Source organism: Tyto alba, unplaced genomic scaffold (genome assembly GCF_018691265.1).
Source record: "Tyto alba isolate M040663 unplaced genomic scaffold, T.alba_DEE_v4.0 Super-Scaffold_19, whole genome shotgun sequence".
NCBI classification, from domain to species: Eukaryota; Metazoa; Chordata; class Aves; order Strigiformes; family Tytonidae; genus Tyto; species Tyto alba.
In genome coordinates, this window is record NW_024881281.1 from 4,830,309 (window position 1) to 5,048,541 (window position 218,233).

The 218,233-nt window shown below is 42.2% G+C and overlaps 8 protein-coding genes across 18 annotated transcripts; 3 read left to right on the forward strand and 5 right to left on the reverse strand.

Moving 5' to 3' along the window:
- Positions 1-7,528: 7,528 nt before the first annotated feature.
- Positions 7,529-32,661, reverse strand: LOC104366696 (transient receptor potential cation channel subfamily V member 2). Of its 3 annotated transcripts, none has more exons than XM_033004696.2 (20): positions 32,602-32,661; positions 22,141-22,215; positions 19,200-19,458; positions 18,816-19,003; positions 18,432-18,549; positions 17,211-17,506; positions 16,436-16,569; positions 15,956-16,108; positions 15,151-15,291; positions 14,382-14,680; positions 13,754-13,930; positions 13,154-13,312; positions 12,914-13,009; positions 12,323-12,393; positions 11,453-11,618; positions 10,634-10,700; positions 10,243-10,550; positions 9,728-9,846; positions 8,845-8,939; positions 7,529-8,077 (listed from the first exon to the last, which is right to left on the reverse strand). In XM_033004696.2, the coding sequence occupies exons 6-20, from the start codon at positions 17,447-17,449 to the stop codon at positions 7,947-7,949; spliced, it is 2,355 nt and encodes a 784-aa protein (XP_032860587.1). In that variant the 5' UTR covers positions 17,450-17,506; positions 18,432-18,549; positions 18,816-19,003; positions 19,200-19,458; positions 22,141-22,215; positions 32,602-32,661; the 3' UTR covers positions 7,529-7,946. The 3 variants fall into 3 exon arrangements, with proteins under 3 accessions (XP_032860587.1, XP_042647274.1, XP_042647273.1); XM_042791340.1 differs by having other exon boundaries at positions 7,529-8,122; XM_042791339.1 differs by lacking the exon at positions 18,816-19,003.
- Positions 26,441-28,534, reverse strand: UBB (ubiquitin B). 2 transcript variants are annotated; one of them, XM_033004702.2, is made up of 2 exons: positions 28,400-28,534; positions 26,441-27,751 (listed from the first exon to the last, which is right to left on the reverse strand). In XM_033004702.2, the coding sequence occupies exons 1-2, from the start codon at positions 28,517-28,519 to the stop codon at positions 26,600-26,602; spliced, it is 1,272 nt and encodes a 423-aa protein (XP_032860593.2). In that variant the 5' UTR covers positions 28,520-28,534; the 3' UTR covers positions 26,441-26,599. The 2 variants fall into 2 exon arrangements, with proteins under 2 accessions (XP_032860593.2, XP_042647275.1); XM_042791341.1 differs by having other exon boundaries at positions 28,371-28,424.
- A 1,138-nt stretch (positions 32,662-33,799) lies between the features above and the next one.
- On the forward strand, positions 33,800-39,020 carry CENPV (centromere protein V). The gene is made up of 5 exons (XM_033004887.2): positions 33,800-35,841; positions 36,860-36,958; positions 37,798-37,867; positions 38,276-38,390; positions 38,749-39,020. The coding sequence occupies exons 1-5, from the start codon at positions 35,591-35,593 to the stop codon at positions 38,871-38,873; spliced, it is 660 nt and encodes a 219-aa protein (XP_032860778.2). The 5' UTR covers positions 33,800-35,590; the 3' UTR covers positions 38,874-39,020.
- Positions 39,021-40,101: 1,081 nt separating this feature from the next.
- Positions 40,102-103,610, reverse strand: PIGL (phosphatidylinositol glycan anchor biosynthesis class L). Of its 3 annotated transcripts, none has more exons than XM_042791342.1 (7): positions 102,124-103,610; positions 97,529-97,628; positions 62,358-62,448; positions 55,601-55,668; positions 47,478-47,509; positions 41,831-41,964; positions 40,102-40,685 (listed from the first exon to the last, which is right to left on the reverse strand). In XM_042791342.1, exons 1-7 carry the CDS (start codon positions 102,386-102,388, stop codon positions 40,587-40,589), a joined length of 789 nt encoding a protein of 262 aa, XP_042647276.1. In that variant the 5' UTR covers positions 102,389-103,610; the 3' UTR covers positions 40,102-40,586. The 3 variants fall into 3 exon arrangements, with proteins under 3 accessions (XP_042647276.1, XP_042647278.1, XP_042647277.1); XM_042791344.1 differs by lacking the exon at positions 40,102-40,685 and adding an exon at positions 50,883-50,995 and having other exon boundaries at positions 41,826-41,964; XM_042791343.1 differs by lacking the exons at positions 40,102-40,685; positions 41,831-41,964; positions 47,478-47,509 and adding an exon at positions 54,145-54,939.
- A 647-nt stretch (positions 103,611-104,257) lies between these two features.
- NCOR1 (nuclear receptor corepressor 1) lies at positions 104,258-177,723 on the forward strand. Of its 2 annotated transcripts, none has more exons than XM_033004695.2 (47): positions 104,258-104,395; positions 118,676-118,853; positions 120,597-120,736; positions 122,903-123,098; positions 124,331-124,513; positions 126,425-126,538; positions 129,053-129,109; positions 129,509-129,561; positions 131,399-131,465; positions 132,482-132,654; positions 134,671-134,761; positions 135,302-135,480; positions 135,943-135,997; positions 136,793-136,894; positions 143,508-143,638; positions 144,167-144,384; positions 146,065-146,127; positions 146,717-146,856; positions 147,601-147,727; positions 149,180-149,735; positions 151,111-151,240; positions 151,543-151,738; positions 154,227-154,400; positions 155,311-155,471; positions 155,872-155,992; positions 156,096-156,197; positions 156,690-156,787; positions 157,601-157,769; positions 158,366-158,506; positions 159,886-159,969; positions 160,493-160,749; positions 161,105-161,465; positions 161,999-162,223; positions 162,968-163,177; positions 164,711-164,860; positions 165,406-165,579; positions 166,013-166,178; positions 166,446-166,942; positions 167,398-167,526; positions 168,109-168,266; positions 168,521-168,744; positions 169,187-169,324; positions 171,274-171,416; positions 172,496-172,549; positions 173,620-173,841; positions 174,402-174,584; positions 174,816-177,723. In XM_033004695.2, the coding sequence occupies exons 2-47, from the start codon at positions 118,746-118,748 to the stop codon at positions 175,001-175,003; spliced, it is 7,608 nt and encodes a 2,535-aa protein (XP_032860586.2). In that variant the 5' UTR covers positions 104,258-104,395; positions 118,676-118,745; the 3' UTR covers positions 175,004-177,723. The 2 variants fall into 2 exon arrangements, with proteins under 2 accessions (XP_032860586.2, XP_042647501.1); XM_042791567.1 differs by lacking the exon at positions 104,258-104,395 and adding an exon at positions 104,723-105,167.
- On the reverse strand, positions 173,877-182,930 carry TTC19 (tetratricopeptide repeat domain 19). Of its 5 annotated transcripts, none has more exons than XM_042791571.1 (10): positions 182,707-182,929; positions 182,563-182,636; positions 182,361-182,471; positions 182,150-182,188; positions 181,550-181,606; positions 181,227-181,288; positions 180,556-180,650; positions 180,207-180,361; positions 179,760-179,922; positions 173,877-174,049 (listed from the first exon to the last, which is right to left on the reverse strand). In XM_042791571.1, exons 1-10 carry the CDS (start codon positions 182,888-182,890, stop codon positions 173,991-173,993), a joined length of 999 nt encoding a protein of 332 aa, XP_042647505.1. In that variant the 5' UTR covers positions 182,891-182,929; the 3' UTR covers positions 173,877-173,990. The 5 variants fall into 5 exon arrangements, with proteins under 5 accessions (XP_042647505.1, XP_042647504.1, XP_042647503.1 ...); XM_042791570.1 differs by lacking the exon at positions 173,877-174,049 and adding an exon at positions 178,930-179,246 and having other exon boundaries at positions 179,760-179,877; XM_042791569.1 differs by lacking the exon at positions 173,877-174,049 and adding an exon at positions 178,930-179,243.
- ZSWIM7 (zinc finger SWIM-type containing 7) lies at positions 182,898-195,971 on the forward strand. Its single transcript, XM_042791573.1, has 6 exons — positions 182,898-183,010; positions 183,529-183,626; positions 185,446-185,467; positions 189,237-189,339; positions 194,951-195,055; positions 195,668-195,971. The coding sequence occupies exons 2-6, from the start codon at positions 183,551-183,553 to the stop codon at positions 195,782-195,784; spliced, it is 423 nt and encodes a 140-aa protein (XP_042647507.1). The 5' UTR covers positions 182,898-183,010; positions 183,529-183,550; the 3' UTR covers positions 195,785-195,971.
- Positions 195,972-196,622: 651 nt separating this feature from the next.
- On the reverse strand, positions 196,623-217,521 carry ADORA2B (adenosine A2b receptor). Its single transcript, XM_033004707.2, has 2 exons — positions 216,978-217,521; positions 196,623-200,499 (listed from the first exon to the last, which is right to left on the reverse strand). Exons 1-2 carry the CDS (start codon positions 217,304-217,306, stop codon positions 199,806-199,808), a joined length of 1,023 nt encoding a protein of 340 aa, XP_032860598.2. The 5' UTR covers positions 217,307-217,521; the 3' UTR covers positions 196,623-199,805.
- Positions 217,522-218,233: the final 712 nt, after the last annotated feature.

The following is a 218,233-nucleotide window of genomic DNA, read 5'->3' on the forward strand; positions in this document are numbered from 1 at the left end:
CACAAACCATTCCTGCTAGCTGAAGCTCACAAGACTGTGTTTAGGCAGGAGAGGAAACAAAACTCCAGGGCTTGTGCATGTGGCATGCCACTTCAGGGTGGCACCAGTGGATTCACTTCTTGTAAAGTTGATATTCAGCAGACCAGGACACTGAAACCCATTAGATTAAATAATAGGCAGTTTGGGTAGCAGCGGGATTGTTCCCCACAAGAATAGCATTGTCATAAACCTGGTAAGAAGAGAACATAGATTTTGTGGGATGTTAACAAAAAGCTCAAAGCTTGGCAGCAAGACAGTAAATTGGTGCCAAATTTGATGGATAATCTGCTGAAGATGCAGCTCTGCTAAAAGTCCAATAACTTCCAAAAATAGATATAAATGAATCATAAAAAAAAAAAATAAATAATTCTACCCATTATTCACAGAGCTGTAACTGAATTGGCATCCTAAAGGTAACTTCTTTTTTGCATGAATGAACTTCCTTCTTGCAAGGCAGCCCACAAAAAGAGGCTGATACTGGTGGTTTAGCTGTAAGACTGTGGCAAGCTAACTCTCATTGCTGTTCACACCTCAGTTCTTGATTTCTGTAAGTGTGTTAACACTTCAGTAAATGCATAGGCTGAGGAGTTAAATATACTTGAATTTAAGTGACAGACTGAAAATATCACAAAATAGGATGCATGAAAGGCAAACTACTACAATAAATGCTGTAAATTCAAGCACTGAGCTGTACTGTATTACTGAACCTCTGTCAATTACACAACTTTGAAAACTTCACACTAACCTCAGGAACAAGCCCAAGTAACTCCAGTCACAAGCTCTGTCCCTGTTTGAAACTAGAACAAAAGACAAGTACAAAATCTGAATTTTATAAATTACTCCAGCCAAAATTCCTTGCTCTGAATGCCCAGACTTCAATTCTAGAAGCTACAGGTTGAGCCTGTATTTAAACACGCAGTCTAGCATTTTTAACATAACCTCTGATGTACTAACAAGGTCAAAATCTGTCCTCGTGTCCATGTAGAGTCTTTCCTGATAATAATTTTACTCAGAACTGAATCTGATTTTATGCAATCAATTCCATGGCAATTCCCAGCCTGGCTGTGAAAGCACAGGTGAAAAGTAAAACACTGCAACTGGAGCAATGGCACTAAATGTACAAATAGTTTGAATTTTTAGTCTTTGCTTCTGCTTCCTGAAGTGTCCCATTCTTCAGGCACACAGCACACATCTCTTTCAGAGCATAGGCAGACTGTCCTGAACTACTGCCTTGCTTTGCAAATCCCACTTACCCATTTAAACACCTAAATTAACTCAGAGATGCTCCCAGGCATCTGTGTATGTTTCCATTGTAAGAGCATCAGCCTAACAATACCACACATTGACAAAGGCTTCCAACAAACTTGCTTTAAAACAAAGCCAGAATTCCTGATATGCTGAAACAAGCTCTCTGGAAAGTTCAACTGTCTTTGAAGGGACAATTCACAAGCAGGCAATAAGAAGGAAGAATGATGTCCAGGGAGCTAACCTCGCTCCAGTTCCTTGGGAATGAATATTCCCATGCAAGCCAATGCTTGTATAGCATTTGGCCTGGGAACCAGAGGCTCCTCAACTCTGCACTTAGTTCTGCTGCTGCCATCCTACAAAGCTGAGTTACTTGAACTTTTTGCTCCTGACTCCCTGCTCACAGGGATTTCCAACACAGATGAATCAGGGGGTTTTAGCACTTTAGTTATTGAAATTAAGTTCACCGTACTTAAACTGAGAAAAAATTTAAAAAAGGTGTTGCCAATTAGCCTACTATACAGACAAATTAGCTGTAGAGTTTTAGACACTCATCACAGATCTGTTAGATTCATTGTAAGAACATAACTGAGACCCGCCAGGTCAGACAACTACATTTTTCTGCACTGCCATTTTCATCAGTGAAAGCCACAAATGCAAAAAAAGGTTGACAGAGAAGAGTGATAGAAAAGCTCTAGAGAAGCACACAAAGATAGAAGCCTCCACCCATGATACCACCTTAATTTTGCATAAGTCAAACCAAGAAACATCAAGATTTGAAAAACATCAGTAACTTCTGTAGTCACATCCATTAAGAATTTATGTGTTTACAAAGCTGGGAATTACTTAGCATAATGACAAACATGAGAACAAAGATATTAGCAGAAATATTACATCATCATACAACATGTAGAAGTCAAACTCTAATGAAAAGAGCATAAATCTTGATGTTAAATCTGAAATCACAGCAAAGCAAGCTATAGACAACTTTGATGGGCATCTCATTAAAAGATTAAAATGAATAACAATTTTTTTCCCGAAGACACTGGAAGCATAAAACTTGTCAGGAATTCCATGAGGATGATCAGGGCATGAAATGAATACTTAAAGAATTGTATTCTTTCCATACAGATGGAGCAGGTATATACAATATTGAGTCTTTTGAAAAGGGAACCAGAAAAACGAAAATTCTATCACATACAATCAAATTAGCATTTATTTGTGGACCACACTGGAAGAGGGGCCAGTAACTTCCCCAGTGCAAATGTCCAGTGCTTGAACAAATGGAGTGGCAGTGTAAGGGTGTTACCCCTTCTGGGACAAGCAGCTAAAGACTAATTTATGGCAGAATTGTCCCCACAAGGCTACAGGACACCGTGACGTGGATACAGACTCAGACTGATGAAGCATTCCTTCTAATTCATACCTATGCTTTACTTTATACAAACTTACTCCCAAATAAAGGTCTTCTGAATTATCCTTTAAAAAATCCTACATGTCCTAGAGCTCTTGTTAAGGAAATCAATAAGCCAAAAACTTGCAGGAAATACATCTCTGAAAGCACATACTGCTTAATCCAGAGTGTATCTAAAGTGACATTAGAAAGGGAAGAACAAAAAAAATCTCACCTACATTCTACTCTTACCTACTTAACTATGAGTGAACAGACAAACAAATAAAAAAATATAAAAGGCCAAACGTAGCTTGTTAGATTTGTATTTGAGAGTATAATTTCACCCAACAGCCACTTTCCTCCCCTTAAGGATGAATTATAAAATTCTCTCCACCCAAATGTATGACTTTATCTGAAGTAACAGAAATACACATTGCAAACTAAGGACTTTCCACACAAGTCCAAACACCCTGAACTTTCTAGATAAGAATCATTTTATTGGCTCACATTAAGGGACCAGTCTGAGTGTCCAGAAATTACTGTTTCCAAACTACTGTTTCGAAAACTTTTCCAACATAGTTAAAATAAATATAGAGATAAGACTCACTCATTAGGAAGAGTAGGTACAGGTGCAATCTCATTGTGCTCAACTTTAAGGTGAAGGAAGGAAGGACGGCTGGAAATACCAGGCAAAAGCTGCTCTCTCCCTCTGATGATTCTCCAGATCTGCACGTCTCATTGTGCTTGCTGAGACAAAGTGACTCTATTGTGGATTTCCTAACTGAGGTTTCAAGGCGTATGCTAGTGACATTTTAATAAAACTGCAGATGCAAAGACCTACTAAAAGATAAACTTATGTTACTGAAATGTAATTTTTAGTAGTGTCTCCATTTCTGTCCATCAACACCTTTAGTATACCTGGAACAACAGGATCTGTCTGGAAAAGGGTCTATGTTTGTACTGTCCACCTTGTCCTTTGGTGCTTGCTCTGTGGACATGCTACATCACATTGAAATGTGCAAACAGATTGACTCGAGTGAACTCACAGCAGGGATTTAAGAGAGATGTCAGCTCTCAGATATCACTCAATAGTAATTTTTTATTGCAAAAGCTTTCCCCTCACACACACACAGAGCACTTGGTGTTCCCCTTTTATTTTGTATATTATTGGTGTCAGAAACATTGACATTTTATGACAGCATGCCCAGGGTATGTTAAGGGATTTTGCGTGTCTCTTTTCCCCTCTACCAAGAATTTTTGGTTTCTATTGATCCCTTTTTTCTCTGTACTGTTGACCCTAGTCTGGACAAGGCTAGCACATAATTACTCTCAAATAGTTCATACTATTAGAGTACTGTGTAGCAAGTATTATTTGGATTCAGTATGTTATTACAAGTGCTAAATGAGCTGAAATAGCAAGTGCTGAGCAATGATGAGTTAACTGCATAGCAAATCATTCTGGAAGGGGAAGGGAGAGAAAGCCATTCCAGAGACACAGTTCTCTTCAGCCAGTAAGAGTAAATTTTCCAAACGTTCTCAGAAAAAGAGTGCAACAAATCATACACTTTCTAGCTACCTCTAACTCTCTACCTGTAAGGATTTTCCGTGTTTAACATTTGAAACCATCCTCGCAGTCCAAAAATGCTGTAGCACTCCACATATCGTGAATCTGAACTGAAACAAAGATTACGTCAAAAGAGGAAGTGAAGAAAACAGTTTGCACTCAGATTTTAGTAATGGTTAGGTGCCAGCCCTGAGGCAGCTGCAGTGATGCCTCTGAGGCTTTGCTTGGTCCTGTCTGGCCTCACTTTTATTCATGCTGCTGAAGCAGATATGAGGTTGCAAAGAGGAACAGTTTTCTTTTAATTTTTTTTTTCCAATTTTATTTTTGTTTTAGCCAAAGAGCAACAAAATAGCTTTCTTCAATACAGCAAAGAACAAATCTGATAGCTAACCCCAGGAAGAGTCCAGTTGAGAAATCTGCCAGCTGCATCACTTCAGAAATAGCTCTTTGCAGCTTATGTAGACTTACATAAAGCATCTGTTTTTTGTCTGAGCCCTTCTGCTTGTCACATTTCAAAGACTCCTTTTGCTAACTACAGAGGCAATGGAAAGTATGCTCAGTTCCAAGTGGGGTCACAAAGATGAAGAGAGAGGGAATCAACCAAGACACAGATACAACTTCCCATGCTGGCTTCAGAGCACGATTTGAAAAAAACAGGGGAAAAAAACAACAAAGTCAAATGTGCAAAGCATCTGAGGAACAAATCAGTCTTGCTTCTACCTATACCCCAGAGAAAAATGGCCTTATGGGGAATTGGGAACCATACAAACCAGACAAGCAGCAAGATAGATCACTGTGCAGTGGGAAACACTTGGAGCCTAGTAGAGAGGCCACAGGGAGAAATATCCAGGCCAAGTGTGCTCAAGTACAGGAGGAAGACGACTTTGGAAGCAAGGTCTGCATTCATCTCATTCATCTCCCAACCCTTCCAGAAGCCAAGCAGTTTGATCAAATCACACAGGGAAGGGTTTGAGCATCCATAACCCTGCATGGAAAGTAACAGAGCTGCTGGTGTCTTTTCTTCATGGCATTGCTGAGCCTTCAGTCTCCATGGCTCATACATACAGAGTAGACAGAGGAGAAAAACTGCAGCTATTCACTCACTGACATTTGTGAAAGATTTCTGTTTTCTCATGAGAACCCTGCAAAGCCTCCCCATCTGCATAGTGATGGGTTCACATGCAGGTGGGTTTACCTGTCACAAAAGGTAGAAGGGAGAGGACAGTTCATCTGTTGATAATTTCTTGTGTAAACAACAGAAGCGTTTCCTGACAAAACATTATAATCTATTAAGAATGGATCCCTATAATCCTCTTGGACCTTCAAAACTATGAACCAGCTTGTAAGTCCTTCCTCTTTGAAGGAACTGCAGACATCCCACAGAACAAACCCGACAGCCTTCCTGTTTGTAACGTGATCAAAATGAGAAGTGGCTCAGATGGTGAAGCCAAAGAGGAGCCTTGTGCATTAAGAATATGAAAAACTGGGAGGTTACAGATATTAATCTCAATAGTGGTGACTCACTTCTCATTGCAGAGAGGTTGTAACTCCTCAGAAATCTTCTTTTTTCCATAGCACAAAGTCCTGTATAACAGCCTATAACAGCAGTGTGTAACTGCTAAATATTCTGATCAACCTGACATACCTGTTTGCTGCATGTGCCTGTCCCTGTCTGCTGTCCGTCATCCTTCATGAGCTTGAGAGGGCTGAGACTGGTTGTCTGTGGCATGACTGTGAAGCACAAGGAATGCCAAGGTCCTGTTTCTAGTAGATGCTAGATGTTTAAGAACATTTTTGATGCACATCAAAAGATAAACTAACACTGCAAGCTTAAGAAAGGGATTTAAAGAGAAACAGGTTCAAGGAATGGTTGAAGAGGCAGGTTATCTTGAAAGCAAGCTGTCACAGCCCACAACTATCAAAGCCACTACCAGTAAGTAAGATTTCTCTTTTGTTGTCTATTAAGACTCCAGGAGGGGATGGCAGATCTAATTCTGCATTTCCTGACATCTCAGAGTGTCCCTACCACAGCAAAGCACCAAGCACAGCAATAGATTACCATATGCCAGATGATCCTTTTGTGCACTATGAGCACCTTGCCAAATCTTGGGAACACTTAGGACAAAGCCATAGATGGAAAAAGCAGCTGAAGGCTTCACAAAGCAAGAAAACAGCAGAAGCTGAGAGTGAGAAAAGTTAGTAACAATTCAGAGACCCCATGCAGTGAAGCTGCAGAGGGAATTGCCCAACACAGGGGAAGAACCTTTTTGAAGTGAGGGAGTAAGCTTTAAAAACAGTGTTTTTGCTGCCAGTCCTGTGCCTGTAATAAGCAACAGAATTGCCTCCAGAAAACAAACCTCCTAGCTTCACTTGCACAGAGTAGAAATGAGACAGGAGATCGTGAATTGCGTGGTTTATCTTACTGACGGAAAGGTGCTGCCAACGTCTGTAGTCTGCTGCTTTTTCAGGATTATCACTAGCCATTCCCTGTATGAAAGATGCATCCAATGCAACATCAGCTGTTACATTTTCAGATGTGGCTGCATATACTGACATGAGGTCATGAAAAAAAGTTAACTTGCATGGCAGTGAGGTCAGCACAGTGCTGGGTGAAATGTAATTAGGAATTTGATAAGGCCTTATAGTCCACACTGAGGACATCATCTCTTCCTTTTTGAGAGGGTGAAGCTCTGAAAATATATCCAAGGATGAACATTTTCAATTAAGTAAATTCACTATACTGACAGTTTACAGAAATACCGCGCTATTATTTTTAAATGTAGGCTGAAAGTGAGACAGCTCATTTTTATCTCTCTTCCACAGCATTTGAAGTATGCTTCCCATGCTGCCTGAGACAGTGGGCACATTACAAAAAGCAACAAGGTCCTTGTAAACATCTACAGTAAGACACGATGCCCACTAAGACTGACAGGAAATGTTAGCCACACTGCATTTTGGCCCATCTGCCTCTCAGAAGCCATGTGCAGGATTCTGATGCTGCTTTCTAAAGAGACAAAGCAACCTGTAAAAGACAGATGTTTCAGAAATCCACCACGTGAAGTTACAGGTCCAGGGAATTCACATCACTTTTGTGTTCTTAAATGAGCACATCATGCAAACAATTTCATAATGCTGTAAAATGGGAATTCTGATGTGTGCAAAACACCAAGCCCTGCAAGTACTGACACAAAGGCTCTATGGCTCTTGATGACTGAAGGCTGAGTGTTTGTCCACTCGTGTCTCACACTGACTGTGTTTTGCACAAAGCCAACTCCATCCTTAGCAACTTTTTATGACTCTACAACACTCTTTATTCCAAAGCACTTCAATGCAGTCTCTTGTGACAAAAGAATAACAGTCAGCCCACTCTTAGATCCTTTGCTTCTCTATGGCAAACAGCATTATTTCTATACAGCTCAAAAAACACTGTCTTCCCAAAGACCACTCCCCACTGCCCCTATGATCTTGCTCTTGTACCTTTAGACATAGTAATAAGAAAGTGTCAGGCAGAGAAAATTGAGTAAAAATAGTTTCTTCAAAGGAAATAAATGATTAAAGTGCATGAAAATATTTAAAGCCACAGGCTGAACCACAGTCTTCAATGAAATGCACTTTAATACTGATAATGCCTTCAATTCTTCCAGCCGCTATAGGAAGAACTACTCCTTTGAAGATGGAAGCAAGGTTGCGAGTCCAGAAAACCTGCTAAAGATTTCTGGTTTGTCCCTCTAGAGGAATCATCTCAGCTGCTGGTAGCTGGGGCTGCAATAGTGACTGCTCCTCTGAAACAGCTGATCTCAGATGTTTCTGTGGCATCCGTTTCCATGATCTTGTCTCTACAGCAGGAGACATAAGAACAGCAGCCCTTTGTCAGCAGGAAGCTGACAAAGGGACCCAGTTTTTAGAAGAGTGCAGGTTTAGGGAAAACCCAACATACACCACATAGTATTTTAAGTGTTGCAAACTCCCCAATCCTAGAAAACTGGCATCTGTGAAGAACCTACACTGGAAGAGCAGGAGGCCGTGTTTAAATCCGGCAGAGCTTTCACCCAAGCTCTGCCAGGCTGAACTAAATATTTCTAGAGAAAGTAACAGCTCTTCATTTTCCACACAGTTTCTTCCCAGACATAACAAGGGAAGTAAGCATAATTATCTTACGCATGACAAAGTTGTCATTGCTAATGCCCTGATTTGTGCTCTAAAATCCCTGTGATTTTAACATTTGCAGTATAAGTGGGCCTAAATTTTACTTTTCCTAGAAAAAGCACCATACATTTGGGCTACTGAGCTAAAGGGAAGAACAGCCCTTGCTTCTCAGCAGCATTTCCTGCACATTTCTACCCAAGATAAGTAGGAATGGCACCTCCTTCATTCTCATTATTTGTTCCCAAACTCTGACCAGGCCCATATCTACTCTAATTCTTTATTTTCTCAGCTCACAAGTGATGCTGCTACTATTGAGGGATGCTGGGTAGAAGCAATTTCATGAGCAAGCTGGCCTGCCTAAAACTTCCGTTACCAAAGAAGTAATAACATGCCAAGAGTAGTTTCTGAACCAGAAGCTAAAAGGATACTGAAGACCTTTCATCATGATTTAATTTACCTTCTGGATTTATTTCTGAATCACTGGTGTTTCCAGGGTCTTCCTTAAGAACTCCCACATCCTTTGCCCAATTTGTCCATTTGATTTCCTCTACTCTGGAGAGACAAAACACAACAGACACTGATGCATGGAGCACAGCATTTCAACCCAGATCTCATTGTCCCACAGCATCCCAACCTGGCTCATACTGCCAACACAATCCTAATGGTTTGGCTGTAGCAACACCACCCTACAGAGCTTTTCTTTGAGTAAAGCTCTTTAGTAGTCTAAGCTCCATGAGGTAACTACCTCCTTCACCTGCGTATCGTGTGCTGGTCTGTGTTGTGTGTTTTAAAATACTCCAGTACCTCCCAGGGAACATAATACAAAGGAGGCTCCTGGGTTCCACTTTCTATACGTGCTCGATAACACCCTGGAGTTAGAGCTGTGCTGCCTGCCATTCGGTTGGCTGGGTGGAGAAAGGCTCCTCTGCTCTCCCAGCCCCCAGATGCGAGGAGGAGTGCTGCCCCCTCGTGTTGTGCTCAACTTACATGTTCCTGAGCGAAGGGGCCACCAGCCCACACCCCTCCCGCCGCAGCCTGCTCTGGGCACAGCTAAACTCACAGCAGCAAAAAAAGCATCGTTGCAGACACCCTGCCACCATAACCACTTGCACAAATGTGGGTTAAACAGGACATCTTTTGGTGACAATGCTGGCAGCTCAACTAGCTCTCAAGCTTCCAGCTTGCAATCAACAACCAATTTGCACGTACCCAGGAATATGTGGTTGAGTCACTCTGAATCAGTGTTGAAATTCCCTGTAGCAGCTCAGAGTTACCAGCTTATGAATTTGGGAACCTATCACTAGGCTGGAGTGTAAGGAGTAATAGTACAAGTGCCTCACCTGAAACACCACCTCTCATCTTTCTTATTGAGGCCCACTGACATGAAGCAGCCAGATCTTCTCTTCCCACCTTGGCGCCACAGCCAGGCCTTCTCTATTTCTAGAATAGCAATAGCCCTCTGAAAGAAGAAGTCCATGTCAGAGAGAAAACACCGCATACAGAGGCCAAATCCTCTTTTCAATTAAATCTTCCCCAATCAGCAACTGCTTTACCTTAAAAGAATCACTTTGGAACCCAGTTCCAAATTGCTCCATAGCTTAATAGTACTGGTCAGTTGCTTTCTCAAGTTACTTATTCATGTGGATCTGGACTGGCTGGTAGCCAGGCAAACAGCATGAGTTTTAAATACATCTAAAATGATGGTAGGATTTACCTCCAGAGTGGCAAACTTACATAAAAGAGAAGTTTATAGCTGAGGCTTAGGACAAAGACAGGCATTATCATCTCTGACGTTATGAGATTCAAATTGGAGTTTGGGCCACAACATAACTGCCTCAGCCGCACCGTGCCTCACCTGCAGCTTCCAGACACTTTTGCTGTAACTAGAAATATCTGTGACAGTCTCGCTCATGAGCGCAATCAGCATGTTGAGCAAAAGAATGTAAGTGAGGATCACAAAGAGAAGCAGCAGGAGCATGACGAAGTATCTGAATCTGGCATGTTCCTGGAAATCCAGGTCGCCCATCCCAATGGTGATCTTGAAGAGCTCCAGGGAGACGCTGAGCAGCCCGCCATACATAGCATGGCTCCCAGTGCTCTCTAACTGAGCGAGAGACTTGTTCTGAGAGGCCGAAGGAGCATCCCCCATCAGTGTAACCAGAGCTATGAGAAAAACAGAATTTGAATCCTCTTCAGGAAAATTTACTTCTTGCATCCCATCCGACAACATATTGCTAAGTCCTTACCTGCAGCAAATCCAAAGAGGAAGATCATATAAACCAAGAGAAAACGCAGCAGATCTCTCAGGATAGTCTGAAACACAGATCAGGAGCAAGTGCCATTCTTTCTCTCACATGAAGTCACCAGGATGATCTCCTGTTCTCACACATCATAAACCAACCCCCAGTAACAACACTGAAAGCAAGTTGGAAAACGCTTTTATCCAGTGTATGAAACTACTAATACATGTTAAATTACTTCCTCAGATAAGTAACATAATTGGTAGCTTAATCTGACAATACTATATGAACTTATTTGTTATGTTTGCATTAATAGATTCTTTGAAACAAATAAACATGTCAGTTCCCCAGTATGGCTATTTCCAAATTGTTTCAGTGTACACATCTGTCTCTCCCATCTCCATTGGGTTTCACACAAGCGGCGATCAGAATTCTTCCCTGGCACCTTATTTCACCTCTGCTTTGTCTTGTATTTCTAGTCCCAGACTCCTCTATGGACCTGGAAACACTCCTCAGCCCAAGCATAACCATTAACAAACAGGAAACTTGCACTGGTTTTGACTGATAGTTTTGAGTTGGGTTATGACAAACAGGTCAGTGGCAGCTGCTGTCACTTGTTATATTCAAAGATAGCACACTAGTTGTTTGCCACAATTTTACTTCCTTGAAGAAACTGATCTAATCTGCAAATATCTTTCCTTTCACAGTCAGTACATCAATTCCATTCATGGTTTTCATGGTCTTAAGAGAAAAGTAACTGCAGGACTTCTGTTAGTTCCTCACACCCAAAAGCTTTTCATAGAGAGTTTTTTTCTGAGAACCGACCTTCTGTATCATGACACTGTAGATCCCAGTGCGTTGAAAGCCCCGAGTGTAATACAGCATATTCACCCATCCCAAAAGCAGGGAGAACACCATCACCGCCACATAGTTTTCTGAACTTGCACCGTACAGGACTGCTGACAGCAACAGTGAGAAAGCCTGGATGAAGCTGGAGAGAAATAGTGAGTGACACCGTGACTCACCTCAACAAAAAAGCCCGTTTGCATATCTGATCTGTTTTGCAAGGAAAAGCAAACACATTTTACAAGTCTACATGGAACATATAAACTGGCAGTTAATCAGATACATAGTTTATATAAGCAAATCCTGTTATAACCAGACCCACAAATTGTTGCAGTTTTGTTATAAACTGGTTAATCTCACAGCACAGAACCTCTGAACTGCTTGATGTAACTCACATAACTGATATTAAACGGAGAAAAAAAAAAAACTTAACACTTATAAACACATGCACACACATGCATCTGTACACATTTCTCTTCAGAAAACTGAGAAATTATTTTCCTTTCAACCAATTCTGAGCCACAGTGACAGTATGATTAAGAACTTGAGATCTTTTTCTAACAAGTGTATGTTCTTAACTGTGGAATAATTGAGTCTGATCTTCACTGTGTTCTGCTACAAAACCAAGGACACAACCTACCCACCTAAATCCATTATAAAAAAAAGTTATGACAATATGCAGCAGGTAGGAGAAGCAAGTAGGGAAGGGATGGAGGGAAGAGGCAGTGGCAGAGAATCAATCTTTCCTGTTCACCATCTCTCTACTAACGTTAGGGCAACTTAGCTGCACAAAGCAGAGAACCAATTTCACCCATGCTTTCATCGTGCAAAAAACCCCAAGAGGCTTACATCAAGATCTCAATGCAGCTGTCAGAACACATAGTCTTCAGGGACTGGCGTCTCCTCCGCAAGTACAGACTCTATTAGAGAAAAATCAATGGTAGCCATCCATCAAAAAACAGGGCATGCTAGAGTGATTCCTGCCCATCATAGCCTATTGCTCAGGAGAAAGGTTGCTCCATAAGCTCCCTCTTCATGCTTGCATTTCCAAGATCCCAAATTTCAGCTAGTCATCCTTCCAAGATGAAAAAAAGGCCTTATTTATAAAGGGCAAGGATAAACAAGGGTTGAATCATGGCCCAGACCAATGTCTTTATAGACTGCATTAAATGCTAAGGATGCATTTTAGTACCATAAATCACAGAAGTCTCTCAATTATTTGCTGCTGTGAACTTATTCTTCCACTTGCCCAGCCACCTGGCTTATGCCACCTCTGTCACTGCTAGATCACGCTGACACTGTGTCTCAGAGCAGGATTCCCCCCTGCCATCCAAGTACGCACATCCTGATGTCAGGAGAACTGAATCCTGTAGCCCCCATGTCAGTGATAGTTTCCTTTTTTAATTTCCTACAATGAAACCAGACAGGAGATCCCCATACCTGAGCAAAGATTAGATAAATGCCTCCTAGCAAGATAATGATCAGTCCAGAGACCCACAGGAAGCCTCCAGCTGTGAACTCCACTGGAAAGGAAGGCTGCAAGAGAAAAAAAAAAAAAAAAAAAGAAAGCAAACCCAAAGCACTGAAGACAGGCAGAGGTAGCCATAATAACCACCCTGCACCTTTTAAACTCAGGTCCATCTGTTCAGGCCTTTCCAGATAAAAGAAGATTGGACCTACCTTTACCCGTAGGGGTTGATAGTATGCAATGGCTGTAAAGATGATCATGAATGACAAGTATGAAACAAAACTGAAGTAGAATCTCTTGGAAGCAAACGTTTCCCATTTTTGCTGAAGCAGTTTGTTCAGTGGCTCCAAAACCACCATCTTGTATCGATTCTATGGAAAAACAAACAACAAAAACGTACCCATGCATCAACAGGATTGCAAATTCACCAGAGGATGGTCTTTTTCAGGGTTGGAATTTAGTGGCTCCAACTAGGGTATCACTAAGGGTTTACTCGGGCATTTCAGTATGAAAGAAGTCAACCGTCCTGTAAGAAGTTACTTCTGCTTGGCTTCATCAAGTTATTTGGACACACCCAAGCTTAGGACAAGCAAAGGATCAAAAATTGCTCTCATATTATAGATTACCAGAAGCACACCAAGCAGACTATAAATAATAAAATATGCAAATACTGCCATCACGCGTTTCTTTTCCAGAAGAATCATCATGTGAAACACCACATTAACTTGAAACAATTTGCATAATTATACAGCAACACTACAGAAAGGCAGAAAAAAATTTTGCTGTCTTTGAGTTTTAGTAAAAGCACTCACCGGTGTGTCACTGCTGTATGCCAGAATCTCCAGCACAGAGTTTTCCTCAAAGCTGTCTATAGAGGACAAGTCATAGAGACACACATGGATGGGCCCATAGGTCCATTCAGTGAATTTGCGTGACAGGTGCCTGTACACCGGGTCTTTAATCTCTCTTTGGATGATGTGCTTAAAGATCTGAAGAGAAACCAGATGCATACCAGAAAAATGTGTAATGAAGGTGTAGAATGGCACAAGCATACCCAAATCACCTTCAAATACAGGACACCTGGCTTGCTGCACTACACACTTCGATACATCCAAACAACAGACTATCTGGCTAAAAGCAGGCAATCTAACTACATCTTGTATCAGCTCTTCCAGGACTAAAACCAGTTTCAGTCCTGACCAGCTGTCTTGGCTGGGACAGAGAGCAGCAGCAGCCAGCTAAGGCTCTGTAGGACACTAACTGGAGTGGCCTGAAGGAAGCCTCCTTTATTGTCTCCCATGGCACTGCCACTGTCAGCAGCATTACCATGAGTTGGGTGCAAGATGCTCCTACATCAAACCCCACTGCTATGCTGAGGATGTATGCTACAGTCTTCCTTGTTTCTCAGCACTCCCAAGGATTCCCTCTAGTTGCCTTTACCTCCACTTTGCCTGTCTTGGCAGCAAGTTGCAGAGGATTTAATCCATCATAATTCACTATCTCCTCCAGTTTCCATGTTGGGTCAGCCTTCACACCTGCCTTCAAGATCTCAACATATGTTGTGCTCACAAACTTGGTGTTCTCCTCCGTGTCATCTGCAATCATCACCAGGGCATGGAGAACTGTGTTACCCTGTGTATCCTGCTCCTGGAGCCTGGCTTTCTGGTGTGGATTGTTTAGAAGATATTCCACCACCTCAAGCTGGTTGGTACAAGCAGCCAAGGAGAGGGGAAGTTCACCTGAAGAGATTAGGACAGCATTTGGAGGGTAAGGAGAAAGGGGTGAAAAAGAATTAAAGAAAAAAAAACAATTCTAGAAAAATATATTTACCCTATAGTTTTACCACTGGAACATAGAACAACCTTTTTCTGCGCCTCTAGATTCAGCAACGGTTTTGCAATAAACAATTACTCCTTACTTCTGAGGGCAGATGAAACACTTTCCCAGATCCCTAATTTGGCTAAACTAACCAAATATTTGTCTCGGAAGCCCCTCAGATGGGATTTAAAACAAAACCAAAGATGATGGCAAATGCTCACTGGACACCTCAGTCTGTGAAAGGATCCTGCCATTCAAATAAGACCAGAGTTTGATTACAAGACAGTGGAAATGGCAACCCACACAGAGGCAAACCCAACTGAGAATTAGTGGCATCGCATACAGTAAGACAATTAAAAAAAGCAAAGGAACACATTCCACACTGACTCACCAAAATAAAAGTAAACTCCTTCTTTCTTCTTCCTGAAGAATTCACCATGGGCTCTGGCATGGACATCAGCTCCATTCTCTACTAGCAGTTTCACTAAATCTAAGCTCCTTTTCTCTATGGCAATATGGAGTGCTGTCTGGCCTAAGGAAACAGGCAAAACCTATCACTCAGTGCCACTACCAGAGGGAACAGGCAAAGGACTCCACAGCAAAGCGCTGTTTCAGCATTGCTGTATGATCTGCATAGCAATTCTGCAGTATATGCTGGGCAGGGGGTGGGTGGCAATTGATGACTTTCAACAACGTTCATTGGAAAAGCACGTTGCAAATACTGAGTCAGAAGGCAAGCCTCAAGACTATCAGAAATTCAACACAAAACCAGGAAATGACTCCTGCCTGGCACTAAACCATACACTTAAGTGACTATACTGCATGTCTGCTATTAAAAGAATAACCCAAACAGCAGAACTCAGTCTTTAATAGTGATATACTATTTCTTTTTCACTTTTAGACTTGCTTTTTAAGCTTTTTCAAGAAATCCACTCATATTCTTGGGTTATTAAACATGCATCATTTCTGTTTTACAGACCAAGAACAAAGTTGCAAAAATGTATAATTCAAAGCTGAAGAAGATGCAGTAGCAAAATCAGAAATAAAAGTTGAGGAGGCTGTTACAGTAACTGCCCCAGAACTCTGGAACTGCCATGCTGCAATAACGCCAGTTTCCCTCTTTTTCCTTGTATCTGCACATCTCACCTGGCTAATGGGGAAACTGCTGTGACACAGCATCAGAACAGAAACCTTACCTCTGTAGTTGCAGTCAGAGCATGCCACATTGACAAGTGGCCTGGGATTCTGTGTCTTTTGGTCTATTTCCAGCAAAAGTGGGATTGTGTCATTCTTTCCATTTTTTAAGTTCAATAGGGCTTTCATTAAGCAGGTCTTCCCAGTCTTTGCATCTAGCAGAAAAAGAATATCGAATGGGTTGTGCATGTACTTTGCACACAGCTGTATTACTTGATTCAGAACTTAACTGTCACTGTAGGACCAAATACAATAATTATTTTAAAGGCTCTTCTCAGTATTTTTAGTCTGCAGTAGAGCCAAAAGCTTTAGGATATATATAATTAATGGCATTCTCCATCCTCAGGTGAATATTAGGAAAATAAAAGAATGGACAGAGGGCTGGAGAAGAAGAACCACAAGCAGGTTCCCCTGCTCCTCTCCTACATTAACAGGCACTGCCTCTGCTAACCCCGTTTATAGAGTATGGAGCAGGAATCTACCTGTGTATTCAGAATTGGTGAGAAATTTGGAGGTCCTCCTTAAATACTCAAGTAAACCATCCAGTGCCTCGGGACTGCCCCTTGAGACTGCGCTGAAGAGCCTGTCTCTGTCAAAGCGATTTGGGTCCTTTTGGCTATGGAAGAAATGCAAAGCATTAAGAAGTTCTGGAAAGCAGAAGACAGAGTGTGCAGTAAGTTCTAGTGGGACAGTGTAAGAAGGGAGGGAAGCAGAAAAGTTGGTCAGAAAAAACAAGTATTTTATTTTTAAGTCAAGGGAAAAATAGCAACAGTTATTTCCCAGAATTCTCTTAAGTGGCTGCTCTTTCCATCAGCTGGAGCTCTTCCCAGATCCAGCCTGATGTGCAACCCTGGAACATATCCAGAGCACAGACAGAGAAACCCAAGATAGCTGCAGGACCAGAGTCAGTCCCCTCACATGGTGTGAAGCACTCTGAGCTGGTTTACCTCCCTCCCTGGCAAGAGCAGTTCAGTTGCAGAGGGCTCCATGCTACACTGCTCTCACACCCAACTTGGCTTATTTAGTGCTAGTTCAGATATACCCAAAATACACAACACACCATACACACACGTCTAAAGTGCAGAAGGGGCTAATATATCCCCTTTCTCCTTTTAATTACCTCCCACCAGATGCCTGTGATATTCCTACATTGCCACATTTAGTTTAGAGCTGGTAAAGTCTATAGGCCCCTACCAGAAAGGATCAGTACAGATCAACAGGGACCACACGCTCGTCAAATACCCGACAGTTACTCACTTGCTGACGAGTCCTGGACGATAGTTCAGATTAATCTTGACTTTAGGAGGGAAGTCACTGCTCTCCTTCTGATAAGGTGTCTCCAAGGGCTGTGGCTCTCCTTTCTTTCCATGTCCTGATCTTTCTTCCTTTTTACTAGATGCAGGTTTATCTTCCTGGATACTGTCATCTGTTTCTAGCAATCCTATCAACCTGTTCCTCTGACCTGGGCCCGGCTGCCCATTTGTGAAGTTATCCATTTCTAGTAGAGATGGTCTTGCAGATCACCAAAGATATTCCCTTCTGGGAGACTAAACCTGCAAGGGAGAGGGAAAATTAACACAATTTGTTCACAAACCTAGAATGTGTTTGGTGCAGCACAGAGAGGAAAGCACGTTTCCAGGTCCAGCATTCCTACAGTTGAATATGGGTCCCTTGATAGAGATTCTGTAAAATTCTGTACACTAGAAGAATTTGAATAAAGGACCAAGGCCTTAAACAGGGTACCACTGGAGAAGTAGTTCAAAAGCAGTGCATGCAATACAGGCAACTTGTCTGCCGAACATCTGAACCCCCTTTGTGAGATGACCTCATCACCTGTTGGCAGCAGCACAGGCTCATTACATAAAAGGCAAAGAAAGTGGATCTTTAGGAGACTACAATCATGGTCTCAGTGCAGCCAGCACAGGCTAGTCACCAAGTGGCCAAAAAGATAAGATTAACTGTAGGCCTTCTTTGGAACAGAGTGATAAGTTCGTTCATGTTCTTTGTTGGTATGCATGATACTATTTCTACAGAGAAAATGTGCACAAACTGTGTTCCCCTCTTGCATTCTCGCCTCTCATCCTGGGGCAAAACGAGTGGGATGTCCCCAGTGTTTCGTGCTGTTGGCTATCCACGTGAGCACAGGCTTTGAAATTCCAGCTCCACAGCACAGGCAAACACACGCCCCAGCTACCATGTGGGCACTCAGAGCCCTGAGAGCCTGAACAGAGCACAGCTCTCCCAAGAGCAATGCTGGATCCACATTTTCTGTACAGAGAGCATCAGTATTCATCAGAGCACCCAGCAAGCCCACTTATCTAATATGTCCTGTACTCCTTTTTACTCTTTTGAGACATCTCTTCATATATATCCAGATACATCTCAGATGCACACCAAATGCAAGCTATCTGTAGTCAGCACATGAATGCAGAGTCACAGAGTTTGCGAGGCAGCAAGGGATCATCCATGATTACTAACCTGAAGCAGAGCTTTATTTACTAACTCCGTCTTATTCACATGTACTCCCTCCAAATGGTTAACAGGTTTCCTCTGAAGAGAGATCTCCCTTGCTGGGACTACAGCCAGACTCCATAGCCTGTACCAGCAAAGATGTAAATTGACACAGCATAAACATTCTGGCTTCATTTAGGATGTGGAGAAACACAGTTCTAAGCAGAAAACAGCCACAAAACATTTTTATGCAGCTCACAGCAAGAAATCCAAGGGCTGATTTCAAGAGGAACCGTTATGATAATTCAGCCATTCAGTTTAGTCTGCACTCTAACGAAACATTCCTCTGCACGCACAAGCATACACCCTGCGATCTCATTTCAGACTTATTTTCTCCCCAAAAACACTTACTGGTACATTTGCTGATCCTTTAGATGGCTATTTGTATTTCCATAATAGTTTGCTTGTGCTTTTCTGTCTTCCTTTCCCCAAAATCATTTTTCAGCTGCAGTTTCCATCTCTCCACAGTGCTTGAGAGTTATTTATTGTCAGTCTTGCACAGACAGATCGTCTGGTTTAAAAGCAAGAGCAAAACGGTCCTATAAAAAAGGACCCTATTATACATACATGCACTTTGTGCATCCCTAGGAAACAGAGAGCACTCTGTTTGCCAGCTCAACTTTTACTTCTCTACTCAAGAGCCGAGGCGTTTCTTTCTGTGACTTTGTCAAGCCATTTTGAGTAGCGCAGCACAAAAAAACCCTGCTGTCAAAAGAGGAAGAGCACAGCACTTACCTCAAGTTGCTGCAAGCTCCACCCAAGAATTGATCTGACAAGGAGTCCCAACAGATCCTTCAGAGGATAAATAATCTCTTAGTAGAAACCAAGTCAAATACCAACAAGCATTATTAAGCATGAAAGCAGACCCCAAATTGTTTATATCCATGGGTGAGAGTCCTCTTCTGCAGAGACAACCACTCTCATGTTAACAGTCTATTAATGGCACAACGTTGAACTCCTACTTGGTGGTGGTCCATGAGAAAATCTAAACTACCTGTGAGAAAGAATAACCATGGATTATTATTTACTCAACCGTACAGCTTTTTGCAAAGTGAAGGGCTTGCACAGGAAATGACTAAATAGATTTCTCAGTAAAAGAGAGAGCCAATGAGTGCAGTGCTCTTATATGGGAAAGCTGGCTGGTTATTGCAAATTCATAATGCTTAACCCCTGCCTGCACATAGAGACAACATCTCGTGGCTTGCAACAGCAGCCTGCTCTGGTCGCAAGGGAGGTGGATGATTTGATCCTGACAGTGCTAGAGCCTGTGGTTTAGTTGTGAGGTTTGTCACAAGGCTTCCTCAGTGAGCCTCAGGACAAGCAAGTATGCATGGAAACATCTGAGGTCAACTGTTTCTGTGGGAAGCCTTCTCTCCTCACACAACTTCACACACCCCAGTTATGAGGCAGCACAAACTGTATGAGAGAATAAACTAGCCAGAATCTTACCCTACAAAGTAGTGTCAGCTGCTCATCACAAGCACAGGAGACTGCACAAACCAGCCCCAGCTGCAAAACACTTACGCCACTGGTCACTTAATTTGCCACTAGTGCCCATTTCTTAGTAGATTGATTCAACAAAGGAGTGAAAGCCTTGGAGAGGACACTTCTGGGAGCATGGACTGGCCATCCCTACAACTGGCTGAGACCACGAACGCACACTAATACTGCTTCTCTTACCACTTATAAAACAGGAGCCCTGGGAAACAGAGGACACCAGCCCACACCAAGTATCTCAGTTTTTTCTCTCCCACTCCTAACAGAACTGAGGAGGCAGCATGATCATTATTTCCCACAGCATCTGTGCAGGATGACATTCAGCACCCAGAGTCTCAACAGCCTTCCCCAGCACAACACTACTGCAGAGTGGTTCTCATCTGTACTCTGTAGAGGACTGATGGTTTCTAAAGCCATTTATGTTATCTAGAGCTCATCTGGAGAACCTTTTTAACTAACAAAATGCTAAAGCGCTCTTCTAATCAACAGTTTGATAGCAGGGGCACATTCCATGAGAAATCTCAAAACTTTAGTTAGCCATTGGTCCAAAAACATTGAGAAGGGGTGTCACATCATGACACACTGAACTCTAGCTGTGGCTCCCTTCTTCCAAACCTACCACGAGCCACAAGAGAACCTAAAGCAATCCTCATTTGACAGGACTGAAGGATGAAATGAGGCTTCCTGGACCATGGTCATCACCCATAGAAACATTCCCAGGTGGCAGATGCAGGCTGTGAGACAACCTCCCTATAAATACACCCATTAAATGGCAGGATGCCTTTTCCTCTTTCATGGTTTTGCATGAGATTACAAGTTTATTTCTCAGATTCTCATGTTTCAGAATTAAGCTGATATAGGAACAATGAAAAGCTACTTATTCTTTCCAGGCTTAATAATTTATTAGGACGCACAGAATAGTCTATAAAGAATAAACATTTGCAGATAAACACAATACCAGATCTCATCTCTCTTGTCCCTCGTTCTAGCCTTGCACCAATTTATTTCAGTTTGCTTTAATCGTGTTACACTTAATTTACTGTGATATCAACAGACCTAGATATAGGCCCAGGAGTTTAGCTCAGTCTTATGGGTTTAAATCCTCTTGGGCTTTTCCCCCAGCTTTTATGGGAGTCAGCCCAGCATTCTAGCCAAAGAATGAAATCGGCCCACAAAAGTGCATCATAACCAAGTTCTTTCTGTGCATCTGGTTTTAATAGCTTACAGAGAGGAAGGAGAATGTGCAGCTTGCTGGGAAAGGAATCACTGCCAGCTGAGAGGTCACCACAGCAAAACAGAAACATGGAGCTGCTGGGAGAACACAGAAACATTGGTATGCACGCACACACATGCGCACATGCTTTCACAGAGAGGACACGAGGGTAAACACTTGCATTTCCATTTCAGAGAAGGGAGAAGCAAGGCAGAAAAAAAAGCACAAGATCTGCCCAAATGTGCACTTGACAGTGACAGCATTCCAAGATCAGTAATGAGATTATGTCACTGCTGTGCACTAGCCAGCCAAGAGGGTTATGATGCTAAACAAGCATCTTGCTACCAAAATTTAAAATCCTGTTAGCTGTTAGAACCCAGGAGGAAGCCATCCAAAGCTGCACACACAGAGAACAAAAGCAGCAATTTAATGTCATCTATCTCCCAGCCTGAATTTTCAAAAGCAACATGTGATCCTCTTGCTTCTTTGAGATGGTTATTTGGGGGAACAAGAAAGAATCTTGTAATTGCTTGGTACTTATTTTACTGATGAAAGTGTGTCTGATGGTGCTAAGTTTCTCCTGAGAAAAAAACACACATTCTGTGGAAACCTTGAATCTGGGAAGAAAGAAGTCAAGCTCTTAACTACTAAGTGAAATTAGGTTAATATTATTAAATGAAAATTATTGATTTATCAAATATATTCATAATTATTGTATAATTATAGATAATAGATGAAGAAGCACAGTAATTCATGGCAGAAAAAGCAATGACTGGAACCTGCTTAACCAGAAAGCAAAAGGAAGCAAGAGGAAGATGATGTTCTGAAAAGATGGAAGCACATTTCCTAAAATATGTATTCTCTGTTCACTTAAGTGCCCATTTTTACCAAAAATTGAAAAACCTAAGTCTTATGATTAATAACACATTTTCTGTATGCTGTAAATAGAAGATCAAAGTCACTTACATATGTCTTTAGCACCGATTTGTAGGCACTATAAGGAGTAACAACTCAAAATTGTCTTCACAGGAGGAGGGAAGCCTGTAATAACAGCATGCACAGGTGGACCATTAAAATTCTCCTCAAAACAACAGGTAGGCCAGCACTTATTTCAAATTCACAAAAGCCACATGGTTAAGAAAAACATCGTTCTCTTAAAGGTGTATTTTTACACCTGGGAAATCAGCAAAGATTTTTTTGAAAGGACAGACTTTTTTTTCATGCAACTGTTATGCAAAACCCACAATGACAGGATGAATTTTAGCAGCTATGTTATAGTTACACCAATGGAATCCTATACCACTAGAGACACCAGCCAGTGCCCAATCTAAAATACAAATATTCTTAAATATAATTCCTTGTCAGATAGCCCTAGGGACTCAATCTGCATGGCAGTACTTCTGTAACTGCTACTCTTATAATATCTAAAGGCTCCTATCTCTCTCTATATATACTTCTCAGGCCTTTGAAGGAACCATCTACTACTCTTATTCCTTAAATGGAAGTATCTTTCTACTTGATGTATCCCTTTCTGTAGGATTGCAGCCTGAAGGAATGCTCCACTGACAATCAAAGAGCAGCAAAATACGAAATCCAACGGTAGTTACAAAACAATAGTTTTGTGGAGAAACAGTGACATCCAGTGGCCACTATGTAAACCTGAATACGTGCTGCTTACGGAAACAGCCTTGACAGGAAATTTTTCAAAAATAGTAAAAAGAAAAATTGCAGGCATATACTTATGAGAATTATAGCCATTCACTTACTCCTTGTATCAAAATAGTTAACAAAAATTTGTTTAATTTAAAAACTCAGGTTCCAAATAAAGATGGTTTTGATGATGCAGCAGTGTTCCATAAATATAAAATTGTGCAGCCAAGGACCTTTGAACAGAGCTACTACGCAATGCCTTTGGGACTGCAGACAAGGCTGCAAAAATACTGAGGTATTCCTAATGTTTATCTGCCTTAACCCTCACTTCCCCTATATGATTACATTTTGGGGCAGTCATTAACAGAGCAAAACACTAAAAGTATCCAAAACACAGTATAACAGACTTATCTCATTTGTCTTCTTAAAATAGAAGTATTTTTTTAAGATCACAGAAGATAAAAACCTTGAAATCTTGAAAACTTTTTTTTTTTTTTCCCAAGAGAGAACTGACTAAAAATTAACTGAAGCTGTAAGAAAAACACAAAGGTCAGTCACAAAACTCAGCTTGTAGCAGGATTGATACATGTTATCAGAATCTGTTGTCAGCACAGGAGCATTAGGATTATTCTGTTTTAATAGCACATACATGCTAACTAAAGCCTATTAAATTCTTATTCCAGTTATGAATAGTTGGCTCTAAGCAGATAGAATTGAGGTACCACCACATTGTAAGAAAAACAAAAATTGTATCTTAACATCAATTATCCATATTGACTGATACCTCTGGCTTTTGTTCATAATTTCTTCAATGTAAACAATGCATGCTATGCAAATTAATATTTAATTTTTCTTGTAATTTATCTAAGTTTCCCTAATTCACATTATTTAAGATAAATTCCAAATAATTTTCTCTATTAATGAAGAAATCCCTTGCAGTCATCTCTTCCAGCTACTGAGTGCTGATCTTCCATTAGCTGTGGGATCAGAAGCCTTGGTAACATTGCTCCTACAAGACGTAGGAGTCCAGCACAAGTGTCCCCACATCCTCACAGCAAGGTGTGAGAGTCTGGCCCCATACTTCACCCAGGTAGTGAGAGCATCTGGGGGTTTCACTCCTTGTATTTTGCCTTTAAAGATGTGATATTTCTAGTAAGCCAAATGCAGATCTTACTAATTTTCAGCACAAGCCTCACCTAAGGAAATCTTCCTACAGAGGTGGGGAAAACAGCACATGGACACATTCAGTTTCATACATTCAGCCAAGGTTGCCCGAGCCGTTTCCCACAATCACAAAATACTGGAATGTTCCCCCTTCTTCCCACTGCTTATTACTTCAGGTGCAACACTAGCCCGAAGCAGGATCCATGCATGGCTCCACTTACGGACCATTCACAAACAGGGACACCAGAAGTACCAGTAGAGGCAATGGTTCAACATGGGTTTGGCTCAGGCAGAATAAAACTGGAGTCAGCACACCCTGGGAAGCTGGTGCAAACCCACTTGGCCAGCTACACATCACCTTCCCAGGGTCCCTGTTCTTGCAAAGCCGACCAAACCCCAAAGATAGCTTTGCACAAAGCCAGCTGCACTTAACGCTGCCTAGTGACCCTGGGCACCACACCATACTTGAGTAACACTTCTGCAAGGGCTCTTGTTTAGCGATTGACTCTGGAGAAGGACTACCTGCCATTTATAGACTTCTATCTAAAACAAACCATACCAGCAGCCTGCATTATCTGACCAGTCAGCACCTGCAACCAATAATGAGCAGCACAGTTTAATTATTGGAAAAACTTGAGAAAGGAGATCTCTTAATTACAAGCCAGAAAAGATAAAGCAGCTAGTTTTACCATGGAGCAAATCACCAGCAGGAAAATGTAAGTAATATATTCAGTGCTGTATCTCCTCTGGACTATAAATTGCTCAGGGAGTTCATACACTACTCAGATCAGGGCTATTAGACACCCAGTCAGAAGTAAAAGCAGCAGAAAATGGTTGGAGTTGGAAAGAACCTCTGGAGGTCATCTTGTGCAGCTCCCTACTCAACCAGGGCCACCAAGAGCTGGTGGCCCAGAACCATGCCCAGATGGATTTTGCTATCTCCAAGGACGAAGTCTCCATGACCTCTATGGGCAACCTGCCTATGTAGTTAAACTGGAAAAAGCAAGACCTGGCTAAGCAGCTAAACTGCAAAAAGCATAAAATCAAGGAAAGGCAAAAGAAGCAGTTGCAGAAAAACTCAAGTAACCTATGGAAATTATCTCTTATGGTAGAAACAGCAATTTTTAACAAAACTTTAGATTTCTGCTAGCACAGCTATGTATAATATACGGGGAGGCAAGCCCTGCTGCTGAAAAAAACAACCCTATCGCAACCATCAAAATCACACTGGATTTAGTTGCAACATGCAGTTTTCTAGGAAAATGGTAGTGTAACTTTTTGACCATGATTGCATCCATGCTAAAAAGGCACAGGGGTGTTAACTTACCACAGACAGTAATGTTAGATTGAAAGCTGAAGTTCAAAAGGAACAAACTTTTGCAGCAACACTACAGTGGACAAAAAAATGACAACCAAGATGGTGCATAGTACAGGGTTACCAGTAAAAAGCAATGAGCAGCAGCACAGAAACACTGTGCACACAGCATACAGATGCCAAGACTCTCGAATTAAACAGCTGTCAAAGTTCAACAAATGAAGACTGACAGCCACAACCCTTAAAACCTGGTTAAGTTTCTGTGAAAGGCACACAGATGATTACACCCTCCTTTGAGACTGACCACAAAGCAGTTGCACTAAACCATTCTAACCCCTCTTTGGGCATGTTCCCCTTAACCCACCCCATTTAAAAAAAAAAAAAAAAAAAAAAAAAAAAAAACACTTTGGCAAGAAATCCCTATCTTTCAGCATTAATTGTGTAAAAAAATTTTACTTACATCAAACCAGGAAGTTATACTGCTCAGTCACTTACTGCTATTCAGTATTTAGGATCATTCCCAGTAGAGCCAATACCTCTAGGCAGCCTTCCCACTCCATGCCCCTGCACCAGCAGCCATTCTCACTGCAGTTACTCCCTCACCATCATGTGTCCACCCAGTTCAGCCAATACCCCACATCCACCTCCCTAAAATTTACCTTCAGCAGGCTACCACTGGAATAGACAGTAGTTTTTCCACTTAAGTATATGGACCTACTCAGGTTTGCTTATATACCCCCTCAAAGCATGCTAAAGCTCAGATCACTTGATGGCAGCATCAGGCAAACTGAACTGTTCACACTCATCTCAGGACTAAGTCAATTCAAACACACTGCAAGTTCACAACTTGCAGCAAAACCCACCCCACTGAATTGACAATCATATCCCTATATTTCATTTGTGGCTTTCTGTAGTCTTTAAGAGAACATATTATCCTTCCTGGAAACAGAGTGGTGTTAAACTCTAAAGAGAAATAACATGGTATTAGTGCTTAACTTAAGACTTTAATCCAGACCTCTTTTTCCCCACAATGTCCTCATTATACCTCCAAAGAGGCTTAAACTGACATGGAAGAAAGCCAGTGTCACTTAAAATACACCAGCTTTACTAGCTTTAACTGAGACAGACTACAAGTTGTAATGTGCAACAGAAAACTTTATTAGCATTTCAACAGACAGTTGTTCAGCAGTTACTTAAGCTTGCATTAACTTTGCATTTAACTTATTAAGACATTGAAGAACTACAGTGCAAACACAAGTGCTGTTGGCAATCTTGTCGTCAAGCAAGATGCACAACTTAACAGCCACCCCTAAGGCGCAGCACAAGATGCAGAGTGGATTCCTTCTGGATGTTGTAGTCGGACAGAGTGCGACCATCTTCCAGCTGCTTGCCAGCAAAGATCAGCCTCTGCTGATCTGGAGGAATGCCTTCCTTGTCCTGGATCTTGGCCTTCACGTTCTCAATGGTGTCACTGGGCTCAACCTCAAGGGTGATGGTCTTGCCAGTCAGGGTCTTCACAAAGATCTGCATGCCACCTCTGAGGCGCAGCACAAGATGCAGGGTGGATTCCTTCTGGATGTTGTAGTCAGACAGGGTACGACCATCTTCCAGCTGCTTGCCAGCAAAGATCAGCCTCTGCTGATCTGGGGGAATGCCCTCCTTGTCCTGGATCTTGGCCTTCACATTCTCAATTGTATCGCTGGGCTCGACTTCAAGGGTGATGGTCTTGCCAGTCAGGGTCTTCACAAAGATCTGCATGCCACCCCTGAGGCGCAGCACCAGATGCAGAGTGGATTCCTTCTGGATGTTGTAGTCGGACAGAGTACGACCATCTTCCAGCTGCTTGCCAGCAAAGATCAGCCTCTGCTGATCTGGAGGAATGCCCTCCTTGTCCTGGATCTTGGCCTTCACATTCTCAATGGTATCACTGGGCTCAACCTCAAGGGTGATGGTCTTTCCGGTCAGAGTCTTCACAAAGATCTGCATGCCACCCCTGAGGCGCAGCACCAGATGCAGAGTGGATTCCTTCTGGATGTTGTAGTCGGACAGAGTGCGACCATCTTCCAGCTGCTTGCCAGCAAAGATCAGCCTCTGCTGATCTGGAGGAATGCCTTCCTTGTCCTGGATCTTGGCCTTCACGTTCTCAATGGTGTCACTGGGCTCAACCTCAAGGGTGATGGTCTTGCCAGTCAGGGTCTTCACAAAGATCTGCATGCCACCTCTGAGGCGCAGCACAAGATGCAGGGTGGATTCCTTCTGGATGTTGTAGTCAGACAGGGTGCGACCATCTTCCAGCTGCTTGCCAGCAAAGATCAGCCTCTGTTGATCCGGGGGAATGCCTTCCTTGTCCTGGATCTTGGCCTTCACATTCTCAATTGTATCGCTGGGCTCGACCTCAAGGGTGATGGTCTTGCCAGTCAGGGTCTTCACAAAGATCTGCATGTTGAACTGCGAAACATACGAAGTTTCAACTTTACTTACTGACACGCAATCTTTTAAGACTGATTCAAAATAAAGAGATTACTGCTTCTATTCCCCTCTATATGAATACCAGCTGTTATTTTTGGTTTGTATTTTTTGTATTAGCACTTTCTACAGACATTCCCTAACTCTTGGCTCCTAACTAAACGACGTTTTGAGGCTTGTTATACTCTGTTCCTTTAACAGCCCCTTACAGTGCCTGTCGCCAACCGGCTCCTCAGTTCCGCCCCCCCCCCGGCACTTCAGCGTTGCGGCAGCAGCTGCCCCCCCCCCCCCCCCCGCCGGCAGTGACTCAGCCTCCTTCTTCCGGTGAAGACAAACACAACCTCCGCCATTTTCCCCACAACGCTGCCCCCTTCTCCTAAGGAAGCATTTTTATGCCCACCGCCCCATTCTCAACGCATTCCTGGTCGCCCCTCCCTTCCCCACCCCCCGTTTTTAACGGCGTTTTTTCAGAGTAAGACGAGACTCAGCGCCATTTCTCCTCCTCTCACCCCTAACAAAAAATACCACCCGACAAACACCCACCTCCACCTTATGCCTCCCCACCCAGAAAAACCATCCCGCTGTTCCCCTTCCAACCCACCCTCAAACTTCCCCCGCCGCTCAACTCACGTCTCCGGCCCTGAACACCGCTGCCTCAGTCCCAGCCCGTCCCGCCGCAGCTGTAATCTGCTGTGTGACGCAGCCCCACCTGTATTTATGCTGTTTCTCACAAACAGGCTCCGCCCCCATAATCGGTAATGTACATCCGCCTCCCAAAGTAGTCCCAAGGAAAAGACCACTGTTGTGACAAATACTCGCCTTTTTCCCACTTCAGTTTCTCTTCCAGGGGGCAAGGGGGTCCTGAAGTCTTAGTGTGGGACCTTAGATCCTTAAAAATCTGGGAATTTCTGAGGGAGCGGATGGATCTGGAGGTGAGGTGAAGCGACTCGCAGAGAAAACGGGAACTTTGGCATTGATTGGTGCAGCAGTACGCAGAGTGGGTGTTGATTGGTTGATCCGGAGGGCAGCTAGAGAAGGGCGGGGGGGGGGGCGGCTGTGAGGAAAGCTCTGGAAGATTCGGGGGCTGCTCGGCGCTGATTGGTGCGCGGTGAGGTCAGCCCTGTTGCTAGGGCGGAGCCGCCTTGCGGAGGCAGATTTCAGCGGGCAGGGCTGCGCGCAGGCGCGTCAGCAATGCCGCACTGGCCGGCGGGCTGAGAGAGAAGCGCGCAGAGACCTGTGGAGATGGCGCTGGGGCGGCTTTAGTTCCTGTTTCAGCCTTAGGCGGTGCTTAGGGGAGAGCCTGGTGTTGAGCTGTGGGAAGTGCCGCAGAGAAAGAGGGGTTACTTTTGGTGCCAGTTTTTTGCTGATCTACAGAGATACCAAAGGAAATGACTGACCCCCTTCCCTGAGGTGGTGTGAAGCGTTTATGGCAGTGCCTGTAACAGTCTGTAGGGCTAATCCTGTCGTGTGTGGCGGTGAGGGAAAGCCGGGATGAGCAGAAGTGAGTTAGCAAAGCTGGAAAAACATGTTAGAAATTTGGCAAGTGTTGGTGGCCCTGGTGTGTCACGCTTGCTACAGGTGAGTGTGCCCCTTGTCATGCGACCCATTTCCTGAGCAGTGCTTTGAATCAGTTTCAGCTGGCTGACAACTTAATTCTTTAATGTGAGGTTGCAAAACATTCTCTTTGATGAAATGCTGACATTTGAAATTCAAATGGCTGTTTACTTGCCTTCAGAACAGAAAGCTCTGATCAGGTTATGGAAAAACTTCTCTTTATGAACCAATGTGGAAAGGTGCTTTGTGTTAATTAAGCTTCATTATACCTTTCAGACTGGCTCTTAATTCATTTTGTTTTTTTTCTGGAGGATATGAAATCCAAAAAGGTTTTTATGTAGCAGTGTTTTATCTGCTGCTAGCTCCTTCAGTGAAGCCAGATGAAGTTGCTGCTAAATCTTCCACTCACAAATCGTGAGCACACATGTGAATGGCAAGATTCAGTATGGACTTACTCTTTCTGCCTCTAAAAAAGCCCCATCAACACAAACTCACAACAACAACAAAATTCTTTTGCTTTGCTTTCCTTTAACAGGGCTTGCATCTGCTAGCACCTCCTGGTTTAGTATAAAAATGAAAGAAATCATCCCAACAATAATTACAATGTAGAAACAGGAAGAGAGGAAAATAGTGACTGGAAAATTCAGAGACAAGTTCATGGCAATAACCAACCTGGAAATATTATTCAGCTAAATAAACTTAGGACAAAAGGCAAATTTAGGCAATATCACATCTGTTTTCTTGATGCTGCCAGTTTTGCTCAGTGTTTCCAGTAGGTTCGCTTTGTTTGCATGGTGCCAGGGTGACTAAACGTTTGCTCCAGGGCTGGCCAGTGTATGCTGTATACCTCAGGCACTCCCTCAGCCAAACAATGTCATGGAGTCCTGAAAGGAAGGCCAGGAGTAACCAGTATTTACAAATGTGAAAGGCCACATCTGTTAAATTGGAGATTAATCACAGGATAATCTAAAAACTGGGCTGTGTTTGAGCACATCAGACTTGTATTAAGGATTTTAGTGTGCATGTCTGTTTTTCATTGTCCATCTAGATGGAGGAGGAGACATTTCTGTCCTTTTTTTTTTTTTTCCCTTCCTGTGTAGACCAGAAAGCACAGCTCTCATTATTTTTTTTCTCCTAAGTAATGCTAAATCCTGAGACTAATCTGCTTTCACTATTGTTTAGTTTCTGTTTAAGTATTCAAATCAACAGATCAGAATAAAGTCCCAACAAGAGGAGTCTGTCACGGGTAGTCCTTTAAAATACCTTGTTACAAATGGCTTCTGAAAAATTCATTCTTCAGGGAGATTACATTACCCAAAGCAAGCACAGGCAGCAACATGCTGACATTAAATGCAGACTCCATTTGAAAAACAATTATGGATTAAATTCATCAATTCCATGCAAAATGCCCCACTATTTTCCTCAGTTACCCCTCTGTCAAAAGAGAAAAACAAAAGAGGCTTTGTGCACACAACTCCAGAGCCTAGCAGAATTAAACTAATCTCCATAGCCTGCAGGCAAGGTACTCTACACAGGCCACCATTAGCATTTTGCAGCCTCCACTGATTGGATTCATTGAATTCTCTTAACTCTTAATGGGCAGTAGCCATCTACATGCGTGTATAGAGCCCACCTCTTTTGTTTTGGGGGAGTGGGCTGAATACAGAGGGCTTCTTAAATACCTCTTTTCCTGTTCCTTGGCTGCTTCTGTGTGGTAAAGTCATGCCCTGAATGTTACACACTTCATACCTGCACAGATTCTTTGTACTACTTCAATGATAATAATTACCAAGTTGAAAGGTACTTCTTTTTAAAGTCAGAATACGGTGTTTATATATTGTGGGCCAAATTGTGCCTCATTTTCACACATTATGTGCACAGGACAATCTCCCAAGCTGGAGGTGATGGCCTTGTGACTCCATTTTACTGAATTTCAGCTTTACCTCAGAATTTTGTTAGGAAATACTTTACTACCTGAATTTGATACAGACAAAGGAGATCAATTTATTCTTAAATGTGTAGTAGCTGTTGTGGTTATACAAAGCATATGTATTTAATGTATATGCCACTCTTCCTCCAGTAGCTCTTGGTGAATAAGAATCATCAAGCAGCTGACTGTATATAAATAAACGTAAAGCTGAAAAACCAGAAATCTGTGTCTTGTGACTGGCCTGACTGCACAGGTGGTTCCAGTTTTTGCCAGGGTACGGGGCCGGCAGTTGGGAACACGTTACTTCTTTCCAAGTGGTTTCAAAAGTAGGTCATTGGGCAGTAGTACAAAGCAACCTACTTTCAGAAGAGAAGAATCTGGAGTCAAATGTTTCCAATGAATCTACATTCTAGAACACAAACTGGGTCTGTTTTTTATGTACACTAATGTCCTAGCAACAGCATATAATTTCTACATGAGCAATGTCAAATGAAGCAATCTGTTTATCTTTAGTTACAAGGGTTTAACTTGGGACAGACAGACAGGCGATTTGAGTATGTGTAGCAAGTTCAGTACTGTTCCTTTGTTCAGATAAAAATAGGGCTATTTGCCACAGCGAAAACACAGTGTATATTCCTATCTCATAATATTACTCATACCTACCTCAGGTCTCTCTCACTGTGTATGACACAGGATAATTATATTTACCTATTTACAGTTGTGGAGATAAATATTTTCTCCCCAAACCTGTAACACTGCTGTAAGGCCCAGTCTTTGCTGAAGTTCCAGCCACAAGACAAAGAGAGCTGTGGCATGTTACTGCTTGTCCTTATACTGCCAAGCTCAAGGGTTACAAAAATAGTGAGTCACAATTCAAAGTACTGTGAGGTTGACTGTAATGTTATGTGATTACCAAAAAAAGACAACTGAGTTTTGTTTTTTAAGCCTTATGCTAAAAATACCTCAAATAAACAAAGTTTTTAATAGGCTATCAACTTCAGGAACTGAAAGCTTAAGAAAAACAAATAGCTATCCAGATGTGTAGTAAAAAGAGGAAAATGACCAAAGCTCCTCTGTCTCCCTGTTTAAAGCACATTTTGACTTTGCAGGACACATGGGATACATACAACTTTAGGATCTGTCCTGCCACAATAAACAGACTTAGGCAGGTCTTTCTCTGTAGGCCTAAATGACCTAGAGAAACGTGGCAATTCACCGTGCTTCTGATGTAAGGAGACTTCTAAAGGGCACTTTATAAAGACGCCATCAGCCTAAAATCACAGGTTTGTGTCTGTGTGTTTTGCCAGTGAAAGCAACAATTAATAACTAGGTCTATTCTAAAAATTACTTGTCTGCATCTTTTCAGTCTGCCTCCTGCCTGTGAGTCTTTTGGATCTGATCCAAGCTGCACTGCAGTGAAGGAGCTCTCTTTGTTCATGTTCTCTCTGCTGTGTCTGAGCCGATTCAGCATGTGCTTTCTGGGGTGAGGTTTTCCAGTAGGATAGCAAAGAAGTACCTTGAAAAGCAGAAAGACAGAAAAAATAAGTCTTAAAATTCTGCACATCATTATTAATATGTTTCAGTAGAACCTCTCTAACAATGAACAAAACCAAATGCTGTCAAGGCCATTTGGAACAGCTGTCTTCCGTTGGCCCAGAGGCCATACCTCCTGTATTTTGTTTTCAGATCCAGCTTGGCTCCCTTGATGGTAAGGATAATGTGAGGAATGCTTCCCCCCCTCCACAACAGGAAGACTAAAATTCAAGCACTGACATATTTCTCCCCTGCACAAACTATGTAGTTTTAATTACCTCAGCTTTTTTAAGTATGTTAGCTTTATACCACTACTGGTTCATTGTTTATTAGATGAAAAGCAACCACATTTCCTAATTCTCTTTAACTCACAAACACATAGCTGCTTTCAGTGCTGCTTTTGCAATGAAAATGCCCTTACAGACAGAATCTCAATGTGGGCTGCAAGCCAGGTCTGCAGAGCTGAGTCACTGTTATACAAGCAGAGCTGAGATGGCACAGAAAAGCACCTTTGTACTTTACCAGTAAAACACGTCAGCTGTTGAACTTCGAATATCACGACACCTAAAGAGAGCAAACAGTGATTTACTGGACTTTTTCTCTTGTCCATCCCATCATCTTTCTGAATAATTCTTCCTTCTCCATTTTATCTTGGAAGCTAAAGAGCAAAAGCATTCTTCATCAAGCTATTGGCTTCTACTAAAGTTTGACAAACATTACATCAGATTTGGAAGTAATGTACTAGTGAGAGCTGTTAACTCCTTGAGCACTGGGAAACGCCTGCATCCAGGTACACTGACAATACAGTACACAGCCACTGAAATTTAGGGCTTGCAAATCAGAATACCAGTGACATTTATCATCAGCCCGAGATTCACTATGAAGCTCTTGAATATATTATTTATGAGACCCCATTGTGGGCTTTAAGTCCTTTGTAATAAAATATGAAACAAATTAAAAAGGAGGAAGAATTTGTTTACTATAGCCTTCTGAAAGAAAACTGCATTTTGTTCTTCCATTTTTGTCTTTCAGTTCTTTACCCTGAAACTTCATAGAACAGAATTTAGCTTCTCAAAACGCTTTCTACATTTCAAATATGCTGAACTAATTGTGGAGGGGCACAGAGAAGAGGTTATTTGTGTGAACTGATTGCTAACAAGCTCCTAAAAATACTTTCTAGCTTTCAGTTTAGTGCAGTTACCCGTTTTTAGAAAAGGACAGACAATGTAGGCTGAAACCTGCAACTGCTGGTCGTACCCCGCACTGAAGGCGAATGAATCCGTGCTGCAAAATGCACAGGCTCAGTTTCAGTTTGTGGTATCCAGTTTCACTTCAGTGACTTTTCCTCCCAGAATAAAAGGTGACAAACATGAAATCTAGTGTGACTTAAAGGTCTGGGAGTGGCTCAGATCAGGAGCTATGGATGAACATGCTGGCATAGGCCAGAATTTGTCACATAGGGTGTATTAAAATGGTTCCATTAAGATGAATAACCAGTACAGAGGTTCACATGAGGAATAACAGGAAATTGTAACTCAGTGCCCTTTCCTATCATCAGAGAAGAGAGGTGCTGAGCCACAGGATTGTTACGCAAGTCCTGGTATGTGCTGTCTCAGGAGGCAGCCTACGCACTGTAGTCTCATGTTTTTAAAGCTGTTTTCCAGACCAGAGAGTGCTGTTAGCTGTTTCATCATTGTCCAGTTGCTTTGCTATATTCCTGGCTGAGATTGTGACCCTTTGGTGCCTTTTCTACCCCACCACTGACTGTCAGCTCACTTGTTTACATCTTTCCCTGTTTCCCTTCCTGAGAAGAGCAAGACATTAAGTCCTGTTGAAAATACAAATTATTTGATTATAACTCAAACAAAAATTTCCAGTCCTGCAACACTGGGCACAATGATTCATCCTCGAAGTGATTTTTTTCCCCCCCCAGCCAAAAGTGACTTGGACGCCTACAAGTTTTGTACTTCTGCCCTGCATTGAATAGTTTTACTTGAGAAACAGCATTGCTTTTCAGATTTTTGAGAATAACCTTTTTGAAGATATTTACCACTAGAGAGGTGCTTTCACAGTTTCCTAAGTTTTTTGTTTGTTTGTTTTTTGTTTTGTTTTTTTTAAAGGTACGTGCTATCTTGTTTTCCTTTTTAAGACTTTGGTGACAGAATTTGTGAAAAGTTGCTTAGTGGGAGTTGTGTTAGAACCCATTTCTCTCCAAGGCTGCCATAATGATTTCAAACCTCAGAAAGGACTAAATACATTTCCAAAGCTGCATCTGATACATTGCAGTATTGTGAAACAGCAGCCTTGTTTCTAAATGCGGGTGGGTGCATAGCAGAGTTGTGAAACAGTACTTTTAATAGCACCTCAGGTCTGCAAAGCACCTTGCCATCCTTGAACACGTGAAGCATCATGTTTATAATTAAAGGAAAAACCTCACGCTAATGCTTGTGGATATGTGGCATTTCTACCATCTCCGGGGGATTTTACAAGCAAGAGGCGAGCCTGTTTTGCTTTGAGGCAAACCGCCTAACAGCACGGGGCGTGAATTTTCCGTGACTTCCAGTTTGGCTCGCTCACGGTGCCCACCTCCCCCTCGCCGCTCCCCGTTACAGCTGGCAGAGGGGGCCGATGCCGCCACCGGAGCGTCCCCTGCGGCCCCGCTGCTCACGGCGAGGCCGGGCCGGGGGCTTCCGCCCCCCGGCCCCCCCCCCCCCCCCCCCCCCCCGCCACGGTCCCGCTGCGCGGCGCCGTAACGCTGCGGCGCCCCCTGTCGGACGCGGTGCACCTCCGCACGGCGGCGGCTCATGGGGCGAGCCACGGCGGGCAGTGCGCGGCGGTCCCGGAGGGTCAGCGCGGCCGCCAGCTCCCCCGCGGGCGGGAGCAGCCGGGGGCGAAGGAAGAAGGCGGGGGAACCCCCGGCGGGGCCAGGGGTGCAGGCACAGCCTCCCGGCCCCGGCGCCTTCGAGCTGGGAGCGCAGAGCGAGCGCTGGGCCGCCTTCCAGGAGCGGCACCGGCTGAGCTGCGAGGAGGCGGCGCGGTTGCTGCTGGACGCCTAGTGAGTACGGGGCCGGGGCGGCTCTTGCCGCAGCTTCTAGGCTGAGCCACCCTGCCCGGCGGCTCCTTCCCCGGTTAGATCGTCGTCCTCTTGGCAGCATTTGCACAGCACTAAACACGGGCTCCGGGAGAGCTGCGGAGGAAGACGGGGAGGTGGAGGGGTCCCCCAGCACGCAGCCCCGGAGAAAGTGGCTTTTTTATGCTAAAAGCTTCCAGTGTTTTAGGGCTCTCCCGTCAAAAATGCCCTTGGGTGCATTGTGCGGGATCAGTGAGGCTCGGTCTCTGAATCTCCACCCATTTCCTGTGCTCGCGCTTGGCAGCCCACAGCACATCAGCCCTGGGCTGTAATCGGTAACTGTCCGTGGGAATGAAAATCTGAAAGGAAAAGGGGGTTTCCTTTGCATTTGTGTTTGACCTAGCATGGTGATTCTGCTTAGTTGCTATGGAAGCATCCCAGGGGAGAGAGAGAAGCACAAACAAGCTCAGAAATTCCTTCATCATGAAGTTCCTCTGCAATTATAGTACAAAATAAAATGTATTTAAAATATTACAGAGAATCCACTTGTCTCCGCTTTTCCCAGCTTTTAGATGGAGGAATATTAGTAGTGCTAGTGCAGTTGTGGGAAAACTCAGTTCCCAGTTCCAAAAGGGGTTGTCTTGTGATACCACCCCTTGTCTCTGCTGTTGTGCACGGATAATGCTGTAGCTTGGGTCAGCATTTTGACCTGGACTGTGGCAGGGGGAGCATATGTTTTGCATTGCATTCTGAGTGTACTTTACTTGAACTGTTGCTCTTCTTTCCTTTTCACCATTTTAATTAAACCAGAAAAGTGATTGCTGCAGAGGACAAAAGCCATTCTCTGCCTCCCTCTGGCACATTTTATTAAAATACATTTGAGGATACATTTTATGGTGTTCTGCAATTGCTCAAAGCAGAATTGAATAATGTAGTATATTGTTTTATTGGAAAAAAAAAAATAAGTATGATCACAAAACCTCTCTGTTGTTTCTCTTTCCAGTGAATACAAAGGTTTGGTCAAGCACACAGGAGGCTGTCACTGCGGAGCCGTCCGCTTTGAGGTCTGGGCTTCAGCAGATCTGCATGTTTTTAACTGCAAGTGAGTGGGGGTTTTTGTTCTCTATTGTCATAGATGAATGTAAACTTGAATGCTTTTCCAATCAATACCTTAGAGCTAAAAAAAGAAGACAGAGCTGCAGAACATCCTCTAAGCTGTTTCCATAGGGTATACCCCTAATTATGTCCTGATCCAATATGGGATCAGTGCTGGTGATTTCAGGTGCTGCTTCTTTGGGCAGGACTTCAGGTCTCACATCCATGTTCACGCAGAAAACATCAGGAGAGATGTAATGAGTACAGGTGCTCAGCCATCTGCCTTATGTTTCCTCTAAGTGCAGCATGCTCAGAACATACCAATCCTTTTTTAACTTGGTCTTCTCAAGTGAATGTTACATCTCTGACCACATGTGCTTTAAACTACACCACTGTCTGATTTCAACAGTGATCCCCCTTTGCCTGCAACTAGTTTGCTTCTAGCTCATGGGTAAACTTCTGAACCCTACTTTCTTGTTTGTGAGGTAATTAATGTTGGCAAAATTGGCGAAGTCTGGTCTCAAAGATTAAATGTATTTCTCAGGGCTAGAGTTTGTCCTTATGTCTACTGGGAGTTGTATATGTGAAGAAAAAAGGACATACAGTGTTTGGTGTAGGAGAATACCTTATCAGTGTACCTGTGTAGGGTCAGTCTGTTCCATGGGTGCTCTCAGCTAAACACTACTGATACCACGAGTCCACTTTTGCTGCTTACCTCTGTGATGCTAACCAGGAGCCATTTCAGCTGTCAGTGGAATTTCTGTTGTTAAGAGCTCCATGCTAGATCTGATTGCTGTACTACAGCATGTCTGCTGCTTCTAGAAAGGTCTGCTTTTTCTTTTACAGTTGCAGCATTTGCACAAAGAAACAGAACAGACACTTCATTGTCCCAGCGTCGCGTTTCAAGCTGTTGAAGGTAGAGTAAGAATGCAGTAAGAGCATGGCCATGAACATGAGCAATGTAATCCAGTGTTATCCTCAGAGATGCAAGTGGCAGCCAGTTTTCTATCCTAAATTTGTCTATATCTGGTTGGGGGAAATAGCTGAATTTTATGCGGTCTGTTGTGGGTACGTTAGTGCATTTTATTTAGTGAGCTGACACTGGAGCCCTTGCAGTTCTCAGGCTTGACTGTTACGGACATGTGTGTATACAAAGTACAGGGGTTCAGAAAAGGAGCATGAATGCAGAACTCTGTATCTCAAGTGAAGACACTTGATGGTAGTGGTGGTATTTTAAATTTCACATTTCTTAGCTACAGGCCCATAGAAAGTAATACATACATCTGTTTATGTGGAAAACTTATATTGCTTTTCATTTGCCTAGGGTGCTGATAATTTAACAACATATACCTTCAACACACATCGTGCCCAGCACACATTCTGCAAGACCTGTGGTGTACAGAGCTTTTATACTCCTCGTTCTAATCCAGATGGTTATGGTAGGTAGAAAGAACAGGCTGTGGTAACCAAAGGTAACCACCAAGCAAGCCTCGGGTAAAGACTCCACTGGATGCTAATATGACAGCGTGAGCAGCATGTGTCTTACAAGTTTGTTCCTAAAGTGCTCAACATCTGGAACTGCAGTCTGAACCTGTAGCTCCTGCATGAGAAACAGTCTTAACTGTGATGTGTGGGCTTCTGCCCATGACAGGTTTCTCATCTAGGCTCCTCAGCCTTACAGCAATAGCTGGATTGAGTATTTTCCCATTTCCTGAGATGCCCTCTCCACAGAGGTGCAGGCATCTCCCACACTTGATCTATGAAAAGCAGGTTTCTATGTACTCTGTCTCTCTTCAGGAATAGCGCCCCATTGTCTGGATGATGGCACTGTGCAGACCATTGTCACAGAGGATATCAATGGCAAGGAATGGGAGAAGGCAGTGAAGGAACATAAGACCATCAGAAACATGTCAAAACCCTGACTCAACCTTCTAGCAGCTGAACTTGGAGCACTGTTGTGGAACTGTGGTCTGGGCTTTCCTGGGTGAGGGTTGGTGAAATCGATCTCTACATTATTGTTATCTGTTTTGTTTCTTAAATAAATCTTTCTATGCTGCCTGTCCCATTAATTTGTGACTTTCAGTTTTCAAACTACATCTGTTCCATAAACCACCCTAGGGCTGCTCTCCTGGTACTTTGCCCTTAGCTGTGCTAAAGTTTAAACCACAACAAACAGAGCAAAGTACAGAAAAGAAAAAAATCTAATCGTTGCTTGTATGGATATTTCCTGTGTTCCAAGTCTGGTTTATAAAACTGTCCTATGTAAGATAATCTCTTGCTTAGGATGTAAGACTAATTTACACTTTTTTCTCCACTGACTTCCATGAATTGACTATGGATTTAAATGGGATTTGAAAAAGATTAGCAGGCTCAAGTTCAGTAAAGCATTTACACAGGTGCTTAGTTTAGCAAGAGAGAGGCCACTGAAGTTGTTCGTATGATTAAGTACTGTTTTGCTTAAGACTGGACTTACTCATGGTCTTAAGGCTGAGTAGGCATATGCTTAGGCACTGACTCATGGCCAGGGAAGAGAGTTCAACACTGTCATACTCTTGTAACAATGGGCATGTACTTCAGTACAACCAGGAACTCGTTTGTTGTCTTCAGGAGGAGGATGTGCTCACAGCAACAGATCAGGATCTGGCAATTTGGGCTCTGATCTGGACTGTGCAATGACTGGCTGTGTAGATCCAGGAAAGATGCTTCCTCTAGGTGTGAGCCCACATGAATGAGTGCAAAGGCCTACAGAAACGTCGAGTATTGCTGACTGTGCTTCACTATGACCCCACAGAAACCCAAATCACCAGTAATATCTCTGTATAGGCTAAGAAATGAAACCACTGAAAGTTGCTTCACTTACCTTTTAACATGAAGGGAGAGGATCTTTAACTCTTGCACTTGTCTTTTATATAAGTGGAACAGATTTCAAAACATCTCTGGCAATTTTTATCTCCACATATGTTCTATAAAAGACCTGTTTACAGTCTGGGTCTCTTCCACCCCATTCCTATGTCCTGTTGAGTCTCTTGTGAGTTGATCTCAAGCCCCATGTTCTGAAGCAAAAAGAAATTTTCATGTTTCACGAGGGATGCTCTGCGAAGGTGGAGCCTGCAACATAATGTGTATGAAAGAAGCAGCAGTAGCAGCTAGTCTGATTTCTGAGGGTTTATTCTGACTGAATAAAACGGGTCTTGTGGTTCTCGTTTTCTCTGTGGAGATAGCATGATCTTTGAAAAGTTACTCCTGATATCTGGATTTTACAAAAGCACCAAGAGATAGTTGCCAAGCAGTCCTTGCAGCTGTATCCTCTTGGGGAAAAATAGTTTGTGCCATGTCTTCTCTAATGCAGAGTACTCCTGCATCTGACTCCTAATTAGGTTAATCCAAATTTCTTAGGCTATTTAAGCTTCTACAGTGAGAAAACAGAGCCGCTGTTAAACCCTGTTCATATCAATGTATCAGGCAACAGAAGGAACTTCAGAAGGAAGCCTGGTTTTTGTAGTCTGAAAGAATGCTACACAAAGAGAATCCTGTCCTCTTGAGTATGTAACAGGTGAATTTTCTTTAGTCCTGGGCCTGGCACGGTCTTTTTTTCACTCATTCTTTTACTCCTCAAGTTGTGAGTGACGTTTCTTTTACAGAAGGCGGAGTGAATTGATCACCATATAACGTGAGAAAAGCATATAGATGTGGCGAAACCAGAGGAGCTGGCTGCGATGACACCGCATGGCTCTCTAGAAGGAAAAATAGCTGAGAAAGCATTACAAGACCCTTCCAGACCTAATGTGAGGGCAGTTTCCTAGGCCTCCTGTGAGGTTCCCTGCCAATTCACAGGATAGCCTGTTCCCAGTGAGCAGCAAAGAAGTAGTGGGAGGTAGAAGGCTGCCTAATCTATGGGGCCACAGGGCAGGGAGAGGCCTGTCTGCCCCTGTATGGAGATGGTGTGCTGCCGAGTGTTCAGAGGGGTCGTGCTAGAAAGGACGTTATCAGCTGCAGATTGGTGCAGTGACAGTTTCTTTATCACATATAACTCCTCCTCCCTATGTGATCTCACGCCTGGGTGTTCACATGCTGGGGAAGCAGAAACCTGATAGATGTGCATCTGAGAACACTTTGCACGCTGCTTCCGATCACACATTGCCAGCTGAAACTTAATCTATTTATAGCACACTGGCTTTGAAAGGTCAGGTTTCAGAAACAAAAAACACAAGGGAATAATGCTACCTTTATCAGAGCACCTTCTATATGTAACTCTATCTTTCAGCAGCCACAAAACCAGGAAAGTTCTGTAATTTGTGGATTAACAGGACTGTTTGCTGGGCAAATATTTTCATGCTGTGGAAGGGGAGCTAATCAGATTCTGATATAGGGAACTGTGGACTAAATGAGTGAGATCTCGTGCAGCAAAACAGTTCAAAAAATACACAGTAGAGAGGGAACTTTTAAAGAGCTTTGGCCCACAAGTTCACAAGCTGTCTTCATCTTTAATTAGGGCTATGATCCAATGACGCTGCCTTGGCATGCAGCCATGCCATTCTTTGACAGGCCACCCACATGTTCAGAATATTATGCTGGATCTAATCTCCTTTGAAATACATCCTACTTCCTGGACACAGTGTAAAACTCAGTGCACTGTGACTACTGAAGATCTCTGAGCTGCAAATCTGCTCAGCGTTGTCTGGCTATCCACACAGCACATGAAGCAACCCATCTTGTCCATTCACGTTTTACAAATCACTGAAGATTGTCTACTGGTGACATTTATAATCCACGTATATAATTATTTATGAAGTTCTCTGTGAATATGACACCTCTGACTAAAGTCTCCACAATGATGATGAGCTATTCAAACAGGTTAAGCAGGTACCATGCATCTCACCCTGGCTTGTTCAGTCTCCTCCTCTGTAAGTATGAAGAGAGCATCTCTGGGCAGGAGGCAGGAAACGGCTACATCCAGGATGGAGATGTACTTCCGGAAAAGATTTACTGATTCAAGCACGAGCACACAGCACCCTAGACACAGAAAGAGAATAAATATTTCAAAACAACAGTGTTGTTGTAAGGTGCCCATCTCTCCAGGCTCAGCGGGTCTTTGCAGGCTCCCCTGTATTGCTGGCCATGGGGATCCATTCCATGCAAAAGAGGAGCAACTTCTACTCATGTTTCCACCAGGACTGTTTTGTGCCCAGTGCATGTCTATGACCATTTATACCGGTTCTTTTTCTGTATATGGTCTGTGGAAATAAAAGCTCTGAATACCAAAGGGTTTGGTTTTTTTTTGCTTATAATTTAAATTATTCCTACATAGTTATATGCAAAGGAAAAAGCACAGATGGCTCTCTGAATGCTGGCACTATATCATATAATGGAAACTTAAAACAGCAGTCTCTGGTTCAGCTATAAAAATGAAATGTCCTCTTTCTACTCCAATTCTTAGCTACAGAAAATATATTTACAAGTTTCAGGAATGGCTGTATCAAATATTAACTCAGGCAGGCAGTTACACTTTAACAGAGTTTCAGAATTCATTGCTCAAATGTTTGTGATGAAGCAGATGAAAGTAACATGTATAAAGATTCTACTGGTGTGGATTTTTTTTTTTTGTTTTAAAGAGCCCCTTGAACTCAAAAGTTAATTGCTATTTTTTTTAACATGGCTAAATTGTCTTCACTGATGAGCTCAGAGTTACTATCATTCCATTAAGAGCCTGTAGCTCTCAAGGGAGCTGCTCTGGCATTTCATAGGGCTTGGAAGCTGCTGTGATTATGCTCCACGCTTCAGATATTGTACTAAAGTTCTACAGAAGAGGCCAAAGCCACAATTTACACAGGTGGTCAGATATGCACTTAGATTTGCAAGAAGATTTTCTTCAGTGTGCCCTTAAACACTGAAATTATACAAAGGAGACAAAGAACAATGCTGAATTGCTACAAAGGCTGCCTAACAGATCATTTTAGTGTGTAAAGCCTCTGCTCATGTCTCATATTGCTTAAGCTGTTACATCCTGAGCACAAAGCAAACTGGGGTGCTCAAATACCTCTTGGCCCTAGAACGTAGGCAGAACTTGTGTCCTCCTAAGGAAAAAGATTCTCCAGGACAGGGGCAGAAGCAAACATCTTTTCCTAAAGGAGAAACTACATAGGTGGGTTTCTGTGAGAGAGATGATGATGCCTCTGCTAGAAGCCGTCTGTGCAGATCTGCTGGCGCTCTGGAATCTCATCCCACAAGGACCTGAACAGTCAACCTGCTGCTAACTTCCTTACTTTGGACATTTTGTAGATCCTTCAGTCTAGCCTCTGTCAAGTATGAGACAGGAAAACAAAGCTTGTTGCTCTTACAGTGAGTAAATTTCCTGGAGACATAAGGGAAGAAGCCCCTGCAAGTCTCCAAGGCAGAGCATGGTACCCAAAGATACCCCACCAGCACCATTCCTTGCCCAGCCAGGGGTCTGTGACACACTGAACCCAGGAACAAACAGCACGCATGGGATGATCCTCTGCAAATCCCCTCACAAGTGGTTTGTGTCCCCTGCCTCCTCCCAGTGACACTAACTCATTTCACTGCAAAGGAAGGTCTTGCTTTTATTGCAGCCAAAGCCCAAAGTGACAAGACATGGCAGCCCTGATGGAATCCCTCCAGCACATCTCCACGGTCTTTCAATTCCTTTCTTTCTTCTCTCTCCTTCAAGAGAAGGATGTACAATTTGTTCCAACTTTTCAATAAATAGCTTTTTCCACTCTCAAAAGCAAAACTAATAACTGTTTATTTCAGTATCACAGAGGGCTCCAGGACCATGCTCCCCTTCCAGTTCTCCTTCTGCATTGATCCTGGGGCATGACTCCCCAACAGGGTGGACAGAGCATTCAAAGGAGTTATTTTCTCCTGCTGTGGGCAGCAATGGGCAGCGTTAGAGGCCTCAAGGGAAATCACTGGCACTTCCATCCAGCCAAACGCTGACATGAGTCTCTGCTGTGCCAGGAACCGGAGGAAAAGCCCTCCTGAAACTCCTAGACATTTGCTGCAGGCTCACCTGCCAGGAGCTGCCGGGAGATGGCAGTGTCCGCCAGCTTCGGAGGGAGCCGGGACCCACAGCCCGCTTCCCTGCCGGCACCGCCTGGCCCTGGCTGCCCAGGTTAGCATCACCTTCGGCACCCCTCTGCCTTGACAGCCCTCCTGTCTTACCTGTGTCAGTACCATGTCCCTGCTCCCGTCCTACTGCGGCCTCAGCCATCCAACCCTTGCAAGGTCATCGTGCCTGTCCCTGCAGAGCAGCAGCTGTGCAATGCCATCTGGAAGGACCGACGGCTCTGCCAAGCTCCCTGCAGCGAGTCCCTTGGACGTGCAGGAATGCAGGCAGCTGTGTGACCAGCATGGCTTGTGCCACTTCCTGACCACGAGCCTGAGCCCCCGTCTCACTCACGGTCCACCTTGAGAAGTGACAGACAGAGCAGTTGCTGTTTAGCTGCCACAAGGTTTTGGCTTGCTATGGCAAAGGATGCTCTGCAGTGACAAGGGTTGCCGTTGCACACGGAAGTGCCCTGACAGTTCTTTTACTCTCACTAAAGACATTTCATGTTTCCAAATAGCAAACCTTGAAGCAAATTTGTGATGTGCCATGAGTAGGGGAACCACTCTTCCCCCCACTTCTCTGCAGATGTCCTTTGGGCTGCTCAGCAGGCCCAATCTGTTGCTGGGTAGTTTCAGAGGAAAGAATTAGTACAGTGCTGCACTATGGCACAGGAGAGGGAAGAAACAGATATGGATCCCCTTGTTCTTATATTCAGCATTCCCACCGGCCACCTGTTTGCTTTTTAGTACTTACTGGGGAGGACAGGGCTAGAGCAAACATGGCACAAGGGGTCTTTCCTTTCCTGGATGGTTGTTAATGGACCCTGGCAAAGCCACGTGAATTCCTACTCGCAATAATGGGAAGAGAGGCCTTGTGTAGGATTACCCATCACCAATCTCTGAAGCCTGGGATGTTCTGTTAACAAAATGCACTCTCCCTTTCCTCATCACTTTTTCCCTAAGAAATATTAATTTATGCAGCAATTATGCCCTTTTGTTCCCCAAAACTCAGCAATTAGGGCGCAAAACAACTGCAAGTGATTTCACTATTGATCAGTCTGACCTTCTGGGCCCCCATCGGTAAGATCAGGCAAAGCAATGGCATTCAAGCCTCACTAGATGAAAGGCACTCTAAGAGTCTTCTGTGCTAGTGATATGACAAGGGTCTTCACATGCTGACAGCAAAGGCTGCTCCGCATGGGAATGTGAGATGAAATGAAGCAGGGAAGGAATGTACAGTCCAGGGAGAGATGGAAAAGGTTTCAGAGAAACAGGCTGCTCCCTGCCAAGCAGGGTAAGAGAAGTGCTGCCACTGATGACTCCACTCCTGTGACACCAGCAGGTGAAGCTTTTCAAAACCTGTTGTGACTGTGACCTGGGCAGGATGGGATTAACAGTGTAATACAACCTCTCTAGGTTGGCAGAAAGGGCAAGATCAATATAGCTAGTGGATTAGGCCTAGAATAGAAGTGCATGAAGCCTGCAGCCTGTTCAGCTTGGCTTTCTACTTCTAAATCATTTATGCAGCAAGTATGCCTAGAATGAGAAGATTATTAGTAGATCTATGTGTGCTAAAGGCTTGCACTGCTTCTGACAGATGTTAGCATAGCAATTCTTTTGGAAGACTGCTGGTTATAGCTGGACAGGGCCAGTAGTAGGGGTAGATGCATATCCAGCAGTCTTGGCTTCTTCAAATGAGCCTATGTGCTTGTGCCTAGGCTAGAGAACTTGATTACAGATTATAAAAAGCCTGCTGTGTTTATGCTGGCTAAAGGCATTAGGAAGCAAAGCAGGATATTTAGGGTGCTCATTTGTACATCACTGAGGCAATGCAAGGCTTAGCTGGCTTTTGCATTTGCAGAGAGATTTTCTATGGATTCCCTGATCACATGGGCTTATACAGGTTCACTGACAAATAGTTCCCTCTTACCAACAGGAGAGCAGCACATTTCCATGGCCTGAACATGCCTTTCAGCTCTATCCAGACAGCCTCAATCCCAGCATCGCTCTTGTTTCATTAAGCCCCTCTGATGCACAGCCCTGCACGCCTGCCAGATCAAATTATAAATACTGGGAATTTCAATGAGACTGGAACTATATTTGGAAAGGCTTAGCGTAAGCAGCACCATGGGAGCTCCCCGTTCCTTTGGTGTTTGTAGGTCATGTCAGATGTGATGTAATCAGAGCAGCAAGGCTTTCACATCACTTCAGGAGTCTCTTAATGCTGCTAGAGAAATGGAAAAGTTGTCTATATGTGGATCTGTTTCAAACCTGAACCAATTTGAAGCACAGCCCATAGTCAGGATCACAGTGTATCTAACAAACCTGCATGAAGAGCACATGAAGGCAGTTCAGTCTAGATAAGGCCTGACATCTAGCAGTGACATCTACCACTGCAGTTCCTTGTTCTTTGTGCTGCACACAACACACACAGTGAGCTCTTTTCTGCATCCCAAAGCTGAACAAAGAAAAGGTCCTAGGAAAGAAGTTGGCGTTAATACTCCTCTTTGACAGATGGAGGAATTGAAGAGACTAGAGTCAGGACCCGGTTAAGGGGCATTCTGCCATCTTGGCTCATGCTCGCTCCATCAGATCTCGGTCTGCCACTTGCTGTTAACAGGGAATGAAAACTGATTTGCTGTGACACATTTGAATCCTACAATGATTTGGGAATTAGCATTAAAGAAACACAGTCCAGATGACTGCTGAGGGAGCAGGAGGTTCACTGGGTGGGTCTGGTTGAGCCATCTTCCTATGCTCTGTCCAAACAGCTGACAGGTTTGTGCTTAAATAGTTCCACAAATTTGTCCCTGAGTCAGGCACTGTTTTCTAGAGATAAGGGCTGCAGATCTACGCTGGGACAGCAGCTACAAAAGCGGATCAGTAGCAACCTGCTTCTGTACTTTGCTTCTTTCTTTTCCTTACTTGTACAGATAGTTTCTTAGAGATGCTTGCTCATTTACAGGTGAAAAGCCACTCCAACAGCTTGTGCCAGTGCAGATTTCAGATACCTTTCCCATACTGACCACATTTTCATGGAAGCTTAGCTCGGTACATGCAACCATTTTTGGCTGAGCTGTCAATGGTTTCTGAGGCCTTTGTCACCAAAAAAAAAAAAAAAAAAAAAAAGGCCTATAAGCAAGATGTGACCAAAAACCCTGGGACTGAGCTAAGAAGACTGGAAATAGCACTCATGTTCACGCAAGACAGCAAAAGGCATAGGCCAGACACTGAATCACACCACTGAGACAGGACAACACCAAAGGACAGAAAAGTGACTGTAGAGAAGCCTGAGCTAGTAAAAAAATGCAGGGAGATAAAAGGGCAAGGAAGAGTTCAGCTGCAGGTTTCATTTGCATTGCAAATAGAGGCGAGTTAGGCAGATGAAACCCTGGACAGAACATCCATGTAAATGATTGCCTAATGCCTGCAGGGTCATGGACTGTAATGGGACATACCTTCAGGTAACTTCTGCTCTGAATGCAGGTACCTGTGAATGAAGAGAAACATGGAGTAAACACTCAAGGAAGTTATTAAAATCCTGGTTTTACAAGTATAAACTCTGTATGCTATATCAACCCTTTTCTCTTAATACACACACATGTTTACAATGGCTAATCTTATAAGAAAGTTCAGGAGCTGACACTGGGTACACATATCAGGCAGTGGAAAGCCTCATTCCCCACACAATTCTGCCATTACTTTCCTCATCCTGGCTGCTGGGACATGGCACAAATAAGCTCCATAAATCCAACTCACTCAAACTTCTCCTCTGGGAGCATTGGTTCGTTAAAGCCTTGTGTCTGCTGACCAGGGACGCTGCCTCAGCGGCAGCTCCTGTTTGAGGACCAGCTTCTTTCTTTCTAATCCATACTGGCACCGGGACATCTGAGAAGCTTCTCTCTTTTTGCTCACTAAGACTTTGATCCCTTCATGACTTTGTCCTGTGAAGTCTCTGTAGCAAAAATGCATCCCTTGGAAACAGAATGAGGGGACCAGTGCAGGAGCTGTGAACAGTCATGGTGCTTCCATCAAGAAAGAAGTGTAAGCAAATGATCCTGATATGGTGAAGGCATCGGGGGGGTATTAGCTTCAATTCCTTTTTAATTCTCTTGTTTCTCCTGCTCTAGCATGTGGTTCATGGCTTAAGAGCAGTTATGCTCACATCATCATTTGCATCACCTCCAGATTTGGCCCATAGCAGGGATGGGAGGATGCAGGTCTCCAGCAGATGGCACTCAGAGCTGTCCCACACCCTGGCTTGCTCTTCCATAAGAAAAAAAAAATCCAAACAATGGAACATTTGCCAAAAGGAGAAAGGAAATAATAAAAAAAAAAAAGTTATTTAACCCTGTGTAATATTTAAAGAGATTGTTATCATCTTATAGTGGTGTATTTAATGAAGGACAGTGTGACAGTTCATGTGTAAATCAACCAGGATAAAACATACATTATATGTAAACTGTTATGTTTCTCCAGTCACTTTCAAACTAGGATTATCTCTGGCTATTGGTTAAGTTCAAGGAAAAGGATTAGCTCCACAGGCGTAGACAAAATAGGAAGCACGGAGTAATGAATACCCAAAGCAATTAAAAGCAAAAGTCAAGCCAGAAATGCAGGTCATGGCAGAACTCAGACAGCACTCAGAAGACATATGCCTTAAACAGATCCTCCTGCCAATGGTCTCCTCTTCTCCAGAGCCAAAGATCTGCAAGCAATACCATTTTCTACTAAACAATGGGCTTGTAATACTGACTTGGCCACCTTCTACCCCACTACTCAAGTCCTACTATTCTGACAAAGACTGTTAAATGTTGTCCTGTAAACATTACCAGCAACTTTTCGGTGGCAGTGAGGGGGCAGGAAAGTTTAAATATCTCCATTACTGTCTGTTCTGCTCTTCTGCCAGAAGTTTCTTCCCCCACAACTAGAATCTGGCCACCAAAGAAGTGATTCAGCACTTGGTAAAGCTAGCAGGGTGGGAATTTTTTAAAACAAGCTTTGAGAGATAAAGCAGGAGTGGTTGCGAAATTTGGCTAATTATCCGAAGTCCTAGTGTCTGTTCTGGGTGTGCTGCTCTGCCATAGAGGGACCTTCAAAGCACTAACTGACAGCAAATTAAAGGATGTGAAGAGCTGCTCTGAAAGTGAACTATTAATAACCATTCCTGGCCATGAGAAACAGAAGCAAGGGGAGATCCAGTTCATACGGAAACGTTTCAGCAGAAGCAGAGAGCATCTTCAGCAGAGAAGGAAAGTTTGATTCAACAGTAAATTATGGAGTTTGTATTTGTATAAAGGTTCAGGGAGACACAAACTGTATTTTGGTTACTGAAACATCCTAAGGCTGCTTCCAGGCAGACCTGACACTGATCTGGAAGAACAGGCATGAAGAAACTGATTCTCTCCTCATCCTTTTCGTCCTGAGCCAAATACTTCAGTACTCAGCAAGGCTCAGTGCAGAGCTATGGGAATGGGCTCCACCCAACTGTAATGCTGAAGAGGAATTGCAGCCTTGCTCATTTGTATTTCTCAGGCAAGAAATGGCAATGAGCTGTGGTTGCAGAGAGAGAGAGAAAGAAACACAAAACTCTACCTCCTGCACACGTTCATAAAACCAGCCAATACTCTTCCAAATCAATCTTCTTGCTCCCTTCTCCACCCTGCTGGAGCTGTCTCCGTGGGACACTTCCAAGTAGGGGAGAGGTTGCAGCTCTCTGTTGTTGCCATTTTGGGAATGTTGTTTTATAGATTAGACTTGCTGTGGTTTGGGTGAAATGAAAGAGTTTGGCATAAAATCTCAAGAAGTCAAACACAAACAGGCTCTTTTTCAGGAGCTTTTTCCATGTGTTTTTTTCCAGAGAGACTTTTTATAAATTCTTTTTAAACATGAAGTGGTCTAAGGTGGTTTGTTCCCACCCACTAAGTGCCAGAGACCAGCTGATTACAGCACACCTCCACTGAACCCTCTTTATTATGTCTGTGGTAGGTTCAGATCCACATTTTATGGACAGTGAGACCCTCTGCAATGAAGAACTTCAAAAGGCTGTGAAAGGTCTGAAGGCACCCACCATTTCTGCACTGCAAGGACTCAGCACTGGCTCCTCAAGGACCAGCTGCTTTGAAAACTACTGCAGTCTGTTGCTACAAGCTACATCTGCTCAGCAGAAAAACTGAAATGGTCCAACCCTCAACCTGCAAACTGGAGGACTGAGCTAGCTCTCAAATTCCCTGTCTTTATTCAGTCATCCTTAAGGAAAGATGTCAGCAAAGTGAGTGGGCTAGCTCCTAAGAGGCACTGACCACTGCTATCTTTCCATGATTGCAAGAAGGAACAAGTCAAGATGGAGCTGAATCCTTGGTCTTGAGGAACAAAGAACTCCCCTGGGCTAGAAGCAGAACTGATGCCCTGGTGGGTGGATTACAGTTTTGGTGATGTTCTGTTTGATGAGAAATTGTTCATTGAAATCAATGGTTTCACTCTCTAAATAGTTTCCCATGCCAAAGGCAAAACCCTTCACTGAACTGACTGTGCTGGCTGCTGTGAAGCACTGGGGAAATACAATTTTGAAGAGCATGGCAAAGAATGGATGTCTTAAAGCTGCATTGGGGCTCCATTTAGGATCCTAGTCTCTAATCTTCCCAATTAATCTGATGAAACAGATGTGAAGGAGGAAGAACAGCCAGTCTCCTAGGAATCCCAGAGACATTAGAAGGATATACTTGCCAGATGTTGAATGTTTGCTATCAGGAACACCTCCTCCCTCCCTAACCAGACTTTCTGGCTTCATTTCCATGCACCCTGAGCTACACCATGTAGCAGCATGCAGTGTGTAAAACACTATTCAGGCACTCTGTACTCACATGTATTGCAGTGGCAAAAGATGGTTCTACCAGTCAGAAAAAACGGTGTTGATTCAGAGATCTTCCAGTTGACAGAGCTGCTCTGTGGCTCTGTGCTTTGGTCCCTGCACTGTCTGGGAGAAGAATGTGCAAATGTCACTGTTCCACTCATGCTGCTAGCAGCCTAGTGATGTGAGAAAGGACATTCATTGAGACATTCCTTGAGGCTGTTTCTTTGGGAAAAAAAAAACCTTATTTGTGGGGGAATCCCTGCAATATTGGTGCCCTGTGCTCAACTTTATCCTAACAGCTCTCAACAGTATACTGGAAGGCTACTTGAATGAATGAACTTAGTCAAATGAAGGAAGAAGGGAGCAAGGGTGAAGGAATGATATAAAATCTAGGACAACATACCCAGTTACGGGATATATGCCAGGCATGGGGCAGAGTCCTCTGAAGGTCAGGGACAGTCTCAAAGGGTAAATAGAGGAGCACAGTCCTGTCATGACCTTACAGTGGCAGCCTGGGTGCAATCACAGCCACCACTCATGTTTCCCCTGGGACATTTAACATCAGTAAAACAAAACACCAGAAGTGAGCTGGACTGTGGAAGGACCGGCTGAAACGTCATACACTGGAAGCTGTTACTTCTTCAACACTCTTCTTCATTTTGCAGGGAACCTAGGACTCCAGCAGGGGCTAAACACTCCCAAACAAACACATCAGTGACACAGGAAATCTTTTTCCAAGGTGGAACAAATAATAACCACTTTTGAAAAAGGGATTTTCCAGGAAAAGGCAAGGGAAATACAAAACATCACCCTGCTTTAAATACATAAATCAGATGCCACTCATTTGAAATGCAGGGGCTACAGCTGCTGAAAAGGAGTGGGAGATCAAAATCCCATTCTAGCCCCATACTGTAAGAAGGCATCAAATAAAAATGGTAGATGGGATACCATTTACTATCATCAAGCTAATCATCCAAAAAACTGATTCCTCCCTGCTCAACACGTCCTTAAAGACTTGGCCTTGAAAATTCAATACAAGCAGAACTGTGCTTTGTTGGAATGTAATGCAGTTGGTGACTTTTGAGAACTGTACCCACTGAGTCTGCAGGATGTGTCTGAACAATGCACTGTTCACTGTTTCGATATACTTATTTGAAACTGGCATTTAATCAATCCTCCTCTTTCAGGGAGCCTCAGTGCAACCCTTCTGCACAACGCTATGTCCCATTGCATTCATAAATGGGGCATTCAATAGTCAGGCTATGACATGTAAGTGCAACAAGGCATTGGTAGCACTCAAGCTGCATCATAATCAACTCAAAAGTGGTAAAGCACTAAGCTCCCAGATATTACCGCTCCACAGTCTCATTTACAAACTACCACTGAGTTGGTGAATGTTAAGAAACATCCTGCAAGACTGTGAGGTGTTTTTCCAAATGGAATTGATGAGAATAGGCTCAGCTAATGATTCTTTGATGTAGCTTTTTATATGGCATCATTGATACAAGTTTTATGGATGCAGTTGCTATAACAACATAATGCACAGTGGTTAAATATAGCAGCTCCTATTTTCCACTCAGTTTGCTCTGCCCTAAGCAGACAAGGAGTATTCTTTCCTCTTCTAGTTGGGATTAAATTGATTTGATAGCTCACTGAAGAAAAGAAGTGGTACAGTCCTTCCTCCCCCTCACAAAGACCATTCCTCTCCACCCTAAGCAAGCAAGCAAACAACAAAACCAACAGCCCTCCCATCTGCTATGATTCTTGGGCAAGAGGGCTTGTTTAAAATCAAAATGCACAATGACTCATGCAAAACTAAACCACCTTGATATTACACGTATTCTCAGTGCAAGCACTGTCATTTCAAAGTGCAGGAAAGAGAAGTTGTCAAATATTCCTGTCAGGTTGTATTTAACAAGCTTATTACTGTGGTGCCTAGTGACTGGCCAAATGCTGAGAGGGGAGTAAAATGACCTTGACGTCACTCAAGACCTTCTCTTCCTTGTGGTTGTGTGTAAAGTAACCAACCTCTCTTGGCCACAAAGAAAGCTCCTATTTTGGGGATAAGAGAAAATGATGTTGCCAAATTAAGGTGATGGAGAAAGAAGCAGACCTACATAGGATTGCTTCCAATTCTCCCTTCTTTGCTACAGTGGGATTTTCTCAGTTTTGAGTTTGTTTGATTTTTTTTATTTTTTTTTTTCCGTCTGGAAGCCAGAACTGAAATCCTCCCAGGGGAGAATGAAATCAAACAGCAATTTATGTTCCTCTCCCATGCTGTTTTTTCTTATTTTTCCCTTGCAGAAGAATGAATCCACCCTCAAACCTTGGCATTTCACAGTTCCTCCCAGATCTGAAGCCTAGACACATAGCAGCAGCTGGACTCCCTGCAAGCTGTCAAGAGGAAGGTTGCTGCAAGGGGAAGGGCACATTTCTTCTGAATAGTTCCTACTCCTTTGAACATAACCTCTGTTCCAGACACTAGAAAGAATATTTATGCCCTTAGCAGATAATACTGAGCATCTGCTCAGCTATGGCCATTTCCTGAACTGTTTTGTTCCTTGAAGCTGTTCGATAATTTGCACCTTCTGAAGTAGCGAGTTGTGAGATGGATCAGACAGCCTGTTCTACACCTGCTCTTGGAAAAAGTAATCTCTTAGGTAGTAGGCACAAGTCTATCTCCCACAGACTAGAAGCATCCAGAAGAGCTGAGGATCACTGCACCAGCCCTCTGCTTCACCCTTTCCCTTTACAGCCACAGTGGAGGCAGAACCCTGCAGACCTTGTTTAAAGATGGTTAATGAATACATTGCACGTGATACCTGGAGGGGAGAGTTCATTTGCCTTTTTCGTGCCATGTAGCACTGGGGCCCAAGGGGCAGCAACCGCTGCTTTGCGAAGCCCTGCTGCAGGGAGGTACGTGAGAAGCCTCAGGATATGCTCCCAGCGCTGCCTGTACTAGCCAATATGTGAGAACTCATCAGGGCACTGAAAATCAGGAGTGATACAGTCACGCTCTACTTCCTCCACAACACAAACTGAAAAATAATGAGGGCAAGCAAGCCACTAAAAATAAACTTAACCTTTCAGTGGCCACAACATCACTCCTGCCACAATGACTGAGCCACCATGCTTATTTCTACTGATTCAGGACTGGAAGAGAGACAAAACACAAACCAGCCCTTAATGAGAGCTGCTTACACTCCGGTGTCCCTATCAGTATATATCTCATCAGCCCAGAACAATGTTCTGGTGTAGGCTAAGGACTAATGCGAAGGTCTGAGCTCAAGGGGCTTGCAGGTAATGAATACTTCTCAGTAACATACTCTGAGATGAGAAGAGGGTTAACATCCCCACTGCACACACAGGAAACCTAAAGCATGAAGGTGGGAAAGTGGTTTCTGCACGGCCACAAAGTGTGACAGTGGTAGAGCTGGGATCAAAACTGAGAGTTTTCCTTAACTTCCTTATACATAATTCAGCTGCTACATTGTTTTCCCTGTATCTCTTCAGGGTGTAGGGGGACACCTACCAGTCTGCCCTCCATTCCTATTTGCAGGCCATTAAGCAATTGACTGAGCAAACAGAGGTCCAGGCAGCTGGAAGCTCTCTAGTCCCTCTGTGCCAATGGTGTGACCATCGGTCATCACTCTCTGTTCCTCACCCCTCCAATAACACCACGCCAGAAAGCATCTTCCTGCTTAGCCCAAACAAACACACTGCTTCAACTCCACCCCCTTTCCTTCTGTTAGGCTATTTCAGAGGTTGCTGGAAAAAGCCATGATTCCCTCTAACACTGAATTCCAGCAATCAGATATCATCAAAGACTTTCAGCGTCTTCCCAGAGGAGCTCAGTAGGTCACAGCACAGGTTTTGTGGCACTGCGGCTTTCTCTAAGCAAGTGAGAAAGGCAAATCACAGTGATGTTGTTAGCAAGGAAAGCCAGACAGTTATTTGAATTGCACAGATGATTCAGGAAACAAATGGGTGCTAAAAATACAAGATATACTTGCAAAGAGTTCTTCTCATGCCTGGGGAAGGCAGGGGGAGCTCTGGAGAAGATCTCTCTAGGACACAATGAGGTCTGAATGAGCAGAGGGTTAAAATAAAAACCAGTATCTGTCTTGTCAGCAAAATTTGTGTGATTTTAATAAATGCAATTTTTGTCTAGCAACCTTCCCACATCACAGCATAGAGACAGAGGTTTTCAGAATGTAAAGAATAAAGTGGTAAAGGAATGAATTGACTTCGGAAGTGTGGTAAATAGGGACAGGTCCAGTGAAAGGGCAACATTCTTGGGTCAAAGAGGTAAATTCAGCTACCTAAACAGAATGGCAACATCCTGTGGAACAATGGTGAAGAACTTTCCAAAATCCAACTACCACCAGCTCAGGCATCAGCTATTCACAGACTCTCCTCAAACCAGGACTGCAAAATGATCTGTGGCATATTTTAGTGGGATCAAGGACAGGAAGAGCAAAGAGGGCCCAGTGAAAGGGAGACTGGCAAAGTGCCAGCAACGGAATAATAAAGGATGCTGTAGGCCATTTACAGAGCTGTGAGAGTTTCTTCAAACAGTATTGTGTCCCACAGTCAGGCACTCAGTTATATCAGTGAAGGTAATACTGCTTTTGCCTTTAGCTATGAGTTTTCTGCTCACACACAAGCACCACGTTCACTCTATAACACTATAGTGAGGCATTCAATGAAATGTGTAGAACACTGTACCTTACAGCAGTGTAAAGAGAAATGTGGTTAGCATGACCACTCACTCCTCCCGCATCAAAGGTTACCACCTGCAACAAAACCACAGAACAATAATAATTTTGAAGAAGGAGTTGTGTTACCAACCTTGACATCTAACACAGCACTGTCCCAGCCCACTATATTTAAAGAGTTGTTTTTGTGTTGCACAATGAGGCTGTGTGTGTGAACTCATCCTACAGAAGCACAACTAAACAAACAAGACACTCTAGAACTAAATGACTACACAGCCTAACAGCTTGAACAACAGAAAGATGACAAATATCATGTTCCTGCTGGCAGGATGCACTTGTTACTTATTACCGGGCCAAAAGGTTACTTTCAGAGCAATCACTTGCAAGCTTCTTCCTGACCCAAGAGGTCCAGCTCTATGAATCACTCCCTCCTGGATTTGAGAACATACTAGAATGCCTGCAGATTACAGGGTGAAACTATAGTTCTCTGTACTGTGAATCAGGACATATTGCTTTCACAAGAGCAACACAATCATATACTACTGCCTGATTGCAATGAAGCTTCATCACAGGATAACATAGTGATAAATTAACCTGATATAAGAATAAGCCTTTTTAAAGAATCAGGTGACGGCACTTTTTGTACAACCAAGTCAGGCTGTTTGCTAAATGAGAAGATTACATTGTTTATTGCTTCTCTGCAGGGAGAAATGGGAACTTCATAATGCAGAAGTATTGTGTGAACACAGCACTAACAAGTCACCTTCAGAAGCACAGAACACCCTTGGCTCCCTGCCCTCAGACCTACCAATAATGTGTGGGGGTGAAGCATCCACCCTAAGGGCTCACTCTGCACAGTACTGTGAAGTAGGTACTTAAAGGCTCCTGTTTCCATCCTAGAAGACAAACTGGCAGCGCAAAGTGTAGAGCAGACAGGGTACGTGTGCTGGTAGGCTTTCCAGATAGTGAAGGTGACAGTCCTTGGACGGTCTAAAGTTAGGTTTTTGCTCTGGGAGAGGCCAGGCAGCAGAGCTCTCCACAGCTCCCTTCTCTACAACCAGGAAGAAATCATAACTTCCCCACATTTCAATCAATGCCTGCTTCCTTGCCAACTTGTTCTCTTCAGGGAAGGAAATGCTACTGCCTTGCTTACTCACCACAGGTCCATTCTCAAAATCTAATTTATATGCAGGGCCTGAAGTACTGGGTTAAAGAACAAGGGAAGATCAAAAGCCACCCTGCCAGTCCTGCAACTTGCTACTCCACCCTCCAACAGGAGAGGCCCTATGAAACAGGGGTTATTGTAAAAAGGAGAGGAAACAGAAAGACAGTGATAAGAAATACTTCAAAAACCACAAACTCCAGACAAGCCTGCTTATAAACCTATCCGCCCAGTGCAACTCAACAGTTAAGACTTTCCTCTTTGCCCAGTGGCTGTCATAATGCTGCCACCAAGCAGCAGGGTTATTCATTGCTAGCAGGAAGTGGTGGGACCCAATTTGGTTTCCTTCAGGTATAAAGAAGCATTTTCTGGTCAACCCCTGTTTCAGCAGGAGAAAGATTCTGTCTTCAGCTTTGGCTGCTTTTGCTGTATGTACATCAGCATTACCCAAGAGGCTCTCTGCAGGGACTGCATAGTCTAGCATGGTGCTAAGCCCTCCCTAAGGATATCAGCTTTTTGAGCAGCTCAGCTGGGAAAGACATTAAATTCTGTACAGCTCAGGGAATAAGCATAGCACCCTGTATTTTACAGATAAGAAAAATCATGCTCTGAAGTCACTCTGACCTAAAGTGGCACTTTCCTAAAATGACAATGTACCGCACTCACTGCAGGCAGAATAAATTCCTATGCAGGTGAATAATAGTGTCTAAGGGCTGGACTTGCACTAAACCTTTTTACTAAACGAGGACAGACAGAAGGTTTGTCTCTTTTGCCTGGTCATTTATTTTCATGTAACCTGTACAAACACAACATTTTTAAGACTACTACCCTGCTGTCAGCTGCGGCTGAAATTAGCCAATAGGCTTTAAAGTCTTTTGAGACATGAATGTACACACACATATAAATACAACTGCATTATTCTTGTTTCCTTGGGAAACCAAACTAAAAACCCCAGGCAAGCCAAAACACACATTTTTCCTTCTATGGAGGGTACAAGAGAACAAACCAGAAGACAGAGATAAGAGACTATAGTGAGCAGACTAAATAAGCTAATCGTTGTTTTGATAAAACTGGCTCAGGCCAACTGTGGAAGCACAAGGCTGAGGTAGGAAATATTTTTGACATGGAAATTATCTATTCAGAAACACCTTTAGAGGTTTTTCTCCTCCACATCTGTTTTGTAACAGGAGCTGCTGTTCTTAGTGCTGCTGGGCTTACATAACATCTGAACTAGCTAAAGAGATTGCATGGAGTTAATTCTCAATTTATGTTGTCTAATTTACTGTTAGGACATTTGCACCTGAATTGCCTGTCTCTTCAAATATACAAATTTGTAAGTACAGTTCCCAAGGTATCTGCACACTGACCTGGACATGGTACCATTCACTTTATCTGCAAAGAGACCACCTTTGAAATATCAGCTCCTCACCTTTAGAGATCCCTCCCAGCACACAGGCTGGCTTGACCCAGTAGTGATGTCCCACCTATGCAGCGTGTAGCTTCTAGGTCTGTTGTCTAAAGAGGGCACTGATTCCACTGCATCACTGTAGTGCTCATGACTTAAAGCACACAGCAATCACATGTAAATATATTCCTCTGGCTTCAGGAATTCATTTCATTGATAACAAATCTGAATTTCTTTCTCACATGCTTAAGATATTTTCACATGGGAGCATTTGCTTCTTCCACATGATGCAGCAAGCTGGTGTGCTTGCTTTTAATGCATAACCTGAACCAGGCTGATGATGAAATCAAGCAAACAATCAGGGCAGGATGAGAAAACTTGAACATCTTGAAACTGTCTGGCTTAAAAACAGGCTTAGCCAGTTCTGGGAGCAAAAGGCTGGGATAGGAAATATACTTGATGTGGAAATTATTGCTCAATTAAATCTTTAGGGCAAGAGGGAGTTCCCTCCCCACACCTGTTCTGAAATGGGAGCTGCTGCTGGTGGCGTTGCTGGGTTTTCTTCTGGGTGACCTTGGTATTCAGGAAATGGAGCTTTCACTAGTGGAAGCCAGAGCAACAGCCAAGACAAACAGGTCCAGAAATCCCTTCCGGAGGGGTGAGAGCACAGAGGAAATTACTCAATTACTAGAAGAGAAAACTCCTGAGAGGTCTGGAGTCCATGCTCCCTCTACACACCATATGCATCAGAGGAAAAAAGCACTCAAAGCTGTGGGTCTCCCTCATTCTTTCTGGTGTCATCCAGTGCTTCAGAGCACACATCTGCTCAAGTAGACTGGTGGGGATAGAAAGGTCTCTTTCATTTTTAAGAAGGGCCATCCCATAAAATGCCATAGCAAGCAGTTACATTTATAGTAGCCTTCCTCTGAGCATGAGTTCACAGGCCTGACTTATACTTGCAGAGGGCAGTCACACTCAAACTCCCTTTGAGTCTCTTGTATGTTTGGTGATGTCTCTTAATGCTACTAAATCAGAGAAGTTAAAGATTAAAAAGAACTGGATGAAAATGGAAAAATCTAATCATGATCAACATCCCAGTGTCCACTGGGTTTGATCTGCAAGTGTGTAAGTCATAAACCAGCTCTTAGAATGAAAGGTCCTGGGGGCCTTTCACGCGTGTACCCTGAAGCACACCTGAGGAGACTGCAACATATGTGAGGAAGGGAGGAAAAGGGATGCCAAAGTCTGTCCCAGCTCTGTTGCCTCCTCTAGCAAACTCCACATGCTGCACTCTGTATCTGGTGTCCTGCAAAAGCATTTAAAATCCTCTACAAACATCACACATTCCCATGTTCCTGAATTTTAGGAGTTCAGAGACTGAGATCCAAAACCTGAGAGCTGAACTCAGCCTCTCAAATATAAGCTCTAACTTGAATGCCATTTGTAGAAGGATCTGGCTTTCTAGGCTGATTTAGAGCTGACCCAAGACAATGGAACTCTTCCACAAACAGTTGTATGGATGATGTTTCCATCAATCCATAGTGGAAAGCACCTTGTAAGAATGTAGTATTGCTGAATTCTGGTCTTGGCACTGTATCTGCCCCAAACACAGACTGAATGTCACCTCCTAATCCAAGCTCTGCTATCACCAAACCTGAGATCCTGAAGAGTAGGATTTCATATTCTAGAGCCTGCCTGGGGCTCACATATTACTATGTAACTTATTTTTTTACACACCAAATACTTTCTAATCTGGTTTGAAACAGACTAGCCTTGGCTGCCTCTCCCAACACTGGCTTTTGCTTGTAAATCCAGCAGGCAGGAAATGATTTCCAAAGTCTATAAATTAGTTTGGCTTTGAGTACACCAACCGTTAATTTGTGTCTCAACTATTTAATGTAGAGCTTAGATGAAATATGTCCCTGTAGCTCTCAAAAAGATTGAGTTACTCATGGCCTTCCAGGGCAATTGAGGAAATGAATAACTATGCAATGGAACAAAATTATGCATAACATGGTGTGACTCCTTGCCTGGCAATCTTTCCTTCCAGACATGTTGGAATTGCAGCCTGCTTCTCCACTGTCAGATGACACGTATGTTCTGTAAATAAAAGTTACCATTGTCTATGCTATGACTGTGGGGAGAACTGGGGAAAGCTTTCCCACTGGGATAGGTAAAACAATACATGTCTTCCAAACATGTTAATTCCATTGAGTTAGCTTGTTGTGTTTGAAACCCTGTTAGCTTATGTTTTGACAAGGCTCTTTTAACACCTTAAGCCAAATCTATCAATTACAACATTACCCAAAAATAGACTCTGTTTACCTTTCAAGGCAAGGTCATTGTCTTAGGACAGCAAAGATGCTGCAAGAGTGACTAACAGATAGCAAGCTCTGAAGTTTTAAAATGCAGAATGTTCGACAAAGGTAATTAGGTGCTTGCCTTGCTGTTGTTGGCAAACTAGGTCTGCTCCTAAATGAAAGCCCTTATAGCAAACATCTGAGACCTGTGTGATTACTTAGGACACTTAAAATAATGTAAGTTTATAGAGACTTCATTACCACTGTCCCCGAGAAGCTGCTCCGGTCAACTTTGGTACTGCTGATGTGTTCTGCTCCAGTAACTGGTCCTCACTGCTGCTCAGGAAGTTCTGAGGGGAACGCAGTGGGCCCTGCCGCAGTGTTTCTTGTTACTGCAGCTACACCCGACACTCGCAGCACAGCAGGGAGAGTACTCGTAACTGCAGCACGCGTCTCGCTTTGAAAACCCCATACTTTATTTTTCAGTTTATGCTATTTTAGTGGCAGACTCCTTTCTCTTCCAGCACAAACAGCTTGAGTTTAATTTTCTTTAAAGAAAAGATCTAACCCTTTCTAACTATTTAGAGGAGTTCTAGTGGTTTCAGAATTTCTACTGGGATTCTGATGTGCTTGTCCTAGGGCCCATGAGAGTCACAAACATGCAATACAAATCCTCTTGGGTTAGGAGCTTTCAGATTAGATTAAAACCTATCTATTCATGGGGCCAAAAGGCACAAAAGGAGTCCAGGAAAACTGCATTTGTCTCTGTGCACAGCATTGAATTTCATGGAAAATTAGCCGCAGAATCAATACAAAGTTGGATGTTTTTTGTGCTCGTGGGGCTTTCATGCTACAAGAGATGTGATTTCTTGTCTTCTGAATTGCTCAAAGGCATTAAGAGTTTTGATTTTGCTGCTAATCAGTGTGTGACAGTGGCATGCCTGATCACAGCAAGGTTCAACAGAAAAGAACAGAACACAGCCTTTTCCATGCTTAGGCCCTTATTCCTGTTCTGTGGGAAAAAAAACCCAAACTACACCAATGCTAGGAAACCTCCCCAGTTTAATATTCTTCAATCCTGACCTACAACCCTGCTAATCTAGCTCTCTAACACACGCCTGCCAATGTACTTCAAATCTAAACCTAAACGTAAACCTAAATCCCAGAATTAGGCTCTCTTCATCAATGAAACTTAGCAGCAGGGACAAAATGGTTGCTTTAAAATGTAGAAAACATTTGAGCAGTTAGTAAAGCAAAATTTCTCCACTGTTCATTTTTCACTGGGAAGCAAAGAAAGATCTCCATAGAGAAAACATACATCCAAACTACACTATCATCCTTTTCCATATTTTTCAGTGGAGTAATTCTATTTGTTCTGAGCTTCTAGCAGTTGTTTAAAGAGTTTGTAAGAGGATCAGAATGACCATGTCTTACTTGTCAAGATACAGGAGCTGTACAAATACTCACAAAAAAAATTTAAACTACAAAATGCAAAATTGCTTTCAGGTATCATTTGAGACCTGAAATTCAGCTGCATTTATGCAGGGGGTCTTCTGCAATTAATGAACCCCAAGATCTACTACAGGGAAACTTATTAGTTCCAAGAGAGTTTGCAGTTTTTAACCAATTTTTACCTTTTACATCAGTGAAAGTTAGTGATACTACAACCCAAAAGAGGCTTTGTAAGATCTAGCTAGAGAAGTGGATAAACATTATAAAGCAAGTATTTCAAAATAAGTACGTATACTGTCTCCCTGTCCTAGGCTATTTCAGAGACTCCAGAAGTAAAATCTTAACTTTAAAGACTTCAAATAAAGCTTTCAGAGGGAAGGAAAAAGCCTAAAACACTAGCTCAAAAGTAATGTGGAAACTGCCTATGCTGTAGAAAGTTTCACATTACCAGGTCGATGTTATTGGCTTCTATATGCTTTAGCACAAAGGCGGCGAGGAGCTGTGTGTCCCATTCAACAGCAGGACTATCTGGAAGATTCCTGAAAATAAGAAGTGCAATTAGTCACTTCGCTGCTGAGAACTTTATAAAGATCATGCTAGAAAAGAGAAATCCTATTATCAGAGAATTAAATCAAGGTACATTTATTTAACATATAAAACTGCTGAACCTTATTTAAGAGTCATACAAGTTTGTATATTGGTGGGTTGAAGGGAAAACAGCAGTTCCAACATCCTCTTCATAGATTTGTCAAGGCCTCCCTTCTTACCATTAAGGTAGACTTTCTGACTGCTTTACATTAAGCAACATCTATTTTGTTCTCTATTCATCCCAATCAAATTTCTTTCTCTCTTCATTTAAAACCCCATTTAAAATACATTTTCCTAAAAGACTTTAAAATCATAACCTACTGGTGAATTATATATGAAAAGTAACAAGCAAACTCGTGGTCTCATTTATACAGGAATAACCCATTAACCTCAACCAGAGGACAATAAAGCCATAATTATACTGCATGGATTTGATAGTAGTTCTTCATCTGTTTATTTCATGCTTTGCATACCAACTGGGTATGCAAGGCATACTGTGACTGAATACTCTGCCTGGGTATTTTAGATTGCAGGCTTCTAGGGGCAGGGACCACGAGCCAAATGCAAAATAACACCAGACAGCCAAGAGAATGATTCCATATTTACACAGCTGAGAGATGAATTTGACCCCCCAGTCATTATGTTCAAGGATGCCAAGAAAACACTGCTTGAAAAGTTAAAAAGGTTATTAGTAACAATAGGATAACACACAGCTGCTAAAGACCAATAATGACATGTTAAACTGGTCTTTTCCTCAGACCTTTTCCCTCCTCTGATAGTCTGATAATTGCTGTGAGGTGGTTTAGCAGAAAAGTGACTACACAGCCTTCTCACACAGCCACATGGGTTTGGATCTGAACTGATCCAGCTGTTTGCTGCAGAGAGCAGGGGCGCTACCGCCCAACACTCTTCAGGCCTTACTGACTCCCCAGACAGCAAGGACAGTAACATCTGCAACAAAACAACAGGAAAGTGTCTCCTTGGCACATTCCAAAGTAAAGCTCAGCCTGCGTCTTCATGAGAGTTCTTCTGGCCACAAATTTTCCCACTGTTGTTAATAGTAGTAGTAGTAGTAGAAAAGCCTGACGTACAAAGTGACCAATAGCATTTACCTGTTGTGTTACATACTCCTGTTCAGCACAGGACAAAATAATATGCTATTAGAAACCCCAGCAACAAGGGAAGGTGTTTCTACATTAGTGTACACTTTCTAGCTATGGTCCCTGTTGCAGTATTACCAACAACAGAAATTTTTGTTGTTGTTTGCAATTCCCTCTTGTATAGACAGCATCTCTGCCTGATGTACACAGGACATTTGAATTTCATCATAGGAAAGATTCTTTTGTACATCTGGTGGCTGTCTCATCAGCTTAACAAACCTGCATCTCATCTGCTCAAGACAAAAAATTTCACATCTTATGCTTGAAAAGGAAGTGGCCCTGTTGACCCCAAAGGTACTACAAGTCCCACCACGTTACAGCAAGCTTTATGTGGAGCACATTTAAAAAATATGCTTCAACAAAAACATCCCAAGCAACATGCACAGCGCAGAATCAAAGTGCAAGTCTAACAGTGCTTCAGTTGTTCAAATGGTATCTTTGAGGTTATGTAAAGGCTTAATCTGATAATATTATAGTAGTAAATTAGTAAAAAAGGGATTCTTCACTGGCCACTTACAAGTATCATTCCCACTTTTGGACAGGGGTTAAACAGAGCTGTGAGGGATGTGAAGAGTCCCATTAAAACACGAGGGGTGCTCTAACAGTGAGAGGTCAGAAAAAAAGTAGGGCTTGGAATTTATGATGTCCAAGAGGCTTTGGTGTCATAGCCACTGCACTCAGCTTTATTGGGCTGTCTCCAAAAAGGCTGCAGGGTAGTGGAGCAGGTTTTAACTAGTTTAGACAGATAAAGATCACCCTCCTTCAATGGAAATGAACAGCTGGAGGCAAAGGTTTAGAATCCCTGGAAACAAAACAATCTGAAGGCATGAGCAAATTAACTCCATGAACACTGAATGGATTAAGCAGTAATATCCTGCAAAAAATTCTGCTTCTACCCACTTACTGCTGCTCATGGAGAGACCACTCACTCCCAATAAGGAAAAGGAATTATTTTTCTTGCATAATATCTGTCAGGCACCAAAGCTGATCTTGCCAAACAAGACACACACGTACATAAACACATTCAAAACTCATTAACAGTCACGATAGCCCACTGAAGTATTCTAAGCTCATTCTGAAAACACGAAAAGTGACACACAGGTTAAATAACATGCCCAAAGTCACCTGGAAAAGTCAGTAGCAGAACTGGCAATACACTAATCCCAATTGCTCCAGGAAATTTTTTTTTTTTTAAAGTAAAAGTGAATATAATACTTTTCAAAATTGAAAATTTAAGTGTTACCATGATAGTAGGGAACCCACAGAAAGCATGAGACCAATAACTTTCTATCTGTGCTCTGGATACCAATAATTGGGTCCAGGTAAGGATGGAAAAGAGACTAAGAAATCCAAGTTCATATACACCGTATAGCAACACACTCAAGATACACTCTTACAGGAGGTCTCTACCTGCCCTAGGAACTTTGTAGGCACATACAAACTTTGAAAACTGCTGTAGCTCACAAAATCACCTATTCATTACAAAATATTCTTCCTAATATCATAAATCAGTCCTCACCAAACGTGTGAAGTCCACTGACTTGCTGTACTCCTGAAATAAGTTGCATTCATTGTGTTTTTACCTTCAGGACTTAGTATCAGCAACATTCAGCATTTAAATGGTTAACTGCACACTGCCTTTCTGGCTAAGGCTGATAATGCCTATGAGCTCAAGGTCGAAGGGCTGAGATAAAGGACTATAAAGGAGTGAAAATTAGCACATTCCCTGGAGCAGACTGGAGCTTGTCCCAGGAGACACTGTTCCCCTTCCAGTCCTCTGCCCCAGAGAGCTCCTTGTTGCTGCTGTCAGTCACTGGGACAGATCAAGATAAAAATCCTGCACAGGAGGCCTCCTAGGTCATACTGTTGGAGGGTGCTGGAGGGAAGGGTAGAGGGGTTTGGTCTCTTGGCATCATTTCCACCAAACTATTACCGTCTGGGAGTGATATTTATGATAATGTTTATAATTCCCCATGATACTGAATGCAGGTGGCTGCTTGGATGCAGCCCTTGTTGACCAGGGAAAAATGCAGAGGTGCATAGAAGAAGCAAAAGAAATAGTGGAATAAGGCTCCAGAAATGTTGTTTTCCCAGCTATTTTCAGTGAAAGCCACACTGTGCACTGTACAGGGAATTTACAGCTGTGCCAAGGGATCTATAGATGGAAGAGAGAGAAATGGGGAATTATGGTGCTGCAGTTCGTGCAGTATGAAGTAGTGTCTGTCTCTGCTCACTGATTTCAGCAGGACCAGTCACTGGAAACTTTGTGTTCTGAACACAAAAACCTGTATCTTTCTATTTATCCATCTGCTGTTGGTAGTGAGAACTGGACGGGACCTCTGCTTTTCTCTTTCTCATTGCCTTGCTTTCTTTCTTGCCAAGCTGAGCAGACAGAGCAGACACTGGCACCTGCAGTTCCCCTTCACAGAGTTTGAATACGAAAAATATGGTGGATGTCCTGGATATCCTGGCCCAAGCACCAGAGAGCTACGAGGGGTACACATCACATCAGGATGCTAAACCAAAATTCAGCCTTGTGCAGATCTTGCCTAGCAGTCTTACAGCTGGCTGAATGAAAGAAAAGTTAAAAATCACTGCCTGATGCCAGCTCCTCTCTAGGCCTCCTCCTCTCACCTGCTGTGGCGGTGGGGCGTAGCTCCTCTTATGCCTCAGCCTTGGCCATTAAAAAACTTTTCATGCTGCCAGTAATGCTATCCTTGCCAGTAGCCTGGACAATTTTGTAGGGTCATCTTTCTAGGAACGTTTGGGCTCAAGATGGGTAGATTCCTGTCATTTGGAAGGTCTCTTTTGGCCAAGACAGAGATTTAAAGAGCTTCACAGATATATATTGCCAAGTTACACCCTTCTTACATGATATACTGCTCAATCCCTGTCCAATTTTCCACTGCTCATCTTCCACAGATCTTTTAGCAACAGCCAGTGCATTTATACACCCAATCTTCTTTCAAAGCCTTCCATGGAATTTATTCTGCTCATGAACTAAGCTCTCATGACTGCCCTAAAGGTTAAGTTAAACTACACAAGTTAGTCTATGCGATGTGCACGTGGCTTAACAAACAGCAAAGGGGCTGTCCTGTATGGGACATTTGCAGTTAGAATAACCTTGAGATCTGTCCCTCCTGAAATCTGTTGAGTCGGACAATCCTCAGGCCCCTGGGTGCATCATGAAGTGGTGCCTCTCGTTATGTGACAGTTACCCTGATGGGGACTGGCACGCACCCTCTCTGCCTTGACATGAAGCCTTGATAAATGGAAACAGGGAAGGGAGTGGAGTGGCAATAGGTTTCCTTCTAGAAGATGTTTAGGTCTCCACTAATACATTCTGAGACACCACAGCAAAACTTTCAAGGTACTAATGTGATTTTCCATTCCACTACACACCAAAAGGGTCAGGATGAAAAAGCCTTCCCATTTCTTACTGCCTTTTTAACCTGCAGCATGACCTTAATCAATCCAAGGCTAGGGACCAGGAAACATTTTTGCATAATTTCTCCTCCTTATCCCTCCTCTCCCCAATGCATGATTTTACATTAAATCAGTACAAAGGTCAGTAGATTGATGGTGGATCACATAGGAAACAGGTGAACTGCTGTGCACTAGGTTCCCAGCTGAGAACAATGACCACAATGTGTTTGTTGGAACAAAAGATGCCCTTTGTATAAAGTTAACTGTATGAAATGAACATCTGGGCAATTGAAACTGGATCAAAAAGCAAAAGATCCCACAGAACAAAATGACGTGAATGCACAATTAGTGAAAAAGCCATGTGATGACTAGAGGCAATCAGTGACCTTTATATCATAGCATCAAAGTAATTGAAAAAACTGTGTAAACAGAAATTATTTCATGCTCTCTAAAGTAGAGCAGAGAGTTTTTATTTTTAAGATTATGCTAAGATAAGTTAAGACAGGCTAGCCCTAGATCTTGAAGCAGAGCCTCTAAATCCTTACATTAATAACTATTTATAAATTTATCTTCCTATAATGGCCAATTACAGACAGGAGGGAAATACTGTTGTTAGGGCTGCATGTGCATCTCTGATTTAATTGAAAAAAGCCCGCTTAGACAAACAATCAGCATCTTGCAACATGATGTTATACAGACAACAGATGCTGTGTGCTTATTGGAATGTAACAATCTACAATTTAGGAGACAAATGGACTAAACCAGGATGCTAACTGTCAAATGAAAAGCCACCTACGACAGAGAAGCTCAAGCTGAAATTTTTACACCAGCAGCTTCCTTCCTCTCCTCATAGTAAAGAAATGCAAATTATTCTGAGATTTGTATTTTAAAATTGGAAATAAGAATCTTAGGTTCTGGTGTAGGTAGAGGATAAAGGAAGTGGTGAAAATGTCAACAACAAGAATATTAAAAGTAAAATACACTTCAAATATTTCATGAAAGAAAACAAGCAGAATGGACATGATCCCTTTCTTCCATCCTTAACTTTTGTAATGTGTAAGTTTGGACCTACTTTACAAACTTCAAACATAATTTAAATAAGTTGAGACACCAGGTAAGTGCTGACGACACTAATGTGGCCATATGAGGCAGAAGTCATGCATAAAGGAAAAGAACACAGACAGCACTCCATTCAGCTTGCCCAAAAATCCAGGCAAGCTGAGCATGCTTCTCCACTGAGCTATGTAAAAACACAGTACATCTCTGACAGATAATATTCCAGGTACCTCTGCAACTCCCCAAAGGTAAATGGTAATTAGATCTCTAGGGAAAAAACTTTTTGACTTGGGCATGATCATGTGTTTCTGTTTGAGAAATAAGCATCCTTTGGTCTTAAATTCAAAGGAATTATTACAGAACACAGGACTGGTTGTTTGCAAAGACCTATCCAAATGTCCCTGTACTCATTTATTTTTTTTTTAATGAATTATTGATGATTTCTCAGCAGAGATTGATGTCTATTCACAGAGATGACACAATTGCTTATCATAATTTGAAATCTGGTATTCATTTGACGTCTGTGCCTCAGTGCCTTGTTGATAAATTACAGCACAAAGCTCTGTAGGAACAAGTTCATATTCAATGTCTTTAAACAAAAACAATTGATGGTACCTTTCAAGAACAGAAATGCATAGAAACTACAATGGCTAAAGCTAGTTTTAAAAAGTAACTTTTAAAAACTATTTTGGAGAGGGCATCAGGCTGTGCTGTGTAAGACAGGAAACAAAATTCAGCTCAACTAATTCTGAACTGATTGCTGATTTAGTCACAGCTTTCCTATCTTCCACTCTTCACGCCTGTGAAATGGAAGTAATTATATGTTCACACCTATGTAAAGAAGTTTAATATCCTTGTAAGAAAAGTGTTATAACTGTTCTCTGATTTCTAGATCGAAATCTGAAACACGTCTTGTCAATCCTGGGTATTGGGAACCCCACAAACCTGTCCTTTACTCCCTGCATTGTCTTCCCATGGAGTATTGAATCAAGCTCAACGTCTTAGTGCTGACTTGAATGTCTGGCCCAAAATATATAAAAGACTGCATAAAGCTCCAAAATGATGCATACGGTTAACAGTTCTGCCCATATGGTGCAGAGAAACTCTTTAACAAGGATAACATCTTCTCAAGCAGTTAGGACTTCATTAGGGGCTGGTGCCAAACAGTGCATGTACTCCGAAACCAAGTGTCATCACAAACTGCTTTGCTTTCAGCTGCAAATACCAGGAATACTCCTTGGCACATATCCTTTTTAGCAGAAACACTGCAATATTTAAAGTTGAAAATTTCCCAAACTCTCCAGAGCACATAAAAAAGCTGACACATCTGGGCCAAATGTTACCCTAACAATGGAGACCCTGTTTGCCAAACCACATGACAGGGGTTTGGGTGTTGCGTACTGGGCACCTTGCTTTGGTCACGTTGTGGCAAGGTGTCACCATGCCATACTGCAGCTAAGGAATGTGATTTCTAGGAGCATCACATTAGTGGAGAACAGTATTTCCAGCATATGTCTACAACTCCTTGTCCAATCCTTGGTCTCACACAGCAAATCACATCTGTGGCTGACATGCCCTTAGTATGCAGCACAGCCCCAATGCTGTGCTGCAAACATATGACCTGGAAGAGGAGAAACAAGACCTGGGAGTCTCACATGCTATAATAACTCACGTTATTACTGTGATGCTGGAACGTGCTCAGGAACTAGTGTGAAGAACACATCAGAATCTGTGTGGTCATCATCACACAAGGCAATGAGCACCAAATACCTTGCTGTCATGCACAGCTCTGAATTCATCTGCCAGAGGAAGGAGGAGCCTCTAGTTCATTCACTCCAACCTATGCTGAGAAGCCCTAGCTTCAATTTAAGAAATCTACAATGGCTTGTTTGCCAGAATCACATGGTGCCGTGGAGTGCATCTGGATCCCTGGTGAGACTGGCAGTAACAAAACAATTAAGTTCAAGTCCCTAAAGAGCAGTTCTCCCCCTTACCTTTCATCCTCAAGTTGGGTGCTGTGTTTTATGCTACTCTTTATTCCCAGCTTTCACTGATGTTTGAGTTGCATTAATTTTGTATATATACCACATACCAAGCCAAGGCCAGTTACAGCCCTTTGTCTCTGACAGCCATTACGTGACCAGAATATACTATGTGCCCATGGACTGACTGGGGCCCACAGATCCCACATCAGTGACACGTTTTCAGCCAGCCACCATCTGGCCTGTTTCTAGCACAACCAGCAGTTTCCAGCACTACAGACTGCCAGTAGTGACTTGCCAAGTGCTGGGTAAGAAGCCTCCCTTTCATTTTATAGAAGCTGGACTTCTGTGTGATCTGTTGGGGGCCATTAACAGAGTTCACTGAAAACATCAGTCAGAGGCCAGACTTAGTAGTCTCAGGAGATTTGGGGCTGCCATGCTGAATTATGAGTCAGCAGTTCCTCCTCTGGCCCACTGAAATGTGGTTTGGGCAGCAGACAATAGTGCAGTGTGAAACAATCAATTCCACTCGCATCTTGGAGCAGTATGCAGGAAAGTAGACCATTAAAATCCCTACCTAGTTGAGGAAAACAAGAATTCACCAGCCTTTTTCTGAGTATCTATTGGCAAAGTGCATTTCTGGTATTTGTCCCAAGTGACTGACAAATAGCAGATCTATTAGCAACATCTGGCAATCTCATCTGTAGACCTCTAAGAAGAGAAACATCTTCAAATAAGCCAGTGTCTGGGATCTCAGAGCACAATCGCTTTGCAAAGGTATATATGTAGCAGCACTTCAGTTCAACAGCTTCCTAAGGCCAAGAAGATGTTTGATAGAAATGCTCAGCAGAAAGTTTGAACAGCACACATGGGCTGTAGCAGTTAGTGGCCTTTGGAAATTCTGCTCCACTTTCCTAGAACAATCTGCTTTGTCTATATCAGCTCCCAGAGGAGGGATAAACTGATCTGAAACCAAAAAAGGTGGGCTCACCTCTACTAACACCTAGCTTCTTGAGCTCTATTACTTTCCACTTTGGGATGTCTCTGGCCACTGATATTTCTGACAATAGGGGAAGAACACAGACCACATCTCTCCAAAAGCACCATAAAAAGTACTCCAAAAGCTCTATAAGGAATGAGCATCATTCGGCCTATATGAAATGATTGGGCAGTTCCCAGAATCACTCATAGTAGTGTTCACTTCTCACTGTTATTATTGGCTTTGCCATAGTGCCTAGGGATTCATCTGGGGCCTGAGAGTCTAAGTCGTCCTGAGTGAGAACAAAAAGCCCAACAATCCCACAATCAAAATTTATGTTTTAAAACTGAAATACAAATCATCAGCAAAACCAGAACTCTGAGAAGCAGATCACAGGACTTCACTCCTCCCTTACTCATTTATTTTGTTTTGTAAAATGCTTTGAAAAAAAAGAACTGCATGGGCAGGGCAGAGCTTGAGACAGGGTACGTGAACCCATGCACCAAGAAGCCACATCCAACTAACATGAGTCCTGGCACCACTGGTTCAAGGAGGACAGACTTCCAGTTTCAGACTACTGGGCAGGAGGTCTCACCCTCCTGGCAGAAGAGCAAAAAGTGGACAGGTAGAAGAGGAATGCAGTGTGTTTTTCCTAGACAGGTTTTTACTACAGTACTGGCACATGAAGTTCCCAACATGGATCATAACATGCCCAGGACTCCACAATGGAAATGATACAAACCCAACGGGAAGGAACAGAAAGTCCCTCATAGCAGCCAGCAAAATCCTTCAGAGGTAAATGACTGAAATACCACAACCTGTATATGCCAAAAAAACCTAGTGCCACTTTGTGACAACCTTAATATGAAATTTGTTTGCTCTTGGAATGATAAATACAGCATACTATATAGGCAAAACCTGCAGTTCTAATTCTGGCCCAGGTAAGTAACAGAACTTTGCCACTGACTTAATGGCATGGGCCAGACCCTCAAAAATAAGGAGAGTCAAAAGCATAATCAATCGATTCTACCAAAGAGACAGACCTTGGTCTACTCCATGTAACAAATAAACTGCAATTAGAAACCTCAGGAGAAAGCTTGTAGCCAGATCAATCCCTCAGCCATTTTAATTAATCATCTAGGAAGAGAAAGCACAGAATAGTTACTTCTAAATGTTACATGGACATTTACTTCTCATGCCAAAACTTATGTAAATACAGATGCAACTTCAGCAGAGATCTCAAGAGGATGATGGCCTGACTCCAAGTGCAGCTTCCCATGTCACAACATTCCAGCTTCCCTGTACCAATTCCATTCAAAAAGAGGTTTCCTGACTCCTCAGCCTCCCACAAACAACCATCTCCTGCAATCCATCTGATCTATGGAATGATATGGGAGTGCTACCCCTTGAAGTCATGGTGTACCAACCCTTTATAACATTGAGGTTCTGATGCCCTGAGCTCTCTAGCTGGGTGTAAATATTATTACTTCCTTTTATAAGACAGTTTATATGAAGAAGTTAAGCACCTATCTTAACTGTGAGCTTGATCCCACAAATTTTACTGACATGCAAAATTTCTACTCATGCAAACAATCCTCTTGCAGGCACTGTCTTGCCAGCCCCATTCATGTGAATGTCCCAATTACATGATTACATGAGCAAGCTCTAGGCTGGGCCCTGTTCTCTCTCTGCAGCCAGTGAAAACCTGCACTGGCGTCCACAGCAGCCCAGCCAGGAACTGTGCTTGGAACAAAATTTGCAACAGCTATGTGGGACTCAGCAACAATGAACAAAACGCAACAACCTTTATCGTTCAGCCTTCCTCTCCTCCATGCTCTGACCTAACGTGAGCGTTATGCAATGGTTTTACTATAGCAACAGCTGGGGTGATCGGCAGTAACCCTGCCGCTGCCTGCTCGGCCGGTGCTGCCGCGGGCTGTGATGCAGCCGCTGAACTTTGGCCCACTAGTGAGCCTCCCACTCGCCCGGCAGCGCGGCCGGCCTGTTTACTCACATGACAGGCGAGAGGGAGGCTCCTGGCAGCCGCCAGCATCCAGCCGGATTTCGAGGACCAGGCCAAGACTGCCAAAGGCTGGAAACGATTAACTCTTGTGAGCAGGGGTTTCATGCTCCAGCAGCCGCCTGCAATGGCCCAGGAGAACGGCCCCTCTGCACGGTGCGAGTAGTGCTTCGCCCTCCTGACACCATTGCAGGAAAACAAATGGGATTAAGGCATTCAGCATGGGGGGGGGGGGGGGGGGGGGGGGTGTTAAGGAAATCAATAAGCTTTGAACGAGGGAACAGTATCTTTTCTTTTTTGTTAATGAGTGGCAGATGAGTGAGGATAATGAACTGGAGCTGGGAACATAATATGCTCATCAAGAGCTGCGTGCTATGAACTGCACGTACCTGGGTTATGTGGGGGTGCACAAACCTCCTCCAGTGGCACAGAACTGTGCTGGCACAGTCCTGGGCTCCGGAGCACCTGACAAGTACCAGTGGCACAGGTTGTACCTCAGAGACAGGGGAGCTGTGCTCTACACAGGCCTTGCTAAAATGGTTCTTTAATCTTACAGCACAAACCCGTTTAAAAAAGCTGCAGATTACCAACCTGCAGTCATGCCATCACTATTTGGTCAGGACTACTACTACTTCGGCACTTTCACAGCATTTATTTCCACACATTAGCAGATGTTCATTAACAGCCCCCCCCTGTGAGGCTGGTATGGGGAAGTAAGCAAGTAATAACCTCTGCATTTTATAATGAGAGAATTAAGAGCTCAGGTAATTCTCCCTAGAGAGCCCGAGGCAATGGAGCTGAGTCAGGGATAGAGCCTGGAATGGAGCATGTGAGCTTCGGGCTCACAGCACGGCCACAGCCCAGCACTGCAACACCCATATTCACTCCAGGAATATGTTCTACTGCCTGGGGCAAATAACAATCCATTTTTCAGCAGGCCTCTTATAGGTGCTCCGCAGAGCCTCATATATTCCCGGGTACTTGGACTGAACAGGAAACACATTAACAGTTGTAAATTATCCACCATAACACCATCATCCCAGGAGCTGCTTATAAGTACCTCCCAAAACCTGTCGATGGCCAAAGTGTTGATCTCTGTATCACCTAATTGTGCTCTGGACTGCACTGGTATGACACAGCCCTGGATGACTGTTTCTATCAATATCCTTGGCGGCTTTTCCTTACATACTTGTTACTTATGAGTACATGGCTTGCCCCACAATACTGCATTCTCCAGTAGAACCTTGTTATTCCCAGTATGAGGCTGTGTGGATTTCTTTTCTTTGCTATGATGACAAGTTCACTGTAACAAGATTGGACGCTGCAGATACAGCACTGAAAGGCAAGTATGCCTTGAAAGCAGAACTCCCTTTCACAGCTTCATCCACATTTATACCTACATCCAAATATAAACATTTCATAAAAAACATTGAAAGGAAATCTGTTAGGTTTGGCTAAAAATTTAAGTACTCAAAAGTTTGAATGAAATCAATGACTCAGTCTCATTTTTGCAGAAACAGGATCATTGCAATAAACATTTCTCTGCCCCTTACTGGTAAAACCAGCTGAATTCTCTGACACTTGTGTATGAGCTCTACATGTAGAACTCCCATTGAAGCACAAATTCTGCAATCCCCCCCCTTCCCCACAGATCAAACCTCTGCCTGCCAATGTTTTACCTTCCAATATTATACAGCATCTTTTCCAAGGCAAATGATAAACCAGCCTTGGCAGCCCATTGTGTGGCTACTTATGAGAATAAGAGAAATGCTGAGTATTTGGCTTATGAGACAGAAATACAGGAAGAAAATATTTATAACAATGCTACTGTTTAAATAAGAGAGACCATAATTTATTACAGATGTGACCCTCTCTTCCAAAATGAAGGGTTTAAATCTTGCTGATGCTATGTAATGACATGAAGTAGAATGGACTTAATGAAGAATACATCCAACTTAAATTGTGAATTGCCCCTTCTTATCCCTTGCCATTTTGTACCCCAAAATAAGCACAAATTTTGCCTCTTTCAAGCACTGTTTGCCAGACTTTTCAGTGCTCAGAAGATTTAAAAAATTATTTACAGGAAAACATTCATCCTTCATCTGAAAACAGACTGAACACTTACGCCCTTAACAAAATTCAGTTAAATATTAACTACTGAAAAAGAGAAAATGGCACATAACCTAGACAAGATTTGTTAAGCTTATAATCACAAAACCGATAAACAATGTAGAACATGTATGCATGGAGGGAAGCCTATAGAATGAATTTAATTACTTCAATGCAAATAGTACTTGCAGAGAAATAGACTGCAACACTGAAATGAGAAAGTACTGAAATTACTGTATAAGGAGTATGCAGGTAAAATGAGTTAATGTATGACTTGTTAGAAGAAGGGACATGACTTGGCATGGAACTGTAATCAAACTGTTTGCATTTAATGCTTCAGTTAGTACAGAAGGATCGGATAATAAAATATTAATCCCAAATCCAATTTCAGTTTCTAAAAAAGTATTTCCGTTTCCTGCACTGCAGTAAAAATATTTTTTTTCCTTTTAACCAAAACTGACTGAAGAAGCTACAGGAACAAATGATGCTCAGTGATGTCCAGCAAAGCATTAATTTCCTTTGTTCCTGATCTCTTGTGCAATAAAACTGAGATTATGGGTCATAAAATATCATCCACATTTGCAAAATCTAGTGTATATTAGGAAAAAAGTAAGTATGTGAGAAACTGAAACACACAGTTCTTATGTGCTTCATCAAGTTCTGTTTTCTCCTTTTTAAAAAATTGGTATTGCATCATCAAAACAGCTACATTTCCTACAGAACACATTATCTGAAGTGCTCAAAATTGGCTTCAGTATCTCCATGAAGAGCAACAGTAAAACTACATGAGCAAGCTAGTAAATCCCATCCCACTACTTCGACATATTATTTTGAGTATCTTTTACACTGTTTACTCATTATAATGAAAATATCTATATATTTTTTTAACAGTTTGTCAGCATTACTTACCTCCTAACAGAGTGCCTTGTTCTACTCATAATTGTGGTATGTTGGGAACTCTGGATTACTGGCACTCTTTATTGGTGTGTTGGGCTCTCTTAAACAAAATTCCTATTTGGTGGTAGGGTTATGTTAAATGTACTCCCAACCTAGCAACTGTCCCTTTAAGGAATTTATTCTTTTTAATACTTTGCTCTAATCTGAAGTACCACACCCACCAACTTCTAATTCAAGTTTACACTGGAATGGAAAAATTTTGTAATTTCATGTATACTGATTGAACTAAGGCCAAGGGGAATAAAACCATTCAGCTTTCACGTGAACTCAAAAGAAGAAAGACTTCTTTGGCAATATAATTACAGAGCACAGATCTTCTAAGAGGAAATGAACTACAGGGATTTACGTGATTAGACTTCTTTTCCCTTTCCTTTTTAATGATAGCTAGGGCTCTCCTTCACTCACCCCTTCCACTCTAACAGCATGTAACAAGGAAATTCTTAGCAGATAGGAACTGGGGCTGTTATAGAGAGATGTTTCAATGGAACACTCTTATGGAATGGAACATGTCAATTATTTTTGCAAGTGAGGCCCACCATCCTTCTTTCACCTTCCCACAGCCCTAACACTTTCCTGAAGCTCATTAAAGAAGTAGATAGTGCCTGTAGCACCTTACCAGTGCTTTCTTTTTCTGGCATGTTAGAGAGATTAGGCCAAGCACAAACTGTGCTGTTTGGAACCTGTATGGTCCCAGTCCAGTTTTGAGTATCTCATCCATCTTGGTTGTTGCTCATGAGGAGACCTGAACAACACTTCAGCGACATCAAGAGCTTGTTTGTACAAGGAACTGAAGTTCTGTTCTTTCACATCACCTTTCCAACATCCTCTGACAAAGCTGGATAGAGAACTGTGAACCATTTCATGCTGCCATATTCAAATGCTGGCAACACTCTGGGTTGTGGAAAGCAACACTTAAGGCTAGTGACTAGTTTACTTAGTTGTCTTGGTAACATTGTGGTTGATCCAGGTTTAACAGATCAGTGTGACTTAATCATCATAAGCAGAAGGAAAAAACGGCAACAAGTGGTGGAGCTAATTAATGTAGGTTCCTTCACTAAATGGACATCAAACTTGTGTGTCTCATGTTCACAACCTTTGGCCTGCCTAAGCATTCAAACAACTCTGACTGTGTAGATATCTGTGACAATCAAGTAACTTACAGCCATTTACTATGTACTATGTACCATGATTCTGTATGTATTTATCACCTATGCACTTCCTAAGGCTTGCAAGAAGCAGACAGGTTATAAACACCTATTGACACTATGTCAATACTCTGGGATATCTACGGACTCCCTGTTAGTTACAAGGTACAATGTAAAGTGCATGTTTTACCTACTAAGTGTTTTTAAACCTGTTTACCTTAAAGCCTGTCCTTCTCTCTCTCTGTACAATAATGCAGCTGTAGAGACCACCTGAGACACTAAAACAAATGGTCCCCTGATGTGATCATAAGAGAGCTGGAGGAAGGGCATTTTCAGCAAGAACCTTGACAGCAAAATCTGCTTCTGTTTAAGTCTGACTTGTTCTCCTAGGAGAAGCAGTATGACAGAATGTTTTGCAAAATATTTGTATTTATATGTGTGGCTGTCAGTCCTAAATGCTGCTCCTTATCCTTACAATAATTACACAGAATGCTCAGTGGGGATGTTTTCTAAATTGAAATAAATAGAATCAATACAGACTTGAGTTAACTGCACTGTCACACTGCATGAATAAAACACACCGATGGATACTCGTACTCCTGGCTATTATTCAACAGGGACTTGGTCATTGCTATTGCTATGCAAACTGCATTTTAAATGGTGTGCTAGCAATTTAAAAATCCCATTTCTGTCTAACTTTTATCTACTACTGTTATCAGGAACTCCTAGGATTCCTCAGATAAAAAGAATTGCATATTTACCTCTGTCACACGGCATAAAGGACAAAAAGAAACATTTCAGAAAATAGATATGTACATCTGTAAAACCATAACAACAGCTAGGGATCCAGGAGACAGACATTATATAAAAATTACTCAACATATATTTACAAGTTGACTTCAGATCATCTGCTTTTCTTGTATGTACTTCTCCAACATCAGACCATCCTTTTTTCATGTTGCTTGATGAACTGCTACAGTAAAACAGGCTCCTGGACCTTCATTTGGTTTTGCACTTTATATATCCTTTAGCGGATCTCACCAAATGACTGCCAAACTTCTAAACATGGTCACTTCCTTTATCATCCCAAACAGACAAAGGTTGTTTCAGTTCACTGCTAAGGCACCGAAGCATGTACAGGTCTCATCTGATTACAGAGAACCTATAACGCCCTGAGGCAGTAGATACTGTCAACACAGCTGTCCCTGTGTGCTAAGACAAATGTGCTGGGCAATCCCTGAATCAAAATGGAAACACATCTCCTGAAATGGATTAGGGGTAAGGACAAGGACTGTAAATAGGCCAGGCAGCTAGGAAAGTCTATAAGGTATTATTAAAGGAGTTTCTATTGAGCTATTAGAAAGTGCCTTGACCCTGGTGCTGTTTTGCAAGTCTGAGTATTCTTAAGTATTTTATTTTTCTTGTCACCTGTTGTTAGCAGAAGTATATCTAAATTAGTATCTTCTGAGTCTGTCTTGCTTTAAACATACAAGACCACACAGAATATGTAAAAAGCTCACAAAGAAGGGAGGTGCAGAGATCTGCACGCTAATGGCATAATTAGCTCTTGCAAGAAAAGCAGTTTTGCTGCATCAGCCCAGAGCGGCTCTCACCCTCATCCATCCAGCTGACAGGCAGAGCTAACGTATCTGGGCACGGGGCTGTGCTAGCGCAGCAGTACTGCTCTGAGGACTCTCATGAGTTATCCCTGCACCACAATATCCCTGCACAGCAATGCTCATACCCTTCCTTCCCAGCTCAGGACAATCCTTTCAGAATTTCTTGCTGTCTCTGCTGAATAATATATGGCTAGAGAATGCTTTCGTAAAAGTGTGCCGCTCCGACAAATATCTTTCATTGACAGATCTCCAAGTTTTCTCTAACCATGTGACCCAGCAGTCACCTTGTCCTCCCTCTGAGGTATAACAAACATTATGGACATAGTTATATGGGGATCATGTGACATGGAGAGGACAGAAAATCCTGGCATCGCTGCAGTTAATGGCAAAAATTCAGTTCCTTGCTGGAGCTCTGCTTGAGGACTTGTCCCTCCTGACACACTCTGCAGCAGAAGCAAACTGGAGCAATTCTGTCTCCCAATGTTTGTAATGACTGAACAAGGCTATCTCCTGAAATTAAATCCTGAGAGTTAAACATTCCCAAATACATTACTGTTAAAGCAGATCACTTTAAGGCCAAACTAGTGTGGGCTACATTACATAAATGTGAAGTTCTGCAAGTTGACTAAGTTGACTTCTCTAATTTTTTTTTTTTTTTTTTAATTTTTAATTAATTTTCTGGTCATCTGCGGCTTAGAAAATGATTGATTCAGTAGATATCCACTCCCATATCTGTGCTTCCTTTAAACGAAGTCACAGAAATGATAAATCTTCTCCTACATACTTTATTGCTTCCTATGTCCGTGCTTTTGGTGTTTTAATAACTAGAGGCTCACACTCTCACATCTCAGCATTGGATAAGCCCAAAAACCATTTTAAGTTGAAGGCTTGCCCAAACATCTAATATCTTATCACAAAAATCTGAAATTTTCTTTTGCTTTGAGTCACCAATAAAGAATTTACTTCGTGGAACATTTGAAGAGGGTTAAAATAAAAAAAAAAAAAAGAGCCACATAAATCAGGATCTCTAAAAGCACTGGCAGGGAGCATTTCTGTTCCTAGGCCTCGTCTCTATCAATTAGGCTGCTCAAACGGCCAGTGATTGTTTCTGACATTACAACAGTGACTGCCTTACAGGCAAACTCAAACCACACGTGGTAAGGGCCCAACGAAGCAGTGATCTCTGGTGATGATGTGCTGCTTTTCACTTACAAAGCAAGTCACAAATGCTGGAATCGATTCAGCAGTACATGAACAGCAAAATTCCCACCTATCTTTGCCTGCAGCACAGGACAGGTTGATTTCAATCCACCCATTTTAAATGATTTAGTTATTTCTAAAACAACTCTATAGCTAAGCAAATAATTTAAATTTAACATTTTATTGTATTAACAAGCATGGAGTGATGTATTTTTTCCCACTAAATTAATTTTTATTTATGGTTTGTGCAGTTTTGAGTTGAGATGGAGGCTGGAGCTCAAAGTCATTAGAACAGTATTTAATAATTGTTTTCTAACAACTGGGTAAATCATACTAGAATTTATAGAAATATATGGAAAAGCTTACCAAATAACAGATCCAGTAAACAAAGACAATATTAACTGAGTTAAGGAGATAAAGCAGTTGGTTTTGGATTACACGTGCTCTTCACGTATCTAAAAAATTAATAGAACAGACTTTCACATGTATTTTTATTCACAAAACACAAGATGAAAAAAGCTTTCCTCCTTCAGTTTTGAATGAGCTTCTCAACTATGAATTACATGGTTTCTGAATTAGGTAAGATAAGACAACTAATATGTAGTCATTCACTCAAAACAGTCTAGTCAGACTTAGTCAAAGACCTCCATCAATTCAGTGGGTTTACTTTCTCTTAAACATTGGCAGGAAAAAGCATACTGCCTGCCTCTTTAATTTCATGTAAGTTATCTTATTACACTACTTGAAGCTTAGTTCTTAGTACAGATGGTCATAAATGCACATTAAATCACAATGTTTTATTTTAAACCATTTACTTTAACATAATAAAATATTAATAATCGCAATAATTTTTAATCAATCCTGCTCCGGTGGCTTTTGGTTTTGCAGTGGAAAATCAGGCTTGCCAGCTAATTAATTCTTATGATTGATTGTAGGTATTATCATTGTCATAGATTTTTAAAGCCAGCAGGGACCACTGTGGTCATTTTTCTTATACGACACGCTACGTAACAGCTCAACAGTCCTCATCCAACAAATCTCTTCCTCATGTTGACTCTCCTGTACCACTATCAAGTCATCTCATGGATAAAGCAAACAGCTCAAGCATCTCAAACATCCATTATTAGACCTGTTTTTCCATATCTTTCATCATTCTTGTGACTGTTTCCCAAGCATTTTCCAAACATCAATATTTTTTTGGAAATGTAGATTTTATACAAAGATACTGAACTTGAACAAGAGACTCTCAAACAATATGTGAAGTGGCTAGAACATCTTTTTACTGTTAGTCCCTTGCTCATGTAGTCCCATTCCCATTCTGTGTGATAGCTACAGCACTGGGAGCTGATGTTTAACTGGCTATCTGCAGTTACTCCCTTGGAGCTTCTTAGTGTCACTTCATATATCTGGGAATACTTCAATAACTAATTTTTAGCAAAGAATTAATGATTTTTTACAAGGGCATATAGTGATAGAACAAGGGCTAATGGATTTAAACTGAGAGAGGGTAGATTTTGATTAGATCTAAGGCAGAAATTCTTCCCTGTGCGGGTGGTGAGGCACTGGCCCAGGGTGCCCAGAGGAGCTGTGGCTGCCCCCTCCCTGGAAGGGTTCAAGGCCAGGTTGGACGGGGCTGGGAGCACCCTGGGCTGGGGGAAGGGGGCCCTGCCCGTGGCAGGGGGTGGGAACTAGATAATGCTTAAAGTCACTTTCAACACAACACCGTTCTATGACTCTATGACTTTGTATTTGACTATAAGTAGGTATACACATTTGGTGATATAGCCACTTTCCCATAATTGTTTTTGTTATTTATAATTCACAAGGTTGCTAATATTTCCCCCTTTCAAAAACTGGGAAATACACATGCACAGGGGAAGAGACGTGTTCGAGTGACACAGTGCAGCATTCGTTAAGCTAGACTTAGCTTAAAACAAAGCAGTCTTGGCTCTCATTTCCACATTCAGGTTACTGAACACACTGCCTCAGGCAAATGAGTGTGTAATAATCCCTTCAACCCCTGCAACTGTTTAAGTGCAGATGAAGAAGAGGAAACAGCACAAAGATACAGCATCACCAAACCGGACTGGTACCTACTGCAGCCATGATGTTCATTTTACTGATACAATAAAGAACTGATACCCTTGTGTTTGCCCTCAGGTTCTGCTGAGAGGGCAAAAAGAGCCATTGGTCGTTACCTTTCCACTACTGAACCAAAGCATGTGAACTCACTTGTATGGATTCAGTATTTGCCCTTGAACTGGTGTGGGCTGCACTTGGCACTCTGCTTTTAGATCAATATATAACCCAGGCGTAATCTTATCTGGCAGGAACAGGGATATTGGGGGGAGGGGGAGGAACGCAGCCTCTAGAGGTGAGGAGAGCAGCTCTTCTAAATGTTAATGGGTTAAGAATAGAAAGGTCAAATGCCTGCCTTATCAGAAGGCCCCATGTGCAAACAGGCACCAAGCTGCAGCAATCAGAGCACAAGCTGGGTATAAATGTCAGGAGTTAGTTATTGTAGTGGTAAACACCAAAAGCAGAACGGTGGAACTGGGAAACCTCCCAAGACACTTCTGGTTAATACAGGTCACTGGGAAAGTCCAACCGCCAAGACTGGCTGGAGATTACTCGAGCATTATAGCTGCTGTGGAGGCAGAGATCACTTGTGAGCTGTGTGAAGGCCCCAGCAAGAATATTATGGAAGGATATTGCGAGTGTCAACAGAATGAGCCACTGTAGGAGGGGGTATTGAACGTGTTGTATCTCAAACATCCTGTGCTGGCAGAACACTGCTCCAGATTGCTCTTGCAATAGCACATCCGTTCTCCCGGAATAAAGATATACAAGGATGGTGACAAAAAAAGTCCTTCTTTACCTCCTTTGAGTTACAGAGGGCACTAAATATAGCAGAAGCTGTATGAGGACTCTGTACAGAGGGTCTTCAACTCTGATCTACAGTGCCTCTTTGAGCATAATGCATAAAGGACCAGGATGGAATAAGAGACAAGACAGCACAGGAAAAGATATATCTCCCTTAAATACTAATACATTTTTAGCCCTGTTCTAATTAATCTTCTTAGTGGCATCCAACAGAAGAGGCCAAAAGTTGTATCATACTGGACAGTAATCTTCTTGCAGATACAAGCAATCAATTTGAAGCAACAGGGAAGTGTACCAACACACACTGGTGTGTAGAGTTACCCCACTGTAATATTGCATGGGACCTATGTCTAACATTTACTATTGCCTTCAGTCTCGTACCTTTTGCCAGCAATAAGTTGTCAATAAAATTAATCAGCCAACCGATTCCAGTTCTCAGAAAAGATCATCAGTGAGCAGCCACATTTAAGAAGACTGCTGTTCCCTCTCTGCTGGCACAGGGATTGCCCCTGGAGATGGCTACCTGAATTTGGGAAACAGATACAGGATAACTACCTGGCACCGTTCCCTCCTTACTGCAGAACAAAGAGCATCATTATTGTCAGCCTGTTCCCAGCTGTAAACAACTATCAAAGGATAGCATTAATCACTGGTTAAAACACTAAGAAGGAATAATAACTACAAATAAAGCAAGACTAAATATATTTTATTCCACAAGAGGGATAAACAGGGTTTGTACTCATAGCTCAGAGATCATATTTGAACCATTAAATAGCTACTTTAATTGGTAAAGATAGGGTTACATTTAAAAACAAAAAATGAATGCACCTATATGAAGCCATCGCTCTCTGAAAGATGATTTTAGTTTAGTGCCTTCACGTTTGTTCCACAAAGTGACTACTCTGCAGTTAACTGGACTGGCCTTTAACCCCAGCCATAGGGGAGAACATCATAACCTACTTAAATTTGCAGGCTGCATCCTTTATGCAGCAGAGCTCCCAAATGGGCACAAATGGCTTATTTTGTACACCAGCATTACTCGGCATCTGTTTATCCCAGAGTCTTCTTCAAGCATCTGTTCATTCGCTGACATGTACGGCTCTTCTGCATTACCAGCCTCATTTTCAGTCTAGAAACTCTTGAGTTCATTAATTTGAAAGAGCACAAATACATGGCAACAGACATTTTTCATACGCATAGCATTACCGAGTGCTATTAACAGCTGTTGTTGCAATGCAGGAGCTACTGTATTTTCAGTGACAGCTCTGATATGCTAATGATTTGTGATGTTTTCTGAAATCTTTTGGGGAAGAAAAAGCCATTATAAAAATGTAGAATTATACCCTTTATATTCACAGCAAGAATGACCAAACTTACTTAACCTATGAGTCACATCCCAAAAGCTTCACATGGCTGACAGCCTGAAGAGATACAATATACATCCTGGAGAGCCACTACAGGAGAGAGAGAGTGTTCTACATCTCTCATCTCTTGAGCTAACAGTTGAATTCAACTTAGTTCAATTCGGGAAGTAAGAAATATAACACAAGTCTTCCAGCAACACAGTGACATCTTCTGAGTCGCTACACATTTAAATGAAATTGGTCATCGCTGAATGAAGCTATGGAGATTCTCCTACAACCCCTTCTGTTTAATTATGTAGAAGGCAATTCTCAAAATGCTGCCTCAGCTCGGATGTTTATTGTGCGTACGTGTCTGCCTGCTACAAGTCTTCTCTATGCCGCTCATTCTGACATGCGCTGTCATTTTCTTGGCTCTCAGTCACAGATGCCAACAGTGTAAGAGCACAAGGGCATTACAGAAACACCAACTTTCTTCATCCCTGTTTAACATGTTCATGTTTCAAAAGATGATTACATGAGCACATTTACTGCAGATGAAACTGTTTAAAGATTCAAAGGCAACTGAAATGTATAGCCTAACACAACATTTAAAGCAAGTTGAGGAGAGACCATATGCAATTTTCTGACCTGTATTATTTGTATGCTGTCATCATTTTAAGGCATTTGATATGCTGCTCTTTGGTTTAAACCCAAGAATGGCATTTGAATTTTTAACCATAAAAAACGTTCTCAACAGACTTTGCATTTCATTATTCTGTGCATGTAAGCCACAATGATATTTTTCCTCCCTAAATGTCCAATCTGCAGGGAATGGTTGTGAAACTCCATTATTTCCAGGAATTGCTGGCAACCTACAGCTGTCTGTTCTTCTCAGTATTGCCTGTATTTTCCTTGTTCAGCTTTAAAAGCCAAACTTGGTTTGCAAAAATGTCTGGGTTTCTTGATGCCAGAACTGAATAGAGACTAGATCAGAACAGAATTAGATGGTTTTATTATGCTGAAAAGTCATTAACTCACATTAAAGTCTGTAAAACAACAAGAGTATAAAACTGGAAATAGATACTCAACCTTAAATCCTATTACTCAGAAATTTTCCTAGATGTTATCAATTGCCTTTCTAAGCTCCATCACCCGTACCTGATCTCTACGATCAAAACAAAGCAGCTTCTTTTTTATAGTTATAAGTACTTGTACTTTCATTATTCAGTAAAGTCAAAATAATCCATAAAGAAAGGCAGCCTGAATTCTCCAACATGTGTGATGTCTGCCACAATTTGGTCTTCAATAGGCAGAGGTAAAGGACATAAAGGTCTACTCTCAGTGACCCAGAAAAAGAATACACTCCAGGTAAGGAAGGGTGGAAGATGTGAAAAAGATTCAGGATTATTCAAATCTTTCATCAGTCATGATGGTCCAAAAGTTATAACGAAAAACTCCCCACCTAGAGGCTATCTGCAGGACCACACTGTGATCTCAGCCACACACGGCAATAGCTTCAGAGAAAGCAAGGGAATTACTCCAAATTTACTATGGCAGGACCAAGATCAGAATCTGACCACATCCAAACAAAAACCAGACAATGCTACAGGCTATAAGAACAATCATCACTAGATGGGGTGTAAAAACAATGAAGCTCTCTGTGATTCTGATGTACTTCTGTGACTGAAAAGATTCCAGCCCTACTTTTCCTCCTCTCCAAAATAGGACTTCATTCTGTGTTCCTGAGGCACTCCTGACAGACAGCTCTAAAAATGTACCTAGCAAACTCACAACTGCCTGAGTTTCTTCAGCTAAATATTCTCTTGATTTCAATCTGGGAAAGCCATACTGTATGGAGCGATGTCTGAGGCCTGCTTTCTGGGAAGAGGAAATCAACCATACACAATGTCAACCGAGTTCATTCCTAAATGCAAACCACATTGGTCTGTTGAGCACGATAATAAAAACCTGCTGACCTAGTTTCCTGCAGAACAAAATCCTCTGCCTTCCCTCCTCCAGTGCCAAACCTAAATCAGATCTTCTTTGGAGAAAGAAATTAACCCTTTGACTAGCAAGGAAAACTCTAATAATGATCCTTAACACTTATACAGCATTTCACACCGTGAGAATAGTATGTAAACAGTAATTGGTCCATCCGCACAGCTCTGCAAAAAGGCAGGATCATTAGAGGATGAAAGTAAAACACAGAGAAAGTCAGAGACTTTAGTAAAGTTCAGCAGAGAACTTAACATTTCTCTTCCCTCAAGACGATTTTGAAGTGTGAAGCTCTGTGCCCTAACCACTTTGCTTGGTAACCCTTCTACATTTGCTCTATGCAAATAAAAAACCTCCATTCATGATGTGGCAAAAAAATAACAGCGCAGCTCAGATTTTTGAAAAACTGCATCAAACTGCTCAAGAAAGGACTATTGTTCTTCCCAAATTTTGCAATGTCAACTTGCAAGTCCATTTCTGGTAGATGAGAGCTGATTGTATTTGCTCCAAGTGTTTGGCGAAAGTGTTCACTTTTAATGGCTTCATTTCCTCAGTGATGCAATGTTTCATTTGAAGGGATGCCTGGGGGAACTTCAGAATGGACACAGAATGTAAAAATAACAGGGCATGTCACAACAAACTCAGCCAAGAAAATACAAATGGGAATTCTTTTGCTGTAGGATGCTTCAAAAGGCAGCCCTGGATCATGCTGCTGCAGAGAAGAACCCCACTGCAATCATCTTGAAGCATTTGGGGAGCCTCAGATTCTAAACTGCTTGAAAACACCTTTGCTGGTTCACGCTGACACTGTCAACTGGAGGAGCTTTCAATCATATGTCAAATAGGGCTTTATTAATTGAAAGAGTGGAGATAACAAATGCTGTGCCTAATTGCTATATAGCTTTACAAGTAGTCTTTTACAATGAAGTGGCCAAAGTACAGCCTGCAAGTGAAACTGCAAACAGACCTCTGCACTAAAGCCAGAGCTTTCACCATCGGTGTAAGAAAGAAAAGCCTGCAATAAATACAGTTTTATCATGCATTGATCCCTTCTGAACTGAGATAGCTTTGCCTACAACCAGACAGTACCCCAGGACCTGAAACCTCTCCACCATCGTATGCTCCACTGGCATCTGTCTTACATGGTGCAGCACCCAAATTCCTGACAAGATACCAAACAGAAACCTCTGTACGGCAAAGTTTGAGAGCCTCTGCTACACAAAGCAACCTAGTTTACTAACATGCCAGTGGAGAAAAGACTGAAACAGGAAAGTGATAACTATGCTGGCGGTAGCATTTCAGCTGTGAAGAAGTTACTGTCTCTGTCACTTTGTCAATCTGAAGGGAAGCTGCACGAGAGTACAGGCTTACATAGCAAAGACAGCACTTAACAGTGTACCTACCCTTCAGGGAGTTTGAAAGTGAAGAACAAAGAACCTGGATTAGATAGCACTGCGAAGTCACAACTATGTCTATTCTCTGGATGCTGCATCTTCACAGGTAAACTCCATAAAAGCTTCTGCTCCAGCTTTGCAACGAGGAAGACAAAAGTTTGAGTTCTCACAGACTTATTACTAACATTGGTCAGGGTTAGAAGTGTGATAATGGAAAAAGAACATCTTATTCATCATATCTGGTCCCTGAGGGGTTGTGAGTTGTATATGCTTATTTTATTGACACAAACAAGTTTTAACTTCCATTGTCTTGCAGAGGAAGAGCAGGCTGAATTCAGTTCTGGCTCACACATCATCTGCAATTCTAGCCAAATCCCAGCCACTCAACTTTTATTACTGGGAGGATGTCAGAGGCAAAAGACACAGCTGGATGGATATTCAGATCCCAGACTGAGTTTTGCTGTGCTGGCAGTTAGACAAACCAGCTTTTGATTTGTATGTAAACAGAGCCAATCTGAACTGGAAGGTCATTAAGGGAAAACGTATTTTACACAACATCCATTGTACAGTTGCTTTTCCAACTTTCCCCATACTAGCATTTTTTTAAACAACACTTTGTCTTCTCTTGTTGACTGTTTCAATGACAATTTCTGGTCCTACTGAAGTCAATGGCCAATCCCCACTAGTTTTGATGGGACCAGAAGGTGGCTCTGAGGAAAGAAAGACGTCCAAGATTCTACAGCTTCAGTTCTACCATGTATGTGGAAGAACTGGGCTGATGTAGACCCAAAACATATATTATATAAAAATTCAGAGTTTGTAAGTCTACATCCACACAAAAATTCCACTGAGTCTTTACAGTGTCTGCAGTCCAAACACTGCTATTCCTATAAAAAATAAAATACTTCAATCAACGTGAAAGTAACTAGGCTCCTTTTAGTACTCAGGAATTATGTCCACAAAGCAATTCTTTTTTTTTCTATCCTGACACTGCCTTCTTCTATAAAAGAGCCAGAAAGGTTCCCACTGAATGCCCTGCAATTAGATAGAGGCGAAATTATTGGGAATTTCCCTCCCACCATGGTCCTGTCCCAAAGGCACAAAGGACACCTTACTTATATAGCTCATCAGCTTAACCCTTTAAGTTTGCCACAGAAGTGGATGCTTCCTGCTCATCCCTTAGGCACTACATGCACCACTTCCTATTTTTTCTAACTAGCTTCCAGCATAGGAGGTGACTTCTGACTTCAGTGGGAATTTTGAAAACACACTCAAGAAATTAGGATTATATTGCTAGTATTCAGCAAAACAGCATATTGTTGCATTTAAAGGGGTCTGACAGCCTTTGACACTTGCCTTGTAATTGGAAACATTCTGTCCTTAATGAGCCTAATAAAGGCCTTGCTCCCAATGCTCAGATATTGATTATTCCATAAATTTTCTAGTGACTGTCTGAACTAGCAGTTCAGATGAAGGGAACGGAAATAAACCAACTGGTTTTAATGTCATGAGGACCCTGGACACAATAAAACTTCTTGTCTCCCTGAGACTGAGGCAACTTGGGGAAAGTTACTGCAACTACTTCCAACTAAAGCGTGAGTACAGGTACACACTACCTAGAGGAGCTACCTAGTACACCTTGGATCCTGACCTTTAGGAAAAACAGGAATTAATGTAACTGCACTTCTCTAGACTGAATCCCAAAGGGGAGTTTGACCAAAAGAGGTTGCAAACCCCCCTCCGCTGTTTTCCAGCACAGTAATAACCTGACATTCAGAAAATGCAAGTCCATTGCAGATGCAGCTGGATGATGCTTCCAAACCATGTCATAATCTCAAATCTCACAACTTTATTTTAACTGAGGTACTCAACATTTTGTACTGTAGCTACAATTAAAATAAGATTATGAGAACACACAAAGAAACCACACAGTTCTTGTGAACAAGGCGTTAACGCCCAATCCATTATTGTGAGAAGGCTTTTGAGAGTGTTCCCAGTAGAAATAGGAATATATTTTCCCTGAGTAAACTGGGAGCAATTCAGAGATTCAAAAGCTTAAAATGAATCCCTGCTAGATTTTTTTTCTGTTTGTTCCTCCTCTTTGATTAGTTTACTATGACTTGACTATTTGATATAACTGCTATTCTTTAAGGAAAAGAGTTGACCATTTTCTCTTTTCTGATAGAAGACCTGTCTGCCTATAATTATCAGAAAGGCGTTTGCAGCTGCAAGTTAAAATGAGTGACTAAGAGAGATGTTGCTGGGCTATCAAAGCAGGGAACCTTCCGGGGGGGCAAAGGGGAAACGCCTGTCATTCTCCATTAGTTCCTCAGGGTGTCTGTTGGCAAAACACACTGTATTGTTCCACTGTGTAACTGGCAAAATAAATAGGTTGTTATAGTTTGTCATGTTTAAAAGGGGACTATTGTGTATAACTGTTGAAAATAGCTTTAATCTAATTATTGTATCTTTCTATAGCTTACTAGCATCATGAAGAAAGCCCACTCAAATTATTTTAATACCAAACCCTGAATTTTATACTGGAAACCAGCAAGCCCGAAGACGTTTCTGAATGGACACAAGTGGTCTAGTTACAAAATCACTCCCGTCAGCATATCTGTTTGTGTTACTGGGAGACAGAAAAGCTGGGACATGAACCATCTGCAAATTCAGGATGGGTCACTGAAGCCTTCTTTGCTCAAAATAAGAGGCCTATCTTTAACATATGTGGGGGACTTTTAAAAGCCATTATTGAAAGAATAGTAAAAGGCATTTCTGAAGGCATAAAATAAGGAAGAATAAAAAAAAATTACAACTTTTAGTGGATTTCCCTGTTCTAGTGCATTTCCCTGTCCTCAGTCATAGCCAGTTTTTGCAGACTCCTGAAACACAGCTATTATGCTCAGCATTATTTCTTTTCTTACTATCAGCTCACTAGTGCTGACATTCCTAAAGTTGAATAAAACTTGCATCAGCTTTGGGGGATGGTTGGGATTCCTATTCTCATCTTTCATGTTTTTGAGATCAGCATTTCATATTTTTTATTCTGCTAAAATAATATTAAGCATTAGAAGTATAAATCTCAATGCTTAGTATTTTGATTTAATTTCCATAAAGACATTTTGTCTTTTAGCAGTACTCCTTTGCTCCCCCCTGATTTTATTCAGAGCCCTTGGCTTCTCTGGCTAGACTCTTGCTCTTAATCAAAACCTGCTGTGACTTCGCTGACATGGTTTGACAAGTCCCTGTTGACATCTGAAGGAGAATCCTTGAATGTTTTGAAAAGGACCATTGCTCATTGCTCTACAGAGGTAATCTGGGGGACATGCCCCTTTAGAACTGAAAGGATCATTTTCCCTTTCACCATGGACCCTTCCCCCTTTTTGTACATCAAGGAAGTTAATTGTGCTAGAAAGCTGAGAAAGGACCTGGTTCACAGAAACCCCAGCGGGGAAAAAGGACAGATTTCCTTATTGAGGAAAATATCTAGCTTAGGACAAAACAGCTAAACCTAACTTACTGCAATACAAGCCTTTGTTTCAGAAAGCAACTTTCCTGGAGGGCTGAGAGACATCTCAATCCCCAGAAGAAATTCCTCTTAAATTATTGCATAGAGCAACACTTATAAAAGCAGAAGCCAGAAGGCAGACTTTGATATAACCCTTTTTATAAAGTGTTCTGATGTCCTAAAATATCAGCATGAGCTGCCATGTGGTAAGCATTTTGGAAAAATTATCTGTTTATTTAGAAATGTAAATAAAAATAGGTGGCCAAATATTCTATTGTCTTTTCAGAAAGAAAACAATTTAGATTTCAAGAATTACACTAAACAGAAGTGAAATTTGGCTACAGTGATTACATAAACTTCAAGATACCCATCTGACTGACAAAGGCTTCATGCTTTCTTGTAATGGTAAAACATTAATATTCAGGATGATTATGAGTATGTTTGACTTGATTCAAAAGATGTAGGTTGATCTCCCTGTAAGACACACTGAATGTGTGACCAATTTACATCTAAGATTTTCTGGTCCCACAGATACCATTCTTAATTAAAGAAAATTCCACAAAAAAATAAAGACCTTCACAGCATTGCTGGGAAAAGTAACATGAAGAGTATCCCATCACTCACTACTGAAACACACAGTTCTTCTAGAATAAAGCATGGCAGCAATTTTAATCAGCATATAGACCAACACGTTAGAGTTAGCAATAATACCACAAGGACCTCAGGAAGACAAAATGTAACTAATTACCACAATTATTTCAGCAGAATTAAAATTATTAAATACTGATTACAAAATACTAAATATAAGAACAGGGAAAGAAGAAATATCAGAGAATAATATCACCTTTCTGATCAGAAACACATAGGTAAGATAAATACATTTTTAAAAAATCCCATTCAGCAAGATGACACAGGTCTGCAAGTGAGTGAGTCAGAAACTGGTATGAAATCACTGATAGCTTTGCCAGCAGACTTGACTGAGGCCAGGGTTTTATCTGCATTTATCCTGGTGCCCTCAGCTTTCAGGCAAGCTTTCTTAATTGCATTACATACTCTCACTAGAAAGCTTGCATCTTGAGCTTTTGCACACTCAGCACCTTTCACTCAAATCAATAAAGCCATCAACAAACCACCTAAGTACAGTAAAACTGAACTGGATCAATGGGATAGAATTCTTAACTCTCTGCATATATGTTTCTAAATTCTAATAAAAAGGCCTAAATTTCCAGTAACATATTTCTTTCTCTGAAGGGTCTGAGTGTTTTTATATCTTTCTGATCATCACAATCAGACACACACACCATTCATTTAAGGATGTATTTTTCCCATGACCTTGCAGACTCACTTCTCTGACATGGGGAGCTCATGGAAGGAAGTTCGTTAGAAGTTAAACATGAGGAAGTGCAATAAAGCCTATTTGCCTTGTAGGGGGAAAAAACAAGCCAAACAGCAAAGAATTATTATATGAAAAAAAAAAATTATTTGAGCCTCATATAAAAAACTTGCAGATAACCTATGATTCTGCATGGGCAGATGTCCTCCCTCCCGTGCATTATGTAATCAGAACCCTTTTGGACTTAAGCAAAATAATAATCATAAAAAAGCAAATGGAGTCTAATTTCCATGGAAACTTGGAAACAGATGTAACATTATTAGCAGTAAGCCTTTGTACTGTGAATGGAAAATTTTCTAGTTTACACAAATCTCATCTATTATTTTCTTTGCAGTGCAAACTTGGGCTAAATATTTTCTGTGATATTGAAGATGCAAATAGTCAGTTACTTTCTGTCCAGTACAACTGTGCACAAAACCCTCAGAAGCTGCAGTAAAATGCCTGATACGGTAGTAGAAAAGAATAGTAATTTGGGCTTCCTTTTTGCTTGTTCTCTTCAGAAAGTGAAAACAGCTTAGAAAACACCTCCAGTTCATGTGCAGTGTTACAGACTAATAGACACCCAGAGCACTGGTAGATGTGCCCAATGTTAATGGGAGCTTAACTAACTCTTAATATTAGATCAATTAGACACTAATTCCTGGTTTTCCATATACCATGAGAGAGAGCTTTCTAGCTCAGGAGCATGTATTCACAGATTAATTACTTACAGATAGCTTTCTCAGCTATAAGTAAAGTCCCAACAAAGTAGATTTACAAGTCCAAAACCATAGCAATAACTTGTGACCTGATAACTGCACCTCCATCTCACTATGTTCTCAAGACCAGAGCAACAATCAAGAAAATGTGTAGGAGTCCCACATCAAAAACAGCACCCAAAGCAGCTTTTACATGAACATTTTTGTCTTTACATTGTTACTGAAGCATTCTTTTCTGCATAGTCTAAAGAGAAGGGAAGAGAAAACATCTCTGTGTTTTATGATAATGCAGGACTCTTACTTGTTTGTAAACTCTCCTCTTGCTAAGCTGAACCTTGTCTTTGCCATGCATCTCAAGTGCAAATCAGTTACTCAGACTTGTTCTTCTTAAGATGGAGTTCTGCCCTGCTCAGCAAGTACTCATGTCCTTTAAGTGGGTCATTTGCCCATACATTACCAGACCAATTTCAACTTTAAGCTAAATGTGGCAGCAAAGTCTAGTCTAACACACGCTTAAAGAACAATAGAACTTTTGGTGAAAATTGATGTCCCTTTTTGTTTGCAGTGCAGCCAAATGCTTTATAAATTAGACCCTTCTGCCACTACAGAAATGTCCAGCATCTGATTTATCTATTGTTTTAGACATATCACTGTAGCAGATTTTTCAGTTGACTTGGTCAGTATTTGCATTAGAGGTGCCTATACTACTCATATTTTAGCTACGCTCATTTTACCTTCCCTGCAGATCTGTAAAACTATACCAGTCTTTGTGAAAATTAAGCTGGTATCATGGCACAGTAAGATAAACCAAACAATCTTTCAGTGTTACAGCTCCAAGGAAGTCCACTGTTGGAGCACGTAGGAGGATAAAAATGTACCAAAAGCACAGAGTTTGCATGACCATTTATATAATTAATGAAGTGACTTTTATCTTACAGGAGTTTCAGACCTCACTCTCTTGCTACTCTTCCCTCACTCAGCAGCAGGAATAATTGTGACATGACAGAAATTAACTTAGAACAATACAAGTCCTAGTTCTGAGCTGGGCTGCTCCAAGTATTTAGCCTACTATGGGAATGGTAACAAAAGTGGACTGCAAAACTTGCCTCTCTTAAAATCAGTTGTTCAATTAGTGTAGTGTTGGAGCTATGACAATTACATGGCAGCCCAGGGGATGCCTCTGCAAATCTGGTGTCTGACCTGTACTATTCACAAGTAGGAAGAGTCCAGTGCTCTAATCTAAAATAGTCTGGAACAGGCTGCCTGCATGCCCATGTACTCACCTACAGTATTTGGGTCTGCATGGTCATGCATGCCCCTTTTCATCCCTGGACATGCCCTCTACAACAAAGAATTTTTCTGCAGGAGATTCATGTGGATCTCAGATCCCTAGGGCTGAAATGTGGGTACAGTTTGGGACCATATTTGTGTAGATTTGTCTTTAACTGAGGTATCAAACACAGTGACAACATCAAACACCTGCTGAAGAATCTGTGCAAAGCAGCTGTCTGATAGAGGCTGAACTAGACTTGTCCTGGGTATCCTGGCTATATTTGAGAGTCATTGTTTAAGCAAGAGACTGCTTAATAAGGATTTGGTGTTTAACACAGATTTCATCATTGGCTGACTGACCGAGGCTTTCTCTTTACAAGTTCACATGCAATTCAAAATGTCATGTTGATTTTATACCTACCTGGCCAAGTGAGATTACAGAGCAAGTCAATCACCTTGCTTTTCAGATGTATTTCCCCTTTTACATCTTGAAAATTCTACTCACTCACTTGTAGATCATGCAAAGAAAGAGGAAGCAGCATGACTCAGCTCCACACTACAATGGCTGGAGCAGATCCAGACCTAGCAATCCTTTGGGCTTTCCTTACCAAAATACAAGTCTGCAGCTTGGATAAGGTAAAGCATCCACTGTTTGTGTAAGAAATGTTAGATGGGCAGCATGCCAGCTGCAGTCCTTCAGCAATGTTCTAGTTCTTTACATTGATGGAAAATTATCTTCTGAAGAGTTAGGAAGGGAACAAAAAAAGCCAAAGGGCTCTGATCTTAAACAGTGCCCACGGAAGACAAAATACTAAAGAAGAACAGCCTCATGAACTGTATTCTGTAGACACAAATCTACATTAAAATCTAGCGGTAGATAACAAATTAATTTAGCAACTTTCACATCATGCCATACTAGCAAATATTTTTGTATAATCTGTAAATTACAGAAGTCATAACAGAGGCATAGGAAAGCTACTGACTTTAAGAAGTCCAGGAACATTTAAGTAAGTTTCAAGAACCCTGAGTCCCAGTGTTCTGTTTGAACTGCTGGAAAATAGTAGTCTAAAAATTAGCTACTCTAAAAAGTCAGTGCATCTAGAAATTACTCCTGATCCTCTAGCATTTTGCTAACACCTGATCCATAGATGTTTTTCATAAAGAATATCCACATGGTGAGTTATTGCAGAGTAAATAATGCACTGTAAACACACTTCACTGTGCTCTGAGCAAAATTCAGCAAGAACTTCATTACAGTTCATTCCCTAAATGCACAGCAAAGTTTGATGGTTATCTCATAGCAATCTAACCTCAGAGATAAAAACCTCAATTCTAACCAGTTTCTTAGAACAATGTTGTACATTCTAGTCCATGCCCAGAAGATCTGGGCAATGGGATGGATCTGTCTTTTCAGGCACTGAATTCACAGGGGAAAATCATGTATCAGTCATTACTTATATAAATATGTGTAATACTAGTAATTAAAGTAATAAAGAGGCATGATCCAAGCTATTTCTCTGAAATGGCCCTCATCTTCCTACAGAGCAAACCAAAGTATTACTTACAAAAAGCAGTCCTCTGGACTGTGTACGCGAGGGGATGACTGAGCAGTATCAGGAAACTTGCATCGCACACTAGCCAACCTCACATTGCGTTACAGGATGAAAGGCCAGTAGGCTTCTGGTTCAATGTGCAGACTTTATGCTTAGCAAAGCTTAGCAGCTTTTTTCCTTATCCCTCCCCAGAATGTTTTGGGCATTGTCATATGATTGTACGACAAAACATGAAGTTATCCAAAACCAGTTAATGAAAAGTGAACGGAAACATCTATTTTAATTCCAAAGGAAAAACAACTCCTATGCTGGTTTTGTAAGTGAGCTGAAAACTTGGAGAGAAACCTAAAGCTAAAAAAAGCAAAGAACTCAAGAAGATTCATATTCTGGACTGTGGTTTCTGTTGCCTTAGCTCAAGGGAAAATATGTGCATGGGAAAAGGGCCTGCCTGGAGCCAGATTTTTTTCAACTCTGACTTTTCTAGTTGGCGTGGCTTTAAATCACAATGTTGCTATTCACATTACTTCTTCATAAACAAAAATATTCTTTATGGACCCTATGATAGTTGTTTACAATTGAAACAACCACTTGTACCTTGTTTTCTAGCCACCAGTATCTAGTTCAGCTCCTATGAACCCTGATAATGATCAGGCAATTTAAGAGGCATTCACAATGTTAGCTCTGAGTTTCACTGATTTGAAGTGTTAAATCACTTTCCCAGAAGAAAGTTCCTGAATTAATCCCGAAACAAAGAAGTGTCAGCTTTATCACCTACATTTGTATCTATAGGCAACTAAAGAAAACAACATCACACCTTAGAAAAACAGAAATCTTGTACGGCTTAATTTGGAAGAATCTTACTGTCATGTTATTATGGACTGCACTTAATACTGCAATGCACTTTTGCTTTTAGCCAGGACTAAACCAGAGTATAAATATAACAGAATTCCACACCAACCCTGTAAAGACCAGTCTACAGACAAACATGCCACAGGTAATTCAGTGAATTTGTAATTGTCTGTATAACACTGCAACAAGCATAATAAAATGTGATCATGCAGCCTAAACACTGTGCCAGACCTCAACAAGTATGGTTATTTTTCTAACTGCTGTACCAACTGAGCATAACCTAGGGACTACGATTCCCATTATACACTTGATTTGCCTTCTTCAATAATTAGATTTATCTTAAGAGTTAGCAAAAATATCTAATAGGGTCTTTTTTGAGATTCCTAAGACTTTTTAGAATGATACAGTAAGCTTTCACTGAATTTTAAAGCGAACTTCACCCCTTATCTAAAACTGCAATGAAATTATGCTGTAAATGAAAATTGGTTACCTGTGATCAATGACTGCTACATCGGAAGCTGGAATCCCCAGAAGAAAACAACTCTGTTCCAGTTCTTTCTTACGAATCTCTCCTTGATTGTAATAATTTCCTGAAAATAGCAAACACAGCAACACTGTCTAACTTAGTTTAGGTTAGCTTGGAAATAATTATTTCTTCCTTTCTCAAAGCATTCAGCATGAGCATCACACATTAAATAAAAGGGCATCATCTGAGGAACAGATACATTGCACGGAACAAACTCCATAGCTGTTACCTGAGTAACACCTGGCTTAGCTCAGGCAAAAAAAAATGCTGAGGCAAAGTTCTGCCCACCTTGACTACATTCCTCACATTTATGCACTTGAGTGTGGCTTGTGGCCATTCCTGAGCTTGCTTGGCAAGGACATCAGAAATTGCCATGTCTAATCAGATCAGTGGTCCACACGGTCCAGTATCCTCATCCTAAAACTGGCCAAAGTTAAATGCTTCTGCCAAAGACACAGGAGATCTTCCAAACAACAATTCTGGAATAACCTGCTTGGGAAATGGCTTCCAACAATTTGTTTGATTAGCAGATGTCTCAAGATTTTGATCTCTTCTGAGTTTTTTGTTTGGGCTTTTTGTTTTACTTGGGTATATGCCTAATCCACTTCCGAACATTTGTGAAACTTTTAGCAAAATTTAATATCTCTTTTGGTGAATTCCATAGGCTGGCCATGATTTATGGGGAAAGAAAGGAGTCTTCTAATATGCATATACAGGGACTAACTGCTTACACAGTATCTGAATGGAAGTCACCAATATACTACAAAACAATTGAGCAAGATCTTTTCATAAACACATGAGAAACTGCCTTTGCAGTGAGGTGAGTAAAAGTTGTCACCACTGGCAAATTTCCAGGTTGTCTCTGTGAAAGAGGCTAGTGGGATCTCAGTCCATTTTTTAAAAAACAACTACTCACAACAAATCAGTAATAATCTCCTTAGGAAGGGCCAAAGAGTCGTTGCTTCTCCTTCACTAACAGCCACGCTGCTATGAACGTCCTCCTGTGCTCTTAACAGCATCACCCCGCAGAGCCCAGCTGAACAGCCAGTCCAAAGTACTTGGAACAGAATTGCTGAGATAACACATGGAAAGCCTGTCCCACAGTCTATTCTTTAAAGGATTAAAGTTTATAGTATAGTCTGGGCCACTTCTAATGGGCTGCAGTTGTCACTTAACACTAGGACACTGCAATAGAATACAGTAATGGAACTAAAAGGATTTGAAGAAATGAGGAATTCCATCACAACAATCCCTGTTTTAAAGATTTTTCAGAAGTCTGCATCATTCACAGAGGAAATTCAGGCAGAAACTAATACGGCAATATTGCAAAAACTTACAGAATCAAAAAAAGATAGGAAACAATTTAGAGAAGGCATTTGAGAAAAGTTGTAACAGACTGAGACCAACAACCATCAGGGAAACAGGATTCATTATCTTAAAATACTGCCTCCCTTTTCACTGAATTATTTTCTTCTCATCTTGCCCTGACATTCCCTTATTCTTTCCTGGCATCTACCATGCGAAGTCCACGCCAGAGCTGTGATGGCCCCTGCCAGAATTTTGCCCTGCGCAAGGCAGTACTTGCAACCCAATTTTAACTTTGAAGCAATAAAATAAAAAAATACAGCTGAGTATTAATGTATGATTCAAGTCTGTAGTCAGCTGTCTTAAATTACACTAGAACTTTTTATTGTTGCGGGTGTGAGTCATCTAAATCTAGCATTTCTCTTGAGCAGTGTTGCAATCTGAGCCATCACTAGCAAGGTTTGTAAAATTTCCAAAGAGGGAAAGAATAACTAGAAAAAAAAAAAACTTTTTATGCAGACTGTGAGTGAATGGTTTTAGAAGCCTCTGACAATGATTATCTATGGATTTGCTGAGGAACACATCAGCTTGGTAGTCTGCAGCTTATAAAATCGCAAGTTCCAGCTTCAGTAAAATTTAAGTGTGCACCTTCACTAGATGGGTTACATGAGTACAGTGGGACTTTAGACTGATTGTTTGCAAGGCCACTAATGACACTGTTTTAAGATAACCTATCTTTTGCTGCAATGCAGTGTAACAGCTGACTGCAGGTGATGTTTTATCCAAACAGTACCACTGTTCTCAAAATACTTAACTTCCACTGAACTCGTAGGAACAGATCCATGTTCCACAGATTGAGAAATGTGTCAGGACACCAGGAAAATATAAATGCTAACAAATAAAAATGTGAAGCTATTGAGAGCAAAACCAGCTGAATAGCTGATGCTGCTGGACCTCATCCATGGAGCACTCACAATAGAGAGTCAGCTACTACAGAGCAAAGCACGTTTATACTGAATTATTATTTCAATCGAAGATTATTTAGTGTGTAAAAGAGTGATTTTTTTTCCCACAGTGCTCTAATTCTAATTAATTTTGAAGTTATTTTGATTGACATCTGAAGACTGCAAGTATGACAGTTCCTAAGCAATGATTTTGTCTCAGTGTTACAATTTGCAGAGTCTTTGATCAACTCACTTGTCATCATCAATCATACAGACAATGAGAGGATGAACATCTGAATCACCCAAAAGACTTGTAAGAAGCACAGAAAAATCTATTAGTTCAGTGAACATACTCTCCTGTATGGGCTGCTAGTTCCACTACAAAGACATGCAAGAGAGTACACAGAAGGCAGCGTCAAACATGCTTAATGTTTTATGTCACTGAATCAGGAGTAAAGAAAAAATAAATGTGAATAAAATAAACAGAAACACAACACTTCTTTGGAAAGCTGTCTAATAGCAGGAGTGTATTAGTTCCCAAAACTGAAATGGCAGAGTTGCATTTCAGTAATCTCTCCATAGCTGTGAAAAAGCCAAATGGGATCCACAGACCTTTGTCCCTCAGCAAAGACAACTGAAAGCTCTGCACTAAAATCTTGAATGGGAGGTACAGAGTGATCAATAAAGTCATTACACCACTGGACTTGAACAACAGCTTAATCCCCGCCTTCTCACCTAGATGGTCTGCTATGACAGAAAGCTTTGTAAACAAAGTTGTCAGTGAACTAGCTGCAGCTTTCAAAAACACAGAGGACCCTTTTTCCAAATGTAAGTAGCTATCAGTGTAAGATGTAAATGTTTGTAGCCTAAGATACTCTTCTCAAACATAAACCCCAGTATCTTTAGTTTTCACCACAGGCTCATGAATTCTGGTATAACAGTATGGTCTGAAAGACTGATTCAAAATAGATTATTTCTTATGCGCAAAACACTGAAGAATGTAATAACTGATTAGGTATCAGTTCTGCAGAAAAAAATATCTAGAGCTTTAGTAGATCACAAGAACACAAGACATGAGTGTCACATGCTGTGAAAAATTCTTGTCCTGCGTAAACAGTGGAACCTGTGAAAATCTTTCCATTCTATTCAGCCCCAGAAAGGCCTCAGCAGCAGTACTGCTTCCAGTTTTTGATCACTGCACTTCAAATAACATGTGAACCAACTGCTAGAGTCAAACGGAGAACAATGAGAACAATCAGAGGTTTAGAGAAAATGATCTATGAGGAAAGATTACAAGAAATAGGGTTGTTTAGTCTGGAGAAGATAAGACAGAAGAGGCAGATAAGTCTTAAAATATGTAAGAGGCTGCTACAAAGGGAAAAATAAACAAACAAGCTTAAATTACACCAATGATTCAGGAAAAACTGATTTGAAGAAAAGCTAATGCAGCACTGACACAGACCGCACAGGCTGAGGAACCTCCCTGGAGGTTTTGAAGAACAAACTTAACATTTGTCTGCAACAAATGAAGACACATTGACACTGCCTTCAGGTTGACTGATGGACAACACGACCACGGATTCCCTTCAGGCCTGTTTTTCCATGATTGGATTGTTATACAACTGTTATTTTTAGATGTGTTACAGCAGATGTATCATTATGACATTAAAAATGGGTCATCCAAGGAAGTCCTCTACAACAGAATTACAAGGAGATGACAAAAGGCTCTGCTAAGCAGCGCCTTTTTACAACTTACTGATGCTTCTGGATAGTTTGAAAGGACCTCAGTGGCGCAACAGGAGATGGGATTGTGAAACCTCTGCACAAGGTTCAGATACAGAGGGAGATTTTGCTGCTGATTGCAGCTGCTGAAACTCTGCAGAAACTAACATTTTGAGCAAAGCCGCCCATGCGCGGCAGCTCTCTGGGGAGCACGGAATATCACGACAGAGCACCATGACGCAGAACCACATCAAACCGCAGATGGACAGCACGGCACCCTTCTCTCATGCACGAGTATTTCACAGCAGTTGCCGCGCTGCCAAGGCAGCTCAGGCCCAGAGGGCCCGGAAGTTCAGCCCAGCAATGGCGTCATGTGTGGCATCACGGTGACATCACAGCTGAGTGGGGTCGCCCCGCGGTACAACCACCGCGCCGAGGCACTGACCGGGGCTTACGTCACAGCGCAAGGCCGTCCATGGGAAGACATCATGGCGTCACGGACGGGAAGCCCGGCCTCTAGGGGCGGCGGCGGCGGCGGCACCCGGGGTGGGTGGGTGCCCCGTCGTTCCCGGCGCGTTCCCCCCTCACCTGCGGAGCAGCACAGCACCGCGGCGCGGACGCCGGCCCGGCCCAAGCCGAGCAGCGTGGGGGCGAAGAACATCGCTTCGTCATCAGGGTGCGCCGTCACCAGCAACGCGCGGGCGCCAGCCGCCATTCCCCGTCCCCTTCCCCTCAGGGAGGCGCGAGCCCCGGCGGCCGCGTAACGGCGCCGCAGGCGGCGCGCGCCGTCGAGAAGCAGCGCGAGCACCAGCGCGAGCGCCGCCAGCCCCCAGCCCCACCGCCCCGCTGCCATGGCGACCGGCGGCCGCGCCGGCAGGGAACAAGAGGAGCGGCAGGAAGGTTCCGGGGCACGAAAGGGTCCCTCTCCCCCTCAGCCCTCCCCTCTCTTCCCCGCCCCGGGGCGGAGCCGCTCGGCCGCTGTCGCGGAAACGTGCCCCGGCTCTGCTTCTCCAGGGCTGCCCGGGGGGGGGGGGGGGGGCACACCGGGAGGCTTCCCGCCGCGCTACCCTCGCCAGGCCCGGCGGGGTTTGAACAGGGGCCGTTCCCGTGGGTAGAGCCGGCGTTCCCCGGGCCCTGCTGCACAGCGGGCTGACCCCGCTGGTACGTTGAAAAATAATATCCAATAGTGACAAAAGTTGAACTTCTCAGCATGCGGTACCTCTTATCCCTGCGCTGTGCTACTGCGGAAGAGACGCGGGTTAAGGGAATCCTCAAAAGCAGGGCAAGAGGAGCTTATCTTCAGGCGCGTTCTGCTATCTGAGTATCTGCTGGCTATCCCGAGTGCGGCTGCAAGGGAAAAAAACCCACGCTTGGATACGTCTTAGAAGTAATTTCAACCATTGGAGAAGGTTGCAGAGCAAAAGGAGACAGGAAGTAGTAAAATAAACATGAATAGGGCAATTGGATACGCGATGGTTTGGAAACTGCTTTTGAAGACAAGTGGGCAATGTGAAAGACGTGTTATTAAGTCAGCAATGGTGTAGTATGTTAGATGGGTAGGTTTAAATAATAAAATGGTGAAAACAATTCAGAGGAATTCGATATCTGAAGAGCAGCTAAGACCTCACAAGATGTATGCCTGACTTGACTTCACAAACTTTTATTTGAACACCTTTTAACTTCCCAGTGAATCAAGGTAGTCATCGGTATGTGTTGGGATTAAAGACTGCAAACACTTCAGCCTGGAGATGTCATGTCACCTTAATGTAGCACTTTTAACAGAGTGGAACTCTGATACCATAATAACTACATAGTTATTACAGGTGTTATAAGTATCTTGTTTGACACAGAGTGAGCCCCTGCTTTATTAGTCTGAATTGTGTGGTCATACATCCTGCAAATGTGGGATACAACTTCTCCTATGTAATGGAAATTGTAACAACGAGATAATTTATTCTTGCCAAATGGTGTAATTTTTCCCCCACTTGTAGTAAACCTGATAAGAGATTCATTTGTGATTTTAGCACAGCTGGAATTCCGTATTTGCAAATAAAACGCTCTGCAGAGTTGAAACACCTTACTGAAAAAGCTGGGAACAATTTCCATACTCTTCATCCGGGGGGGGGGGGGAAGGAATAAGAAGACATTTGAGATTTTAAACCTCCCTCACATTTTTCAGAAGTCATTCGTCGCTGGAGGCAGAGGCAGGACGTTAGTGGCAGCGCGGGGCTCCCCGGGGGCCGGGCGCCCTCCGGCCGATGCTCCGGGCGTGGGACGGCTTCCCCCCCCCGCTCGCCGGTTAACGGCGGCTGCCCCCCTCTCCGGGCCCGTTATCAGCAATTGTAAATTTATATCGATTCGCCCGCGATGCGGCTCTCCCGCGCTCCCACGCCCCCTCCGGTCCATAGCAGCGGCTGCCGGTGCCGCCGGGACACCCTCGCCTCATGGCGGCCGCCGCGCCCCCCCCCCCCCCCCCACCCGGAGCCCACTCAGCGGGGAGGGGGAGGGAACCCTTCCCCGCCGCACCGGCCAGCGGGTCCTGGAAGGAGCATAGCAGCCCCCTCTCCCCCCGCCGGGCCCTCCCGCTGTTTCTCACGGGGTGGCGCTGCCGAGGCGGCGCCAAGCACTGCTGTGGCGGGAGGAAGGGGCGAGCCCCCGCGGCCGGTAGAAACCCCCGAGCGACGGCGCCGCCGGTTAGTTCGGTAGCTGCCAGGACCTGGCGAGAGGGGGCGGAGCCCAGCGGGCCGGGGGAGGGGAGGCAAGATGGCGGTGGCGGTGGCGCTGAGGTTGAGGTGAGACGTCGCGACCGTCCAGCCCTGCCAGAACCTGCCGCCCGGGCCGCCCCAGCGCCGAGCTGTCGGTAAGGGCAGGGGGCCCGGCGGGGCGGCGCGGGGGGGCGGCGCGGCCCGGGGGGGCAGCGGGGCCTAGCGCCTCCGCTGTGAGGAGGAGGAGGAGGAGGAGGAGGGGGAGGAGGGGGAAGAGGCGGGGGCCCTGGTCATCCCTTCCTCCTCCCTCCTTACCGGGGAAAGAGCCGGTCTCGCCCCCGGGGGGAGGGCGCTGGAGACGAGGGGGGGGTCCTTGGGGGAGCCACCGGGGGCAGGGGGAGGTGGGCGGATCAGGTGTGGGCTGGGGCGGGGGGTGCCCGGTGCTCGCGGGTTTTGTTTTTTTTTGTTTTTTTTTTTCTCCATTTACGCTGTTTGTGAGTGGGAAGGTCCAGGGGTGGCCGTGAGGGATGGCCCTTGCAGGGAAGTTTATGGAGAAATCCCTGAGCATCGGTGTGTTGGGTGTTGGTTCCCTGTCCTGTAGGTAGGAGGAGTACAAGTTAAGGAAAAAAAATAAAAATAATAACAAAAAAAAAAAAGGGGCCAGTTCTTCAAAATCGGCTGCTTGGACGCTCGGCGAGGAGTGCGTTAGTTCCTGAAGATGTTCTGCTGTCAGAGCTCGCGTGTTGGAGGAGCATCGCGGCCGCCTGCTCCAGCCCCACGTTGAGGTTGTCAGTGGTGGGGAGTTGTTGCTGATGCTGACGCTGAATTATTCACATAGTACCTGTAAACATCCCCAGCTTCTGTCATCCCTGGGCTGCTGGAGGACTCAATGGAAGTGACTTTTTCTAGAATTATTCTGACTTGATGGTAAAGAACTTTGTACTTACTGATTTTTCTGTACTTAAAAAACTGGGTATCAAGTTGGTTGCAGTTAGACAAGATTCTGGATGGACACATGTACTGTTAGTGTTAGACAAGCTCAACTGAGTAAGTAGGTAGTCTGAACAATCTATTGTCCAAAACCTGTTTCTTCTTGTTTCACAGATATGATCTTAACAAGTGTATTACCTTTTCATAACTCAATATTGGTGTAGCCTAAGAATAATAAAAAAAAAGGACAGTTTATTAAAATAAGAAGGGGATGTCTAGTTCGGTATACTTGGTTTTGTGGCAACATTCTTTTATTTTTAGGTATATCGCACTATAGTTATGAACTTCTAGAGCTCAGCTGGGGATTTTTATCCTATGCAGTATGATTTGAGGGGAAAAAAAGTGGTGCTACTATAAAAAACATTACTATTGTGGTAAGTAGAATGGCCGTGGGCACAGTGTAAGTGCCTGAATAAGTGGACACATAGAATTGTGTCACTGCACATGAGAACCGTGCAGATCTGTTGCAATTTTGCACTGGAATTTTATTCTGCAGAATGTCGTTATTCCTGATTAACTAAACAATCTTGACATTGGAAAGGAAGTATGTAATATTTGAAGTGGATTTCTAGTTAGCTGAAGTCTAGTGGCTTGTGTTGGGGGATAAAGGATCTTCATGCTTATCCCAAGGATTCAAAAGTTCAGAGGAAACAAGGCAAATACAGTGACCCTTTTTGCGAAAGCATGGTTAATTTTTTCTTGACACAGCTTTTCTCTGTGATATAGTATAGGCTACTAAGGAAAAAAAAGTTCTGTTGTACTTTATGTGCAGTATAATTTCCCTGTTTGAAATATAATGTTTGATATTGGTCACTAAAATACCTAAACTTGTTACTGAAACATGGAAAAGCAGCATTTTGGAATCTTCTTTCTAAGTGTTATGCATTTTTTAATGTGTGGCGAGGATATTACAAGTGTTTTCTTCCACAAGTGTTACTTCTCTCTAGCTTATTAGTTATTGTACAATTCAATTAAAAGTAACTCTACAGATTGAAACTATATGCACAAAATCAGAGTATAAATTTTTCTACATTGTGCTGCTGACTTATTTTAAATACACTTTATGTCTTACAACTACTCAGTTGCTCTTTCTGGGCATACATGCTTTTCATTGTCATCTAAAGGGATCTAGAAAACTCTCAAAAACTGTGGTAAAAATAGGGACAGACTCTAAAGCTTCCTCTCAATTTCCCCCATCTAGTCCCCTTCCACAGTTCTTGTGGTTCTCTAACTGCATCTTCTAAGTTATTTAATTTCTCAGTTACAGCATGAGTGAGAGATGCTCACAGGGAAGGGAAGCTGACTGCTTCAACTGCTGTTAAATGCATAAAAGTAGCTGAAAAAAATTTGTATTATGTTCTTAATATTGGCATTTAACTTATTCTTTCAAAGCTTTCGGCCAAAGTTTTGGTGAAATGTTTTATTCCTCCTCTTTTAAGCTTGCCTATAAAATGGTTTAATGAAGGTGTTCTTACATGATCAGAAATACTATTTGGAGTTCTAGTGTGCATAGGTACGTAAGATTTTTAACAATTGTTTAAGCTGGAAGGGATCTGCTTCATGCAGGTGCACTTCAACACAGTACAATCTTGAGAAGAGACTAGCAACTAGACAGTGGTTTCATAATGCAAACAAACGTTTCCTGGATGCCAGTCTTGAACTCAAGTCATTTATGTTCTTTAGTCAAATCTGAATCAGTGTTTCAGATGACAAGCTATTAGTGGAACATGTTACCTTGTCTTTCTCTACTGTAAATGTTCCAGATAAAAATTCTGACCTCTGCAGGACTGCTGACTGTAAATATTTACTTTGTGCTATTTCTAATTTATGCAAATAGCCAGGAACATGCTGAATATATCTTCCATTTTAGTTTCTCTCTCCTTCAATGATTCTCCATCTAGTAATGAAGTTTTGTGATGTTCCCTTCCTCTTCCGTGCTAGTTCAGTGTTTATCCACCATCTGTTAAATGACTACCACAGTCTGGACCTACTGAAGCTTAAGTTTAGTGAGTTGGTGTGCATACAGAAAGCTCAATCTTACCTTGGAGCTATGTTTCTTTCCAGTATTGTAAGAGAGATTTCTATGTTCTTGAATAGCTTCACATCTAAACTACTCGTGTAGTGTTGCCACTCCCAGACTGATTTGATATTCAGGTTTTTTTTCTTCAGACTTAAGGAGGATGTTGGTCTATGTGGTTTTGAAGTCAGTGACTTCACCTGCTTATGATTACAAAGGGTATTGCAAAATTAAGATACTGTATTGGTACAGATGCATCAGCCATCTCTGAAAAATCCTACTGTTCGTAACTCTCAGCAGTAAAAAATTCAGGAATTAAATTTTTATGCAGACAGGTTATCTGAACAAACTGTTGACCAGGACTTAAAAATTCTGTGCATGTGACTAGTCTTAGGTAAAACTGAATATAAAAATACATTCACATAGATGGTGAGGGAAGGAACACCTATAAGTGAAAAAGGATGAGGTAAAGTGTAAAATCTGCTTAAAGTAATATGGTGTTTCTTTTAATACCTCCTCTTGTGCCATACATTCGCTTGTGCCTTATGCTGTGCTGCAGGGGAAGTGCATTTGGCTAATTCTCTTTGTAGTTCTCATGAAGCCAGAGGCACGCTGGTCCCATCGAGAGTTGAAAACAGCCACAGTCGCGTTCCCTGGCTGCGGGGCACAGGCCACACGCTCCACGTGGAATGTCTGCTGGGCCCTTGCTGGTTCCTGGGCACAACCTGGGGCTGCTTTGGAAAGCAGATGCTCTCCTAAATGGATTAAAATACATTCACGTTTCAAGGAAGATGTCTAACAAATGTGAATGTAGATCAACTAGGAAACCTACCGATTCCTGTCCTGTTTGTCAGTGTTAGAAGGTTAAGAGCATGTAAGTTCATTACAAGTTCAAGTGCTGTTTGGCAAACTAGGTAGGTATATTATTACAGTTTAGCTGTACTTTTCACCTCATTAATAGTAGTTTCGGGAAAAAGAAGGGGAATTAGATTAAATTAAAGAAAAATGTATATACTTGGTTATCCACTGTAGAGTTTTGTCTCAGGTTCATATTCTTCAACTCTTGTTCCTGTTCTTAAGCTATCTCAAATACTGTATTGAGAGAGAAGGGGTTTCTGGAAGGTGGGAATTCTCCCGTATAATCAGTGTAATTTCATGGTTTAGCTTGCTTGGAATGTTATTCCCAAAACGTTTATTAATAAATGCAGTCACTTACTGGTTCCATTATGGCCATTATTTGTATAGGTGCTGATGTTTCAATATGGTCTCAAAGATCAGACTTGTGCATATCTAGAACCTTGGAGCTCTATGTTTTGTTTTGTTTGTTTGTTTTTTGTTTTTTTTTTCACAGGTATAAGCACTTACTTATACCATTTGTAGTTCCATTCTTTGCCTTTTTCTGTGACCTAGGGGCTGTTGTGTGAGTCTCAACTGGAGTTATATTTTTATATATTGTTGCATTCCCTGTGAAGTAGAGCATCTCAAACTTAATCATAAAGGTAGTAACAATAAACTTTGTTTCCAGAAGGCCCTAGTGCATTTCCTGTGGTGTATCTGAATAGACTTAGGCATTGCTCTTAGGTACAGTAAAAAAAAATTCTTATTTTAACCTTACTGTATTTTTAGCTAAAATGTAGACTTGATTTTAACTGAACCCAGTCAACTGAGGAAAGTGATGAGGCTGATACTTAGTTTGGTCTGAACCCCTCTTTATGGTATGTGGTTTCTCTTTCAAAGTTTAGTAGTTTGTGGAGCTATGGGTTTAGTCAGTATGGATTAGTCAAGCTATATTTCCTTTTCCAAACCAAAGCTGCTTTAAAAAGCTGCCACTACAGATACGCTTTTAGTAATGAACTACAAAAAGAGGCTGGAAACTTAAAACTGTGACCACATAATTTCTTGCATGTTGGATGATGTCAAAGTCAGTTTTACCTGCAGATGGATTAACAGTGAAAGAATAAATTCATTTGCAGTAGCTGTTTTTAAAGTGCCTATGCTTTCAGTCCAGGAGGGAGAAGCAAAAATTGTTGTTTTGAAAGAATATTTTATGTATAGCATATGATATGTATGAAGTTTGAGATCATCATGGTTATTTCTAAATCTTGGTGAAATGGGAGGAAATAGGTGAATTTGAGTAAACCTCAGTGAGTTGTTGGATACTGACTCATGAGTGAGGATGACTTGATGAGGAAGGTTGTCGTAGTTCTTATCACCACTGTTTGCATAGCATCTCTTGAACCTCTTGCATGCTACATCCTAGCATGTTGGAGGATGCTTGGGTTGGTTTCTGTTTCATCTTACAGTTTTGTGAGTGAAGTTTGAATGCTTCATTTGATGTTTCATAACCAGTTGAATTACCCCTGTGGCAGGTATGGGGTCTTTCAGAAGGGATAAGGCAGATGTCTGGGGTTTGGGAACTGCTGCATTTATCTTGGAATATAGCTGTCTCTCCCTGGGAATGAGAGACCTTATCTGTGCAGAATTTGGACTCGTAAGGTTTGCTTTGGATGTTCAATTCTGTAGATTTGGTTTCTGGTCTTTGCTCATGAGAATTTTTTGTGGTGTATGTTAACTGTATGCTATTTGCTATACTGGGACAACCAGGAACAAGAATCCGGTGTTGCTGGGAAAACCAAAATATGTTTTAAATGTCTTCAGGAAATAAGCTATCTACTCTTCTCTGATATACTTTTAAAACCAGAAAAGCTTGTAAAGTTTGTACCCTTCTTTGATTTAAATAATTGTTGGGTAGTATTTTTAGTCAAGGAAATGTCTACATCCTTAATTTTAATTTCTGAACGGAGGACTTCCTCCTACCTCTTTTGGGTAGCTTAGTGTTATTGTGGCCCTCCTTGGCAGAAGAGAGCTGGATATGCTCCTTCACAGTCAGTAAGTGCTATTCCTCAATAAAACTCAGAAGAGATTTTGTCCCTCAGGGATTCTCTGTACCCCAGTGTGTTAGTGTGTTAACTGGTGAGCAGATGCTGGGCATATGTACTCTTATTTGAAAGTTATGCACTCAGCACCCCTCTTTTTTTTTTTTTTTTTTTTTTTTTTTTTTTGTGAGTAGCTGGTTAGAAACTTCCCAAGATGTTAATGAAGTCTTAATTTTTCCTGTTATGATCTCTCATATAATATAGCAAAGTTGTGTATAACTTTGTTCTTGAGATCATGTCTTAGCAACTTTTTTTTAAGCTCATAAATTACAGGAGAGATTAAAATAGAATTTCCTGGAGAAGAGTATCTTGTCAGCTGAATTTGATCGACCCCATTTTGGTAGAGCACAAATTCTATTTGTATTTGTAGTTACTTGGCTATAGGGAGAGAGAGAGAGAGAGAAAGAAACACTGTTATTTAAAGATGAAGTATAACAATGTGATCCTGAGATTTGGCAACAGTTTGGTTGTAAATTGCATATGCAAGTATGCAACTAGTATTCACCTTTTGGAATGGCAACAAAAATGGTTTTGAAGTACTTTTAGTACTTACTTAATATTTAATGTTCCAAAAGCTATTACTTAAGTACTTTAAGGAACTGGTAATCTGTTAGTGGAAAATCCTTTTCTATTAAAACTTAAAGTATAAAATCCTATTTTAATATTTTAACTATCTTGATGCAGATGGAAAAGTCTTGCTAGTATAGAGTAAATGTGACATCTTGAATTGACAGCTGTAATGCTCCCTGACTTATGTCACTTTTGTAATTGGTTAAATTAAAGTATACAGTGCTTCCATGTCATGTAGAACATGTCAGATGCTGTGTAGGATAATTGTGAGTTAATGCTTTAGATATTCAGAAATAAGACAATACTGTATGCTAGAGGAAATTTCAGGGTGTGAGAAGGGACAAATTCAGATGTTTGGGCTTTTTTTAGCATCTTTTTTGAAATACCCCCATTGCTGTGTTTATGGGTTGATTCATATGACATTAATAATTAACAGAGAGAATGTTAGTGTTGTTAGTAAAACACAGCCTTATAGATGTTAATTTTTTACTGTATTTCTGGCAGGGATAGAAATAGCAATTTTTATGTCAATAACACTGTGAGCAGAGGGAGTGCAACTACGTGAGATTAAATTTCTCAGGAATTTATGTATATTTTAAATGTCTGTCACAGAAGAAGAAAAGGCTTGTGCATATTCAGAATTGTAATGGAAAACTCAGCAGTTAGTTGTTCTCAACTTGGAAAAAATATGTTCATTGTTTCTATTAAGTCTAATAGCATATGCCCATGTGCTTTGTCTACGAGCTTCAGAGTATTCCACAACATAAAACTGAGCGGAAAAAGTTTAAAAAAAAGTGTGGAAGAGGTCCTGAGCTTTGAGGATGATGTCTGTGTTCTGCAAAAATGGGAAGCACAGTATTCTGGAACGTGTTTAAATAGCTATTACTTAAATTGTCTTTAATTTCAGTGTTGACCTATTAATGTTTTTTGCTTGTACCGTGCAAAGAAACTTTCATCTTTTGGAGGGTATGCCCAACAGGTTTTCATACTTAGAAGTACACTTGTAACCTTGGATATTGTAGCTGCAATACACTTCCTTCAGTTCTTGTTTTAAAGCATAAAATTATCTTAAATCTTCTCAGGCATCAGCCTTCTGGCAGGTCCTTGAATTAAAACCCTGTATCTTTTAGGATTGTCCTGTCTAATGATCCTCTAGCTAATTTTCTCACTTACCATCCCATCCCATTCCATTCCACAGTACTTTGCAGAACTTTGTATAATCAGACTTGAAGGGTTAACATAGATCAGTTTGAACCCAAACTTTGTCACCAAATTTTTCTCATTGTTTTTCTGAATAACGGTCATATGACTCTGCTGATAATTGGACGTTAAGGCAGTGACTAGAGGACTAATAACTGCTCTTGAAGCACCCAGTGCTTTTTTAGTTAAGACTACTAAGTCAGTCCTAGCTTGTGTTAATGTTCTGAGCATTGGAGTTTTAGATGGTAAGTAATACTTAGCCTTTTACTGTGTCTATTAGTTTGAATAAATAACTTGTTACATGGAGGTTGGGCCCATTAAGCTATTTTTAGAAATCTGTCAGAAATTGACATGTTAGTATTTGCTTGTGTGTGACACATCCCCAAGATGCAAGTTTGATGTTTTTGCTTGAGTGTTTGAACAGATTTATGATTATCTGGCAAAATAAAAATACTACTAGTAAGATCTGTTTTGCAAATCTAGCAATATGTTTGAAGGGTTTTACTTATGTGACTCTTGTAGTGTTGGGTTATCATGAGTTGGAGCATTGTATCTTAAAGATACAGACACAGGTCTGTAACTCATGAAATCTAGTTATTTTGGTTTTATAGGTTGGTCCTTAAATACGGACTGTTTTGGTTTGTTTTTTTCCACAAGATTGGTTTATTACCTTTTTATAAGTGAAATCACAGAAAGAATTATTCACGAGCATTGTCACCACACTTTGGATAAAACCTTTCTCACTGCTGCTGAAACAGTCCCTTCATTCTTCTTTTTCTTGCCAGAGTAAACTTTGAATAAATATCCCTGAATTAATTTTGTGATTCATTGTCGATCCCCTGCTTAAGGCAGAGCCTTCCTTGTTCTGCTGTAGGCTAGTTACATCAGAGCTATTTACTAAGGCTGCTGATTTGAAAACAGAATCCCTCAACTCGATTTAAGCCTTATATGACTGTAACTTAATTCTTTGCACTCTATATCACACTTAGTTTGCTCAAAAACAAGATGAGGAAAATTCCCAAAAGGATGTGAAATTTAATTAGCAAATATTGGTTAAGTACTTCAAGATGGCATGAAAATTACTCTGCAAAAGTGTTAGCTTGTTTTGTGTATGTGAAGAAAAATTGAGTCTACCCATGAGAGTGGTCTTCTGTCCATGAAGGTGAACGAAAGAGTAGGAGCTGGGGTGCTCCAGCAAGCGGGGCGGTGGTTCCACAAACAGCAAGCAGGTGACTCCGCTGTCCATCTGGCCTCTTGACCCCTTCCCTTCTGCTGGCGTAAACATTTGTGTGGCCAGGCGTTGAACAGTTTTGGGGAACTGGCCTGCTAAAAATAGGCACAGTTTTTAACCTGCTGTATTTTCCCAAGTGAAGAACTGCTTTTCTTGGGCAGTGCTAGCTTCTGCCTGCTTACGGTGCTGCAAGACTTGAGTCTTATTTCTGATTCAGTCATTGACTATTTCCTGGGTAGTCTTTGATAGATTTCTTAACCTTTCTGTGACTCATTTTCCCATGTGTCTACTGAAGATAGTATGTACTTCTGCTTCTTTCTAAAGCATTTTGAGATCCAGAGATCAAAGGGTATTGTTCAAATTAATATTGCCTCATAGAAACCAAATCTGAAATTATGCTGTGACTCTTGCCATTATAATATCCAGTTCTAAATTATTTGTAACTTATTCAAAATTCTCCATGTATGACAAATGTAAGTGCGAACAGTAACTTTTAAGAGGAAGACTGAATTGGATCTGTTCAGTAGTTTGAGCTGGCCAAAGAGAAAAATATCGCCATACCTTTAGAAATAAACATAGTTATATAATTTCCTTGCCTGAGAAGCTCAAATTAACATGGGGCTGAGAGTCAGTTCATGGTTCATGAAACTGTTACTCATCACTGCTTTTTCTCAGCTAGGTATCTTCAGACTTAACAGTTTCTTGATTCCTTTTTGACTATTTACTCCTACTTCTCCTGTAATTTTTTTTTAATTTTATTTTTTTAAATATTAATCATTTGACACTATTGGGTTTCCCCATCCCTTCTCTTTTACCACAGGATCTGGTAATGTCAGTGAAGTGGGACACTATAGCTGAATGGACTGGGTTCTGAAGTACAAACCAAGAAATATTTAATTCTGCTCATTCTAATTGTCAGTATTTGGTGAGATAGACAATTTGCCAGCCTGGTTGGCAAATATATGAAAGTATTGATGACCTAACTTTAACTTTGTGAGACATTTAAGGCAGAATTCCAAAGTCTGTAACAGCCCTTCTAAATGTTTATATGAAAAACCTCTCAAATTTGCAGAATAGCATGAAAAGGTATGAAAATACTTGTCTGAAAAATATAATCTTGCTGTCATTGACAGAGTTGGAAGCTGATTTCTTGTATTGTAATTTGTCAAGGGTGCTGAAAATGAAGATGAGCAGCCTCTGTTCTGGCAGAGAAGAGGGAACCAGCGGAAGGATTGGAGAGGCAGAGTTAATAGCAAGGACCTTTTAAAGGAGGATTCTGATTGGATTTGAGTAGAGCAAAACAAAGTTTGCCCTGACTAATGGAAGGACACAGCACTGAGGAAAGCCCAGATGAGATTGTTTACAGTCTATGCATACAGTTATAATTTTATGCAAAAAGATCGCTGTATTTATATATAATCTGAATGTATGAAACTTGGAGAGGTTACAGCAGGGATCTGGCATTGCCCTCACTGACCAAGAAATAGATTGATGAAGAATAATCTGTGTCTGCTGGACATATGTGAGCAGATGCTGAAGAGAGAGGCAGATGCTTTTAGATGAAAGGTCATAAGGTTACTTGCAGAGAAATAAGAATTGAAGTCAAGTACTTACATCAACAGTTGCAGAATTAAGGTAGTACGACAGGGAGAGATGAGCAGAATATTGGTGGTAATTCTATTGGCAAGTATTGCCAAAAACTTCCCCCTCCTCTTCACCCCCGAATACAGCAGAGAGTGTAAACAAGTTCATACTATAGGAGACTGGCAGATAAGATGAGCTCTTCAGGGCATGTAGAGAGGTCAAATTAGGAGAGCGTGCAGGCACATGTGAATGTCTGTAACAAGAAAAGGAGGCTTAGAGGGAGGGAATATTGTACTTCAATGCCATTTTACATGTTGTATTACAGTGTTGATTTCTGTCTTGAAAGAAATGCAATTCTATGCAAAATCCCCATCCTTTAGTTCCCTCTCCACCTTGTAATTGCCAGTATGTTACCGTGTATTTTCTTCTACTGTTACTGCCCTTATCTCTTCCTGCTGTTGTGTCAGTTACCTTGGGGAAGAAGAAAAATGTACCCCCACCACTGATAACTTAATTTTTTCTTTTTTTCCTCTCTTTGCTTCCCATCTCTCTTATTGACCATCATTATAACTTACAATACTGTTTCTGCTGCCTTCCTTTGTTGGCAGCTTTTCTTTTCACTTAAAAAAAAATATTATGGTTCTATGAAGATGATCATACTTGTAGTTCTCAGTAGGAAGGCCATTAGACTAAAAGTTTTCATATGTATTGTGTAAAACATGTAGGTTATGAGATAGATGGTTTGAGTTAACAATATTGGATGCATGAAGGATGTTGATGCTTATGTGCCATGCCTGCCTCTTCCTGCCCTTCATCTTTCCATGTTTAGCACAGAATCTGGAGGAACAATTAGGATCTCTCATTACTGTTGGTTGTGAAAATTTCTTATTTATATCAATGAAGATTTCAAGACGAACAGTCCTAACACAGACCTAACAATCTGTAAGCTAAAGTTCTTTTCAATGGAGAAATAGCCTTTATAGCATCATATAAAGTGAGTGTGGATTGAACTTTCAGCACCTAGGTTGATCAGCTTGCAGGTTTGACTGAATATTGAGAAAATAAGGAGAAGTCATAACTTGACAGAGAAAAACTAGAAAGGACCTTGAATCATGCAGTAGTTGGCCTATATTTGTGTGTGATGTTCAAGTGGTTGCGATCCTGATCCCCTCTGCATCCCTAGATTCTTCAGATCTACCTGACTGTGGTCGTTATGTCAGGGAAGAGAATAAGAACAGGATAAGTATTTCTTGATACTTTCCCATAATCTGGTGTACATTTCTGGCTCTCTCTGCCTCACAGTGGGTATTGCAGAGCCAGATAAACTTTGGAAATGGTTGACAAGGAACTGGCAAGTAGACTAGGATTCTTCAGCATAAAGAAGATACGGCTGAGGGGTTATCCTACATTTCAACAGAATCACATGTGCAACGGGGAGAAAAAAGAATATGAACTAGATATTTGGTCTTTTCCAATGCGATAACTGGAGATACCAAAGGAAGGTAGTGGGTCCATAGCAAACAAAAGCTGATGGGTTCTTAGGAGAAGTGCCACTAAACTGTAGGAGTTCTTGCAACAAGCAGTTGTGAATGCTGAGAGTTTATACTAGTTTAGAAAACAGCTGGACAAACCAATGGAAGAGAAAGCCATTAAGAAATCTTAAACAGAAGGACTGTGACTCAAGGAATCCCTGAGCCACAGGCTGTGTCTCAGGGGGCTACTAGAAGGCTGAGGAATTTGTTGGGAAAGTACTGGCATGTGGTCCCTAAATGCCTGCTGCTTGCTATTGCCAGTCACAGCATATTAGGCTAAAGGAGCTTTGATCAGATCTGGTATTACTGTCTTAATTCCTCGCTGAAGTGTTTAAGGTGTAGCAGATGTACATGTCTATAAAATCTAGTTAGTCATCTTCCACATATTTATGAAGACTGCATATGAAGCTAGTGAGGTAGCACAAGTGAGGACATCAGCAATTCATCAAACAAAGATTTATACTTTTGTAACCTTAAATTGTTTGAGCATTCCTGGAGCTAGTTGTTCATTTAATAATAAATGTTCACCAGGCTGTGACGGGAGTAGTTATCACATTAGGAAACATTTGACTGAGCTGACAGTTAGCTATACGCCATAGTTTTACATGGACTTTCACAGAAATTGGGAGAGAAAAATCAAAGGTTTTCTTTTTGCTGTAGCTTGGATTTAGGAATACATTTTGAGTGTTCAGGTACTATAGCTTGCAACTATCACAGTGTATATTAGCTACAACTACTTGCTTTCTGACACTGTTTCTTGATTGAATGGAAAATATATGACTCAGACGTATTAGACCATCACAAAGCTGGTAAAGGTATACTCTAATGAATGGAGTATGAATGATGAAGCACAATAAATGTTAACGGTGAAGAATTCTATGTTAGAACTTGTCACTTGGATATGAATTATAGGTTCTATAATAGATATGTAGGTACTATAAAGCACACAACTATTGATCTGTAGTATTGCTTTGAAAGAGAAACTATTTTTTTCTTTGATTTTTCATGTCTGAAAATCAGGTTTAAGAGGTAAATCTAAATTTGTCTCATTATTCTGATAGTCCAACATGTAAAGCTTGCTTTGTTTGATGGAGAGGTGGGGGAAAAAAACCCAACTAGAACAGAAATGATAAAATATGTCAGATAAACTTTAAGATGTTTATATAGCTTGATGTGTCTGATCCTTTTCTGAGCTGATTTTGTCTATTGACTGTTAATGTAAAATGCAGTTCAGAAGTATAACTTTACACGTGATGTTTGTGAAAGGCTGCAGCTTAATGCACTTTGAAATGAAGCCATCTAGGCAGGGATCAACAGTTACTTTATTTGAAGGTCTGATATGTCTGCTAGGATCTGGACCAGAGGTTGAGAATTTGCTGCATGTCTGATAGGATTCTGTATTTAATATATAGGTTCCAAGGATTACATCTTTTGAGCTATCAGAGAGAAATATCTTGTGTTTAAAAAATATATATGTCCTGCTCTTTTGGCTAGAGCCATAACTTACCTGCTCAAAGCACTGATGGGCACAGTGTTTAATCAATGTCTTCTGATCTTTAGCAGCTGAAATTATACACAGCTTCATAGAAGTTTGGACTTTATCAGTGGACTTGTCTGGATTTTTTCAGAGTTTAGAATCTTCCCCAGATCAGTATGAATCTCAGTGTTTGCTGTTAATCCGTAGTTTGAGAAGACAATAGAGGCAAAGTAGTCATCAAATGTCAACTAAGCAGAATTGTTTTAAGGCTTCATAGTATATTAAATTCCTGGCATCCTATATGAGACAAACTATGCTGTCAGTTAGAACAGTGTTGGGTTTTTTTTTTTTTGTGACTGACTTTAACTACTTCTGTAAAGCTGCTGTTAGATATTAATAGTATTTTAGGGCTTGACTAATACACCGTGGTTTAATGAACTGTAGGTGACATTGAGTAAAGCAAAGCACCCCTAACCGGAATCTGAAAGTAAGAAACACATCGAAGAATCCAAAAACCGTAGAAGAAACAAAAGTGAACTTTATGTGGTGCTAAAGAAATTTACTGCAAATAGAGTCCATCTGTAGACTATTATAACCTTTTATTATTTATTTAAAGTGACCAACTTTTCTTTTAAAATCCTAATTCAACTGGTAAAAGGTAAAATGATGTATTCCAACAATATAATCCTCAAATCTGTGTGTAGACAATGCTGACAAGTCTCATTTTGAGCCCATTTAAGACCCGTTAACATGTTTCAGACTGGAGTAACCTATTAAATAAATACATCAGGAAAAAGCTTTTACTGGTAATGGTTGTTTTGCTTAGGTGACTATGGCTGTAATGTATTGTGAGTACATCTGGTACTTCAGTGCTTATCAGTGATCTTTTTTCCTTTAGGCGGTTTCCTAGAAACATGATTGCTTGCTGGTCTTGATCTCACAGCTTTGTGAAGACTTCTTCTCTGATAATGTCAAGTTCAGGCTACCCTCCTAACCAAGGAGCATTCAGCACAGAACAGAGTCGTTATCCTACTCACTCTGTCCAGTACACCTTCCCTAGCACCCGGCACCAGCAGGTAAGGAAACATGAGGGTTACAAATTTAGCAAGAGTATAATTTGGGTGTTTGCTATGCCAAATGGGATTTTTTTTTTTAATTTTATTTATTTTATTTAAAAAAAACAATGTAATACGAGACATTCACATTTGAAAACAGTGGAGAGGCAGACCAATATGCCCTGCTGAGAACTGCTGCCAGTGTTGCTTAGGTAAATAGTTGTGGGGTGGGGTGGTTTGGTTTGCTCTCTTTTTTTTTTTTTTTTTTTTTTTTTTTTTTTTTTTTTTCTGAAAGCCCTGTGTTTTGCTTCTTCAAGATGATATATGTATCTTTTTCATTTCTGGGGGATAGAAAACTGAATTTTATAATCCTATATCTTTGTCTCAGGGAATTAATATAAACTTCCTGGTTTTATCATTGGTTTCTCATAGTTTGAATAAATTCACTGGGGATTGTGTTCATAAACTGTTGTTTTACTTCTGCTTTAATTTATTAATGTTTAGTCATCAAGCTAAATTTGTCCAATGTGAGTGTGTCTGAGTCCAGATGCAATAATTTTCCAAGAATATGAAAATAATCTGCCTACAGTTAGTATATATTTAATATGAATGCAGGGTTCTGGGTACAAATTCTTTGAGAGACGTGGCTCTTGGGGCATTTGTGGGTACTAAATTTTGTGGGGCATTAATATCCTATTAGGCCCAGAAGCATAAGAAATGAACTCATAGTCATCTTTCCTTCTTCTATATAAGGAGTATTGGGCTAAATTCTCTATAAGCTGAGTGTAGTGCTTGACAAAATCTCTGTGCAGGGTGAAGTGTAAGAATCTGTGTTACACTCTGATTTTTTTTTTCTGAAGCAGCTGCTACTAGTGCTTCCAGCTAGCTGTGTTCTGCTAGCCAGAATTGGGGTAATGGATTTCTAAACAATCTCCTACTTGGTCATTTCTGTCAAGCATTTATTCTGCTACCCTGTGCTCTCTATGGAATGGTAGGCTGTGGAGGACTAGCTGTTGGCTTCAGATCGGCTCAGGTTTCCCTCGTTTTAATGAAATTCTCCTCCTGCTCCAGATACTTTGGATGCTTTATTCTACTTACATGTTTGCAAAAGAAAATTTAAGAAATGGAGCTTTTTGTCTTGCTCCATATTTATTTTTAGATAATTTGTTAAAAGCTAAATGTTATGGGTAATGATGTATTGCATGTCATGTAGAGCTTCTCTTTGGTTAATGCCAGCTGCATATAATTTCTAAAAGCAAGTGGTTGAAGACCCATAAATACAAATATATTGTCTTGTACCTGACTTTGATTTTAAATTATATCAGTCAGAAGATGCATCTTTTCTGACTCCAAGTCCTAATTAATAGTGTCTGACATAAAAATGTCTTGAGGTGATAACAGAAGGAATTGCCTTGTGGTTGCTGAAATATATTTTCATTTTACCACTTTGTAGTTGGATGTGCAAAATTGATTTTAAAGGATACTTTTTTAAAGGATATTCTTCTGCTGATGACTCATTTGCATTTTGATAGAAGTTGTTCATAAATTAGGTGGACTTTTTAGCATTCGTATTTAGTCTTTTTAAATTAAAACTTAGAACTGCCATTCACAAACTTTATTTTTTGAGCTGGAATAAGGCTTTGGTGATCTGGTCTTGGTCTGCATTTAATATCTTTGGAAATTATCATTCTGTGACACCAAATGCTTTTGATCCTGTCTTCTGTACCTTTGATCTTGTTAACATCAGAAGTGTGTTTTGTTTAGGAATTTGCAGTTCCCGATTATCGTTCGTCTCACCTGGAAGTCAGTCAGGCAACCCAGCTCTTGCAGCAGCAACAGCAACAGCAGCAGCAACTTCGGCGCAGGCCTTCCTTGCTTTCTGAATTTCACCCAGGCTCTGACAGGTGAGGATGCTGTTTTTGAAGTATGTGAGCATGAATCTTCTATGAGTCTGTGTTTTCTGCAAAGTTGGTTTTAACTTTTGAATAGGACAGTTTTTGAGTTCCACAGTTTTTCTCCAAGTACTTGACTATTAATTGATTCTCCATTGTTGTAGCAGTGTCAGTCTCCTGCGTTTGAGTGTTGTAGCTGTTGTGTAATTCCTCACTCCCTGTGGCTTAACTAATGTATTTGTTTCACAGATGGGAAGTGACAGTCTGCTTCACTTTTCCCACACCTCTTCTAACAATGCTGTCAGTAAACTTCTGGGAATCCAAGTGCACATTGTGAACTTTCTAATGCTGTTTAGGCTAAAAGTTGATAAAGCTTGTACCTTTTGATACTTTAATCTTGCCCACTAGAAGCCGCAATTGCAAGAGTTGTTACAGTGTGAATGCTACCTGTCATATTTCCTAGATTAGGCTTTCTTATTCAACAGATGGTATCTGTGTGGCTGGGCAAGAAACAGCAGAGGTAATTGTGTGGTTGAGTTGTAAGAATTGTAAAACTGAAATGTGGCACAAAATGGACTTTTAGGCAGAGAGGACTAAATCGGAGTGTATGCTGCTTTTGGCAAGACACGTGATGGCTTCCTATCATTTGTTCTAAATACCCTTTTTGTCAGTCTCGTATACCATTCCTGTCTCTGTGTAAGTAGATGCAACTGATCTGGGTCCAGTAGGTTAACTGAGGACAAGTATAGTGGACAACTACAGTGAATCATATGTTGTAATTTAGTTTCAGCTTGGTAATATCTTACCTCTCAGTAAAATGAGTTACCTCATGGTGGATACTGATGAATGTTCAAATGTACATTAATATTACGGTAAGGCTGTTAGGTTCAAGCAAGTTTCCAGACTGTTAAGCATTCATTTGACTACATAGCTGAAAAATATGGGAGGTACTTTGAAAAACAAATTTAGAAATCAAAAACCCACTACAGATCAGAATAAGATCAACAGGATTGTAATAAGTTAGCGAGAATATGCTTCTGTTTAGGGGATAGGTTATTATATGATTTGTGCACCTCAATTCTTTAGCGTATTAGTAAGCTGATGTACGGTCATAAGCAAGTGTTAGTGCTTGTAACAACCTCTTTTTTTCTTGGACTCTTAGTAAATATATTTGCTAGGAACAACTTCATATGCTGGATTACTGCTAGCAGTTTATTTTGGCTATAACTGAGGTATCTGGTTCTGAACAAATACTGGTGATGAATGTTATGTAAATACTGGTCTAGTTTAAAATCTCATTAGAATATTCCCAGAAATAACTTGATGATAGTGAAATCTGGGGCTTGCCTATCGCCTTCATCTTGTGTCACTAAAATGTCAGTAAGGCTCTGTTTTAGTGCCGAGAATCATAGTAGCTTTCAGAGTTCTCAAAACTGAGTTTATAGCAGAAATAAATCCTGCCCCCCCCCCTGCCCCCATTGTAAATTTTTAAAAGCTTATTCAGTAGTTCTGGCAAAATACAGGAAACTACTGTCATCTCTTCAGTGGCACTTCATAGGAAGATGTTGAAGCATATGAGGTTCTTTTATGGACATCCTGTGCGTTACACTGTAAAGAAGCTAGTAATACTGTTCTGCAATTTTCTGAGAAGGAGGAGTTTTTAAATGACTCATGGATTGAATCAATGACTGTTTATGTCATATAGTAGCATTTTAGTAGAGAACAAGTTTCAGATAGACTCGTGGCTCATTTCAAGCATTCTGTGTATATTTTAAAATTATTTCACTGCAGAAATGAAATAATGAAGCTGTTGTGGCCATCTGTGTTCAGTAGAATATTGTACTATATTTATCTCATGGTGTTTTTTTTGTTTATAATTTGAGTCAGAGCTTTGATTTGAACAATATCATTGTAGCAGTGGTAAGTTTCTTTAAGGGTTTGTAATGATAAGCATGCATTTAAACCGTCTTTAAGATTCAAGTTAACTTTCTCTTTTTCAATGGATTTTAACTGTTGTGTTTCTGAAGATCATACTTAGAAATGCTTGTCTGCCTTACTGTTTAGAAGGAGCTTCACTAACTTGCATCTTCTGTATCTTTGAAAGGGGTTGAGGAACACAAAATAATTTCCTGGTATGGAAAATGTATATTTTAATAGTTTCTCTCTTCTGTATATTAGGCCTCAGGAAAGGAGAACTGGATATGAACAGCAATTTCATCCAGGTCCATCTCAAACAGATCATGATTCACTGGAATCTAAGCGACCACGTCTTGAACAAGTCTCTGATTCCCATTTTCAGCGTGTCAGTGCAGCTACTGTCTTGCCTTTAGTACATCCTCTGCAGGAAGGGTTGAGATCTGCAGATATTAAGAAGGTAAAGCCATTTTCTATTATGATGCTGAACATGTAAGTTTCTATGTTGTGGTAAGCAGACAAATGTCTCTTAAATTAACGTTTAATATCTTCTCTCATGCACGCACCCAAGCACGCAGCCTCACACCCCAAAAAGGTGGTGTGTAATGGGTGTTATGTCTGAAGGTGAGCACTCAAGTTTCTAAACTCAGATCATTTAATGAAAAATTTCAACATATGGCTCCAAAAAGAAATAAGCATCAGATTTTTAAAAAGTTGATTACTTGTCTTGCCTTCTCTCTACCATTCCTTTTATCATGTGAATAAAGAAGTAAAGTAAAATTATGATAGTGTGTGATTTCTTAGTAACTTGATCTGTTGCATAGCAAAGATAAGATCAAAGGGGGTTGGAGAAACTGGGCTAAGGCATGCGGTGTTAACATGTTTGCATGTAACTGTATTTTTATTCAGGTGCTACATATAGAAATCTACTGTCTTAATTTAGAAACACAGCCTAGTATTATCTTGAGAAGTGTCATTCAGACATGTTATCTTTAAGTCAGGTTGGCTTGAATGAGGGATGTATTACTGAGCTCGTGTTTTCCAGCTAGGTAGTCATGGAGCATGATGGTCTGAGGACATAAACAAATACAAATACAACAGTGCTGATGTTAGAACATGAAGCATGTTGAAACCTGTTGTTTGGAAACAGACAAAAAAAAAAAAGACAAAAAAATCAAAGTCAAATCAATAGTGACCTGTCCTCTCTTAAGTCTTGTTAAGTTCAAGAGAACTCAACATTTATAACCACAACTAACTGCAGATGTACTTTATCAGGCTGGGCATGGTTATCCTCATCAGTGTATATGCAGACTATTGAGGACTGGCTCTCAAGTAAGCCTTCCTTTAAAGATAAAAGATATTGTTTACATTTATGAAGATATATTTTTAAAAACGAGATGTTTTGATCTTATTTTGGTTTTAAGGTAAATATTGAAGTGTGCTGTTATGTTTAAAGGTAGACTTTGAAATTACAGTATCATAAATGGGCTGTCAGTTAATTCTAAAAAATTTAGAGCATTAAGAAACTGAAATATTAAACTTTAGCTTAGATAGCTCCTCAACAGAAATACAGATAACTGGAAATTCTTTTTAATTCATGCATGCTAGTATGGTTACTGAACACTCATTCATAAGTTATCAATATGACTGATTTGTCTCACTCTTCACCCCCACCTCCTGTCCCCATGAAAGGACCCAGCTTTTGGAGGAAAGCATGAGGGACCATCATCTCCAATTTCTGGTCAGCCTTGTGGGGAGGACCAAAATGCTTCACCTTCAAAGCTGTCAAAGGAAGAATTGATACAGAGCATGGACCGTGTAGATCGTGAAATTGCAAAAGTTGAACAGCAAATCCTTAAACTGAAGAAAAAGCAAGTAAGCATAGCAGACACTACTGTTGTTATCTGCCAGTGAAAAAGGTGTGGAGAAACTTCATTTGTTGGTGGTAGTGATGAATATTTTAGTTACATGAACCAAATGAATAAGTTAAAGAGGGAAGGTTATGTATACTATTTTGCTAGAAAGTTTAAATAGATTGGGTATCACATATTCTTAAACATCTTTGAAAACAAGAGAAAGTCATACAGGAACACCAACAGTAGATGGCTTTATATTTTAAACTTTTGGTAGATGACTAGTGAAAGGAAGGGCACTGTGGCTGTAATTTCAGCTTTAAAGATGACTGCTAGGTGAGGGGAGGCTATCATCTTTCTTCTTTCACAGTCTGTGCAAGGGGAGAATCCCTTGCATGCATCTCTAAAACCAGAGCTTGTACAAAAGTCCCTGGATCATCTACCTTCACAAGGGCGAGAGATCCTAACATCTGGAGCTAAGGTCAGCCCTGGGGGGAAAGTGTAGGAGGGGTACAAGTAAACAGAGAGAACAGGGGAATAAAGGAGGAAATACCACTTTGTTAGTATGGTATTTCAGCCATTAGAAGCAAAGGAAATTTTGCTGGCAGTAGCTGTTGCCTTCCCAGTAGCTGTTGTGGCCAACTAAACCCACCCTTCAATCTAGGCATCTGTTATTCGTTGGCAAAAACAAAGTCCTTGTCTCCTTTTCCTTTTATGACTTTCAAAGATTCAGATAGAAGTAGTGCCAGCTTTACATGTTTTTTTTTTGTTTGTTTGTGTTTTTGTTTTTTTTTTTTTTTGGTGGGAACTCTAGGAAATGAGAACTACACTATAAGATTTGTTAACTTACAGGTCCAGGATAACAAATAGGCAACTCCCTGGAGCAGTATGTTTTTATGGTCTGGAAGCATTTAATTATGTCTGTATTTTAATGACCTGTGAAGTGACCCTCAGCAGAAAACCAAAAAAGGATGCCACTAAGTACCTGGCTGTGTGTTAATGATGCTTATCTTTTTGTTTGTTTGTTCACTTTTCCACAAAATCAGCAAGTACTATGTATATCATCTATGCAGGTTGATTTGTGCACTTTTGTACTGTGATTTGACTTTAAAAATATTACAAAGTTGCTGTTGCCTGCAGTATTTGTGCCTGCTTATTATGGCATTCTGTAAAAATTTTAGACTTTGAATACTTATGCAGCAATATAGCACGTTGTAGCCAGTGCTGTAAGACAGAATGGATCCCTTGTGTCAGAATTTCATTGTTGTATGTTTGTGGCAGGCATGGATGAAGGATATTCACAATTAAAAAATGAAGATGTTGCTGAATTAGATTTATTTGATGTGAAAGTAAATCACAGCAATGTAGTAGCTAGGAAAATATTACTTTTTTTTTTCCCCTTGATTGTAACAATCTTGAAACTTCAATATATGTGGAGCAGTCTATTTCTGCTGTTTAGTGTGTATAGAATTATGTTCTCTGGGTTGTTAGAAGGACTTTTGTACCTTTTTAAAAAATAAGACAGTAGTAATAATGATACTTGAATATTTACAGTGTAGAAAGACATCTCTGTGAATTACTTGCTCTGTGAGAAGGCAGGTTTGGTGTAACTGTTCTCCAAAGTTAGTATTTTTGTTTAAAGTTAAATAGTGATAAATTACAATACAACAGTGGCTTTAAACATCAAACTGAAACAAGTCTGATTCAATAGAGGTGAGTCTTGTAAACAGTTAATTTGGTTTACCAACAGTACAAAAAATAGTCTTATAGTCCCTGTTGTCATTAAAACCATTTCATTCATTCCTTGTCAGTTAAGAAGAGAAATAACAGGCAGTGCTAACTGTTGATCAGATGCATATTTTATCTCTGGTGACTAATTACTGGTAAGGGTAACATGGTGCGGATGGATGATTTTCTTTCTTTCGTCTCTTAGCAACAACTTGAAGAAGAAGCTGCTAAGCCTCCAGAGCCAGAGAGGCCTGTCTCCCCTCCTCCAGTGGAACAGAAACACCGCAGTATTGTCCAAATTATTTACGATGAAAATCGGGTAAGCGTGCTTTTCAGTTGACTGAGTGTAGCTGTGAATCTGACCCAGTGTGCTAAAATTCATTATGTCTTAATTTATTTCCATGGGGCAATTTTAGCTTTTCCTGTTTTATTGATTTGCTCACACGTCTTTTAATGTTCATTTACTTCTTTAAATGAGATGCTTGCATGACATTTTATTCTCGATCACAGGATCCTTCTTCTATCTTATAAGCAGTCTGGGGAAACGCATCTACGGGTCTCATCCCTGGACACTTGTGTTGAGATGGATAGATACACATATATATATACACATATATATGCATAGATGTTTATATGTGTGTGTATGTGTGTGGATAGCTAGATATGAAAAAATGCTTTGGAAACTTATCTTTAATTCTCTTTTCCTCCCATAAATACTGAAAAGCGTGGCCGAAGACCCAACATTTGAATTAGCTGAAGGGGAAAAAGTGAATGTATTGTAAGATTCTATGCCTTCTTTCTAAACTCTGACTTCTGGCATTTAAGATTTGGATAAATGAACAGATAAAAAGTAGTAATATATAGGTGAATTGTGAGCTTGTGTTGCATAAGTGGTGTGAAAAGTATAGCAGCTCACTAATATTGTCAACAGTAGCAAAGTGCTTCCTGGCTTTTTTTTCCTTTGTAGCTTGAAATTAGGGAGTTGGATATCTGCTGGTTTTGAAAGTATTATGATCTCTTGTGAGATTGGTATATGTTTGTTTAATTTCCCAGTTTTATTTTGTACTTTAGAGGAGCAGTTAACTTCTGTTACAATAGACTATTTTTGAAAATTTGAGGTGGTAAAAAACTACAGCCCAATACTAGATTTTATACAGTAGAACTGTGTCCGAAGTGTTCCATGCAGCCTGCTCTGCCCTTCCCCCAGTTGTCTGTGAAATTTGATGTATTTACTTAATACAGGACATTAGGGCAGTTATTATGTTATAAAAAATGATTTAACAGAAGAACAGCCATGTGTTTACTTCTTGTTACAAACCAGTTTCACTGTTTTAAATCTTTCACACTATAATGTAATTAAAAATTATTCAAATCATCCAATCACCTTACAAGACCTTCCTCAAGCTCAGTTGCATGTTGGATAGTAGACAAAACTATGTGAATTTGAGGACAACTTAGTGGGCTGCTGTGCAACTCTTTCTCTGCTAACTCTGGTTACAGGTGGGGCTTACAACAGAATTTTGAACTTCCTATTGCATTTCCCACGTTGTGTATGTGCCAGTAGATGGGGAAATCCATTTTTGTGTTGCCTGAGATGGTGTAACATGTCAGTGTATAGTCCTCTATTAGCTGCTTCTCTCTGTGTAGCTGTTCATATAGTATTCTGTTTACAAGGGGAATTACCAAGCTTGATTCATTTGTGAATCCATTTAACACTTGGTTTGAGTTCTTATATCGGGAATTACATGTACTGCAGAATGACAATATTGATGGGGCTTAATACAAATATCATGTGTCAGTAGTCACTGTCTTATTTAAAGGGTTACTAAAGATGTTTTATGCTACATAGCATTTGTTTAGTATCTTTTCTTCTGCAGTTGTACAAGAGAACAATCCCCGTGACAGCTTTCATCTTCAAACCATGCAGTTCAGGATAATTACTTTCAATATTCAAGTACTGTTGGCTAAAAGTTGGTTAAAGTAATAGGGCTAGAGTTCAATTTTAAATGTTTTGAGACCCTAAAAACTATTCTACTAGGGTAATACTATAATATTTCCTTGATATATAATTATTTTGTACAGCTGTGATTTCCAGAGAATTTCTCAAGGTTGAAATTACGTGAGAAGAGGTTAGAACTTGGCAGAACAATTTCTAATAATAACTGTTTTATGGATTAATTTCTCCTATATTTTTCTTTGCAGATGTCTTAGGGCTAGCACATACAACTATTGTGGGGAAAGAAGCAAATTTGAACTAGTATGTTGGATCATTTCAGATAGCCTTGTCTGCTGACAAAAGGCTTTGGAAGATCGTATGGGTTTGAAATGGATTTGTGAAAGCCAACGGCCTTATCCAGTGCTGCCTCCTTTAGGGTCACAATTATTTTGGGGGTCTTTGTCTAGTGTGAGGGAAGGAGGACCTTTGGCATTGTTTTGTGTGTGTGTATGGACGCACAGACTCACACTCCCAGGCTTGGCAATTGGATAATTTTAGTCTGTTAATTCCATTTTTCAAAGCTAGCTGTACTTTGTTTTACTGGACACCTTTCTTCCTCTTGTCAAGTTATTTAGTAAATGTTCTTTTTGAGCTGCAAACATCAATTTCTGCTTTTATGCTCTGTCAGCTTCCAAACATGGAGATCAGAGTAGTAACTGCACAGTTCAAGTACAGGTTTCTTGATTTGCTGAGGCAACATTGCAGAAGTTGCTTAAGAAGGATACAGTATGGTCAGGCAGGGGTTTAGCAGCTAGCATAAGTGAAAGAGTTCAGATACGCTTTTGATGCTAACTTCAGATGATTTACTTAGATTATACAAAAAAATTCTTTTTTCAGAAAAAAGCAGAAGAAGCTCACAAGATTTTTGAAGGTCTTGGTCCAAAAGTTGAACTGGTAAGTTGTGGGGTTTGGTTTTTATTTTTTTCCTTCTATTTTCTGTGCCGTGACAGACAGATGTAGTTCTATGTTTATGTATAGAAGAAGTGTGTGTTTAAGTGCACTGGTGCATTAGGGTTTGGTCACAGAAATGTAAATTGAATCTATCTGAGAGAACAGTTTGAAATATGAAAAAAATGGAATACTGTTATATACATAAGTAGTTATAATGATCACATTTTAAGTAATGAAATCTATGCTTTGTGTTGAATATCTTCTAGTCCCTTAAGATTGCTGCATCTCAGATTGAGTGCAGTGTTGGCAGAATACTAAAATATTGTTAAATATTTTGGATATACTTTTAGAATTACATGCATTGAAAAGTACTAAGAGTACCTTTCTAATCCAAAATTGTAGCCACTTTACAACCAACCGTCAGACACAAAGGTCTACCACGAAAACATCAAAACGTAAGTGCTTTATTTTGTTGTTGTGCCATTTAAGGGATCTAGACTTAAAAATTCACTCAAATTTTTCACTGCTTTGATTTCTAAATAGGATGTGTGTACTTTAACCTTAATTAAAAGCTTCCAGTCCATGTAGCTTTCCAATTTCTATGTTGCAGAACAGGCTGCAAGACATGACTTACATTTTATGAAGGCAGAGCGAAATCATAACTTTTTATCTTAACTTTAAGACAAAAATAAATCATAAAACTTAAGTTGGTAATGCTTGTGTTTTTCACAGTCTAAAATAACAGATTTGACCTAGATATGTCTAGTCAACTTTTCCTGAATGTAACGTTCAAAGAAGTGTTTCAAAAGTTACCACTATTAATAAACGGTAGGAAGACTCCTGATTTTTTTTTTTTCCAAATTATCTATTTATTTATTGACTTAACTGTATCCTCATTTTATGTCATGGGCTATGACCAGAGTTATTGCATGTTACACTTACTTGTTATTTAGGGCAAACCAAATTCAGTCACTTGAAATAACCTTCTGGAAGAAACATGGATTTTGAGGAAAATAATTTTTTGTTTCTTTTTTAATATAGAACTAGTTTCTCAAATTTGTATGAGCTATGGTTTTTTAGTTCACTGAAGCAAATACTGTTTATAAATTGAAATAAAGTTTTAATAGTTTAATTTTCAAATGTGTTTGTTTAAGCTTATTTGTACTCAAATTTAAATGACCTTCTCCATGATGTTTTTTTGTTGCATCTGATTACTTTGAATGTCTCAATTCTATAAAGATGATAGTGAACTTATTTCTCTTCAGAAAGTCATTCATAACATAGAAAAAAAATCTTAGTTTTTACCTATCGATGTCAAACCAATATTGATTTCACTCTCTAGCGATGTTATAAAATATGAAAATAGTCATCACTCCATTGCAACAAAAATCAGATTTTGAAAATATGTATTGCTGCTAGACTTTGGTGAAAATAATTGCTGAACTTTAACTGTCACAGAAGTATGTATTTCTTGCAAATCCTTATTGAGGAAATCCCACTCTAACTATGAAGACCAAGGCCTTTTCGTGGCTTCTCTAGGATGGTAGCTGGGAAGAAAGTATTTTCTTTCATGTCTCACCTTGAAACTGAAGTACCGGTGTTTTGTAGAAAAACTTACTGCTGTGGCATGATTAGCTCAGTTCAGAGTTGTTGAAGAACATTATTTTCTTCGTAAGATTTGTTTATCCATAACCAATTTCAGTATTACCAGTTTTTACAAAACAAGAAATAAATTGTTAGTTTCAGGTGTGGAGAAATGCATACTGAGTTACATGCATATTACTAAGTGCTATAACTTTTACTACTATTTTACAATATTTTGTAAGTACAGAAAAAATCCTACAGATGGCTGTCCTTTAAAGACTTCTCTTAAAAAAAGTAATTCTTACTCCACTCCTACAAATGTAGCTGTATAGCTGTTCCAAAATACTTACTTTTTGAATAGTACATTGTAAAACTCTTAACTTTAGGGTTGCATTACAAAGCCTAATACTGTACCCAGATTTGCTCATTTTAGCATATTATCTGTCTTGTGGCGAAGGAGAGTACCTAGCTTGAAATAGGCAGCTTTTGTGTCTTAAGTGTTTATTCCACCCATCTTCAAGAACCTTCTCTCTGATAAAATACAGTATTAGTTAGATGATTGTTTCCTCAGGAATTTTCCCTCTCTTTTCTACCTCTGAAAATATTTTTCATAATGATCTGACATCTAGAATCCGTATGAGCTTTGTTGAATAGTTTTGAAGTGCTTATTCTTAGGTAATTCACTTTTTTTCTAATCTTGTTTTTCAGAAACCAGGTGATGAGGAAAAAGCTAATACTGTTCTTTAAAAGAAGAAATCATGCAAGAAAGCAACGGGTAATAATACTGTGTTTTTATAGAAAGCGCACATGGTTGGTTTTCCGTCTGGATCCTTGACCTGTATTCCCAAATGTCATGTAAATCCTATTGATTAGAAAAATAAGATCTTAAGCTAAAATTCTGTTGATCTATTGGAAAATAAACTGCAGGTTTATAGCTGTGGTTTGTTGATTAGTTGACTGAAAACCATCCAAAGTATTATAAGGGAAAAGCTTTTTTTTTTCTTTCCTTTTACTTAAAGAGTATAAATGGAAGAGACCCATTGAAAATCTTTAACTGTCATGCCTGGCCTCTCTCTGAACTTCTGTTCTTGTACAGTAGCTATAGTATCTGAAAGAAAATGGGGCAGAACTCTAATTTTTGAAGTCTAACAGCATTATTAATCAAACTTGTGTGTGTTGCATACTGGTATTAATTGACTTTACGCTCTCTTGCATGCTGTTGTAGCAAGTGGCATACATAGTCAAAAGGCTCTTTTGGGTGGTGTTTGAATGATCATTTTTATTGTTAAGAATAGCAGAAGGTTATACATCAAATTAGAAGATTCCACCATGAAAATGAAATGAAGTATTTCTCTTCTTACAGTCCTAGTTTTTTTAAATGTAGGAGCAGCTCCCTACATAATGCTGAGATTGAGGACATACTGCAATTATTCTGGCCCCATTCTGATAATTAAAAATTTAAGATAAAATAAATAAAAATGAAACCGATTCCACTACTTAAAAGCCTGGTACCGGAAGATGTGAGATTTCAGGAAGGCAGTTATAACAGTTAACAAATGCACATTGTAATGTGTAAAGCAAAGAAATAGTTTGTAACATTAAAAATCCACGTTTTTGTATCCACTTCCTTACCTTCTCTCTGCCGAAAATTGGGTATACATCATCTTCAAAATGGAAGGCACTAGAGCAGGAAAAATACATGTGTTCATTCCAGGAGCCTGCCCATGTTATGTGTACTGATCACTTAGTGTATTTTTCTTTAGTTTAAGGTTTACTTTTGGAATTTAACAGGAACAGAAAATCTGTCAACGTTATGATCAGCTGATGGAAGCATGGGAGAAGAAAGTTGACAGGATAGAAAATAATCCACGCAGGAAAGCTAAGGAGAGCAAAACAAGAGAGTACTATGAAAAACAATTTCCAGAAATCCGGAAGCAAAGAGAACAGCAAGAACGATTCCAGAGGTATTACCATGGATTTGAAACATTCCTACAAAATATGTCCTAGGACTTAAGTTTAAAAATTATTTATAATAAAATTGGTTCAGCTTAATGGTTAAGTTTTATGTTCATCACTTCATTCCTTATAAAATAATATCAGTGTATCATACAGTATAAAGTGTTCTTTCATTTGTTTGCTATGTTGAACTAGCTGAGCATTGAGCTCAAGTTTCACTTCACATCCTAAGGATCTTCATGACTGTTCTTGTATATCCACTGTCTTACATCTCACCCTTTCCTGTCCATCCCTATCAGCTTTGTCAGCAGCACAAGCCCCATCAGTTTGGTGTCCTCTTAGGCTACTTTAGTGATGTCCAAATTGTTCCTTTTCTATCCCCATTTTTAGATCTGCCATCAAAATCTGTATTTTCCAAAAGAAATACAGAAAAAGGGCTAGTTACAAAGGCTAGTTAGGTTGTGGTGCTCTGAGATGATAAGAGTTAAGCTGCTCAAATGCACAGACAGGTTTGTGGGTTGGTCTTAAGGTAATTGGAGCGTCAGCTTGACATGAGCTTGTTCATTTTGAACCTACACCCTAATTTATACTTAGTATTTTGTTTCACTGGTTGTCTGTGTTACTCCTATGCTTCGTGTTCCCTATATGCATTAGCCTACACACTCAAAAATCATTTGACTTCTTTAATTAACAATTTGAATGATCTTTTGTTGAACTTGTCATGTAATTTTATTCCAGACATTTTTGCTTTTTGAAGTATGCAAGCTATGACAATTAAGTCCCTATTATTTCATTTTAATCTATCAGGCATTTGTTAAATGGAAACTGTACAAAGAGTCTTAAAAGCGATGAATTGCAACTCATTTGAGAGTTCACTTTATCTATGGTACTGTAGGTAGTGTTTTAAATTAGAATTAGGTCAAGTTTGATTCAGTTGTGTTGAAATCGGTGTATCTAATGTTTGAAATAATTTTAATACACCTTTGAGAGTTCAAGCCCCATAAAGATTCATCTCATCATCTCTTATAACCATGTCAAAATTGCCTTACTTCTTAAAACATAGGAAAAGCAGATAGTTTGCAATATATCGTGAAGGCTGCAAGATCTGGCTTTGTGGAATCAAGAGAAAATGAAAGTAAACTGTTTGAATGGAAACAGCACTCCTATATATAAGAAGCTTTTTCTTTAAGAATATATCACATCTTTGTAATTGCAAACTACTTGGCAAGGGGCCATCTCTGTATATTTATGTTCTCTAATGTAATGGCATCTTTGACTATAGCTGTGCTTGTAATACTATTGCCATGTAAATACTAAGAGATTTTTTGTCAGATTTTGTGCAAATTGACTAGTTTAGTGAAATCTTTGAGTAAATGTTTTGTCTCTCTAATTATCAGTGATTTTTACCTCTGAAATACTTTTTGACCCACATGCTGTAATACATTATGATGTTCTTAAGTATACAGATTGGTAGCAGAAAAACTCTTCAAAATTACAGCTCTCCCATCAATTCAAAAGCTGAAAATTTTCCTTTTTTGTAATGAGTCTTAGTGCTGTATTAGTAACTTGACCAAATTGATGAAAGGCAAATTTAGTGTGCTTTTCTTCTTTTAAAAAATAAAAAAATAAGCTGTGTTCCACAGCGTATCAGTTGTACTAATTAAGCTGATGATTTCTGTGCCACTGCTGAATGTTTCTCATACTCAACAGAAGCATATTAACGTATCTAAAACACCTACTTCCAATGGAATCAGTGGTAACACTCGTTTTGTCATATTGACTTAATCATGCCCTTCTTGCTGAGCTTCGCAAAATCACCTGTAAAACAGCAGTTGTTTGAACTTGCAGTACATGAACAGAGTTTGTACTCTGAGACTACTTAAGAAAGAGCAGTCCTAACTAATTTGGGAGACTGGTAACAGTATTTTAAGGAATTTTGAAGATTGTCATTGTTGTGTACAAAATCTGAAAATACAGCTATTTGCCACTCTATCCTTATTACTTCTGTTTTCCCCTCATTCTAGAGTTGGTCAAAGAGGGGCTGGACTTTCAGCAACTATTGCTAGAAGTGAACATGAGATTTCTGAAATCATTGACGGACTTTCTGAGCAGGAGGTGAGGCTATTATCTGTACTTTCCTATAGAAACACAGCAAATGACTCAATGTCCTTTTCTTGGCAGTGAAAGGTCCCTTTCAGAGGGTTTGGGTTTTTGATAAGAGAAACCTTTTTGGGCTGGTTTGAGAGAATCTGTGTGAAGTTTGGCTTGAAATAGGTCTTAGAAATACTTTTCTTTTAAGGGTTATGCTTCCTAATTGTATCTGTCCTAGATTTTTCTCATGTGTCTGTTCGTTGCAGGCTTGCTACAACCTAGGTTTTTTTTACAGATCTAACAAACATGTGAAGACTCTTCTGTTCTAAAATCCTGCACCATTTTAGTTTTTCATCATTTGCAACACTATTTCCTTTAGCTGACTGTGTAAATGTTCATTGGGATAGTGTCAACTTCTAGAAAAGTTAAGTGGACAAAAAGAAGTTTCAAACTAAATGTGAATGTATACTGTGGTGGAGCTTTAGAGTTGTGTAGTTCAAGAACTGTAAACATTAGTAACAACTTCTTGTGTTCTTTATTTTTTCTTTTATTCTTTGCCTGTAGAATAATGAAAAACAAATGCGTCAGCTCTCTGTCATTCCTCCCATGATGTTTGATGCAGAACAAAGACGAGTGAAGTTTATTAATATGAATGGTCTGATGGAGGATCCCATGAAAGTTTATAAAGACAGACAGTTCATGAATGTCTGGACCGACCATGAGAAAGAGATTTTTAAGGAAAAGTAATGGGCTTTCTTATCTTTTATTTTTATTACATTGGAAATGACAGTTAAATACCTAACACTGCAGTAAACATCAGTTAAATTGGGAATGCCGAAGCTTTTGGGCAATAATATTTGTTAATATTCTTGGTTGTATGAGTGAAACATTGCAAAAGTTTTAGACTTCTCCACTTATTTTTCAACCAGGTAGACTCACATAGATAAGAACTTCTCTGAGAAGTACTTTAGTTCTGTGATAAGATTAAAATGAGAAGAGTAGGTATATGATCTCATTGTATCAGCTAATAGCTAATTTAAAGTGCTCAGTTCTAAATTTGCACAATTTGAAAACTGGGCTTTTTAGACTAATTTAATTTGTGTAAATCAAAGGCTTGCTGATGGAACAGATTGTTTGGAAGTCTGCTTTGCTTATTTGATCATGAGTTATGTTGTTAAACTTAAATAATTTCTGATTTATAAAAGGTTTGTCCAACATCCCAAGAACTTTGGTCTAATTGCTTCCTACCTGGAACGAAAGGTAAGACCTTTTTTAATATAAGTAGAGCCTAGGGTGGGATCCCTAACTTTCCAAATGTAAGTCATTTATCCCAGCATCATTCTTTCTTCCTGGAAAAAAAATTTAAGTCCAAAAAAAGTTACTGCTTTGACAGAATTTTATAATACTTGAATCAGTAACGCAACCAGTGCATGCAAACATCTACCAAAAGTGAAATGACACTATTGACAACAATAAAAGAAAATGTCCCTTCATTTAGTTTTGATCTTATTTTCTTTTTGAAGCAGGTAAGCTTCTTTAACTATCTTACTGCTTAGATAAGGACATAATTGGCTCTACTCAGCCACTGTGCTAACTCTAAGAAATCTTGCCACCACCTTTCAAGTCAGTGGGATCCTACTGCTGGTTGAATTAGTATCTAGAGCTAATTTTAGTCTTCAGAACTAATTTTGCAGAACTGATGTAAGAAGTAGTGAAGAATTAGGATTTGTTAAGACTTACAATAGAATCTTGAATCCATACGGCTATTACGATAAACAGAAGCTTCCAAATTTGCAAGTTGTCTAGTGTAGATTAAATCATGCAGGCTGAAGTAGCTGAAGGATATTATAAATACATGAGTCTTGCATTTAACACTGTAACTGTATGCATAGTTATATTGTTTTATTTGTGTGTGAATTCACTTCCCTGCTGAGCAAACAAATCTAATAGTTTTATTTTAGTCTAGGGGCTGAATAGTTTAAGTGTTGAAAGTAAATACTAAAATGTATTTTGTTATAGGAGTGAAACCTTTTCTTTTTTGCTTTTTCACTTTAGAATGTTCCTGACTGCGTATTATATTATTATTTGACCAAGAAAAATGAAAATTATAAAGCCCTTGTGCGAAGGAATTATGGTAAACGCCGAGGAAGAAATCAGGTATCTTAAATTTATTCATCACTTGGATATTGTTATTTTATTACTTCATATTTGCAACTGTATTACTATCTGATACAGCAAGTACATTATATGCATAGGGGGAAGGAGGAAGAAAAATAATTATTTTTGCCCTTTTAAAAGTTAAGTAATCCTGACCTCCCGGGTGTCTGTGGTTAGTTTGGTTTTAATTCTGGGGAGTATCATCTTCCTTTGCACATCTGTGACTTTTTTTTTAATATGACAATTAATTTTATTTGAGGACCCTGACATAGACATTGAAGTTGAATCCATCATTAAATCCTATGTTGGAGCCAACAGAAAATAGATTTAGCATGTGACTTGCAGTGGAAAGTATATAATCACTTCATAATGTCAATGTTTGTCAAAAAGCAGAAATTAATAGTGATCTCTATTTGGTGGTCAGGCTCAAAGTCAAACTGGAACTTCATAGCAAGAAGAAAGAGACCAATTTAATGCATGCAAATAAAAAATTCTGCTGATTTAGGAAGTATTCTTTTGGAAGTTTTGGAAGTCTTTGGAGGGAAAAAGAACAGCATATTAATTACAAAAAGCATACAAATATGTTTGTTAGAATATCAGGGTACATGTGGATATTGGAAAACAAAACAAAAAAAAGTAAGGAACTTTGGACTTTTTTTTAAACTTTTTTTTTTTTTAAAGAAATCAGGAAGAGTGCTGTGTATTCACTGAACTTGTTCCCTACTTTTCCCATTCTGATTTCCCCTTGCATCTATCACGTATTTAGGAAGTACTGAAAATAGTATGAAAGGTATGTCAGTGATGAGGTTTAGGAGAGAAGGTCATACATGTAATAAAGTACATGAATGGAGTACTAGATGTAACAACAAAGCCTGCAAGTATTTTGAGTCTGTATCCTTAAAATGAATTTACCAGCTGGAACCCGATATAGATACAATGTGCTGGAGAGGTACGCGGTGCTTTGTTAGAACTAAAGCTTGATGGGGGTGAGAGAGGAGGGCCCTCTCAAATTCAGGGTTTTAGAAACCTGCAGACCTTAAAATGTGAAGGTTTGTGGGTTATTGGATTTAGTCATATCTCAGCAGCTAAAGAGAAAATTGTTGAGACCTTGAGGTATCATGACTGCACAAATCTGTACTGAACTGCAAAAGTGCAAATTCAGTAAATATTACACGTTGGGATATGTGAATCCTTTTCAAATAATGTAAGTTTTCTGAGAGTCCAGGTAAATGTATTTTTTTTATATAAACCAAAATAGCTGCAAACAGCTTCAGCTGATAAGTTGATCCTGTTCACTAGAAACAATCATCATGTTGTGGTTCTACAGTGCTGTTGTGCTTAAACCTTTTAAATTATGGTCCAGTATTCTAAGATAAGAGATCATATCACAGCAGACTTACTTGTCTGTACCCCACAAATTATGGATTGCTTGGGATAAGGTCATTTTCATTATGCACAGGATTTAGTTAGAGCTTCTACTCTGACTAATTGTGAACAGATGTGATGGGAGAAAATACTGGAAATAACCTGTATTTTGCCAGAAGTGCTGCTGGACTTTCTCAGCCTAATAATGCTTTTTAATAGGAAAAGTGTATTGTTGTGTAACTCGTGATGGTTGAAGGTTCCCACTTGAAGTATGAATGTATGGCAAATACAAAGAAGATGGAATTAAATGAGTTTGTCCAAAATGTTTGTCCAATTGCTGTGGACACAAAACACAGATAATGCTGCTGTGTTAAGTGGCTTGGTTTTATACTCCATATAAAATGACATATTCCATATAAAATGATATTGATGCGATCATAGTAAGCATGCACACGTCGAGCACTACCTTTGCTGTATGCTGTTCTTCTGCAGCAGTTCTAAGAGGTGAGGAGGCAGAACTGTCTCAAGCTATAATGCGATGTAACTAAGTTTTGAGATACTCAGAGGATCATAACTATGTGTTCAAAGGTCTTTTAACGTTGTTAAACGTTGGAATATTGGAACTGGTAGAATTCAAAATTTGGATGGATTTCTCAATCCAGAAATTATTTGTTCTCCTTGGATAATGATTATAAAAAACTAGAAAAATTTTAATTACAGCCCTCTACACAAGGGCATAAATTTGTGTATTTAGTTCACTATCAAAGGAAACCTGCTCCTCTGAATAGCACTCCTGTGGATTTGTATGTGAATAACTAAATATGTAGCTGTTCTCGTCGTTCATTCGACTCAAATCACTTAGTCTTTGAATTTTAGCAAGAGTTGTAGGTCTTAATTGCTAGTTGTTTATCCACAGTAAGTACTCGAGCGGATCACTAAACTTTGAGCAACTGCTAGACAGACTTAATGTGTGCTCTGTTAGGGATGCAGATAAGTGTCAGGCTTTATAGATCTGAAGAATGTTGAGGTATACTTGCAAACTCAAGGAAATACTGTAAACATTCTAAATGAAGAATTTTATCATTTCTGGAAGTTTACATTCAGCAGTATTGTAGTTAGCGTGTTTAGTAACACTGTAGTAAGGAATTATAAGGTACCAAAAATAATATTTGTATTTCTTAATTTAATTATTGATTAATTAGAAACATCTATAACAGCTAGCAAAAAAGAACTTGAGAGTGTTGAACTGCCTTGCTTGCCAGAGCTTTTATCTTATGTTTGCAGAATGCAATTCATCCCCCCTTCTCTCTCCCGCGCCCCAGCTTTGTTTGAAGCTGATATTTTTCATATCTCTGAGTAGCAACCTGAAACTTCCTTGCTGATTGGCAAACACAAGTCGTGTGAGATTTATGATGTGCTTTAAGATGTGCTTATGCCAATAACAGGTGCTTCAGCTTAAACTCTTAATAGTTCATATATTTTTGTAAATTAGAATGCAAGTAAGTGGAATATTGCAGTGGAGAAGATATTAATCATGGTAATGATGTTGAAATCCCTCAGAGAATGTAGAGTACAACTTGACTCAAGTTTCGGCGTGGGGGCTTTTACTTCAGAGAAGCTATGTGATAGGTTAAGGCACATCATGTGAAGAGATGTAAAACCTACTAAATTCTGATATATTTTTGTCCTCAAATAGATCTAGAAAGGACTTTTTTATAAGATGCAACCTAAACTGATGCAAAATGCTCACGGAGACAGCTAAATAAGTGCATCTTATACCAAATGTAACTTTTCAAATGACGAGCAAGTTTTTAACATAGGAGTGGAAGAAGGCGTGGGTATGCAGTGCTTTCATATCAATTATCAATAATTCCTTAAATAGCTCATCGAAAGGAGGTTCTCGCTGACTAAAGTTTTTCTTTGAAACTCAGTAGCAAGGCAGTAGTCAGTCAGGGGTGTGTTTCTGTGCTCAAGCTGCCTGGTCAGCAGAAAGGCCTGTCCCTGGATCACGCCGGGTGCCTTTGCAGCAGGTGGTGCAGCCCAGTGATCTGACTAGACAGAAATTTGCTGTATGTCTGTGACGGCCAATCAAGCCGAGCTCGGTGGGGATTACCTCTGGTGACTCCAGTGAGATTAGAAGGTTGTATGTGAGATGGGCAACACTGCTGTAGGCAGCTGAAGTGGCAGAATGACACAATTTCCTGGAATAAACACGTTGCTGGGTTAGGCAGCCTCTGCTAAAGAGCTGGTGTGGGTTTTGTCCTTTTGACTCGTACCCCGAGTTAAAGCCCGTCCCCTTGCCTGGATAGTAAAAGTTTTAATCAACAGATGAATATGCAGGTACGTCGCTGACCAAGGCTTCAACTGTTTTAAGGTTTGTGTTTAACCTACACTTGACCTATTGATTATGCATGTTAAATAAATTCAATGTGAAATAGAGAACCCTGTTATGTACAAAGTGTGATGTTAAGCTAGCCAGGCAAAAAGAACAGAGGATTTTCAGGAACTGTTTTGTAAATAGATTATATGTAAAATACAGATATTTTTTTTTTTTTAATTTTTTTTTATATATATAATTTTCTTCTGAAAATGCATTTTTAAACTCCTTGGTTTTGAGGCCAATCTATCTGGCATGACTGAAATAATTTATCTTAGCATGTCTCTGACATCTTGCTTGAAGGAAGTTTTTGCATAACCAAGTCATGCCAGCATCTTAAATGCCAATAATTTGCAGCAAGATGATAGTGGTTAGTGCTTGGGTTTTCTGCTCCAGTTCACAGTATTAAAATGTCAAAAACAAGTCCTTCTTGTGACTTATTTCCAGCCTCAGTTTTGTTAGTGAAACAGTGACACCTGCTGCTATGCTTACAGGAAAGTTGGTTCCTCTGTGAAAAAGAAAAGCCTATTTTGAGGAATTTTTCAGTGACCTGTAAAATCTGAGTTAATTAAGTCCCAGAACAGCAGTCTTGTAGTTCTCTGTCCTTGTCTTTCCAAGAATTGCCAAGTGTGCTTTGGGTATTTGTTTAAAAGGTAGCTTTATATAAATATTACATGTATTTTGCTTTTTGAAGTTGACTTGCAGAGTAAGAAACCAGTCCTGCACGCACCAAATTTGAGTGGAGGGCATCTGGGTATTGCAGTTCTGAATGGGTGACGATTAATGGAGGCGGTTTGTTTAATCCATCAAGCCCCTTCAGTGTGAACTCCTGTGAATGGTTCCCTCTGTGTGGCCGTTACCTGACTCCCCACCCTCTCTTACGTTCTGTAGGTTCTTATGAAAATGTATTTAAGGCAGAACCTAAACTGTAGTCATGCATTATAAATAAACTTATGTATTTTCAGAGAGGAGAAAGAAAGCTCTTTCTTCCTCTTCGCTCTCCCCTCACCTTTAGCTGGAGTCCTGCCTGATAAAAAAATACTTGCAGCCGCAGGCTTTCTTTTCTCATTCTTGTTGTATGGTGTCTGGTGCAGAAGGCTTGGATTTTTCTGTGGCACTCAGATCCAACACCTCGGTACAGATACTGTTCAGTGTGAATGAGCAATCTGGATTAAGATCTGGATGCTTGATGTGGGTTCCTGCCTTTTGAGGCCCATCAAGAAAATTCATTCATTTGCTGTTAGCTTCATGTAAGGGTTTGGGGAATCCGGGGAGTGGGTTACATAGTTTATTTAGTGGCAGCCAGCTGCTTCTTGGTGTTTTAGCCCAGAGAGGAAGGAATTTGCAGGTGCGCTATGGACACAGAAATGCGGCAGTGTTGGAAGGTGAGATGTTTTGGCTGGGTGCAGATCCATCATTGTGGGTGGCAAAAGGCAATACTTAGGCTCTTAAACATATTTAGGGAGGGTAACAACATAAAAACTTTACAAAATCTTTTCTGTAACCACATTTGATAGATCTTTCCTGATATTTCTGCCCCTCCCCCCCAGACCTTTATGAGCAGTGTCATTTTTCTAATGTTTTCTTAAAACTTTACAGGATATTTGGCTTGTCTAGTGTTAGGCCACCTTTTAAGAGTGAAGTCAGAGAATGCCAAGGTGCTTTTTTTTTTTTTTTTTTTTTTGGTCTGTGTGATAAGGAATAGCAAAAACAGTGCCACAAATTTTTCTTACAGTTTTTAGATTGATTGATTGCTTTATTTGTTGATATTTTTTAGCAGTTGTTGTAAGGGACCATGCTGGTAATTCTATGTGATCACATTAAGTAAGAGAAATTCTTCCATTAATTCCTGTTTGAAGCAGATTATATCTTCTGGAAAGTTTAAATCAAATTTATGTGCTTCCTAAAATGAGATACCCTTGCACTTGGTAGTCATCTGGGTTGCTTTGAAAGACAAGGACTGAGAGTCCCTTAACAGGGAGTGAATAAATAGTATCCTGTGCTATTTTCCTTATGATAATAATGGGTAATGTTAATTACTTTGTCATTTGTCAGTGCTTAAGGTGCTTGTAAAACTATCAACTCAATAAAGACTATACTTTTTAAAAAAAAAAAAATCTAGGCTATAATTTTACTTCTGTAAATTCACTGGAAATGTAAGTCTAAAATTCCTGACCTGTTTTTTTGAACAATTATATTTCATAGTTACTAACGATGATTTTGAAAAGGTAACTTAAAATTTGGTCATAATTTTCATTTTACAAAATCTTCTGCTTCCAAGTTGTAAGCTAATATGTTTCACTATTTTCAAATGGACAACATTAAAAATAAAATTTGAGAGGAGCAGCACCATTACTACAAAAGATGTTGGTCAGACCTCTCTAAGCACTTTTAAAACATAGCTGTTTATTTTTAGTGTGGCGTAGAACAGCAGATGTATTTGTTGACAGATGTACATTATCACCTTTGTGCTCATGATGCAAAAGAAACCTGTACCTCCATGGAATTTATAAGATAAAATGCCATATCTGAATGGGGCAGCTGGCCAAAAGAGACATAAGAGAAAATAAATTGAGAGGTACTAAGAGTATATAGCTGCTATAGGAACTGCACATTCTGTGTCAAAAGAGACTTCTGAGGTCTGGGAGGTAATGTCTGGACCATCACGTGTGTTATGATTTCAGGGTACAGATAGGTGTTACAGTTTTTGATAGAGGCATTTTACTGTTGACCAGTGTGCAGTGACTGTAACTTAACATATTATCGAGTTAGGAGGTAAGGCAGCATCAGTGTTTGTGCTGCTCTGAGTAGAAGTTGCTGTACCATTGTGTGGTCAAGTTCTTACAATATGTAAATCCCATTTCATTTCAGCAACAAATTGCTCGTCCTTCTCAAGAAGAAAAGGTAGAAGAAAAGGTAGAAGAGGAAAAAGCAGAAAAAGCAGAGAAAAAAGAGGAGGAAAAGAAAGACGAAGAGGAAAAAGATGAGAAGGAAGAATCTAAGTAAGTATATGTACTGAAAATGCATTAATTCACCCTAGATTGCACTTTTTTGCAAAGGATCAGAGCAGGATTCACATTAGCCTGACAGTGAAATCTGGACTGAAAACTATTCCTTTATAGGTTAGGATTTGTGCGCTAAACCATTTTTTTTGGACACAGGAATTTCTCTGTCTTGCTGAACTAATCAGACTGGTGGGAAAGGCCATGGGACTATTTTTTTTTGCACATGTAATAATTTTCATACCTCATTGATTTGGGTTCTTTTCGTATGTTTTATCACAGTGTTTGTATCTTCTTTGAAGTTGTTAATATCACGTATCTATTCTATTCTCTAACAACTTTAAATTGTGGGCAGGAAGTGAATTCACTGAAGGCATCTTTTGAGTTTGTGGAATTTTGTTTGTAGTGGGTGGGTTGTTTTGTTTTTTTGTTTTGTTTTGTTTTTTTTTTTTTTTACATTGATTTTCAGGAGTATCTGCCCATAATGGCTATCTGAATGTGACTGAATTATATTTTAATTACTCCCAGAGAAAATACCAAAGAAAAGGACAAAACTGAAGTTGCACCAGAGGAAACAGAGGAAAGGGAGCAGGCCACTCCTAGGGGCCGAAAAACTGCCAATAGTCAAGGTCGCCGAAAGGGCAGAATCACCAGATCAATGACAAATGAAGCTGCACAAGCGAATGCTGCTGCAGCTGCAGCCACTGAAGAACCACCACCGCCTCTTCCACCCCCACCTGAACCCTGTGAGTAGCGTTTATAGGACACTCAGGGACCCATCTGGTCATGAGGCTCTTCACTGTCATAAGGCTGTTTACAGTGCATGCAGTGCAGTTTGTTTTTCTTTCTCTATTTAGTATTACATCTTTATTCTTAGGCCTGCTTATAGTTTTGTGACTGCGTGGTACTGTTAAACTTCACAAGTGTAACTTCAGGAATAGTATATGTGTAATCAGATGACTCTTTTAGAACTATGTGGGGGGAAGAAAAAAAATAAAGGCAGTTCAGCCTTTCTGTGATAACTACTTTTTTCTCTTTGCAGGGTTAATGATGGATCTGTAGAGATCCAAATGCCTTTGACGCAGATTGACTTACAGGCTGTAGCTCACAGAGGTTATTGTTAAATAAGTAGGCATGATATTTGAGTACTTTAGGGAGTTTCATAATCTGAAATAGATCCTAGCAAGTTGTTTTTCTTGTTGCTGTTCCTGCATTAGATGGCAAGAGACTTCTTTAAAGTAAAATGTTACTTTCTTGGCACATATGGTTAAAAAAGACTACACTATCTCTGACTGCCTTTCTGAATAATTTGTGGTGGTGCAGAAATACTAGCAAACAGAATACCTTGTGGCTAGTAAATAATTATCCAGGATGGCAGGGCAGGTTGTTTTTTTTTTTCTCTTTCTTGCAGTGCTCTGCTGTTTGGCAAAGTTTGTTGCTCCTAGCTCTTCAACAAGGTAGTTACAGGCAGCTGCTATTCTAGAATTTGTAACAGCTCTTGTTGTTCAGATATTCTGTATATCCTAAAGAACAGAGTAAGTGGGCAAATTAGTTCTCATTTAACTGTTAACATCAGAGGTTGTGATAGACATTCTTGCTCAGTTGATATGGTGGATTTTTGTCAGCAGCTAGACTAAGGCAATAGTGGATTTTGCTTTTATTTTTTTTTAATCATTTTTGCAGGATTTTCTGGAAAATCCCAAGTAGCTTTTCAGTGGATCCAGATACTTTATAGTGTCCTATTTCTATTGCTTGTTAATGGAAGTTGTTGAAGGGTCCATGTTGCATGCTGTGCATAGTAACAGATTTTATGAAAATGAAATGAAGGCTGTTGCAGCTTAATACCATTCAGAAATTTAAACAGAATGATATAAAATCCAGAGAAGTGAATGAAAAGTATTTTGTGTTGAATCATACTTAGTTTCCTCCTTGTTTTTACTTACCGTTTTTTTGTTTTATTTTATTTTTCCTCTGTTTGTCCCATAGGAGGTTCAGTGAATACAAGAATAGTAAATTTCTTGATACCCACAAACAAATAAATAACCATTTCAGTCCTTTCCACAATAGTCTGTGAAATAACATGGAACTAGCTTATAGCATGTTGGATTGCTGCTTTTAATAGTTGGTAGTAATTATCGATGGTTTAAATAAAAATTAAATGATAAATCTAAGTTACTTACAACTCTTCCTTGACAGCTAATTAATCATAGCTTTGTAGGAAGAATAGTTTTGAACAGTTTGCTGTGCTGAGATTGTGATGGTTCCTACTATAACTTTAGCTTGGTTTAATGGAGAGGAACTACTTCCCACTGACAAGAGTGATTGAACAAGCCTTAATGTGAATAGATTAGCTGACTATGGGATGCATGATTAGTACCATAATAGTGAATCCTGGTCTTTGATCAGTGTCTTTGTTTCTATTTCAGCTTCTACAGAGCCTGTGGAGACATCCCGCTGGACAGAAGAAGAAATGGAAGTTGCTAAGAAAGGTAAACCTTGTAAAGCTTTTGACTTTCAAAATACTTTCTGAATACTTCTATTTACAAAATCACAATAATTTACAAAATCAGTTTTTTGAGACTCATGTTGACTTTTTTCGTATGGGTTACTTAGAACTGTTTGATGATGTACTTGGTCTACAGAAGTCTGTGAAGTAGATGTGAAGGTGTGTATGTCATGTACCTTTTCAAAGTAATGTGTTTATAAGTTACAAAAATTCCTTTTGTATAAGACATTCTTTTCATAGGAAAGCTTACGTAGTTTATAACTTGTCTATTCATTTGGCAGATACTCTTACCTGTAAATTTGATGCATATAATCAGTATTTTAGCAGAGGTGTTACATATTAGCAACAGCAGAGAGTTACACTTGAAGGCTTCATAAACAGACATTCAGGTTGACACAGCTTTTTTTCTCCCCATAAGTAGTTATCAAATACATTGTCATAGTGAGAGTTCTCTTAAGGACAGCAGTACTTTTATATCTTACTTTCCCATAGGCATTGTTGTTCCATTTATTTGGGTTTAGATAGATGAATTATTTATCATAGTAAATATTGGTTCCTATATGTTTGAACAGGCCTAGTGGAACATGGGCGAAACTGGGCAGCAATTGCCAAAATGGTTGGGACAAAAAGTGAAGCTCAGTGTAAGAACTTCTACTTCAACTATAAAAGGAGACACAATCTGGACAGCCTCCTCCAACAGCACAAACAGAAGGTAAGTGCAGTGGGCATGCAATATTTTTCAGGGGAAAACTTGCATCTTTCTGAAGTCATTCATCACACTTCACTAAGACTGCTTTGAAATCACCACTTGTTTCCTTTCCTATTTGTTTTTGTGTTGAGACATAAATCTCCTAAAAAAGTTGGCTGATGCTCACAGACCTGTGATATTAATCACTTTTTGGTTTAAAATGCAATAAAACATTCTCTATCAGATAGAACACTCAAGCCTGAAGAATTCTTTTAGTGCTCTAAAAAACCACATTCCTCATCAGTATACCAGCAACTATAGAAGTTCAGGTCATTGATGTGGAGCAGTTGCCTTGAAACACAATAAGCACTAATCTTACAAAATGGAGCAAGAGAGTTGGTAGAAACCAGGAACTGAAAGGTTTGAGGCATCTAAGTTTGAATTCTGAGTGTTGGAATCCTTTAAGTTGCAGTGTTATTCTCATCTTCTCTTACTGAAGTGAAGAGAATCAGTGTCTGTGTTTGCTGCACTAGTTCTGTTGTCCCCCAAACATATCTTGAGGCAGTGGTTTGTTTCCAAGCTTATTTTTGATCAGGAGCAGCATAAGCTGGCTTAAAGTTGAAAGAGTGTGCCCTTGCAAATGAATGCTGTGCTAAACAGAGATTCTCTGTCTTTCATTTCAACCTCAGATTGATAAATGAGAATGCATATAAAAGGAAATAATACTTGCAAATTTTCAGTACAATGTAAATGCCATGTCTTTATCAGTCTTCACGAAGGCCCCGTGAGGAGCGAGATGTATCACAGTGTGAGAGTGTAGCTTCGACTGTGTCAGCTCAGGAGGATGAAGATATTGAAGCATCTAATGAAGAAGAGAATCCAGAAGACAGTGAAGGTAACATCTGGGAAGGAGATTTGTGTGTGCACAGGAAAGGGCCTATGTTTTGTGCCAATTATACGCTCAGAAAGCTGTGCTCCACTTAATACTGTAGTGCTCAAATACTATGTAACAGTTGGATTTTAGCAGTTGGAACTCACGGGAGGGGAAAAGCATTTTTAGTTTTGAGCAGCCTTAAGATGTTATTGCTTAACATTTTGAGGTGCTTTGACTATGCTATCATTTAGAGGGTAAATAGGCAGCACCTGATCATAAAATCTGTGTATGTTGAAACAAGATGCATCAAAGATATATGTTGCCTTTGTTAGTTGATAGCCTCAGTAAAGCTTCAGACAGGCAAATTGAAGTGGTGGGGGTTTTCTGTTTGTTTGTTTTCAAATTTATTGGTTGCAACTGCTAATAATTTTAGGCACTCGACATCAGTCAGTCTTGGCCAGCCTTTTGTGGAGCTGTAAGCAATAGAATTCATAAGTCGTGCATGAAAGAATATGGCTAAGTGTTGGGGATATTGGTCTTTAGTTGTCGGTATTTTTTAAGCTGCAGCATGTGTAATCCAGCAAATTGTCCATTTGTATAATAAGTCAAAATTAATTACTTGTTTTACAGATGGGTAGGTTAAAATTGATGGATCCTTACTGCATCCATTAGTTTAACAGTCATTTTTAAAATATTGATGTGGGTCTAAGGAATGAAGAATCTAATCAGAAGACTTGAATATAACATCTATGTTCTAGGGGTTGCCATAGTTTTTCATAAATGCTTTTATTTATCTAAAAGCTATTTATAATATAATGGAATTCACAAACTAGGCCAAAAAGAGGAGGAAGGTTCTCTACTGCAAAAATCAATACCCTTCTATAATTGGTATCCGGTTGTCAATGCTGTTCACACCTTTCACAGAGCAAAGATGACATTTTCAAGAAAACAATGGTGATGTACAAAAAAAGTAAACTAGAACTGTTAACTTACAGCAAGAACTGCAAGTCAGCATGTCTATAAAATGTAACTGATTTTCATGTAAAATCAGTGTTTTGTCACTTCTGCTAGTGACGCTTCTAAAACATGTTGATTTGAATCATTAAAGCTGCACCTTGGGTACTGTGAATGTTGACTCTAATCTTGTAATAAAGCTGCATCGTATATGGAAGTATCAAGTCTCTGACATATGCACAAGAGTTTACTTGGCTGCCTCTCTGCAAGATCAGAGCTAGTTAAGCAGTCTTATTTTTGTAATTCTAATCTCCCTCCTTAACCTATATCTGCTGATTTTTGGTTATTCTCCCTTTGTGAGTCAATTCTTCAGTGCAATTGTCTTGTTGTGCTTTGGGACAGTAGATAGATATTTGAGTATTCTAAAGGAGCAGTTCTTTGAAACCTAGTTAGATTTCATTAACGTTGAACCTTTATGCCAAATGGTTTTGTTTTGTTTTGTTTTGTTTTCCCCTCCAGGTGCTGAAAATAGTTCCGATACAGAAAGTGCTCCATCTCCAACTCCAGCAGAACCTGCTAAGCCAAGTGAAGAAACACCATCTGAGAGTGCTGCTTCGAAAGTAACCACTGAGGCGACAGCAGAACAAGAATCTACCATTAAACCTGCAACCAGCACATCTCCCTCCTTAACAGCCCAAAGTGTATCAACAGCTGAAAGTCAGAACCCTGAGCCACAGGTTAAGGAAGAAATAAATAACGAGGCAGAAGAGCCTATGGAGGTTGACAGTAGAAGCCATGCAGTTGAAGCTAAGCCTGTGATTACTCTTCCAGTGCATACCAAAGTAGAACCTGTAGAGACTGAAATGAGGCTACCAGAGAATATTCAAGTGAAAATAGAGAGTGATACCAAAGAGAGAGATATGGAGAAACCCAAGGAAAAGTCAGAACCAGAGGAAATGGACTATAGTCTGTCACAACAAGTTAATACAGCAAGACAGGAATCCCATTCAGATAACGATTCAAGTGCCACCTGTAGTGCTGATGAGGAAGTTGATGGAGAACCTGACAGACAAGGGTGAGTTCAACTGCATAGCGTTCAAATATTGCAACCTTTAAGAAGTTGTTTAAAAAGTGGTTTTACTTCACAGTGATTTAAAAACTGTCATCAGTAGCAACATTTTTGTTGCAAGTTTCTACTAGGGAAAGCATTTCTAAAGAGTCTTTTCTGGAAGTGCAACAGAGGGAAATGTTGATTTAGAATTTTGATGAAAAGCTGATAGAAGGGCCTTCTAAGGCAGGGTAAGGCAAAATTCCATGGTGATAGACTAACTAGGTAGGTAGCAAACTAGCACAACTACCTGGGAAACTAGGCAATGATGGAAATCAAGCTGTTTGTCCCGTAAAGAATTTTGGGGCTTAAAATATTGATACTTTAGTTACCTTTTAACATTTCATGTTTATTTGCTTGTATAACCTCTGGAGTCCTGTACCCAATTACTGTCATTGAACCATGTTCTATCAGTCAGTAGAACTGAATTTCTGAAAGACTATTAGTAATAGAGTAGTGGAAGTATTTCTCACTCTTAACAGTCAGTGTCCATAAATTAACAAGCAAGTGTCCTGAGAAATGGGTGACCTCTTTTTCCAAAGCGTATGGCGTCTTCATGCAAACTTCCTGGTTCCTGGGAACTTGGCCCAAAACATTGTGGATAACCCACATGAGTATATAGGGCTTTACATGGACAATGCTGCATGCCTTTGGAACCATTTATCTTTTGGGGGTGTCTGACACCACTGATATCTGAAGTCTTTTTTAGCGTTCTGTTGGTGCATTCCCATGCGTAGCATCGGAGCCAATGCCCCCTCCCTCTCAGCGGTCTTAATATACACACAGTACTGAGGATAGATGTGAAATGTCAACAGTATCCAGTATCATTGTTCCGCATGTAGTCTTTGGAAGAGTGCGGTTGATGGTGTTTCTGCTCTCTCTTGCCTCTTCAGACATCATCTTTCCACTTCGCAAATGTATTGATCCTCCACGTGAAAGTTGTCTGTTGTATACTACTGTTTGTTTATCTCCTGTGGACTAAATATATCTAGTGCCTCCTATCTTTTTTTTTTTTTTAAAGCATTCTTCATAAAGAAGGTTGCATTCTTGTGATACTCTGCATATAGAAACTGCATACAAAAATTTCTGGTATTGGAGATTCTAAAAACTTCTTTTGGTATTTCTGTGTATTATAAAAATACAGCAGCATCTGTTGCCTATTGCACCAGATGTGCTGTGGGACAAAACACAACATGATTCTGATTTTTCAGCTATTTGTCCAGTCTGTTAAATGTGGTGTTTTTTCAAAGTTGTGAGGCACACTTTTGCCTGTAAATTTTAAAATATGTTTAATATTGGTCTTTTTATTGATACTTTCCATTTCTTCTATCTCTTTTTCCAGTATCTTCAGCAGGGAGTCAAAGCCCTCCCTGTTAAATCCCACTGGGTCAATACTGGTATCGTCCACAATAAAGCAAGGGCAGATGGACCTGCAACAGCTTCACCATCGAGCTGCTGTCATACCACCTATGGTAATGGGGTGTTTTAAGTGATATTTGAAGGAGTATTTATTGTCCCTAAAACTAGTCGCAACACTCAAGTGGCAAAAAAAGGTGAAACAAATGAAGTAGATAACTTACTTTCCCTTTTAAAAAAATTATAACAAAGTAAATTAAGTACAAACAAATACACAGATAATAGCTTAAAGATGGGTGTGGACCATTTGAAACACTCACAGACTGCAGCTGCTGCAGTGGAGGCATTGAGCAAGACAGTGACTTTAGTAAGTACCTGTATTGATGTACCTGATGTTAATACTTTCCTGTTCTTGTAGGTTTCTTGCAGTCCCTGCACTGTTCCTGTTGGAACACCAGTGAGTGGTTATGCGCTGTATCAACGGCACATTAAGGCAATGCACGAGTCAGCGTTGCTGGAGGAGCAACGCCAGAGGCAAGAGCAGCTGGACATGGAGTATCGAAGTGCTGTAAGCCCTTGTGGCACTTCCAAGAGCCCTAATGTTGAGTGGGAAGGTAGGCGTTTTCACATCTGTCATGGAAATAACCCTGCATTTTATGTCCCTGTGTTATACTGCTGCCTCATTTAAGAATGAAAATTTAGTTTATTTATAATTAGGTAATGCTTTCTGATTGAATGATGCACTTGATTGAAGGAACCTGTCAACTGTACAGATCATGCTGTAGTTACAGTATTGAACTAACTTGTAGCCCCCTTAGACAAGGCAGAAAAACTGGCTCCATTTGGGTAAAATCCAAAAATCGGTTGCTCCTAGAGACAGACATTCAGAAGGATGAGGTGTGCAGGTGAGAGGACTCTGATAACTGCATGCTCTGGAGGAGCCTCTTTTGGAAGCTTGAGGTGAAGACGGGAGAGACCTGCTAAAGGAGTATGAGCACAATTAAAAGGAATGTTTTACTCCACTGAAGTACACATATGGGCATTGAGCCCTGGAGTAGGGCATAAAAATTCTGTAGAACTGTCATACTCTAGCCTGTCTGTCTGCAGAAGTGCTGTGTGAAAGGTTCTTTGTCTTGAGAACATGATGGTTTGTTGCTTTTGTATAGAGAGGGAATACTTGGAGGAGGCTTTGAACGGAGCTCTGCAATCTGGACCTGTGTTTCCAGAATGTGGCTCTTAGAGTGACCTTCAGTACCGAACAAGGCTAAAACTGTTCACAGAACCTGTCAGGGTGACTAAGTAAGGATATATCTGTTACCATTGCTGGCTACAGGAAAGCGATTCAGATGGAAAGTGTAAATGTACATCATCCAAATGGCTGCATAAGATCCAAAGGATGCATTTACTAGTTTTCATTAGACATTCATATTATGTTTTCTCTCTGTGTATATTTGCTATATTTTTATTCTTTGAACTGAAATTACTTTAATTCTATTAACAGCTTGCAATTTACAGATAATTAACAGAAGATTGCTTTTATTTTTTTGTACAAGAAAACCATAACCTATGGGAGGCCCAATTCTGTACTAAGTGTGTAACCTCAATTTTCGTTACTAGAAAAGGGATAGGTCCACAAACTGCACATTGTAACAGGGAAATAAACTGAGTAAGATTAATGTGCTGAATGTTACAATGTTAGAGATATCATTACAGTTGCATAATTCTGCATTTTTAGATACTCTTGTGCATTGTTTCTGTTGTCTCCACAGTATTAGCAATATAAACTATCAAGTTATTTGAAACTCAGGTATTCTGTATATTTATAACAATTTCAAATTATGTTATGAAAATGCTTTACCTTTATTACTTTTACCTAATTAAAATGAAAAAAACCCATAACTATTTTTTTTTTGCCTCTTAAAATAGTGAGAAGGGAGCTTGTAGATTTGTGGAGGGGAGGGTAAGATTGTGGATTTTGGAAGTTGCTTCTTTAGGCGGAAAGTCTGGGGTTGTTTAAAAGTACCGTTTAACTGAAGTACTACCTGAATAACTCTTGGCATTGGCAGTACAGTATTATGAAGTGTGGGAAAGTTCTGGTGTGAAGTCTCTGCCAGCAAAAATCAAGGTGGTTATTGAGGCAGACAGAGAGGGAGGGATAACATGGTTAATGTAAATGGGTTCTACAAGCCTGGACGCCTTAATCTGAAAACTAGAAGAGTCTGAGATGTCATCAGATGATTATAACAGCTACTTCCTGAGATATACTGGGTATATGAAGCTTGTCTACCCACTTCTGCGTGCAGCAGAGAGCCCACAGACTGTTTCAAAACCTCGCATTGTATACATCAGAATGCTACCTGTGTTGTGGAGTATCTTATCAAACTAAAGGGCTTGTTGTTGAATTGGTTTATGGCAACCTACACAATACTTTACCATGAAATAAAATAGTAAAGAATCTTTAGAAAGCTATTATGGGATGACTAGTGCCATCTTTCTTTGACTACAGAGTTTAAACATGTAATTTCACAGCTGCCGTAGACTTGTTCTGGCTCGTAATTTTGAATACTTAAATTATCCATTGCCAAGGAAAAGGAATTTGTGAAGTTCTGATACTTGATTTTTAATTTCCTAAATTGAGTAAATATACATTTTCCCTTTCAACACTATTGATGGACAATCTTGGTATTTGAAATTTGATTTGTAACTTTTCTGGGCAAGCAAACAAGGAAGGGAGGCATTTTGTCTGGTAGTATCAGCATATAAATCTGGCTGAACTTAGATGTAAGCTTGGCTGATGCACAGGGTTTGGGAAGGAATCTTCTTTGAATGAATTCTTTCTCAGTAGCAGAGCTTTCACCTAAAGGACCTAAAAGAACTAAGTACTGTTTTTCACATATGCAAAGTATGAGAAAACTTATCAAGCCTTTGGAGATAAAAATATAGCAATATACAAATTAAGCTGTACCTTAATACTACTTTTTAATTGTACAGTTGTACTTGATGAATGCATCTGACATTGGAGTAGGCCCTTTGCTAAAACTGCTGCAAACTGGACCTTTCTAATCTAGGGTTCTTTTCTTTCTGATAACTTAACCTTTGCAGGAAAACCAGTGGCCTATATGCCTTATGCTGAGGTCAAACGAGCAATAGAACAGGAAGCACAAGTACAAAATACAGCAACAAGGTCAGCATCACCATACAGGCTGTCTCCAAGAGAATTCAATAAAGCCTCCCCCCAGCCTGATGTGAATGCAGCTCGCTATAGTGTCCCGCCAGGTAAATATTTGGTCAGGTATCATAGTGATACGTAGTCTTCCTTTGAAAGCTGGACTTCTGTGGCTTGGTGTAGTATCAAGTTATTCTCTAAACACTTTACAGAAGAAGAAAAAAGATTGTTTTCTGTGTGTGCATGTAAATAGGTGCTCAGTATTTTTCTAGCTCCAGTGCAGTTATGTTTTTGGTTTTTATTGCTGCATCAGCTTTGTAACATTTACTTTATTAAGCAGATGGGATGATCTGAGAAGTGTTAGAACAGCACAGGGACAAAGTTGTCGTGAGTTTTTCAGCTTAATACAAGAACCGTCATTCATGGGTGGCCTTTCTTATGAAGGGGGGAATTGAGAAAAAGAGAAAGCTGCTGCTATGCTTGGCATTGGTTTCTGACTGTAATTGCTTACTGTTACAGTCTGAATGGTTTATAAAACAGTGAAATAACTGACAAATCTTAATTCTGAAACTTGGATTATTGCTTTTCCCTTCAGAATATAATGCACTTTTAAGAAAAGACAAAATCAGGGAAGCTTAGATTATACTTGACTCAGTTGCATTCCATTTGAAGAATAAGAACTTTCTTTAAAAACAGGAAGCAACAAAAAACATTAATGTACCCTGGTCTGTTATTTATAAATATTTGGTTTTCAGAGTCTGCAATTCTACAGTGCAGCTTTTGACACTTATTTTTGAACTTTGATGCAAGGTTAGATGTTCTCCATTTCATTTCTCTGCATAACATACACTTGGACACAGCGAATTTGAGAGTTGTAAGTACAGCTAGATAGCTTTTGAGTGAGGCAATTCCCACCACAAATTGTCAGATAAGCTGTGCTATTTCTCTTTGTCTTGTCTCTCTAACAACTAGTAGAGCTGAAACAGACTGTAATATTTATTGTACAATTTTTTCTCCAAGTTCTCCAACCAGCACCTCACCAAGTAATAACCAATATACCTGAAGGAGTCCGCCTTCCCACAACCAGACCCACCAGACCACCACCACCACTCATTCCGTCCTCCAAAACAAGTGTGCCATCAGAAAAACCTTCCTTCATCATGGGAGGCTCAATCTCACAAGTAAGGGAATTATTGTTTGAAAATCTGTGCTTACATCAACTTTTTGCCCTTTCACTAACCTTCAACATCTTGTACTCGGTTTTACGTTCACAGCATTAACACGTAAGACCTATACATGCTGCCTTTAAAAGCCGAGGCATTACAGGGGCCTTCAAAAAATAGGACATGTTGCAGATGTTTACATATAGGGGTGTGGTTGAGGATGTCCAGTTTAGGTGAACTGAATTTCCAAACTAACTGTGACACTACACTCCTGATGTTCTGTGCTTTGGTAATTTGCAGTGGTGCACTCTGTCATTTTAAGTTAGGATTATAGTGGTATCAGCATTCTCCTTTAAACGTAGATGTGAATCTTCATTCCAGAAACAAGAATTAATACATAATGTATTTGTTGTTTCAGGGAACACCTGGCACTTACTTAACATCTCATAGTCAAGCTTCCTACACCCAAGAAACTGCAAAGCCATCAGTGGGTTCTATATCTCTTGGGCTGCCAAGGCAGCAGGAGTCAGCCAAATCTGGTAAGAAAAGAAAAGCTGACGTGTTTCATATAGACTATTTAATAACTCATAATTAAAGAAAAAAAAAAAAACCCAAACTTTTTATTTTTCTTTTTCTGAGTAGCTTCCCTGCCCTATATCAAACAAGAGGAATTCTCTCCCAGAAGCCAGAATTCCCAACCTGAGGGACTCTTGGTCAGGGCACAACATGAAAGTGTGGTTCGAGGTAAAGAAAGTCATACAGATTAAGAAAATTTGTCAGAGCCTGAGAAAATTGAGAGAGTTTAACTTCTAGAACTCAAACTGATGAATTATTATTTTTAAGTATTGTATGATTAATCTGTTCCCTGTTTTCTGTGGCATGTGTATTTGTAGTTAGCTCCTCCTGTCTCATTTAAAAATATTTGTTTCAAGGCATGCCAATTTCAAAATTAAATTGTTCCCTAGATCATACATGGAGCAATACATGTGAAATATCCAAATACATCAAAAGAAACTAAATACCATGGATTAATGCTGTAAAAGACTTTTAGTCTGTAAAAGACTTAAAAGAGGAAATAGTTTAATTGCCTCAAATGCATGCTGTTAAACTGAAAATTTCCCTGTATTTTAGTGTAAACTAACAGTTCTCACTAGAGTTTTTAATTATTCCAAATACAGTAGCTACCTTTTTTTTTATTTATTCTCTTATTTATCAGTGTGTCTTGTTTCAAACCAGGTACCACAACGATACAGGAGGGAAGTATAACACGAGGAACTCCAACCAATAAAGTTTCTGTTGAGACCATTCCTTCTTTGAGAGGCTCCATAACTCAGGTATTTTTCCACTTCCTGAGAAGGCTGTAGCAAAACAGCGTATTTAAATGTATCACCGTGAATGTATTTGCATGTCTGAAACAGTAAGTTAATATCACAGAGTAGGAACTGCCTTGAGGAAATAAATTTTAATACAATCAGATGGTCAAATTCCCCTATTGCTGTAGTCAGCATTACCATGATTTCATCTTCATGTATATGAGTCTTTAAACTTTTTAAATAAAACCACCAGAGCCTTTGGTATACCTGATGGCTTATTAGCAACTTCCATGAAAATAGCATCACACATGAGTTCAAATATTAAAATCAACTGTAACCAGTCTTGTGCAGATACTGTGTAAAGGTAAATTAATCCCTTTTGTCTCATCATTTTTTGAATGGTAGTGTTTATGGAGAGTAGTAGTAACAATTCTCCTTTGAGAGGGGTAGGTTTCATTACTTTGGATAGAAATAAAATCTAATGGCACCATTAAGTATGTAGTATATGTTGTCTTCCCCCAAAACAATATTATAGGGTAAATGTTCTAGGTCATGAAATAATTTGTAATATCGTACTCCCTATTCTTTTTTCTGTATTTTTTTAACAAAGTAGTGAATTGCCTACAAATAATCTTGCTAATATTTAGGGTAAATGTCTAATAATAGAGACAGAAGTTTAAGTCATACTGCTTGATAAGGTAACTGGTTTTCTAGATCTAAAAAATGTTGTGTTTTTTTTTTTGTTGTTGTTGTTTCTTTGTTTGTTTTCCTTCACTGCTCCATATTCTCTTAAAGACACATGTTCTGAATTATATTTCATTGATTTAAATGCAGGGTACACCAGCTCTGTCCCAGTCTGGCATAGCAGCTGATGCATTATTGAAGGGAACTATCACCCGGCTAGCTACAGAAGACAGCAGCCCAGAAAAGTGCCGAGAAGAAGCTTCAGCCAAAGGCCATGTTATTTATGAAGGCAAAAGTGGGCATATTTTATCTTATGATAGTAAGTATTTGTATATTCTACCTGCTAAAAGTCAAGACTGCAGCAGGTTCTGCTTTTCTAATCCATAGCTGAAGTGTATTTGCTTCCAAGTGAATAGATATAAACCTCAGTCACTGGGGTGCCATCTGGGAGAAGTATTGACCTGCTTGTGTTTTTAAGGGTGTAAGAACTAAAGTAATGCAGAAATTGTGCCTGTGTTCTGAAGAGCCTCCTGTGCTATGTAAAATATAATTAAACTATTTAATTTCTATACCATTTATTTCCAATTTGTCATGGAATCTTTTTATTTTGAAAGGTTAAACAACCAAGTTTAAAATGATCTGTATTAAAATCAAAAGAAATATATCATTATACTTTGAACTTTAATTGAAATACTGATAATGTAGTAACTGTTTGAATAAATATATTAAAAAAAAAAAAAAACATAAAAGGTCTTTTAAGGTTGAGATTTAATGTTACAGTATTATATTGAAGTTATGTTGTTCAAGTATTAATGACCTGCGGTCTCACTAAATGTAATGCTCGTGTCTTCTTTTTTTTTTTTTTTTTTTTTTATTGTCTGCATTTCCTAACCACTCTCTTGTATACTTTGCCAGCTATTAAAAATGTTCGTGAAGGAACAAGAAGTCCAAGAACTGCTCATGAACTTGGTTTAAAGAGAAGCTATGATACAATGGAAGGAAATATAAAGCAAGGAATGTCAATGCGGGAGTCTCCAGTGTCTGCACCGCTGGAAGGTAAAAACAGCTTCTTTCAAGGTGTTTTGTGTTTTATCCAAACCTTTTGCATTGATGTAACAGTATTTAGAGTTACTTTATGGAGGAAAGTAAGAGAAATTAGATTTAAACCTTACACTACTAACCAAATCCATGTAATCACCAACACATTAAAGCATGCTGGGAATATGACTGGAGTAGACACTAATTTTCCTGTTTCTCTGCTCCAATGTTACCATAACTGCAGGTAAATTCAGCTCTTACTTGCTCCTCTTAGGAGATCTGACACATGTAACTGACTTCATAGTCCCAGCCCTTGTGGTAGAGCTGAAACAACTCAGAGTGATACTAATGGGCTCCATGGACACACCCATTAGTTAAATATTGGTTTCAGCCATGGCATAGCAACTTGGTAACACATTGGTGTGACCTTTTGCATTCCTGCAGTAAACCTTTTTGATTATGCCAAGCAGAAGACTTGCACAGCTGCCGTATCCTGCTTCAGGGCATCTCTAGTATTATTTTGTTTTAATAAACTGTAATCAAACAGCCTGCAAAGGTCAAGTCAGGCCATTATATAACTTTTCTCATTGTTTTTTAAAAATAGAAATGGAAGAAAATATTTCATGCCTGAACTATGGTGTCTTACTTCTTAAGTGGATTTTGTTCCATCTTTGGGTAGTCCTTAAAAGCTATTTTGTGTACATTTTCATCAGATGGAACAATATGAATAAGAGGTTTCTAGACTGTATATGGAAATTAAGTGTTGCTTTTAAGTTGCTGATGCATTTGGATTGTCTTTGGGCTCTTTGGTCATGAGAAGCTGCTCTGATACATTCATGCTGTGTCTCATCACTCTGACACATTTTCTGTTCTCAAATTATGGAAAATTATGAGTTCTTTGGCAATTTGATTTAGATTTCCACTGTAGGAACAGTAAATTCAGCTCTTCCCAGATGTTTCAGAATTTTGATTAAGTTGGAGGATGCTGAGTTATATTTTGGGGTGTTTTTTTTTCTTTTTGTCCCGCTTCCCATCATGCACACTTTTCTTTACTAGATAAAGAACATGAAGTGGAGTTTAAGAGAAAGTGACTACTTTTGGGACAAGAGTTAAGCTTAATTATGAAAAGTACCTTGTGTTTTCTATATATGTTATAACTTGCAACAATGTAATAGCATGAATACTTGAACTGAAAGGGTGTTTGGTTTTTTTTTTAAGGCAGGATGGTGTTTATAACACGTTGATACAACGCCTAGCATACTGAACCTAGGCCCTCTGGGTACTACTGTGGTACAGATACTATCTGTGATGTCTGTAAGAAGAAGGAGTGGTTTTGTTGTTTTGGGGTGGGGTTTTTTTGAACACTTGTTTAATTCTCTAAATTATTTTAATTTTAGGTTTAATATGCCGTGCACTGCCTAGGGGTAGCCCACATGCTGAACTAAAAGAGAGAACAGTGTTGTCTGGCTCTATAATGCAAGGTAAAGTATTGCCAGTTTAGAAGGCAAGCAATAATTACATCTTCAAAAATACGGATTTCTGAACTTTAAAACTGTTATTAACAACGGTAGTTGTGTTAAAGGTGGAGTTTAGTTTATTAAACATGTTTTCAGAGCATAATTAGCCACTTTCTGATATGCTCTATACAAAGCTAGTGTGTAAAGATAGCATTTTATTTCTTTTTGGAAAACAGACTTTTTAAATACGAATACTTGGTAATTAGCACTTTTTTTAATGAACACTAACAATTCCCCGGATCTCTGAAGATGTATGTTATTTCCTATCTTTCAGCATCTGAAATAACTTGGGATGCTTTCAGTAATATATTGAATATTTGTTAAGAATTATTTTTATGGTGATTTTTTTAGACTTCAGAATATATTATCATAGACTATAGCAAACCAAAGTTCTGGCATTATGACACGTAGTTAGTTGCTCTGTTTGTGAAAAAAGAGACTTAGTAATTATTAATACCGATAATGAGACCCTTTCTTTCTATAAAAGGCACACCAAGAGCAACAGCTGAAAGTTTTGAAGAAGGCTTGAAATATCCTAAACAGATTAAGAGAGAGTCACCTCCCATAAGAACATTTGAAGGAGCCATTACTAAGGGGAAACCGTATGATGGAGTCACTACTATAAAAGAAATGGGTCGTTCCATCCATGAAATCCCAAGACAGGACCTATTAAGCCAGGAGAGTCGCAAGACTCCTGAAATGGTGCAGACGACCAGGCCAATAATAGAAGGCTCCATATCTCAGGTAAATACAAGGAGCACTACTAGACTCATAAAGTTGCTTAGAGACTCAGTAGTGCATCACTTCAAGATATTTGAATAATAACAATGGCATGGGAGGGTTGTTTTGTTCTAAGGAAGCTGCCAACTTACAAAGCTTAGAAATATTTTCTGTATATTAGAAAAATCCTGACACTTCATCTGTAGGGAACACACTTGCAAGCAAATGTGAGAGAACTGACCAGTAACAATCACTAAGAACCAGTTGTATTCTGTGCTAATGGGATAGAAGCAATAAACTATGATATCTGCAATGTGAGTTTTTAGCACAAGTGAAACGTTTGCAGGATAACCTGACCTGATCTTTTTCTCCTTTTCAGGGCACACCCATAAAATATGAAAGCAACTCTGGCCAGTCTGCCATCAAACACAATGTAAAATCTTTAATCACTGGACCAAGCAAGCTACCCCGTGGAATGCCTCAGCTGGAAATGGTGCCAGAAAACGTGAAGGTGGTGGAGCGAGGAAAATATGAAGATGTGAAGACCGGGGATGCAGTACGTTCCCGTCACACGTCAGTAGTCAGCTCTGGTCCCTCTGTTCTCAGGTCAACTCTTCATGAAACTCCCAAATCACAGCTGAGCCCAGGGATTTATGATGATACCAATGCTCGGAGGACACCTGTGAACTATCAGAGTCCAATGTCCAGGAGTTCACCTATGATGAATAGAGTTAGTGAGGGTATGTTATTCCTATCCAGAGTAAGACAAGAAGTTTTAATAATTTAATTTTAAATTTACTTTTAAACTGGTTTCTGTAATCTGTTCTACTTTCTTTTATTCTAATGACTTCCCTTTATTTGGAGGGTGGCTGGAAGGAATCTTAGAAGGCTGTAAGCTGTTAACTGAAATAAGAAAATTAAAATCTGCTGTATTGTAACATGGAGGTGGGGAGACAATTCAGTCTCAATTTGCATTTGATTATGGATCACACTGAAAGTGTTACCTACAAGGGTAATGTTTTAAGGGCAGAAGCTATTCCTGATTTACAGAGGTATCTAAATAAAGAAGATAATATGGTGAAGGGTAAAGAATCTTAGTTTTTGGATTTAGATTTTTCACCAGCAATAGTTGGTGATATAAAATATTCTCTGTGATTTATTGTATCAGATTGCAGGGTCCTCTAGAACATTCCAGGGGAGCCTGTATTCTTACAGCTGAACTTGTAATTGAAAAATAGGCAGTTTATTAATTTGGGGTTTTCATTCTTTTTAGCTGGAATATCTTCTGGGAAGCCAGCAAATCACGAAAGGAAAAACACACTAACTCCAACACAGCGGGAGAGTGTGCCAGCAAAATCTCCAGTCCCGGGGGTTGATCCTGTAGTGACTCACAGTCCTTTTGACCCTCATCACAGAGGAACAACTCCTGAAGTTTATAGGAGTCACCTCCCTCCTCATTTAGATCCTGCTATGCCATTTCACAGAGCTCTGGATCCTGGTAAATACATTTGAGTTGGGTTTTTTAGCTTTAGAAGTATCGTATGCTTTGATGCACAGAAAAGATACTTTTAAAAGGCAGTTATCAATGGCCACCTATTGTTTATAAGAGATTATGTTTATATACACTGTTGTGATTTGATTTCAGTTTAGTGGGAGGTTTAATGTCTAACCATGGAACTTAATAAAATATTATTGTATAATACTGTAGTTTTCTTTTAGAAGCTGCCAGGTTGCTTCTAAAAAATTCAGACAGTATTTTTAGAGAAGTATTTGTGAAATATATTAAAAGATTTCAGGAAAGCCCTGCAAAGGAGGAATGTGGAAGATGCTATAGAATTAAAGTGTAATTGGGACCCCTCCATTCAAGATGATGATTCATTCTCACTGAGGGATTATCAGGTTATCCCTGGTGATATTAAATACAGTAGACTTCATTTTAACCTTCTTTAGGTATTTCAGCCCTTTACATCTTAAGAACTTCAGAATTTATGTTTTTAATCCAGTCTCTTCTCTAATGCATATCTCCAATCTGGATTATTTAGCTTTTTGTGTCCACATACAACGCATAAATTCAATAAAGCATCAGTATTAAAATGCTATTTTACTTAATTTTGCATTGGCTAGAGAGAATTGACAGCACCACTTCTCATTGAAGTTATGTAAACATCTGAAACTTTCATTTGATATCACCCATACTACTTCCTAAATCATCTTTTTTTTTTTTTCCCTCCTTCATCCTCAGCTGCTGCTGCTTACTTGTTCCAAAGGCAGCTCTCACCCACCCCAGGCTACCCAAGTCAGTATCAGCTTTACGCAATGGAGAATACACGACAGACAATCCTAAATGACTACATTACCTCACAGCAGATGCAAGTCAATTTACGTCCCGATGTAACGAGAGGCTTATCTCCTAGAGAGCAAACTTTAGCTCTCCCGTATGCAGGAGCGAGAGGTATGCCTGTGTTTTTATGATGTTCTTTAATGTGTTTTGGATATGTGGTGTGGTCTGGTGGATTGGTTTGTTTCTTTTGTTGCTGCTTGCAAATATATGTGTTTGGATGAATGGATGGATACATGCATGCATACAAGTGCAGATATACAGATGTGTTTGCGAATGAGTTGTCCTACATCTAACTGGCTTTTGTGGAAATGAAAACTATGTATGTAATCAATATTGTTAAAGGGAAGGCTATCAGACTTATCAGTGTTCAAGAAGCTGGATTTCTATGCTAGTTTAAATTGAGATTCAGAAGAATATTTAACTCATCTTCAAACTGCAGAAAAGAGAATTGTATCAAAATGAGAACTTCAAAATTAAAATAAAAGCAACAGCTAAAGTGGTAAGGTTTGTGAAAAACATGGTGATTGATTAAAGATGTTATGTTAGAGAGTTAGCAAATATGTGTGACCTGTTGCAGGGTAGGGAAAAGCCCAAGTCAATCTGGACATTTAACAGCAGCAGGAAGGAGCTATTAAAAGTACAAAGGCATCTCGCAACAGTGTAACACCTCAAATAAAGAAAACTGAAATCTTGACAAGTCAGATGTAAGACCATAAAGGTCAAAAAAACGGAGGAACAATTTATAAAGCCAAATGAACTGGTAACTTCTTCAGAGACACCAGAAGCAAGACACTTGGCAAAGAAACTGTAGGAACTGATAAATCATCAAAACTCAGAAGTAATGCTTTAGAAGATAAGGCCATGACAAAAAAAGCAAAGCAACTTCTTTGCAACTCTGTTCACTATGGAGAGATTTATATTTCTGTGATGAAGATTTTCTTTATGGGACATGACTTTGAAGAACTCTTTCACATTGAAATGTTGAGCAAAGTCTTAAAAAAACTAATAAAATGAATAGTTATGAATCCTTGAGGTTATATGGCATTCTCCCAGGAGTTACAAACCTTACAGGAAATAGTCAATCTACCAGCCTGATTACTGGATAGGATAATCTGTCCATTGAGAATGGAAGATAGCAAATGTGAGGGAATTAGGTTGGTGGGACTAATTATCTTGAGGATAAGATATAAGATCCTGTAGTGTTTTAATTGGCTGGAGATGAAAGGATAAGTGGTTTTTGTAGTGGGAGAAGTTATAGTGAAGTTCCAGTGGGACTTGTGCATTTCAACAATTCATTTCATTTTATGAACGTAAAAGATCTGGAAAAGGGAGTAAATGATGTCAAGTAATATCATTTTGCTAAAAGATGGGATTATTGAGTAGAGGTGAAGTGTATTTTTCTGAAGGGCAATTAAAGGGAGTGCTAGAAATGCAAATTCTGACTTAGTATGTTCCTAAATTGCTGATTGCCGTATCTAAGAGAGTAGAACCATCTGGAATATAGTTCTGCACTTGCCTTTTTCTTATATTTTTTTTCCACTAAACATTCACTGCTGTCCATTATCAGTTAACAGAACATATATAGTGTGTAGAACATCGGTCCATCCTTGAATAGCCATTCTTACACACGTCATCTCCTAACAGGAATTATTGACCTGAACAATATGGCTCCCACTATCTTAGTGCCTCATCCTGGAGGAACAAGCACACCACCCATGGAGAGAATCACGTATATCCCTGGTACCCAGCTTACGTTCCCTCCCAGGCCGTACAATCCTGCTTCTCTCTCACCAGGTAAGAGCTCTTACGATTCAGTAATGTCTGTAATTGTGTGACATACTGAGATAATTGACAGTCTTTATTTAGCTTCCATTAATGTCATGTTTTGATGTTTTCTCAGGCGATGCTTTTTGCATGCACTTCTCACTTGGATAGCAAAGGTTTTCTTAATGATATCCTTTATAGTTATATTAGCAGCTGAAGGAGCACTGACAAATTCAGAATGTGCCTCATTCTGTCAGGTCTTTATTTATAGTCACTTGATTATGATTTCACTAACCTCATATATAATATGTTGAAGGGTGAAATTTGGGTCTATAAGCTGCCTAGTTTCTAACTGTGTAGAAACCACTTTAATAAAAAGCCGTTGAGCCTTCCACTGTCACTGTATGTTAAACTTTTGTCTTCCTAGATAAGTGGATAGTCTTGAGTGGAATGAAAATGTATTTGGGAAATTCTGTTGTAAATGGAGGGCAGAATATATTGGCAAGTGTTTACATCAAATTCTTTAACTTGAGTATCTCTTTTTGCTACTTCATTTTATCTTGTGGACCTTCCAGGACACCCTACACACCTGGCAGCTTCTGCAGCTGCAAATGCTGAAAGGGAACGGGAAAGGGAGAGGGAGAAGGAGCGGGAAAGGGAGAGGGAACGTGAGCGAGAGCGGGAACGGGAGCGAGAACGAGAGAGGGAGAGAATAGCTTCAGTCCCTGCTGAACTTTATCTTCGACCAGGTGAGTGCACATTGCTACATTTGGATCAGTTGTCTTGTGGACTGTAACTGCTCATTTTCTATAGCCAGTATTAGCAACATGCAGCTTATTAACAACACATTACAGAGTTTGGATTTAGTCTGCACTTAAGGCAGGTTCCTATTAGCTAGCAGTTCTGATCATAACTGCAACTTGAACAACTACCAGGCTTCTTGATCTTTCCCTCATAGCAATATAGTACTTAGGGAATGGTGTGAATTCAGGCTATTGGTAGCACAACTTGCATGTCATTTAGAACATTGTAAACACACTGCTACCATTTAAACCTTTAATATACAGTCACATCTGGAGTGGTGGAGACAACAAAGAAAGGATGTGGAGGAGGCAGCATTGATACATTGTTATAGGAGTGATCTATTTTTTGTTTGTTCCCCTCCACTCGTATGTTCTGCAGGTACAGAGCAGCCTGGCAGACCTGGCAGTCATGGATATGTTCGGTCCCCGTCCCCTTCAGTTAGAAGCCAGGAAAACATACTGCAGCAAAGGCCTAGTATTTTTCAAGGAACCAATGGGACAAGTGTCATCACACCTTTGGATCCTGCTGCTCAGCTACGTATCATGTATGTTTTATATGTTACTGTTGCAGAGATATGTTTTCTAATATTTGAGCTTATTAAAAAGTGCATTTAGCCTGAGGAAAATAGTACAAGGTGAGGGTATGCCACTGTCTGATTGCTCTTGGATTTATTGGAAATGATCTAATGCATTTTCACTGGTCCAGTTTGGATAGAAATTAGTGTCACAAAAGCTTCGCTTTGCACACATGATATGGCTCTAGGTCCTTCCTTCATGTGATGTAATTCAGAATATTCCATGTTTGCCAACAGGCAGCTCACCCCTGGGGCTCCCTCTATTACTCAAGGGTTGCCAGCTTCCCGTTACAATACTGCTGCTGATGCCCTTGCAGCACTAGTAGATGCTGCAGCCTCTGCTCCTCAGATGGAAGTTGCCAAAGCAAAAGAGAACAAGCACGAAGGAACCAGGATAGAAGAGAATATAGGACGCCGGTCAGCTGTGGTTACTGAACAGCAGCAGATGGAACAGAAGACACTGGAGGTAGAAAAGAGACCTGTCCAGTGCCCCTATACATCTGCAAATTTTTCTGGTGGCAAGTCCCAGGGACAGTCTTCATCAGTAGTCTATTCAGAGGCTGGTAAAGAGAAAGGACCTCCTCCTAAATCCAGGTACGAGGAAGAGCTGAGAACTCGAGGAAAGACCACAATTACTGCTGCTAACTTCATAGATGTGATCATCACTCGACAGATTGCTTCAGACAAGGATGCACGAGATAGGGGCTCTCAAAGTTCAGATTCTTCCAGTAGTTGTACGTATCTTAGTAACTACCTACTTCTTTGCTGTCTGTCTTAGCCTTTTAGAGAAGTAATAAGATGTGAAATGATTCTGATGCTTAATGATAAAATATTCATCTCTGCACAGTAGAAACACCTCATAGACAAATACTAGTTTTTCCATATAGTCACTCAAGATTCTTACAAAATCAGATTTGTTTGCTTTATTCAGATTCCATATTACAACATGAAATGCAAGATAATAAGACTAACCTTATCAGAAGTCAGGAAACTTAAAATTATTTGGTTTACATTGGAATACTGTTTTGTGGAAGTATTTGTATCACCCTGGTTATCATGAGAAAATGAGTGTTTTGACTTTCATTTCACTGGTGTCACTTTAATGGAAGCGCTACTGTTGCTATATATAGGCAACAAAAATTTTCTGTGGTATTTACACCTTATTCAACAACCTTTGCTTGATATTCAGTATCTTCCCACCGATACGAAGCTCCTGGAGATGCCATTGAGGTGATTAGCCCTGCAAATTCACCTGTACCTACTCAAGAAAAGCTACAGCCCTATCAACAAGAGACACCTAAGCCAAGCCAGGCAGAGAGTAAGTTTATCTCCACATGCAAATATTTTTACAATTATCTTGCTTATATTTACCAGCTCCATGAACTCATAATAAAGTTTAAAATATGTTGAGAGTCTTTAATTGACTGCTTACCACATTCTTAACTTTTTAGAAACTTCTGTTGGAAGTGTGTTGTTGCAGTGATCTGTGGAAAAACTAGAGCAAATGTACTGGAACTGACACTTGGCATTAAACAGAGCTCCTTTACATTACACTGTAGCTGATTTAATAAGAAATTTATTTTCAGTGTATTATTTAAAATTACTGCATATTGATGTTGATGCCAACAATTTTTTACCTATTAGTAAAGCTCAGACTATCACAGTACAGTTTGCAAGTAAGAAAGGAGCTGAAATTCACCTGCATTGTGGAATAAATCTTTATTTATCTATTCTAAATTGTAGGGCGTATATATGAGGGCGGAAAAGGTGGTTATCAGACAAGATACCTAAATTTTAATACAGAAACAACTCATCCTTTAAATTTGTAAGCACAGAACTTGCAAACCTTGAAGCTTCAGTAATACCATGTTAACAGACTAACCTTTTCTTCTTCAACTAGATGACCCAAACAGGCAGTATGAGGGGCCGATTCACCGCTATAGGACACAACAGGAACCCCCTTCACCCCAACAACCTCCACCTCCCTCTTCCCAAGCTGAAGGGATGGCACATGTGCCCAGGACCCATCGACTTATCACCCTTGCTGATCACATCTGTGTAGGTTTATTTGCATGCATCTTTTTAGATGTGAAAAGTTATATTTTGATGATGAAAACAGATGTTTTGGAACATAATACCAATTCTGTAATTATTAGTTTTACTTGAGGATATTATACAATAATGTGTCTGAACTTAAAATCATCTCATTTGTCACAATTGGTCTTATATTCATCTAGTTCATGAATTTGTATGCTCTGGCCAATGTCTGACCAAGATCTCTTTTCTGTTTTTTTTTTTTTGGCTGCCATCAGCAAATTATTACACAAGACTTTGCTAGAAACCAAGCAGCTTCTCAGGCCCCTTTGCAGCCTCCCACCACTACATTCCAGAATTCCACCCCTGCTCCAACACCCGTTTCTACCCGGGCAAAGACATCGAATCGCTACAGCCCTGAGTCACAGTCGCAGTCTGTCCACCATCAGCGGCCAGGTGCTAGAGTGTCACCTGAAAATCTGTCTGACAAGTCCAGGGGAAGGTAATGCATGTATTTGGTTTAACTGCAAATACATTTAGTGCCCAAATATGATATTTATAAAAAGTAGTGCAGTAACCTTGATGTAGATCAGAAGTATAGGTCTTTTTTGGTCTTTTGGTCTACTTTTTTTAGGCAACATCTGTCTTGCACTGTTTTTGACAATTGCTTGGCTCCATAACATAGCTTATAACTGATTTCCCTTCACTACTTCTGCTTAATTTCTAGTCTTTAGAGGGGGTGAAGATACTTAATTACTTAAAACTTATCAGAGTCATTATGGACAATTCAAAGTCATCTTTTTGAGATTACCAACCATACTAAAGCATGTAACATGTATAACTAGACATAAGAAGTTATATAACAACTGGAATGCAATTACATGCCTTAACTACTGCTTTACATGCATTAAGAGTACTTACCTGTCTCTAAATTATGGATGTAGACCTGGAAAATCTCCAGAGAGGAGTCATGTCTCTTCAGAGCCCTATGAGCCAATCTCGCCACCTCAGGTCCCAGTTGTACATGAGAAACAGGAAAATGTTCTTTTGCTTTCCCAAAGAACTGAGCCTACTGAACAGAGGTATGTGTAAAACTACATTTTAAAAACATTATTCTGGATCTTTGTGCACCAAGCAGTATCTTTAATAAAGATACCACAGGCAAGTTGTTAATCACTGCTGACTCTTTTGCACTAGCGTTCAGAACTTGCTACTTGAGAGATGCTTTGAGAAGCCTGAATGAAATGTCAGCTGTACATATTCTGTCTTAAGTTTTTTGGTATAAGCAGTGTGTTCTATGTCATATCTGATAGAAAACTTTATAATGAAACTCCTTGTGGGAGCCAGTTCCATAAACTGAAGTGGTTTTGGGGAAGGTGCATTTTCTACAATTTTTATTAAATAATTCAGGCTTCTCCTGCCTGATGGTCTTCCTGGATACTGTCCTGGTGAAGCCTGGAAGAACCCCAGCTTCTAACACTCCTGATTCTAGAGCAGCTTATCGCATGAAGTACCACTAAGCTAAAGAGTTTAAGTTCCAGGAGGTGTGAAGGGGGGTGTCTGGAGGTTCATGCATGGGGCAGCCCTGTTTCCCAGGGCTATTTTCCTAGGCTGCCAGATCTGCAACATAAAACTACATGGGATCCATCGATGCTGGTGTCTTCAAACATCTGGCAAATAAATGCATGTTGGAATGGATGCTTCTGTCATTTGCTTTGCTGCCTGCTGAAGAAGGAATAGCTCCCAGTGTGCTCACCATGTACTTTATTGAAAGTTTATGCAGGTGAAATTGATTCTTTTTTTCTCTTTTTTTTTTTTTTTTTTTCCCCCTCCATTCTGCAGTTGCTGGCAGGGTTGTTACTGTCCATGATGGATATTAACTAGATGTGAAGGAATTTTCAAGAACATGGCAGGGAAGATTGTACTTTTTAGAATTTTAAGGATCTTGGCCTAGGAAACCTAGAGTCTTTGTCTCTTTACTTGTATGGAGTGGGTTGGTTTTTGTTTTGTTTTTTAACTAAAGCTGATTTTCCTGGTTGCTACTGCTTAAACACACTCAAGTATTCTAAGCGCCACAGTGAACATACAGTTGATCATTTTTATTCACTTTTGAATACAGCGCAAGTTGCTCATGACCCTGCCATTAGCTTAGATTTTTCACCTGAAGTTCTTCATGTTTTAGGTTTGGGGGTTTTTTGTTTGTTTGTTTTCTTTTTCTTAAAATTCTGTGACTAGAATACTACTGCTTTTATCATCTTTATAAATAGCCTACAATTTGTGTATTTTAAGATCTGAAGAGAAAATGCAGCCCTTGTCAGTTTGACATTTACTTCAGCAATTTTTTATGCTAACATGGCAGAAATTATGTGCAGAAAGTGTGCCAGCTACTGTGAATGCAAAACTGGTAAGGGATATAAAATATAAAATGTGGATCCCTGTCTGAATTTGTGCCATAGAGCACAGATGGATAACTGGCAGCTCTTGAGCCAGATATGAGTCCATAAAGTTATTCTACCTGGTTTCTGAGAATGCCTGAAATAGCTTATTTGCTCGGACCATGTGTGACAGGATGGGTGAGTAGACTGAAAAAGAAATAACCCTTTTAGGGGACAAGAGGGAGAATATGACTGTAAATAGGATGAGCAGCTAGCATGACTATTTTGGCTTCTAGCTTAAACATCTTGTCACCTACTGATTTGCAGTGCAAACTTCAGCCAGCGTGCAGGTTGCAAGGCAGAAGTAGGCACCATTGAGGTAATCTGTAAGAGCATCATCTCTATACCGCTCTCCAGCACAGACAATGATATGCTCTTTTTTTCCTGTGAGCTGTAGAATCTTAAACCCTGTTCTCTGGTTAAAGCAGATGATCTTGGAGAGTCATTAGGCTTGTCCAGTCCCCAAAAAACAGGCTGAGGAAAGAGTCTTAAAGCTCGTATGAATGTTGGCAGTTTCTGCCCGACTGCTTTTGGAAAGATTTAAATGTACATCTTGAAAAATGTTCTCTCTCTTTGACACTTGTTGGTCTTGACAGGACTGACTCTCGCTCTCCGGGTAGTATAAGCTACCTACCTTCATTTTTCACTAAACTTGAGAACACTTCACCAATGGTAAAATCCAAGAAACAGGAGATATTTCGAAAGCTGAACTCATCTGGTGGAGGTGACTCTGACATGGGTATGCAAGACTTCCCTTTTCACTGATTTTTTCCAGCTTAAGCTTTACTTGACCGCCATCCAGAGATGTCCTAACCTAAATATGTGTCAAATAACATATGAATGAATATAAATCTATGAATATAAACCACATATATAATATTAATAGATTTTTTTCTTTTTTCTTTTTTTTTTTTTAAATGCTGGTGTATGTAGGACTGTCACATTGAAGCTTTTTAACGCCTAATTTAAGAGATGGAAATGGTTTCTAAAAACCATGGAAAAAAACCCACATAATTAACGAGAGAGTTGTTAAAACCTGACATTCTTCTAGTTAACTTTGTGCCTGTAGTTTGCTTGGTATCAACATTAACTATTATACATTCTCCTTTTTGGAAAGGTGTTTTGAAACCGAATGTTTTGTGTTTTCTTGGCCCTTATTATTATGTCTGTTAAAAAGAGATATCTTAGTATAGTTTCAGTAATGGATATTGACATGGTGGGATATGATACTAGAACTGTATTTTTATTTTTCTCTTAGAAACCTTAACAGAACTTTGTATCAAAATTATGACTAGTGAGAGTTGAAGCTGTTTGTGAACTTTCCTTTGCTGCCAATACTATTTATAGAGAGAATTCAGTGTTATGGTTTAAAACCTTTATTGTCAAATTAAACATAATGTAGGTAATGAGGGGGTTGTGGTGGTTTAGTCACTCCAAAGTTGTTGCCATTTATTTTTTTTTAATACATACAAATACTCAGTCTGTAATATTCAGCTGTTAAAATTTGTATTTAGCAAATCAAATGCAGCTTTGCATTTTAAAGTACATAGATTGTGAAATTTTAAAAAGTGAGTCTGCCTCCTTAAGTAACATCTTTACGAGACGGTTAGCCATGACCATGAGAGATACTTTTACCCTGGTATAGATCATTTTCCTGAAAAGACATAGATACACATTCATTGTAGACTGAGAAAGAAAAAAATGAACATTGAAAATAGTTCAAAACTAATTATACCTTGTGCATTAGGACTCGGAGTGATCGCTTATAGTGATCATCAGTACTGAAAAACTCAATGAAATGTTGTGTTCTAATTGCAGCAACTGCTCAGCCAGGGACTGAAATATTCAATTTGCCAGCAGTCACTACCTCAGGTAAGTTTTTCAGTAAAAGAAAACATATGTTTCAGAGAACATAAACCAATGTAATATCTTTCATTTATACACTTTGGGGAGTCCAGTGATTGAGGAAGGTCATCAAAATTTAAAAGGTAGTATCCTACATGAAAATTTGTTTCCTGTATTGTAGGGAAAATGACCAAAGGAAGCTTCAGAAAATATTTAAAGCAAGAATGATTTATTTATGTATGTTCTGCAAATCTTACACAGAGGTAGATAAGTGGTTAGCATCTCACTTAAACAGAATTTAAATATAGTGTAGTTCGACAAAACTTAAGCTTAGTTTGTAAAATGCAATTTACTTTATAAACTGGGGTATTTAAAATACTAACTTTTTTTTCCCTATGATAAATACATAATAAAACCCACCAACTTTCTATGAGACAAGGAAATTAAATATAATCCATGGTTTTACTCTGTTAGAGGCAAGTGAGGTAGAGAACTGAAATGTGGGAGATAACTGCTACATCTGAATCCCGAGATGTCCCACAGATTGCCTTTACATGATTTTGGCCAGTCACTGCCCTTTGTGGTACAGTGCTTCTGTCTTTAAAATGGAATAAGTACTGATCTCCATTAATTTAGGTGGAAGACAAGCTTTTGGAATAAATACTTGCCACGCATCACACTTCATAAGACAAATTAGTATGAATTATTACAAGAGAAGTATCCTTCTGGTTTCTTCTCTCATCACTGAAGAATAGCTGCAGATTTTACTTAATACAGTCAGCATGCTAAGCTTTCTTTGCTATTTAGAAAAAAAAAAACAACAAAACAAACAGTAAAAGTTACCTTCTTGCAAAGAGAATGACATTCAGTGGCACTACTGACATAGCTCTTCCATGTTTGCTGGCATGTCTAACTTGTAGCCATTGAGAGCTGCTTTGTTGCATGGAGCTTTGTGTTTTAAAAAAAATTTCATCTTTGTGTTTTTTCCCCTCCCCTTTCTGCCTCTAAAACCTTCTCCCATATCCTTTTGTAATTTCTGAGACACGTTTTTTGCCTCCCCTCCCACCTTTCCCTGTATGTTTTCTTTTATCTCCCAGGTGCAGTCAGTTCTAGGGGTCATTCCTTTGCAGATCCTGCCAGTAATCTGGGTCTGGAAGACATTATTAGGAAAGCATTGATGGGAAACTTTGATGACAAGAGTGAGGAGCATGGAGTTGTAATGTCACAATCTATTGCGGTAGCACCTGGCAGTTCCAGTGCTGCAGTATCAGCAAGTAATGAGACACGTAGGGAAGAAGCTAATCCATCACCAAATTCAGGTGAGGTATTGCAATTCCTAAATATTTCATGGTCTTAAAGAAAAAGATAAAATCAAGGGTTTGAATAAACTTGGTGTCATTGAAAATCACTATTTTTCCTCCAGAAGTGATAGAGATGGTGTTTCCATTCCCTCTGATGGTCCTGGCTTTCAAAATGATGCTGGTGACTTCAGGAGCATTAGCCAGTATTTCTTGGAGAACGACAAGACTGATGAAACAGGGAAGAGATAACAGGGTGTATTAGATACTCAAAGCTTCTCAGTGGTTTGATGAAAATGCATTTTTAGTACATCACCTATAAGGAACACGTGACAGTGGGAGGTAGCTTGAACTGAAAACATCTCCCTTCCTAAAAATGGAGATACAACTCCATCGTGATACAAATAGGGATTTTCTAGCAATGCTGTCTTAGAAGACGGGCCTTTATGGTTACTAATTGTAGTAAATCAGCCTTCCAGAAGGCACCAGTGTGAAACTCCTGTTTCCTATTATGTGATAATTTATAAAAACAAACAGAGAGGCTAAAATGTTTTTGTAAAATCTGTCCCTTCTGTTTCCAGGAGGGGGGGTCAGCAAGCAGAAGCTAATTGGCAAATCAAACAGTAGGAAGTCTAAGTCTCCGATTCCTGGACAGGGATATTTGGGAACTGAAAGACCTTCTTCTGTCTCATCTGTACATTCAGAAGGGGACTACCACAGACAGACTCCGGTGTGGACCTGGGAAGATAGGCCTTCATCTACAGGTGAGAAATGGGTTTCTTTCAAACTTAACATAACGGGATGTGATATCTGTAGAAAGGTCAGATGTGGACATGCTGTTAACACTGGTATATCGTTGAAATGTTTGCAGCACATGAGGATTTTCTGAAGCAGATTTTCAGGTAGTTGTCACAACCAAAACCAGTCTGTCTTTCAGATACACAACTCTTAGAGCAGCTCATGTTTTTGACTTGGAGAAACTCTCTTTGATTCAGGTTCAACGCAGTTTCCTTACAACCCGTTGACGATGAGGATGCTCAGCAGTACACCGCCAACATCCATTGCGTGTGCCCCACCGTCCATGAGCCAAGCAACCACTCACCAACAGAACAGGATATGGGAGCGAGAGCCTGCACCACTGCTTTCAGCACAATATGAGACTCTGTCTGACAGTGATGACTGAACTATGCAGATTTTTTTTTTTTAAATTTGCGGGTCAAAAAAAAGAAATCTATTTTTGACTTGTGCCCATACAGACTTTCCAAGAGAGCAAGGGCCACACAATGAAGAATTGATGGAGAGTCCGTGAAATGCCTTCTGCACAAGCCATGTGTTGGAGGATCATGATCAAGAAGGTTGACTTACTAAAGATAAATATGTAAAGAGTTTTTAAAAATGTGGACTATTCCTGTTCTACATCTATTTGTAAAGAAAACCATAATGTCTTTAAATCATTCTTCTGTAAATAGAGAGTACTTTTTGCAGTGTTTTTTCCCTTGCTATAGTATCTGGTGTACTTATGTTCAAATCATTGCCTAAACTTTGGGGGTCATTTTGTAATTTTTTTTTTTTAAGCATTTTCTCCAGTGTTTAGTACTCTTCATAACCCTAGCCTCCCTACCAACCTAGCCTAATCATAACCCTAGCCTCCCTACCAGCCTAGCATCATTGCCCATTTAATGCCATGCCACTTCTTGCAGGCATTGTGCTTTTATATTTTTTTTCCCTAGACACACTTTCTCAGTGGTGTTCAAGCTCTTGTGAAAATGTTGATTTTTAAGACTGACCCCTTAATGAATTCTGTACATTAACATAGTCCGGTCCGCTGGAATAAGATGATATATTTCTTTGAATTTTAAATTCTGCCACATTGTAAATTTTTGGTGCAGTTGGTTTTATTTAGCAACACTGCAGAAATACTATTGCATGGGTATGTTATGGTTCATTTTTAAAAGGATAAAAAAAAAAAACAAAAAAAAAAACAAAAAAAAAACAAAACCAAACAAAAAACAAACAAAAAGAACAGCTTCTGGAGGCATACCTCACTGTTATGCACACTGGGAATTTTAACTGTGCCCCAAAAGCCTATCTTAGTGTTTTCTGTTTCTGCATTGTATGCAGTCAAAACAGGCTACTAAATTTTACTGTCATATTTAACCATAGCAAATGGCTTATCTGAACAGAGGCTCTGGGTGGGTTAACAAATCCTTTAAGAAGAAAAACCTCTACATCCCAAGTTTAAATAAAACAAAATGCTTTTATAGAATAATTGAGCAACACATGAGTCAACTATTTGGCTTCTGTTACAACCAGTTTGAAGTAGGTACTGTGATTTTTACCTTCCTCCAGTCTGATTTTAAAACCTTTATGTAATAATTATTTTAAAGTCTACATCCCTATCCCAATCCCTAGACCTATAAGCAAGCTTTTGGTGGAAGTACTTACAAATGCTTGGCTTAACTCCTAAAGTGTGCAATACTTGTTAGGGTGATTTTTATTTTTAAATTGTATATGGTACTAGGAGAGTCTCCTTAATCATTCATCTATCAATGCCTCCTATGATATGCTTGTAGCTCATGTATACATACATCTGGTTAGAGATATCACAGGGTGTCCTGACATCCATCTTCAAAAGCATCTTATATTTTGCTGCACTGACCTCAGGAAGTGAATTTAAATCTTCTGGGGTAGAAGGACTGATTTACAGATAGCACTGAGTCGGGGGGTGGCGTGGTCTGTCAGATTCCAAACTGCTTTTGCATCTCATTGATGAACAGAATCTTTGCCTTGAGTTATTTTCCAGTCAAAATATTTTTAATTTTACACTGTATTTGCAATATGTTGTATGGAAGCTATAATGCAGCTGCGTAACCTTAAGCTGTGTAAGCTCTACATCTTATGGAAGGACTGTAATGGTCCAGTCACAGAGGAAGAGGTACAGAACTATTTGTCAATAGCAAATTTACTTGGAGTACTTTAGAGGAAAGCCTTTTTGCCCAAAGTGTGGGAAAGAAAAAATCCAAAGGAACTCCTTTGGAAACTTGACAGTGTGTTGCAAATACAGAATTATTTTGCTACTTTTTTTTTTTTAACCACTGCATCAGAGTAGATCAGTTGGCAGTCTTAAATCTCCTTGCAGTCTTTCTCTAAGAAAGATTTTTCTCACCCTCCCATTCTTTACCTTTCTGGCTTAAAGTAGTGAAGTTTTCATCCTGTTTGTAGGCCTATGCTCTTATTTTAACTTTTTTTTTTTGTTTCTACAGCAACATATACTGGAAAACAAGTTGATCTGCCCTTTTTGTAGATTTAAATTTGGAGTGGAGAGTTAAGTTCCATTCTAAAACTCACTTTTCTCACTTTCTTAGTGTAACAAATACGTGAAAGAGGCATGTACAGACAAACGTCTTTGCTAACTGTACAGTAAGTATAGCATGTTCATTGCAAAGCTTCATGTTATTGCTGCTGCAGCAGCAAGATCTCCAAAGTAGGATAGTCACTTTCTCCTAAGATACAGCTTGAGTGGCATTTGCACATAAAATGTTGCTGCTTTTTTGTTTGTTGAGTTCTAACTTCTCCAGTGTAAAAACCTCTCCAGAGCCTAAGTTAGGGTTTACCACAATTCCAGTAATCTTCAAGTATGGAATTACATCTGACCTGTTTCAAACAGGAAGGTGTTTGTAAATCATGTTTACAAAGTATAGTTTACTACAAATTTTTAACTGATTTCTGATCAGCTCTTTCACAATGCTTTCATCTTGATGTGTTTCGTGATTCTGATATGAAATCATTTAAGACTTGAAAAACCCATGCATCATAAAACTCAACTTTTTTTTTCCACACAATGTCTTCAGTAGACAGTGACTTCTGGATTCAGACCAATCAATAAAGGGGATCAGTTCTCCATTTGCTTTTCCTGTGTCTCCCTCTTGTTTTGCAGCATCAAGCTATGTTCAAGAGAACAAGCAAAATGCTTCCCTTAGGGGCTGCTGCAGGGTTCCCAGTTAACACTGCTGGAGTGTCAAAGGTCTGCCACTCAAAAAACAAAAACCTGAACTTTTAAGATTGGCTCTAATGTGTGAGAGCCTTTCTGTTAGTACAAGCGTGCCTGCAGCAGCCATGTTTTTATTTCCAAGCTTGCAGAAAACAAAGCTGTGTATGTGACTTAAGTTTTTCCAGCTTCAATGAACATCTACTCTTGAAAACCTGCACAGCTTATCTTAGCTCAGAGTTAAAGCAGAGCTGAAGCCACTAATGCTACTGTAAGTAAACTAATAATGCTGCAATTAACAGCTGCAGTTCTTACAAATGAGAGGTTAAAATAATACTCGGTTAGTGACAGAATTATGGTTAGCTCTGCTATCCTAGCTAAATACAGATTTGATAACTTCTGTTTTAATTCTCCTTTGTCTTTAACATTAGGCTTCCCTGCAGGGCAGAACTGAAAAATTCTGTTGTATAAGCAGGCTCTTTGTACTAGAGTCACATGAAAGCATGTAGCTTACAAACCTGACAGTTTGTACATACTGTCTTTTCCAACAGGAAGCCTCTGCATTCTAGCACTGACCTTTCCAAAAAGGGAGGACAGCTTTGGCACTTAGTGTGCTCTTGACTAGGGTAAGGTAACATAGTGTTTTATTTCTGACAGCAGCTCTGTTTTGGTAACATGGTCTCACACCTCCTCTGAGAGGACATGTTCTATCTTTGGATGCTAAATGCTTTGAAGGAAAACACTCCATCTTAGAGCAACCTGTCTGAAAAGGGCATGGAGGTACAGCTCTGTCATAGTACAGGTAGAGTCTAGGAAATGGTCTGTTGAAGTTAATACATACTGACCTGCAGCACTGACAAAAGGAGACCCTGTTGTGCTAGCCAGCATGTAAAGAGTGAGAAAATTCCTGCCTGTTTTCTTTTTCATGACTTAGCTTTATTACAGCTATGTTTTGAAACTGAATATTTCTGTGAACAGTCAGGAGTAGCAAATGACTACTCCTTGACTTAACTAAGTATTAATACCAGGCTAGACTTGCACTTCAGTGGCAGTCAAGACAAAGTTGAATCATTAGCACAGTAGGTCACTCTAACCATAGACTACACCACAAATTTACATAGTTAAGATTTCACAACTTTATTTTGGGCTAAGTTGTTAGGCAATAGCAGCCCTTCTTGTTAAGCAGCCCTTAAACTCCTCATTGCTGTTGCCCTGGAGAACTGCACCAGACTCATCCCAGGCTGCACGTACTGACCAACCCTTGCTGCTGTCAGCCTCCTCAAGGTTGGACTCTGTGGCCAAATTTATTTGGAGCCTTTTCTCCTCTTGGCCAGCTCAGCTAGTTCTTCCTGGATATGCTGGACAGAGGCAATATCTCCCTTCTGTTGTGCCTGCTTGAGAGCTTCTTTGTACACTTGTTTTGCTTGCAGGAAGTCTTCTGTAGCAAGAGGAAAAAGTTGGCACAGCTAGCTACTTACATTGCTCCTCCTGAAACTGACTACATGAAAAGGACAAGCAAGGACTACTTGGAACACATCAAGAACTGGGGAGGTTCAGAAACCATTCAGCATAGGGTGCCAACAATGAGAGCTAGACAGCAGCAGTGATGATAGGACAAGGTGCTGCTTTAGCATTAAGATCTCATGGAAACAAGCATCAAGCATGTCCTCTGTCTTTCTGGAACTAGTTACTGTAGATACAGGACAAAGGAAATAGGATCCCCTGTCAACCTTTTGAGTTAGATGCACTGGTGCTGCATTTATCTTGGCAAGGATCCTTCAGCAGCTGAATTCAATTTGAACAGAACACAGGTTGCCTACACAAACTCAGCAGACCTGCTGCTTAAACCGGAAATAGTAGCACAAAAATAACAGTATAGTTCAATCCTACAATATAAGCATCCACAGTCAGCACAAGCACAGTGACACAGGCTGGACACTTATTTACCTACCTTTGTGCATCAGAATTGCTGCCAGGTTATTCAGCACCATGTGCTCCTCGGGGTGTTGAGTCTCCTTTGCCAGCTCAGCTGCCCTCTTCACATAGGAGTGCGCCTCATCGTAGTGCCCCTGAGCATCCAGGACAGTTGCTAAGTCATTCATCAGGACCACAGTCTGCACCAGGACAGAACAGGAAGCCTCAAGACTAGTGAAATCTAAGGCAGCAGGAGCACCACTCATACCCCTGTCACACTAGTAAAAGTAGTATTTCCCAGAGAAGCTTTCAGTAAGGGTCTTATGTTTATATATCAGCATGCTCCTTCTTCCTGGCAGGAAAGCAGAACCTAATTTAGTGCTGTGTACATCTGATGCCAGCAAAGCTGCTTTTAAAGCTGCCTCATTCCCTAGGAGATTAGCCTTTCTTTCCCTAGCAGTCCAACTACCATTGTACACATCACCTGTGGATGAGTCTCTCCCTGAACATCATTTGATATCTGCAGAGCCTTCTCATACATTTTTTGGGCCACTGGGAGCTGGTTAACGTTTAGGAGATAGCGAGCATAGGAGTCTAGGCTCATCCCAAGCAAGAGACGGGTGTTGGCCTTTTCTTCAGCTGCAAATAGAGAGGAGTGGAAGTGATCACTTCTACAAGATCAAGCCTGAGTCTCCATCCTACAAGAGTAGGAAACTCATGCAGTGTGAAGATAAGGGACTGACGTGAAGGCAATATGGAAAGCAACATCAAGGATGGGGAAATAGAGAAAAAAAAAATAAATGAGAAGCCTCTGGCTGACAAGACAGTCCTACCTGGTAAGACATCCTCAGGCAAGTCCTTTTGCTTGGAAATCTTCTCCTCTAAGGTCAGGATGCAGAACTCGTAGCCAGCCAGGGCTAATTTGTGCCTGCAAAGTGCAACAACTGAGCAAAGCAAGGCTCCTTCCATCCCTGAAGGCAAGGAGGTGAACACCTTCAAACCCTCATTCTAGAGGCCCTGTAAGACAGCTTTAGCTCTCAACCAGACCTTTCTTGCCCTCAGTGCTTTCTTCTAGATCATGGCCTGGACCTTTCTCTTGACCCATGGGCTAAGGGATCCAAGAGGTAGAAGGGACGCCCATCCCTCCCGATAAGGCCAGTTAAGGCAACCCATGCCATTGCTGTACTGAAAAATGAAGCCACAAGTTACCAGCCATCAGCTGCTTCAAAAGCTGCTTCTCCCGTGAGGTGTGGATTTAAGACTAAAGAGCTACCTCCTCTGTGGCAACTTCTGCCCTAAGCTGGGCAGGTCCTAACAGCAATCACTGTGCTGCATGACAGTGGCTAGACAAATACCATGGCCGTGGGAACCTCGATGTTCATGGTATCTCGTCACATCACAGCTTCCTCTGGCACTCTATTCTTAGAGGAAAGCCTCTGCTTGGCCACCACTACCACTGTGAAGCCGAGATAAAAGCAAAAGATGCCTTTAGCAAGGAACTCACTGTTTCTGAGCAGCATAGATACTGGCCAGCTTAAGGGACATCTCAAGGATTGCATTGTCATCCTGCCAGGAGGACATACAACACAACTGTCATTCTTCTTGCATCTCCCCAGTAGAAACATCGGTTTGTCAGAGAACAAGTTAACACCTTAAAAATCCCCACCCTGTTGTCTCCAGAGCTGCCATCCATTAAAGGAAGTTCCTGAAAAGCCGGCAAGCTCATAGCTAGTGTTGCCCATTTCCAGTAGAAGGTGTTACAGCCCAATGAATAGACCAAAGAATTGTTAATACTTCCCCTTGAAAGCCTTTATCAGAAGAATATACCTCTTTTGTGTCCTCTGCAAGCAAATAACTCATACTTGCTTTGTAGAGCTTTTCGGCCTGAAATGAGAATTTTGAAGACAATACTGAGGAATGATGGCACTTAAAAGCAGACTACTGGGAGAAACCTGACTCACAATTTGTGTCATTTACATTGTATGTCAAGACCAGTTAGAAGTGAAAGGCTAACCAGAGCCCAATGGTACTGCCAACTACTAGGTCCTTTCAGTGTCTACTTTAGGACTGCTACACCAGCCATAAGTTTACCACATTTGTGTGCTTTCAGGGCTTTCCCAGATTCTCGTGGGAGAGCCATCCAAACGCTTGACTGTGGCATTTAACAGTAAGTACTGTTTCTTCCCTTGCACGCCATGCTGGAGCTCAAAGTTTAACTATGAACGCATCTTTCTTCACAGCATGTGCTCCACGGGCCTGCAGTCCCGGGGCAGATTATTCTGCTTTATGGTGAGAGATCTCTGCCTCACAACTCTCAGTATGCACCTTGCCACAGCATGCTACACCTTCAAGATCTCGCACAAGATGTCAGCCTCTTAAAATTCGGGGTGGGGGGGGGAGGAACCAAAACAAAACAGAGTTACTCACATCGTCCAGCTGTCCCTGCATGAAGGCCACGTTTGCCATCTGGAAAAGACCAGACAGTGCTGAAGCTCCCCCAAGGCTGCGGGGATTAACCCCAGCGCAACTGCTTTTCCTCCCACCTGCACTGCAGCCCCAGCACACGGAACTGCGGCCCCGCGGTGCTTTCTACCACGGCCGGGACACGACAGGGGCCAGCCCCCCCGTCCCGCCTCACCATGCTGTAGGTGTAGACGATGGCTTTCCTGTTCTCCGACTGCTGCGACAGCCGCAGGGCTTGGTGCAGAACCTGCTCGGCCTCCCCCAGCTCGCCCTTCATGACGCTGAGCTGCGGCGAGAGGGGAGAAAACCGAGGGGCGACTCACCTCGCCGCAGCCCCGCTGAGGGAACCCCCCTGCCCGCGGGGGACGGCGCCTCACCTTCGCTCTCTTCAGCAGGAGGATAATGGCGTCCTCGCTGTCCTCCTCGACGTCCCTGGCGAAGAAGGAGAGGGCTGCGGGGCGCGGGTGACCACCACCCCGCCACCGCCGCCCTGCCGCTCCCCGCCCCGCAGCCCGCCTCACCTCCCAAGAAGCCCAGGGCACCCCCGGCCAGCCGCCGCCGCCCCCGCCGCGCAAACCCCGGCCCGCCGCCCGCCTTCTCCCCGCGGGCCCCGCCTCGCCAGGCGGCCCGGGGCAGCGGGAGCCCCGCGGGGCCTGGCCGGGCGGCCAGGCGACACAGAACCCGCCGCACAACCGCCGCCAGCATCCTCTCCCCGCGGGCCCTTTAAGAGCCCGCCCCCGCCACGTGACGCGGGCCCGCGCGTCACCCGGGGGCAAAGGCCGCTTGTTGCTATGGAGACGCGCCCGCATGGCCGCGCTGTCCCAGGTAGGCCCGGCCTCGGGGTCGCCGTCCCAGAACCGGCGTCTCTAAATAGCTCCGGCGCGGCCCCACCGGCCCGAACGGAGCCCCCCGGGGCCCGCAGCGGGGAGCAGCCGCCGTGCGGCAGCCAGGCCCGCCCCGCCGCGGGGCCCCGGGCGGCGGTGAGTGGGCTGTGCGGCCTCCCCTGCCCGGAGCTGCCTTGGCCCAGCGCCGGGATGCTCCAGGCCGGAGCCTCTTGTTGCCAGCTGTACGCGCCCGGTCCCCATCCCCGGGATCTGTTTGTACGGCAGGGGGTGTCGGAAAAACACCCGTGTGTTTTTGAGAAACGCTTTTTTTTTTTTTTTTTTTTTTTTTCCAAGAACGTGTAAAAAAACACATTTCAAAAATTGCTGAGGATGCCCTTCCTTGGGCTCACTGCAGGGTTGAGATAGAGCACTGCCCAGAAAAACTGTCCTGGTTTGTAATATCTACGGTGAACTTAATGATTTCCCACTGTCTCCTGTTCTCTCCTGTCTTCCTTCCAGTCATGAGGGCAGTGCCAGTGAGATGGATAGTACCTTGCCAGCAGTAGCAGAAGAGCTTTTGAAAGAGATCAGAAAGGCTTTTCAGGAGACCTCACACGGTACGTAAAGAAAAACAGAACAGCAGGCGGTGGGCCAGTAATACTGGCACTGTCCAACCTTCAGGTAGCAACGAGGGTTGTTGGTCTCCCCTTGTTTGCTTCTCCTGCAGACTGTCGCGTAAGGGGTGGCCTTTGCTGTCAGGCGTGGCAGGTTGTATCAAGTGTTTTCAGCTTTTGTGTCCCTGTCTGGAGACAACACGAAGGGCTTTGAAGCACTGATAATGAGGAGCAGCCCCCTTATCAAAGTCAGGCCCCTTTCAAAAATTAGACTGGGTTGGACACTTTTTTTTAAACATGGGGCCTAGGACAATTCTGCTTGCCTAGAGCTTGTCGTTTAGGTGATTGCACTTGAGGGATGATAATTTACATACCTGTAGACAGGCATTTTGTTGTGCCTACTGTACTGCTGTTTTTATAGACTCGCTAATTTCAAACCTAGGGTTGAAAGGGAAATCTTCATAAAAACGATCACTGACCGGCAGAGGGTGTTGTGTCAGTGATCCCAGGGCAAAGAACAACTTTCCCATTGCTTGAATGAAGTAAGAGCAAGCCAACAGTTAAATCTTGGCCAGTTCTAGCAGCTAATTAAGAACAATTACTTTCATTGCGCTCTGGATTACTAATGTAGTTCTGTAATCTGTACTGAAAGAATATTACTGTTTGTGTTTACTTGATAAGTACCACAGAATGTTTTTTTCTAAGGAAAGTGTCTTTAAGGAATATTTTTAACTGAACTAAAACCAACCGAATAAACATTCAGAGAAGTCTGTCTGAGCACTACATTTTAGCAGGGAGTGGGCAGAGACTTCATGTCTAAACTGTCAGAGTGAGCACATTGACAGCGTTTTGGCATACTTGCAGTATGGCTCCTGTCAGGTTAGAGTAGGTCCAAAATCTACATGTGACTTCTAAAAAGAGCTTTATAAGTCCCGTTGTAAACTAGAAAGAAAAAGAAAAAAGGTCAACATTCCTTTTAAGGTGTACTTCTCCTTAAAGGACCAAAATAGTATTAAGACATACACTGAGGCATAACTGCAGAAACAAACTGATCAATCACTTTGAAGAATTAAATTAGAATAAAGTTGGAAGAGTCAAACCAACAGTGTAAGTCATAGAGAATATTTTTAATTGTTGGAACAAAGGACTTTAGAGTCAAAAGTCCTCATCTTCCAGTGGAATACAGAGACATAGTACACTGTGTCCCATTCGTGATAACAGAAATACCATATTGGATTATCAGAGCCTAAGATGTTAGCTACAACAAACAGACTCATTTTCTTAAGTATAACTTTCCATCTTAACAAGAAGTTCCAATAAGCAAAGACATTATGTTTCTGTGTTTAAAAAGCTATAAACTAGTGGCGCCCTGCAAGACTATGCTGGGAAAAGAACAACATTTTTAAAGTTTTGATGCCAGAGTTCTCAACTCATGCCAAGAGAGTTTCAAGGAAACCAACATATATATTTTTAACCAGCTTCTTAAAGTGGCAGAGTAAGATGTTGAGGCTGCATGCCTTTTCTTGTATGCTTTTAAAAGTAGGATATTATAAAAGTAAGTCTGTTTGGGCTTCTGTATTTCTTTTTAAAATTAATCCCTGTGGCTCTGATTGCTGTACTTGATAAGTGCATTAGCACTACAACAGCAGATCATTTTGCTGCTCCTTGTTGCTTTTTGGTGGCTAGAGAGGATGGCTAGAGCACTGCAGTCCTGTGTGGCCTCTGGGGGTACATCAGGGAGACACTAGCCTCCCGGTGATGTTGATGTCTCTCACAGTGGGGAAGTTCAGCAAAATCACGTTTCATTTTCTTTTTGTTGCAGTCCCTGATGACCTGCTGCTGGGGTAAGTATCTTTTGCTTCAGTTCTTGTCCCAAGCAACCTGCTAAAGGGCAGCTGATAATCTGCTCTCATCAGAGTACTGCTATTTTTTTCCTGTGTTTGACCAGTACATGTTTCTCATTCAGAGTTGCTACCTGTTTTTGCTGGTAGTGGAAATGAAGGTCCACAGAGACAATCTCAAGGGTTTTTCCAGAGATTCATGAAATTATCTTTGTATCTCGGAATCTCCTGTGATGACTTGTTCTAATTTGGGTGGATTAAACATGCAGAAACCCAGAATGTTTAACCTGAGCTTTGAGTCCACCCTTAGATCTGGCATGAGTTTTCTCTGAGAGTGGACTGTGTTTCAGAGTGATTCATGCCGCTGGAGTGCTGCATTTCCACTGTGTGCGTATCACCGTGAGCACAGCAGCTTCCAGAGATCCCTTCTTCTGTTTGAGTCATGGGCATGTGTGATAGAAAGGGAGAAGTGAACGTATCATCTCTCTGCACAAGAGAATTGTTAACTTGAAGATTACCCTGAGAGTTAGTTTTCTTCTGTTTTGAAGAAGTCTTGGGACAGCTTCATCGCCCTTGTGTTGATTGAAGCTTGTGAATGTTTAAGTCATTCCCAAGCAGTCTCCTAAGAGATGCAAGTTTCACAACTTCTGCAGCCCTCACTAATTGGTGTTGAAGGCAGAGAAAAGGCACCACCACAGTGAGAAAGGCTTTTCAGATTAATCTTTAACTTTGTGTTTCTGCCTGCCTGTAATATCCAGGAGAAGGGATCACCAGGAACCTTTCAGGCCTTAATATCTTTGGGTCTGAAGTTATCTAACATATCCCTTGTGAAAGGTATGCATGCTGGCTCCCCCTTCGGGGACCACAGTGGCCTTTGAAGGGTGGGACTGTATTTGACAAGTCTCGTAACTTTTTGTTTCCTTCTTGTCACAAAAGAAAAGAAGGGGAAAGAAATTTCCTTGTTAAGTTTAGTAACGGTTGGGTGGTAACTCTTGGCAGTCGGGTTTCCATCAATTCCCTATGACCAGAGGCTCAGAAGTATTCTGATTTAATTTATGAATCTATTCCAAATCTCTGAAGTCCTTGAATTTCCTCTGGGCATTCCTTACTTATTTCCTGTTAGACTGATCAAATTATATACATGGAAAAAGAATTCCCCAAATTTGAAAGAGTTACTGAAACTCATTAAACTCAGCCCCCTTATAGTCCCACACCTAATCATTAAGGAATGTCTTACATTGAGTGTTCCCCCACCCACCTCCTCTCAGTCCTCAGATGAAGCCAATCCTTATTGCCTTGAGTTTGTGCAACTGAAGTTTTGTCCTTCCTGGAATAAGTCTGTCTGCTTGGCTTGCTATCAATGAGATTGACTCAGACGCGTAGGTCAGCCATGCTGCTGAGACGCCAGGGCTCTGCCTTGGCTCTTTGTGTCTTCACTGGAGTTGGAAATGTTCCCCTGCTTTCTCCTGTTCTCCTGCTCATGTTTTGTACTATCTTTTCATCACTGCTGATTTTCTTGTTGTTTACCCTTGTAACTAATCTAGACTACACAGATTTTTCTCAGCGGATAAAAGGTCTGTAAAGTTAACTCAGTTGCCTCTGAACTCTCTGGAGCACATTCAGAGCAGCTGGATATACAGGTCTGGAATAACTTTTAAGCCTGTGAGCTGTCTGGACAATAGGCTAAAGGTACAGATGTCCATATTGGACATACAGCTTGTCATATACCCTTGCACATCAGCAGGAGCTGAAATCCTCCTTGCAGGGATGTGCAGACAATGAGACTGTAGATGGAAATTACTGTGCCTTCAGCACTCACAGCTCTCTTTTTTCCACTTTCTGGTGTGGAATTTTACAGCACCGAGCACAGCAGCAGCCAGACACCAGGACATCCCTCCATGGTGCTGCCTCACAGCACTGAGGCCAAGGAGAGAGTTGTGTAAAGGCAGCATTTTGCAGGAGGCAAACGTGTACCTGAGCAAACCTGGCTAACCTTGTCTTTACCCCATTCCAGGTACTCTCTGATCCATAAATGCGGTGCAGTGATACACCCCTGCATGGTGATGTGTCCTGCTTGGAAGGAAAGAAAAGGGAAAGGGTTTTTAGGGAGGGTCGAGTGACATAAGGCATGTGCTGTCCCTGGGTGTTTATCTGGAATAAATTTGCTGTCTCTGAGCCCTGCTGGTGACTGAATTACAGATATAAAACTACTGCTATCCTGTGGCTCCATGTGTAGTGGAGTGTCTTAAGTATTTTCCTGATGGTCTTTATGTTTCCTGTTGATTAAGTTTGATCGGTAGATAAAGAATCATTTATATCACAGTGGCTGTGGTAGAGGAGATGTGATCACTACAAAATGACTCATTCATTCTCCAGGGTGTAAACCAGTTTCCCTGAGATGAGGAAGAAGCTCTACTGCTGCATTTCCTATTGCTCAAGGAGCTATGTATCATCCTTGCTCTCTCCTTGCTCCGAGGCACTATGTGTGGGCCATGACTGGAGGTGGAATTCAAGACCACCTGATCAATAATCTGATCCAGGGCAACTCATCCAGGACAGCCTGTATGTACCATTAAGGTGTCCCAGCACAAGCCTCTTTTTCCCTTAGCATTAGCAAGTCTGCCTCTATGTGCTTTTGTTTACCTGGCACTGCCCCCACTAAAATCCCTATTTATGCTTGTTGTGCTCATGTGGCAGTTTCACAGTTTACTGCAACAAGGATAATTGGGCTGCAAGTGTGACACTGCCTGTTGCTTGTAACCTCTGCTGGATCCCCAGCACTATGCATCCCCCAGGATTTCCTTCCTGCTTTTTCTCTGCAGTGTGTCTTGCTTTTGCTGCCAGAGGTGCAGTTTCCCCTGAAGAAGACCAGGTATATTTAGGGCGCTGGGCAGAAGCAAAATTTCCAGTTTTAGAGTCTAGATTCACTGTTTGATAAATTGGTTAAGCGCCAGTGCTCTGTCTACACAGAGTTTGTTTCAGAAGAACTGTCAGAATACTAACAAAAAGGCTGATCAGATCACTGAAAGGAAAACCTGTGTCTCTTACTTCATCTACACTCCCTTTGCAATAATTGGTGATCTGTAAAGTGACTGTCAAGCCAGAAATGCTGCTCAAAGATAACTCCTCACCTATATGTCTAACACTGTGTCACAGACATAGAGACCAGCTAAAAAAATCCCACTTCTGTGTCTCTGATGCACTTCGTCTCATTTTAGTTCAGGACAGGAACCACTTCATGTCCTGTTTGTGCAGCAGGCAGCCAGAATAGTGTTTGGGTCTTAGTGCTGAAGAAACATAAGATGTAATGTTCTGTATAGGAAAAATCTTTAAAATGCCTTGTGATTAAATCTGAGTGGGATTTTGCAAAGAAATGTAGGACTGTTTGGGAGCAGCTTGGAAATTTGGAAGTTCTCTTAAGAATATCAAAAACCGTGTAGGCGGTCCAGGTAGCTGGCAGAGTGGAGGCTGTCCTTAAGGATTAAAAACTCTCTGTCTTCCAGGAGAATGATTATCAGCTGAGATTGTCTCAGAGGGACAGGGCAGGGATTGGTGGTCACTTGGTGAAAGCCAGTGAAGCTCTGAATGGCAAATGCATTTCATTGCTGGGCAGCGTAATTAATGGAGCTGTAACTGGTGGGATTTTGGGAGGCAATGAGAACCTTTGGCTACAGGCCTTCAGGATTCCATGGGGCTAAATCATATGGATTAAGGTTGAGACAGGTGGTCTTCTCTTGTGGTGTGACCTAACTAGAGACACGTTCTCTTTCAGGCTGAAGTTCATATTTGGCCCATCTGCTGTCCCAGCTTTGGATTTAGTGGATCAGCGTTCTGTCACCCGAGTCACATCCCCCAGCGGAAGGACTGCGTACCAGGTACACACTGGTTTTCTCCTCTTCAGTCTTACTTTCTGATGGTTTCCAGTTGACATGTGGGCCAATATTTGTAGAACATGGAAGGGCACTAGGATAAACATGGAGAGAATAAGAGTGTTCTACAAACTCCTAAAGTGATACCAGAGAGCAGTAGCCACGGACTAGAATTAGAACAGCATGGTACACTACCATTTTCTTTATGGCCCCCAGCCAGTCAGAGACAATTTCTGACATGTTTGTGGGTACAGTCAAAAGTAAGTTTTCCAGGGATTGCTAATTTTGCTTTATTACTTTCATCCTATCCAGCAAATGCAGTTCTTCCTCTGACAAACTGTACACAACAGTGTTATCTGCCATCACTGCATTTCTTTCCCTGTTTCACTCCAAGTCCTGTGTCCTGAGCACTCCTGACCTCTACTTGGTGATAGGATCTTTACTGCCTGGAAGGAAGCAGTGCAGGCCAAGTACATGAGTTTCATTCTAGTTCACTGTAGCCAAGTCTGTGAATCACAGAAACATCTTCATAAAACGGCATTTTAGGGAGAAGAGCTCGCCTTAGCCGTAAAGATCAAACTCCTCATACAGCACAGGATCAGAGATAGAGTGGAGGCTCATTCGAAGAAGAGAGGAACCACTGGCACTTCTTTCTGACTTTTCAGTGGGATGGAGAATTCCTGACTCTGCTGTGCCACTAGTTCTAGCTACTAAGAAGAAAAATTAACTCTATCCCAGACAAAACCAGGACAACTGGTGGCATCTCGGTTGGGGACAGTCTGTCCATTCTGTGAGCTTTGCCCAGCTGCATCCAGCCCATGGGGTCACAGAGCCAGAGGCACAGTGTGCTGTGCCCTAGCTAAGGCAGTGGGACCCTGTGTCCATAAGATTTTGGTGAAGGAGCACCCAATTCCTTCTACTTAGCACTCACTTCTAGCCCCCTCAGATAGCACAGCCTCCTCCGTTGCTGAACTTGGTGCTGTGCCTTTTCACACACCAGAAAAGGGGGAATCTCTTTGCTCACTGTTGCAGCAGCCAAGAGGAACATTTCCAAATATCCTCCTGGAAAGGGCCTTCTCTCCTTCACTGGCGGTGCTGAGATGCTTTGGGGTTACCTAGAGCAAGAGAAGAGCTGTGAAGCCAGGCCTAGGTAATGACACAAACATTTTTCATGTGTTCAGAGCTTGCATTCCTTGATTTACACAGGAGTCTTTATCACTTCTGGGCCTTGGAGGGGACATCAGCCCCTCCAGAGACACATGATTCATAAACTTACAGAGCTCAAGAACACAGTCTTTGATTTGAGTTGAGTGTTTGCCTGTGGATATTTGATAAAGTCTAAGAAGCACTGCTTCCAGGACCCTTAGACACCAGCTGCCTCACTGACGGCATACTTAAAGGCTTTTCCTTTTTTACTGTTGCTCAGCTGAATATGCCACTGGGCAGAGAACAGTCACATTCTCCTCACAGAGCTTTGTCAGGCCATGCAGGCTAAGGCAGAGCTTTGCAGGCTGGGATGGAGAGTCTTCACTTAGCACCCTTCTGCGTGAAGGATGAGGCGGACTGCTTAGAGCCTCTGGTCTTCCCAGGGAGCTAAATGTGTACTCACATGCTCACAGCTTTTCTGCAGCATGGCGGAGTTATCTGCCTTTTAAGAGGTCTAATATTCATCTCTTAGATGCAGGAAGCCTCATGAGACACGGAGGAGGATCAGAGAATCATGGCAAGAGGACTTTGATGTGCTGGGTGCTGTCCTGACACCCTGTTCTGATCCAGGCAGGGTCGTTGCTGAACAGTGCTGCCTCAAACTGCGTGTGCTGCTGCAAAGCAGACACCCCCCCCACACTGCCCAGCCCTCTCCCCCACTGAAGTGAGGGGCCAAAAATTCCCTCTGGAGGCAGTCCTGCAGTCACCAAATGGGAGTGTAGGATTAATTGATTGATTAATATCTACTGGTGGCCCCAACAGTTGGCTCAGCTGGGCACACTGAAAAAGAGCAAGTGTAGAACTGCTCTCCTCGTGCCTCTTCAGGTAGAGGGAGCCACTGATTCCCCTGCAGGGAAGGAGCCCCTGGGCAGGTGAGTCAGAGCTGGTCACCAGGAGCTGATGTAGGACAAGCCCAGCGTTCAGCCAGGCACTTTGTAGCTGAGGGATGTGATGTGAGTGGCCCCCCCATTACATCACCTGGGGTCTGTGTCCTCCCAGCTGACAGGCAGCCTGCAAGTGCACATGTGCTCCTGAGCAGCATTCCTCTTCAGTGGAACTTGATTGCTGATTAAGGCCATGTTGATGAGTTCATTAACAGAGGAATCTGAAGAGACATTTTCTCTGGGGGGTGTGAGGCTGGTCCCATTGCGAAATTCTTCCTCAGCACAGCTGTCTGAGATACAGAAACAAAGAGCAGAGCCTCCCCTGAGGCTGCTGGCTGGAGCCCTGCCAGGAACACAATCTAGGGCTGTAGAAACTGAAACACTGAGTGGGATACTGCACTTAAGAGTAGCTGGGTAACGTCACTGGTTCTTCATTCATGTGTGTGTGTGTGGTGTAGACACGTACCCCAGCTGTGTGCACTTCTCCCTCAGCAGAGGAAGCGCAGTGAGGTGTGGGGGAGCATCCGTAGCTGCCGGGACACACGCAGTCATCTCTTTCACTTATTCCCCAGAAAGGCAGCTCTGCCGTTTGCACCCAGTTGTGGTCAAACTGGAATGTGAGGTGGTGCTTTCACTTGCAGCTGGATCTGGAGAACTGTTCTCATCGAGGCCATGAGGCTGGTTCTATTGTGAAACTCCTCTGGGTCATCACAGCCAAATCTGAGATGTTGATACTTCACAGGTTAAAATGCTGTTTGAGTTCCATATCACCCAGCACATCTTAGGTACTGCTTCAGGTGAAAATGGCTCTACTCGGACAGGCCCTAGGACTGCAGTCAGTAGTGTAGGTAGATCTTGCCCTCAGGAACTGAGATGGGAGAGGAAAGAGCCCTCAGTCAAGTGAAAGCATGATTTGTCATTTAATGCCTGGGCATTAATACCCTTGCCACTTAATAGACGAGTAGCACCTATGGGGTATTCAGGGGCTGATGTTACCTCAGAGTTGTTGATTATCCCAGAAGAGCTTGTGTAATACCTGCCTGTGCTGCACATGAAAGCCAACCCTTGTAATTCCAGGTCAGGGATAAATAAGTCTTACCTGCTGCAGAGATGGTGGATGCTGGCTGATGGTGGAGCTGTGCTGGATTCCACAGAAGTGTAAAGTGGTGAGCAGGCGCCAGTTGGGGCACCTGTTAGCTATGCCTGAGTTGCAGAAATGCCGTGAGCTGTGGGAGTGAAGCCAGTCAGCAGGAGCAGAGGAGGTGCTTTAGCCCTCCTGCCAACTGTCACTTGCATTGCTCACATCCTGCACTTTTATTGCATTCTTCTTTTTTTATGTCTTTTTTCAATTAATTTCCTAGAACTGTATGGCAGCCTGCCCCACTGTGAAGGATTTGAGCATCAGGTCCTGGCACAGACTGTGGGGCTGCCTAGCTGTATGCTGGTGGCAGCAGTAGCTGCCCTCCTGCATCCCCACATGCTGGCAGGGACACCACCACCAAGGTGATTTTTCCTTGCTGTGCAGCCAGCAACTGCCTGGAGATGAGGGCAGCGGAAGGAAATCTCACAGCATCGCAGGGCCAAGAGAGCACCCCAGTGCCTGGCTTGGCTGCAGCTGCCCAGAAACAGAGGCACCTTTTTCTCTTGGTCTTTGGATTTTAGATTCTGCCTTATTAGGCAGAGGCTGTATTCTTGCCATCTAGGTCAGGACGGGGGAACGCTAAACTCAGCCCAAATCTGGCAGTGTCTGTGACTTCCCCCCCCTCCTCAAAGGAAAACACTTCTGAGGGACAGGCACCATCGGAATACTTCATCTTGGAAAAAACAATCAAAGGGGTTAGAGAAAAACAAACTTATCACAAGTGAAACAAACTCAGCCTGGAGTATAAGGAGGGCTCCGGGTAAAGGCCAGACTGAAAAAAGAATGGTTTACCCTGAAATGGGAATGTGAGTCTTGTGTCCTGAATCTGCTGGGAGTGGGGGGAATATCATGAGGCATAGGTGCTTCTGTGGGAGAGCTTAAACTTGTGGACATTACCTGTTGGGCAAGGGGTGCAGAGAGAGCTGCAGGGACAGGGGAAGGCTCCCCTGGCAAATGCAGCTCTGGATTGGGAGGGATGATGTTTCTCTGGCAGGGCTTAGCAGTGCCAGCGGCGTCCTGGAGGGGAGCAGCACTCTGCAGAGCTCCACCGTCTTTTCACTTTTTTGTGTTTACCTTTGGCTTTAGGTGTATGTGTGCCACAAACCCAACCAGAATCTAAAGCCTGGTGTGGGAGAGGAGTGTGGTGTGCCATGAGAGCCCAGAGGCTTGTGCAGAGGAGGACACTGCTGGTGATTACACCCATGTAAATCCTCGCCATCCTCTGGAATATCCAGGGGGAGGTAGTGCCAGCTGTCAAGGCCACAGAGCTGACACAAAGCACTTGCTCTCACTGTGGCAGATATGAAACACATCATGGCAAATATTCTGTGGTAACTGTGTTTTGGCCATGGGAGTGCACTCGGTTTAGTCCTCAGAGCATTGGTAAAGTCTGTGCTATTGAGCACATGTCTGCAGGTGTGTTCTGCTCCTGCAGACCCTTCCTTTGCAGTGGGAGGAGGGCAGAGCAGTTGACTCTTAAAGTAGCTTTCTAAAAGCTATTTTCCAGTCTTGAAGAAAGCAAAAGAGAAATAATCCGTAGGTTGGCTTTTCTATACCATGCAGTCAGCTCCAGCAGCTCACAGTTTGCCTGTCAGCTTCTCCATGCTGGAAATTAATGCTTCCCTCACCTGGCTGCCTGCGGCCCGTGCCCGTGGTGCAGAGGGAATATGCCTCAGTACCAGCCGTGCAGAGGAACAGGATGTGGGAAAAGGAGGCAGTGCTGTTCCCAAACCAGAGATGGAGCAGGGAGGCTTCTTCTCTGGAGACTTCAGCTTTGTTTATTCAAACAAAACTGGATTCCAATAGCTGCAGCTGGTTTTGGGAGCAGAACAGCAGGAGCCTTTGCAGCCTCCAGCCACTGGAGCTGGTTAGAAAAGGCCTCCCTGTGAGTGCTCACTGCTGCTCTCCTTCCACCCCCAGGTCCACGGTGGCCCTGGATTCACAAATGAGCTTTCTGTGACAAGAGAGTCTTTGTCATCTTCAACTATCCTGTGTCTGCCAGTGCTGGGGGAGGGAGCTCACTGCATGGGCTGGCAGTTGGCTGTGCTGCCAGTTTGGGAAGTCAGGGGAGGGAGCTCTGTGCACTGCCCTTTGCCTGATCTCTCAGCAGCAGACAAGTCACTGGAGCTGAGGTCTGCAGGTCCAGGAGCACTTCCTTGCCTTCAGTGGGAGAAGCATGTAGAGGCCATGAGAAAGCTGAGGAGCTTCAAACTTAGATGGGTCGGCGCAGTGTTTGGGAACACTTTTGTATTGCAGCCCCTGCTCGCCTGTTGCATGCAGTGAGTGCTTGTGGAGAGGACACCGGGCCAGGTACAGGCTAGAGTTGGGGAAATTAAAAGTGAATGCTGCCTCTGACTCCCACCCGCTGCGGCTGCCGTTGTTTCAGGTCCTCGGGAGCTCAGGCAAACTCTACACCTGCTACAGTTCCTGCCACTTCTGCACGTGTCCTGCGTTTGGTTTTACTGTACTGCAGAAGAGCGAGAGCCTTCTGGTAAGTTGTCTGCCTTAACTTGGGGCCGGGACAAGGAGCCAGGCTGTGCTCTGCTCCTTGAACCTGAGCAACGCATGAGTGTCGAGTTGGCCACGCAGGCTGAGCCTGACCCACTGCATAATCTGGCCTCTGGGAGTCATGGTATTTGGGTGGAGATAGGCCTTACGAGGGCCAGGGAGGGCTTTTGTTCTTAATTAGACATTACTGTTCTGACTTTCAAGAGATGAATAATCCCTGGTCTCTTGGAACAAGGGCTACTGCCCCTGATGGGACTGGCACATGGAGTCTGGCTGATGAGGTGGTGCAGTTCACCTGGTGCCAGCAAGGAAGGGCTCAGGGTAACCAACTGGTCTGCAGTTGTGGGGTGGCCATCGGGAGCTGGTAACACTTTGCTGGGTGTCAGATCCCTGCATTACATTATCCTGGTGGCAGAAGTGACCTGGGGCAACGGGAGCACCGGGGCTCGGCGTGCCAAGGGGAAACCATGTTCCTGGGAGGGCTGTGGGCTTCATTAGACCCATTCTGGCCAGGATGGATTTTTGTGGCTTCCAGATAGAGCTTGACATTCCTGCGTTGCCTCTGCTGTTAACTTGGCTGCGCTATTATTTCCAGTGCAAACATATACTGGCTGTCTACCTCAGTCAGGCCATGGGAGTCTGCCAGGAACTAACTGTCTCTGAGGAGCAGCTCACAAGCATCTTACTGGCTGAGGAAGAGGATGAAGGATGAAGGATTTGGATGACATGCGGATGTGCTTTCTGTGTACCCTCCCGGCTGGGTAGCTGGCATTTTTCACACCTACAAGGCTGTCAAATGTTCATCGTGGCTGATAGGTTTCTCCCTGTGCTGCAGACAAGCCTGACATTAATTAGCAGCCTTGCACTGACAGATTAATTAATAAATGTTAAGAAGCCTGTGTTGACTTCGGTTTCATTTATTTAGGCTATTCTTGGGACTTCTGAAGATGTTTGAACTAATCTCTAATATTGTGTGCTTGTGCTGTGGGGATACAAGCTGTCCAGCAGGTCTCTTTGTGATCCATTAAACCTTTTTAACTCTGCTCATGCTTCGACTAACCCCACTGCCCTTCCTGTGCCTGCGTGGCTTTGTGGAGTTGGCCTCTCAGAGTGACGCTGCAGTGGCTCTTTGCAGCTGGCTGCTCAGAGCAATTTCTGGTCCATCACTGGCAAACCTGTACCGGGGACTAGGGCAGGGACCTCTCCACACCTCGAGACTGGTGACAGGTCGGTGCTTCTGCTCTGCTTGCTGTGATACAGGAACTTTGGAAGCATCACCCTGGTTGCTGTGCTTTTAAATTGACCCATTTCAGACAAGTCGACCGCTCCATGCTGGCAGGCAAGGCAAGGCTGTCCACGTTGGACACAGGGAAGGGAGGCTGCTGCTCCCCCATTCCACCCAGCAGCTGGTGAGCTGGGAACCAGTTCCTTCCAGCTCTGGGACTCCCAGCCCATGCTCTGAGATTGGGCTCCTCCTCCAGTACAGCGTGGCCTCCTGTGGTACACCATGTGAGCACAGCACCGCAAGAAATAAAAGGGCACAGGCTGAGTCAGTTTGTGTAGGTGGTAAATTAGGCATTCTGTATGTAAATAACAGTTACTGCAAATACAAAATCTGAGCAACATGAGGAAAACATCCATCCTATGTACATCAGAGCAGTAATGAGTGATAGCTAAATAGCTACAGCTGCACTCACTGTAGAAAGTTCCTTTGCCATTTTGACTTCACATTTTTATAGAAACCTTCAGAGCTTTTTTTTTGAGGGGTTGAGGGAAGTGTCCTATTTTTATTTTGCCTTGAAATGACTGTGGCTCAGATCCACAAAGGCACTTAATGTGCCTAAAAACGAGGGTGACCCAGGCCATCATTAATAATGGCTAACAACCCGGTGGCACAGTCATGCTAAGGCTACACCACATCTGTCTAGGGGAATTCTGGCTCATGAGAGGCAGATGAAGGGTAGCAGTCGTGGAGGCCGGGCTGCAGTGTAGGCTGTCACACGTGAGCGAGTGCCCTGGGCCCGGCTCGCTCTGCACTGCAGCGCTGTGTGTTTCAGTCTCTTCGTGCTGTCCAGGGTTTGGTTCGTTTTCAGCCAGCAGGAGGGGAGAGATTACATTCTTTGTTGTAAGGATAAATGTGGCTTGCAACCACTTTGCAACACTGCCAGACCTGCAGGTGAAACCCTGCTTGTTTCCAGCCACGATTAACGGAAGGAACACAGCCAAGGATAATACAGAAGGGAAGGAATGAAAGGAGGAGAGAGTCAAACCCTGCCCAAATGGCAGGAGGTGGCTCCATGTGTTAGCTGGACTATGACCAAGGCAGATGCAGCAAAGCTGAACGGGGCTGTTAAAGGAGGAACACTCGGGACAGTAACTTTAACTAGTCAGATTCTTCTTGGAAATGCCAGTATCTGAGATACTGAGCTGTAGCTAAATTTGGACATTGCATAAACATGTTCAAACCCATTCAGAGCTTACTGGTGATTCACCCAGGTTTGGGGCTGGCTCTTATGGCTGAGCTGCTACACACATGGTAGTGAAATCCGTCCCTCCCAGTGACCCGTTCTCGGCGTGGTGGGCCCTGACTCGTACCTGCAGCTGCTGCCCACAGGCCACGCCAGTTGGCACAAGCAGATGCTGCAGGAACAGGATTTCTTCAGCTTTTCAGCTGATTTTACACCATATTTGTCATATACACCAGAGAAATTAAACTCTTGGGGTCTTACATTACCTCCCTTTTAGTGCAATGCAGTTAAAAAAACCCAGAAAGCTGATTTCTATATAATTCAAGTACAATTTATCAGGGACAAACTGCTCCCTGGTCGTCGCAGTCTATCCCCTGGATCTATTCTTCAGGAACTGGCTGTGTTTAAACTTCCTTCCCCGCCACCCAGCATTAAAAGGCCTGCTCCCTACATCTGTCTCCCTGCATGGGTTAACCACTGAAAACTATATTGAATACAGATCCTGGCAGTCCAGCTTCTCACTGGTCGCACAGTGGTGCTGCTGGCATCGAGTGCTTCGGGGAGAGATGGTACCACTTGAGCACGTCGGGACCTTCAGGCAAGACGCCCGTTTGCAAGAGGGCCACAGCGTGATGGCAGGGGTGAGAACAGCTGTGCCTGTACCACAGTCGGCTTTTGGGCACGAAGGAGGGAGGCTGCTTGGTGTTTTTTCTGACTCCTCTCCCTATTCCTCTCAGTTGTGGAAAGAAACTGCCCTGCTAAATAAAAGACGTGCCAGAACCACCGGTTCATGTACAGCAGTGCACGTGCCGCCGTGCAGTCTGGAGAAGCGGAGCGTGTATGTCAGAAATTAATGCACTGTTCCTTCTACCTTTGTCTAGTTTTGCATGTCACAGTTACATATGAAATCACGTGCGGTAATGTCTGAGCTCTGGTTGCAGAGAGTAATTAACTTGCAGTACAAATTAAGACTGCTGCGCTGTTGAGTGGGCTTTGTCTTTACAAAGGGCCAGCACTCTGTGGCTAACTGCAGAGGCCAGGCTAGACCATCTGCAAGGTGAGCTTCTTCCCCACAGAGTGTGGCCAAAATCAGGTCGCAAGTCGAAGCATCCAAGCTTCTCAAGCAAATTAGCTCCCTTCCAGTCTCTTTTGCTACTGATGCAGGTCAGGATTTAAAAAAAAAAATAAAATAAATAAAAATCACTATTAGAAAAAAAAGCACTCACAGCTTCTGGGAGGGTTATTGGGCTACAGAGGAACCTCAGCAAGACCAAGTTTTAGGACTCAGGTGAGCTGCATCGTCCAGCTATCACAGCTAAAACCTGCCCTTCTGGAAGCACTGCAAGGCTGCCAAGTTTTGACTTGCAAGTAAAGACCTAATTGTAGAGATCGTGTCACCAGGGAGTGTTTGCACTCTCCTCAGTGGCTCCGGATCAGACTAGCTAGGGCTATTAGGGCACTTCTGCCTTTTGCATTCTGATAGCTGGAAACAGATTTGAAATCAAACCTGAAGTATTGGTGTGCACAATCCTGAAGACAAAAGTGCTTTGAAGGCAATAAAACCGCTGTTCTAAAACTCCAGTCAACTCTTTTCTAAAATTTTTCTCTTTCGGTAAGTAGGGCTTCCATTCTGGGGCCAAAAATAGCTGGCCAGTTCTGAGCTTGTTTTCCCATCAACACAGTCACGTCCCACAGAGCCTGGAACGCAGATTCAGTTTCACACCAGCAACTGGGCTAAGTAAGACTTTTTCCCATCGGAGAATACTAGCTGCATCAAACAATTGATGGAATAATTAGGGTATTACCAAAGTGCTGTCAAGTATGGACTTAAAGAACAACTCAAAAACAGACACAAAATTATTACTCCTAAATGAATCAAAAGATTAAAAAAAAAAATAATTAAAATAAAGATCCTAGGACTTGACATGAGCAGCACAATTGGGGAAACACCCCCAGCAGGTGGGTCTTCCACAGTCAATGTCTGACCTGGAAAGGAAACACAATACGGTCACCACCACTCCCGCAACCTGGGCTTACAGTCGAGGTGAGCTGCACTCAGTCTCCCCAGTCAGGTTATTCCTCTAGGAGGCACTAGGTTAATTATAAAAATTAAAACCAACCCCAAACAAAACAAAACTGCTGCATAACTGCATAGTGGTCATCTCTGAGCACTCCTCTAGGAGTTAGCTGTAACTGTTCACATAGGCACAGGGAAGGGTAGTGTCAGGGACAGACTGCAAACTCCTCGGAGCAGGACGTGCACTGTCATATGGTCACAGAGGCTACTGGAGAGTTAATGTTGGTGACAGTCAGGTGCTGGTTGTTGTCAGTGGTGCACTTGTGGAACTCGTCCCTCCTACAGAGGATCTTGGAAATGATCTTGTGGAAGGTGTAGCGGAAGTCCCTGATCCTGTAGGCATAGATGATGGGATTGATGACAGAGTTGGCATGGGAGAGGATGATGGCCATATACATCACCCACTCAGGCTTGGATTTGGAGATCTCCTCGTGGAAGTGAGTGATGCAGTTCAAGATATGCAGCGGCAGCCAACAGAAGGCAAAAAGTCCTACAATGATGGCCAGAGACTTGGCTGCATGGACCTCCTTCTGCAGCGTGGTCCTGGAGTTGCCCATCAGTTCGATCTGATGCAACTGTTTGCAGGCGACCATGAATATCTTAATGTAGATTCCCAGCATGATGACGAGCGGAAGCAGCACGCAGCCAAAGAAGTTGAAATACACCATGTAGCTCATCGTTACCACATTCTCAAAGAGGCATGAGATGAAGCAGCCATGGTGCTCTGTCCCGGTGTCAGCCCCTGTCTCGTTGGTGGCGTTGGGACACCCGCTCATGGCTTTATTCCAGCCCATAAGCGGAGTCAGTCCAATTCCAAAGGACAGGAGCCACAGCACAGCGATGAGTCCTCTTGCCCGCTTGCCAGTCACCAGACTGTTATACCTACAGCATCAAGAACAAAACCAAGACAGAGCCGTTAAATAAATGATTGCTCGTGACTTCCCTGCAGTTAAAGTCATCAGCATTTTGGCTAATGCCACAAAAGCCACACCCACACCCACGAGGTAACTGGAGGGGTAAAAAATCTCACCTGTGCTCTACACCTACACAAAGTGATTTGGGGAGGTGATTCACTCACTATTCCTGAGAAGTGCCAAGCACTGCCCCTGCCCACAACCATCCTTCAACAGGCTGTAGGGACTTGGAAGTCTTAAAAAAAGCTTTATCATCCCATGAGCCTAAACCACCAACTACAAAGCGGGCAAGAACAGGGGGAAGGCTCACTCTGTAACCACCAACTTACTCTCCTGCTCTAAGCACCCACTGCTGGGCATGCCAGGGCATGCTACTGGGCCCCATGAACTTCTGGGCTGACCCACTGCAGCTGAGACAAAGCTGGCTCTCAATTCTACACTGTAACAGGTAGCTAAAGACTTAACCAGCATCACCACACACTTACAGCCTTTATACCACAGCCAACTTGCCTCAGCTTGGACTGCTCTTATGCCTGCAGCAATGCTGGCTTCCACTGGAGATTGCAGCAGTCCCCTAACGTGATGTCCCTTCCCACGCTACCTCATACACTAAGGTGGGAAGTTCACACGTGTGTGGAAGCCCGGGATCCTCCTACTTTCCCAAACAGTTCAATTCTTGGCTTACACGTGCCCGACTGCAGCCCACGTGAGCTTGTTGTGGCTGGATAACAAATGCCCTGAAAGACTTTTCTGAGCCAGCATCTGAAAGCAACTGCTAAGGCTGGATTGCTTAAGAGAGTTACAAGTTAGGGTTTGTGTCGCCGTTCAGAGTCCCGCATCCAGGCGTGAAGCCGGGAGCCAGGGCCACTGGGCTCTTCTCCCCGCATTCGACGTCTCTGCTTTGTGCAGCCTCCATCGACAGCGCTGATGCAGGCAGCTTCGCTTGGCTCCCAGGGCTGGTGTCAGCCTCCACGGCTCGTGTACGTGACATGCCAGTTCTGTAGGACACACACCATCGAGATGTCCTGAAGCCACACACGGACTCGGACCTGCGGCGGCTGAAGCCACCAGTGGGTTGAACCACACAGCCGTGCACAGCTGCTGCGGTCAAACGAAGCTTGTGCTCTGCTGACCCACTGTAACTGGTTGTAAAGATGGAGATTTTTTTAAATAATCACCTTCGTCGGGCACCTGCTTCTCTCACATGTGTTACAAAGAAGCTCCGTGGTGGCCCAGGGACAAGTTGCCATGTGCTGCCCCGCACCTTCCCTAACCCCACGGCCTGGGTGCCGCTGTGGCCAAGAAATCAAAGATGCCCCTCCAACCCCTTTGCTCAGAGACACAAATGGAGCTGGAACCAAAAGCAGCAAAAGTCAAGCTGCTTTGGGTGCAACCTGAACAGATGCCAACATCAAAGCATCAGTCAGACTGGTTTTTAGAGATACGAAGAACCTGGCGACTGCCAGAAAGACAACATCAGAAAACCATTACTGTCCTCTCCACAGCCAGTTAGCGTCTGCTGGCTGACACACGTGTCCCCCCACTTCCCACACCCTTCTCTCAGAGCTTGTTTATTCTGGCTTGGCTACCCTGCTCCTCCTCTCCTAAGAACGTTTGTTCTGATTTTCTTCCGGCCCGTGAGGCAGGGGAGGGTTTTATTCCCACAGAACCGCAGCTGTGCCTGTGAATCACACTGCAGTTGCCTCCGTGCAAACCGTGTGTCCCTCTCCTCTCGCAAGCTACAAAGGCAGGAGGGTAGGAGGGTAAGGGAGTGGGGGGGTCTGCCAAGACGAACCGGGCGGCAAAGAGGGGCTGGGGGGAGCCCTCGGCTCCTTCGGCATGGCTGCTGCAGAGCGGGGCTCGGGTCGGGCACGCCGGGGCTGGCCGAGAGGATGCGGGAGCAGCAGCCACGTTTAGGTGCTGTGAGCTGTGAACACACTCCGCAGGGTAGATGTCTAAAGGGCAGGTCCAGCCACCGAGGGGTTTCTCCTGCACTTTTCTCTCAGAAGATGAGAAGTTATCAGACGGGGCATCGCTGAGGCCCATTGCTTTCAAAACTGTGTTAAGTGCCTGCTTTCAGGAGCAAGAGCTGGTCTGGGGTTGTGGGACCTGAAAACTTTAAGGTTTGAGTCGGAGCAAGTTCCCAGAAATCCAATCTCTTGGCAAAGTCTGAGTCCCAAGCTATGACGCTGGCCAAGCTTAGTCAGTTCTGTGGAACACCAAGAGCTGCTGCTGACCTACAGCTCTGCACGTGGGAAGAAAAAAAAAACGTGGGTCCTTGGCTTGTGCTATTCACGCTTAGTTAATCAGTTAATCTGCTGCCTTGGTCATGTCACATCCCTCAGACTATTGTAGCGACACTGGAAAATGCAAAAGGGACCATTGTCCAGAAGGAGAAATGGAAGGTTCAAGAGTTTTGTGTGCTTGAATCAGGCTGTGCACAGGAACACAGTGAAAAGCTGCCGCAGCTCAGCGTGCCACGCTCGGTCCACCGCCCCGCGCCAGGCTGGTGACATTCAGTGCTGCCTCTTGCTGAAAATACACGATGCCGAATAACGCTTCTTCCATCTGCTCTTCCAAACGCTTCCACAAAATTAAGGCTTGGCTTGGCAGTTTACAAAACCAGTTAAGAAGTCACTTAATTTTCGAGTGGCTGTAATGGTGGCATGTTTATATTAGTGGAGCTCGCTCTTCCCCAGCACACACAGCAGAGCTGCAGCCACGGTCACGTTTAAGCAGGGGCCCCTTCTGCGGGAAGGAGATGGCAAAATGTGCTGCACTCTGGGTCTGCAAGAGCCAGAGCTGAGCAATGGAGAGGGCTGCAGGTCTGTCAGCACAGGGAAGAGACGCTGCTCATTAAAATGGAGATAGTTGTTCACAGTGAACGGCTGCACTCCTTAGATTAGCGCTATTTTCGCAGGGACGCGTTGCAAATTCCTCCCACCATCTCCATTTGATTGCTCGCAGGTAAGGGTGATGGTCACTGCTGTGAAGGGTCTGTGCAAACACCTGATTGCTGAGCTACCAGCCAGCGAGGCCGAGGTGAAATTGGGAATAGCTCAACGGTCTAAAATTGTCCACTAATTAGCTCATTATTACATTAATATACTTATTTGGTGGAACACCGCCTGTATTGCCCTTAAGTCAACGGAAGTTAAGCACGTACTTAAAAATAAAGAAGTGCTTGACTGTCACCAGCTCAAGGTATGAAGAGTCTTGCTGGCGAGCAGCAGCGGGTTGGCAGCACGCCACGCGACAGAGCAACCCCCGTCATAACCCACCATCAGCAGAAGCCGGCAGGGGCTGTGAGGCAGCGGAGCTGGGACTCAGCTTCTTGCTAAACTCTATAAAACATGATCAGACAGTGAGGAACCAGCGGATTTTCACAGCTCTGAATGCTCCAGCAAACCCCTCCTTCATTCGCTTTCAGGCTTAATATTATTAGGCAAAAAACTATTAAAGTAAATTTACTCACCTAAGTCTGCTCAATTAATGTATAACAAATATTGAATCTCCTCTATGTTTCTGCCCAGAGGCATCAAATGTTGCTTTAATGTAAATAACAGCTGAATATTTTTAAATGATTTATTGAGATTAAATAACCTGGCAATGCATTAGTTCCTTTTACACTGCCAAGCAAAGTCTCTTTACTGGCACAATCATCATCAAGCAGCTAATTATCTCAGCTCCCACCCAGTGCCCCCGCAGTGGACATGCTGCAGAAGCCCTGATGCCATAATGTGCTGCCATCGTGAAGTGAGTCAGGTTTCTAGTCTTCTGACATATATAGCTGTATGTTTGCCTCCAGTATCACAGTCACATGGCCCAGGCCGCAGCAGGTCAAATACTTTAAGGAAAGTTCTGCTGTTTTTACAACACGGCTCTGACCCACCGGTGTTACCGTGTGTGTGGTGGGTTGACCCGGGCTGGACGCCGGGTGCCCACCAAAGCCGCTCTGTCACTCCCCTCCCCAGCCAGACAGGGGAGAAAAAAATACAGTGAAAGGCTCGTGGGTGGAGATAAGGGCAGGGAGGTCACTCACCAATTGCCATCACAGGCAAAACAGACTCAACTTGGGGAAAATGAGTTAGTTATTATCAGTCAAAACCAGAGTAGGATAATGAGAAATAAAACCAAATCTTAAAAACACCTTCCCCCCGCCCCTCCCTTCTTCCCAAGCTCAACTTCACTCCCAATTTTCTCTACCTCCCCCCACTGGCACAGGGGGACAGCGAGTGGGGATTGTGGTCAGTTCATCCCAGGTTGTCTCTGCTGCTCCTTCCTCCTCAGGGGGAGGATTCCTCACACTCCTCCCCTGCTCCCGCGTGGGTCCCTCCCACGGGGTGCCTCCTTCAGGAACAGACTGCTCAGCACGGGTCCCCCCACGGGGTCACCAGTCCTGCCAGCAAACCTGCTCCAGTGTGGGCTCCTCTCTGTCCAGCACAGGTTTTCCACGGGGTCACAACCTCCTTTGGGCACCCCCTGCTCCGGCGTGGGGACCTCCCCGGGCTGCAGGGGCACAGCCTGCCTCACCATGGTCTTCACCATGGCCGCAGGGGAATCTCTGCTCCGGCACCTGGAGCACCCCCTCCCCTCCTCCTTCGCTGCCCTCGGTGTCTGCAGAGCTGTTCCTCTCACACATTCTCACTCCTTGCTCCAAGTGCAGTTGAGCAGTTTTTTCCCCTTCTTAAATACGTTATCCCAGAGGTTCCCACCGTCGCTGATGGGCTCGGCCTCGGCCAGCGGTGGGTCTGTCCTGGAGCTGGCCAGCATCAGCTCTATCAGACACAGGGGAAGCTTCTCGCAGCCTCCCACAGAAGCCACCCCTGTAGCTCCCCCTGCTCCCAAAATCTCGCCGTGTGAACCCAATGCAGTACACGTGCCAGGCTGCTGGGTCTGAACCTGCTGTGCCATCACCAAAATGGGCCACGGGCAGAGGCTTCAGCCAGGGCACAGCATAGCCCTGCTCTGCCACCAGCCACCAGCCACAGTTCTGCTTCTGGGGCTGGGGGAGATGTCGAGGAGATGTCCCGGGCCTTCACCCACCAGACATCACTGTTGCCTGTGGCCCCTCCACTTCAGCGACAGCTCAGCAAGGGCCACAGCTTTTCTAGAAAAGCATCCCGGCAACCACCAAAGCGACAGAGTCGTACATTAGCGCAGGGTGCCAGAAGGCTCTCGGCGTTCCCCAGGTGCTGTGCTTCTGCTTGGTAGGATGCTCAGGGTTGGGTTGTTTGTTTTGTTTTTTTTTTTTTTTTTCCCTCCAACAGGTCTCATCGCATTTCTACTGCTATTTACTAGAGCTGGACACCAGCCAAGCCACCCCGGCAGGCATTGCTAAGCTGGAGCGGAGCGGGACGCGCTGCCAGCCTGCAGCCAGCCCAGCCTCTCCCGTGTGCGAGTTTGGCTCCCGACTGGCAGGAACTGAGTCATGTCCTGCACGTACCTGGCATCTCCCCACCAGCGACCCCGTGGAGATCACCCAAGCAGAGGCACTGTCTGCCCTGGGGTCCCATCAAATGAGGAGCATACAGCAACAGCCAAGACTTAATTCAGCATTTGGGGCAATTAGACGTGGGCCAGAAGGCAGCAACTGCCTGGAGCCTGGAAGGGGACTATTATTCCCACATTATTTACCTGCAGAGAGCAAGAACGGGGGAGAATCCCCCACTGTCCCTGAGCAGCCCAGATGGATGAACAGGTCAAAACGTGGTGCCACACACCCGCTCTCCTGGTGCTCGGTGGAGTCTGGTGGTGGCCCTGACCATGACGCTGGCCTGGGCCCCGGCTGATAAATTACTGAGTAAATAAACCCCAGGTTAGCGAAGAGCAGAGCCAATAGCAAAAGTTTGTTCTACTGAATATCTGAGATGTGCTGCTGAACAAAAGGGTGCTCTGCAAGCTGAGGAACTGCGTCGGCACTTGCCACCGTGTGCCTGTCAGTGCTGCGGCGCAGGGTCCATCACACCGCGCAGCCCTTGCCCTGCCCAGGGGCAGGCAGGCGGGAGGTCACCCCTCCGACTGCCACCTGCAGAGTGGCACGACCCCCTTGCATTTGTTCACCACGGCAGCCCTGTTCCCAAAGCCTTTCCCAACGCCCCCTGCTAGTGGCCCACCATTAGAGACACAAAAAAACGAGCTCCAGTGACTCTGTCACGGTCTCAAGACCTGCAGCTGGTATCTGGCAAATACACCGTGGGTCCTGGCACTTCAGATGGCTGCAGTAGGATCTCCACCCACCCAAGCATTAGCGCTGTGCCCCGTCCTCGCTGGGTGCTGAGTAAAATCCCTGAGGCTGGCTGAGATGCAGCTTCTAGCAACTAAAAGATGTTAGGAGAAATCCACCCGCCTCGGCCAGGCTTCCTCCCGCCAGCAGCCCGGCACAGGCTGCAAAGCTGCCAGGCTGTGCTTCTGAAAGCTGCGCACGGACAGCGGCTGCTTAAATGCTTCTCTTGTGTATGTAATACAATGCTGAAGTTGCAGCATTAACTTTTCCAGCAGGAAAATTTTATCTCATGATGGATCCTCCCAGGCTGGCTTAGTCCAAGTATTTGAACAGGGATGTCTCTGCAGCATTAACTGGGACAAGCCAGGGAGGGTGCTGGCACCTTCGGACTCTCTGGGCTGGCGTAGGGGAGCGCCTGGAATCAGGCAAGGCTCCAAACCTGCACACGGATTGTGGTGAACCTCGCTCCACACCGGCCCCTTGCTGGCAGAGCAGGGCTGGACAGACGCGTGTCCGTGCAGCATCGCCGTGGCCCAGCCCCACGGAGGGTGCTGAGCTGCTCGAGGTGTTTGCACCAGTTCTCCCACTGCCAAGTCCCAGCACAGGATCAGCCTTTGACGAGCTGCGCCAGTGCTTAAACTCCAAACTCACGGGTATCCTGTGGCGAGGCCACACTCGATGGGCTCAGTGGGGAGACACAGGCGCGACGGTGTGCGAGGGACCAGCCTGGGGCCTCCCTGCTCTCCCGCTGCCCCGAGCTGGTGGAGGGAGCCCTGGGGACTGATGCTCCCCACTTCCCTCCCTGTTCTGCCCTGTGCCCGGGCTGCCGGATGCAGGGAGGTGAGCAGAGGGAGACCTTGCAGAACTCAGACTACGCAGGTGCTCTGATACAAACAAGCAGTGCTCACTTATATGTTTCTATTTTAAGTGTGAAGGAAAATACACAGACACCTCCATTCACAAGGGGAGAGAGCAATTTGGCTGCCAAGCATTGTATCCTTGTCATCTACTTGCAGCTGTATTTTGCATCTTGCTCTTTTTTTTTTTAATTATTTTTTTTTTATTTTAAGCTATAACAGCATGAAATAATCACTATTGCTGCTATTCTGTTTGCTCCATGCACAGCCATGGAATGGAGGTCACATACCATTTGAAATATCCTGGTAGGACATTTAAAATGAATCATAAATTGCACCTTGGGAGGTGGGGGGAGGAAAAAAAGAAAAAGCTGTCCTTTTTAACCAGGAAGGAGTTGGGGGTGATAGAGATCTGATTAGCGGTTACGGTATCAGCCGAGGAAGCAGGACATCTGCGTCTGTCCATGTCCAGTTGTAGACAAATCACTTCCTCCCGCATCTGTCCCTATTGTGTGGAGGGGACAGCAGCAGCGTCCCCCGCTCGCACGCCTGGCCTTCCACAGGCCGGGTCACCACAAACACGCCAGCCCCCACGGCGCAGGTGAGCACGCAGGGGTCATTTTCTGGGAGCACCGCTCCCACTGCCCCGGGCTTTCCTGGGAAACCCGAGCGGCTGCAGCAGCTCAGCCCCCTCCCTCCCCGTGCACCCCCTCTCCCGGGGATGGAGCCAGCCCCGAGCCTGCTCACCGCCACCCTTAACCCCTCAGGAAAAGCTGAAGGGGAAGAAGCGGATGCTGCCCAGAGCGCGCACCCCCCGGGCAGCACCCCCACACCCCCGGCGAGCGGCCCCGCTGCTGTGCAACCCCGGGTAAGGAAGGTAAAGGAGAGCAGCCGGCCTGGCCGCAGGATGCTGCTCAAGGGCGCTCAGCTGAGCCTGGGTGCTCGGGGACCCCAGCCTTGCCTTGGCTCCCACCCCCAGAGAGGGGAGCAGCAACCTCCTGCTCGCCTGCCGGTGCTGGTAGGCGTCCGTTCCCACTCGAGGCACCTAATCGGCAAGGTCACAGGCTGCAGTGCTTCTTTTTAGGATTTGGAGGATCACCAAAAAGCATTTAAAGATGAGAAGGCTTTCACTTTTTCCAGGGCTTGCCTTGTTTACATTATATATGGCATTTTCAGCCTTAGTCTGAAATAATAGCTAGATGATTCTGAGCTAATAAGAGAAGAAGACAAGCCCAGTGCGTGATCAGAGGCTGTCAGGGGCTGCCCCAGACCTGCCAGACTGTGTGTTTCCTCGCTAGGAAGCAGAGTCACAGAGATGTGAGACAAAGAAAGGCACAAAGAGCAGCACAGAGAGCAGGATGAAGCCGTCCTGGGTGAAGATGAGCCCTTGGGTGGACACCGGCCGTCCGCTGCGCCCAGAGGAAGGCGGGGATGAGGGCTGTCTGCCAGACAGACGCAAACCTGTTTGCAGTCCCGGGTTAACCACTCCCCAGTTTATGAAGACTTCAAATTACTCATCCCAGGACAAAACTGGACAAACCCCACTCGTGCTTCGCACTCGGCGGTGGCGATGCCTCTCGGGATGATCCAGGCGCGTGGAGGGGAGCGTTCCCTACCCCCGTGTTCCCGTTTGTGCCGGCATGCCCCAGCCTACCCCATACAGGCCACGGCCACGCCAGGTCCTGCAGCCTGTGAGCTTGGATTATCAAGTGCCTACAGGTTTAAAACCCTCTCAGCAAGATATCCATAGCCACGTGCTTATCCCTCCTGTGAACAGCTCCTTCCCTGGGGTGGAGGCAGAGCAGCTGGGAGGGTGAAGGCTGTCCTCTACAGCCCCAGCTCCCACCTCACCCCAGTTTTTCCCTGCACACCCCTCCACGGGCTGGCCCCTCAGCCCTGCCCCTGCCAGCACAGCACCAGCTCAGGGCATCGGAAGGGCTGAAGGGCAGCGGTTCTGCAGGACCAGGAATGTGGGAAGGAGAAATGCAGGAGAGCGCAGTTTTGGCCCAAAGCACCCTGCCAATGGCACGTGTTTGGGTGACCTGGAGGATTGAGAAGGAGAAACTGCAGCTCAAGCTGCTGTGGGGTGGGGAGTGGTGGGAGGGGGTCACAGAGCTGTGCACTTGTTGAAAACTGACAGCACCTATGATGTGGATGTGTGAATCTGTTTTTCTCACATGCACGCTGTCACAGCAGCCCGCAGCCAGGCAGGAATTTCCATTTGCCACCCTGGTTTCTGTCAGCAGAAGCCGGCCCCAGCCGGGTGTACTCTTTCTGACAGGGTGAAAAAAGGTGGCTGAAAACCGAATTAAGAGCCACACGGAGGGTACAAGCTGGGTGCAGAGCAAACTGTGGGCTCCCTGCCCATTCTGGGCAACCCCACAGTGCCGTGCACATGCCAGAGGTGTGCAGAGCCCCAGGCACAGGAAGGAAATGAGCTCAGTGCTCTGCACGCCAGCTCGTGTGATACCAGCCTTTCATGCTCCAGAGGGTGTTTCTGAGTCTGGCTGCACAAAAGCCCGGTTCTCCCTCCCCAAGACAGCAGGGCTGAGAGGAGCCTGCAGCCCTCCTAAGGTCTTCCTCAACACCACCCTCCTTCCAGGGCTCTGAAGCCCAATGTTATCTGCTTCATGGCGCCTGGGGCTGAGAATTTTTGTCATTCCAAACCTCCCAGAGGGTCAGACCTCAGAGTTAAAGGCGGCTGGTAGAGGTGAGATAGGAACTATGATTCACAGGGAGCTGTTTGAGTGTGATCCTGTATATAGAGCAAGTGGTGTCACCGCTACCCCTCCCAGGCACCCGGTGCCCTGCTCGCTCAGATAACAGATAAGGGTGGAGAGATGGCAGATCTCTGCCGGATCACTCTTTCTGTAACGAAACCGGTGCTAAAGCCCTTCCCAAAGGCCCCAAACTGCTGACCTCTCCAGCCCCAGCGAGTTGCGACTCGCTTGCCTTCCCTGCGGAGCCCTGACCGACCTTCCCAAGGGCTGGTGGATCCTGCATGGTCAGCAGCGGGCCCAGCTCCACTCACCCACCCGTGCCCCATCCCAGGGTGCTCCGGCAGCTCGAGGAGCCCGTCCCTGTCCTCGCCTCCCTGCCCACGTGCAGCCGGGATCAAACCAGCCGGCGACACCGCATCCAGCCCCCACTACGCCACTGCAGCACGACGGGTAAATCCGATGGAACAGACCGAAGGGTCTGAGCACGGGGGACAGGGGATACGGCCAACAGCCACCCCACCCCGCAGCACCGTGCTCCCGGAAACCTGGCACCGGGGTTTGGGTGGGAGGGAGGATGGGAGCCCCCAGGGCGATGGGGGCTGGTGCGTGAAGGGGGTGCAGGCAGAGCTGCTCCTGCTCTGTGCTCTGTCCCTTGTCCCCGGCAGGCCCAGCAGCTCTGGTCACGGTGCTCACTGACACGCCGGTGCCCACACGGCACCCAAGGGTGAGTGTAAGGGCACAGACACACACCCACTGATGTACTCGCAGGTTATTTGTGGCTCATGCCCAGGCCTGATGTCTTTCATAGGATTAGAAGATAATCCGCTCTTTGGCACACACAAACTCCCTGAACCCGTCACTGGACTCTGCAAAGCCGCGAGAGCCGACGGGGTGGGCAGAGGACTGACACATCTGTAGGCACAGCTGGCGTCACTGATTCCTGGCATCTTGTGGATCAAATATAGTAATAACAACCCCAACACCCGCCGCGGAGTGACTGCCTGGTGCAGCCAAGGGCCGGGGCAGAACACTCCTAAAAAACTCAGTTTTGTGGTCCGTGCTCATTGCTGTGACAAACAGCAAACTCATAAAGCCCCAAAGAACAAGCCCGTTAATTAGCAAAGTAAGAACTTTTAACTGTGAAATAAAACAGTTCGCTGCCAAAACATTTTGGTTTAATATGTTTTTTGCAGAGAGGTCAAAAGGTCTTCCGGAGCAAAATTCTGCCAAACTTCAAAAGCTGCTTTTTTCAATCTAAAAATTAACATGTATTTTTTATAGATTGAGTTGGCCAAAACTGAAAAAATGCTCCTAAACACAAAGCTCAGGGTTCTGGCTCAGCCCAGAGATCAGTGCCCTCAGCCTGGAAATGAGGCTTTCAGTCGCTGCTCCCTGACCTCCCTGCTACACTCAAGCTTCTGCGGGACCTGCATCGGGGCAGAGGTCTCAAAGACAATTAGTTCCCTTCCTGTCAGGATTTGTGCTTTTTGGGAGGGAAGTGACCCCTGAGGTAGGGGAGAAATATAAAAATTTGGGACACACATTTTAAGGAAACCAAGCTGCTCACAACTAAAAATAGCTGTGATTTCCCTCCTCCAGTTTATGGCCATGAGGGCACACGCGATTATTCCTGATTTTTTTTATTGTGCTTCTGTGTCCAGAGTCGGCTGCATCTGAAGCCTGGAGCAGCAAACCTGCAAGACCTGTGGCCAGGCGAGTGGGTGCTGCCGGCCCCCAGCTGCAGCACAAACCCCTGCAACGTTCTGCCCGAGTTCAGCTCAGCTGAAAAAAAATTCCTTAAAGATGTGACAGCTCCGTTGCTCAAGCGAACACACCAGCCCTCCAGCCCACAGCTCTCGGCACGTTTGCCAGGTCTGCTGCATATTAAATTTATTAATCGATGGTAATCTCGGGCAGGCACAGCCATCTGACCCACGGGGGAGGCAGAGCATCCATTGTTCTGGAGTAACGACACCTCCCGTGCTGCTCGGGTCTCAGGATCGGGCGCCGTGAGCCACACATGAACAGCAGAACACGCCTGGGAGGTCAGATGAAAGGCAACGCAAGGATTTCCCTTCAGAAAGGAAATGAAGCAAGGGCAGAAGGAAGAGCAGCTGCAATTCTGTGTGTTGTTGATGGCACACAGAAAACGTCAGGTGAAGACCAAGGCTCTGAAGAGGATTTTTCTCTCCTCAGTGGCTCCAGCCCTCCCACCTGCCATAACTACCCACCAGTTTGCTTTGTAGAGGAACAAGCTGGGAGTTGAAAGCAAGCCAGGAGCAATTATTTGCTGGAGAACACAGAGGAAACCCCCTCCTCTGCAGCAGCAGGGCACAGTGAGGGCTGGCAGCCATAAAGCATCAGCCAACCCACCACTAGAAAGGCCAGTGCACAGCTAAAGGTCTCAGATAAGAGCAACCAAAATTCAAATGGAATTTGTCCCCATGAGGACAGCAGAAAGGAGCTGGACTGTTGCCTTCATCAGGTCATAGATAAGAGGGGCAGATGCTCTGGCTGCAGGGGGGCAGCGAGGGCTCAGCAGGGGAGAGGGCATGGTCATGGGGACCCTGTTCTAGCTCATGGCAAAGCTGCCCAGGAACACCTTCTGCTAGGGATAAAATTGAAGATGGGAGAGAACTAAATCCAGGGCGGAAGAACAAGCACCAGGTCAGCTCAAATCGCAGGGAGTTGGGGCTAATTTTCCCTCCGCTGGTCTCAGCTGGGGTGTTTGCTGTTAGGCAGCAGCAGCACAACGTTCACTGTCCTGCAGGAGATTACCCGCCGGACAAGGGGACACGTAGTGTGATGTTGCACAGGGTGTTTCATTCTCCTTTTGCTCTCTAAACACAGATACTCTTCTCCTTCCCTAATTCCTGACACGTTTGTTGCAGGCAGCTCTCCGTACCTATAATTATTAGCCATACCAAAGGATTTTGGTTAATGTAAATAAAAGGGAAGGATTTTATTCCACCTACAAATCTTCGTTGGCTTGCAGCTATGGGACTGTGGGGTGAAATCCAGCCCTGGAGAAAACCCGAGAGCGAAAGCCTCACACCTGTCTTGTGCCAAACACTCTGCAGGATGGATTTACCGCTGCTGAAAGATGCTCAGTTGCCTGGCTTTGATTTTATGCTTGGAGGAAGCGCCGGGGGGAAGCAAGTGAGCTGTTGGGGTGGGTGGGGGGTGTCAGGTTGGCAGAAGAGAGCAGGGATGGTGCCGTGTATCTGGGGCAGCACAGGGACGGGGACACACAGGGTGTCCTGGATGGTGCGGGAAGCAAGGCAGGGTTAGAGCGTGTCTGAAGATGCCCCGGTGTCCCGGGCAGGGGAAAAGGGACCCAGGGAAGGGCTCAGAGCTGCAGCTGCACGGAGTAGGCAGCGCGGGTGGGGGCTTCTCCACAAACAGTAAATTTGTCAAAAACAAACAAACAAAATAAGAGTTACAAGGGACAGAAAGAATTCATGGCTTCAGGTCAAATTCAGCAAATATTTTTAGCCAGAAAAGGGAGGGTTCTAAACCACCGTTCTTAAATGTTATAAGATTTTTGCTCTGCAATTGTCTAGACGACAATTTGTTAGTTCATTTCCAGTGAGGACTCCTCCATTTCAAAAAACAGCACAGCAACATTGGAAGGGTTAAGCAACTCAAGAAACAGTCTGCCAGGTTGGTCAGGATCACTTTGTTTCGCTGAAACCTCCAAACTTTGCTGCTTCAGTTTGACTGAAACAATTTTCCTCTTCCCTCATGGGATTTTTTGGTTCAGCCACAGAACTGAAAAATCCATTATTAGCCTGGCTGTAACGCAAACTTCTCCTGCGCACCCCCAGCCTGCAGGCCTGCCCAGCCTCTCAGTGTGCTTAAATAGCCCTGAAATAGTATTAAATAATACAGCACAGTTCTCTGTGTCCCTGCAGAGGTTTCCACAGGGAGCTGGAGGATGTGACAGAGACGCTTGTCTGCTCTGCAGCAACTGCGTTATTTATTGTAATTGCTAGATAGAGCTGGGTACAAATAATTTTCTTAAACATTTAATACTTCATGGTCTGTTATCAGCCTCTTCAGTGGTCTCCAGAACGACTGTTTTAGTGAAAAAAACTTTTCCTAAGGTCGCCGTTCCTACAAATGGATGTCCACCTTTCCCTTTCCATAGCACAAACCTCCTTGCAGAAGCGGCACGTGCATCTACCTAGAGTGGGCGACTGGACGGGTCCCTCCCTCTGCGCTGCCGGCAGCACTGTGGAGCATCTCGGGGATAATGATGCTGGCAAGACAGCTCTAACAAGCCTTGCTTGGAAAACCCTAGTGCGGTAGAGAAGTGTTTTGCCAGTGTAGTTTTATAACCTCCTCTATCCTCTTTTGATGTTGGCTGTACAAATAAAAACAGCCTTTCAGTACCAGCCCATAAATCTCCTGTTGCCGAAGCAATGGCTTGTCCATTGCCCTGCACTCCCAGCAGTCAGACACCCCCGGCCTTTTAAAGGAGTTTTACTTACTGGTCACCTCTGAAAGCAATGAAATGGGCCTCAATGCCAAGACCAAGTTTAATCCAAACTTCACACTTCAGCCTAGGATGGGACCCCTTGATCTCTGTTACAGCTGAAGGGGTTGTATGTGTCCAGCTAGAAAGCACTCATAGGAATAAAGATGTTTGTGCAAATGGAATAAGAGATTTGGCCTAAGATGGGGTGAAAAAGCAATGCCGGGAAAAAAATCTCAAAGTAAGGAAGAACTTTGCTGGGATTTCATCCCACACAGGTGTATGAACCGACCTCATGGAGAGTCGAGCAAACCTGCTAGAGACCTGGATTGTGAAAAAAAAAAAAAAAAAAGAAAAGAGTGGAGGAAATACGTGCTATTCTGTCAGTTGGCAAAACCACTTCGCTTCTGCAAACATGGAAACGATCCCCTCAGAGCATTTCTGAACCGCTACTCTTGCCTTTGATTCCAGAGGAGTAGAAACTGATCTCACAAGATTCAGCTGCACTTGTGGTACAAAAGAAAAGAGTTATAACCATGCTTGAGCATCTTGCTTGTGGCAGGTGCTGTGATTAAACCGAAACTTTAAAACTCCGACCTGCTGCTGTGCTGCTAAGCCCCCACCCTGAGAAAGCCCCACACAAGTGAATTTAAGAGGTACCAAAGCATTTTCCACAGCCAATGTGTCTCTCAGTCCAGCCGGGTGTGGGGAGGGTCAGCAGCTGGTTTCAGAGATGCTGGCAGCAATCCGCACGGCTCGGCTCTCTGCATCCCATGGAATTTCCATGCGCCGTGCGCCAGTGACACACGCAGCCACCCAGCACACATGCATTTCCACTACCAGCTTTTATCAGCTGCCTGATGACTAATTAATATTTGCCCAACGTATGGGAGTTTTCTGATGCAAGGCGTCAGAACAGGGTGAAGGGGAGGGGGGGGCAGTTTAAGTCATTTTAGAGTGAGTTCATTGCTCATGCAAAGGAGATACCAGAGACAAGCAGAATCTAGGAAAGCTGCAGCTTACACTGAGGTACACGAGGAAAGCTGAGGTGCCTACACCGAATCTGCCCCGCTTTCCCACAGCCTCCGCTCCTGTCCGGTCCCCTGGGCGATCCTGGACCCCCCAGCGGGGCTTCATCGGTCGGGGAGGGACAACAGAGGCATGAAGGAGACAGCGACTAACAGACTCAGGTCATTTGTAATGCAAAGCCGGGGTTTGCGTGCACTTAAGCTTAAGGAAGCTGCTGCACCAACTCACTGGTATAGTGCCTGTATGTTATATTCAACACAGTTTTCCCAATTATATTGCAGTATCCCATGAATTAGAAGGAAACCAATTTATGTCTTTCATACAGCATTTGGATGAAAGTCTAAACTGTAAAATTCTGAAATCTGATGTATGAATCCTTTCTCCTTCCACAGTGCACACACAGAGCTGACACCTCCTGACATTTACTGATCTATACACTCTCTCACGGTAAGCACTCAGAAGGAAAAAGTACATATGCAAATACTTTTAAATACAGTTTCAGCATTTGTAGATGCAACAAATTGCAATTTCAGTTTATTTATTATACCTCTCTAAAAACTGGAAGACAGTCTTGTTAGACTCTAGTCCTAGCTGAAAATATATAGTATGTACAAAGTCATATTAAGATCTATTTAAGATGACTTTCAGCCTTTCTGGAAGTATTGTGACCTGAGCTCAAGAAGAGAAAAGAGGTCTTACAGAACAGCCTGTAAAACTACTTCTCTAATAGGCTGGGAAGGAGGAGAAAGCGTGGTTGCTTCTATATTTAATTACCTGGGAGATGTCTAGACACCACAATAATGGGGGCTGTATAAATACCTACATAGATTAGCTACAACTATCCCAAGCACACCAGTACATCACTGCATAGCCCCCCCAAGAAGCCATTGACCCTCCCAAGACAAACATCCTCAAGAAACTGAGCTCCCAGGCGTATTCTGAAGTAAGAGGCAGGATACGGAAAACCTGAGTTTTCCATAGTGAGTGCAAAATCTTGGTTATTTTCATCCCCACCAGCGAGTAGCAAATCTCCTACAGCAACATGAGAGACGAGGAGCTCCTGCACTTTAAGGCAAGGCAGGTCACAGGCTGGGCTGTCAGGGAATGTGGCTACCTGCATCCACTCCAGTCGCTTACCTCAGTGGGATCTTAATAGCCAGGTACCTGTCGATGGCCACCGCCAGCAAACTGAAAATGGAGCTTTGGGTCAGCACCAGCACGAAGCAGGCGAAGAAGAGGCAGCTGTGAAAATCCACCTGGAATCCGATGCTGATGGTGATGGCGAAAGGGATGGCTAACAAACCCACGGCAATATCAGCCACTGCCAGGGACACCAGGAAATAGTTGGTTGCGTTCTTCAAGGTGCTGTTGATAGCCACGGCCCAGCAGACCAGGACATTGCCAGCGATAGACAGCACAGCGATGATCAGTTCCAGCACGATGTAGGTGGTTTTCAAAGTGTCCATGGCGAGAGCCCAGGGCGAGGAGCTCCAACCGGTCACGAGAAAAAGGTACTTTCCACCGGGCGCCCGCCCGCAGGTACCAACAGGCCACGGGGCAGCGCTTCCCGGAGACAAACACCCATGGCCGGGCTCACCGCCGCCTCCCGCCGGGGCGTGGGGGGCCGGAGGGGCGCGGCGAGCCCCGGGCCGCAGCCCCCCGCTGCCCGGCCCCCGCGGAGCATCCGCGGCCGCGCTCCCGCCGGGCCCCGATCACCGCCCGCCCGCCACCGCCGGGTCCGGCCGCCGTGCCCGCCGCGGGGCCATCCGCCGGTACCGAACGAGACGGGACGGGACGGGACGGGCCGGCTCCGCCCGGGGATGCTCGGCCGCCGCCCGCTCGCCCCGCTCCCCGCGGAAACCCGCTGCCGACAGCGGCGGGGCTATTTCTGCACATGGGGCGAGCGGGGCGGGGAATGCGCGGCGCCGAGCCCATTGGCCGAGAGCCGGCGGGCCCCGGGACGGCACCCCCGGAACGGCACCCCCCCGGCCCCGGGACGGCACCCCACACCACTGCACGGCCCCGGGACGGCACCCCCGGAACGGCACCCCCCCGGCCCCGGGACGGCACCCCACACCACCGCACGGCCCCGGGACGGCACCCCCGGAACGGCACCCCCCCGGCCCCGGGACGGCACCCCACACCACTGCACGGCCCCGGGACGGCACCCCCGGAACGGCACCCCCCCGGCCCCGGGACGGCACCCCACACCACTGCACGGCCCCGGGACGGCACCCCCGGAACGGCACCCCACAGACCCGGGACGGCACCCCCGGAACGGCACCCCCCCGGCCCCGGGACGGCACCCCACCACCGCACGGCCCTGGGACGGCACCCCCGGAACGGCACCCCCCCCGGCCCCGGGATGGCACCCCCGGAACGGTACCCCACAG

What these genes read in the sequence shown, in the direction of transcription:
- LOC104366696 (XM_042791339.1), bottom strand. Translation starts at nt 17,449, where the DNA reads ATGGATAACTTCACAAATGGGCAGCCGGGCCCAGGTCAGAGGAACAGG. An exon ending in AGGAGTTTACTTTTATTTTG is followed by an intron (nt 14,681 to 15,150) that starts GTGAGTCAGTGT and finishes TAATCTCTTCAG; the next exon opens with GTGAACTTCCCCTCTCCTTG. An exon ending in TTCAGAAATAAATCCAGAAG is followed by an intron (nt 8,078 to 8,844) that starts GTAAATTAAATC and finishes CTCCTGCTGTAG; the next exon opens with AGACAAGATCATGGAAACGG.
- TTC19 (XM_042791568.1), bottom strand. Translation starts at nt 182,890, where the DNA reads ATGCTGGCGGCGGTTGTGCGGCGGGTTCTGTGTCGCCTGGCCGCCCGG. An exon ending in TCCTGCTGAAGAGAGCGAAG is followed by an intron (nt 182,472 to 182,562) that starts GTGAGGCGCCGT and finishes CTCTCGCCGCAG; the next exon opens with CTCAGCGTCATGAAGGGCGA. An exon ending in AGCAATTCTGATGCACAAAG is followed by an intron (nt 179,247 to 179,759) that starts GTAGGTAAATAA and finishes CTCTTGCTACAG; the next exon opens with AAGACTTCCTGCAAGCAAAA.
- PIGL (XM_042791342.1), bottom strand. Translation starts at nt 102,388, where the DNA reads ATGGCAGCGGGGCGGTGGGGCTGGGGGCTGGCGGCGCTCGCGCTGGTG. An exon ending in GGTGCTGTGCTGCTCCGCAG is followed by an intron (nt 97,629 to 102,123) that starts GTGAGGGGGGAA and finishes TGCTATTTTCAG; the next exon opens with GAAATTATTACAATCAAGGA. An exon ending in AGGAGACTGAACAAGCCAGG is followed by an intron (nt 40,686 to 41,830) that starts GTGAGATGCATG and finishes TTTTCCTTCTAG; the next exon opens with AGAGCCATGCGGTGTCATCG.
- ZSWIM7 (XM_042791573.1), top strand. Translation starts at nt 183,551, where the DNA reads ATGGATAGTACCTTGCCAGCAGTAGCAGAAGAGCTTTTGAAAGAGATC. An exon ending in CCTGATGACCTGCTGCTGGG is followed by an intron (nt 185,468 to 189,236) that starts GTAAGTATCTTT and finishes GTTCTCTTTCAG; the next exon opens with GCTGAAGTTCATATTTGGCC. An exon ending in AGAAGAGCGAGAGCCTTCTG is followed by an intron (nt 195,056 to 195,667) that starts GTAAGTTGTCTG and finishes TATTATTTCCAG; the next exon opens with TGCAAACATATACTGGCTGT.
- UBB (XM_033004702.2), bottom strand. Translation starts at nt 28,519, where the DNA reads ATGGGGGCGGAGCCTGTTTGTGAGAAACAGCATAAATACAGGTGGGGC. An exon ending in CGGTGTTCAGGGCCGGAGAC is followed by an intron (nt 27,752 to 28,399) that starts GTGAGTTGAGCG and finishes TATGTTTCGCAG; the next exon opens with TTCAACATGCAGATCTTTGT.
- NCOR1 (XM_033004695.2), top strand. Translation starts at nt 118,746, where the DNA reads ATGTCAAGTTCAGGCTACCCTCCTAACCAAGGAGCATTCAGCACAGAA. An exon ending in ATCATGCAAGAAAGCAACGG is followed by an intron (nt 131,466 to 132,481) that starts GTAATAATACTG and finishes GGAATTTAACAG; the next exon opens with GAACAGAAAATCTGTCAACG. An exon ending in ACTGAGCCTACTGAACAGAG is followed by an intron (nt 169,325 to 171,273) that starts GTATGTGTAAAA and finishes TGGTCTTGACAG; the next exon opens with GACTGACTCTCGCTCTCCGG.
- ADORA2B (XM_033004707.2), bottom strand. Translation starts at nt 217,306, where the DNA reads ATGGACACTTTGAAAACCACCTACATCGTGCTGGAACTGATCATCGCT. An exon ending in GCTATTAAGATCCCACTGAG is followed by an intron (nt 200,500 to 216,977) that starts GTAAGCGACTGG and finishes TTGATGCTGTAG; the next exon opens with GTATAACAGTCTGGTGACTG.
- CENPV (XM_033004887.2), top strand. Translation starts at nt 35,591, where the DNA reads ATGGGGCGAGCCACGGCGGGCAGTGCGCGGCGGTCCCGGAGGGTCAGC. An exon ending in CGGTTGCTGCTGGACGCCTA is followed by an intron (nt 35,842 to 36,859) that starts GTGAGTACGGGG and finishes TTCTCTTTCCAG; the next exon opens with TGAATACAAAGGTTTGGTCA. An exon ending in CTGCATGTTTTTAACTGCAA is followed by an intron (nt 36,959 to 37,797) that starts GTGAGTGGGGGT and finishes TTTCTTTTACAG; the next exon opens with TTGCAGCATTTGCACAAAGA.